This window comes from Ochlerotatus camptorhynchus, unplaced genomic scaffold, assembly GCF_037179485.1.
Source record: "Ochlerotatus camptorhynchus isolate MF236.1 unplaced genomic scaffold, CSIRO-AGI_Acam_v1.1 ptg000070l, whole genome shotgun sequence".
Taxonomy (NCBI): Eukaryota; Metazoa; Arthropoda; class Insecta; order Diptera; family Culicidae; genus Ochlerotatus; species Ochlerotatus camptorhynchus.
Genome location: NW_027040560.1, coordinates 2,386,501 through 2,664,931, shown reverse-complemented (window position 1 = coordinate 2,664,931; position 278,431 = coordinate 2,386,501). Strand labels below are relative to the sequence as shown.

The 278,431-nt window shown below is 40.8% G+C and overlaps 17 protein-coding genes, 2 long non-coding RNA genes and 1 pseudogene across 71 annotated transcripts; 17 read left to right on the top strand and 3 right to left on the bottom strand.

Annotated features, from left to right (window-relative positions):
- Positions 1 to 10,386: 10,386 nt before the first annotated feature.
- LOC135697278 (galactose mutarotase) lies at positions 10,387 to 11,936 on the bottom strand. The gene is made up of 3 exons (XM_065216902.1): positions 11,159 to 11,936; positions 10,766 to 11,101; positions 10,387 to 10,706 (listed from the first exon to the last, which is right to left on the bottom strand). Exons 1-3 carry the CDS (start codon positions 11,870 to 11,872, stop codon positions 10,449 to 10,451), a joined length of 1,308 nt encoding a protein of 435 aa, XP_065072974.1. The 5' UTR covers positions 11,873 to 11,936; the 3' UTR covers positions 10,387 to 10,448.
- A 9,175-nt stretch (positions 11,937 to 21,111) lies between these two features.
- Positions 21,112 to 23,047, bottom strand: LOC135697277 (vesicular integral-membrane protein VIP36). The gene is made up of 5 exons (XM_065216901.1): positions 22,677 to 23,047; positions 22,459 to 22,574; positions 22,105 to 22,302; positions 21,873 to 22,035; positions 21,112 to 21,811 (listed from the first exon to the last, which is right to left on the bottom strand). The coding sequence occupies exons 1-5, from the start codon at positions 22,819 to 22,821 to the stop codon at positions 21,435 to 21,437; spliced, it is 999 nt and encodes a 332-aa protein (XP_065072973.1). The 5' UTR covers positions 22,822 to 23,047; the 3' UTR covers positions 21,112 to 21,434.
- Positions 23,048 to 28,860: 5,813 nt separating this feature from the next.
- On the bottom strand, positions 28,861 to 29,975 carry LOC135697276 (valacyclovir hydrolase). 2 transcript variants are annotated; one of them, XM_065216899.1, is made up of 4 exons: positions 29,961 to 29,975; positions 29,372 to 29,845; positions 29,053 to 29,308; positions 28,861 to 28,992 (listed from the first exon to the last, which is right to left on the bottom strand). In XM_065216899.1, the coding sequence occupies exons 2-4, from the start codon at positions 29,790 to 29,792 to the stop codon at positions 28,902 to 28,904; spliced, it is 768 nt and encodes a 255-aa protein (XP_065072971.1). In that variant the 5' UTR covers positions 29,793 to 29,845; positions 29,961 to 29,975; the 3' UTR covers positions 28,861 to 28,901. The 2 variants fall into 2 exon arrangements, with proteins under 2 accessions (XP_065072971.1, XP_065072970.1); XM_065216898.1 differs by lacking the exon at positions 29,961 to 29,975 and having other exon boundaries at positions 29,372 to 29,929.
- Positions 29,976 to 40,488: 10,513 nt separating this feature from the next.
- Positions 40,489 to 171,153, top strand: LOC135697439 (modifier of mdg4-like). Of its 50 annotated transcripts, none has more exons than XM_065217122.1 (7): positions 40,489 to 40,638; positions 41,403 to 41,638; positions 41,806 to 41,948; positions 42,016 to 42,784; positions 166,727 to 167,023; positions 167,716 to 168,003; positions 170,786 to 171,153. In XM_065217122.1, the coding sequence occupies exons 2-7, from the start codon at positions 41,425 to 41,427 to the stop codon at positions 171,136 to 171,138; spliced, it is 2,064 nt and encodes a 687-aa protein (XP_065073194.1). In that variant the 5' UTR covers positions 40,489 to 40,638; positions 41,403 to 41,424; the 3' UTR covers positions 171,139 to 171,153. The 50 variants fall into 50 exon arrangements, with proteins under 50 accessions (XP_065073194.1, XP_065073196.1, XP_065073197.1 ...); XM_065217124.1 differs by lacking the exons at positions 166,727 to 167,023; positions 167,716 to 168,003; positions 170,786 to 171,153 and adding exons at positions 122,023 to 122,124; positions 122,187 to 122,321; positions 128,626 to 129,077 and having other exon boundaries at positions 40,490 to 40,638; XM_065217125.1 differs by lacking the exons at positions 166,727 to 167,023; positions 167,716 to 168,003; positions 170,786 to 171,153 and adding exons at positions 81,862 to 82,140; positions 84,401 to 84,726 and having other exon boundaries at positions 40,490 to 40,638.
- LOC135697318 (uncharacterized) lies at positions 80,334 to 81,312 on the top strand (annotated as a pseudogene).
- LOC135697508 (uncharacterized) lies at positions 89,822 to 98,891 on the top strand. The gene is made up of 3 exons (XR_010517428.1): positions 89,822 to 90,354; positions 90,420 to 91,200; positions 98,772 to 98,891. It is a non-coding gene; the product is annotated as an uncharacterized LOC135697508 (long non-coding RNA).
- Positions 171,154 to 173,748: 2,595 nt separating the features above from the next.
- LOC135697501 (uncharacterized) lies at positions 173,749 to 179,378 on the top strand. The gene is made up of 3 exons (XM_065217255.1): positions 173,749 to 173,905; positions 173,974 to 174,359; positions 179,173 to 179,378. The coding sequence occupies exons 2-3, from the start codon at positions 174,202 to 174,204 to the stop codon at positions 179,363 to 179,365; spliced, it is 351 nt and encodes a 116-aa protein (XP_065073327.1). The 5' UTR covers positions 173,749 to 173,905; positions 173,974 to 174,201; the 3' UTR covers positions 179,366 to 179,378.
- Positions 179,379 to 180,952: 1,574 nt separating this feature from the next.
- On the top strand, positions 180,953 to 187,202 carry LOC135697383 (uncharacterized). The gene is made up of 3 exons (XM_065216997.1): positions 180,953 to 181,679; positions 186,764 to 186,932; positions 186,998 to 187,202. The coding sequence occupies exons 1-3, from the start codon at positions 181,224 to 181,226 to the stop codon at positions 187,141 to 187,143; spliced, it is 771 nt and encodes a 256-aa protein (XP_065073069.1). The 5' UTR covers positions 180,953 to 181,223; the 3' UTR covers positions 187,144 to 187,202.
- A 36-nt stretch (positions 187,203 to 187,238) lies between these two features.
- On the top strand, positions 187,239 to 190,290 carry LOC135697385 (uncharacterized). 2 transcript variants are annotated; one of them, XM_065217000.1, is made up of 5 exons: positions 187,239 to 187,585; positions 187,642 to 187,819; positions 187,880 to 188,446; positions 188,507 to 188,675; positions 190,075 to 190,285. In XM_065217000.1, the coding sequence occupies exons 1-3, from the start codon at positions 187,334 to 187,336 to the stop codon at positions 188,017 to 188,019; spliced, it is 570 nt and encodes a 189-aa protein (XP_065073072.1). In that variant the 5' UTR covers positions 187,239 to 187,333; the 3' UTR covers positions 188,020 to 188,446; positions 188,507 to 188,675; positions 190,075 to 190,285. The 2 variants fall into 2 exon arrangements, with proteins under 2 accessions (XP_065073072.1, XP_065073071.1); XM_065216999.1 differs by lacking the exons at positions 187,239 to 187,585; positions 187,642 to 187,819 and having other exon boundaries at positions 188,033 to 188,446; positions 190,075 to 190,290.
- A 4,638-nt stretch (positions 190,291 to 194,928) lies between these two features.
- Positions 194,929 to 197,648, top strand: LOC135697384 (uncharacterized). The gene is made up of 8 exons (XM_065216998.1): positions 194,929 to 195,204; positions 195,274 to 195,445; positions 195,512 to 196,019; positions 196,078 to 196,246; positions 196,343 to 196,825; positions 196,893 to 197,064; positions 197,126 to 197,514; positions 197,574 to 197,648. The coding sequence occupies exons 5-7, from the start codon at positions 196,478 to 196,480 to the stop codon at positions 197,257 to 197,259; spliced, it is 654 nt and encodes a 217-aa protein (XP_065073070.1). The 5' UTR covers positions 194,929 to 195,204; positions 195,274 to 195,445; positions 195,512 to 196,019; positions 196,078 to 196,246; positions 196,343 to 196,477; the 3' UTR covers positions 197,260 to 197,514; positions 197,574 to 197,648.
- Positions 197,549 to 203,777, top strand: LOC135697346 (uncharacterized; the record flags this gene model as incomplete). The annotated part of the gene is made up of 3 exons (XM_065216961.1): positions 197,549 to 197,764; positions 202,349 to 202,517; positions 203,522 to 203,777. Coding segments are annotated over 3 exons (567 nt in total), but the record flags the coding sequence as incomplete, so codon positions are not given.
- Positions 203,778 to 203,932: 155 nt separating this feature from the next.
- LOC135697275 (uncharacterized) lies at positions 203,933 to 204,763 on the top strand. Its single transcript, XM_065216897.1, has 4 exons — positions 203,933 to 204,120; positions 204,184 to 204,355; positions 204,424 to 204,580; positions 204,657 to 204,763. The coding sequence occupies exons 1-4, from the start codon at positions 204,031 to 204,033 to the stop codon at positions 204,694 to 204,696; spliced, it is 459 nt and encodes a 152-aa protein (XP_065072969.1). The 5' UTR covers positions 203,933 to 204,030; the 3' UTR covers positions 204,697 to 204,763.
- Positions 204,764 to 204,920: 157 nt separating this feature from the next.
- On the top strand, positions 204,921 to 207,011 carry LOC135697274 (uncharacterized). Its single transcript, XM_065216896.1, has 6 exons — positions 204,921 to 205,123; positions 205,196 to 205,367; positions 205,445 to 205,576; positions 205,724 to 205,836; positions 205,898 to 206,075; positions 206,763 to 207,011. Exons 2-6 carry the CDS (start codon positions 205,214 to 205,216, stop codon positions 206,903 to 206,905), a joined length of 720 nt encoding a protein of 239 aa, XP_065072968.1. The 5' UTR covers positions 204,921 to 205,123; positions 205,196 to 205,213; the 3' UTR covers positions 206,906 to 207,011.
- Positions 207,012 to 207,106: 95 nt separating this feature from the next.
- Positions 207,107 to 217,865, top strand: LOC135697273 (uncharacterized). The gene is made up of 5 exons (XM_065216894.1): positions 207,107 to 207,272; positions 207,336 to 207,498; positions 216,765 to 217,334; positions 217,410 to 217,578; positions 217,638 to 217,865. Exons 3-5 carry the CDS (start codon positions 217,116 to 217,118, stop codon positions 217,760 to 217,762), a joined length of 513 nt encoding a protein of 170 aa, XP_065072966.1. The 5' UTR covers positions 207,107 to 207,272; positions 207,336 to 207,498; positions 216,765 to 217,115; the 3' UTR covers positions 217,763 to 217,865.
- An 8,485-nt stretch (positions 217,866 to 226,350) lies between these two features.
- On the top strand, positions 226,351 to 226,756 carry LOC135697344 (uncharacterized; the record flags this gene model as incomplete). Its single annotated transcript, XM_065216960.1, has 1 exon — positions 226,351 to 226,756. A coding segment is annotated over one exon (330 nt), but the record flags the coding sequence as incomplete, so codon positions are not given.
- Positions 226,756 to 227,065, top strand: LOC135697272 (uncharacterized; the record flags this gene model as incomplete). The annotated part of the gene is made up of 1 exon (XM_065216893.1): positions 226,756 to 227,065. A coding segment is annotated over one exon (225 nt), but the record flags the coding sequence as incomplete, so codon positions are not given.
- Positions 227,066 to 237,529: 10,464 nt separating this feature from the next.
- Positions 237,530 to 241,325, top strand: LOC135697343 (FLYWCH-type zinc finger-containing protein 1-like). Its single transcript, XM_065216959.1, has 7 exons — positions 237,530 to 237,548; positions 238,576 to 238,818; positions 239,132 to 239,491; positions 239,696 to 239,965; positions 240,169 to 240,417; positions 240,664 to 240,945; positions 241,081 to 241,325. The coding sequence occupies exons 1-7, from the start codon at positions 237,530 to 237,532 to the stop codon at positions 241,323 to 241,325; spliced, it is 1,668 nt and encodes a 555-aa protein (XP_065073031.1).
- Positions 241,326 to 241,787: 462 nt separating this feature from the next.
- On the top strand, positions 241,788 to 250,845 carry LOC135697271 (uncharacterized). Its single transcript, XR_010517419.1, has 2 exons — positions 241,788 to 242,456; positions 250,753 to 250,845. It is a non-coding gene; the product is annotated as an uncharacterized LOC135697271 (long non-coding RNA).
- A 549-nt stretch (positions 250,846 to 251,394) lies between these two features.
- LOC135697499 (uncharacterized) lies at positions 251,395 to 276,417 on the top strand. The gene is made up of 3 exons (XM_065217253.1): positions 251,395 to 251,665; positions 251,739 to 251,904; positions 276,231 to 276,417. The coding sequence occupies exons 1-3, from the start codon at positions 251,561 to 251,563 to the stop codon at positions 276,377 to 276,379; spliced, it is 420 nt and encodes a 139-aa protein (XP_065073325.1). The 5' UTR covers positions 251,395 to 251,560; the 3' UTR covers positions 276,380 to 276,417.
- A 102-nt stretch (positions 276,418 to 276,519) lies between these two features.
- LOC135697494 (uncharacterized) lies at positions 276,520 to 278,132 on the top strand. Of its 2 annotated transcripts, XM_065217246.1 has the most exons (5): positions 276,520 to 276,737; positions 276,800 to 276,971; positions 277,050 to 277,681; positions 277,741 to 277,915; positions 277,977 to 278,132. In XM_065217246.1, the coding sequence occupies exons 1-3, from the start codon at positions 276,558 to 276,560 to the stop codon at positions 277,223 to 277,225; spliced, it is 528 nt and encodes a 175-aa protein (XP_065073318.1). In that variant the 5' UTR covers positions 276,520 to 276,557; the 3' UTR covers positions 277,226 to 277,681; positions 277,741 to 277,915; positions 277,977 to 278,132. The 2 variants fall into 2 exon arrangements, with proteins under 2 accessions (XP_065073318.1, XP_065073317.1); XM_065217245.1 differs by lacking the exons at positions 276,520 to 276,737; positions 276,800 to 276,971 and having other exon boundaries at positions 277,250 to 277,681.
- Positions 278,133 to 278,431: the final 299 nt, after the last annotated feature.

Genomic DNA, 278,431 nt, shown 5'->3' with positions numbered 1-278,431 from the left:
TCATCCGATTTCTATGGAGATGCCGTTTGCCTTAAGTAACAGCACTGAGAAACCCGTGAAAAGTGTACTTTCGTCGTTTCGCTTTCTCATTATTAAAGTGAATAAATCGAACTGTTTGTTGCTAAGATGATTTCGGTGGTCCTAAAATGATGAATGGGCTGCACGTAAGGAGACGTAATTGATAATTCTCTCGAATATCCTGGTAAATACACTTTGACTTAAGTAACAATAGGGGCCACCAAACGACGTAAATTAGCTTTTGACTCAAAAACCAGTATTTCTTAGCATGAAAGCTAGCAATTTGCCTTTGTATGATTAAAACCCGGCTGAACATGTTAAACATTGCTATCACTATGAGATTATATGTGTTTAATTGGAAATAGGAATAACTTTTCGGTCATCAAAACAAAACTTTATTTTTCTCGGATCGGTGCGAATGTTACTTAGGAAATAATGAAAATTTGCTCTTGATATCTATATTGAGCTGGAATTAGAGCGTAACAGCTTTTGTAAACAATGGCTTCTCTCGTTGATTTCTAGGAATTCATGGCACGCCAGCACAAACCAATATATCCATCGGGTAGGGGAAATCTTCTCCTACTCGATGGTGATGTCGATTTGCCAAGGCGAGTCATGACTTTCGAGAAATAATCGAAAGAAGTCATTGTTTACAAAAGCTGTTACGCCCTAATTCCATCTCTATTTAGATATAGAAGCAGTCAATATTATGCAATTTTATCGGGAAGATGTAAATTTCACGTGTTTAAATTAATACTTATATCTACTCATAAATTTGTAAAATATTGACTAATTGATATAAGGTAGAAACGTGTATGAGTTTTTTTTTTTGTGACAAAATATTAACACCTGTTTGCAGACTCAAAATGCTGATGTCACCGTCTGGCTACATATAATAATAAATAAATTAATGTAAAGAATCTAATTACCGTCCAACAAGCGCTGAGGAATTTTGAATCTTTGAGGAGTTCTTCCACCACGCTCGGTGACGCCATATTGATTTTTTTGCGTACCTGAAAATCACGTAAATCTCGTTTCACGGAAATACCGAATTTAAATACACTAAATCTGTTTACGTGAATATACGGTAAATACACTAAATCTGTTTACGTGAATATACGGTAAATTTCACCAACATTTTTAGTGGACATGACGTATAATGCAGGTCAAAATTACAAACGTCACGTAACATTTGAGATTTTCTAAATACAAATCAGCTACGTGATATTTCACGTAAATCGGACGTGAAGATTTTTTAGAGTGTAGCATTGGTTCTCAGCACGGAAAACAAGATCGACGGAAAACAAATCAAGGAAGAAAAAAAAGTACAACCCCCTGCAGATCTGACTCGTACACGGAGAAAAAATTAAACCCAAAATTTGAGTTCTTTTTACTTAATATTGACTTCAGCCTCTCACTCGCACTCTTTATTGTTGTCAAAAAAGGAACGAGAGATTCTACCCAACGATATAGTTCAGCCCAATAAGTTACTTTTGAGTAAATTGCATATTCTCAAGTTTACGTGAATTAAACTTAATTTTGGGTAGAATATACTTAAGAGTAGGTATTTTTTTTTTGCTGGTGTTAAATGGAAACTACTATATGCGATTTACTCAAATTTGGGTTATTGGGCTGAACCCCGGAATTGAGGGAAAAGTACTTAATTTTGGGTAGTTTTTCATCTCCGTGTAGGGTGTGAGTCGTCTCATTTGAGCGAGCCACTATTTAGGCTGTGTTCCATTTGGAAAATTTTCACTTAGATTTGACACTTCGAAAATAAATTAAGATGTTTGAAAATCCCTCTGTTGTTGATCGGCCGATTTTCGAGAAAGCGTCTGTTGAAATTGTCAGAAATAAGTCTGCTGGAATAGCAGGTTTATTTGAAAAAATTTCATCTGGCAAATTTAAGTAAAAAATCACCAAATAAAAAAACACAGCCTTAGTGACTTGGTCACTTTTTTCAAGCAAGTCACTAAGAACTATTAAGTAAGTATCAGCACGTGAAGTAATGTAGGTGAGAACTTAGTTCTTATAAGAGGTGAATCAGCCAATGGCTGAAAGCTTCTATAATAAAGAAAAAACGTCGTTAAAATTATCCCCATGTTCTGACGACATGCAAGAATTTCGCCAAACAGTATCCCACAAACAGGAGAAGTTCCCCAAAGTCGCATTCCTTTCATTTAGGCTATAATTTAAATTGAAAACATTAGGATTCCTTTACTGGTGGCACGCTATCCAACGTCTTCGGAAGCGCCACTGCTACCTACATACGCCAAATGCCTCCCAAACAGGTGCTAAACAGTTGTTGTACATTCGACCGTCGTTTTTCAACGATCGTAAAACAATCGTTAAATACGACCATAACCAAAAATTAGCAAGAAATTAACCAGTCAATCACCACTTCCCCAAATCGTACCGATCGAATATTAGCCGACACCAACCAACCTATAGACGCACCCTTCTATCCACACATCGAAGTAAACATGTGCCACATAAACAATATTTCTTCGTTAATTTGCACCCGAGTAACCGCGGCAAAGAGTAGACCGCGCTGAAGAAGAATCGGCACTTTTTATGTTTCCGCTTTGGACTAGAATCGCCAGCATCTCCAGATCTAGATTAGCTCGTTCCAACGTTGGAATGCGCGGAAACCTGCGAAATGCATCAGATCGGTGTCCATGAAAGTGCAAAGACAATTCACTCAACTTTGTAGCCAGGCAGGAGGCGACTTAGCAGTGCCTCGAAGCGCCACAGCCACCGGTGATAGAGTGATAGAAATGGCGTGGTTGGTCAGCTCGTCGTCGTTGTGTCGCGTGATTGAAGTTGCGCTAATAGTGAAATTTTCCGCTATGGAACAAACAAGGTGCACAAGAAGTGCGAAGTTAGTGCTTGCCGGAGGGGTACCTAGTAGTGCTATGACCGAATGCGCTAATGATGCCCACAGCTTTTAGGGGTCGCGAAAGTAGGTTGTGGTTGTTAGGGCGATGGTGATATTATCTATGTTTAGAAACTGGTCATGGTCTTATGAATTTACTATAATTGACGTAGTTGCGGTACTTTGAAATCAATTTGGTATTTAGGCATCGTCAACTCTCCTTCACTCAATATTCTCCCTAATTCGATGAAAATTCAGGCTGGCTTGATCACTATTCCCATGCAAATTCTAAAAAATTACCTTTCTACCTAAGTCACAGAGAACAGACATCCAAGCTTAAACAAATTTTTCGATAAATTATGTGTAAGAATTCAAATTAAAATACGTTAGAAACACTAGCGCCGCCATATGGAATGTTTCGATTCGAGTTATCACTTTTTGCGATTAATGAGTAAACTGAACTAAAATAGGGGTTGATCTTATTGGCCGGGTATCCAAATTAACTGTCAAATCAGTTCAAAACAAACAAAACAACGGAAATCAATCAAGTTTCTGCGGAACCATTATTTTCGAATAAAAAACTAAGCTCTTTTACAGTTTCCTGTTCTACAGTAGATCTACAACAGTTTTCGTCCCAATTTTAACTGAGTATAGTCACACACAAACAGACGTAACTCTTAGAAAAACTTGTTCTTGAAAACATAGTATCTCAAAACATATAACCTCAGTAACGACATCTCTCTGGCTTCTCGCGGAAAACAAGCTTGCTCGCTAACTCGTAAACAATATTGCATAAAAGTTCTATAAAATATATAGAAACGTCAAAGTGATCCGATGCCAGCGCTGCGGCGAGTAGTTCGCGGAACTGATAATATTCAAATCAACCGTTAAATGCATGAACGAAGATACACAATGAAGAGTTACGTCTGTTTGTCTGTGGTATAGTAGTCAGGAGCAAAACTGACTTTTTTTTTTTAGTTCACTGGCGGCGTATCTTCAAATGATTCAGTGAGGGTGTGAACTCCAATTAGCCATCATTTAAATTAAGAAAAATGTGGTAAGATTTGAAAACTGCTTACCCTGCATCCGTTCTTTCAGTAATTCGCAAGTGCTTGGACTCCACGTAAGAAGAAAATCTCCTGTAGTTCGGGTAATTCATCATCCATAGGAAAATTGTGAAAAGATTTTCTCTTGGTAACAGCTTGTTTATTTGCGCACCAATAAAACTCGCACTTGCGGCCCATGTTTTAATCAGTTTCAAACCTCGTTTCAAACAAACAATGTTTCTGCCGGTCATCGACGTCGATGGGCAGTGACACTAGCGTTAGTTTCAAATATCTATTCAAAATAGCAGTTAAATTTCTTGCACACTTTAGGAATTTGACTTGGGTGTCTGTTATCTGTGCCTAAGTTGATATCCTTCCCTAAAGCAAACACCACACGGCCAAATATATTGTACTCAAAATTATTGACACTGAAATTGATGCAACTATTGACGCCTTCTGTTTAGTGGACCCTTCACGTTTGATTTTATTTACAATAATCGTAGACGTCAATACATCGGTATTGACAATAATTCTGTATTCACATCATCAATATTATTGTCAATAATTTCCCTTCGCGTCAATATATTGATACGTGTGGGGTTCGCTTATGACTACAGCAGCATATGGGGCCTGTTCCTCGGCAGCTGTTGTCAAAGTGGTTGTGATTTGACTCGACATATTCCATCGGATACAACAATGTTAGTGAGTGGTAGCCCTGAGTTGATGATTCCCCGTAAATATTGTTGAAAATATTGATAGAAATATTCACGAAACTTGTAACGTGTGGGGTGCACTAAATTTGATGGTTGCTTTAAAATCTAGTTAGAGTAAGTTGACTGTATGTGAAATTTTAGCTAAATTCAAGCTGAACATTGCATTAGGTACTAACTAACATTGACAGATTCTCTTCGTAGACTTTCTCTTTGCATCATCACGGCCATGTTAAGACATTCCCAGCTATTTTCAGCTCACAGATCGACGAAAGAAGCTATTACCTATCTTATAATACGACAAACATGATAAGAAACGGTTCTATACCTAAGTTATTAACGAAAGAGAAAGTCGATGAAGATAACCAATCAATGTTACTTAGGGCCTAATGCAAAGTTCAGCTTGAATCAAATTAATAGTAAGCATCTTATGCTCCCAATGCAATAATCCTGGATTACGGAGGATATGTACTAAAACTGTTTACTGCTGGGTGATAATATGATAATATGGTGATGATTTTTACTAAATTTAGAGTTCTAGATTCTAGAGTAACGTTCAGTATCCCGATGTTGCTGCTGGTCATGTTTTCGAGTTCTAGAAAACTTGTATGATTCCGAGATATTGAATGTTTATCTTTTAGACGGATGTAAAATTTGAAATTGTCGCTTCACAGTGCTTAAACGATTCCAAATCGGGTCCTGATGAGCCTAACAAAATTTGAACTCTTTTAATTAGAAACTGGCTGTGCTCAAACCATTTGAAGGTTGTATGGAAATTACTATAGGAAATCCAATATGTTTGTTCATTACCTTATACCCCTTTTCTTCCGGTAGCTCTTCTTGTACTAAATTTTGTAAGCTGCAACTTTTCTAAAGATCGTTTTTAATTCAAACGACAAATGAAATAGTTATTAATTATAAGAGATTGGTAATCTTATCACCGACAAACCGACATGAATGATCATACAAATTACAAAGGAATTTCTGCTCAAAACACAAAACTGACATCTGCCGCCGTGTTCGCGGAAAATGTTTATCCTAGCCATGAACATGCGTACAACATTTATGAATTGGTTCGTGTCTAATCTATTTCGGACAAATTATTTTTATCTAGATAAAACATTTCTATGGTTTTGACAGATGGGATCGCTGCACATTTGAATCGGCCGTTATGGATTCTCGATCAAGAGCTAAGTTTAAGTTTCATGTCGGTTTGTCGGTGATCTTATCATCAAACAACTGCTTTTTTTTTCCTCTGTTCGGGACCTAACACTACTGCGACCAGTAAATTGATCTATTGTAGTATATCCCGTGTCCTTAGTTTAGTGCATGTCGTATTACTCCATCACTATTGAGAAATGATGAAGTATTCGATTTTTTTACAGTTGTCACTCTTGCATTTATCGCAAGGATCCGACTCTAATTGAAAGGTCCCGCTATTTATACCCTTCGGAATGTTGAAACACCCTCCAAAGGCGCGCCCCTTTGTCAATCAAAATTGGATTCCTTAGCAACAAAATTAAGGTATGACACCGATAATGACCATGCATCAGAACCCTAGTCTTAACCACTTCAAACTAGGGAACAACGAATAGAAGATTAGGAATCACATAGATGAAGACAACTAACTCATTTTTTCCTTCTTTCAAGATCATCCTCGGTAGACAAAGCCGAGTCTTGTCACTATCAACAAGGCATAAAAAGTAACAAGGACTAAGATGTGTTCCTTGGATTACTGAAAAATCCTATTCCTCTACTTTGAAGTAGTCAGGACTAGGAATCGGTGGTAGATCTTACATCCCGTAACGTACCACGAAAAGGTGATCTACCCACATTACGGGGCAAAAAAAAACAACTGCTTTGTGGGCAACACTATATTGTGCAATGTGACATAGTAGCGAGGGCGGCGACACATCTAAATCTCAAGTTTAGATGCTTGCTTAAGAAATCTCCAACTAACGAATCAATCTTCGAAAAATCTTCTTTTATTTCTCGCATCTACTTGCATCGCGCATCATCTTTTTGCAGGAAATCTTCAGAATCATCTTCAGTCTTCTTTCTAACTACTCAGCGTGCACGCATGTTTCAATCTTTCCTGCATCGTAGATAGAGTCGTCCCCCTCGCATAGTAGCCATGATTGTTGTGCTCTATTCCATATTATATTATATCATCCAGCGCCTAGAAACATTGATAACTATTGTTCCTCACCTTGCGGTGAAGACATGTGGAGTCTAAAACCTACTGGCATTTCTCTGGTAGCAACCACGGGCGGCCAATCATGCTCATGCTCTATATCATATAATAGCCTTGTACCGTGAAGGTACCATACACGGTAACCGCAAAATACCCAATAATGACTACAAAGTAAGCATTTTCGAGGGCGACTGGGACTACCCATTAAATGAGTAAAACTATTACCCATTTATGAGTATTTGTTACTCAAAAATGAATACTTACTACTTGTTTTTGTGGTTGTAATTACTCATAAATGGGTAAAATTTTACTCATTTAATGGGTAGTCCCAGTTTCCCTCGAAAATGCTTACTTTGTAGTCATTATTGGGTATTTTGCGGTTACCGTGTATTCTCTGCAGCCAAAGACAGACTGGGCTTTTTGAATTAGCATTTAAATTAATAATATCAGTACAATGTTGTGAGTTGTGATACTATCAAAAATAGCAGAAAAAAAACTACACTTGAAGCGAAACCAAAAAATGTGTGAAAATAAAACAATGTTGTTCATCGATGCGGGGCGCCTAATTCTGCTTATGCCAGTTCCCAATTCTGCGCAGTTTTGTTCCTTATCGTGCGCACCTAAAAATAACAATGTTTGAAATTTCAAGTATGTACACAGAAAAAGAATGCCATTGGCTATTTCTATGATCTATTGGGGACCATTCATAAATAACGTAGCAATATTTTTTTCAATTTTAGACCCCTACAGGGCAGAACCGATTGTCCTTCTATTCTACAACAAATCGACGTTAACGTTCAACCACGAGCATTCCGTAACAACCCAATGCTGAGGATACCTTTTCGTCGTACAAACTGTATAGTTCGTATGGTGATATCAATGGACTACAAATGATTTTCAATCGTGTTGCTTCCTTATTTGATTTTCACTTGGCACGCGAGACGCTGCGTCAGAGATTCCGTGATATATTTTTTAAGAATTAGGAATTAAGTTGGACATCACGGCCTTTGCAGCTTGTTACTTATTGACTATATTGTATTTCCTAGTATTGCTTAATCTATCATTAGGACTTAACCCAGTCTGTTGATGTAGAACCAAATAAACAAATTACGAGAAAGAAATGGGTGATGACAACAGCAAAGCACATGGACCGTCGTCATGAAGCTCATATCCAGGAGGAACAGAAACGTCATGATGTCATGATGGCTACGATTGTCCCTTCCTGTCAGCATACGAATACCTCCGGGTACAAGCTGAGCATGTCCTCGGTGTGATAAATCTATGAGCTATCTTTATCAACACAAAGATTTGCCTTCGCTCCAGTTGGAAGTAATGGCGTTACGAACTGCTCAGAAGAACTACGACCATGTGCTACAACAACAGCAGTCACCGAGGAGAATCCAAACCTGTTTGAGCGATGACGTCAAGTTCCAGGTGTTCAAAGGTCTATTATCGATGAGATGTGTGTCACATTCGAACGACTGTCAACGAACAATCCATCCGAAGTGATTCCCTGGTTGGGTAAGCGATTTTGGCATATGGGATATCGTCAATCGTAAAAATACATGCTTTCAACTCAAATAAAAATCTTGGGTGGGTGGATGACGTCTGCATAAATTTTTCATTGAAGGTTTCTTTCATTAGTTTTGAGTAATTATGAGTTGCTCAAATTCACTCGCTGCGAAACTATTTGCTCTGAGTACCGTTGACTTCAAGTGGACAAGATGATTTTATTCATTACACGGGTAGATGAAAATATCTCTGTCCTACCAAATTATGATCTTGATATAGAGGTCTATTCCGCGTCGCGAGAGTGAGGTGAGGTGACTCGCTGTCACTAGTGAGGTGACAACAGTCACCGCGAGTGAGGTGACTTTCCATTGGCGCTGACGGCGACTCTGTAGCGCTTTACACCTATGGAAAATCGCGTAAGGAAACGTCAGACTGTGCGTGAAGCATGGCGGCTTTTGTACTATCTCCACAGAAAATTCCCGTAAGATACTGTCATTTTTTGGTAGAAGAGACCATTTTTCAACGGTGCCGGTCAACGCCAATTTGATTTGCTCGGAGAGTCATCTCACTCGCGGTGACTTTTGTCACCTCACTAGTGACAGCGAGTCACTTCACTTCATTCGCGGCGCAGAATAAGGGGGAATATAAGAGGTGAAAATCACGAAATAATATCTGAAATTCGTTCCTACGATATATTCCTATTCTCGTTGATCGATTCTCTTCATCGACTTTCTCTTTGGTTTACGACGGGAACATAAACGAATTTCTCGCTAAGCTCGCAGCACTTTTAACTTTTAAGATGATGTTAGCTTTGTAACCGTCCGTCGAATGCGCTAAGAGAGACTGTCTAAATGCAGTAGCTTATGCGTTGGCTCGTATGCAACAAAGGAGGGTCGAACTAAAGGTGCGGAGGTGGCGCGGCTGGACGGAAGCTTCCGGTTTTGAGGTTTGCAGGCCGTCCAGAGAAACCCAGAAATCCCGCAAGAAGGCCAACATGCCCCGCCGAGTAACCCTCGCGAGCAGCCGCTACTCGATCACTGCGGGACGAAATGGAACCTTCCCACAAGGACCCCAAGCACTCGGACGTTATACCTTCAGATAATAGTAAACTAGCACTCCGTTTTACTAGTGATCACGGCGGGCCGAAACGAGCATACGAGCGATGACGGTCAACACGTGTACGTGTGGTGTCGTGACAGGAATCAAGCCTGTATGTAAAGCTTTGGACGATCGCTTTCTTATTTTCAATAAACTACACGGAGCAGGAAAATAGTGCCTTCTTGGCTTTTCTTCAACGGAAATTTAACTTAATTGAAACTAAAAGGGAGATCACTTATTCAAAGGAGAGTTCTTCTATCGTACGTCTGCTCACCAGCCGCTATGAACTATAAGTCGACGAGGAGAATCCTAAATGCTATTAAACACCTCGTTTTTTTTTAGAGGAAATGGCCAATGTCGATTTCTAATGACATTTGACATTTCTATCAATTTCTAGAATGTTAATTTTTGCCCTAAAGCCATCTTCCATTTCATTCGAAGAATGAAATTTAAAAACCTAGTAACCTAGTGTTGAGATATATTTGAAATTGCATTGGAAAAGAGACATCGAAATTCAAATATACCATTTTATGGCAATTCAGTAAATAAGCAAACGATGCTATACATTCAATATGTTACATTGGAGGTGGTTCATATTTGGGTATACTTTGATTGGAAACCTATCCTAAACAAATACACCGCATATATATGAAAAACTAATCAAAACAGATCGACAACGCCTGAAACAACATACTCAATGGGAAATTCATTTGCAGTCGGGTTATTCTCGAAAGAGAAAATCGATGAAGAGAATCATTGTTGGGCCCTTTTCTCGTGTTGCAAAATTACTAAAGTTAAGGTATTTGCACAGGCAAAATTTGTTTGATATGCAAATACCTATCAGGACTTAATTATAAAATAGTATTACGTTGAATTTATTCATTTCAATCAAATATAAATCCATACAAATTTGAATAATTTCCCTAATGTGTATCTAACTAGACGTTGATTAATTCCTAAGCCGTTATATTTCACAACCTTCTCACACCATCAGTTCAATTGCCATCGTGCAATCCAAACTTGTAAACCACCTCGTGCGTGTAGGTTTCACCGGGAACTAGCACCGAGTTGGGAAAGTTGGCATGATTCACTGCGTCCGGGAAATTTTGCGTCTCCAAACAGAATGCGCCATGTTTGAAGTACTTGGCTCCACCCTTACCGCGGATCGGTTGTTCGGTGGCCATCGAAGGCACTACCGGTTCCAGATGGGTTACTTCGTAGTATTCCGCAGCATTGACCGGTTTCGCGCGGATCTGAAAATGTAATATTGAAATAGTTCGACAACCATGACGTTTGTTGGATCACTACTTACATTGCGATTCGGATCGGGCATAAAGTTACTGGTGTACAGCTGAACGCCCGGTTGATCGGTGTAAACCTCCAGCACTCGTCCGGAGTGAGGGTGAACGACCCGGGCGGTAAAGGTCATACTCTGCTCAGTGCCCTTGGTGATGCAGAAGTTGTTATCGTATCCCTCGCCTGGGGTGCGGGACATGGCCGGTCCAAGCTCCCGAGGGATACGCAGATCGTACGATGTCCCACCGACACAGAGGAACTTGCCAGTCGGGATAGAGTCCGCGTCCGTTTCCGTAATCCGATCGGCGTTCATTGAAATGATGTGACGGTAGACTTCCTCGTGACCGGTGCTCTAGAAGATAAGACGATTGTTTTAAAATTCTTGATTTCATACTCAGGATTATCTTACATGGCCAGCCAGATTGAAGTAGGAATGGTTCGTCAGATTGATCGGTGTCGGTTTGCTAGACACTGCCTGGTACTTAAAGACGAATCGATTGTCGTTCTTCAGTTCGTAGGTCACCGATGCCAGAACTGTTCCCGGGTATCCTTCGTGTCCGTCCATGTTCGTGTGACTCAACGTGACTACCGTCCCGTCCACATGCGTCGTCCAGTTGAACTTGTCGAAACCGATCTTGCCACCGTGCAGCTGATGGCGTCCCTCGTAGTTCTTTGTAACCTCGTAGACAACCCCGTCGATCGTGAACCGACCACCACCGATACGATTCGCCACTCGTCCCACGGTAGCTCCAAAATAAGGATTGTTCGCTCCCTGATATCCAGGAATGTCATCGAATCCCAACACAACGTCCTCAATCGAGCCATCCTTGCCGGGAACCTTAATCGAAGTGATAATCGCCCCATACGATATCACCTGCACCGACATACCACTGTCGTTCGTCCAGGTGAATCGTTTCACCGGTTGGACCTCACCGCTCAAGGGATCCTTGACCGTCCCGAACCCGTCCACCGTGAGGGTTACGGCCTGGGCTTCCGAATAATGCGACCCGTCCATTGTTTTCACCGTCACCGAACCCGAATCAGCTTTGCTCCTATCGCTAACGTGAGACCGAATGGAATCTTGCGGTTCCGCATAGGACTGACCAGTGCCGATGCTACTCATGATAGTTTGTTTGTACGGACACTCAATATCTTATTGGATTTTGATAAACAGACGAAAAAGCACAGCTGGAGCAAACACGGAGGATGCGCACTTGACAGCTTCTCGCCACGGCGATACTGATAACACTCTGATGGGGCGATATGTCACGTATGTACTGATGCACTCTCTTCTGTATGAGCACTAGATTGGAAAATTGCTATTCAAACGAAAATAGACGGATAAACAAAAGCGCAGTGAGCTGTGTGCCAATGCTTTCAACGAAATGAGTCGAATTTGTCATTTGATTTAGCTTTTATCACGCAACGTTCGCAGTATAATATTATGTACTATTTACAAACCATAACAGATAACAGATAACGTTGTGGTTTAAGGGTGCTTTGCTTTTGAACTGGAAGCATGAGCATGTTAATTATATTTATTATAATCCAATCAAATTTACGGTGCCATGAGGGAGCAAATCTAAAATTGTCTGTGTAACACTAACTGAGGTGCACCTTAATGCCGATTAGATCATCGATCGGCATCCTGTTTGAAAGCGCTTATCATTTGAAATGCTTCTCCGTGAATGTGTTGACTGTTTATTGTAATCAGCGTGCATTGCGGTTTTCTGACTGCGGCCTGGACTGCGGTCTACTATCCACTTAAAAGCTACGCATCATACAAATGTATTGACTGCGTAAGTCGCTCAGGTCATTGGCTTAGTTTGGCTTATATTGTTTTTTTTTGCGTATAGTACTCAGCACTATTATGTCATGGCATCTACATCCTGGCCATTCGATAGCAGCTCACAACCTATATAGGTATTTCCGAGGGTATTTCTGATGTCAAATCATAGGGAAAAGGCAGCCTAATTAACGCTCACTAAAAGAGGCAGCTATAGAAACGTACATCAAATCAACACGGCGAGACAAATTTTACTCATCGCTGAGTTCCTGCACTTTTGGCGATTATGAGTGAACTAAACTCAAATTTGGGTTGTTCTCATTCGCCGTGAATGAAATGCTCCTTAAATCTTGGAAAAATGCTCTTTTATTGCGCAGCTACTCAGATTTACTGTCCGGCCCGTGATTTTTAATCAGAGGGGCGGAGCGACGGGCAAGTGACTAGAATGAGTTTCCAAAAGAAGCTTCTTTTAGAATCTTTTTGAGAAGCTTCTCTTAAAATCTTCTTGAGAAGTTTATTCTGGAAGCTTCATTTAGAATCTTCTTTTAGAAACTTATTCTAGACGCGACCGTCGCTCCGCTCATCTTACTAAAGATACAAGGGCAGGACAATAAATCTGAGGAGCACGCGGGAAGGGATTTTTTTTTCCAAAATTTAAGGCTTGGTTTAACGAGCATTTCATCGTTTTAATATTGAAAAAAAAAAGTAGAAGGGTCTGTGTCTAGGGGCGCACGAACGGAAGCTTGACGTAGGACCGCTAGTGAACGGAACAACTGTGAAGAGCATTTAGTTCTTTTAAGTGATCGATCATCCATTATCTTAACTCTTTCTGTTTTTGAATTGTAGGCGTACCAAATTTGTAGTATTTTTTTTTTCTAAGAGAAAGTTGATGAAGAGAATCGATCAAAATCATTTGCACCCCTGCTTCCATGTTTGGTTATAAGATACAATTCTGGAGAGCATTTTGTGTGGTTGTTGAGGGTGTGTGGTTCTAAATATGGACAAACAGGCACAGATAAATTCTATTCCAACTCTTTACTGTAATAAGCTTGTTGGCCCTGAAAAGGGCCGCTATTTTCAAAGTTGGTGATGACTTATGGGGTGTTTACAAAAATGCTATTTCACTAGCGCTAATGAGCTATCTGCTAGCAAAAAAGCTCAAAAGCATAATGTAAACAGAGCATCAGCGTCAACCAGCATGAGATTTCAGGAGCAACTGAAATTCGTGCGAGTTAGCTAGTACACTAGCGCTAGCAAATCCGCACAGATGTAAACACCCCATAAACCTCCGAAACCGTACAGAGTGCGTCTGTCGCTTCAAAGCGTAGATGACATCCATGGCCGCTTACGCTTGGCGTGTTCAGAGTAGGCTACAGCATCACGGATCACATTTTCCAGGAACACCTTCAGCACACCTCGTGTTTTCTCGTAGATCAGATCGGAGATACGTTTGACACCACCACGGCGAACCAGACGACGGATGGCGGTTATCACGAAGAACCTTGCGATGACGCTTGGCGCCTTCTTTACCATGACCTTTTCCTCCTTTGTCACGACCTGTCATTGTTGCTTGTAGGGTAGAATAGTGGGACTACCTAACCTGCCACCACCTTCCTACTGCAGCTATTGATGCTTCTGCTGCCTGCTCTCCACGCCGTTCGAAGTGAAAATGAGTTGAGGCTAGACAGCTGCGCTCTTTCATATTTTTTTTTTTCAGTTTAAAGTAGAATCATGTGCAACCAAGTGGTACTCGATTTTGACGACTGGGCTTGGGAAGAACGTTTATTGCATGAAAACAGTGATAAAATTTTGTACATTGGACAATGATTGACATTACCACTTTTTCAATAGTTTCTTGTTGAAAATCATCAGTCGGAAGCAATGCTATTGATGCGTAGAAATATTTCTGATCGATTGGTGATAAAATGATTGAAATTGGTCCAGGGGCAGCTGAGTTAGTAATGTTCTAAATCTTTCATAATTTTGTTACATGTTCCATTTTCGGTTTTCACAAAGTGTACCCCCATATAGAAATCACAGACGTAGTCCTACGTCGAAAACATTTTCTCCTTTGCAGTTACAGATCAATAGCCCTTCCGTTTTGTGGTGGGCTATCTGCCACTTCGCTCCTTGTATCCGGTTTAAACCGTTTTGGTTCCCCTCGGTAGCCAACGGCTTCGACCATACCAGTCCACCGCATCTGAGGCTACCAACCAAAGCGTAGTTAATAGCACAGTCACCCTGGGTTACTTTTCAGAAACGGTCAAAACTATCCTTTATACAGATGCATCCCCAAACGCTCTAGGAGCTGTACTAGTTCAAGAAAAACATAAACGGAAAACCACGCGTCATTAGCTTTGCATCTAAAGCGTTGACCGCTACAGAGAAACGATACGCCCAAAATCAACGGGAGGTATTGAGTGCCGTTTGGGCAGTAGAATATGTTTCATACTACTTGGACGGCAGTTCACTCGCCGAGCAGATGCAAAGGGGGTTTCATTCACACTAAATCGCAACCCGAGAATCTTCGAAAAGGGCCGTCACTCGAGCCGTTGGCTGGGCGCTAAGACTCAGTAGGTAGAGTACGTGTAAGGTAAATTCAATATAGCTGATCCCTCATCCCGGCTCTATTCTGGTGAAGACGAAGCATTCAACGATGCGGAAAGCCCTTAGAAGATTGCGAAAATAGAAGCTAATGAAGTTAGGTTTCTGACAGAAGAGGACGTTAGACAAGCGACTTCAGAGGACCCTACACTGTCACAGGTGATGGTAGTACTAGAATCCGGAGATAGAGATTATCTCTTTATCAAGAATGGTATTCTTGTTAAACAAGGATGTGTGGTGATCCCAAAAATGCTGCAACTGAAAGCTCTAGAAATAGCTTACAAGGGACACCCGATGACAGCGAAGCTTGAGAGTATTCTTCGAGAGCGTGTTTGGTGGTCGGGGATGCCCAAGGACGTCGAAGATTGGTGAAATCCTGCCGGAGTGGGTCACACCAATGGAGCGCATACTGGCTCCCAAAACAATTTGGGAAGCAATAGCTTTGGATTACAATAGGTCATACGCCAGGTTCGGAGGAATGCATGTGCTAGTCATAGTAGAGTACCAATCTAGGTTCATCATCGCTCGTGCGGTGAAGACGACCAGCTTTGAAAGCACTCGTAATGTGCTAGAAAACATCTTTCGCAAAGAAGGATTTCCAACAACCGTTAAAACTGACAATGGTCCACCCTTCATTGGTGAGGAATTCAGCCAATATTGCTCCAAGCGTGGAATAAAGACCATATTTGCTACCTCCCGATTCCTGCAACAGAATGGTCTGGTAGAAAACTGCATGAAAATGATCAACAAAGCAATGGTAATCGCCGCATCTCTTGGTAACAACTACGAAAACGAGCTCCAATCAGCCGTCAGGGCTCCCACTCAATCACCAAGGTTTCTCCGGAGGAAATAATGTACGGGCGGAAAATAAGACGAGAGTTGCCCCTCATCAACCCGGGAAAGACACACCATGATTATTAATGCAAAAGATCAAAAAGCTAAGCCAATGAGATGTTTACACTTATGCTAGTTCACTAGCTCACCAGCTCAACCAACTAGAACGAATTTCAGTTGCTCCTGAAATGTAATGCTGGTAGACACTGATGCCCTGTTTACATTATGCTGGCTACTGTTTTGTACAGTGCTAGTACACTAGCGCTAGCAAATCCGCACAGATGTAACAAAGAGAGCAAATTCATACCAGGAGACACAGCGAGCGTCAAGTCAAGCACGTTGGAAGGGTGATAGCCGGTTCGACTCGGCAAGATATACCATTACGGAGCAAAGGAAAGGGAACCTCCTACTTACGAGCAGAGATGCAAAATATCATGACACTCACTCGACACTCGTTAACGCATCAACCGACTATCGCTGACAGAACGTTTTGTCAAGCAGTGAGAGCAAAGATGAACGTAACACTCGCTGCTGATGATGTAAAGCATAGCGAAAACAATGAAGACTTCTGCAGCACGCTGATGAGAAAAGGGAAACGACAGAAGAAAATGAAAACAATGCCTACGCATTCCGAGTTCGTCTCAGCAGGCGCGACTGTCTGAGTTACAAACAAAGCTGGCAAAATTAAACGAAAGCTGTTGAGCTCACTCACCAAGCCACTCACATAAGCAAGCAAAGCAGCAACTGCTTCAAAACGAGTACAAATGAGTGTCGGAAATGACCAGATCGGTGATGGGTCAACACCGAAGACGATATTCACCAGTTGCTCTTTACTTCTTTCCTCAACTTGATGGATGGTCATGGAGAGTGCTTCGTCAAGCACATTGATAGGAATGTGCTAAGCGTTACTACCATCAGCTGTTTGACGATCGTGATTGTGATAGGTCGCAACCCTGCTTACGAGCAACGACGGACAGCGTTAGGCCGGGAAACTGACAAGGACCAGGAAGAAACTCAACAGAGACCGTCCAGGGAAAAGAAAATCCCCGCTTACCTGGAAGACTACGTCCGGCTGGCCGGGGAAGAAAAGGCTGATAAATCACACTGAAACAACGAAGGTAAATTCACTCAAGTTTCTGTACTAGTCAATTATCAATACGACTCTCTATTGGTAAAACGTTCCTGTATCAAGCTATTTTTAGCATCAAGTGGAAACTCGATCGATGATTAACTTTTATGAGTGAAAGCAGAGCTCTTCCAATTAACGTGTGGTTTATTTAAAGGACAGTTTGATAATAGAACAGAAAAATGAAAAGTTAAATAAGCAGGACTAATGAGATGGATTTAAACGATTGTTTCTGGCTTCCAGGTTTCTTCGATATCATCCCATCTCAATCGTGTAGCCCTAGACTCATCCGTAGTTCTTGAAAGCGTCCAGAGTCCAATGGTTTGGTGAATATGTCAGCTAATGGTTCGCGAGTACCAATAGATTCCACTTGGATGCGTCCTTCGGCAATATGATCCCTGATGAAATGGTGTTTAACATCAATGTGTTTGCTTCGTTTCGTCTCCAAGTTATTCGCCATTCCAATACAGCCTCTGTTGTCCTCGAATATGGTGACAGGTGTTTTCGGATCCTTGGCCTTCATATCTTCAAGTACTCCAGATAACCACAGGGATTCTGCAGTAGCGGCGCTCAGAGCTACATACTCTGATTCACTTGACGAAATAGCAACTGTAGTTTGCTTCTTGCTGCACCGTTGATCCAAACACCTTAAAGACGTATCCCGTGACTGATTTTCGATCTTCATTGTCGGCCGCCCAGTCAGCATCAGCAAATCCAACGAGCGGACGGTCGTCATTGCGTTCGAACTTCAATACAGCATTGGCACTTCCCTTCAGGTAACGAACGACTCGCCAGTGTGTTTTTGCTGGTAGCGCCCCAGATACCCTACTGAAAAACAGATGTCCGGCCGAACGCACAGCATAATATACATTAAACTGCCTAGTAGCTCCCTGTAGGGTTCTTCAGTTGGCGTCCCCTCTCGTTGAAATTGCAGTCCCTTCTCCATTGGTGACTTAGCTGGATTGCATTCAGCCAGTCCAAAACGCTCCAAGACTCTTGCCACGTGCGCCTCTTGCGAAAGTTGAAGAACTCCTGTTTGCCGATCGTACGCTATCTTCATTCCCAGAAAGTGGCGTGCTTCTCCACAGTCAGTCATGCTGAACACAGTCGAAAGCTTCTCCTTCATACGTGCGATGGATTCCAATTTCCTCCCTGCGATTAGCAAATCGTCCACATAGAGTACAACGTACAGCTCGTCTCCTTCTTCGCATCGCATGTGTATAGGCAGTAGTCATGGCGGGACCGCTTGAAACCCATCTTGACTAGTTCACTGTTGAATTTTTCATTCCAGCATCGTGGAGATTACTTCAATCCATACAATGATTTCAGCAACTTGCAGTTCATATTTGCTGGAGCCTGGACGCCTTCAGGAATATCCATATAGATATCCTCCTTCAAATCTCCATGCAAGAAGGCAGTTTTAACGTCCATCTGATGGAAATGGAACTGGTTGTGGACGCCTACAGCTAGCACAGTCCGGATTGTTGGTAACTTCGCCACCGGTGCATATGTATCCTCGAAGTCAACTCCATAACGCTGCAGGTAGCCCTTCGCTACTAGTCGGGCTTTATATTGAGCGGCCTGGCCATCTTCGTCTTCCTTCACACGGAATATCCACTTGGATTTGAGAGGTTTCACGCCACGTGGACAGGGCGTCATCTTCCACACACCGTTCGCCTCCATGGATCGCAATTCGTCATCAACAGCCTCCAGCCGTTTCATACGATCGCAGCGGGCTTCGATGTCACTGTAGCATTGAGGAGCATCTGTGGAATACGAGCCAGCAGAAGTTGCTCTGTAACCGGTGAAGAAATTTAACAACTTACCGGGGAGCTTGCGCTCCCGTTCGCTGCGCCTCAACATCGCTTGTCCTTCGGACTCGATTTGTTCTAGTTGCGAAGGGAGTGCTCCGGTATCATCCGCCTCCAAAACGTCTGCATCATCAGCAATCGGAGTATTCTCACGTGACATCGGCCTCTCTTCAGGTGGCGGTTCCATTGGATCACGAACGACTTCCCGCGTTTCTTCTGTTCAGAAAATACCGCAGCCTTGATCTCACCTGAGTCTTCGTGACGTTCGGTTCTCTTCAGCTTTTCCGCCAATAAGCGTTGCTTCACGATCTCCAAACTCAACTCTTCCTCAGGAATGTTTTCCAAGGCCGTTACCAAGGGGTCATACGCATCCGGTAGAGTCTGAAACAGCGAAATGACCAAATCAGCATCCTCGACCTTCGCCCCAGCGGTTTTCAGCTGCCGGATCAAGTCTTCGAACACCAGCAAGTGCGCTCTCATCGAATCACCATCTCTCAACTTCAGACGATTCAACTGCTTTCTCACCAGGTTTTGAGTGCTAATTGACCGCTTCGCAAAGGTGTTCTCGAGCGCCTTCCACATGTCCTTGGCCGTCTTCTTCTCGCAGACGATCGCCAGACATTCATTCGCCAGGAAGCTGACAATATATGACTTGGCCTTCCGGTCTGCCTCTTCAAATTTCACCTTTTCAGCTGCTACTGCCGGTGCTTCTTCAGTTAAAGGGTTCTATACTCCCACGGAATCCAGGAACATCTTGACTCTTAAGCTCCAGTGCTGAAATCCGGAAGCACCCTTGAACTGCGGAATACCGCACACAGCTTCTCTCGTAGAGGTGCCCATAACCTTTTATGAGTGAAAGCAGAGCTCTTCCAATTAACGTGTGGTTTATTTGAAGGACAGTTTGATAATAGAACAGAAAAATTAAAAGTCAAATAAGCAGGACTACTGAGATGGATTTAAACGATTGCTTCTGGCTTGAATTTGAATAAGCTAGAACTTTGCCCATGAATGTGTGCATCTATTTCTGCCAATAAGGAAGTTAGATTTTTTATTTAATTGAAAATAAGGACCACCCTTGTATTCACTAACGTAACATCAAAATGAGGGCCTATCTGTAAGCAACAACTTTGCCGCAGATGCTTCTTTTTCAAACGTTTAAATTTCAGACTCTAAATGTATCCTTCCTCGTAAAGTTACATTCACTTTCACAGGCATCCTTGCTTTATCTCCTTCGTCAGTCAGGATGTCTACATTTTGATCGCTTGGCTGTAAGAGCTCCCCAAGTGACAATTTTGGTTTCATAATGGGTTTAAAGAGGTACTAGAATGGACTTGTAGTTAGACCAACATAAAGCCAGGAATGTTACTTGGGGTAATTACTTCCTTATCTAGAGCCGAGAGCTCAATCTTTAGCCAGGTTCCATCCGTGATCTACTCTTTCCTCTAAGTGCGCTGAGGTTGTTCTTACTTGTTTCGGCAAAGGAATTCCTGATGGCCGTCCATTGTTTGTCGTTCTTCAATGAAAGACCTGGATTTTCGAGCTGAATCGCCGCCCGAGTTTCAACATTCTGCAAACACCTCGCCGGGGGGTTTTTCAAGGATCGATTCTAGTCGAATAAAAAACATCCCGTGTAAGGTTCAGATTATTATTAATTCAAACCATTTTCGCCAAAGCGAAAGTTGAAAACCCCTTCTCTTCACCTAAATAATCGACTTGTTAATGTATGTATTCGAATTCAATATCTGCAGTTTTGTGGTGTGTGTGTGTTTGTAGTTCTACATTTTCCAGCATCGAACCAAGAATATTGTTTAGATCTCGAGATGAATATTGATATTCGCACTTAATTACCTATGTATATTAATTCCTGACACGTTTTAGTTGGATACAACGATTTTGAAAGAATTGTCCAGTGATCAATGTGATTTTGTCGTTTCCACATTTATTATCACAAAAGGAAAGGAAAACATCAGATAGATTTTTTTTCTAGAACCTAAATCACCGGTGCGAAACAAACTGAATCGTTTGCGTGTATGTTACAGTATTAGTTTTAAATATTCCCTACAGACAGAGTTCCACATTCACTCGTTCGTTCGATTTGCACACTCAGACTAGGTTCGTCTTACATTTTTCTATATAGAGTAGTGTCTGCAGTTTCCATCTCTCTTTCTCTCTCTTGAAACGAAAGTGCAAACATCGAATCATATTATAGCAGTTACTTTTTTTTCTTTATCTAGGATTGAAGATTTACAACAGACTGTCACTTGTAATCATGTCTCTCTTTTATGCTTGTCGTTTCAACTGAAGTTTGTCTAGTTAAAAAAATGCACTCGCTTTTATCACTACTATTAATATTATGTAGCTAAATGTTATGCCATCTCCACAACAGAAATAAATCCTGACCAAGAAAATGAAACTCTAGCTCGCTCCCCACCGCCAGTGGCTGCCCAGAAAACAAATGAAATTTTGGTATTTTAAAGCTGTTTCCACCGTGATGACGCTGTGTGCCCTGTTGTTGTGCTGTTCCTCAATAGAACCGTTTCCGGGAATTTTCCTGATGCTTCTGATAGAACATGATGCCGATTACGACCAGCACCACGACGATCAGCATGGCCAGCAGGATGAGGAAGAAGATTTTCACATTCGACATACTGCCCTGTTTCAGGTCTTCCTTGTGCTCCCGTGGGGCTTCGAATGTTTCCGCCGATGGGATGATGCGGCTACGATCTTCCGCCAGCAAGGCTGGTGCTTCCAGTTCGTAGAATTTGATGGCCAACAGATCGTGGTTATCCGAAAGGTCGCCGGTCGTTGCCGAAAGGCCAAAGTGATAACCGGTAGGAAGTTTTACTCCAGTCACCTGGAAGCACTGCTTCCACGTATTCTTGTTCTCAAGGTCAGTGGACACTGCAAATTAAATGTGGCTTTGTATAAATTGAAAATAAGCACCTATTTATGACGGCCATACCAGTAAGAACATCATTTTCATATCTGATGCTTATTAGCGTATCGTAATCCACGTTGCGGAACTTGGCCTCGCAGCCTGCCAACTGTGTGTGAGTACCATCTCGATCGTGATCGTACGAGAGACTGCCGTTGTTCACCATCGCACTGATATACGGATGTTGATGCTGAAATTCAGACAAAATGCAACGTCATTCCCGATCATTTAAAAACGGATCGCAATAGGAATCGCCTACATTGTGTGGTCCATTATGATTACTGTACGTATCCAGGATGATCCCTAGTCCTAGAAAAGCGTCCCGGCTGCCAAACACCGGCCCCGTCTGCAGACGATCCTTGGCATACCAAATGACGAAACCGTCCCCGAACAGATCCTTGCCCTTACCGTGAACCTTGAAGTTTACATGCACTTCCCAGTTGATGGAGGTACAAGGCTAAAACCAAGCAAATAAACCATACCATTAATCACTTAATCGATAAACCCGAGCTGCATTGACTTATTTTTACACATCACACTAATATGACGTGTCTTCCTCTCGAGCTTAAGTCAACAAACTATCATCATTATCTCTTTTATCGTACCAACTTACCATTTGATTCCAGATGGCTCCACTCTTGGACTGCAGATCCGGCGTCAGCCGGATGTAGCTATTCGTGACGAACGTTGACCCAATAAAGTCCCAGTACGGAATGGTCATTCCCGAACCTACAACAACAACAGCCAAAATCGAAAACCAGACAAACCAGCTGAGCTGACATCGGCTGACAACTTTCACTCGTCGTAACCGGATCGACAGTATTTACTCACCCTGGTACGGTTTGAACAGCGAATGCTCTCGCTTCATGTAGTCGTTCGCGTCGTTCTGCTGGCTGCTGTTCCGGACTCCAAAGGTCAACAGCAGAAGCAGTATTCCGGCCACCAGACCCGCAAGATTATCGCTGCTCGGGAACATTCTACCAATCAGAGTGGTGATTCAGAGCACTTTTTTTTTGTATGTGCCTGCAAATTTTCGATCCGCTTGTTCCGGGATACGAACGACACCTTTTCCTTACTAGATGGACCACGAATGAAGCAGAGAATTTCAACTATTTAGTAGGACACTTTTAATTGTTAATTCGACTATTTTCGATTGATTCAAACGAAGCGCATTTACACGAAATTGGCTTCTTCTTCGGTTCGCTTATCCTGCCGCTGCAATTATTGCATGACTGACAGTTGCCCTGATGCATTCAATTTTGACAACACTTTCGGGTGCAAATTCAAAGGGTCCATGCACCAGAAATAAAAAAATTACCCAAATGCATGCACATGCAACTTTACACTCAAAAATATTACTAATCTAAAATAGATTAAAATTTAATCTTTATTTTATTAGGCTGTGTTCCATTTGATGAATTTTTACTTAAATTAGACAGATGGAAAATTTTCAAATAAACCTGCTATTCGAGTAGACTTATTTCTGACAATCAAGAAATCAATTTTGACAGACGCTTTCTCGAAAATCGGCCGATTAAGTAAGAGGGATTTTCGAACATCTTTATTTATTTTCGAAGTTTATTTATTTATTTATTTCGTCAACCAACGTAGACTAGTACATTGTTTTGTTTTCTTAAATTTATTTATTTATTTCGTCAACTTTGGACAAAAGGTTAAAAGTATAATTTTTTCTTTAATAAAAATCAAGCAGTGTCAGCTTTTTTATAATGCCTTATGGAGTAAAAATATTGTTTTAGTTTATGCCGAGACATTGTAAAGTCAATGGTATCGCAGTATTGATTGTAAGAGGCCATCATGCGGTTTAATGGCCCATATTTTGCATAATTTGTGCGATGATGTTTTATGGCAAATAAATTTAGATTTCGGAGTTGCCGAGTAGGTGCATGGAAATTTAATTTTGATAAAAGTTCTGTGGAGTCAATGCGTTGCGAAACGATATCGTTTACAAATGAAACCATTGCATATTCACGACGCTCTTTTAATGTTTGTATGTTTATAAGCATGCAGCGTGCTTCATATGATGGAAGAGGAAATGATGTCCAACCTAATTTACGAAGAGCGTATAATAGAAATTGTTTTTGTACGGATTCTAATCTTTCTTCGTGCGTGATTGAAAAAGGAGACCATACAATGCTGCAATATTCCAGTATTGACCTCACATAGGCGATTTATGGTGTTTTAACCATTTTTAACTGTGTATGGGTCCTGAAAGTTATAGCAAAAGCGCTTGATAAAGCCTAGCATGTTATTTGCCCTGTGAATAATTGTGTTGTAATGGTCTAAGAAAGTTAGTTTAGAGTCTAAGATAATTCCTAAATCCCTAACTCTTTCACATTTTTCTACATTTTGTTTTCCTAGTGCAATTAAAATATTTGAAGTTGTTCTTTTCCTGCTAAATGATATTAAGTTACATGTTTTTACATTCAATTCTAGTAGACTTTTTTTGCACCATATGTAGAATATGTGTATTTCATTCCGGAATATATTGATGTCTTCTTCATTTCTTATTTCCAAAAAGAGCTTTATGTCGTCGGCATAAATAAGCAATTTAGGTTTTTTGAGAATGAAAGAAATGTCGTTTACGTATAGAATAAAAAGAAGAGGTCCCAAATGAGAGCCTTGGGGGACGCCTGAAGTAACTTGAATTGGACTCGATTTCTTTCCGTTGAATTTATTTATTTGTTGGCGGTTAGTTAAATATGATTCAAGCCATTTCAGGAGCCCTGACTTAATTCCAATTTTTTGCAATTTAAAAAGTAGCATTGGTATGTCTATGCGGTCAAATGCCTTGCTGAAGTCTGTATAGAGAGCTTCTACGTGGTTTCCACGTGTCAAATCTAAGTGAAAATTTTTCAAATGGAACACAGCCTTAGCTTTGATTATTCGTAGCTTTGATTAAGGCTCTGAACCATTTGGTGGATTATTTTAACTTTTGGTTAAAATTTGACAAATGGAAAGTTATCGATTAACCCTGCTATCCGAGCGTGGTTACTTCTGACAGACAAGAAGTTAAATTTTGACAACCTTGGCTAAGTTCTTCTCGAAAACCGGTCCATCGACAGCACACACGGCGAATGAGAACAACTCAAATTTGAGTTTAGTTCACTCATAATCGCCAAAAGTGCAGGAACTCAGCGATGAGTTAATTTGGCTCATGTTTTCTCAGGTTTTTCCGGAGGACCGTTGTTCTGGTACTGAGTGAGCCAAAAATAATAATGATTTTCTTCGGGACCCAGTGGTCTTAGAGTTACCTCTATGGTACTACTCCGAGACTGAATAAAATTTTCGTCAATTTCCTCATTTTCCGGCAGATTTTTTGGGTTTTCCACAGGAAACCATAAGACAAATTTTACTCATCGCTGAGTTACTGCACTTTTGGCGATTATGAGTGAACTAAACTCAAATTTGAGTCGTTCTCATTCGCCGTGCAGGGATTTTCGAACATAGAAAATAACTTTCGAAATGTCACTTTCGGATCGATTTTTAAATCAAGATTTATACCAACAATCAATACGAAACTAAGGCTGTGTTCCATTTGGCGAATTTTCACTTAAACTTGACACTTCGAAACTAAATTATAATGTTCGAAAATCCCTCTGTTGTTGATCGGTCAATTTTCGAGAAGGTGTGTGTCAAAATTGATTCCTTGTCTGTCAGATATAAGTCTGCTGGAATAGCAGGTTTATTTGGAAATTTTCCATCTGTCAAGTTTAAGTGAAAATTCGCCAAATGGAACACAGCCTAACGATTTTAAGGCTGTGAACCATTTGCCGAGTTAAATTTAACTCGTGGTTAAAAGTGACATTTCGAAAGTTATTTTCTATGTTCGAAAATCCCCGTGCTGTCGATCGACCGGTTTTCGAGCCACGGTTGTCAAAATTTAACTTCTTGTCTGTCAGAAATAGCCATGCTCGGATAGCAGGGTTAATCGATAACTTTCCATCTGTCAAATTTTAACCAAAAGTTAAAATAATCCACTATGGTAATGGTTCTTAACAACCCATTATTTGTAAGGTCCAGTTCAAAAAAACCATAATACATAAGGTTGAAACTTTATCATTAAACGTTCATGTAAAGTTCCATAACCATTTCAGTTAAAGTTTAGCAGGGATTATAAACAATTTTTAACCATTTTAGGTAAGGTAAATTTATGGTTCGCGTTTATGCGGGATTCCATACTGCGAATGGCAGACGTGTCGTCACAGAAAACAGCTGTTTCGTGTAAAAAGATAAACATTGCGATGAAATACGAACACCACTAAACATTTCCACATTTCACTAATACCAATAAGCCGGTTGGGCCAGACCTTGTATAATTGACATCGGGTCCAACCCGCTTATTGAGTTCTCCAAGCAGGATCTCACGAACACTACACTAATAATATAATTTTACACACACTAGCGTATACTGTCATGTGCACGGTAAGAATAAAACATCCATTTATGATTTAAAGTGAACCCATTGTCAATAAAAGTGGCACTACTAATTAATCAATAATTTATTATGTCATGAAGTAATGAAATTGGGTTGTTAGCGGAATGCTAAATAAAACAGCAAAAAAGGTTATCTTCCATTTAATTCCACTTAATTAATTTTGGTATCCATGACAGATACGTATTTCGACTACAATGTGCAGTCTTCATCAGTGTCATTCCCACTAAAGAACTTATCAAAATCTAACCCCCTTAAGTACTCATCCCCTAGGTAAAAAAGTCAAGATCATAGGTATAAAAATGAAACTACAATGTGTTGAATCGGAACCTACCTAACTAATAAAAACCAAAGATTTAAGTAAGCTAAAGGAGAAAAATCTATACAACTCTCTAATAAGGAAAATCCCCAAAGGCTTGGTAGCCATCATAATGAAGTAATGAAATTGGGTTGTTAGCGGAATGCTAAATAAAACAGCAAAAAAGGTTTATCTTCCATTTAATTCCACTTAATTAATTTTGGTATCCATGACAGATACGTATTTCGACTACAATGTGCAGTCTTCATCAGTGTCATTCCCACTAAAGAACTTATCAAAATCTAACCCCCTTAAGTACTCATCCCCTAGGTAAAAAAGTCAAGATCATAGGTATAAAAATGAAAAGGTAGGTTTCCTTATTACACAGCAAAAAAAAAATGTAATATCGATCAACGTAATTCAAGCTGATGTATGAAATAATGATGTAATAGCAAAACGCAGATACAATATTACATCAATGGATGTAATTTTGTTCGCAAAATCGATGTATATCGTACAATGTGATATTACACAACCGATGGATTGACCTGGTTGCAGCAGTTTCGATGTAATATTCAACAACTTTTTTTGCTGTGTAGAGAGTTGTATAGATTTTTCTCCTTTAGCTTACTTAAATCTTTGGTTTTTATTAGTTAGGTAGGTTCCGATTCAACACATTGTAGTTTCATTTTTATACCTATGATCTTGACTTTTTTACCTAGGGGATGAGTACTTAAGGGGGTTAGATTTTGATAAGTTCTTTAGTGGGAATGACACTGATGAAGACTGCACATTGTAGTCGAAATACGTATCTGTCATGGATACCAAAATTAATTAAGTGGAATTAAATGGAAGATAACCTTTTTTGCTGTTTTATTATGTCAATTAAGTAGTAACTATTTGCTACTGTTAGCAGAAACTCATTGTTGTTAAAATAATGTACTCATTAATGAGTAAAACCACTTTTATTAAAAACGGATTAAATTTTACTCATAAAAAGGTATTTGACTGTTATCGTGCAAGCGTAGGGTTTGTTTTCGTTTTGTTGTTTATTTTTATTTTAGAATGACAGTTCTTACAGCAAACAAAAAATTTCTCACAGCTAACAAAAAATTTCATCTCACTAACACACGCAAATCTCACCAATACGAACCCGCCTGGAGAGTCCTCTAGATAAACATTCCAACGAAATACGAACACCACTAAACATTTCCACATTTCAGAAATGCCAATAGTCCTATTGGCATTTCTGAAATGTGGAAATGTTTAGTGGTGTTCGTATTTCGTTGGAATGTTTATCTTTTTACACGAAACAGCACGTCTGTCATAGAGCTTTTCGACGTCTAATCGGCGCACACTACTGTACTCAGTATGGAATGGAATGTTGTGCTGCCGTGACATCGTCATTCGCTTGTTCAGCAATTTACCACATTTTTGCTTCTAACACCAGCAAGCTGCCTGTTGTACCAGACTAGTGACGTCTAATGCACGCACACTAGCGGGAGCAATAGAGATTGCTAAAGTGTGATTGCGTCAGTGATTTGTTTTCATCAGGAAACATTTCCGCTATGAAGTTTTTTTTTCCTGATGAAAACATTTTGCGTATACCTATACATGACTTTGTGTGCGTACGATAAACGTCAGCAATCTCTATGCCGTATAAAGTTGTTTATTATGTTCCTCTGACTAACCTAAAAAATGCATAAAAGTAGAAAAATTAGTTTGACATCGATTTGTTATGTATTTTCCTCGGATATTCACTAACACGCTCTCACATATCGCACCAATAGAACCGGACGTGAAAATCTGTATGATTGACATCGGCACTCGCCTGGTTTGGATGCATTTTTGTATATCTCGACCAACAATTGAAAAGAACCCATCAGCTTTTCTAAACAAAACTTTGAAATTCCTTTCCTCTCAATCCATAGGCCGCTCATGCAAACCAACAGCATCATTGGGTATAGGGGAAACTGCCCCCTACACGGAGATGCCATTGATTTGCGTGGGCGGTATTAAGTTTGCGAATAAAGGGCTTACAAAGTTTTGATTACCTAAGCTTATGGGTCCTTTTCGATTGTTGGTCGAGATATTCAAAAATGCATCCAAACCAGGCGAGTGCATCATTCTTCAAAAGACAAAGGGTCCTGTCCTACTGTCCTATTTATTTAAAGAATCAGTAAAAAACAGTAAATCATTTATTTCATCGTTATAATGCTGCTATAATAACTGAGTATGTAAAAAATATTAATTTAAAAATATAAATAACTTTAAAGTTTACATGAAATGGCACTTTCACTTTGAATCACTTTTTGATAAAGTCACTTACAAGCTTATTAAATTCTTCTGCATATTTCAAATGAATGTTATGCTTACCATCGACAAATACGTGAAGACTAAAAAAAAAGATAACTTGATTAGTAAACATCTTGTTAAAATTCGAAAATCCCACTTACTCGGTATCGGCGATAGAATTCTGCAGATAAGGCACATGCTCGGGCACTATCATCGGGTCCTTGGCTCCATGAAGAATGAAAGTTGGAGCTCGGATCTTGTCCAGGACTTCCCTGCAAATGTCCCCATTGCGTTGTTTGTACATGTTGATCATTCCATCCACCCAAGCGGACCAAATCTTTGGAAAGCCTTCCGTACCGTAGACCTTCTCCATTGGTTCTCGCATCCTTGCGGACCATTTGCTAACATCTCTGATATCTAAAGTTGCAACAAGTGGATCAACCATCCAACTAATTTTAAATAATCTCATATTCTACTCACTTTCAAACATGCCCGCCTCCTTCGGGGTAATGTAGGCATTCGATCCCCATATGACCAGTTTATCCACCAGCGAGGGCTTCCGTCCGGCCATAATCAAACCCGTAATCCCACCGTCGCTCCACCCGACGACGGAGAACGACCGAAAACCAATCTTTTCCATCAAGCTGGCAGCTGCTTCTGCGTCCTTCTCGTAGAAATCCACTCCGAAGTCCTTGTCTGGCGGACGCGACTTACCATAGCCGGGCGGATCCCAGGCGATTATCTTATGGTTGGGCAGCAATGTTGGTAAATGTTCGATCTGGGGCTTGAAATCCGTCCACGCAGTGCCGAGCGCTCCCGGCAATAGGATTACACCCTTGTCGCCGGAACCGGCTTCGACAAAGTTGATTTTATGCCCGGCAATCTGTAGCTGCTTCTCCATCGGTGACGGACGCGTATTCAGGGAACGGCAAATTGACAATTGAGCACATCCGACTACCGGTTTGAGGCCACGGAAAAGAAGTCGCATTTTTATTATTACTACAAATTACTCCGACTCAGAGATTACGCTAACGAATAATGATTTGTTTATTTATGCGAAGATGCTTACATTGTTATGTAATTGATGGTAACAATACAAAGAAAAAATTTGAAAACAAAAGTGCTCAGAAAATCTTGATGATTTTTTTTTTGCATTTTTATTTATTTATCTGAACTTTTAATTATTGCGTTAATTTTAAAGATTTCCATAGCTTTTTTCGGCTCGATATTTCAGTGCCAACATTTCAAAGGGGCGTAATTGCTTTTGTAAACAATGACTTTAACCGTAAATTTCTCGCGAATGAAATCTTACCTCTACAAAATTACATTGCTTGCTGATAGAGGAAACATTCCTCTACCTGCTGGTGTCATTATTTTTCATGAGTGAGCTTTTATTCGCGAGAAATCGACGACTAAAGCCATTGTTTACAAATGCAATTACGCCCATTTGAAATGTTGGCACTGATTTGATCTCAAGACTCAAACCTTCAGGCGGAAAGCTTCGTTTGAACCAGTGTTGCTAACTTTTCATGAAGGACGGTAAATGTGTCTCCCCTTTGCTAAATCTGTTAAAAAATTCAAAAACTGTCAAAAGCAAGGTCAATAACTGTCAATACATAGTTCTGATTTTTGTTAAGCGGGGATAAGCCAACATTTTGAGAATCCGTAGAATTTCCTCGGCACTTAAAAAAAACTAATATCCCTGGAAAATCTGTAATGGTGTGATCGGGTCCCTATAGATCCACTAATCTAAAAATCCGTAGACTTGACCGCACTGCTTTCTATTTCGGGCACTGAAAGCTGAAAGCTTTAAAAACAGTTAGAGAGCTTCCGAGCAGGGCTGCTCCATCAGTGGATAATTTTCCTGCGAGGGGAATGACACAGTTTGAAATGAAATTTTTCAACGTGTCTGAATTTTATTGACGTCTTGCACACTCAAAAGATTTCACATCTAAATAGATTAAAAGTTACGCTAAATCAGTATGAAGAGGGAGAAGTGTGAAACTGAACTTTTTGCTCGACATTTTGTCAGTGCAAACTCCAACCTGTGGTGGGTTTTAAAATCAAACGACCAAACTGACGCTTGACAGAAAACAAGCAGAGCCAATCTCGATACCCGATCCAGGTTGGAACTGAATAATAAACAAATTCTCTATTAAACGCTGTCCAGACTGGAGAGTTATAACATGTTATAACGGTTGTCAAATAATTGCAACACAGAAACCACCATCAAGATAGCGCTATAACATGTTATAACTCTGTAGTCTGAACGTACTATTAGTATAGAAATGGTTTGTGCATGGGAAGTTTAAAGAGAGAATATGCATATGATGTATAAAAGGTAGTTATTACCGTGGTTATTACCCCAATGTAGTTTTGTTGTTCTTTGTTGCGAGCTTTGTTGTTGTTTGATTCTTGCTTATTTCAATTCTCAAATTAATATTCATGTTAATAATGAAATTAAAAGAACAATTTCTTGATTACGAAAATGATTACAATTTAATTTGTATATTAAAAATTATACTGAATATCTAGATCATTTATACAAAGTGAAAAATGCCGCTGCTACAGAATCTTCGGCATACTTATCGTGATGTTTTGGTACGGAAAATCAAATTTTCTCCAGGTTTTAAGCTCGGACAAATTTTACTCATCGCTGAGTTCCTGCAGTTTTGGCGATTATGAGTGAACTAAACTAAAATTTGGGTCGGAAAAAGGTAGATGTCATCGCGGTGACATGTGAAACATTTCAGTTATACACTGAACAAATTCCTCGTACATATTCGGACTTTAGGACTGTAGCAGTATTTGCACATTAGAGATGAACTAGCCAACGGCTAAAAATCTCTCTAATAAATAAAGAGAGAGAGAGAGAAGGATTAGTAATTTCCATTTGATTCCACTGCCTTATTTGCTTATCTTTGACAGATACGTGTATTTCGTCTACAATGTGCAGACGTGCAGACTTCTTCAGTGTCTTGTTCTTGGTCAGTATTCAGTCGAGTATTAGTACAAGACACTGAAGAAGTCTGCACATTGTAGACGAAATACGCGTATCTGTCAAGGATAAGCAAATAAGGTAGTGGAATTAAATGGAAATTACTAATCCTTATCTCTCTCTTTATACAAGTATTCGACTTAGACGCCCACATTCATCAGGATTCTCTAATAAAGACAAAAAAAAACTACACATCCATCATGTCTCTTTACTCCACCATTTTGTCATTAATGATTACCACAGAGAACAGACGTTGAAGCTCGGTCAGAAACTTGTGTAAAATAAGTGGGAACGTCACCGTTACGTGGTGTTAGCATCTCCTGATTTTCTCTCTATAATTTCCACTTTCGACCAATTTGGCGCTAGTATCGATAAATTTTCTGTTGAAAATTGCCACTTGGCGCTACTAGCACTTAGTGTCTAGTGTAATTTGTGCAACGCCAGCGCCATCATGTTGTCAAAGAGGGTTTTTAAGTGGGGAAGTCGCCGTTAGTGGTGCTTAAGTCGAATAGGAATCTTTACACAAGTTTTCAGAGAAATTTTGTTCGAGCCTCCATGTCTGTTCTCTGTGTGATTACTGAGTTCCGATCGTTCGAGAATAAAGCTCAAGTAAACTGGTGTCAGAAGTTTGCGTGTGAGTTTGATACTTGTTTTTGGCGTTTCGTTCTCGGAAGCATGCTCAACGCTGCAAGTTCTGTGGCGACACCCACGAATTCACAAAAGGCTCATTCCCGGACTTTGGAAAGCGATGCCGTCGTATGGCAGCAATCATTTTGAGTCAACCAGAAAGTTCAAGAAGGAGAAGGAAATCAAGGACGGAAGTAGTGAATCCGAGGAAGGATCATCAACTTGTAACGAAACGTCATCAGAAGACAGCGATGATGAATGCAAAATTTGAAAAATCTTCGATAATTCCAACAAAGGAGGCAGCGTGTTGTCAGAGCTGGATCTAAAGTTCGGCGATAGGTGGATGACTGTCGAATGTGAATTGGATACCAGAGCCAATACGAGCTTGATTGGTCGTGAATGGTTGAACAAGTGAAGTGGAACCCATAATCTGGAGATATTACCAACAACACTTCGACTTCAAAGCTTTGGAGGAAACCAGATCAGGGTGCTGGGCCATGTAAAGATTCCTTGTCGACGAAGAGGACGTCGAATCCGACTGGTTCTGCAGGTGGTGGATGTTAGCCATTGTCCGCTGTTGTCGGCGAAAGCGTCGCGTGGGGTGGGGTTCGTAAAGTTTTGCAAATCAGTAACATTCGGCAAGCCGGAATCAACCAACTCTGAGCAGGATCTACTGAAAATGTGCAGGATCAAAGCGCAGAAAATAGTGGGCGAACATGGCGAACTCTTTCATGGATATGGAAAATGGCTTACTCATGCAAATTAACGACACCATCAGGTAGAAGAATATTTACTCTACCAGCTGGCATTGTTAATTTTCAGAAGTGAGCTTTTGTAAGAAATCAGCGGTTGAAGTCATTGTTTACAAAAGCATTTTCACCCTAATGAAATGTTGGAACTGAAATGAGTATTTCGTATTAAAATCCAACTGGAAAAGTGAAATATGCACATCAGTCTGATTCTCGATCTGATTGGAATGACATGTTCCTACTCAATTCCAAGGTTGTATGGATAAGGATGTGTTGTAGGTTTGATGAGAATTGGGTTGTTTAACTTCGAAAAAATACCGATTTTTATAAATCATCTCAAGAGCAAATTTTCATTACGTCGAATGTAACAAAGGTAAACAAAGTCGAGCTATCAGTGTCAATCGATTCTCTTGCTATTACACTATATACTGTCCGAATATAGGATCAAATCCCACTTTTAAATTTATTTACTAGTCCAATTGATTTTTGACGTAATCACCTTCCGATCAAAATAGTTTTCGATGTTACTTAAGTCACCCAATTTCTATGGAGATGCCGTTTGACTTAAGTAACAGCGCTGAGAAACCCGTGAAAAGTGTACGTTCGTCGTTTCGCTTTCTCATTATTAAAGTGAATAAATCGAACTGTTTGTTGCTAAGATGATTTCGGTGGTCCTAAAATGATGAATGGGCTGCACGTAAGGAGACGTAATTGATAATTCTCCCGAATATCCTGGTAAATACACTTTGACTTAAGTAACAATAGGGGCCACCAAACGACGTATAATAACTTTTAAATCAAAAACCAGTATTTTTAGCATGAAAGTTAGCGATTTGCATTTGTATGATTAAAACCCTATGTTAAACATTGCTATCACTATGAGATTATATGTGTTTACTTGGAAATAGGAATAACTTTTCGGTCATCAAAACAAAACTTTATTTTTCTCGGATTGGTGCGAATGTTACTTACGACATAATGAAAATTTGCTCTTGATCTGATAGAACTTCGTTTTCCGAGCACAACGATATTTTTATCGATCCCGTAAACATTCATCTCGATTATTATGTTTTAAGGTATGATGAATTGGGTTGTTTATGGGTATTGAGGTAAATAATGCATAAATGCATTAAAAATAGAACCGAAATCCAAAATTTCATCAATTTTGGTACACTGGAACTATTTTAAATAAGTACGATTACATTAGCAAAAATCACAATCTTACCGCCCCTTGGTGGAACTTTGTATAGGAGCTAGCTGTCAACGAATAGATTTAGTGCCAATGATCAAAAATCTCGCAAAAATTTAAATCTTGATTTAAAAATCGAGATGAATGTTTACGGGATCGATAAGAATATCGTTGTACTCGGAAAACGGAGTTCTATCAGATGATTTATAAAAATCGGTATATTTTTCGAAGTTAAACAACCCAATTTCCTATGTCTCAAAAAATTTCACACGTTTGATCGAAGTGTTTAAACACTTGATTTTCTAAATGCACAATCACATTTACTTGAAGTGTATTTCACCTTGGTTCAATGTGTTATACACGTTAATTTATAGTGTTTCAAACTTTGAAATGTTGAAAATCTTTCACTATCTATTCAAGTGTATTGCACATTGAATCACGCTTCTGTTCAAAACAGATGGATTTAAAGTGTTTTGCATTTCAGTACGATGTGAATTGCTTGCTCAGAAAGGTAAACATCGATAACAAGAGTTGTGACTTTATCCTATCAACCTACCTCATATATGGCACAGTGAGATCGAACGAAGACTCCGGCAGCAGCATACCCCAACAGTCCATGATCGAATCCCAAATCAGACCCATTAAAAATATATGTGAAAGCTCTGGTCTCTGCGAGGGGCACGCAATAGCCTTTTTGACTGCGTTGGATTTAAAGTACAAGGTGTGTAACTATGTAATTAAGTAATTAAAAATGAAAATTAAGTGTGTCATGTAATTAAAATTAATTTCGCGTAATCAAAGCAGTGCCAGTGTAATTACTGTAATTAAAACATGTAGTTCAATTTGATTACGTAATTAATGTAATTAAAAATTAATTTTCTGGAATAAATGTAATTAAAGCTACACAAATGTAATTAAAAACGTACCCAAATCCTTATTCTTGAACTATTTAAAAAAAATTGAAGAAAACCCTTAACACATACTCGAATGCATTAATTTATTCAAAAACTCTTCTTACACCCTGAAATACGCATATTAATGTTTTACTAGACTACAAACATGACCAATTCTGCGAATACTTATACTAAATTTCTTGAAGCACCATGCTAGAGTTGGAAACTGAAATATCACATTATGATCACATCCGTATTCAGAATTGACGCGATAGCACTTATGAAATTCGCCTCCCCATTGTTCATCTTTCCATGGGTCAACTAAACAATACTATGGGCAGAACTCCAAACCGATAGGAAACGATGAGTCCCATATGCACAGGACACGAAATGATCGTTACCGATCAACTTGACACACTCAAGTTATCCGTGCTGGGAAGACAATTGCGTACCAGCTGCGATTTTTTCCCGGAAGTAGCGCAGCGTGTGAATGTCCAAAGTATTCACCAGCTCCAGTGTCCGTTCAGCTGTCTGGGATAGCAAATTTGAACTCTTAATATGGTCATTACCGACGGATTTTCGTAAAATAATGAAGTTTGTTGTGTCACACGAGGGGTTCTGGTTCTTATTGGGAGTTGAATATCTACCTGGGGGGGGGGGTATAATTAAATGGGACTGTGGACTGTCTAAAACCATTATTAGCCGTGCAGAATCATGAAGTTTGAAGTTTGCCCGGGGACACAGGAACATGCCGAGAGGGCTAGTGTGACCGTCGAGTCTCATCAAGGCCATTACCAGCCAAAGTTTGGAAAATCATGAATTTTGATATGTCGCACGATGGGTTTTTGGTTCTTGTTGAGAATTGGCCACTTCTCCGGGGGCACCGGAACATGTCTGGGAGGGCTAGTGTGACCATGGACTCTCAATAAGACCATTACTGGCGAAGATTTGTAAAATCGTGAAGTTTGATATGTCGCACGATGGGTTTCGTTCTTGTTGAGAATTGGCCACTTCCCCGGGGGCACCGGAACATTCCCGGAAGGGCTAGTGTGACCAGGGACTTTCAATAAGTCCATTACTGGCCAAGATTTGTAAAATCATGAAGTTTGATATGTCGCATGATGGGTTTTGGTTCTTGTTGCGAAATGGCCACTTCCCCGGGGCACCGGAACATTTCCGGGATGCCCAATGTGATTGTGAACCATCGAAATAGCTGCCACTGGTCCAATTACATCGTTTGAGCGAAAAAAACATGATGTTCATCGTGTTTATACTTATTACAGAACAATAAAGCCGAATGCCGACCAAAAGTGACCCCAACGGGAACCGATATAACCATAGAGGTAACTCTAAGACCACTGGGTCCCGAAGAAAATCATTATTATTTTTGGCTCACTCAGTACCAGAACAACGGTCCCAAGCAGTCCCAAGCTATTTCACTCACCCCTGCATGTTCTGCATGAATCCACACACCCCTTATGTTATCTGTCAAACTTTCATAGCGAATCAAAACAAACATAGTGTAGTAATAGAATTTCAACTAGAATAGGGTACGTTAATCGTTTGCTTGGGACCAATAGGCTACTAAAGTGGTGAGCCAATTTAAAATCGTTAGTTTCGTATTGATTGTTGATATAACTCAGGAACCATGAATTCTCGCATGAATTGATCAAAATATTTTCAGATGTATTCAGAAACTTCAATAGATTCAAGACAAAATTCAATTTGTTGTAAAGAAAAATATTGAGAAATTATGTTTTTAGAGCTAATTGATTTTTGAAATCTATGCAAATTTAGATGTTTAGAGAAGATTAACATAATTTTTGTAATTCTGGTTTTGTTCGCATCCACCAAATTAAATTAGTTATTTCTTAGGTTGAACCAGGTAGCACAAACAAACATTCCTTTCATTGTCGCATTCTCCGGTGCTTTGACAGGGGCGTGATCCAGGATATAGTTCATTGCCCTGCCAACACCTCGGCAGTATTGAAATCCGACTATATTTCCAATCACGAACCGATCGTTGCATGTGAATTGGCACCAATCACCAACGTAGATTTCCTCGTAGGTCCCAGGAGATGTATGTTTATAGGGTCTATTCTGAAGTCATAACAGCGGTACCGATACAATTTATCAGAGCTGACATTATCCTTAACGTAGCAAAAGGGCCTGTGAAATTTTTGTTTTACGGGCCAATAACGAAAGGGTCTAACGGTACGCTGGGGGAAATTTAAGTACATTTCTCGTTGTACATTAATGGAGTTAATGTACTTAATTTATGCGACTTGTAATTAAAACTGAAATTTGTACTTAAAAGTAATTAAATCAAAACATTTCCGACGCTCTTAATTAAAGTAATTAATTATGTAGTTAACTGTAATTATTGTACTTAAAAAAGGCTTGCGTAGGAGTTAAAGGTTATTGCGTGCCCCTCGGGTCTCTGGCAGTTTTGTTTATATATTTGTCGATTCATTTTTAGAGTCGGTAAAGTAGAATTCGATAAAGTAGAATATTGTAGAATATTGAACTATGGTGTGCAAAGCTATTGATATCACCATATGAGGCACATAGAATCCAAGTGTGTCATAATTCAAATCCATAGTGTTCAGGCATGGTTCATAGCATAAGATTCCCTAATAAAAATTGTATGGTTAATTTGCTTAACGACGTGTTCTGGGTATCATCCAAACCATTTGTGGAATAGTTCAATGATTTGGGTTATCGTTCGTTTATGGTTATTTTTTATTAGGGTTCACACATGAACTGGATGTGTTTCACAATATGCGCAAAATTAAGTGTGAGACACATGATGATGACGTGTGGAATTTTTTGAGTGTAGCTAGCCAACATCAACATCATCATGCATGACATCTGCGTAGAGCTTTTACGGCAATTTCTAAATAGATGGTGGTAAATTGGCGTCTTGCAGTGAAACTTTTCCAAGCTTTCGCCACCTACATTTCGAAGTGAGAACTACTAGAAGGAGGATAGTTTCCAAATTCTCCAAGTAAAACAGACGATTTTGGGGGCAAATCTGTACATAAATAAAAAACTAATAATTTCCGGTGGAAACTTTTGCTTGAATCGTGTAAGAAAACGTGTTTGCAAACTAACTGTTATTATTTCGGTATGGATCGGAGATGTTTTCATGGAAAATTAGGCACAACAAGTTTACACCCACAGGTAGAGGCTACCTCCTGTCTCGCCTCCTGTGCAGCTGCATTTTTCGGAAAATGGTGAATTTGTGCGATTTCCACTAGGATGAAAGTGGAAATTAAGTGAATTTACTTAGGAAAGATTGTATCATGCTGGTGATAATGTAGAAATGGTTGTATAGGACGCCAATTTTCAATAAATGTTCATTTTGGCCTTTTTTAGGTAAACATATTGATACTCACAATTTTCGACGGAAAACGCAATGGAACTTGATTTACTCAACACGCATCATACTATAAAATGGTGCTCGATGGTTTATAAAGTGTTAACAAGATGACAAATCATCTTTGTTTTGAGTAATTTAGCAATTTACTTCTGTTTACATCATACGTACGATGCAGCATTGATGGAGCCGTGAAATGAAATGAATATATCTTATGAAAGTTCATCTGGAAAAGTCAAAGATGCACATGAGTCTGATCGTAAAAACATTTTCTTCTTCAATTCGAATGTTATATTGGAAGGATTTCACGCAGGCTTGATGAAAATTATGATTTAATGCAAATTTTCACGAATTTTATATGCAGTCTGTCAACATTATCATCATCATGCAGTGGCGACATCTGCGTCGAGCTTTTACGGCAATCTTCCAATTGTAACAAATAATGTTTGGCGCGACGCCTCTGATTGTGCCCAAAGGCCGGCGCACAATGGATACGTTTTCAGGTTTTTTGACAGTGCATGGGCTACATTATCTCAAGAGCAAATTTTCATTACGTCGAATGTAACAAAGGTAAAAAAAGGCGAGCTATCAGTGTCAATCGATTCTCCTGCTATTACACTATATCAAGAGCAAATTTTCATTACGTCGAATGTAACAAAGGTAAACAAAGTCGAGCTATCAGTGTCAATCGATTCTCCTGCTATTACACTATATACTGTCCGAATATAGGATCACATCCCATTTTTAAATTTATTTACCAGTCAAATTGCTTTTTGACGTAATCACCTTCCGATCAAAATAGTTTTCGATGTTACTTAAGTCACCCAATTTCTATGGAGATGCCGTTTGACTTAAGTAACAGCGCTGAGAAACCCGTGAAAAGTGTACGTTCGTCGTTTCGCTTTCTCATTATTAAAGTGAATAAATCGAACTGTTTGTTGCTAAGATGATTTCGGTGGTCCTAAAATGATGAATGGGCTGCACGTAAGGAGACGAAATTGATAATTCTCCCGAATATCCTGGTAAATACACTTTGACTTAAGTAACAATAGGGGCCACCAAACGACGTATAATAACTTTTGACTCAAAAACCAGTATTTCTTAGCATGAAAGCTAGCGATTTGCCTTTGTATGGTTAAAACCCGGCTGAATATGTTAAACATTGCTATCACTATGAGATTATATGTGTTTAATTGGAAATAGGAATAACTTTTCGGTCATCAAAACAAAACTTTATTTTTCTCGGATCGGTGCGAATGTAACTTACGACATAATGAAAATTTGCTCTTGATCTGTCAGAAAACCCGAAAACGTATGCATTGTGCGCCGGCTTCAAATCTCAAATCCATCCCGACTTAAACACTCTAAAGTCCTCTAATGGTGGTAAGCTCCAACCGGTATTATCTTCGGATTAAATCCCGAACAAGAATATTCGACTGCTTTGATGTCAGAGCTAATCAACACGACTCTAAACAAAATTTTTGCAGATCATTCAAACAGGGACGGTATTAAAGGTTATTCCGAGTTGGAGTCGCTATAAGTGCTTTGAAACACTCGTGTTCCCCTCGATTTCGGTTGCTTGTTCCGCTCGTGAAATATTTCCAAACGACCGTTAATTTTCAAATTTTAGCACACCCCTGCACAGGCGAAAGCTCGCTCAGTTTTTGCGAAACAGAAGCTTTTCATCTCCCGCGCGCAGCTCGACCTCGACGAACGAAAGACGAAGACGAGCATCGTTCCCTTTTGGTGTTCGGCGAAAAGCATCATTTCAAAAGTGACCGTGCTCGAGTGTAGACGTGTATCTCCCCATGTTGGTGTGAGCGGCGTTAAAACGCCTGAAATTTTTAACAAGTCGTGACACAAGTTTTTAGTGTGAAACTACACTAAAATAACTGCTAAAGTATATAGTAAGGTAGGTAGACGGTTTTTAATGGTGAAATTTGCGGTTTTTGGGTGAATCTAGAGCCTTCTGAGGAAGTGGAACGCTAGGGCTACGCCACCCGGGGACTCGAAAATTGGTCGCCATCATGCTTTTTCACCACGGCAGCAAGCAGTAGGTACAGCCGCGCAGAAAAATCGATGTCGAGCTGTGGGTAGGTGCTGTGGTGAAAAAGAAAATGGCGGCTCGATTCGATGATGCGGCGTTGGCGATGATAAAAGATGTCGAACGTTGGTCGATTTGCTGAATACGTTTCAGCATTTTTCGGAAACATGGCGGCACTCGAAAGTTTCGATTATTAGTAAACAACATTTTAGCCATGATTGGAAAACTAGTTTTTGTTCGGTGTGGCAGCTGTTCGAGAAAATTCTTCTGGAATTTCACTGGGCTGGCTGCTGCCGTGACGGAGTTTGCGTAATGGCGTAGCGTTTATTGCGTCGTAGCGAAATCTGGGCCAGGCTTTTTTTTCGGATCCAATCAATTGGATGTCTAATCGTTCAGGCATATGTTTATTTCCATTATCGTTTATAAGGTGATAATTTTGGAAATTTCGGTATGATTTGGTACAATTATTAACAGTAGTTTATTAGTAGGAGTTTTCTTACATAATTCGAGCATAGCGTTCCTCCCAGTTGGTTTTGAATGTATTAGTAGTATGTATGCTGATCTACAGCATCAGGCAAGCATAGCTGTAGCTAACGGATTTTTTTCTTTCATTCTCCCATTCCCACTATCAGCCCACAAGCCACACGCCACAAGATGGCGGACGACGAACAGTTCTCATTGTGTTGGAATAATTTCAACACAAACCTATCAGCTGGATTCCATGAATCCCTCGTACGGGGCGACCTGGTGGACGTCACACTGGCCGCCGAAGGTCAACTAGTTAAGGCACACAGACTCATCCTATCAGTATGCTCACCCTACTTCCGGAAAATGTTCACCCAGATGCCTGCCAACCAGCACGCATTCAGTAAGTATCCTTTTTTTTTGTTTTAGACGGGTGGAAATCGATTTTCCCAGGCATTGTAGGTGCCAGGAAAAATCGATTCACCCACCTACTCGTGTTGTGGTTGTGCTCATGCGCACCATTTGAGGGAGCGGTCGAGTTCAATTCGTATGTTTTCTTTCCTTCAACAGTTTTCCTGAAGGATGTAAGTCACTCGGCACTGAAGGATCTCATCCAGTTTATGTATTGTGGTGAGGTGAACGTGAAGCAGGATGCGTTACCCGCGTTCATCAGCACGGCGGAAGCGCTTCAAATTAAAGGACTGACTGAAACGGTAAGAGTATTGGAAGTTCACTTCTTCTATCTGAAACTAATTTTGTTTGTTTGTTTTATTCAAACAGGGAGAAACCGCACCCACACATCAATCACCCGCCAAAGAAACCTCCCATCTACCGTCGGCGAGTTCGACGACCATTCCATCTGTAGCGTCGTCCCCGCGGGCGAAACCCGTGCCGCGAAGTCGTATCCAGTCATACAAACTCGACTCGGACGACGGAAGCGACCACGAGAAAGTACAAATTCAAGCCACTTCTACCCCTGCCTCCATTGCCAGCTCTAGCGGCACCGTGGTGACTGCTCAGGTCATTGCGCCGCAGCAAGTGCAGATCCTACAGCAACAGCCACAGTCCCAGAAACGCACCCTCCAGCAACGAGCCTCTATCACCCCGCAATCGACCCAGATTATGAAACGAGCCAAGCTCACCGATCCGCTTGAAGCTTCCGAACCGACACAGATCCAAACCGTTCAGATCGTGAAGCAAATCACTCAGACCCCGCAGCCAACGGTCTCCTCCGAACCGGAATACGTAGAAATGCCAATCGAAACCATCAACCCGAAAGCGGAACCGGAATACGCGGACGATCCGTCGGAGGTGGAAGCGATCGAAGCGGAACACGAACAGGAACAAGCGCTAACGGAACAGGACACTACGGAACACGATCAGGATCAAGACGATTCGGCACACTACGTGGAGGATGAGACATATGGTGATATGAGCAAATATGACGAAACATACTTTGCGGAGGGTGAGGACGCAAAGGCTGGCGCATCCGGATTTGGCAGTGAATCGTACGCGGAAAGTGGCACCGGAGCAGACCAGGCAGCACAAGGTAGGTGTATGAACCAATGCTAACAGCCCGGGGGGAATCAGTGGCGTTCAGTGGGGGTTGTTGTCGTACTAGCGCTTGAGAGTGTTGTTGTCGAATCAAGAAACCTGATCTTCGCTTCCCCGTTGAAAACCAACTAGAATAGGTCAAACCCACACCTACACTTCTAACTAATACCAATACACAGCATAGGAGGGGATATGAGGAGGGCCTAACCAATTATTTATTATTTCTCGCAGCTCAGTGAAAGTGTGAATATCAGTGTTTTTGTTTTACCAAATCCAAGTATCTAAATTGTGCGTTCAGTTCAGAAAGTATTATTAGTGCAAACTATAAGTGAAAATACCCGGACCAAGCGGCAAATTTCGAGTTGGGATTATCTCATTGTTAAGGTACGTTTCTTCACTCCCCCCTCAGCAAAGATCAGGTGGATTAGGATAAGCTTCGCGTCTGTTGAATAGTTCATGTACCAACTTACAGCTTCGATTTAGGGTCAGGCCATGTACAGACAACCTCTGCCAAAACTCCTTCCCTCCAGCCCTCCGGAAAGTTTCGATACGTGGCCATCATAAAAATCGCTTCTCAGTTGCAACGTAAGAAGAGGCGCGTGTCACGGATCGGGACCGGTACGGACGGCACTTACCACATGCTCTTGATTAGAACCTAAGCGATCACATGTCCCTTCTTATATGAACTCTAAATGATTTCTCCCCACTAAATACGAAGCGGAGTGCTTCAAGCAGCAACAATTGTCGAGTTTGAAGAAACTCACGCTTGAAGAGCTCTGCGGGTGTCAATGTCGAACGGGCGTACCACTTTTTGTCATGCCATGCTCTGCATTTAGAAGGGCCGGGAAATTCGTTACTGTCATTGTGGGTGGATTACTCCTCGTAAGAGGGGGGTAAGCTGCCAAATATTTGCTTATTTCAAAAGCATTGAACAAAATGATCATTTTGTTGAATGCCCAGTGTGATCTTCAATTGTGCTTGGAAGCATAACAATGGTGAGCATAAGTCAAATATGCAAGCTAACCGATTTTAGGAGGACAAGACGAATAAAACATACGATGAGAGAGATGTCAATAATCAATCGAAGAAGATATGAAAAACCAATGAAGAGAAGGTCTGGTCCAGGGCCTTAGGTAAACAGGTGGGTATAAACTTTCCTTTCTATTTACTAGTTCATAAGTATCCCTGATTCCGAATAAGTCCCCCGCTCCGCTGCATTCCAAAAGATAGTCCACTTTGAAACTGTTCGCCTCGGTGTCTCCCGGTGAAACTGCATCGAACGGTTGTTGCTATTTTGCCTCGCAAAATAACACCTTCTGTTTGGATTGGGCAACAACATGCTAGGGAACATAATCCAGTGGGAATAATTAGCGTCATTGCGCTATTTCCTATCTTGATTTGTTCGGCAGTGTTGCGCCAAGGCATGGCACCCAATACTTCCTTGCACCATGGTGGACGACCAAAGATACGACACGTAAGTACCTATGCATTAAATGTTCAGTGCAAATCTATGCTGCCCCTGAGAGCATAACAGCCTCCGAATAAGTTGCCCTTTAAATTTGCCTCGTTAGGATATTTCCATCGCTGATATGGAGTTTTTACGTTTCGTTGTTTTTGTTTATTGCAAAGGTCATGATGAGTTTTTCTTTTTTTTTTTGTAAATAAGTTTAACATCAACACTACTGAAGCCGTCCTAAACATTGACAGATTGATCGATCGTTTCCTTTCATGTACCTACCTAATTCGGTGATGTTTTTTTTCTATACAAATAATTTCGTTTGAAGCATAGAACTCAATTAGCAATTAGCAAATTAAATTCGGATTAAATGCTAGGGCCAGTCACTGGAATGTTGAATATAATATGGAACTTCATTCACAGCTTGATTAGGCTGAAAAGCTTTTATGGGTAGCATGGATGAGGGTAAATGTGATGCTAGCAATGTTTTATTATCAGCTGGTTTGTACCTTATTTTCATCTCAAGTTCATCAAGACTTCAAAAATATTTAACTTCTGTCGGGGCAAGCGGCTTTGGGCAATTTCAAATTGAATGTTCATTCGTGACTTGTTACTGTTATTGTAGTTCAGTTGATCGTATTAAATACTCTGCTGTGCACTTCTCTGAATACCGCGATTTGCCAGAATATGTAGTTTATTGTAATTGTAAATTTATATTTTTCCCATACATGATTCAATCAGGCTAATGAATGTTATTTGCAATGCAAGATCTCGAGCGAGTTTTACAGAAATACTTTCGGCCACTGTCATCGGATGAGAAAACGATAATTGATGTTTCAGTCAAAATCTCATCGATTTTTGTTTGCCATGACTTGTTCATTTAGTGATATTGTTACTTGTACCGCGGAAATCTTTAAAACATATTCACACTACCCATTAAATACTGTTGCTTGCCTAAATCAGTTAGAAATGTTGATGTCAAAACCGAATTATTCTCATGAGTGTTCGTGATTGGTAGTTTCGTCGCGTGAAAGTGTTTTCTCATTGTCACATGACGGTCGTGATATTTACCAGCCCTGATTCCAATTGTTCTGGAAAGGTTAAAGAAGAGAGAAGTGGTTTTTCTCCATATTGTATCTACCAGACCAAAAACACATGTTCTTTAAAAAGTTCTGTAAAATCAGCAATTTTACTAATATGACAGTAAATTTCACCTGTTAAAATTTCCGACTGCGGTCTGATGGCTTATGGTGAACATTTATCTAAAATAAATCTCGTTCATTTACTTCTCATAACACCATCATAAAGGTATCACTATCGGATATACCCTACATTCTATTATTTTTTTAACTACTACACTACTACCAATTTTTCAAAGTTTGCCTTCACTAACAAGAAGTAGTGTCCAAAGCAGCCCGCCACGACGATGTACAAACAAATGACGTTGGAAAGATTTTAGTCTGATCGTCCATCGTCAACTAGTATGGCATTTACCCTCCTGCCACCTTTCTACTGTTTTTTTTTATAAAAAAAATATCTCGAGTCATAAGTGGTGAACCATCGAACATTATTCGTCTATTTTAGGCTTATCTGAACAATATGGGAAAAGTTGTTTTTGATAATGGATGAAGAGGAATGCCATTTGGTTTAGCAAGCTGTCTGGTGCAATGCAAATAATTTACTTTCGTGTGCTAATAAATTGCCATTTTTGTTAGTGTTGTGTCCTGTCGAAGTGATCATTTCATACCTTCCATACCTGTGCGTCTAATTAGAGATTTCAACCTATCATTTAGCAATTAATTTTATAATATAAGTACAGTTTGGACTGGATCAAGGGTAAGTGATCTTGCCTTGCGGTCACTTCGATCGTTGATTTCTCGCAAACAGCTCTATCACTACCAACAGAGTGTCCACTGAACCGGCAATTTGATTGGACCTCAAAATATGTATCTTTCACCTCGGAATTCCATGCTGATTTGCCTCAGAATTCTGTTGAAATTCTTCTGAAAAAGTCCCTTAAGATAATTTCTTGGGGTTCTCTCGAAATTATCTTTGGAAAGCCCTTGAACCTCTCAGGTAATTTCGATCGTTAATGTCTTGAGGCTCTCCTTATGTATGTATGTCAAGGATCCCATTCTTTGTTGCAGAGGGCACAGTCATTAGACAGTGGACTGTCTACCTCGTATGACTTGTTCAAGTACGATACCTGGTCGTATTCAATTTACCATCCAACCCCATACAGAACAAGTCATCATAAAAGGGGATGTCCCAATGAGTGGGAAAAGAGCCCACCTCGAGGGGCGCGCCCTTCCAGATATCATATGCGTGATATTTAAAAAGCATCGTAGTAATTTAAATACTTCGTACTAATTTGAATTTACATACTTTAACCCGTATTGAAAGTAATTAACAAATAATTAACGATAATTTAACTATATTGAAAATAATTTAATTATAAAATTTTGTGAGTAGTAAGAGTATTTATTGAAAATAAATTTAATGCAGTAATGGGGGCTTATTACGGATGTCACTTCACGGTGAAGTGATTCCCATTTGATTTGTACGGTTATCACGGCTCTTATTATGAGTATCACTTGCTTATCACCGTGTAGTGATCACCCCTATTCTGTATTTCGTTTCGAACGAAATTCTCATACAAAAAAATATACCCGTAATAAGGCCCATGGCAAGATTTTAAATATTTTGTCAGCAGGCTGTGTAGTATTGAAAGACTAGTGCGTGCCCCTCGGTCCACCTTCAATTCACGAAATGTTAACAAGACGGGAGTTGGAAATTTCACCCTACCCCATCCAAATTGCTCCAATCAGGTCTCATCCCTGCCCAAAACTCCATTTCTGGAGGATATTGCTCATAAATATGCTCAACATTCACTGAGTTTTTCACTTTGGAGCTCAATCGCCAATTCATGCAATTCCCTCTGTATGAATTTTCTTAGGAATTCCTTTAAAACTAACATTCTGCAAAGCATTTGTTTGAGCTTTGTTTAGAATTATTTCGAATTCTCTTAAAATGCTTCCTGAAATTCCTTCAGATTTACTTTGGAATCTTCTGGAATTCTACTCATAATCAGGCTTGAGTTGAGCCTCACTCGCGAATTTGCAATGAGCCGAGCGTAGCATTTTTCTGAGGAGTAGAATACTGCCAAATCATTCAACTGAGCTTCAGAGCTTGTGAGCGAAGGGGGTAAAATGAGAGTGAGGTTTGCTGCCATTCATGTTCATGTTTTCTGGATCAACAATAGAAAAGGGCCCATCAACATTTGTAAACAAACCGTTCCAAAGACATTTACTCACAAAGCGAAGGCCACCCACGCAAACCAACACCACCATCGAATAGGGGAAACTTCCACCTACACGATGATGGTGTTGGTTTGCGTGGGCGGCCTTCGATTTGTGAGGAATGGGCTTTGAAACGGTTTGTTTACAAATGCTGATGGGCCCTTTTCTATTGTTGATCCAGTTTTCTATCACACGCTCTTACTCTCACGCTGGGTGAACTGGGTGAACTCTGAGCTTCTTGCGTCGAACAAAAAAGTCGTCCGGAGTCTCGAAAAGTCAAATCTCGCGCAACACGAGAAAAGGGCCTATCATTGTTGATCGATTCTCTTCATCGATTTTCTCTTTCGTGAATAACCCAACTGCAAATGAATTTTCCATTGAGTGTGTTGATTCAGGCGCAAGCTAACATCTTCTGTCGAACTGTGCTGCAAGCCTAGCGAGAAACTCGTGTATGTAGCCGTGGTAAACCTAAGAGAAAGTCGATGAAGAGAATCGAACAACGAGGATAGGCCCTTTTTAAATGTTACGCGAGAAATCATCCTTTCGCTGAAGTTCACTCCCCTCTCTCTCGAGGAGTTTTTATTTACTTCAACATTGAGCATGCATAAGGGCGAATACGCGATGATGGATTTTCTCTTTGCATTGCTACAGCCAGTGCTGCGATTTGTCATTTTCATTGAGAAAACTTCAGTGGATATAGACAAAATTCATTTCAGCAGCAACACTGATAGAACTGAAAATCAAAATTTCCTTTGTCAAAATCTCACTCTTTTCTTTGTCAGTGACAAAGATTCCCTTGGTGAAAAAACTGTGAATTTGCGCATTCTGTGTCACATTATTGTTCTCCAGGCTGATAATGATGATGATTCGTATTCACTTTGATGGTTCTATGTAACTGTTTTGCTAAATTAATTTGATTTCGATAGTAATTCAGCAAATGAAAAAACTGCACATCGTCGTCACTGATAGTAATATCACTGACAATTGATATTGATTGCTACTGATGGTGACTCTCTGCTGAAATGAGTGACCAGGGTTGTTTTGTTATTATCAGTTATTAGTGTCGAAATTTTGCAGCACTGGCTACAGCTAAACGAAACAATTTTCTAGAATTTGTTCAATGCAGAGTAGTAACAGGTTGTATTGGCTATCAAAAGCAACAGCAAACGCACCGAGAAACGTTAAATCTAGTGAGTTATTAACAAAAGAGAGAATCGATCATCGCGTATAGGCCGTTATGCATGCTCACTGTCGACTTCTTCCATATTCCTGTCGCCACTCACTCGAGGTGAGGGCTGGCTAAACTCGCAGGATATAAGCGTTTTAAAACCTCCAGTGAGTTTGAGGAGTTTCAGCAAGCCTGCTCATAATAGTGTCTTTAGAACTACTTGGAGTTAATTGTTAGTTCTCTGTAACTTATATTTCAGTCCTAAATAATTCTTCAAAGTGTCAGAATTCTCAAATTTTTGTCAGTCCAAGAGTCGATTTTTTAAAAATAGTGCCATGCTCAGGGGTTGAAACAGTTGACGTTTTTTACTACACTCGCTTCGTTGTCGTGCGCGACAGTCTGTTTGTATTCGATCACTCATGCTCTACCGTCGTCTCTCTCACACAACACGAGCGGTAGAATAACATTCGAGCTGAAAGAAAATGATCAAAATAGCTATCATATGACATGTGTGATTAAGTTGTAATTCCTCAATTTGGTGTAAATCAAACCATTTCTGATCAGAAATATTATTACTAGGACATCATTGCTTGCTATTTTCAGAATTCACACAAGCACACCATCAGCAGCTCTTATTATGAGAAAAACTAAAATACATACATTCGTGACTGTCTTCGGCGACAGTGTCGTATGACAGAGCCTGTCATACGACATTTTAGTTTAGTACTGTACTATGATAGCTTATTTTGCAAGTGTCGGAGGCAAAGGCAGTCAATTATCACAGAAAATGTGTTGACTACCGTGACCGCTTACAAGACTGGCCATGCTTAAAACTTCGATAAGTTCAAGAATCGAGAATTTAATTTGAACCTGGAATGCCGACTAGGAATTCTTTGGAAATTTTCACAAAAACAACTCTAGATTTCCATGGCATCCTCATAATCCCCGTAATTGTTTCTTCCGAACTACGTTGCAATTTACCATTATTTCTCCTGACAATTGCGTTGAAATACTCAAGTTTACGATTACAGTTTGGGAGAAAATGCAAAACCCAACATCATCATAAAGCTTTTTAGTGCGAAAATTTATAAGCTAGAGAAAGTTCTGGAGAGGATAGACTGATACAGGGTGACCAGTGAACCGGGAAATCGAAGTCACCGGGAAAAACCGTTGAATTTCGATGACAAATCAAATGACACAAATTTCATATGTTTTTCATGTGAACATAATCCACTAAGAAGCACACATTTGATGAACTCATTACGAAAATTCATGTGTTGTGGACACATAAAAACAATCTTTGAAATGCTCTTAGTGTAGGGAGTTTTGGGTTGAACTCGAATGGTGGTTAGTTTCTTCTTCTTCGCATTTCAAGCTTATTGCTTATCGCATATTAGCTTATTGCGTGCTCTCAACTTAGTGTTCTAGATGCACTTCCACAGTTATTAATTGAGAGCTTTCGATGGCAGTACCATTTTTACATTAAGTATAATTGTGTGGCAAGTACTAGGGTTAACTACTCCATTTCCTATTAAGCACAACCCGCATTTAGTATTTCTTAATCTAGCGGAGTTTAGCACCGAACGGAATGTTATTATTATTGATGGCTTCCAAATTTATTTACCTTTCCGTATGTACCGTAAGATTTGATAAAGAGGAACCAATCGTTGAGATATTGTCAAAAGTCTAACACTGCTTCTTGACGCCAAACTCGACCTACGGATTCTAAACTCGGCCTAACGCATTGAAACGCCAATGAATTCACTTCGGCCTATCGTATGAAGATAAAAATTGATTTGGTCGGAGCGCTTCTTTGGTTTCATAGCTTATTAACCAAAGTATCGTACCAAACGCCTAATTGCCTCGTTAACTCTGAAATCAGTGTTGGGAAAATATAAAAAAATCAAAGCTCACCAACGCCCAAGATCACACTTGATTTTCGTAGACAAAAATAATCAACAAGCAAACAACTGCGGTTGATTTTGCAAGCTGTGATATCGCAGCTCGGAATATCAAGCTAACAAAACTCACCAACTGCAAATCTCACCAAACTGTGGTGAGATTAGCTTTAATGATTTTTGCTTTACACCCGAATGCAACCGAAACTTCCATAACGGCGTCTGCCATCGGTGAAGATAAAAAAGAGATAGCAAACTATGCTTTCTCTTTCTAAGAAAAAGATGTGCAATGGAATCATTTTTGTGTCGAGTCAACTCTCAGCTTGATTTTTGCACGTTGTGAATCGTCTCGCAATATCAAAGGAGCTTGTAAAATCAATATCAAGCATGATATTTTGTTCCATGAGATGGCGTGATATTGCGAGCGCATGAGAGCGGAAAAATATCAATTGATTTCTGATTTTGCCAACACTGTCTGAAATCATGGATTTATTTGAAGTTTTCTGCTCGATAGCCCCAAAATGGGCGATTAGGCCGAAGTAGTTCTCTACCCTATCATACACAATGCCCACCCTAATAAACAAATACCATAAACGAACTGTATCCCAGATGGGTAAACTATCCCATAAATGGGTTGGATAATACCCCACGTCGTTAAGCTCTCTTTTATGGTTATTTTTATTAGGGCAGGGCAGCCGAGAAATTTTCCAACCCGAAAAACTCCTAGACCGGACCGGAATTTGAACCTTGCTTTGTAGCTGCGCCTTTACTTTTACCGACTGAGCTAAAGAATCCCGATCAAGCATGTTCGGCTGCTTTGATGTTAATATCAGAGTTAATCAACACGATTTGCAGAACATCCAAACAAGGTCGGTATTAAAAGTTAATCCGAGTTGGAGCTTACCGCCATAAGAGTTTTGACGAGAACTCCATGTCAATTATGTGAGTTCAGTAGCTCTGTGGGAAATTCAATGCCGATTGTGATGAGGACCCCAGGATCCGTGAAAAATACTAAGGGAATCGAATTTTGAGGGTACGAATTGTGTGAAGAGTTTTAAGGAAATTCGAGGATAATTTTAGGTCATCTAAAAAAGAATTTCAAATTCCCAGATACATTTTTAGAAGAAGAGGAGAATTCCTAGATAGAACCAAGTAGGCCATTTTTTTGGCAAAAGTAGGACGTACAAACATTGTTGAAAGAGGAGGACAAGTCAAGCTGAACATTGCATTAGGTCCTAAGTAACATTGATCGATTCTCTTCGTCGACTTTTTATTTCGTTAGTAACTTGAACACGTAACTGCTTCTTGTTGTGTTTGTCATATTAGATGTTAGATAAAAACTTCTTTGACCGATATGTGTGTTGAAACTACCTGGGAATGTCTTTACGTGGCCATGGGAATACAAAGAGAAAGTCGACGAAGAGAATCTGTCTATGTTACTTAGGACCTAATGAAATGTTCAGCTTGATGTGCTCCTTTAGGATGGGTTAGAGGATGTTTTTTTTTTAATCCACAGGCAAAAGAGTACTCGTTTGATAAGCTCATATACTTTCCGTGGCTGTGGAATAGTTCTAGCGACGTTTTATCACTACCTAAAGCCCCACGTTGCCGGAACCGTTTACAGTGTGTTATAATGCAATTCTTCTTTACCCTATTGGTGTTTTCTCTATGCGCTATATTTGATTTGATTTGATTTTTTCGGAAATCTCGGACAAGTTAAAGAATGTGAATGAGAAAATAATCGTCGACAAATGTCTTAGTTCGAGATTCAAATGTTATTGCATGGATCTCTTCGTTTTCTAAATAAATTTTTAAGTTCAGTATTTCATCCGGTTCAAAGACCCATTCGGCCTTCGAAAACATTACAAGAGAAATTAAAAAATTGCGACTCTTCAAAACATGTAGAATTTTGGGTTAATGTATGGGGAGGAGGGGCATAGTAAGCATCCCGCAGTTTGGCCCTGGATCTCTAGCTGCATGAAACAAATCAACTGGTAGTACGTTCAATATCATTATGATATTGATCCTACCACCATAAATTTGTTCCGAACGGCCGGAAGTCCAAGCTGGTGCACGGGATGCTCACTATGCCCACCTGTTCACTATGCCCCTCTTACCCCTATACTAATCAATTTAAATTATGAAACATAATTTGACAATTTGATGCAATTTTGGAGTCTTCCATTTTACTTATGGGTAGCTATTTATATGATTGGACAACTGGGAATTTAATTTCTTAAATCCAGTGGCACCCTGAAGAATATGAAAAATTGTCCGCATTACATCAAAATGTTTAAAACTTGTTCATGTAATCTTCAAAACATTTCTTTGTCTTAGATCTCATATATTATTCTGAAAATCTCCGGAGAATTGGGTTCTTTAAGGGTATTGAGGTAAATGCATATTCGTAATCTGCATTAAAAATGGAACCCAAACCCAAAATTTCATCAATTTTGGTACACTGGAACTATTTTAAATAAGTACGATTACATTAGCAAAAATTACCTTATTAGCGCCCCTCGGTGTCACTTTGTATACACGGATAGAAATCTCCTTATACTTCTTGGCAAATTTCTATTGCTGATTATTCATAAAATGTATAAGTCAACTAATAAGCAGACGCCTTGCAAAAAGTTAATGAAGATAATGTGTCAAATGAAATGTATAAGCGGTCACACATACATTATGCATTCTTATAGGACCTATGTGGTTTGTCTTATGGAATGTATAAGGCTGATTTTTGGCAAAAATGTATAAGTGAAACACATAGATAAAATAATTGATTTTCGTTTCGTGGAGGAGCGAGCTGTCAGTTTGTCAGTCTAGTGTCAAACAGTGAAGTTATTATTTTGCTTTAAATCTTGATTTAAAAATCGAGATGAAAGTGTGTGGGTTCGAAAAAAATATCGCTGTGCTCAGAAAACGAAGCTCTTTCATATGATATATAAAAACGGATATATTTTTCAAAATTAAAGAACCCAATTTTTAAGTTCAATCTATCACTTGATCACATTCAGTCCAATGACCCACTCGGCACAGTAGCGTTCGTTCGTCCTAGTCCTCTTCGAAAAATGTGTGTCTGTGCCTTTAAAATTTCGGATTTCACAAAACTCTCTAAAATTAAATTTCACAATTATTTGCAATTTTCTTATGCATTTTAAAATGATTGAAAATTTATAGTTGCAGAATTCAACCACGCCTTTTTTACGATATTTAGCTGCTTAATGAAACCGGGAAAAATGTTACACGAAACGAAAATCAATTATTTTATTCATGTGTTTCACTTATACATTTTTGCCAAACATCAGCCTTATACATTCCATAATACAAACCATATAGGTCCTATAAGAATGCATAAAAGGTATGTGTGACCGCTTATACATTTCATTTGACACATGATCTTCTTAAACTTTTTGCAAGGCGTCTGCTTATTAGTTGACTTATACATTTTATGAATAATCAGCAATAGAAATTTGCCAAAAGGTATAAGGAGATTTCTATCCGTGTAGGCACCCGGGAAAAACCGGGATTTAAATTTCTTAAATTCAGTGGCTACCCTGGGATTGTCTTCTCTCTCCTATGGTGTGGTGTTACTTTGCATTATAGATTGGGCCGTTTGCTAGAAATCGGTGAATGGAAGTGATAAACTACTATAAACTAGAATTAGGTGAAATACAGGTAAGGGGGCTCTTCATAAACAAGGTGGACCGTTTTTGCTAGTTTTTAAATATCCTCTCCCTACAGCGTGTGTACATGGTTGAGCTGTTCATGAACCGTAAAGTACACCGGACTAAGTGCCACTCAAAATAAGCGATACGTCAATGCTACTTGAAAACATACGTAAGTTTTTCCCATCGTGCTTTTCACGTAAGAGCTATGTGCATGTTTGAATAGAACAAAGTGACTACGAGTATAACTTAGCCTAACGTGCTAGATCACGTATAGTCTGATGAGTTGATCTCAGACAAGTGTCTCTGAACCTTTCCAGGATAAAAACACCGTTCTTCTAATGTCTGAATTCCTGCCAGGAGGTGGATCTCCTAATTTCTAGTTCGTGGGGGACTGTTTAGGATCATCCTAAGGATCTTGTTCTGGATCCTTTGGAGTTTGAGGTGATGGCATTTGGCGCAACTCTCCCAGATTGGCATACCGTCCTCGATTACGGGAAGGATGATTTGTTTGTAGACAGCAAGCTTATTTTTCAGGGACTTTACTTTTTTCCTGTTTTATGTACTTTTCTCTACCTGTGAATGTAAACTTTGGCCTATTCTGCGCGGCGTGTGAGGTGAGGTGACACGCTGTCACTTGTGAAGTGACAAATGTCACCTCGGGTGAGATGACTCTCCATTTGATTTACATGGAGAGTCACCTCACACGAGGTGACAATTGTCACCTCACCGGTGACAGAGAGTCACGTGACTCGCAGAATAAGGGGGATTGATAAAAATAATCTAGAAATGCCACTAATCGGGGCAAAATGCACTACAACAAAGGGGCAAGATGCACCATAGTGTAAATCTAACGAAGATTCACCTCACCGGAGGTGACAATTGTCACTTCACCATTAGACCTATTAGAATGTATTCTACTTTTAACTGAGTATTCTCAATAATTCTCGCGATAATTCCTATAAAATGATCTCCATTACTGTCTGTAAAATCTACCTTTTGGAAATTAATCTGAAATATTCCTAAGAATTTCCTATGAATTCATCTCATAATTGTCTTGGAAACCTAAACAGAACTAGGTATTATGGGATTCCCTGATTTTCCCTTAAACAGTAGCATAGCATTCTCAAAGCATCCTATCGGGATTCCCTTTAAATTCCCTCCATAATTTATTTGGATTTCTTCTAAAATTCACGTTGAGATTCTTTTTGGAATTTCCTTGTAATTCGCTTCTGAAATCATACGTCAATTCATACGGTACGTTTTTAACGATTTCTCGATAACGATATGATACAACCTATCGACTTGATTCGAATCACTATATGTATTGGGGAAGTGGATGTAATGTCAGCCTAAATGCCCTAATTTGGACCCATACATTAATTCAGTAATCGAATAAATTTTCAATAGCGACCATTAGTACCGTTCCAATGACGCGTTCATCTATATAAAAATGTTAAATAGCAGAATTTTAGCGATGGGCCCAATCTTTGATCCATAGGCCAACATTAGAGCCCTACTATAATATTTTTGTTCCTTGTTATACAGGATCATTCCCAAGAACCCATTTGACAATTCTATGGAACATGGAATTGCTACCATCAATGTGTTAACTTAATTGCACTGAAAACGAAACTAACTCAGAGTGAGTCACTTTTACTTATTCGTTTGGAAAAAAAATCCTAAAGCGTAGGTCATTTAGCGCATGAGTAACCATCTACGCTTTTAGAAATTTCTCCATACGAATGAGTAAAAGTGACTAACTCTCTGAATAAGATTCGTTTTCAGTGTGTAGGATACAGAAAATATGAAATGTTTAATTCTTAAGAAATCTCTCCCCCTTATTCTGCGAGACACGTGACTCTCTGTCACCGGTGAGGTGACAATTGTCACCTCGTGTGAGGTGACTCTCCATGTAAATCAAATGCAGAGTCTCCTCACACGAGGTGACTATTGTCACCTCACCGGTGAGAGAGAGTCACGTGACTCGCAGAATAAGGGGGTCTAATTCTTTCCAGTCCCGTCTATTTTAGTGGAATTCTGAGAAAAGAACTCTGTGAAGGGAAATGATTCTAAAGCAAAAATTAGGGGTCTGGGTTCTGAGTGAATTTTCATGGTATTTAAAGCATAGGCAAATTTAGATTTCGAATGCACATTTACAATTAAAATCCAGGAAAAAATCTGCTGTCGTAGTAATGATCCATTTATATTACAACAGGGCAACTGAAAGTAAAATTAACGGGTTGGATAAAATGAACATATAACCAAATATATTATATTAACAATATGATCCACTCTTTCGCTTAGCCTGGCGAGCCGAATTTTGAGCGATGAAAGCACCTCTGTGGCCAAAAAGGCTACCAATGTATTTGTTTATCGTCACGAGGGGTAAACCAAATAACAATTTGTTTAATATTTCAAATGAATGTATTTCAGCATTTTATTTTATTTGTTGACAACAGTGACATGTCAGACAAATTTTAAAGTAATATACACAATGTAATTAATGAAAATAATTTGACTCTTACTTTTTTAATAAGTGCTAGGCATGAATTGATCATATTGTTAATATGATATATTTGATATAACGAAATCAAGGCAAAATAGTTAAATTCAGTTCCAAATCTACAGCTACTCTATTCGAAGAGTATTTTAAGCTGTTTAAAACATCCTAGAGTAATCAGTTTGATCTGTTAAATCTAGACCTACAATTGAAATAGGCGGAACAACCAAACGTAAACAATGGCTTTAAACGCAAATTCCTCGATAATCAAAGCACATCCAAACAACATAACACCATCATCTGATAGAGCAAACTTCCTTTATCGAATGGCATTGTTAGTTTACGTGGGAGTGTTTTGATTCTCGAGAATTTTGTGTTTAAAGCCATTGTTTACGTTTGGTTGTTCCGCCTATTTCAATTGTTGGTCTAGAAATGTATCGAAATGTAAAAACTAATGCACACGCTCGATTCTTAATGTGATGCTAATGTCCGCTCGCAGTGCATAAGCTTTTCCGAGGTGAAATATCAAAATTCTTTGAAGTCTCTGTCCATTTGTTTCGTTAATTTTTGACGTATTACTGAGGGGATTTATCTATAATTTTCAAGGGTGACCGAACATTAGCCATGCATGCGTTAGGAGTTGTTCATTAACTACGTTTAGGGGGGGGGGGGGGGTAATTATCCACGGCCCATACAAATTTTAAAAATTGTGTATGGAAAATTGTCTACTTGTGCCAAGAATCCCAAAAAAACTGTCTACGTAGTTAATGAACAGTCCCTTAGTCATATGGATGTTTGCCATACGTACGATTTCCATAATAGACGATAGCCATAACAGACGTTAGCCATAATTTTGTTGTATTGGATTTTTTAATCCAATTGCAATGCAGTACCCTTTATATGTATTTTGTCAATAAACCCGAAAATGTGTTGCCAAAACCAAACGGTTTTATTTTGATTTTTTTTATGATTCCGATGATTTTGGACTACCGAAAAGTAGAGAGAGTCATCTTCATTTGGCTAAGACTTTAATAATGCTACTTTTTTTTAAAAAAATGTGATCGCTAATCGAACGGCTTTGTGGTTTTGTTGCCAACATCGAACAATGCCAAATTCGAACGGGTGCTGTAATCACAAATATTTTTTTCTCTTAAAAAAAAATGCAATGGAAATCATTTCTTGCTTTGTTTTGACTGGACTCCTTCTTTATACTATAAGTTGTTCTTTAACGGATAAATGCTTTTAAAAATTCTATCATAACATACTCATAAATTACATATGTTGAGCTGTTCTTTGACGGATAAAAGCTTTTGAAAATTCTCAAAAGTAGCATCCCTCTTGAAGTTGATTCCTTCTTTACAGCATTTATGTTATTTGCATATACGTTTATACTTATTTGCACAGCATTTATGTCATTCGCATATACAGCATTATGTTACATGTTATTTAAAAAATTTCATTCATGGAAAATTCAATTGAAACATTTAAGAGATGAACTAGCCTATGGCTAAAAATCTCTCTAATAAAAAAAAAAAAAAAATTGAAGCATTCACAAATTTCACAAATTAATTTTCTCTTTAAGCTGACTCCTTCTTTATATAATGAGCAGTTCTTTGAAAAATAAAATAGTTTTAAAAATTCAATAGGGTAGAGCGCTACTTCGTCGTAATCGCCCATTTCCGTTCTATCAATCAGAAAATATCAATAATATCAATGATTTCACCATGCACAAATCACTAATAGGTTTGTTCCGATGCGTTAGTTCATTAGCTACAACATAAATCCTATTAGTGCGCATTGTATGAATATTTACGCTCATTGTTCTCAAAACAAAAGAAGCGCTCCTAGCGAATCCCCTTTTTCTACATTCATTCCGTACGACGAAGAAAATCTAATGGCGTTTCAATGCGTTTGGACGGAATTGAAACTCGTAGGACGAATTTAGAATCAAGAAGCAGTATTATATTTTAAACAATATCTCAATAATTTGTGACTCTTTAATCAAATCGTATGGAAAGGTGAATAAATTAAGAAATAATCTAATATTCCACTTGTTGTTTAAACTCGTTCAGAAAAGAGAGGTAAAGCCGCGGGTTGTGCTTAGTAGTAGGACGGAAATTAGATCAAAAACTCTAACAATAATCAGATTTTTTTTTTCTTGGAGTTGAGTCCTTCTTTATAGCTTTATAACTATCACAAAACTGATAAAAATTTTGCATTAAAAAATAAACTTTTTTAAGTTTGGTTTGTTACAATTTTCTGGTATTTTGTTTTGATAAAATAAATACTACTTCGCATTTCAAGCTTATTGCGTGCTCTCAACTTAGTGTTCTAGATGCAAGTTATGTTGCTTGTCTTTGTTTACATCCTCTCAACACCGCTCACAAATTGGAGCCTTTTTTCCACTGGAAAAATGAGAACTCGTTCGTGACTTTCTCATTATTTGTTTAAAATTGCTTGATTGAGCCAATATTTTGTAAAGTTCGGAATAAGCTTTAAAATGGTTATCAAGTCAAACGATCGAATATGCTGCTTTCCCTCAGACCCGTGTACTAGGGGAAATGTATGTAAGTCAGCCTAAGTGACCCCTAATTTGGGCCCATACATAAATTCAGCAATCGACTAAATTTTCAATAGCAACCAAAAATATCCATTAGTACCGTCCCAATGACGCGTTCATCTAGACACAATTCAGTGCCAACATTTCAAAGGGACGTAATTGCATTTGTAAACAATGGTTATAGTCGTCGATTTCTCGCGAATGAAAGCTCACTCATAAAAATGAATGACACCAGCAGGTAGAGAAATGTTTCCTGTACCAGGGGCACATTGCGCATCTCGAGACGAAAGACATTTTGCACGAACGCTTGTATGAATAAATTTGGAAGCCATCAGTAAAAATAACATTCCGTTTGGTGCTAAACTGCGCTAGAATAAGAAAGACTAAATGCGGGTTGTGAATAGGCCGGAAATGGGGTAGTTAACCCTACTATACTCCGCTTCACTCAGATAAAAAAAAACAACTGCTGCAATATGGGTCTACGCCTTGCCCCGTAGGCTTATAGAATAGGCGGATAGAATTTCGATCTATCATAAAGCGGAACCAATTCAACGTTGATTATTTTTTCCTCGCCAATCGAACGCAAATTACCGGCATCATCGGATACGGGAAACATTCGCCAACCCAAAGATGTTGTTAGTTTGCCTTGAGTCACGAGAAAATGGTTTCCGAAGTTTTGTCCGCAATAGCTGATGTGCTCTTTTCTGTTGTTGGTCGAGATTTGCTCGATTGGTTCCGCGCTATTTGACAGCTCAATTGGTTCCCGAGATTCTATCCGACTATGAATATAACAGGGCTGGAAGTTAGTCACTTTTGAGTGATTTGGTCGCTTTTTTTTTTTTTTAGCTGATCTCAAACGTCACTATTTTCGTCTGAAAGTCACTGAAATCATTTTTTTGGTCACTGAAGTTCCTTTTTTTTTTTTGACGAATGCAATATAAATTTTAGCAATCAAATTTATTTTTGGTATTGCTAACACATCGTAATGTAAGAATACGTTCAATTCATTAAACTATTCCCATGATTTTTATTGTACTGCATTTTATTGTTTGAATGTAGAGGTTAGTTCGAATTTTGGAGATCGTAATAAACGTAATTTTGGAAAAGGTTTTTATCGAATTAAATAGCATTAATAATAAAGCATGGAATTCAAGGTGGCAAATCAATCGATAAAACCAGTAACTAACCGGGAATCGAAATTGGCCGAGAACATCCAGGAAATAATCGGCACTTATGTTGCAATATGTATGTATGTATGTATATTGACCGAATTCTATTAACTATATGTGCTTCTTCTCTCTGCTTTATGTACTTAGTTCTATTTGCGAATGTAAGTTGATTTTTAATGTTCAGAGGTGACACACTTACCTCCAGAATAGAAAATCTAAAAAAAAACTCTTAGTTTCAGATACTTTCTAGTCTCATAATATGTATATTCGAAGTCCTGAGGTGGTTTTACCGATCAAACTTATAATGGGGTCCGACTCATGCGATGCGAGTCAAATTTTACCTTTTTGAGAGTTTGCTTAGACCAGGATCATAATTATTTTGACAGCATGACATCGTAGCAACTGTCCGAAGTTTCAAAATGTAAATGCTATTTACCAAATCCTGTATCTTGAATTCCTGTACCTCAATCCCCCTTATTCTGCGAGTCACGTGACTCTCTGTCACCGGTGAGGTGACAATTGTCACCTCGTGTGAGGTGACTCTCCATGTAAATCAAATGGAGAGTCACCTCACACGAGGTGACTATTGTTACCTCACCGGTGAGAGAGAGTCACGTGACTCGCAGAATAAGGGGGAATGTATCATCTTCTGAATTAGAGCAATTCCACGCCAAATGATGAATCTGAAAAACGCGACCTTAAGGTGCACAATATACCCAAATTACTTCTGGTAGGGGGCTCTAACCCTGTGCCTGAGGAAGCTACTACGTCATTTATGCATGTTTTAAGGGGTTGTAGGCAAACGAGCAGAATCGGTTTAGATCAGTCAAACTTTTGAATGATAATCAAATGTAAACCTCCATGCGACAGGTAGTTCAATAATCACATCCACCCTTCAAGGGGGCAGGTGGTCCTATGTCGTTAGTATCACAAGCTAATTCGTATTCCATGCCCAATATGGTCATGGTCACTGCTCAGGTAGGTATAATTTATTTCCAGCGAACCATTTTCCTTCTTCTCCAGCATGAGTATCACCAGAAGTTGTACAAACCTTAATAAATGAAAAGATGATCCCTGATTTTCGAAAAAAGTAATCATTTGCTTCGGTAATTGAATCAATATGAAATAGCTGTGTAAACTTGTATGCTTTAGACGTAACTGCAATGTAATACCCAAAGAAACGATAATAAATGGTTAAACTGCAAACATGTGATGATTAGTTTTTCACCGAAAGAAAATTCCACTGCTCCAGGTTACAAACTCACTACGAACTGACTACCCGTTTACGCACTTCTGACTGAGAATTCCTCCTTCGTAGGCACTGACGAGAGTATTCTACAAGATCCGCCTGTTCCTAGCTATAGTCTGAGTAAACATGTCCCAATGGAAGGGACTTCCTTGGAAAACTCAGCATCCATAGCCAGCAGTAGTCTGTGTGGCAGTACCAATAAAGGCACAATCAAATTTATTCGAAGTCAGAAAAAGAATGCCCAACTCGTCTACAAGGGTTACCTGTACAATCGAAAGTTGACTCAACTGAATGGCAATACCACGTGGCGTTGCATAGAGGTGTCGAAATTGCGATGCAAAGCGATCTGCGTTACCAAAAAGAACAAGCTAATACGTGCCAAACGGCAGCATATTCACGAGAACCACAACAGTAAGATCAAAAACAGGCCACTCTACGCCTATCCGGAAGATTTGGATGAGTACATGGATATCTACTCGAGGGATCCGATTTCGGCCTCACAGAAGCTCGATGTCATCGATGACGGGATCGATTATAAGCTTGTCGTTCAAGAGGTAGACGAGTCTGGTCAGATTAGCGAAATAATCGAAACCAACACCAACCAAACGCTCGGCGGTGCGGCTGAAGCGTTCTATGCGTCATCAAAGTGAATCTAGTACTACTGCTAAGCTTAAATGTTGAAAATAAACGTTGGAAAGTATGCACAGGTGGATTTAATCTAGTTTAGAGAACATTATGTAAACCTGTAAGGAAGGGAATATTGATGATGGTGAAACCTCTCCATTTCAGACGACCTAGTCAGTGTGAGCAAAGTGTTCAGAGATGAAGAATGCGTTGCATCAGCGGATCGAGTTTACACTTTTCTGACCAGTCGCAAGGGTGGCATCCACTTGGTGCACGATAATTTCGTTTACCGTTCGAATCTGCGACGGTCCGGTCGTAACAAGGACATCATCTACTGGGAGTGCATTCACAATCGGGCGGAAAAATGCCGAGGACGGGTGAAAAGCGTCGGTGATCTTCTGTACATATCGAACTGGAATAGTATGTCATGATATCTATCCAGCCTACTAATCTACTAATTGGTTCTTTTGTTCGTCTCCTCCCTCCTAGTGCAACACAATCATGATCCCGATACGGTTAAGGTGGCAACTGCAATGGCTTCCGGGCATTTATCCTACAGGACATTCTCTTCCTTAGGGACGACGGGTTATCCGACTATTACGATACTGTGATTCGGTATAGATTATTGAAAATAAAAATGCATTTTTCGTGTACTAAATATTGTTTTCTGTGCATTAGTTAATAGTTTTTTTTTGTTTGTTCAGAGCATTTGAACACCATTTACTAGCTATGGACATTTTGTTTCTTCTAGACTTCAAGACTGACTATACGGTCGTACAGTTCGTACGCAGTAGGAAGGGAAAACCTCTGTTGCTGTACAAAGGTCACCAGTATACGCTGAATCGCAGGCGCAAACAACTGGGCTACTGGGAATGTGTCCACAGACGATCGAAGCGCAAAAGTTGTCCGTCGCGCATAACCACCGAGAATGTGCAGATTAAGCGGGTTAAGGGTGAACACGACCATTCGACTCCGGAGATGATCGAATACCTGGTTGACGAGTGCAGTGCATTTCTGAAACACGAACCACGCGAATAAATCTTAAACAGTATGAAATTGGTTTCTTTGTTGGATGAATTGTGTAGATAGTCAAGGGTGTCGCAATTGTTTTAATGGAATGCTTTATTTCATCTTTATAGTGACTTTTGACCGGGTGGAAAAACAAACATTAGTCAAAGAAGAAGAAGAAGACGACGACGAAGAACCAAACAAGCTGCTTTTTGTGCGCAGTCGTTGGGGACGTAAACTGCTGATCTATGAACGGTATGCCTTCTTCTCGAACAAACGAGTGAAAACGACGAATACCACCTACTGGCGGTGTACCTACTCGAGCAATCGCAAAGGCCCGAACCGTTGCACGGTCCGGTGCATTACACGCGACAATCAGGTTATTAACTTCCACGGTCATCATAACCATCCGGAGGAAATGGCCAAACTGCACGGAAGGCGCCTCTATGATGAGTACAGTGTGTATGATCCGTGAGAATATATTGAAATTGAATAAAACGAATGGAAATTGAACGGTTGTCTTTCACTGCAGTACTAGATTAGTGTGAACATATTGTAGAACAAAATGGGTGCTAATGATTATTCATGTTTCCTTTTGTGTCCCTTAAAGGAGTTTACTCGCAGGAGCTGAAGTTCATCAAAAGCCCCTGGTCGACACCGTGCCTTGTGATTAACGAGTTCCTGTACAACTGCCATAGTACTAGAGGGAACAAAGTGTACTGGCGATGTCACAACTACTCTCGCAAAAAGAAAGAAGAACGATGTCGCGCACGATGCGTGATCGTCGATGGAAGGCTTAGCGCTCTAACGGGCACGCTGCACAATCATGCTGCACACACGGAGAAAATCGCCAAAATCAGTCGTCGAAACAATATGGTCGACGACGTACTAGATGCCGCCAAAGCGGAATCACCACCCATTATGGGCAGCACAAGTGGTTTCTATGGTTCCGGCCTACTGTCTGGTTCCTCTACACTGGTCGACTCTGGTTCTCCAGATATCGGCCTGATCAAGATCGACGTACTGCCTAAACTGGAGGACTACGGTCTTTCAGTCGAACTGTAAACGTAAATTTAAAAGCATGAAAATTTTTACCTCTGAACCGCAATAATAATAATAAAACAAAAAATATGAATGTTCGTAAAGCAATACTTAAACAAATGTGTGTTTTTTTTCCCTTGATTTCCTGTGAATGTTTAACTTCAGTGTGCTTTACTGATTGGTGTTCTATCTTTCCAATGTATTTGTAGATTTTAGTTACCTAACGACGGACTACCGCATCTTTATCAGAAGTCAACGCGGTGCTCCACTACTGACGCTGGACAATTTCGTCTACCGATGCGAACGGGTCCGAAAGACACGTTCCTATTGGTTATGCATTCGCTACAAAAGCTCCAAGTGCAATGGCCGTGTCATATGCCAGGGAAACAAGATCATCAAACGGACTCATCACTGCCACGCGAATGACCAGCGGCGCATCAGTTCGTCGATTCTGGAGCAAACGGATCTATCCAGCATTAATCTGGAAGAGTGGTACAAACAGACCTTGGTTTACAAGAAGCCGAGTCTTCTGTATAAGCGAAAATAAAAACGATCCCCGCTGTAGACGTTCAAACACGTGTCTGCATACGTTTATTGTCCAAAATCCATGCCATTGAAATTTCGGATGCTTGCCGGTAAATCTTTGTTTCTTTAGAAAGGCAACTGTCCGGAATTAGAACCAGAACGGTATTCTAATACTGCACCTACAAGCAGACCGACTTTGCAACTAATTGATGGTTTTCTCTCCGTAGCATACATAACGACGACGACGGCATCTAGTACTTCAGCAACCGGGCACGAAGGCGTCCAGAGCGTTTACTATCGGAATGATCTCCGGGATCAGCTGTACCCGGAAGCGGTACAGTACATTCGAAGCCGCCGGGGCCATCCGTTGTTGGTCTTCCGTGGGTACAAGTTCCGCCGGAACGGAGGCTGCAAGGAGAAGGGCTACTGGCGGTGCGCGTCGTTTTGCAAGTGCCCTGGCCGGGTCACCACGGTGGACGGAATCATTGTCAAGTATCACGTGCACAATCACGATCCTCCATTTTTCAAAGACTCGGACGAATTGTTTTGAGATGGGTGGGGGAGCTCCCCTGGGGATACAGTATTCTTCGTTGCAATCAAACTCTGTACCAGATCTGTGGTGAATTGTAGAATAAAATTGAGCTAGAAATTGTTCACTTACGACCATATTTTTGACTTGGACATTTTTTAAATGTAGCACGTCTGTCTAAGTCTAAGTTCGGCTAAGTAAGTTCTCCGCGTCATCTCTCATTATAGGTTACATGCAGCATGAAGTGCAGCTATGCGACAGACAGGTTTACCTCGCCAGTGACATCGCCAACAGCTGGCTGGCGAGCGCAAAAATAAGCTTTTGTCGCAGTCAACGCGGAAGACCTTTGCTGATTTTTCTTGGCTACCGGTTTCGTCGGGAAATGGTAAAGCAACACAGAACCTACTGGCGGTGCATGGTGGAGAAATGTTCGGGGAGGGTGATTACCATGCTCCCGGATGACCGGATAGTGCGCTATCGGGTGCACAATCACGATCCGACGTCGTCCAATTACGAGATGAACTAGTCGTACACATCAGCCGAAATAAAGTCCTAAAATTGACAGCTCGTGTTTCACTCCGCTTCGCCAATGAAGCCAACAAACAATAGAGGAAGAGTAGCACTAGAGTACAGAACTGTCAAGCTTAGTTCTATTGTTTTCAGCACCAACCCATGGCGTACTAGAACATGGTCACTAACCGAATATAACTTGTTTTGTTTTGTTTTTTGAAGCATCCGGACTGGATTTCATCTTCAGCCAACGTGGACATCCGCTGCTGGTGGTGGATAACTATTTATACCGGAAGAACCGGAGCAACTACTGGCGCTGCATTCGGTAAGAGGAAGTGCTTTGGCCGCCTTGTTCTTCTATAACGCTTGGGTCACGTTTGGCATAATAGGTTAACATAGACTCGCAAAATCAAGAGCAGTAAAACTCGCAAGAACCAACAATCAATACGAAACTAACGATTTTAAATTGGCTCACCACTTTAGTAGCCTATTGGTCCCAAGCAAACGATTAACGTACCCTATTCTAGTTGAAATTCTATTACTACACTATGTTTGTTTTGATTCGCTATGAAAGTTTGACAGATAACATCAGGGGTGTGTGGATTCATGCAGAACATGCAGGGGTGAGTGAAATAGCTTGGGACTGCTTGGGACCGTTGTTCTGGTACTGAGTGAGCCAAAAATAATAATGATTTTCTTCGGGACCCAGTGGTCTTAGAGTTACCTCTATGCAAGAACTGTTCATGTTTTTAAAAGAAGGGAAAATGTTTTTCTGTTTTATTCAAAATGGTATGCCAAATGACGAATAGGAAAAACTCGATTTGCATAAAACTTTTCATATTTGTGTGTTAAAGGGCAATCATTCACATTTTGTTTAAGTCGGCCATTTTGAATCTTGTATTTTTTTTTCAAAATGACGTCTTTGTCATTTTTCAATTAATGACAAAGAGACAAAGACAACGTTGTAGAGAAATATAAAGTCATTCTGGGAAAAATATACACATTTTTTTGTAATTTTAAGCAAAACATCCAAAAAAATGTGAAACTCAAATATTTCGAAAATTACAATTTTTACAAAAATAATTCTTATAATTTTTTTTTTGAAAAAAAAGCAAATGCATTTTTCATCAGTTTTTTTTTTTAAACATAAAGATCAAAGAGAATTTTGTAAATTTTTTTTTACTCAAAATTCTAAAATAAAATTACTGTGTATATTTTTCCCTGAAAGATTTTACTTTTCTCAAAAACTTTGTCTCAGACGTCATTTGATCAGACGTCACGTTTTCAAGCTATAAATGACAAAGACACCATTTTGAATGACAAAGACCTTATTTTGAAAAATGTCAGACGCCATTTTGAAAATTTTACAAGATCCAAAATTGGCGAATTTTTGCAAAAATGTGAACAATTATGCAAAGTTTCATGCAAATCGGAGACGGTCGGTCGAATCAATAATTCTTATGTTTTTGCTATTTGGTCTGGAACTGGTCCCTTCCCTAACCTACCCCTAAAAACCTCATTGCAGATGTACCAAATTCAAGTGCCGCAGCCGACTGATTGTGAAACCCGGTGCCAAGCCCGTCCGCATCGAGGACCACTCGCACGGGCCGGAAACGGAGAAAATCAGCTGGGGTCGGACGGTGCTGGAGAACGTTAAGGCACAGGAACAGGGCAACTTGGTTTTCCGGATGCGTCAGCCACATTGCAAAGTAGACTATGTGATTGGGTCGGAAAAGGAATAAAATGGTTAAACTTGTTCTAGTACTGCGTCGTTTGATTTTTCTTCTTTTTTCTAACCTTCTTATTTATCAGAAGAGAGATGGTGGTAGGGAAAAAAAAGTGAGGTTAGCGCGGACAAACATTTTCACCGGTTATTTTCCCATTTCAGTTACAGCCATTCCGTATTGTCCACCGCCGCTGGGCGATCGGAACCCTACCCCGAAGGTGTGGTATTCGTACCCACTGTGCTACGTGATGAACCGGCGTGGCACGATGAACCTGCACTTCCGGGGCTACATCTACATCCAGAAGAAGCGGCACAACCGGACGATGAACTGGATTTGCAACAAAAGCAATACGACACAAATGAGCTGCAAAGCCAGGGTCTCCACGGAGGGCAACAACAAGATCCGGTTCGGGGTCCACTGGCACAATCATGGGGCTGTGGACATGAATGAACTGTTGTAAAATAAAAAGAAATAATGGGTACGAAGCTGTTCCCCTGCTTTACGAGTGACCTAGGTTTAAGTTGTTCTAGTAGTACCATAGGCTAACACTAAGACCAGGGGGTTCCGAATCTTTTGGCTCAGGAAGTACCAGACCTTCGGTCCCAAGCTAATTGAAGCAACCCCTCGAAACGTATGAAAATCCACGAACCGCGAATCAAAACAAACGTAAACTTTGACAGATTCTAGCACGTGAATGGGGTACGCTTATAGATGTACTTGGGACCAATGGGCTAGTCAAGTAATGAGCCAATTTATAATCGTTAGTTTCGTGTAGGCGGAAGCGATCCAAGTGTAACAGATTGTACATTTGTTTTGTTTGCAGAATCCGATCTAGTACTGCCGGGGATCTACGCAGGCATATGGTACAAAGTGAAGCTGGAATTCATCGAGAATCGTCGCGGTGGGTTCAGTTTGAAGCACCAGGGATACCTTTTCACCACGGAGCGACGGTACAACAACACGGTCAACTGGGTGTGCAACAAGAGCAGCAGTACTGCTTTGCGCTGTCCAGCTCGGTGCATCACGCAGGGTAACCACTTGATCAAGTTCAGCAAGCGAAGGCACAACCACGGCACCGTTTGCGATGTGAAAGAAAATGCTTCAGTGGAATAAATGACTCAACTAAAAGAAGTTGTCTTTGCTTGTAGTACTAGAATAGCTGACATTAGCAAAGACACGTTTACTAATTGATGTTCCTGGATTATTTTTCAGGGCGATCCCGAGGGTTCCAGTACGACGCACAGTTCGATTTGATGTGCAACCGGAAAGGTGGAGTAAATCTGTGCTACCAGGGTTACATCTACCGGAAGAAGACGCAGTTTGCCAACACTTTGAACTGGGTGTGCGCGAATCCGAACTACAATCGGTTTATCGGGTACCAAGGAGCACAGATAGGAATGTGCGCAGCCCGTTGCGTTACCAACAATGAAGGTGGCATCAAACTGAGCAAAAAGGCGCACAATCATCCTCCAATGTTACAGTTCAACGACGCAAGAGGCACCGATATCGTGAACAGTGTGGAATATACACTCCAGTAGCAAAACTAGTGTTGAGTTCTCGAATTTAGTTTTAGTATTCGTGGCGGTGCTGCTGATTCTCAAATTCAATTTGAGGAAATGGGCAACGAAGCTTCTACCAGACATCAACCCGACAGTAGGTTGACATCGGTTACCTCACAGTCCATTTGAAAATTAGCAGCACTGGACAAGTGGTCGTCGCGATCCACTTGGGCGGTTGGCTGGTAGGGAAATCAAATCTGACGGCCGCCCCACATCTGTACAGCTGTAAACCCAAATAAAATGTTGAAATCCCCGAATGTTTGTCCCTTCAAGTCCTTTCATATTGTACATCGTCTCCAGTGTTGCCAGTAAAACAACCCAAAAAACTAACCGATCATCCTTATCTTCCAGAAACTTTTGCTCAGCTGACGACCGGTTGCTGGCTGACGAGGCCCTACGAAATCGTACAGAACCAGAAGGGCGGTAAGAACCTGGTGTTCTTCAAGTACGTATACCGAAAGGAGGCCACCTTTAAAACGTCCATCAACTGGGTTTGCAACCGGAACTCAACCGGACGCTGCCAAGCTCGGTTGGTGCAAAAAACCGACACCGGAGAGGTCAAACTGGGAAAGCACGACCACAACCATCCTCCACCGGCGGCGACACATCCCCTGGGAAGTCGAAAAAGTAGTGGATGACGACAATAAAAGCCTTTTTTTATCGATGTTTACCGATGCAATTTCCTAATTAGTTGAGAAAATCTAGTACTACACTTAGTGTTAGGAAGTGGTGACAGCGTAGTAATTTTTCGTCTACCGTTTCATTTTTCCGTACAGAACAGGATCCAGAACCGGAACCGGAAAGCATAGCGATCTTTACCACAACGATGCGGGGTAAGGAGCAGCTCCTTTACCTGGGCCAGCCGTTTGTCTTCGAGAAGCTGGTGGTGACTCAAAATGCACAGCCCAAGAAAATTTGGCGTTGCAATCAGTGGTGGAATCAAAAGTGCCGAGCCCGGGTCTACACTCTTGGCAACGTGATCACCCCACTGAATCGATACCACACCCATTCGGACATCGTGAAGCGGAAGCGGCGGGTCACGAAGAAGAAACTGCCTTCGGTTGTGTTTACCACCTCTAGGGGCGATAGCAGTGGTCCTGGCAAATCCGACCCGGAACAAATCACCCAATATGTGGTCAACGTCGACCTTGTGCCGGCGGATAGTGCCAATTGTGGCGATCAGAAAAAGCTGGAACTGACCGATTATTAGATTGAGCAAAGAATAAATGTTTTAATAACCTAGATACCCATTCCCCATTTTCCTAATGTGCATCAAGTACCTAGTTCTAATACAGCAACAGCATTCAACTGAGAGACTCTGTTCTGTATCTGTTTCAGGAACAAGGTCACCTCAAACCAGTGACGATCGGTCGAAGGTTCAAATCCTGTCCTCAATTCAGATGCATCCTCCGAACCCGACGGAACCGACGACGGCACGGCGGAAGGTCCTGAGAAGAACTGCTACCAAAGCTCCACCCAGCAAGGTTCCTCTGCACAGCGGTAGCGACATCTACATATCGACGAAAGACCTCGTCAATATTTACACGCCAAAACCGGCACTGTATACGGCCCGGTTGGCAGACGTCCTATTCGGCAGAGACACGCTGATGAATGCCTGTGTAAATCGCACACGGAACACGGCCGACCTGGTGCCACTGGATGAGAGCAAACTTCGCTCGATGATAGGTGAGGATATCCGGCGCAGTACTAGAATATAAATTGACTAACAATTGCTTTTCTTTTCTTTGCAGTGCATGTTGTGCACGTATTCAAGAAACAGAACATCGAAATATCGGAACCACTTGTGTTGGGCTATCTGCGTAACCGGCTGTGCTACCTTCAGAGTTCAAAGAAGTACTAGAATTGATATATGTCTTTGTATTACGGTGAAATAAAACCTCAAGAGTTGCAGTTTTCCAACCATTTGTGTGTGCGTTTCTGGCGATGTAGTCGAAGTGTGCAGATAGCGACAAAACACGGAACGGATTGCTAACTGCTTTCATCTACTTACAGGAACAGACTTCCACTTTGAGCTGTCATCGACGGGAGCCCGGCAGGTGGTGTACAAGGGCTACATATATCACAAGAATACCTCCTTCGGCCAGTCCACCTACTGGCGGTGTGCATATGCCGCCCGGCTCAAGTGTAAGGCCACCATTGTGACGGACGAGACTCAACTGCTGCGGGTCAAGAACCCTTCCCACAACCATGTTCCCATGAAGCGACTCCTGTACGGCATGGGCATCAACCAGAAACGGAAACTGAAAAATCGAAAACTGTTTGAAAGTTTCCGGAAGAGTGAATAAAGGCAATCTGCGGATGAAGTGATGAATATTGTTCTTGTTTGATTTGTAGCTTTGTGCCAGGGTGATCCGGCATCTCAGCATCAGTGGATAATGACTCATTGGTGGTATTTCCGTTCTTTCCTTAGCCATTTTTATCGCCGTCAGCACCCGGCAACAGCTGCTGAAACTTCGCAACAAGATCTACCGAAAAACGCAGGGACGAGCGTATCGTAGCTATTTCTCCTGCATCGAGTACAACTGTCCGGGCCAAGTGATGTTCCTGGAGCTGAAAGGGGGCCAAATCAAAATCATGGCGGAGCACAATCCCGACTGCACTTGCGATTACTACAAGAATCGACCTGCCGAGTTAATGGACCAGCTCAACCAGGCAGAACTGACGCGACTGGAGGAATCGCTCCTGTCCAATGGTTTCAATGACACATTGTCGGAAATATAATGTTTGTTTGCAGTACAAAGTTGAATTGTTGAGTTTTACTTGTTTTAAGGGGGGGGGGAGGGGTATCGGCTGGTAACAAGACAATAGAAATCTAACACTTCAAATTTTGCAGGTGGACTATCGCACTATCGGAAGACGAGTTCGGGAAACAGCCAGTGGCGATAGGTATACATTTAGTCTGTTAAAATACCAATGGATTCATTAACATTCTAGTACCTCTTTTTTCAGATTTCCGGTTTCTTCTTCAATTAGGTGGTTTACAATAAAGGAAAAACGTTCGCCACTAGGCCACCGGGCCCCTTGATATCACAAAAACCAGTAGTGATCCAGTGGCAATCACTGCGGTGGCCTCAATGAAGCCAAGGACGACTATCACGTGAAATAGTACATCGGTTCCGATTCCGATTGGATGAATTTGATCATGATTTCTGGGCAGCTCACGAAAGCAGTCCCCCCTATAGTAGCCAAACATTGAGACATGGAAATGTATTCACTGTGTTCTAGTAGGTGAGCAGTTCCACGCCAAATTACGAATCGGAAAAACTCGACGTTCTTCGATTTGCATGAAACTTTGCATAATTCCGGAGTCCTTTTTGAATAGGTCATATGTCCATTAATCGATAAAAAGTCGATTAACTTTATTCGCTTTCTGTATACAATCACAAGTTCACAGATTGTAGGTAGGGTAAGTGAGCCACTTATGGCATCTGTGCTCCAGTTTTTGATCCTATGGGAAGTGGATGGTTTGTGAATTGTTTCTTGTGTTCATAGGATAATAATTGGCCTATTCTGCGCGGCGTGGTGACGAAATGAAAATGTATTCGAATAGGTATCCTAACAAGACGATAAAATGATAATCAGTCGTCTTGCAAACATCGAGGACGTATTCCATCGACGTTTGCTGACCTCTGACTCAGTGATGACAATGCAGAAACAGTTTCCTCAAACCGATAAAGAGCAATTTCCAGGACCCGTGCAAATGCTGTTGTAATAATCGACATTGCAAGAGAACAGGTAGTTGTAAGAATTAAAAAAAAATACTATGAATCTAGATATCTCATCAACATTTGTCACAAGCACACATGTTCGAGAATATACATAAAGAAGCTTTGTGAATACATTAGTACAGCGTTCGCCAACGTGCAGCCAGTGTTGGAAAAGTTCGCGATATTTCACGAAGTTCACCAAGGGAAAAGTTCGCGAGTCATAGTGAATTTTTGCGAACTTTTCCATCACTGCGTGCAGCTAGCAAAGCATAAGAGACATATTCCATCGTTTCTATCGCATGCAGCTAGCAAGCCGTGCGTTGGCGAACGCTGCTTGAATAAACATTGTAGTCTATGAATGCAGATATCTCTAATATATAAAATTATATGTCCGGCAAACTTTCACCTTTGATTGATGATAAATTGTACATTTCAGAAAGTAAACGACTTTTTGCTAATACTTGCTACTTTTCGAGAAACCGGATTATGAAAATCATGGTAATTTTCACTATTTTGGCTAATATTTCCCTTGTATCGATTCTAGATATTGGGAACTCTTCCTCAAAACTTGCAAATTATTCGACTTAAAAGATACACGGCGTTAAAAATGAAGAATTTCTCGTTTGTATGGAAAATAGTACAAAAAACGTAAATTTCAGTTAAATTTTATAAAGTTCACTATATCTTTGTTATTTGAAGACCTAGAACTTTGAGTCCTTCGGCATTTTTATATATTATTTTATGTTCTACAACTTTGCCCAAGACAGCAAACCTCTATCATGCGAAATAAGAAAGTTAGTATCGCAGCACCATCTACGCGGAGAAAATTTGAACTAATTTTTATGACCAGATGAAGGCGCATGTTAAACCGAGAAACTTTGCCAAAGACACCAGTTCAATATAATGCAAACCCAATGCGCTAGAAGTTTTGTCTTGCTAATTTCGGTTCCTGGCCCAGTGTGCATTGTATGAAGGGCCAAAAACGGATTGCGTGAATCGCCCATGTGCATCCACGGGATAAATCATAATCTCCTTCCAACATCAGGATCCTACAACCGGTCTAAAATGCCGGTCTTAAAGAGGATGCCCCAATGAGTGGGGAGAAGAGCCCGCCTTCTATTCACGAAATGTTAAAGAAAGGGAGTTGGAATTCCCATTCTCCTCATCCATTTCGCTTCAATTTGGTGTCCTGGTGGATCATCCCATGTCCAGCATTTAATTTAATATAATCATAAACTCCACCTCAATAGAACTATAATAACTTTTGTTTGAAAGCTTGTCAAAAATGTTAACTTGTCTGAAATAGAGCATGGGCAATGAATCATATTTTTGCTAAAATTAGGCCATTTTGGATCTTGTAAAATTTTCAAAATGATGTCGTTTAAATTTTTCAAAACATCACGGAAACGGCAATTCTGATCGAAATGACGTCCTAGACCATGTTTTTAAATATATTTTAAGTAAAAAAAAACAAATATTTTAAAGTGTCTGCTCGATTTTTTGCAAAAAAAAAAGCTTATGCAAACCTTTGAAATGTGTAAAACAAGGGACATTTGAAATCTGACAAAAATCATAGAACATGAACATAGCGTCAAATTATTGTACTTGTTGGTACCCTTTTTGGTGTATTCCCATCGTTACATAAAAAAAAGTTCAAAAATTTGACCAAAAGTTCTTGTTTTAAAATTTGTGTAAAATTTTAAGTGTCCATTCCAAAAGTTTACATTCTAAATGAGTAATTCTCGTTGAAACCAGGCCGCCATTGACACATGGTCTTTAAATATTTAAATATATCCGCTTAATTTCGACCAATATTGATGAAAAAATTAGATTTCCACTTTCCTTTGCTCAAATTAATGAACCCCTCGCTCGCCAAGGGGCCTCACAGTTTTCAAAAAAGTTGAATTTCGAACAATTTACCACTTTGCCAAGCAGTTTTGGCGTGACTTTCTACCAGCGAACTGGACCAACTAATTTCTATTTTTTTATGAAACGCACAAATGTTGGCTACTTTTCTCGAGGTTCTAGAAGAAAAAATCTCAAAATAATGTTTTATTTCTAAGTTCGAGTGGTAGTAAACGTCATTTTAACTGCTCGAATGGAGTGCTTAATTCTTGACATGTTAAATCTTTAAAATTTAATATGGAATCCTTCTGCAAACAACACGTTATTATGAAGACGAAGGATAGGGCTTTCATTCAGAAAGGAATTTATTTTGGCGGCCATCTTGTATTTGGCCACCATATTGGATTTTATTAGAAAAACGTATTTTTCACTATGTTCGCAACCACCGATTGATTGATTATCAGGTTACCATTTGAAAGCTGAGAAAAATGCTATCAAATATACTCAACAGATTAGGTGACCAATGACATTAACACTATTAGAAAACAATGTTTCTATAACGTGGTTCACACGCATGACGCGCCATCAACGTCCAAGCAGCGCCAGCGTTCAGTGGTAGCCAGAGTTGCGACCTATCACAATCACGATCGCCAAACAGCTGATGGTAATAACGCTTTATACATTCCTATCAATGTGCTCGTCGAAGCTCTCTCCATGACCATCCATCAACTTGACGAAAGAAGTAAAAAGCAACTTTGGTAGGTGTACCAGTTATGGCTATACGTTCCTAATATGGTGTGTTCCAATTATGACCTATGGAATTCCGATAGGCCATAGTCGGAACACACCATAATAGGAACGTATAGCCATAACTGGTACACCTCCCCTGGTGAATGTCGTCTTCTGTTGTGATCCATCACCGATCTGGTCATTCCCGACAATCACGACACTCATCTGTGCTCGTTTTGAAGCAGTTGCTGCTTTGCTTGCTTATGTCAGTGTGTTGGTGAGTGAGCCCAACAGCTTCCGTTTCATGTTGCCTGCTTTGTTTGTAACTCACACAGTCGCACCTGCCTAGACGAACTTGGTATGCGTAGGCATTGTTTTCATTTTCTTCTGTCGTTTCGCTTTTTCTCATGATCGTACTTCAGTAGTCTTCACTGTTTTCGTTGTGCTTTTCATCATCAGCAGCGAGTGTAACGTTTTGCTTGTGAGCAGCGACCATTACTGGTGATTGTTGTTTGCCATGGCTCTAACTCTCACTGCGTGACAAAACGATCTGTCAGCGATAGTCGGTTGATGCGAAGACGAGTGTCACGTCAGTGTCATGATATTTTGCATCACTGGTGGTAGCCATCCGGTCGAAGCTCTCTGACACCAACGTTCTGCATTCCAAGTCGCAATAGAATGTCTGCCATGCTATTGTAGTCTCTATCATCAACGTTTTCAAACATCGGTACTTCCTCCACGTTAATCTAATCTTCGTCGTCTGAAACCACCATCCCTAATAAAAATTGTATGGTTAATTTGCTTAACGACGTGTTCTGGGTATCATCCAAACCATTTGTGGAATAGTTCAATGATTTGGGTTATCGTTCCTTTATGGTTATTTTTTATTAGGGATAGGCTGGCAAGGACGATTCTCCTGCAGGCTAGTTGCTCTTCCAAACGGCAGGTTGCACATATTCTGTCTCCAAGATTGAGAAAGATCGCTTGGTGTCACTTTTGTAAGTTTCGAAGCTTTTCTCCAGTTTGTGTGCTTAGTTTTTGCAAAAGGGTTAGAAGTGAACTTTTGCGCTACAATTTTTTGAAATAAATTAAGGACATAATTTTGAAAATTTTACAAGATTTAAAACGGTCGAATTTTAGCAAAAATGTGAATCATTGCCCCTAACAAACAATTAAGCAAAGTTTCATGCAAATCTCGAGAAAATCGAGTTTTTTTTTCGATTTGGCATGGAACGTCTCTTTTTAAAATTGGCCGAAATAGTACAAATCAGAAAACATCCAGTAAAGAAAAGTCCAGAAAATCGTTTCCAATGCACATAAATATTGCGTAGAAAAAGTTCAAACATGTTACTCAAAAGTTGATCTACGATTTTGGCCAATTTTGAAGTGTCAATTTAAGAAAAGTTAGCATTTTTGATAAGCTTTCAAATAAACTTAAGTTTCATATTTAAAAATTTTAAAGTTTTAAACGTTTTTTTTTTAATATTTTAACGACAATTTATGATTTTTTTTTAGTGTATATTTTTTTCTGAACAGGAAAACAAGTTTCCAACCAACTTTATCTCAGACGTCATTTTGATTGGATGAGCCGTTTTCGTGCTATGATTTATTGAAAATATGGAATACACGATTTTGAAAAATTAGAAGAGAGTCAAAATGGCCGAATTCTAACACTAACTTAGTTCGTTGCCTCTATACACTCAAACAAATTATCACATATCTAATGCATGAAATCCATATGAATTTCCCATAGGTTTCCTGTGATCACATAGCAGCAAATCCCACCACAAAATCACATGAATATTATGAGGCCGATGAAATGCATTTGCAAAATCACATAAATTTAATGGGATCCCATAAATGTTATGTGAAATTCAGATGAATTCCATTAATTTTGATTATTGATGAAAACCATGTGCGTTTTCAATAGAAGGTACATGCAAACTTTTTTCGGTGTAGGCGAAGTTTCATCGAATCATGAGCAGTAAAATCGAGCGGGAAGACGGCTTTCATTTGAGTACCTCTCAAATTCTCTTTTACTCAAAGTTGCTCAGAGCTACTCCGGTTTGCTCTGGGATCTGATCTAATTTGCGACGAAAACAGAATTAGTATGGCATATAGACTTTGAAATCTGACCATGCAAATGTTAGTTCGGATGCAATATTGGAGGTTCATGGAATCACTCCACTTCGCATTTTCACTGGCACTGACTGGCCATCCAGAAGTCATATAGGGGGGCAAATTTAATAAGATGCTTGCTTCTCTGCAGCAGACCTGTAGATTAATTTTGAACTTTGTCTATTAAGTAGATCGCCAGATGTGTGCCCATGAAATTGCGAAGTGGTTAAACCAAATTGTGTGGAAAATAGATTCCGTCATTAGTGTCCTTAAATAATGGAAATGATCTCGTTTTCTACAACTTCATAGAGGTTTTGGCTATTTTCTTAAATCACTGGCGATGGCTTTCTGCAAGACACTTTTCGGTTTGCAATGGTAATGAAATTGTCCAGGATCTTGCCACCGTAATACTACTGAGCTCCAGATGCCTAAGCGCTCTAAAGTAAGCGAATAGATTGATATTCCCTTCCAGCAACCAGCTCCGGTGAGGACATGTGATCAAGAAATGTGATTGCTTGGGCTGCGCTGTCAAAACAATCGAGATAATAAAATCAATCATCAGAGAGGAAAAGAGTTCCTCAGAGCTACTTTGGATTGCCCTGAGAGTCTCACTGTCTCCCCCCTCGGCTGAAATTTAAAATTTGTTTATTTTTTCGCTATTTGGCCTGGAACTGCTTAGTTACAAGTTAATTGTCTGTGATGAAAACTTCAGTTGATGTTCTTTGATTTTGGGTAATATTTAACTGTCCATTGTGTCCATATAAGAAAAGTTTGCATTTTTATAAGCTTTCAAATAAACATAAGTTTAAAATTCTCAAAAGTGCATTTTTTTGTTGTTGAAGTTTTTAACGAAAATTTGTGATTTTTTCAGTGTGTATTTTTTTCTGAAAAGGCAAACCCGTTTCCTAAAACTTTGTCTTAGACGGAATTTCGATTAGATGAGCCGTTTTTGTGCTATGATTTAAAAGTATCTCAATAAAATAGAGTCTTATATATGCTGAGCTAGAAAAATCTTGAATTTAATGCTTAATTTTCTTTAAATCGCTGTTAGAAAGTCATCCAAAAACTGCTCGAAAATGAGAGTATGTAGGTAAAGTTTTAAAAATTGCGATGATTATTTTCTAGAGGATTTTTTTTTTTGAAACCCGATATCTCACTTTAGGTGAGTCGCAGGTCTTTGATGTCTTTGACAACGTTTCTCAGAACTATAAAATTCACAACTTTGCCGAAGAAACCATCCTTCTAGGACGCTTCGTTTAAAAGATAGATTCGAGTGCCACCTATGCGGCAGGAATACGAACTAATCAGAAAACACCAAAAGTTTGCCCTTAATTGAACAACTGTGCAGCGCAGAACGAATGAGAAATTTTGATGCTACTTTTCGTTCCTGTCAGGGTCCATGGGACATCCTAAAAATACCCAAAATGTCGTAAATTGTGCGGGCGAGTGGGCTCAACTGAAGAAAAAATACATACGTGCTGCCAACATTTGGAACATATTGATTTTGAAGATTCTGTCCCGACCGCTACTGAAGCATGCATGTTTTAATTGAGTGATGTTTTCGCTTTCCACCCCCTCCCCCCAGTTGATCTGAAGCCGAAGGCACCGTTGCTCGTTCTCAGTAGAGCCGGGACGCTGCAGTTGCTATATGGCAAGCATATTTTCAACAAGCATGTGACCCGCGGGGAGAAAATCTACTGGCGATGTTCCCAGCATCTGGTGTACAAGTGTAAGGTCCGAATCAAAACCGAGGGCGATTCATTTTCGGTAAACGATAACGAGCACAATCACCCGGTAGTTGATGGTCCCCGTGCTTACGGGTCAGTGAAGCGACTAAAGCAACGGCTGGTGAGCATCTCTGAGCTTGGATTCCAATAAATGTCCGATACCCAATTGTACCTTTTGACTTATTGCGCAGTGAGGGGTTTTGTTGGGTAGCGCCATACTGATTCACTTGTTTTTGCCATTTCAGGTTACGTCAAATATATCGTAGGATTCCGAGGCAGCCGGAAGCTTAAAGTGGGAGACTACAGCTTCACCAAGAATAAAGAATGCCAGAACAAAACCTACTGGTCGTGCGCTCGAGCCGGAATCAACAAGTGCAAAGCCCGCGTGTTGACGTACACCCTGAGCAATGGGGAGCAGAATTTGGTAGTTCGCTTTCCGAGCCACAATCATGGTCCGTTCTAGGTTAAGTGTAAAATGGCTCACTATGTGTACATATTCATGTTTGTTTGGTATTTTTAGGTGACTTATTAGAATTCATTTGGCAAACATTGTCTTAATGAATAAAAGTATTGTTTTTTTTCAGTCAGTCAATTTCGATTGTGTTATTTTTATTTTCAATATCCCTATTATGATGCAAACGGTTATTCATTACTAACTAGAACATTTTAATTTCAGCTCCCACGAAACCCTTTGCACCACACGAGACACCGGAATTTGCGTTCCGATTGTCTCAACGCCGCGGTAGCCACCTGTTGGTGGTGAATGGAATTACATTTTTCCGAAATCGCCAGCGAAACGACAAGCAGTACTGGAAGTGCCACCAGTATTACAAATGTAAATGCCCCTGCACGGTCATTATCAACGAAAACACGTCCAACATCACCGTAAAGTACAGTCACAACCATGGCGAGACTGAGAGCAACTCAGCTACGTCCGAATCTAGTACTGCGGCTGCAGTACGCGTTTATCAGAACAAACGTGCTAAATAAAAAAAAAAAATTAAAGGATTCTTCTTTTGATTACAATATTTGCGTTTATGTTTCGAAATGCCATGGAACCACCTTCACATGAATTGGCTTTTCTAACAGAGAAAATCTACTACTTTTCAGAAATCTATTTCACCAAATCCAGCCGGGGGCGACCAGCCATCATCATCGACGGGATCAAGTATTTGTTTATGTCGGAGAACCACAAACGGGTGGTCTGGCGGTGCTCGTCGATGGCAACCAGCAAACTGAAATGTCCGGCCCGGATATTGCAGTACAAGAATCCGGAGCGTTTCGTCATCCATCGGGAAAAGCACATACATGCCCCGCTGAAGCGTCATAAAGTAGCATTCATCGCCCAGGAAATGTTCTCCGTAGTGGATTGAGATGTACGTGCAAATATCACTCCATCTGTTTTTGACTAATAAACTGTTCCAATCTAGATGGATGTTTTCTTTCTCTAGTAAATCTAGTACTTCATCGCGAAATGGTTCTTTATTTCTAATGATCTTGCTCTTTCAGTTGTAGGCAAACATCATCTCTCCGTGACGAGCAGCAATGGCCAGGTGCTCAACTACCGCAGCAGCCAGAAAGGTCGCCTACAGCTGTCCTGTGATGGATTCTTCTACGTCAAGGAGAAAACGGTGAAGCTGAAGGAGTACTGGCGTTGCATCTACTATACAACCAAAATTAAGTGCCACGGGCGTCTGCACACGTTAAATGGCGATATCCACCATACCACGCCGCATAACCATCTGGCCGGTGTCTTCAAGCGATCCGATTACAGCCGGCTGTCGGAAATTATTATCGACCCGGGCATGCAATCATCGTCGATGCATTCGATACAATTTGAACCTGTAGCTAAATTTGAACGGTTTTAAAATAAAACTTTTAGCATGTACCTTTTGTCACTTTTCGACGGCGGCATCCTCTGCAAAGTCCAGAGCCCATGGTCTAGTGCTACCATTAACAGGTGTCATTTATATTGTACTTCTAGGATACAGCACCATGACGCTTATCGAAACGCAGGACACCCCGACGATTGAGTTCACGCGGACGCAACGGGGACGTACGATGTTGATCTACGATGGGTACAAGTACGTGGAGAACCGCCAGAGCAACAAGAACGTCTTCTGGCGGTGCTCGAAGTACGTCAAATTTGGTTGCCGGGCAACATGCGTGACGTCCAAGAATCCCAGCGAATGTCCCATCCGTGTGGCGGGCAGTGCCCATTCGCATGGACCGGAAAAGGTCTTCGATAGTGATAAGCTAGCGGCCCCCAGCGGGTCCGAAGTACAGATGTGTGTCTACAAATTGAAGTACTAGTTGTATGAAGAGTAATAAAATTATTTATTTGAACCAGTAATCCCAACGGCTCGTCGATCGAAACTTGTTGCATCGAGTGCTTCTATTGAATAACTCCAACAGAGGTCCTTCTCTTGCAGCGTCCAACGAATACATCGCAATGCCACTGCTGACCGAGATGGAAGTGGCCGAACTCCGACGATCACCGCAAGGAACTAACATGCTGATCTACAAAGGCTTCCAGTACTGGAAGGCAGGCGACTCGGCCTATGCGTCCAAGTGGTGCTGTGCGCTATCAACGAGACTAAAGTGCCTTGCCCGGGTCACAGCCAATGAGTTCCGGGAAGTGATCTACATCCAACATGTCCACTATGGACACAATCACGATGCAGCGGAATACGAAAAGTACTCGATAGAAGGTGGGTTGCATCGCTTTCTGTTCGAGCATACCCCTTAGTGCAGAAGTCGGTTTCATAAGTCAAAGGTGGTGGACAGGTCACGAATGACCTACACTGTTTTAAAGAATCGACTAGACTAAGCTGGGTTGATCTAGTATCGCCGGCAATGTGTTTTCTTATAAAAAGCGCCATCTTTGAGTTATGAAAGCATTGTACTAAACTTGTACTAAACTGCCATTGAAAATGTATCTTTTTAATAGTGCATTCTGGAGAGTTGGTGTCTTCGACAAAGTTGTTTATTAGTCAAAAATATGAAACTCTTACGAAGACGTCAAAATCACAGCGACCTTAGTTTTCAAGATATTTTTTTAGAAAAATCAGTTTTTTACACTTAACTATGTTTTTTAGCCGAGAAGTAGTAGTTTTTATATTTGTTGCAAACGTAATTCAACAAAACTTGAAACATTGAATATATTTAGGAGAAATTTCAGGTAAGAATTTCTTGGAGCTTTTGATCCGTGGAAATCTTTTTTTGAAAAATTCAAGATTTGTTTAGAACTAATGTATTTTTTTATTTTTTTTTTAAAGTTCCAAATGTTTACTAACGTGTTTAATATTTTACGATGTTGGCCAATTTAAAAGAGCCCATTACGTCCAAAATCAGAAAAGTTAGCCTTTTTGATAATTGAAAGCATATTTAACATTATTGATATTTTGATGATTAATTTTTCAGTGTGTACTTTTTTTTTTTAATATAATTCAGTTTCCTACAACATTGTCTCATTTCGATTAGATGAGCCGTTGTCGTGCTATATTTTATTGAAAAATATCAAATACGTCCTTTTGAAAAAAAAAATAGGCGAGAGTCAAAATGGCCGAATTCTAACACAAACTTGGTTCATTGGCGCTAGTGAACAAATTTGCAAAGTTTCATGGATTTAAAAAAATATATATAAAAACTGCTTTTTCTCGTAAAAAAAAAACATCCCTTTTAAACTAAAAAAAAATCAATATTTTGAATGTTTTATTGATATTGATTTTTTTTAGTAATTTCGACGTCTTCGTTAGAGTTTTTGACCAATAAATAACTTTGTGGAAGGCACCAACTCGCCAGAATGAACAATTATTCCACAGACATTATACGTTTAGAATAGCAGTTTAGTACAAGTTTAGTACAACTACTAAAAGATGGTGCTTTTGATTTAAAAAAAAAACATTGCCGAAGATACAAAGTCACTCAAATGACTCGTTTTGGAGTTATTAAATATGTTCCGTTAGATTGCATTCCTGCACTGAAAACGAATCTTACTCAGAGAGTGAGTCACTTTTACTCATTCATATGGAGACATTTCTAAAAGCGTAGGTTACTCACCTACACGAAAATTAAAAACTACACTAAATTAAGTACTCAATTCCCGGCTAAATTCATGTTAATTTTAGAATATGCAATTTACTCAAAAGTAACTTTTTTGACAACAATAACGAGTGCAAGTGAGAGGCTCAACACAAAATTAAGTATAAAGAACCCACATTTTGGGTAGTATTTTTTTCTCCGTGTACGCTTTTGAAAATGTATCCATACGAATGAGTAAAAGTGACCCACTCTCTGAGTTAGTTTCGTTTTCAGAGTGGACAACTGGCACTGCACTATAGACGCATAAAAGGGTAGGACGCTGAAATTGCGGCCATGAAGCTGCCAAACATTTTTTCCCAAATGTAGGAGAAAATGGGGTGAAATAGCCCAAAAATTAAATTTTTCAAGGCCGGAATTTCAGCGTCCTTTTGAGATATTTAATTTTGGACACGTCCGCTAATCCCGATTTAAGCAATATCTTATCTGCCTATTGGCTGGTTTGTTGGGTAGTACAATAGATCGACTACCCAACTTACCTATTAAAGCACGGTTGGCTAGCTTGTCGGCTGATTTGTTGAAACATCACATGTCATTCTATTTGGTTGGTTGGTGTGCATTTACAGTCAGTTGAGTAGTTGGTCGTTTGAACGATTTATTCGTTGATCGATCAACCAACCGAAATTTTCTTGATTCAGTCGATCGAGTGACTTTATCGAATCGACTCGCAGTCAGTTGGTTGCTTAGATGTGATGTAGCTGGCATAATTCGGTTGGTTAGTTGATCGATCAACCGATTTTGATCTTTCTATGCTTCATTCCCTAACATACTTCAATCAGTTCCAGGTCAAATAGCAAATTCATCATTTGTCGCGGAACTGCTCTTCGCTTAAGTTCATTAAACTAATCGACGTTTTTTTTTACATTGCAGGTCCTAACGTAACACGTAAACAGCCTCGCTTCCGGGTTAGGCCGCCTTTGCAGTCCGAAATGGAAAGGGCCGTCTTTGGTCAAACGAAACGAGGAGGCAAAGCACTGCTCTACAAAGGATTCCAGTACTATAAGTATGTAGAAAGTTCCCACAATACGGCCAACTGGCGCTGTGCACATGCCCTATCGAAAGGGAGATGTCGTGCCCGGGCTGCCACCAGAGAAGTCGAAGGCGTGACCTACGTCAGCCCTATTTACGATGGACACAATCACCAGCCGGGGGATAAAATGTGCCGACAGAAGCTTTCCTAGTGTGGATTGTGGGTTGGACATCTAAATGCATCTACGAAAAATCTACTTGCATCATTGATCTTCTTTCTATCTACTCAGCGTGCGTGCAGCTGAGCACAGCAAAACGATTTTTTTTCCTGTATCGTACGGAAGAGGAGACGGCGGAAAATCCTGTTATGGGCGCGGTTAGCAAGTATGTTTTGTTCCGAGTATGCACAAAAGGAGGGACTTACAATTCGAATCTAAAAGCATAAATAGAGGTTCGGTACTGATATCTGAAATCTGTGATAGGGAAACATTTTTACCATCTCAGACACGCCCCATTTTCTTAAGCAAAATAATGAATTGTCGTCCACAAATCACACGAAATCTTAAAAGCAATATTTAGCATTTATTTTTTGCTCAACCGGTGGAGAAAAGATGTACCGAGAATTTATTGGAGGTATTTACCGCTAGAATGTTCTGATCGTGGGATGAAGAAAAAAAAAAAACAAAAATCGGCAAGGACATTTTTACATTTTGAAAATTTTACAAGATTCAAACATGGCCGAATATTAGCAAAAAATGTGAATCATAGCCCATATCAAACAATTATGCAAATCGGAAAAGGACACTAGCTCCACCAGATGGGTAAATTCTGAACTGGGTAGTCCACCATCGAATAGGTCCTTTCCTTCTGAGCAACTTTTCCGAAGACAACAGCGATTTCGATGTCAAATGATACACTAGCACCGCCTGGGGATGGCATTTTGAACTGACTTATGCAATAGGTCTAATCAATCTCTGAACAATATTGTCGAAGCCGCAACCATCTATCTAAGCGAACATTAGAACCAAAATGGCAAACTAGCGCTACTTAGTGAGGAAATCCTCAACTGAACTGCCGTTCATTTTATAGATCTTGTTCATCTGACTAAATTCGCTGAAGCTGGTAGCTGGATTACATCAGCTACATCAGAGTGAATTCGGAATATGGGAGATACGGGGGATACTGTGGAAGATCCGGAACATCCGGAACCTAGATTCTGGCCATCTAAGTAGCTTTTTCTGTCGGCAAAGCTTTTTGGAATTGTGGACCTTCCAAATGGTAAACAGATCAATTTGAAAATTTCTCGCAACGTAGCGCTAGTGTAGATATGTGCCTCCGAGACATCCTGACCATTTATGAAATTGCTGTTTTGAGTTCAAGTAAGTTGATCAACGCTTTTTGCAAGGTACAAATTAATTCACAATTATCTCACTACTGTGCCGTGCAATTGTACATATGAACCTCCAGTAAGTGCTATACTTCGAAAGCCTGACCTGACCATCTAGAGGATTTTGCTATCTTTGGAAAAGATGTTAAGGTGACTAAGGCTACAGTGCAGTGAGAAATAGTTGAACTAATTCTTCCATCCGGAAGGTTTCAATCACCTGAACAACTATTCCGAAGGCAGTAACCTAAGTAGCACTAAGATGAGTGCTTTAGCAGCTACCTCAACCGATTTGTGACAAGTGTGCACATACACATGAGCGCTGCGTAGTGAGAGAATTCGGAATAAATTGGCTCACCATTTGAAAGACCTTGGTCAGCTGAACAACTTTCTCCAAGACGGAAAACTTCCTTAGATGATCTACATCTCAATAGCTAGCTTTGACATAATATTGACTAGCACATTAGCACCACGTGGTGAGAAAATTCTGAACTGCTATCCTCTGATGCAAAGGCCTTAAACCACTATTTTGCCGAAGACAGTGGCCTTCTAAATGGGCAGGATCACGAAATATTCATTACCCCTAGTGGTGACCAACCTTACCCCGCATGAATGGATCACATCATTCGAGCAGTTTAAAATGACGTTTCCTACCACGCGAATTTTGCCGTGGGATAATATTTTGAAAACTTGTCTTCTAGAACCTCGAGGGAACAGGGTCTTATTTATGCTAAGCTTGAAACTTCAGGAATTTATCACTTCACTTTCTCAAATTCGCTGGTAGAAGGTTGCCTCAAAACTGCTCGACAATATGATTAATTTATTCTTGATTTATTTAGGTTTTCTTCGGATCATGATAAATCATCATCAAATGAAAAGGAAATTTCCTGAAAATCAATGTAATTATGAAAATTAATATTGACCCGCTCTCTTCACAAGAATTCAGCAGTGAGGTGCGATTATAATTAGAATTAATCACTTAGTCGTGCAGTTTATGGACGACGACTATTTATATCCTACTTGTCTCGAAGTTCTTGAAGGGGAAGACATCAAAATATTAGCGCGTGATAGAATTCGAGTGGTAGGACACAACTGTACGAATCATGTGATCCATTAATTACTTCATTCGAGCAGTTTAAACTGACAGTTTCTGTCTATTAATATAATATTCTGAGACAAGTTCAAGATTTATGAGAAAGGAGACTTTCACCGAAGACATCATATCAAAAAGACTGACAACTTTGTGTGAATTTAGAGACAAATACAGTAGCGTTGTGCTTGAGGCAACATATGGAAAATGGATCATGGTTGGAATCTTTGCTATCAAATTCATTCGAAGTTTGAATGGTACATTACGTGATTTTAATTGTCTAATAATCTTTGTTAGAAGGTTTTCCCTAAACTGCTCGACGAAATGATAAATTGATTGTTGAAATTAATCATATTGTCGAGCAGTTTTAGGACGCCCTTCTACCAGCGATTTTATGAAAATGAAGAACCTATTTTCTCGAGGTTGTAGAATAATCAATTTCAAACTAATGTTCCACGATCAAGTTCGAGTGGTAGGAAACGTATTTTTAATCTGCTCGAGCAGTTTACAATGACGTTTCTGAGTACTCGAATTTGGTCGTGGAGCAATGTTTTATTATTTTGTATTCTAAAATCTCGAGAAAACAGGATTTTGTTTAATTCGAGCAGTTTATAATGACGTTTCCGAGTGCTCGAATTTTATCGTTGAACGATATTTTGAGATGTTCCCTTTTAAATTCTTTGGAAAATATGATTTCTTCCTGTTCTCTCTTTTTCCTTTTTTCTCTGTCAGAAAGTCATTCCAAAACTGCTCGAATTTGCTATTATTGCAGTTTAAAATTATATCACCAATCATGTGGAAAAGTTAAACAAAGAAACATCATTCGAGCAGTTTCCTATCACTCGGATACGCCATTTTGAAGCTTTTTGGCCGAATTTTATCAAAAATGTGAATGTTTGACCATAACCAGTGTTGGGAAAATATCAAAAAATCAAATCTCACCAATGCCCAAGATCACGCTTGATTTTCGTAGCCAAAAATCAACAAGAATTTCCAACTAACAAAACTCAGCAGCTACACTACGCGACCCAAAACTACCGTCACTGCTGGCAGCAGTAGCTTCGTGTCTGCCATCGGTGAAGAGTGAATAGAGATAGCAAACTATACCTTCTCTTTCTAAGAAAACGATGTGCAACGGAATCATTTTTGTGTTGAATCAACTCTCAGCTTGATTTTTGCATGATGTGAATAGTCTCGCTATATCAAAGGAGCTTGTTAGAACAAAATAAAGCATGATATTTTGTTCCAATTATCACGCGTGATATTGAGAGCGTATGAGAGCGGAAAAATATCATTTGATTGATGATTTTGCCATCACTGACCATAACTAACAATTATGCAAAGTTTCAAGCAAATCGGAGAAGGTAGCATCAGATGTATTGGTCATTTAGTGTGGAACTGCTCTTATGTAAGCCATGGACGAATTTCTGTTTCATGGTTGTGTGCTTAGAAACATTTTGAAGATTGCGGACTTAACTTTCTATTAAAATCCAATTCTTGAAAAACAAGATTCTGGATCATTTGAGGTACTGAAAATTTCGCAAGGTTTCGAATTGACTTTTTCCAGACTTAAGACAAAAACCAATGTTGTGAGACATTTGAAATTGATCGGATCGTGAACTTGTGGAAATAGCTTAATTAAAATCTTGGAATACGGAGAAAAGCAAAATTCAAGGCTCAGAGTAAAAAAAAAACAAAAACAAAGTCATTAATTAAAAAGATCCATAGCGAAATCTCGAGCTGGGAGCAGTTTTAAAGATTTTCGAACTTGTAAAAAATTTCACCAATCTACATTAAGAAGAAATTGCAATATCCTGAATTTGACAATTTTTCATGATACTGGACCCGAGAAAATATATGATTATGGAGGTTCTAAACTACGAAACCTTTGACATCTTGAGGTTTGAATAAACTACTTAAGATATAGTAAATCGACACCTAGGATTTGAATAAATTAAAATCCGGGTATAGAAAAAATGATCAGCTTCAGAACCAAAAAAAAAGTAGTTGTTGGACTTGAGAAAATGGGAAGATCCCGTATTTGTATAAATTTTTAATATTCGTGAGCAGTGATATCTAATCTAACACTTCTTGAAGGCATCCTGGAAAATGATGTATATGCCTCCATCATTTTTCTCGTCTATTCGTTTCTATATGTTTCACATCTAAGATGCGTCACACGTACCAAAACGGCCAGGCCTACTGTACGGCATTTAAGGGGCAAGATGATTCTGAAAATATCGGTCCTGTTTAAATCGATGTTGAGCATTAAAAGTTCCTAAATTTTGAACTCACCAAGATCCCGAGACTGTACAACTTTGTTATTTGGATCTGTTAATAGTTGTAATATTTATTCGCCATACCAAATATCAACTTTTAAAGGTCATTACAAACCACATGGTCCATGCAGCATGGTCTCAAAACCTTCAAAACGTCGAATAATATTTTTCAAACATAATTTGAATCTATATCAAGGCGGTGCAAAACTATACCTGGTGTCGTTTAGAAGTACTTCTTAAAATAAAATTGTTCTATTTCTTAATAGCCGATTTTCTCAACTGAGACAAACTGTTCCTTATGACCTATTGAAAAATCACTCCAGAAATCATTGTTTCCTATGGATCCTACCTAATATTTTAAAAACACTATCGCCATTATAATAATTGCGATAGCGTTTTTAGAACAGTAGGATCCATAGAGAAAAAAAGGTTTCCTCTATTATAGGAACCAAAATTAGCAACTACCACAACTATACGAAAATGGTGCCTATTAATGGATGACTAGCTTTATAATTCACTTAATAATCAAACCATTAAACTTTAATCAGGATGCTTAATTTATTTTTAATTTTTTATTTGTTGTTGAATTTCTATAAAAAGTGCCTGATACTAAAGAAGAAACTCTAAAATAATGTAAAAAATTGTTTTCCGATGGATTATCTGTATATGCAACTGACTTGTTATAAAGGATATTCAAATCTTACTCCCACCTTTTCCATGCGCCTCAATCTTGCTCTACCCTTATCCTATTCGAAAATCCCTAGTCTCCCGCTTCATTCGCATTACTAATAACACACGTACTACTATTTTGCAGATAACAACCTAGATCAACGAGCCATGTTACCGCTTCTGACCGCAATGGAAAAAGCCGAATTTAGTCGAACGCGGCCTGGCGCCAGAACGGTACTAATGCACCAAGGTTTCCGCTACTATCGAGATCGAAACCTAACCTTTACGACCGAATGGCGCTGTGCACTATCAATAAAGCGACAGTGCCCTGCCCGGGCCGCGACCAAAAAAGTCCGGGGCGTAATTTACGTCCACCCTACCGACGACGGACACAATCACGATGTGGACGAATATCGAAGACTCGCTAGAAAAAGTACCTACCGTTTTTTTGTTTCAGTGCATACACCTTTTAACTAACACAAATATTTCTACTCTCAGGTGCCATCGTTCCGTATAAACCGCGGCGCACTCGGATTAACTTACTCCCGTGGACCGAGATGGACGTGGCAGAATTCGGTCAAACCCAGCGTGGAGCTAAACGGCTCGTCCACAATGGTTTCCAATACGTTAAGGTGAAGATGAGTGTGTCTACCACTAACTGGCGCTGTGCCTTAGCACACCGTAAAGGTTGTCGTGCTCGGGTTCTTACCAAAGACATCCAGGGAGTGACGTACGTCCATGCTACTAACGATGAACATACGCACGGTGTAGGGGAGTACTAATAAACATGAACGTCCAAGACTTCATTCCATTCAAATCACTATCGTCCTAACGCTTCAAAACCTTCCTTCCGAGATTCTTACTGTCCGTGAACGTACTTCTTGCCATAAAATAAAATCAATCTTAACGAAGGTGTGTGAAGTACATGATTAACTCACCAGTCTAGTACTTCATTTCGATTTGCCATACTCAAAAGGTGCATTTTCATTTCAGTAACCACCATCCGGGATAAAGTGCACCACACTCGCCTCACACCGCCGCAACTTTTGGCCGTCATGGAGGTGGCCGAATTCGATCTATCCAAGCGAGGAACTAAAAAACTTATCTACAAAGGATTCACCTACTATAAGGAGCGAGATTATCCGTTCTCGACCAATTGGCACTGTGTGGAAAGAAAACATGGATGTCGTGCCCGCGCAGTTAGCAAAAAAAACCGCGAAGTGGTCTACGTCTACCCCACTAAGGATGATCACAACCATGCTGTCGAGGACTGAAAAGTGTAAGTCGTGTGACAGAATATTGCTTCTGTCTGTGTCTATCGGATTGTTTGTTGTGATGTAGGAAGCTCGGTGGCCTAGTGACGACCGGTTTTGCTTCTGAACAGAACAGTTCCAGGTAAAATAGTGGGAAAAATTAATTTTTGAATCGACCTTTTCCGATTTGTATGTCACTTTGCATAATTGTTTGTTATGGGCAATGATTCATATTTTTGCTAAAACGGCATTTCTGGTCGAAATGACATCTGAGACAAATTTGTTGAGGAAAATGATGTTTTTCTAGGAAAAATATACAATTTACTTTTATTTTTGACCTAAAATTGCGACCATCACGAAAAGGTGTGTAAGGTTTTGAACACTTATAACTTTGTCATTTATAGTTGAAATTATAATCCAAATACACCAATCAATAGGAAATAACTCCACGAATCTGCTGAAATATATACAAAACAAGGGCTTTGACTCTGATTTTGAAATTGAATAACTAATAACCCCTTAATTTTAAATTAATGATGTACTAAGCACCTACTTATTGAAAACCAAACGTTTGATTTGAGAAAAGTCTCTTCTACTTCTACTGTATTTTATATTAAAAAAAAAACAAGTTCATTAAACAACTTAACGTAGTCTACGTCAACCAAAACTGGTTGTTCAAATTTCTCCATTTTAGTTTGACTTTTCATGGAATTCATTATCAGGATGTTTTTACGACTTCCTCTGGAAGGTTCTACTGATTCCCCCCGGAAGATTCATGCAACAGCTCCTGGAAGTCCATTCCGGTTTTCCCAAGTGCTTCTAAAGTTTCTAACGACTTCATTTAGGAGTGTTATCCAGACTGCCCTGAAAGTTCCTTCTGGCTGACACCGGACAATTTTTACGATTTCTCCGGGAAGCTCCCCAAAAGTTCTACTGGCCAGCCCCGGAATTGTGTGGTGACTTTCTCTGGAATTTTCTTCCGACTTGCCCGGAAATTGTTTCCCACTTGCCCGGAAATTGCTTCCGATTTTTCCTGGATGTTTATCTCCCGAAAGAGTCGGTCCTCAGCAGGTTTCTTCAATCTTTTTCCGTGAGTTTTTTCGGACTTCTATGGGAGTTCTTTCCAACCGCTGCAAAAAGTCTAATTCAGCTTCCTCTGGAAATTTCTCTTTGATTGTTGATAGTTTTACACAGAGTAAATTTTCCGGGAATGGGAAACGTGATTTTTGATGAGATTAGCAGGGACTGATTGTCAGGATATCAATGATATTCCAATACAAAATAGATTGGTTTTAATCAGGTGATTTGTACAAAACCCTCCAGATAGAAATCCTGGCTGTGCCACTCGTCATGTAGAGTAGCAAGGACCCGTTATGCGATCAATCAAATCTCACGAGTTTTAAAGAATTCAACACAATTCAGACACATCCTGCATTATTCCGAGCTTCGTTGGAGCAAATTTTCAAAACCCATAATGAAACTGAAATTTCATGAGACATACCAAATGTCAAGAATTGACAATCTTAATGACTTTGATTATATTGGCTCTATCCGAATAGGATGTAATATTGCGAATCAACTATGCAGAACTTTCGTAGTTCGATTTTTGAATCGTTCTCAGAGAATCAAAATCTACGATTCAGATAAAAATAATGTCATTCTCATTTTGGTTACCTTCATGATCAGTACAAACCCAACAATCACTGTTCTGCACTGAGGCAAAAGAACGTAAGAATTTCAATGATTTACCTTATAAAAAACAATAACACGGAGCAGACCTGATCCGAACCATGGACGTTGAGCTTACGGTTCCTGTGTCGTCTGTTAACGCTTGAGAAGATGCAATTGCTAAAGGCGTATAAGAGCTATCTCATGTTAGATGAAAATCTTGCATAAGTCACATTTATGAAACTCATATGTGTCGTTCATATATGTATTGTATGTATGTAAAGGATACCACTCATTGTTGCAAGGCACAGCCATTAGACAGTGGATCATCCTCCAAGTATGACTTGATCAAGTACGATACCTGGTTGTATTCAATTTACCATTGTAAGAAGGGCCAAAAACGGAGGGGCGGACCCGTAAGCAGATACACTTACGCGCAATCCGCGGGATCAGGAGAATCGCCTTCCAATGATAAAATCCTACAACCCGATGTAGAACAAGCCATCATACGAGGGAACGTCCCAATGAGTAAGGGGAAGAGCCCGCCGTCAATTCACGAAATGTTAATGACAGGGAGTTCCAAATCGCTTCAATCCGGTGCCCTGGTGGTCCCATCCCTCCCCTTTGCATTTAATGTGTGTATATATATATATATTTATATCGGCATTTCCCGTTAGATTTTGTCAACACAATTTTGCCTTCTTAGCTTTTCAAAATCTTTAATAAATGCAAATCTTATCATCTGACCTATTCCGCGAGTCGTGCGAATCTCCACCACCAATGAGTCAACAAAAGTCACGCACTAGTGGGGTGACTCTCCGTGCAATCAAATGAAGAGTCACCTCACACGAGGCGACCACCGTCACCCTACTAGCGACAGAGAGCCATACTACTCGCAGAACAGGCCTGCAGGTGACGTTTAAAGCTCCACAATTTTACTCAAGCTCAAGCAGTTTAAATATACTGAGAACGTGTTGCCAAAATCGAACGGATACTTTATATGTTTATTAATTTATCTTACCTTGATGGACCAACTACTTACCTGTCCTTAATGGCCATAAGCTCCAATCGGTATTTCCCGGTAAATCCGATCATGATCCTGCTGGGGTGCTCCAACGATTCATGATAATACTCAAACACTTTCCTCGGCGATGGCTGAACCAATTTTAGTGCAAACGGTTTCATTGTTGTAGTTTTTGTACTTTTGGACTGGAAGTGAAACTCATATGTGTCGTTCATAAGTCGAGTCTTATGAAATTCTTAAGTCTATTTGCCTCAGTGTGGAAACGATAATGCGATTATCGTTTGTGTTACAGATCACGATCATATGAAATAGCGATAATCTCCGATCATCATTATAAAGTGTCGTCACTGAAAATTCCCCGTATAAGACAAGAAAAATCAAATACCCTATAATATGAGTATTTTCGGAACCGGAATGACGTATAGAGATTGAAGATCGATGTACCCCGCCATTTGGAAATCCTAGATGGAGGCCATGTATTTCAGAAGGAAAACTGTCAAATATCCTACAATAGTTGATATTTTTGGAATTGGAATGACATGCAGATGTAGGAAATTTATGTCTGCCACCATTTTGGAATCCAAGATGGGGGCCATTGGTTTCATAACAACTGTCCTATACCATGGAATATTAGTATTTTTGGAACCGGAATGACGTGTAGAAGTCAAAAAACGTTGTCCGCCACCATTTTGATTAGTTTATTTTAGTTTTTTTTTATAAATCTAATGGCCGCCATATTTGGTTTCAAAATGACGGCAGACATCGATTTTCGACATCTACATGTCATTCCGGTTCCAAAAATACCCATATTGTAGGGTATTTGATAGTTTTTATGAAATCAATGACCTGCATCTTGAATTTCAAAATGGCGGTGGAAATCGATTTCTAAACGTCATCCTGGTTCCAAAAAAGGAAAGGCGATAGTTGCCCCTATCCGATGATGTTTTTGGTTTGCGTGAGCGTACTTCGGTTCGCGTTTAAAGGGCCTTCAAAAGTTTGTTTACAAAAGCTTTTGTACCGTTATCAAATGTTACGCCTGATTTGATAGTATTCTGAAACCAATGCACAATGGTCCCAAAGCCGTATTTAGGAAGACAACAATATTTGCACCCAAAATATCACTTTTAGGTATATGGTGTTTTAGGGAAAGTTTCTTAATATTTTTGACCGATCTTTTTATGTTGTTGAAATTAGGGTGGTCCATAAAATGGTGAATTGAAAATACATTTTATTTTTATTTGAGATAGACCAATGCAATGTTCTAAAAAGCTGTAGAACAAATTTCTATCTCTTATGAAGTTATGATTTTTTTTTAAACAAGCAGTTTAGGGTGGCCCCTAGAAAATTGGCTTTCTTTAAATATCTTTTCATACGTTCATTTCTCGTAAAAACTTTGTTCTAGATACTTTTAGAACGCTTATTTTTGCTGAAGCTACATTTTTTATTTGAAAATTTATGGCTAGTTTTTGCTGAAAAATATGACTTAAAAAAAATTCAATGCTCTAAACAAAAAATGCTCTCGCAGTTTTTTCACCAAAAATTAAGAAAAAATGATCTTTCAAATGGAATCAAAAGTTTGAAAATCGGTTTGCTCCATTTAGAGATATTGACAGTTGAAAAGAGCCATTGTTTCGAAGAAAATCGCCTTTAACGTATTTATCAAAAGATATATCAAGCTGGTTGCTGTATCAAAAATATGCGTCATCAAAAGTTCTAAATGTGTTCACAACAACGTTTTTACGAGTAATGAACGTATGAAAAGATATTCAAAGAAAACTGATATTTTAAGGAACCACCCTAACCTGCTTGTTTAAAATAATCATAACTCATGAACCATAAGAGATAGAAATTTGATGTCTTGAGCAAAGTTGCTTTAAATTGAGTGTTCTACAACTCTTGGTTTATCTCAAATAATAAAAAAGTTTGTACATTTTCAATTCATCAATTTTATGGACCACCCTAATTTCAATTATATAAAAATATCGGCCAAAAAATATGAAGAAACTTTTTCCAATACACTATATACCTTATACCCCGGACAGACTATGGCTTATATCATGTAATATAGGCTGCCTTGCAATGAGCACTCATACATCTAGTTTTCACTGGAAATCCTATGTATGAGTGCTCATTGCAAGACAGCCTATATTACATGATATAAGCCATAGTCTGTCCGGGGCAGTGCTGAGATTTGTCATTGTCATTGACAGACTTTCGCGCGATATTGACAAAATTGTTCGTCACATAGTCACTGACAGACTTGATCCTCAAAAAAACCTGCGTCAAAATCTCATTCATTTTTTCGTCAATGACAAAGATTCACCTGGTAACAGAAAGTGTAATTTAGTACATTCTGTGTCGCATTATTGTTATCCAAGTAGCTCAGAACGTAGATACTTGTTCACTAAAATGGATCCATGTAATTGTTTTGCTCAAGTCATTTAATTTCGTTACACATTTAGCTAATAAACAAATCTGCACATGTTCGTCACTGACACCATTGTCATTGACAATTGACATGGTTTGCCTTGACTATGACTCTTAGCTTAAATGAGTGACCAAAGCAGAATTGTCAATATCACCGTGTACTGTTGAGATTTTGCAGCACTGGTCCGGGGTATTATACTGACGGTTTGGGTGCAAACATTTTTGTCTTCCTAAATACAGCTTTGGGACCATTGTGCAATGGCCGCCATATTGGATTCCGAAATGGTGGTGAATTGAGCCTATACACCATATTTTAGGGTATTTGACAGTTATTCTGAAACCAACGGCCGCCATCTTGGACTTCAAAACGACGGTGGACATTGATTTTCGACATCTACGTGTCATCCCAGTTCAAAAATACACTCAAAAAAATATGCACGTCCGATCTACGTGAAAACATAGGTAGCTTTCGTCCATACTACTTTTCACGTAACATTTACGTTAATTCCATGTAGCCAAAAATATTCCCATTTAGCGGTCAACGTGAACAGTAAGGTAAATATAACGTGATTACCAATTAAGTTGGAAGCGGTTACCACGTAATGTTTACGTGATTTTGAAATGATATTTACTGGAAAATACTGTTCATCTTACGTTTACGTTCTGTGGTTTCCACTATAATTGGAATGGATTTGCACGTAATGTTGACGTGATTTGAAGTGAGCTTTACCGGATCTAACAAATACTGTTTTCCATTTTGTCCAATAAAGAATATTTATACATTGTTAGCATTTTTTATTAATACGTCAAGTATGTCATTGAAACGTTAATACTAACCATTTCGCTTTTCCAACACTTAATTGGTCATGATAATTCATATCTCGATACAGATGCAATATCCGTTTGCACTGTTTACTGCCGAGTCAGGCTAAATTGATCTTTGGAAAATGCCCATGAATTGTATCTTGTAATTCAGCTCCTGAAATCGAAATCAACAGTGTATGACGGATTTCAAATAAAGCGAAATAATATAAAAATACCTTCAAATAGTTGCAGTAGGCTGTTAAGGAATCACTTCTTCCACTAATATAATATTGAATCACTTTTTCATACATGTAAATCACGTAAACTCATTTGACGTAAGCACACCACAATCACACAACCGCACATAGAAGTTTGATGTGAAAATTTTGTCACATTCATCATCAGCTCCAGTGAATCTGACATGATATGTTTATCAATTTTACTACCATCATGTAAACATGAAATTTGAAGCATTCGAATGAGCTACGTGATTTTTCACGTAGATTAGGCGTGTATATGTTGTAGAGTGTGCATGATTATCACTTACTTTTTACGTGAAATTCCCTTAGCATCAATGAACATGAAAATCACGTAAATTTTATCAAAATTTAATTTGACATTGACGTGAGCCACGTAGAAATGATCGAAGTGGGGTGTTAAAGAGGTTACGTGATTTTTCACGTAGCATTAACGTGAAGATTTTTTAGAGTGTAGGGTATAGAGCAAGTTCCTAGATTTCGAGATACAGTAATGTCCCGATTTTGCCAGCCCTTTTATTGAACATCTTTGCTAATGTTCCTCGAATCCCATGCGCTTTTTCAGTGCGTCTTATTGCACCAAAGTTTACCATAAACATCTATCTTGAAATGTGAAATTTTTGAAAGATAAAAGTCTGATGCGCGGATGGGCTAACACAATCGGGTCATTACTGTACATTACACAATGATTGTTATAATATCAGTGGATTATCGTTTTTGTTGCTGATGTGTAACTCAAATGATAATCCATGATCTCAAATGTACATGTGCTTTTATCGTCGGTACGCATCGGAAGATATGATTATCTTAATTCCCAGTATTCTACGAATTCGTATTTGGAAATACGGTCAAATATTACAGTAGGTGGAATAATTCAAGGTTCTTATTCAAATTATGGGTGGACAGTATAAAAAAATATTTTCATTCTATAACTCGATGGTCCCTTCAATATCGAGTTACAAATGTGAATGATAGACCAAAACAAACAATTACCCAAAGTTCCATACAAATCTGAGAAGGTTGAATCTGAATGTTTGTATTGCTATTTGGCCTGGAAATGCTCTGAGTGTTTCGTTATTATCCTCCCAAGCAGGGATGGATCACTCTGTTGGGACTTTTTCATTGCTTTTTAATACAGAGTGCTTACTTTAGATCCAGTTGAATTTTCTGTTAACCCATCTTAAAATGGATTGTTTAGTGCTATTAATCCCCCCTCTGTGTTTTAACTGAATAATAAAAAGTAATGAAGAAGCCCCAACAGAGCGATCCATCACTGCTCCCAAGTAACAATTTTGGATTAATCCTACTCTTCTAGACCATGATTTAGACTAGAAGAATGCTTTAAATCTTCAATAAAACTTGAAACGTTTCTTGGGCTACAATTGACCACACTAACCGAATGAATTGTCTATTGTAGGAACCATCTTCGAGAGTCAAATGCCTTGCGTGATATTGCAATAAGCACTGTGAAGGGGAAGCAGGATGCTGATAGATTTAATTACGTCAAGTATCGTGAGTAAGGCGATTCGAGCAGTGGCGTCGCGTAACCTCACTTTTTACCTGTTCAACAACTTTGAAAACGTTATTTAGGGGCATGCTTACATTCAAATCAGTTTCAAAAGGCACAGGATCTTCTAGTTTCACTGATTTGTATCCACTGAAGTCAATATTGTTTTATTTGTTTACGTTTTGTGAGTTGTTGAACAGGTAGATTGAGGTTAGGGCGACGCCACTGGATTCGAGCAACTGCGCCGTTCGCGGACCAAACGGCTCGGGCCATCACCACAGAAATCCAGCGATTAACCTATGTTCACCGCCCACATTCATGAAGTGTACCCTACCTTCGACGAACTGTCGATGTATTTAAACAAATAAAGCTTAATGAGAATGAGAAAGGCGTTTGATTTCCATGTCCTGCATGTTCCCGCACAAAATGTGATGCTTTCCACTGACTTTGCGCTTATTTTTTTTGCAGAGACCGGCGTATTCAAGGCAGCCAAGTTTGGCTACACCCAGCGGGGATATGTGATGCTACTGTACAACGGGTATGGCTTCATCAAGGACCGCCAATCGATCAATACCTGCAACTGGAAATGTTCCCTATTTCGACGATTGAAATGTCGGGCTCGAGCGATCACGAAAAACGTCGACGGAGAGCAGTTGGTGAAGATAACCCAAGCTGCTCACACCCACGATCGCAGCGAGTATCGGGTCGATATGTGAATCCAGCAGAACTCGGCATTTACTTGTTGCGAAATAAAATTCTTATTATTTACCATCCCAACCATGTTTTACTTGCATAAACAAATTGACTACAGGCATACGAACTGACATGTAACCCCTTTTTTCTAATTTCAGAGCCTCCGGGTAACTTCAAAGAAGCCAAATTCGGATATACTAGACGTGGGAAAATGATGCTCATGTACAACGGTTACGCTTACATCAAAGACCGTCAAGCTCAGAATAGTTGCAACTGGAAGTGTTCGCTGTCTGGCAAGCAGAAGTGCCGTGCCCGAGCCGTAACGAAGGCGATCAACGGGCGAAAGTTGATGAAAATTACCAACGCCGTTCATAACCACGATCGCAAGGCGTACAACTTCAACGTATAAGCGATTTAACTATTTAACTATTACAGGCATGATTCTATTTGCACAATCGAGGACCTAGATTAAAGGGCTACGACGGTTGCATAATCATGTCTGGCGATGGTATTCCCCTCTATTCTGCGAGTCACGTGAGTCTCTCTCACCGGTGAGGTGACAATTGTCTTGTGATACGAACCGGTGACAGAGTCACGTGACTCGCAGAATAGGGGGGATTATCTGCCTACCCACATACCTATCTTTAAATATGAAATAAATCCAATGAGTTCCATGGCTTTGCGTTTCAATCGGAGTGGCTTGTGGTGGTGCATTTTCTCAAATTGGGTCCCGTAACACTAACCTCACTTTCTATTTTGTAGAAACCTATTCCAATGCTTATTTTGGGCGGACCCGGCGAGGCTACCAGATGCTTCTGCACGAGGACTTTGGATATGTCCGGGAAAAACAGAAGCTCAACACCACCAACTGGAAGTGTTCCTTGCACGCCAAGTTCCGCTGCAAGGCACGTGCCGTGACGAAAGAAATCGAGGGACAGCACTATGTTCGCATAACGTGCGGTACCCACACGCATGCACCGCATGCCGGTCCAGACCGAGCGAAGGCCTATGCCGGCGTTGGCAAAGATGAAGACAACAATAGTACGCCGCTGTGACGGATTGCGGAGCAGAACTAGACTGGGGCGGTAAGTGAGTGTGTTGCAATGCACAGACAAACAGACGGCGGGCACTCGTCGTTTCATTTCAGTCGACTTCGCACTGTCGAACATATTTTGTAGTGTCGCATCGAGAACTATTTACCCAATCTTGAGTCTTGAATTTCTATGTCAGTAGCCTAAGCAAGTGTTCAGTGTCTGAATTATCTATTTAGAAAAAATTATATCTCTATATTATTCTCTCTGGCATTCCATTGAAATGTTTGAACCTAAGAGCCTTCAATATTCTTTGTACACCAATTTAGGAATCTCCTCTGGGAAATTCATAGAATTCAAACTACAATTCTTAATAATTCTCGCGTAAGCAATTGTTAGCAAAGCAAAGTCATTACCTACATTTGGTACATAGACCCTTTTAACATGTTACCTGGAATTTCCTTTAGGTTCTGAGTATTTTTTTTTTAATTTGTCAAAGATTGTTGGATTGTTGTTGGAAGGATTATTGGAATTTCCATGCATTTCTCGTCTCGATTTCTAGGTCCCAACATTTAAAAAATAGTCCAATATATTCAAAATATATCCCAGAATCTTAAAACTTTTACAAGGTCGAGATTTTAAATCATAAACACATGTCAAATTGTCTATGTCCGTAAACTTACCAAGTGGGAACATTGGTCTATTGTCTAGAACAGTAGTTTAGGTTCCAGAGTTATGAAAAATGTTCTACAGAAGTTTCTATGTTCGAGATCTTTATAATTGCTTGTCATAACAGTCCGAGACTTTGCACATTTTTCTCTGAACTTCAATTTTTCTCAAGTCCAAGATTTCTTGATAAATCCTTGACATCCCAAAATTCTTTCTAATATCCAATTGCCGATCTGAATCTAAAGTCAATTTAGTAAATGGTTTGTTTCCAATAACTTGAGGCGGAGGTAATGTAGGTTAGAAATGAACCAATTGATTATTCAATTTATACTGATTTTACGAAAACAAATTGATGGGATCCTTCAACCATTTGTATTATTTAAAATAAACTTGAAAAATGCTCATTATTGATAATATTTCGCAAAGCGGATTTCCGATCAATAAATGTCACTATTGGTAACTTTTTTATTGTCTAAAGTCACTATTTAGTCACTATTTTCGTCACTAAAGTCACTACTATTGTACCAAATTCCCACTACTGCTTCCGTTACTTGGATTTTGATGTCTGCTTTGGGCATGTTTGCTTCCTCGGTCGACACAGGCTTCAACCATTCAAAAACGGAACTTGCGCTAGTTGTTCAAATTCGTTAGTTTGGACACTTGAAATTGATGTCTGTGTTAGGAAACCACCAGGAGTATGGCTGCCATACTCAACTGGGTCTGATTTAGATGATTTTTCGAGCTCTTGACGAATCGTAAAAACGGGACCTTCTTCGAATTGCAAGAAACTTTGCAAACTTGTTTGTTATGGGCAATGATTCACTGGTAAAATTTTCAAAATGGCGTCTTTGAATTTTTTTTTCATAAAATTGTAGCTTGGAAACGGTACTTAGTATCGAAATTACATCTGTGACAAAGTTGTAGTACAACATAATGTTTTCTGGGGAAAATATAAAAAAATGGTTTTAGTAATTTCAAGTAAACATTTGTGGTTTTTTTTACTCAAAATGAATAAGACACATTTTTGTTTGTTTTTCGCAGAAAGACATTAGTTTTCTCTACAACTTTCCTCAGACGTCATTGTGATCAGCAATGCCGTTTCCGTGCTACAATTTTTTGAAAAATTTCAAGCACGCTATTTTCGAAATTTTAAAAGATTCAAGATGGCTGAATTTTAGCCTAAATGGGAATCATTAACCATAACAAACAATTACGCAAAGGTTCATTTAAATAGGAGGCCTGGAACTGCTCAAAACAGTGCGTGGTTCGCGATCTATTTGAATGTGAAAATTTAAATGCTTTTAACCGCGCAGGAAACTTACTTTACTCAGTGTTACAGTTTCAACGCGTTCGGTATGCTTTTCAAAAACGTCAAAAAATGCCTTCAACATTGTAGTTTGATTTGAATCAATCAAATCTCCACAATTTCTGACAATATCTTGGCTAAAATGGTTGGTTCCTTTAAATGATAATACACAATATCATGGAGCCTTTTGAGATCTCCAGTGGTAAATTGTCTAAATAGCTTTCACCACTGGATCGAACTTTTGCCCTACCGGTGAAGGCGAAATCCGCTTACAAGCACTTTTCAGAAAGGTTGTTCTAGTCGCTAATCTGCACCGTAGCAAAGGGGGTCGCGTGTTGCAGAATCATGCAAATTATTCGAAGCGCTAGGCTGAACGCTATTGCGTTGAATTGTTAATTATCAATACTTTTAGATATGTTAAGTTTAATAAACAATAATTGAGATTCAGAGAAATAAATACACTGGAGTCGCTCTTTACGTCGTGCAGAGTAAAACGGAATTGCGTAAAAACCGTGTAAATTCGGAAATCGGTGTTTAAATAAAACTTGTAAATTGCCAAAGCCGCGTAAAAAGCAACCCCAGTAAATATTCAAGACAAACATTGACGCTATCGGAGGGGATCGAAGTATGCTTTGGCCGCTAGTGGACGTGTTTATGTTTCGCTTGTTTCGTCTAAATTTTGAAAATATTCCTAAAGCTTGGTTTAGACAGGGCAAGTCAATTGATCAAGTCAGTTGAATTCAACTGACTTGACCGCGAATTGAACGTGTAAACCATGCCATTCAACTGACTTGATCAACTCACTTGAATTGAAAAAAGTTGAACCAGGCTCAACTTTTTAAGCCAATTGAATTCAACTGAGTTGATCATTTGACTTGCCCTATCTAAACCCAGCTTAAAAGTGTTGAACAACTTAACCTGAACAATGTGAAAATATGAAAGGATAGTTACCGAGCGCCGTGGAAATCCTTATCATGATCGAATCGTGTGCTGCGCTCATGTGTTATTTATATGCAACGGTTTATCACTTAGGTAAATGTGTGCCGAACCGAAGCCTTGATATTCTTGGACCGTAGGATTTGTAGTGATAGATACTGTACCTGGTAACCAGTTTGTAACCAATCGCTCAAGATGGAAAACACCAAATTTGTGAATTTTTACCCAGCAAGCAGCTGCAGGTGAAAAATCAACTGAACTAGGCTGAAACATGAAGATTTCAAGTTTTCTGGTGTCAAATTCAAAATGGTTATTTGGTAAACATTATAGAGCAAGACCATTCCAATATACTATGTTCGATATTATATATACCCTGCATTGCATTACATATAAATTCACCTAGTTCGGAGCGTTTAGTACGGTATTTCCACACATCCTTCGAATATTTTGATTCGAAATCGAATCATCTTTGCGGTAAATGCAACGCAGTAGGCCTGGCCCTTTTGATGTTTGTGTCATATCATCAATGTTGATAAGAAAAATGATTAGACGTTATCTAACCTAATCATTTTCCGGGATACTTTCTCGTACTGGCTGCGTTTGTATTAGATTAGATTAGATTAGAAGACAAACATTGAAGTTATCGAAATTTGAATAATTTCCACTGTCATATAGGGGAATTTACGTATTCTCGGCAACCAAAGCTGCGACCTTCTTTCTATAGCCTTTTTCTCGCACACATATGCAGTATTGGTTTGTTTATAATCTATTGCTGCCAGCTGCTCTAACAATTTCAGTCGAAAGAATTGTCAAAAACTGTTTTGAAACGCTTTTACAAAGCTCCAATCTTCTCTAGTGAGAGCGAGTATTGTCGGCAACGAGTTTTTCTTCGGCAACCGTTCCATTTGAACTGCATTTAAATCTGCTGTTCTATTATCGGCAACTCGAAATCAGCTACAATTTGTAGTGCGTGTGTTTCATTTCAAGAAAACCTTGCTAGATTGCTTTTTCTCAGTGGTAAAAATATAGTCAAATTGAAGCTGAAAGCATAAAGAATCGTTTGCATGCATTCAGCGAAGTGTTTTCGTGAGAAAATCCAGTGAAAATAGTGTTTCAATTTGGGTTGCCGAAAATAGTCTGGCATGCCGAAGCCGTCATTTCCCCTATTTAAAAAAAAAGAATGCGAATTTTCTAAAGAATTTATATAATAATTGAGAATTATCTGAAGTCCAGAAGAATTTCAAAGTAGGGGAAATGTATGTAATGTCGGCCTAAATGTCCCTAATTTGGGCCAATACATAAATGCAGCAATCGACTAAATTTTCAATAGCGGCCAAAAATATCCATTAGTACCGTCCCAATGACGCGTTCATCTAGATAAAATTGATTAATAGTAGATTTTTAGCGATGGCCCCAAACTTAGATCCATAGGCCAACATTAGAGCCATTTGCCCTAATTATTAATAAAGTAATAATTTAAGTTTTTTATTTTTTTTTTGCTATAGTGATTTTTAGTCGTGGGCTGGTTCATCACTCAATAAATTTAAGAGTCAAACCCATGAAAATTCTAACTAGAAAGCAGTTGTAAGAATAACAATATTCCAACAAATAGTAGTTTTTAATTGGCTTCCATGTTAGTTCTGACTCAGACATCTGCGGAGAGTTCGATAGGAATTATAAAGTTTTAAGGTGAATTCCAATTCTAAGAAAATTTGAACGGAGTTTTGAGTGAAATTCCAACGAAATTTTAAGTTCGACCTCACTAGACTGCACTGAAAACAAAATTAGGGTTTGAATTTAAAAATCTAATTGCATAAAATTTTAATGCTTTTACTATTTGTTTGTATTACTTCTGCGTGAAGTTAGCGATTTACATAGTTGAAGATGCCAAGTTTCAAATAACAGAGTTAAAGTGGTAATTTTTAACTATAGATGAGGAAATGAAAGTATATAGTTGATAGTTCCGTTAGAGTACGAGCAGGAACAACTTTTAGGAAGGTACTAATCTGGTTAATCATCTTTACAAAACTCCCCCGTTGGAGATGGATGGTGATGTTATTCCTCCAGCATATGTGCTCTCACCTCTCTTCCCATCATTCTCTGGGGGAGCGGAAGATCCGCACAAAAGCAAATAACCGAAAAGCGAAATGCAGCTCTCCAGCTTATCAGTTCAGCTCCGGATCCGAATCATCGACTCGAATGATTCACGGGGAGCTGTTTAGGATGACAACTCTCGATCCCATTTATTAGTTTAGACTACTTTTATGCAGTTTTAAGCACTACAACCACTAATTAACTATCCGATTTTGTGTCATAATTTCTATAATTTCAATGTGAGCTTCAAAAGAATCGACTCCTTTTAGTGAGCTGGATGGGTTTTATCCACTCAGCCAGATGAGCGTTTTGTCCACCTCTAATTTAAGCAGTCCCCATTTTTGACCCAAAATCGTCAAAATCGGAAACGATGTTCAAAAGCAAAAAAAAATCTAATTCATGTTGTCATAAATGGTTATTTTGAATATTATCGATTGCAGAGCCTAAAGGCTCGATATTATCATCTATTCTGCATAAGGCAATAATCTTCCATCGATCTGAGTAAAAAAGCAACTTAACACGTTCCACAATGGTATATTTGTGTAAAACGAAAATAATCGTTTCGCATTTGATACTCAAAATCATTCCCACCTAGATGATTATGAATATTGATATGACAACAGAACAGTCGATAATGAATACGCATCTTTTAATGAACAAAAACAATTGTTGACTGAAACTCAGCGGTTGCCTTGATCAAGAGCATGTTATCATGTCAATATTCAAATTCATGCAGGTAGTTGGTTGCCTTCAGTTTTCAGTTTATTTGAGTGTAGAAGAAATGATTTTTATCAGCACTGCTATAGATACTATAGATTCGATAGACCAGCGGAGGCAAAGTAGAATGTAGTCAAACGAACTGTCAGTTAAGGCTCAAGCGCAATGATAACGGTAGCGGAGCGGCCCGATCTGAGTAAGCCTACTTGTCGGATTGAAAACTAGTTAGAACCAAATCGACTTCGGTTAGGCATCTTGATGTCATTTGTGACATCTGTCAAACTTTCCGTATCCGTTCCGCTTTCACCCACATTGCGCTTGGGCCTTTAGTGTAGCCAAACGAGCATGACGTCATCATGGTGTTGTTTTGTGGGAGAAGTATTGTAATATTATGAGCACAAAACGCTTACCACACTCCGATTTATTTCGCGTTAAACGGAAGAAGAGAATATAACGCAAACCACTCCTCGATTCATTGTTGCAAAGAATTGCTTTGCAGTTAAGTTTGCATGCCGGCGCCGGTGGTGTAGTGGTAAGCGTGACTGCTTTCTAACACCCCAATGGGTCTGGGTTCAATCCCAGCCGAGGTCGGTGGGATTTTTCTGAGGCATAAAATCTCTGGTCACGTCTTCCTTCGGAAGGGAAGTAAAGCCGTTGGTCCCGGCCCATGTGTGTTGTTGTGAATGGGTGCGATATCCTACGCAGGTGTGGAAGCTGCCTTCCTGCACATTCGGTTGCCGTCAATGGATGGCAATCGATGTCCGTCGGTGATTGGCACTAGATTGCGGAACAGAGACCGACGTTAAATAAAGGAAAAGAAAGTTAAGTTTGAACTTTTGCGCATGAAACAAAACAACACAAAACTGCACAACGAAGAGCTCTATGATGGCATGAGAATTTTTTTCGGGATGCCGGTAAGATCATTTATTTTTCTTGCTTGCCAAAACAACTTTTTGTGCCTCCGCTTATCTATGGAATCTATAGTATCTATAGCCCACAATACTTTTCACATAACATTTACGTTAACGTCATGTAGCTTAAGCATATTCCCATTCTGTGGTCAATGTAAACAGTAAAGTAAATATTACGTGATATCCACTTAAATTGGAATGGATTTTCACGTAATTTTCATAAAAGTATCTAGTTTATTTCAGATTCACGGGATATGATTTAAAAATTCACAAAGTCAAAACATAGTTATTCGGTATTTTCATAAAATTTTCGAACTTTGCGCTTAACTCCATCCATTAGGGTTTGTACAGACTCCTCAGATACCGTGTTGACCGTCTTTGTCCTAATTTGGTGGAAGTGTTTTATATCTTTGATTCCTTGTTTCTTTCCAAAAAGCTTCCGCTTCATCAGAGCCCAATATATCTCGATTGGACGTAACTCTGAACAATTTGGCGGATTTGCGGTTTTTGGTACAATATTCATTTGTTTGCTTCGTACCACTCCATCACAGTTCTAGCAACCGGTGGAAACTAACGATTTGAAATTGGCTCACACTGGACTAGCCTATCGGTCCCAAATACATCGATGAACGAACCCCATTCTAGTCGAAATTCTAGTACTACACTATGTTTGTTTTGAGGGGTGCATCGGCCACACGTGCAAATTGCTTGCCAAATAAGGTTTCTATGTCTTTTTGATTATAGCAGACTAGAAATCCACAGCCTTGGAAGCTGCTTGAAATCCGCCAATATGTTTCATGGTCCATTACAACGATTACAACGCATGAAAACTTTGTCAAATATTCGCAGTACAAACATAGAGGTAACTCTAAGACCACTGGGTCCCGAAGAAAATCATTATTATTTTTGGCTCACTCAGTACCAGAACAACGGTCCCAAGCAGTCCCAAGCTATTTCACTCACCCCTGCATGTTCTGCATGAATCCACACACCCCTGATGTTATCTGTCAAACTTTCATAGCGAATCAAAACAAACATAGTGTAGTAATAGAATTTCAACTAGAATAGGGTACGTTAATCGTTTGCTTGGGACCAATAGGCTACTAAAGTGGTGAGCCAATTTAAAATCGTTAGTTTCGTATTGATTGTTGGTACAAACGTCGAGCCCGTGATTTTGCTGTAAAATACTGTTTGTCATTGCGATTGGAAACTGTTTTTACTTTATACGACTTCTGCCTCGAACGCTATTTTGATTTTTGGATTTGGACAAAACCAGGTGACATTCCTATTTTATGAGCCACCGTTCGAACCAGCCCAGTGGCAGGCGCGTAGGCAACATGTTATACCATGACAGCGGGCCCAGCACAGCAAAATGAACGTTTTGAGCCCGGGACATGCTGCCTACTGTCAAACGCTGCTGTTGGTATAGGCCTTGCCACTGGCCTGGTTCGAACAGAGAGATTTGGGTTTTCCTTCAATATCCTCTTCACTAAAGAGACTGAATTGGGTAAAGAGGCGACATCTTATACATTTGACAGGTCTTCTGCTCGATTGGAACAATTGGAACAACTATGACTTTGACTGATAATCGATTGTTCCAATTTTGACGTTTCGTGAATTTATAGCCTCTTTACTCTTCACCTTTCGGTCCATGACAGGATCAGCACATCAAATGTTTTTATGACTTCTCGGTTTCCTCTCGATCGTCAAACGTTCCGAAAATGATTTGAGTACACCGTGAACAGTGGATTTAGGTAAATCCATGTTTTTACAATCTCTCGCATTGACAAGTCAGGATTTGCATTACGTCCGTACGAAATTCGCTCGCGCACGTGTTTTTCATTCGTCGCCATCTTGAACACTAATCATGGAATGTAAACACCAATCATAGTATTTTTCATCAATGACTCCCAGCAATACCACTTCAGCGAAATTTTTCACTCCTACTTGCAATATTTCAAAAGTTACAGTGATTTGAAGGTGTCTGGACTAATGTGGATACAGACCTTCCATTTTGGCCAGGAAAAGAATATTAAAACATTTTTACAATATTTATGTTTAATAATTCGTCAAGAATTTCTCTATTTGATTTCATTGCAAATTTAACACCGAACGTTTCGTTGCCTCCAGGGCCATTCAGATTTTCTAATTTTGTCGAACTTGTTAACGGAATTCCTTTATGAAGAGCTTTTTGAGTGTGTTGAGTTATTTCTTTTTAATTCCGTTATAACTGCTTATCTTTTGACATCTTCTGCAATTAGTAGACGAATAACAATACACTCAAAAAGCTCTTCACCATTCAGATGTAATATCCGTTTGCGCTGTCTACTTCAGAGTTATGCTATCGATTCCAGTCTCTGAAATCGAAATAAAATGGCCGAATTTTTGCAGAAACGTGAATGATTGTCCATAAGAAACAATTATGCAAAGTTTCATGCAAATCAAATCAGAGGTTAATTCAAAAATTCATATACTTTTACTATTTAGCGTGGAACCACTCAAATACTTAGTTCCAAAATCGCTTTGGGTGAAAAAAAAAGAATGATACTGTAACTCAAAAAAAAAAAACAATAGATATCAGACCAAAATTTCGATTCGGATTAGCGGAGGAAGGGGCCAATGCGGAAATGCTTAAACAGCGATATTTTTTTCTTTTCTAAGTGCAACAGCTGTTTGTCTGTGGTAGGGGCTTGATCTGATCTTTATTAACTTTTTTTTTCTGTTCTTTCAGGTGATCACCATTCAGCCACGGATCTACTAGCCAAAATCGAAAATCACCATTGTGCAGTGTAACATATAACTCTGTTATCAAGACATTACCGGAATAAAGTTTAACGTTTAAAAATCCTTTGCGAATCTTTCTATCACAAATAGATTATCACTCATCTAGTACTTCACCAACTAACCGTGCTCATTTCCTTCGTTTTAGAGGATAAGCAGGGCTTTTCCCAGCGCGCTTACTACGAGTTCACATCCCGAGGAACGCAGTGTCTGGTCTACGATGGATACTTCTTCAGCAAGAACAAAACCAACGAAGGCGGAGTGCGGGTGAACTGGAAATGTCGCTACTACCAGCGCTTCAAGTGCAAGGCCAGAGCTCTAACCAAAACCATCAACGGATGCGACTACGTGAAGGTGTCCAACGCGGACCATACCCATCTGCGGGAATTGTACTGTAAAAACATCCGTCGAAAGCGTAGGAAAGCAACCGCAGTCAAAACGGAACCCGCCGGGCAGAATTATTAGGACTCGCCATTTTCACAGTTGCAAATTTTCTTGAAAATAAAAAGTTAATGCCAAATTTTCTAGTGATATCTCGGAAACCATTCGCTCTATTTAATAGTATATCTATTTCTTAACTAACAACGTTGTCTTCGCCTTTCAGGAGACTCGGAAAAACCGGCCGATCTGGAGCTGGCCCAGTTTGGATCGACACAACGGGGACGTCCATTGTTGGTGTACAAGGATTACACCTATATTCGCAACGGCGAATTCTGCGGCACAATCAACTGGCGCTGTTCGGCCTATAGGAAGCAAAAGTGCAAAGCCAAAGCCATAACGATCAAGCACAACGGTGAGGAGTATGTAAAACTGTCCCATCCGGTGCACAGCCATGCCCCTCGGGAAGGCAACGATCTAAGCCATCATCGTAAGAAAACGCTGGAAGGCGCGGATTATCTCCGATCGGACGGGGTGGACGATGACATATTTTTTGCGTAATTAAAATTCAATTTCGGACCAAAAGTGTTGCTGTTTCATTGAACCTGCTATCTGTAACATCTAGTACTACACTTGTATGGTTGACGTTACTCACGCTGTTATTTCTATCGACAGGAAATATCATCTACGTGCTATCTAAGCGGGGCACTAAGCATCTGTTTTACGATGGAAATACGTACACACCAAACGAACGACCTTACCCCGGTCAGCGTTCAAGAACGTGGAAGTGCACATTGTACTACCGATTGAAGTGCCGTGCCAGAATTGTCACTAGTGACGTCCACGGGTTGCCCAAGTTGCGAGTAGTCGTGGCCGAGCACACCCACGAGAAACTGTTTCCTCACTTGAGCGACAAATTCCGCAGTCTATTCTAGTCCATCGAAAATCTAGTCCAATATCAGTGATCTCATTTTTTGTCGGTTAGCAATAAATGTATATGTGTGTGTGTATGTGCATATTAGACGAAAACGTGTCGTTATTAAGCTCGTTTTCATATTCATCAGCTTATTAGTGGGGAAAGGTTATCCTAATCTAGAACGTTTCGAATCTTCTTTTAGAGTACTTTGACTGGGGTCCGATCAGTGCGATCCGGTTCGTGCATTTCCCGCTGAAAAACAAAGTGGTCACAAAGATCTTCCACCGGGGTTACTCGTACTGTCGCAGTAAACAGGCCAACCAAACGAGCTACTGGGTGTGCGATCGGGCCAAGCAAAGCAAATGCCGAGCCAAGATCACCATCTTCGACGAGCAAAAGGTGTACAAAGTGATCAACTCGAATCATTCTCACGATACCATACATTCTCGTTACTACCGTCAATAAATTCAAAACAAAATTACCTCTAATCCTGTACTTCTTTTGTTTCACCGATTGGATGATGATGTTCCTGTTTTCTGTATTACTAATTCGTTTACTTTTCTAGATATTGCCTACCTGTCAGCGCCCCCTACACTTTCGTCCTTCAAGCATGACTTGAATGCAGTACCGAATCAGTTTCTGGTGAAAGTACAGCAGGAGATTCATATATTCACCGTGGTAGGACAACGGGGCAAGACTAAGCTGCTGATCGAAGGCTACACCTACATTGTCAACAAGAAGTGCAACGGAAAGTTGTACTGGGGCTGTTCCAAAGCGGTGCCCTTCCGTTGCCGAGCTCGGCTAATAACGGATGATTGCAACTTCTACGATGTGACGTTCAAGAATCTTATTCACAACCACCGGCCCGATGAAACGAAGCCGCGATAGATCGAATAGTATTATCATAACGAGTGAGAAATAAAGTTGAATTCCCTACATGACCACATCTGTGTATGATTTGTGCAGCAGTACTAGATTGGACACTGAGGCAGCTTTGTAGCTAATATCGTTTCAAATGTATTTATTTCAGAGAAGAAACCCCGTCTTTCGGGAGTGCTGAATCTAGCGGCATGGACCTTCACGCCGGGTCAGCGGGGAAAGCCGAAGCTGGTGATCGAGAACAATTCCTTCTTCCGAACCAAGGGAGACTCGCAGCGATCGTACTGGTCTTGTTCGGCGTACAAATCCAAAAAATGCAAGTGTAAATTGGTGACCCATCGGAATAGTTTGATCGTGAAGTATACCCACAAGACCCATTCTCACATGGACGAGTTTGGTGAGCATGCCAAGATCAACATAGTCGATGCCGACATCAACGAGTTCTATGATAAACCGGTTGGCGGCGCTGCATTCGATGTGAAGAAGGAGTCACCGTTTTGATGTGTTTTGTTTTAGGAATTGAATAAAGTGACATATTTTGTAATTAATATTGATGACGTTAAAGTAAATTGTAGTACTAGATTGATTCTGAGAGGCAGGCGGAAAATATTCGTACTGACCTTTTTGCGAACTTCTTTTTAGGAAAGCGAAATGTCGTTGGAGCTCAAGTGGATTACAAGGGGAAGGAGGTGACATTTTCGCCCAGTTGCCGAGGAATGCCAAAGATGCAGCTGAATGGGTACACCTACCATCGCAACACGGGGAACGCTACCAAAACTTATTGGATATGCGAGCGGGCGAGAAAGTTCAAATGTCGTGCCAGGGCAATAACCTATCGGGGCACGGGACGAATCACCACCAACGAGCACTCGCACAACCACATGCAGGGGTGCTAGATTAAAGACTGTATGTTCGAAATAATGACAAATTTCTGTAGTTGAAATGCAGATTGAATAAATTGTCATGGCTGGTATTGAAACGTCTACATCGTAGTACTCGATTGATGTGCTTTGTACGGTTTGCAAGCAGACTTTCTTATACAGCTGTGTTTCTTTTATAGGCAAACGGGTCGTCGTTGGAGTTCAGACCGATTACAAGGGTCAAGAGGTGAAATTTGTGCCAAGTAGCCGAGGAATGCCGAAGATGCATCTCGACGGTGGATACATTTACCTTAAACACACTGACAAGGCCAACCGGATTTACTGGGTTTGTGAGCGAGCGAAAAGGTTGAAATGTCGTGCCAGAGCAGTAACCTATCCCGAGAGCGGCCGGATTACCATCAACGAGCAAGCGCACAACCATTTGCCGGGATGGTAGATGTTGTGGAATAAATTGTAAGGTTTTTGAATGAAGTTTACATATTGAAGTACTGGTAGATTTGTGTCCGGCTTGGGGATGATAAAACTTATATTTCTTGTCGCTTCATTTCAGATAAACGAACAGCTCCTGGAGGACAGATCGAGTACTAAGAGGGGAATAATGGACATTATCGCCAAGTATTCGCCGGGATGCCAAAGGTGAATGGATGCTCTAGGGTGCCAAGGGAATGTATAGGATAAAAGTGACCATCGAATGTTTCAGACAACAATGTTCATTGCCTCGAAAAACGACCCTATGCAAGATTTCGTCTCAATCGAATGTGATGTTTGGGGTGGTGTAAAATCGTCACAGTTTGAACTTTTTTCAGGGTGACCAGTGAACCGGGAAAACCGTCAACTTAGATGACAAATCGGGAAAAAAATTACTGAATCTAAAAAAAGCTGGAATTCTCAGGGAATCTTGAAATTCTCGTCAATCCATTTAAAAAAATCATAATAGGATAAATTAAAGTAGAACCACGATAACACATTGAATATTTCTCACTTTAAAACATCGTCACTGAAACATTACCGCCATCTGTTGAGTACAGTGTGGTGGGTAGTACGCTGAACAGATGGCGGTAGTTTGTGAACGTCAAACGCAATGGAATTGACTATGCACGCCACAGGTGGCGTTACTACCAACTACGGTACTTTTAAATTGATCGTTAAATGCTTGTTCGATGAAGAACTTGCGACTGTTATGTCTGTTTGTTTGTGGTAGAACCTTCTCAAGAATTTCAAAAAATTAGATTTAGCTTCTGGAACAACATAAATTATGAAACTTGAATTGTTGTTTATGGTTCTGAATCTTGAATAATTGCTACAGATTTTAGACCTAGAATTTTTTTTTTGAAACCTAGGCCCTAATAAAACTAGACTTGGGGAAATTTTCAAGAATCTGGAATGGAAATTCAACATTAAAGACGTCGGAAATTTAATGTTTTCCAAGAACCTAGATTAAAAATATAAGGGCCTTGCAAAAGTTTCTCCGCTTATGAACTTTAATGAATTTGATAAGAATTTCCAAGCAACTCTAGGGATAATTTAAAGGCAATTCAGAGGAGAATTCAAAGGAAAGAGTTAGGAAAACTTGACATGAAATCTGAGGATTCATTTCAAGTTAGTTCTGTTGTATTCCAGATGAAACTTAAGAAAAATTCCAAAGAAGTTCTTAGTACAATCCCCCAAGGGAATCCTGAGTAGGATTCAAAGAAAATTTCCAAGAGAATTTTAAGGAGGATTCAAAGTAGCTGCCCAATCAAGTGATGAAATTGGGTTGTTAGTGAAAACCTCAAAAAAATATCTTCCATTTACAATTCCACTTAATAAATGTTTGTATCCATGACAGATTTCTATTTAGACTACAATGTGCAGTATTGACCAGTGTTAATTCACTCAAATTTAGGATTCCAAGCGAGTTCTGACTAAGTGATTGGTATAGAGTAGGGATGGCAGAATAATTGATATTTTTCCGCTCTCAATATTACGCGTGATAGTGGAGCAAAATATCATGCTTGATATTGATTTAACAAGCTCCTTTGACATTCCCCCCAATATCACGTGACTATTTGTCACCGGTGAGGTGACAATTGCCACCTCATGTGAGGTGACTCTCCGTGCAAATCAAATGGAGTCACCTCAAACGAAGTGACAATTGTCACCTCACCGGTGAGAGAGAGAGAGTCACGTGACCCGCAGAATAGGGGGGATTGTAAGACAACTTTACACAGCTGAGAGTTGAATCGCCGCAAAAATGATTCCGTTGCACCTCGTTTTCTTAGAAAGAGAAGGTATAACAATGCTATCTCTTTTTGCTCTTCACCGATGGCAGACTCGAAGCGACTGCTGGCAGCCGTTCGGGTGTAAAGCAAAAATCATGACACTCAATCTCACCACAGTTTGATGAGATTTGCAGCTGGTGAGTGGTGAGTGGTGGTGAGCAGCTCAGAAACTGCGATATCACAGCTTGCAATATCAACCGCTTGTTGATTTTTGTCAACGAAAATCAAGCGTGATATTGTTCTTGGGTGAGATTTGATTTTTTGAAATTTTCCCAACACTGAGTATGGAGAACTCCAAGGTACTTGTGAATTGAATTCCACAAGTTATGACTGAGAATCCAAAGGGAATTCTGAAAATAATTTAATGAAAATGTTGACGATGATTTCAAAGGAATTCTAAGGAAATTTCCTATAAAGCTTTGAGGTAAATTTCAAAGGAATACGTAGGAGAGTTTCAATGCTATTACTGTCATCATTTTATGAGAAATCAAAGATTAGTTCGTAAGGAATTCTGAGGAGCATTTCATGGAGTTTACAGGACTGCTCTCAGAGAAAACTCCGAAGATAATTCCATGGGAATGTCAGGAGATACTTAGCGAATACTGAGGAGAATTCTTTGGGAATTCCTAGTTAATACATTTCGAGATGATTCTAAGGAAATTCTTGATAAATTCAATAAAATCCTGTGAAAGACTTCAAGATGATTCATGATTGAAAAAAAAATGTTGGCCCACTACAAATTATTAAGATTTTTGGACTGGACTAGATTTTTGAAATTCTCCATTGTATTAAGATAAATTTAGATTTTTATTATTTGGAGGAATTTTGAGGAGATTTTAGTACGAATTTCAGCAATAACTCCAAGATATTTCAGAAAAAAAAAATTAAAGGGAGTTTTAGAACTTTAAGAGTTTGGACGTGAAGAATGTTTTCGTGGATTGAGGGTGGGCTCTTCTCCCTGCGTATTGGAATGTTCTTCTACATGGTGGCTAGATTTGGGTTCTGGATGTATGAACTTACTTCTGAAAAGAGAATCTCTATCGCTTGTGCCTCGGCTTACGGGCCCGCCCACCGTTTTGGCCCTTCACACAGGAGTATGATGAGTACGACTAGAAAACAAAGCTTGATCAAATCATGTGGTAAGAAAAGTCCATTGCTATGTGCAGGCGCTTTTTTACAATAGGTCACCGGTCATCATCATCATCATCATCATGAGTTTAGAGTAGAAATTTTAAGTAGCTTTGTGGTAAATTCCAAGACGACGAGTATTCCAGGATCCGTGAAAAATACCAAGGGTATTGAAGTTTGAGGGTACAACTCCAGAGGAATTCTTTCAACTCATTTATTTTTGGGAAATTTCAATCGACTCACATATTTTTGTAGACGTTATGCTTCTGATTATCTGATTATTATATTGCATATTACTATATATCAAAACTTCGGGATAAGCAGGGACCATCAGGACACCCAATTGGGTTCTTTAAGGGTATTGAGGTAAATGCATATTCGTAATCTGCATTAAAAATGGAAGCCAAACCCAAAATTTCATCAATTTTGGTACACTGGAACTATTTTATATAAGTACGATTACATTTGCAAAAATCATCTTATTAGCGCCCCTCAGTGTCACTTTGTATGGGAGCGAGCTGTCAGTTTGTTAGTTTAGTGTCAAACAGTGAAGTTATTATTTTGCTTTAAATCTTGATTTAAAAATCAAGATGAAAGTGTGTGGGTTCGAAAAAAATATCGCTGTGGTCAGAAAACGAAGCTCTTTAAGATGATGTATAAAAACGAATACATTTTTCAAAATTAAAGAACCCAATTGAAGCTATTTGGATGGGGAGAGTGAAGATGCCAACTCCATGTTGCTATAATTTCTTGGATAAAGAGCGGGCTCTTCTCCCCAATCATTTAGGCGTCTTTCTGTTGGGTGGCTCGTTGTTTGGCCAATTGGCTGATCAAGTTGTTGGAAGGAGATTCTTAATTGTCCCAAGAAAATGAATAGGTGAATTCGTTGTTGGCCCTTCATGCAGCGATTTGCTGATGACAATCAGAGGTTCAACAGTGAGAAGAGCCCTCAACTATCGGACTAGTTCCCATGCTACAATGACTGGTAGATCACTATAATCGATGATGATAATCATCACAACTCCAGAGGAATTCTTAGAATAATTTTAACGGGATTCCGAGGATAATTCCAAGGTCATTACGAAAGCAATCCTAGAGAATTTAAGGAAATTAGAATTTCAGAAGAATTAGAGCAAGATAATTCAGAACAAAATTTCAAGACAATTTTGACTTGAATTGCTTGAGAATTCTAAAGGGAATTCAAACGAATTTCAAATATAATTATGGAAGGAAGCTTCTGTGAATTCTTAGACAAAAGCTTTAAAAATTGAAGAAAATCTAGGAATGCAGAGAATTCTGATATTTTAAAGGAACTCCCAGAGAGAATCTCAACTTTATTTTAGAATAATTCTGAAATAAACTCTGTAAAAGGAAATTATTCCGTGAAAAATATCAAGGGCATTGAAGTTTGAAGGTCCAGAGGAATTTTTCGAATAATTCCGAAGATAATTCCAAGGGTATCACTAAAGAAAATTCTCGAGAATTAAAAAAAAAATGATTTCCAAAAATTTACCAAGTCCCAGAAGTCGGTTTTCGTATAAAAAAAAAGTTTTTGAGTTAACACTATATCTCGACATTTCATGCATTTTTAAGTCATTTGACATAGCAGATTTCCAAAAATTCATCAAGTCCTAGAAATCGATTTTAGAAAAAAAAAACAATTCTTGTTAAAACTGGATCTCAAAGGTAGACACATTTTTAAGTCATTTGGCATAAACAAAAATCGATTTCTGAAGTTTCAAGTATCCTAGGGTGCCACGGACCATATACAAAATATTCATAGCCTCAATAAAAAGGCGCTATGTAAAATTTTGGATCAATCGGACATGATTTAGGAGTGTTGCAAAGGGGTCAAAGTTTGACCTTTTTTCACCAAGAAGTCTCAGAACAAAACAGTAGGTTTTTCAAAAAACAATGTTTCTTAGAGTTAAAACTAGATCTAGAGGCTTCATGCTTTTTTAAGATATTTGGCATCAAAAATTTGTTTTCGATTTCCGAAATTGCACCAAGTCCTAGAAAGTCGATTTTCGACAAAACAAAAATTTGATGTTAACACGACGTTTCATGCATTTTTAAGACACTTGGCTTAAAAAAAGTTTTAAATTTCCGAAATTTCATGATATTTTTCTGATGAACTAATTTCAAACTTGAAACTACCAACAATCAATACGAAACTAACGATTTTAAATTGGCTCACTACTTGACTAGCCTATTGGTCCCAAGCAAATCGATTAACGTATCCCATTCTTGTCAAAATTCTAGTACTACACAATGTTTGTTTTGATTCGCTATGAAAGTTTGACAGATAAAATGAGGGGTTATTGGATATTCCTATGTTTCGAGGGGTGAATCGATTAGCTTGAGACCGAAGATAGTACCAGAGCTGAGCCAAAAAGTTGAGCTCGTTTCTTCGGGACCTTCTGGTCTTAGAGTTACCTCTATGAAACTACCGTGCGGCACCCCTAAATCATGACCGATTGAGCCCAAAACTTTTTCAAGGCAATGAACATTTTGTGTATCGACAGTTAAAAAAATGCGATGGTTTCTTTTTCCCCATACATTTCATTGGCACCCTAATGGATACATCTACCTCCGTGAAACTGCCAAGTCCAATAAGGCGCCTACTGGGTTTGCGAGCGAGCGAGTAAATTGAAATTTCGGGAAAGATCACCATCAACCACCAATGACTTGCAAAGGCTTATAAATTAAATGAGGAAAAAGAAACAGTAATTTGTTTTGTTATCAGCCCATTTCACATTCACGATGAACACCAGTATACCTTTGATTCCGAAACACACGCACCAACTGTATACTAAAATGCTGCCCATTCAATCATTTCAGCTAAACAATCCTCCAGCGGTGGTGAAATCTGTGTTTCCTATGGCAGCTCAGAGGTAGCCTTTACCATTAGCAGAAAGGGGAAACCGAAAATTATATTCCGGGGTCAAACCTATTTGCGCAACAGTGGGAATGCCACGAAAACCTACTGGATTTGTGCGAGAGCGCGGGACACTAGATGTCGATCCCGAGCGATTACAGTCAAAGGATTACACTTCGTGACGATCAGTGAGCCACAGCATAATCACTGATTCTGTTAATTCAAATAAAATAAAGATTGCACAACAAACATTTCTTTCACTTATAAAAAAAGATAATGCGTTATGGTCTACTGCATCACCTGCTTACTAACCATCCTTCACATGTATTTATTTCAGATCCTACGAAAAAGTTCAAGCAACTGGTATTCGTAAGTGGCCCTCGGGGAACGCCCAAGCTGATCGTGGACGGTTATTCTTTCATTCGCAACAAGGGAAATTTCCGAACGACTTACTGGCGTTGCTCGAAGCTCCGTTCGCTCGGTTGCAAGGCCAAAGTGGTAACAGCTCGGAATGACAACACAATATCGGTGACTACACCTGGCCATTGCCACATGCCCGATTACCAGCAGTACACGTGATTTCAGTTAATAAAATCTAAATCCAAGGACAACTCCAAAGCTTGTTTCATTGTGCGCTACTTAGTTTGTGTTGCAACATGAAAGTAGTAATATATAAACCTTTTTTTCAATAGGGAACCAATGGAAGGAAGACGTCTCATATCTTGCGAAAACGAAGTTCACCTACATCACTGGCCAGCGAGGAAAACCGAAAATCGTGTACCAAAATCATACCTACATCTGTTCGAAACGTCTGAAGAATCGAAAATATTGGACTTGTGGCAAACAGCGCTCACAAAACTGCCGGGCACGACTGATCACCGATTCGAACGACTCGAAGTTCTTCGGCCGCAATCTGTACCACAACCATCCAGTCGACCTAGACATGATTAGAAAATCGGTGTTATATTCAACACAATAAAGCTAAAACTGTCATCTTTCTCCATTTCCTAACGTCCACTGTACATTTACTAATATGTCTTCGATTAAAACTATGACACTCCTGAAATTGACGGCTTCCGGCATTACGTTTCCTCTCAGCTTATAGGTCTTGGAAAACTGTTTGAAGATCTAATCTTTCCTCATTTTTATCCTCAGATTTTAAAGCTTACTTCGACTCGCTGGAACCGATCATGGCGAAAAAGACCATAATTACCCTTGACGATCAGGAGTTGGATTTTGTCCCCGGCCAACGCGGTACCAGTCTCCTCCGGATCAATGGTTACTGTTACGCGAAAAACAATAAAGCTCACAACAAGACCTACTGGGTGTGTCGTACTAGAATGCAACACCGAGCCTGCAATGCCCGTGCCGTAACAACGCTGAAAAGCAATGGACTGTACCGGATACTCGTGACCAATCCCGTGCACATTCACGAGCCAAACAACAGGTGGAACACTCCCAAGACCCAGCAGCTGTGGAAACCTAAATTCTTGCAACCACCTCCACCTTTGCTGGAGGAAATCTACACGATCAGTTCTTTCGACTCAGATTGAAATATAAATAAAAGTGTGACATCAATCTCTCTCTTTTTGCCGTGCCTTCTTAATGGCCTACCATTCTAGTACTTCATCCCTAACTATCCATTGTTTCTTTCAGATCTTCTCCACCCGCTGATTGAATTCGCTCTTTCGGCGACACCGTCTCCAGTGCCACCCCGATCACCGTCTCCACCAATGCCGACGGCTTGCCGGCCAAGCAGATCCCGGCGCCAGCACAAGGCAAAACCCCTCGTTCTGGACGATCAGTCTCTGGTATTGTACGAATCGCAGCGCGGCAAGTTCCTTCTGGTGCTAGAAGATTACACCTTTTCCAAAAACAACACCGTCGGCGACACCACGTACTGGGCCTGCCGGGTCGTCACCAATCACGTCAAATGCAAAGCACGTGCTAGTACTACACGCAAACCGAATGGGCTGTACCGCATCATGCTGGGCAATGCGGCGCACAACCATCCGACGAAAGTGTCCCGCAAACTACTTGTCCAATCCGGCAGCGATCCGAACGTGTATCATATGAATAAATTTAATGATTAGATATAAACCTCAACTGTTGTACAAACATTCTTTGTCTCATTACCAAAATCGCTCTTTGCAGGTCCTCCGATTAATCTATTACTTCTTGTTATTTTTTTTTAGTTTTGGCGGAACCCGAGACGAATTCGACATCCAAAAAACAACGTACAACCAGAAAATCTGATTCAGCCGGAGGAGAACGCAGCAAACCCAGAAGCAAACGAAAGCAAGCGGAAAATGTTATTGTGGAGGAAATTCTAAAACGACCATCGGAACAATTGGTTCTGGTACCCTGCGTGCTGGGTGGAATGAAAACTTGCTATCAGGACAATTACTTCGAATTTCATTATGCCAAAAGTGGCTCCAAAATTTATCGATGTGTTAATTTCACCAAGGCCGGCTGCCTAGCAAAGGTTCTAGTTCATAACGGTCAAGTTTATCCGATTGTTGAAGGTCATACGGGCCACGCCTGAACAGCAAATGCCTTAAAAATTCAGAATAAATCTACGTTGCCTACACCGAAATGATGACTGATTCTAGTTGTAGTACTAGATTTTTTTTACACTGGCTGCATATTGATGATCATCATGAAGCATTGTAACTAATTTGAATTTTCGTTGCAAATTACAGCTAGCCCGCGCCATACAACGGAAGACCATCAGGTTCTCTGGACACGAACTGTAATAACCAAACCTCGCGAAGAACCAATCATAACGCTGATCTGCAAAGCTTGTAAGTATATTGCACTTTGCACTGGTCTAGATCTCGGTTTTAATTTTCGTTGTGAATTGCAGCAAATGTTCGTCAGAAAACGGATGACTACCGGCATAATCCGGCAGGTTTTGAGCTGCCGGAACCAGTTCTTCCGGGCGTGTCCGCAATTGCCAAGTCGCGTCACGAACCAATCGCGAAAGTGATCAACAGAGATTGTAAGTACATAATACAGAAAATATTTGATTTGATAACGTCATGACATTGTTTAAGAATTCATTCGATGGAAATTAGTGAACTTTATGGAAACGGGTGTAGGTAGTGAATTTATTTTCCAATAGGGGAAAAATCTACTTCGCCCATACCCGGCCTGTTGAGCACAAAACATCAAATATATCTATTATTTCGCCGTGAACGTGTCAAACAAACGTTTGATATGATGCTTCTATTCAATAGCTCCAAGACGAAGTGTTGAAGAACGCAAAATAAGATCAAGAAAACAAAAGGCGCATTTGAAGTTGAAGTGTACAAAAGGCGCACACAAATTCACTTTTTTTTTCGTTAGATAGGCCAAAGAGAATCCCAATGGCGTTTCAATAGCTAATAGGTCCCAGAAAACCCGTAGGCCAAGTTGAACCGCCAGAAGCAGGTTTACATTTTCAACAATAATGGAATGGTGTTCCTAATAAACAAATACCATAATCGAACTGTAATACGGATCCCACAAATGGTTTGGATGATACCCCGAACAGCTCTGTCTTAAGCTGGGTTTAGACAAGGCAAGTCAAATGATCAACTCAGTTGAATTCAATTGGCTTACAAAAAGGCATGGTTTACACGTTCAATTCGCGTTCAAGTCAGTTGAATTCATCCAAAAAACCAATTGATCAATTGACTTGCCCTGTTTAAACCCAGCTTTATGGTTATTTTTATTAGGGGTAGTTAACCCTAATTGCAATTAAAAGCGTCACTGTGCGTTGATATATGCACAGCGAACGACCCAAATTTGAGTTTAATTAACTCATAAATTACATAAAGTGCAGGAACTCAGCGATGAGTAAATTTGGCTAATGTTTTCCAGGTTTGTCCATGAAAAAATTCCCGAATTTGAGAAAAGTAAATATTGGAATCACTCAGTTGATTGGTACTACTCCTAGACTGAGTAAAATTTTCGTCCATTTTCCTCATTTTTCGGCAGATTTTTGAGGTTTTCCACAGGAAAAAATGAGGCAAATTTACTCATCGCTGAGTTCCGGCACTTTAAGCGGTTATGAGTGGAAAATCAGGGCATCTCAGGGAATTCAATATTTAACCTGGAAACTCAGGGAATTTTCATTATATACAGGGTTTTTTTTTCATTTTGACTCAATACTAATTTTTGAAGAGGGCGTAAGCGTTTTAACATATAAATTTTTCAAAAAATTCGAACTCTAAAACCGTTTATTGTACCAAAATTGTGTCTGAGAAGAAATTGTAGAGAATTTATTGGACTTTAAAGGAAAAACATATACACGACGAGGCTCGGTAGCTCAGTGGTTACCGTTTCTGCTTACTGAGCAGAATGTCGGGAGTTCAATCCCAGGCCCCTCCCCTTCCTTGCAATTTTTTACTTTGCCTTATTCTATACCCACTAGATTTTAATGAAAAACAAATTCTTCTTTAACACCGATCGCATCACTTACCACAGTGTGGGTCCTGATCTAAAAATAGAAATTGGATGAGTGCGCGCGCGTGTGTGTGTGTGTTTGTGTATTATAATCGCTCTACCAAAAAAAAACGATCCCAGCGTGTGCGTGCAACCTTTCCCCACATCCAACATCCCAGTGATTTCTCGTGGAAGCGCAGAGGATTTCTCGGTTTCCTTCACAGCGAGTACCACGTCAACACATTCCTTCCCATTCCCTAGTTGACCTGCATTCGGACACGGCCGGCGCTGGTATTGCTAAATATTAGATCTCCAGTTCTTACACATTGAGGATGAATGTTAGTCCCAAACATCATCTGTTGGTTCTCTGTGTAATTGCAGCTGATCTGGTAATAACAGAGCAGCAACCGTGGGCGGTCAATCTGATTTTTTTTTTTTAAAGGAAAAACATATACACTGAAACTCATCCTTTGCATAAAAACAGTTCGTCCAATCTTCTTGGTGTAAAACGGTGACCTGTAGGGAATTTTATGCACATCTTCGACACTGTACCGCTGTACACTGGAACGAAATCCATTGGAAAAAATACTATATTGCAGGTTTAAATTAGAAACACTAGAATAAGAGACCAGCGGAGACACTGTTATGATTCCAATCGAACTGTCAAAAGCGGTTCCAATCTGAAATATTTACAAATGGTTTGTTTCAATTAAGGAGGAGTATTGAAATCGTTTAACAATCACTCATGTACTCGATCGTCGGTGCATTGGCGAAGTCACTCGCAAGCAGTTACAAATGCAAGTGATGCCAGGATTACTTTGATGTTTATCTTGTTGCCAAATTCATGTTTTTTTTCTCCGCTGGTCTCTTATTCCAGTGTTTCTAGTTTAAATTAAATACCTTCACCAATAGATTTTTGCAGAAAACAATTTCATTTAATTTTACTATTATTTCTATCAAAATTACTATGCATCTTGAGCAAGCATAGTATTTTTGCCAGAATCATAGTAAATTTGTTAACATTCATTCATAGTCAACTATACGGAATTCATAGTAGATTTAACGGCAATATTGAAGATAAGTGGTTTCTGCAAAATAATATTCTTAACTATGGTCCTTTTTTCAGTGTAGATGGAGAATCACGAGAAACTTTTAATCGGGCTTATTTTCGAGAAAATACCAATTTTCTTAAACTTATTTTTACAATATCTAAAAAACGGCTGCGTTTAGGATGTTCAAGATCATTTTGACGTAGGACTACGTCTGTGATTTCTGTATGGGCGTACACTTTGTGAAAAACGAAAATGGAACATGTAACAAAATTATGAAAGATTTTGAACGTTAATAACTCAGCTGCCCCTGGACCAATTTCAATAATTTCATCACCAATCGATCAGATACATTTCTACGACTTTGAAATTAAGACATTATCATTTTTCAAAATGTCACTATTGAAAATTGCACGAATGTGCACTTGTTGCTTTGATAATTAAAATTATCACCGATTTCCTGCGTACAGCGATTTCCCTAACACAGGTTTCAAATTTGAATTCCATCCAGTCTCACCAAACAGTGTTTATTCAATCACCGTGTGGTGAGTGGTGGTGTTCTCCAGTACACAACGAAAGGCTGCCTGTAAGCAGCGAGCTGCAGCCCACATGAGCATCCATAGAAGGAGGCTGAAGCCGCACCGCTATTGATCGGAATCAGAACTCACGAAGAGCGAGTTGCTGTGGTCCATATATGTCAAGCGCGTCATACTAAAGAGTATAAGCAAAGAGAACCCCGCTCAAATTCCTATTCCTACACAAAACACAAGCTCCTGCTGCAGTTAACAAATAACATTTATTCGAGCATTTATTATATAAGACCACGTAGTTCTACGTCACCATTGTGTACAACCCCATAAGGCTGTCCCTTGTAGTTTGTATGACCTTAATTATAACATAAAGTCATAGCAAAAAAAAATCGTACGTTAGAATGAAGAAAAAAAATCATATTTTATGATACTTTTTTCAGTGTATAGTTATTTTCTTTTAAGTCCAATCAATTCTCTACAACTTCTACTCAGACAAAATTTTGATGCAACAAACGGTTTTAGAGCTAGAATGTGATTTAGAAATTCATATGTGAAAATACATACGCACTTTTCAAAAATTAGTCTTCAGTCAAAATGGTCTTGTGATCTGTGGAAAAAATCATAATGTCCATGGCTGAAAACATGTTGAAATTTTCATTCCGATCGGAAAGAGTCGTGCCAGATTTCAACTTTTTCTGGTAGATTTCACCTGGAAATGCTCAAATATATTTGAACAAATATTGCCATGGAAAATATTTGGTTTGTATTTGTCATTCCATTTATTTGGCAATTCGTCAACTAGTGTGATGGCGTTTTGCCAAACATGCTTGCTGAAAACAGCCCAAAATGTATTGATAGTCTTAAAATTTTTGGGTAGCAAACAACAGTAAAATAATCGTCGCTTACTGTGATACCTAGTACTTAACCACTAGAATACATGACACATCCATTCAAATGCCTTTTGATTGAAAAGCGAACGATGTCGATTGCAGATCCTTTGACATATAGACCTTTTTGTTTATCTCCCGGACAAGTTCCTTCAGAACCGATTCTGGATCAAGTGCAGTAGTGAAATATTATTTCCTAAGAATTTTATATGAGAAATTGAACTGTATCATTTGAGCAGCATACTGTACTTTAAGCTCGCTACTCTCTGTACATGGTTCATATATACCTCGGTGGCAAGTCATCAGAACTCCCTATAAATGTGTTTTGTGCCAAGAGAATCGTTAGGGTGGGTCAACTTTATATGGCGGATCACAACCCCCCGGCTCCCCACAGCTCTTTCGGTTCGTATTGGGATCCACAGCAACTATTTCAAAAAATTGCTCAATTTTCACCACACCAGGGACTTAGATTGAGAAAACTATACAGAACAACTTCATCGAAGACCCGCAAATCAATTAAATTTCTGTGCAAAAAGTTATTATTGTTTAACCGTCGCCCTGGTGCTCCGCGCATACCTAGAAGCCTCCCCAGTAGGTATGCGCGGAACAACACGTAACCAAATTCGTTCAAAGTAGAGTGTTGTTAAGTTGACCCAGCCTAATCCTTATACATGCGGTTCCGAGGTGCCAAGGACTGAGAAAATTCCTATACATGGATCCTGGAGACAACGGATCGGTCCTCCGGAACATCCGTAAAAGTGGTCAATCCACGAAACTGATCCTAAAGGCCATGGAACCGTCCTCAGGAAGATCCGAAACATTCGTAAGAGTGGTTCATCCATGAAACTGTGAATAAACCGCGGTCAACACTTCGTCAGCTTCCACAATCTCGGACAGAACAGCATAAGTCCACACGAGGCTGCGGTTGCTGAAAACGCAGCCAACCTCCATAAGATTCCCAACATCTTTCCTGGGGAATCCAAGATCTCAGCTGACGAACTGTTGGCCTATATCAAATCATTCAAAAATATAAAAGCCCCAGGTTTCGACAACATCCTCAATCTGGAACTCAAACATTTGAGTTCTAGATTCTTCAACCATCACCCATTTTGAAACCTGGGAAGGATCCTTCCTCTCCTTCAAGTTACCGACCAATCAGCCTTCTCTCAGGGTTATCCTAGCTATTCGAAAGGGCAGCTTAAAACATCTTACTTCCAAAAACATTCTTAAACTGAACAAAGGTGTTTCTGAAACATCTGCTATGGCATTGTTAGACTTTGAAAAAGCATTTGACAGTGTCTGACATGATGGCCTGGGTACAAGTTGCATCGATACGGTCTTCCGATCTTTCTCGTGAAGATCATACACAATTATACATCGGACAGGACGTTCCAGGTCTCTCTAAATAGCATTAGGTGCAGGTGCGCCCCAAGGAAGTATCTTTGGGCCCATCCTGTTCAATCTATTCACCTCCGATATTCCGGCTCTTTCCTGATTGTTGAGCGTTGTCTCTGTTCGCAGACGACACATCCATCGTCTACAAGGGTAGGGTCAACCGGTGGAAACTAACGATTTTAAATTGGCTCACTACTTGACTAGCCCATTGGTCCCAAGCAAATCGATTAACGTACCCCATTCTAGTCAAAATTCTAGTACTACACAATGTTTGTTTTGATTCGCTATGAAAGTATGACAGATAAAATGAGGGGTTAGTGGATTTTCTTATGTTTCGAGGGGTGTATCGATTAGCTTGGGATCGAAGATAGTACCATAGAGGTAACTCTAAGACCACTGGGTCCCGAAGAAAATCATTATTATTTTTGGCTCACTCAGTACCAGAACAACGGTCTCAAGCAGTCCCAAGCTATTTCCCTCACCCCTGCATGTTCTGCATGAATCCACACACCCCTGATGTTATCTGTCAAACTTTCATAGCGAATCAAAACAAACATAGTGTAGTAATAGAATTTCAACTAGAATAGGGTACGTTAATCGTTTGCTTGGGACCAATAGGCTACTAAAGTGGTGAGCCAATTTAAAATCGTTAGTTTCGTATTGATTGTTGATAGTACCAGAGCTGAGCCAAAAAGATGAGCACGTTTCTTCGGGACCTTCTAGTCTTAGAGTTACCTCTATGGTAGGGTCATCGGAGCTCTAACTACCAAACTCCAGAGAGGCTTGGATGTCTTGTCTGAGTCTTTAAACAGCTGGAAGATCCGTATCAACGTGGCGAAGACACAGGTAATAATTTTTCCACACTAAAAATCCCTCAGACTTGTTCCGTCTGAGGGGGGGGGGTGCCGTTTGGGGAAGTGACATTCAGGGTGATGTAGCACAATCCTCCTTGACATCTATGATACTAGGGTACTGTATATGCTGACAAGAACAAATACTGTGCTTTATAATTTCAGCCAAGACCAAAGTAGCCTCTCTGATAGCCAGTACCCTCAAGGTGGACAAACCCGAGCCAACAGGTCCACCAACTGCAGCATCCGATGCAAAGCCCGTCAATACTTATTCGAAAGGGACACCGGTCAAAAAGGCCCCTCGCTTGAATCTGGAGGAGACCACGGCTACCGGAATTGCCTACGATATGGTGGTAATTCCCACAAAGAAAGGTAGCGTTGGTATTCATCACGCTGGACACCACTTCGAGTTCCAGTTTACACGGAACGGGCGCAAGGTGTACCGGTGTGCGTGGCATTCCGTCGAGAAGTGTTCAGCACAAGTTGTCGCATTCGAAAGGAAGGTTTACGTCATTTCCGACATGCATTCGCACGAGGACCCGGCCAGGATTAGCGATAACATCTTGGCGAAAAATGCGATTAATTGAATTCTTCATGTGAATTCCTCACTGAATAAAGTGTCCTTATATACTGTATTTTGTTGTTCTTGTCTCCTTCATACCAAATTCAAATAGGATTCAAAATCCAAGTTTAACTATTAATACTTCAATTTCTTTTCCCGTAGCACCCATTCCTGAAGCGCAGTTCGTTATGAGCACCAAGGGATCGCCACAGCTCTGCGTAGACGGATTCACGTTTACGAGACACATTGTGAAGGACGATACCATCTACTGGAGATGTACGCAGTTCCGTGCCCTCAGGTAGATGTGACAATTTTGATTTATCTTGGAGAAAAACTCCAAGCATCTTTGGTTCCATCTTGCAGATGTCCAGCACGGCACCGTCAGCGACGAGCTACCGGAGCTTTGGAGGTAGTTTGGGCTAGGCACAATCATGGCATCCTAGAGCGTCGAAAGCGTGGCTCACTGCGAGAGATTCTATTACAGCGCAAAAGGGAAAAACAGGAATTCGAAGGGGCAGGACACCACCAGTCAAGGGGTTAGAAAAAAAAACCTTCACCACGGAATACTTGATGGCGGAAATGAAAGACTTGGGGGTGAAAAACGAATAAATATATGTATATAACCTAAAACCGACTGAATCTAGTACTTCTTCAATCGCTTGAATCGCTGTGACTGGGAATTCTCTACTAATGAATGCCTTCGCATTGCAGAGCATAATGCCGTTATTCACTACACCATGAGCCGCAAGGGAACGCCCCAACTGGAGATCGATGGGTATCGCTATACGAGGCAAAAGATTTGCAAAACCACCATCCGTTGGGAGTGTCTACAGACGAAAGCACTCGTGTGCAAGGCACGTGCCACTACCAGCAACACACCGAAGGGTCTGGTTCAGTACTACAACAACACCCACAACCATCCGCCGCAGATGCTGCGCCGCAAGGCGGGTGAACTGCGCAAGTTGAAGCAACAAACGGCCGAACTGATGCGGTCTCAGATGTGAATTGAATCAAAATATTTGTTTTCGTTGCAACTGAAGAAAATAAAATAAATAGTTCGACTACCACCTGTTTCATCTTGAATACGGGGTTTCGCAAACGCATCCTTTCCATTTCCACTGAAAAACCGTTTCGTTCGACAGTTACAGATTTTGAACCACAGCAACCGGTCGTGATCCGGTTCCACTCGACCCGGCGAGGATCCGTGCAGCTTGAGATCGACGGCTATCGCTTTACGAGGATGAAGATTCTGCAAAGCACCATCCATTGGACCTGCCTGCAGACGAAAGCGCTCGGTTGCAAGGCACGGGCCGTCACCAGCAATAACGCGCAGGGCGCCATCCGAAGATACGACAACTACCACAACCACCCGCCGAAGATGCGACGGCGTAAGCACGGGGACTTGCAACGAATCAAAGAAGATCGAAAACTGCAGTGAATAAAGAAGCGGTGCTGTGATTTGTTGATTTAAGAAACAGTAGTTGATTTCTTTGTCGTAACATAGGGACAACGTGTTCGAAGTTTTGGTTGATAATTTGTTTTATTTTTGTTGGCAAAATTGCAGATTGTAGCCACCTGGAAGCTAACTACGTATCCAGCAGGAAAGGAACTCCGCAGTTGATGATCGACGGGCACTGCTACAGTCGGCAGAGGGTACGCGATCGCACGATACGATGGCGCTGTGTGCAATCCAAAGCACTGAAGTAAGTAATCTACTACTTTTTTTTCTGTCAACGGTGATGGCAACGTCCAGTCACACTGAAGTTGCTGACACTTGTTGGGAGCGAAGGGTGCTTTTTCAGAACAATAGAATCAGTTGATATAGCAATGTTATTAAAACCGATGAATCTCTGTTGTTTGTAAACCAATCCACTGAATTTTAAGTAATTCACTGTGGTCCGAAACGGCAATTTAGCAGGAAAACATTTACTCTATTGCTATTCGTTTTAGAGGGTTGATGTCTTTCTAGAAGTAGTTAATATTGAAATGGGCCTCCTTTTTGTAAAAATATGATTAGGGGGGTCCTCATTTTTACTTAATCAAAAACCTAACTTGTTTGTTTGAAGTTATAGCTGGTTTCATTCTTCAGCAAAGTTGCAGAAAAATATATTTCAAGCAACTTTGATGCAAATACAATTTTTCTAGCTCTCCATCTGACCATTCTAGAGTTATTTTTTTGCTTAAAGTTTTGGTATCAAAATTATAAAAAAATTTAAAAATCAAATGGCCATTTCTCTTCGCACTGTTGGCATATTCACTATTCATAAACTTATCAGTACACTAACATAGCGTAAAAACTTCATAACCTGCCAAAAATGCGTTAAATTCTGCAAATTTACTCTTCCATAAGTCCTGAAAATCTCACAAATATTGGTCAACAAACAGCAGAGATAAATCAACAATCAATACGAAACTAACGATTTTAAATTGGCTCACCACTTTAGTAGCCTATTGGTCCCAAGCAAACGATTAACGTACCCTATTCTAGTTGAAATTCTATTACTACACTATGTTTGTTTTGATTCGCTATGAAAGTTTGACAGATAACATCAGGGGTGTGTGGATTCATGCAGAACATGCAGGGGTGAGTGAAATAGCTTGGGACTGCTTGGGACCGTTGTTCTGGTACTGAGTGAGCCAAAAATAATAATGATTTTCTTAGGGACCCAGTGGTCTTAGAGTTACCTCTATGGATAAATCGCTTTCACTAACGCTACCATTTCAGCTGGTTCTATTGTTATGAAAACGCATAGTGGTGTTCATCATGAATTAAATACTCGCAAGTAAAAGGGTTTGCGTCAAGATACAGACTTCGAACTATAAATTTTAAGCATATTTCAGTAGAACTAACGCGGTATATCTTTCTTGCAGTTGCATGGCGCGTGCCACAACCAACCGCCAGAACGGTGGCCAAGTAATTTCCATCAGTGGACAGCACAATCATCGACTCATCCGGGAACGACGAAAAAATGGAGAGCTCAGACAGCTGCTGGCGATTCGACAAGCTGAACGGTCGGCGAATCGCAAAATACAAACCGCCACGTGTCAATCGAGCATTAACTGAATAAACAAACGAAAAATAGTTTTGCGAAATTTCTATATCCGTCAGTTGCAGTACTAGATTAAGTTGCATAGAGCTAACGATGGCATTATAATTCCCAAACATTTCCAACCCTTTCCCAGAATACTACTGCGAGGAGCCGCAAGTGCACGCCGTACTGAGCAACCGAGGAAAGGTACAGCTAATGATCGACGGGTTTGCGTTTTCCCGTGAAAAAATCCGTGCTAAAACGATTCGATGGATTTGCAATCAGGCATGGGTTTTGAAGTGAGCACTCGTCTGCAAACCCTTCCCTCAAATTCTGATTCACACTTTGTCCGTCTTTACAGCTGCAAATCCCGAGCCACCAGCGAACGAATCAGCGGACGGCTGATATCGATCCGAGGAACGCACAACCATGATGTAGTCAGCAGCCGACGCAAGTGGGGACAGTGTAAAATTATCAAAGAGCAACGCGAACAGGAACCGGAAGAGTTCAAGGAACCTCGGCGCAAGGGCGGTAGGCCCAGGAAGCGAATAGCAAACTAGCGAGGTTTTTTTTTTGTGGTACTGTTGTTTCCTTGGGAAATAAAGGGGATATGATCAAATTTTGTTTAGTTTTCATGTTTAGTTAACCCAATTAATAGAGGATCAAAATGATGATGGTTTCATCTACATTAATTTCAGATAACGTCGCATACGTAATGAGTCGTCGGGGGACATTGCAGCTGCAAATAAATGGCCATATTTTCACACGATCACAGGTGCGTCAGCGAATCATAATTTGGGTTTGCAGTCAGCGAAGAGCTCACAGGTGAGCAGCCCTTTCGTTTTAATCTAGTACTGCATCTTCAGCTCAAAGTTGGCTCTTCTTTTTCAGTTGCAAAGCGCGGGCCACAACTAGCAGAAAGCCAGGGGGAGGACCGGTCATTTCTCTCAGAGACGACCATAGCCACGGAGTTATCATCGGACGGAACAGTCGCCGCGGTAAAGAGGTCCAAAAAGCTGACATCGTTCGATCTGCAACACCATCATCGTCCGAACTGGATTACGACGAGTTTGAAATTTTAGAATAAAAATGTCCAGCAACCAAACAAACAAACTCGTTTCCGTTGATTTTTTTAGACTAGGAAAGGTCGGTATTCAATAATGGTCTAACAGAATGTTTCCGTTTGTTTTTGTTTTCAGGACAAAGGGATATTGCTTACGTCATGACCAGCCGAGGAATCCAACTATCGGTCAATGGATTCCGCTACTCGCGTCGAAAATCGTCCGCTAATGCTGACGTTTGGCGATGCGTCAAAAACGCCACTACGCGGTAAGTGTTTCATTCGTTACTAGGTGTATTAATGGATCAATGAAAATGCTGAGTTTTTGACAGAACTATGCTGTGGCTACCACAGTATTTTACATTTGATCGTCCATATACAGTAGCGCCAAAAGCATGCTGTGGTGGTTTCAAAACTTGACCATCTAAAATGATCAATTGTAGGATATAATAAGGATAGTCGTAACTAGGATGTTGGGATAGCTACAAGAGGTAAATCATAAACCATCGGTAGTATGGGGGGCGGGGGATCGACAAATTGTCTTCACTTCTACATTTAAAAATTGCGGGTTGCGAAAGATGTACTGTACACTCTTTCATATTTCTTAAACCGTTTTAACAGAAGTTCAGAGACCTTCCTAGAAATCAATGACAATTCTTAGAAGCTATGACTAACTCAACAGATTGATTTCAGGGAAGTTTTACTAGAAATACAGACTATTTATCAACAACTCGTCCTTACATCCCTAGATGGGAACTTTTACAGAAAAACAGTTATTTAACAAAATAAAAAAAAAATCTCATTTCTGCACTGAAAAATAAATCATTGTACACTTAGCTTAACTTGCAATATTAGTCAAAAGCTTCGCACCACCGATTTTTTGTTCTACTTTGTTAGGGGACTGGATGAAACTTATCCACTTTGTGATGAAATTCATCTGCTGAGATTTTATTCAGTGCTCATAGGGTAGAGCGCTACCTCGTCGTAATCGCCCATTTCCGTTCTATCGATCAGAAAAGATCAATAATATCAATGATTTCTACGTGTACAAATCAATAAAAGGTTTGTTCCGATGCGTTAGTTCATTAGCTACAACATAAATCCTGTTAGTGGACATTGTATGAATATTAACGCTCATTGTTCTCAAAACAAAAGAAGCGCTCCTAGCAAATCCCCTTTTTCTACGTTTATCCGTAGGACGAAGAAAATCTAATGGCGTTTCAATGCGTTAGGACGGAATTGAAACTCGTAGAACGAATTTAGAATCAAGAAGCAGTATTAGATTTTAAACAATATCTCAAAAATTTGTAACTCTTTATCAAATTCAACGGTACGTATGGAAAGGTGAATAAATTTAGAAGTCATCTTTGACAGAAATATATCCTATTTTTTAACTCGTTCAGAAAAGAGAGGTAAAGCGCGGGTTGTGCTTAGTAGGACGGAAATTAGATCAAAACCCTACGAAAAGTTTTTACTGAATAACTTTTTTCCTGTGAAAGTGCGCATCTTGGGATGCATGAGCGACTTGTGGATAAATATGTTGGCTTCTGCAAAAAACGATTAATAAAAATTGAGCATATCAGAAAAATCAATTATACTTTTTAAAACATTTTTTTCAGTGTTGGCATAATATTTTTATTTCATTTTTATATTTTTTTTTTGAAATCCCATACAATTTTCTAGAAATCTAATTAGACAAGATTATTGTATGTGGTATCATTGTTGATAATAATAATCGATAATTTGCGCAGAAGCGCCCATTGCTCTAAATATGATATCGCCCAATGCACAATGAATAAAAGTGAGTCGAGTTGTTGTGAACGAGAAAAACAAACGTGCTTTTTATTAGCCCTAGTTTCACTCCCGAATTCCCGAGTATTGTGGACATTTTTGGTCCTAATTTCGAACCGGATTACCCCCGGGAGTGTTCTCCGCGCGTAGTGGCCGGAAAAAGTTGAGAAGATCGTATTGATCCTGCGGGAAATGCGATTTCGTGTTCGCGCATGGCAAAGAGCTGCATCCGGACGCGATTTTCATTGTGTTTGAGGTTCCTAACCTCAATTCGTTCGCTTCCACAACGAGTGTGGAACGCATCGACTTTCGCGGAAGTCCGGTCTGTGGCAGAGTGAGAAGAAGCACCGACTTCCGTGAAAGCCGGTCGGACATTTTGTGTGAGTGAAAAAGCACCACCCTCCGTGGGACTGGTCGAACATTAGTGAGAGAAAGGCACCGGTCGGACTGGAAGCCGGTCGAACAGAGTGAGAAGTGAGAAGCTTGCACCGCTCGAAGCGCGGTCGAAGTGAGAAGAAAAAGTGTAAACAAAGTGAGCTGAGATGACCGAAGAAAATGAATTTTTGTATACACCGGTGGGAAGAGGTAGAGGAGGTGTTCTACATTCCCCGGTGGACGAGCAGAAGAAGAAACAAGAGCAACGTCGGCAGCAATCGGTGGCGGAAATGAAGATACAAGCTCTGATGGCTAGACGGGACGCCGTGGTTGCGAAGCTCCAGCGTGTAAAGGATATGTTGGGCCAGGCTGCGAACAACAGTGTTTACCATTTGGAAACGTATTTGCGACGTGTGGATTCGTGCTATGACGAATATAACACCATCCAGAACGAGGTGTACTCGGAGTTTCCCGACCAACGATTGCAGCAAGAGGAGTATTTCATCGATTTTGAAATCGGCTACGAGGAGCTACGAGTTGAACTTTGCCAGGCAATCGAAGGCCTACGGAAGCAGAACGATCCCACTAAGCAGGCAGTAGCAGAAATCGTCCAACCTTATCAGCAACCAAACGTTGTGAACCATGTACCCGGATTGCCAAACGTGCCCCTACCGGTTTTCGACGGAGCGTACGAGAAGTGGTACCGCTTCAAACAGCTGTTTGAGGATCTCATGCAAAAGCATCCTCTACTCTCGGATGCTACAAAGCTGCACTATCTGCAGCAGTGCCTGAAAGGGAAGGCAGAGAGCGTATTGAGTGACCAGATCGTCAACGAGAACAACTTTCAGATTGCCTGGAATGTTCTTGAGGAGCGCTTTGAAAATAAAAGGACCATTATCGACGTGCATGTTGGAGGATTGCTGAATTTGCGGAAGATGTCGAGGGAAAGTTCTGTCGAACTACGGCAGCTGGTCGACGATTGCAATCGGAACGTAGAGGCACTGAAATTTCATGCTCTACCGATGGAAGGAATGTCAGAACAACTTGTGATTTCACTCCTAACCTCCAAACTCGACAATGCGACCGTGGCCTTGTGGGAGAACAGCGTGAAACCGAAGGAACTTCCGAAATATAAGGAGACCCTTGAGTTCCTACAAAATCGTAGCTTCGTCCTTGAGCGTTGTGAGACGAAATTTAAGTGCAAGATGCTGGAATCGAGTAAGCCGAGGTCTCTGGTACCTGTAGCGAAACCCATGCAGAAGGTTCATGCAGTTCATCAAGCTGCTGATGATGAGTGTTCCATTTGCGACGGTTCCCATATTGCGATCAAGTGCGAAGTGTTGAAGCAGATGTCAATGTCCGATAGGATGACGAAGGTAAAGGAGCGGCATTTGTGTTTCAATTGCCTGAAACGTGGCCATCGAGTTGGACAATGCAAATCACGAGCCTGCACAGTTAGTGGATGCGGAAAGAGACATCACACTCTATTGCATTTTGAGGATGTTTCGTCGGAGCAACCGGTTCCTATTAGAACGGCGGTTGACCAGAAAGAGGCTCCACAGTCAGAACGCAGTGTCACGTCGAGTCCTGTTAGTTCCAACGTCAGCACAGTGATGTCGTCGCAAAGAGTCTGTGAGAAGCAAGTGCTGCTTTCAACAGCGATTGTAGAGCTACAAGATTCCAGTGGATCGTATCATCTGTGCCGTGCATTGTTGGACTCCGGCTCTCAGTCCAATTTTCTCACCGAGAGCATCGTCCGTCAACTACGACTGCAGCGTGAACGAGTTCGAGCTCCTGTAATTGGAATAAGTGGAGATAAGCGTGTTGTAACGCACCAAGCTGTTGCACGAGTGAAGTCAATGCAGCAGGATTCATCCTGGGCTCTCGAATTTCTGGTGGTTAAACAAGTTACTGGTTGCCTACCCTCTCGGAAGTTTGACGTTTCCCAGTGGCATATTTCTTCGGAAGTGTGTCTCGCAGATCCAAGATTCAACGTTCCAGCAAGGGTGGATATGCTCATAGGAGCTGAACTGTTTTTCGAGCTGCTGCTGACGGAGCGTCTGAAGGTCAAGGATTGTCAAGCTGTGCTGTGGAACACCAAGCCATGGATCGTGAGCGGTGCATTTACGAGCATTCAGCGTACAGTAGCGGTATCCAATATAGCTCGCCTGGAATCATCGGAGTCGAACCTGGAAAAGTTGGTGCAGCGATTTTGGGATCAGGAGGAAGTCATGGAATCAGCGCAAGGCAACATGGAAGATCAGCAATGTTTGGAGCATTTCGCCAAGACCCACCGACGTGAAGAAGGCCGTTTCGTAGTGCGACTACCTTTTCGGGACAACTTGGATCAGCTTGGAGAATCACGTGCCATGGCGGAAAGGCGGTTCTATCAGTTAGAGAAGAAGCTGAACTTGAACGCCGACCTCAAGCAGCAGTATTCCGCTTTTATACGCGAGTATATAAGTTTGGGACACTGCGTCAAAGTCGAAGACATCGGTAGCACTGGATTCTACATACCACATCATGCTATCGTGAAGCCCTCGAGTTCGACAACCAAATTGCGTGTAGTCTTCGATGCGTCGGCACGATCGGATACCAACGTCTCTTTGAACGACGTGCTGATGATCGGACCTACGATTCAAGATACTATAGCAGCGATAGTGCTACGTTCCCGGAAGTACAAGTTTCTGTTCTCTGCGGACGTGATCAAGATGTTTCGGCAGGTGCGGATGGATGATAGAGATACGTGCTATTTGAAGGTGTTGTATCGAGAAGATCCACAGGCAAAGCTGGATGTTTTCGAGTTGAAGACCGTGACATACGGCACGTCATGTGCACCGTTCTGTGCGACCGCTTGCCTGAGGCAGCTCGCCATAGACGAAGAAGAGGAGTTCCCGCTTGGAGCCCGAGTGGCGAAAAAGGATTTTTATATGGACGACGTAATAACCGGAGCAGACAGTCTTGAAGAAGCATTGGAGTGCCAGTCGCAGCTCATTGCACTACTGCAACGGGGAGGCTTTGAGCTCCACAAGTGGTGCGCAAATGCTCCTGAACTGCTGCAACGTATTCCGGAGAAGCACAGGGAGCAGCAAGTAAGAATTGAAGACCAAGAGTTCAACGATGTAATAAAGACCCTGGGACTCCTGTGGGATCCGTCGGCTGACGTGTTCCTCTTTCGGATGCAGAGCAACAGTGAATCTCCAGAAAACTACACGAAGCGGATCGTACTGTCAGATACTGCGAAGATATTTGACCCCCTTGGTCTACTGGAGCCGGTCACGGTATTAGCGAAGCTTTTCATTCAGCAGCTGTGGTCGTTGGAGTTGAATTGGGATGATCCCCTTCCTACTGAGCTAGAGGCAGCATGGAGGCGGTTCAAGGATCAACTGCAGCAAATCAACGAGATCAGAGTCCCACGCAGAATAGTAGCAGCTGATGCCGAATCGTTCGAGGTGCACGGGTTCTCGGATGCTAGTAAGAAGGCTTATGGAGCTTGTGTGTACTTGCGGAGCTTGAAAAGCGGCGGTACCTCTGAAATCCATCTACTCAGCAGCAAGACTCGTGTAACCCCATTGCCTACTAAACCTGGGAGCAAAAAAGCAAGAAGGCCCTATACTGCACCAAGAGCTGAGCTATGCGGCGCCCTCCTGTTGTCACGGCTTGTGACGAGTGTGTTGAAGGCTATCGATATGGAGGTCGATAAGGTAGTTTTGTGGTGTGACTCCCAAATCGTCTTGTGTTGGCTCAATAAGTCGCATGCCAGTCTGGAAGTCTTCGTAGGCAGCAGAGTTCGAGAGATTAATCAATTGACGCATGAGTACGAGTGGCGCTACGTCAGCACGAACCACAATCCCGCTGATTTGGCTTCCCGAGGAGTTACACCATCGGATCTACAGCATTCGAACCTCTGGTGGAACGGTCCTGTGATGCTCCAGCGGAATGAAGATTGTTACGTGCCTCCCGAACCACCCACATTCAGCCACGAGGAACTGGAGTTGAAGAGTCCCATTTATTGCGAAGTAGTCGTCTGCACTGAACCGTACGAGCTGCTAACAAGGTACAGCAGCTTCAGAAAACTGCAGAGAGTTGTTGCCTACCTGTACCGATTCGCAAACAACTGCCGGATGAAGGAGAAGGTCCAACGAACAACTGGGCCTCTTAAGGTGTCTGAACTGCGAAGTGCTACGTCGAAGATCATCTGGAAGATACAGCGGGAAGAGTTTGCCGATGAACTAAGCATGCTGCAGAATAACAAGACAAAGAAGAGTAAGCTGCTACAATTAGCACCGTTTCTTGACACCGACGGTTTGCTGAGAGTTGGTGGTCGACTGAAGCATGCAAAGGTTCCGTTTCAACGAAAACATCAGCTACTGCTTCCATCCGGTCATCATGTCACGAGAATACTGATTGAGTCGCTGCATAAGGAACATTTGCACGTGGGACAGCAAGGACTGCTCGCCATCGTTCGGCACCGTTACTGGCCGATTAGAGGTAAGAACGTTGTGCGTCAAGTTGTGAAGAGGTGTGTGCGATGTTTCAGGATGAAGCCTCCAGAAATTCAGCAGTTCATGGGAAACTTGCCGGATTACCGTGTTACGCCCGCTCCGGCATTTGCTAGAACCGGAATTGATTATGCAGGTCCCATTTACATCAAGCAAGGTCGTCGCCAGAGTCGCGTGAAGGCATATGTCGCGCTCTTCGTTTGTATGTGCACAAAAGCCGTACATTTGGAGGTGGCCTCTGACCTTACAACAGAAGCATTTCTGGCTGTCTTGCAGCGGTTTGTCGGCAGGAGAGGTACACCCGAGCAGCTTCATTCGGATAACGCTACAAATTTCCGTGGAGCCAAGTCCGAGTTGGGAGAGCTGTACGAACTTTTTAAAGCGCAGCAGACTACCATGAAAATCAACCAATTCTGTGAGGTGAAAGAGATACAGTGGTCTTTCATTCCGCCCCGCTCTCCGAACTTCGGCGGGATCTGGGAGGCTGGAGTGAAGGCAGCCAAATCATTACTGAAGAAGGTGCTATGCGAAACATCGTTGACGTACGAAGAGTTAACAACAGTGGTCGTACAGATTGAGGCCATACTCAATTCGCGGCCGATGACTCAGTTGACGAGCGATCCGAATGATTTGACTGCATTGACCCCAGCTCACTTTTTGGTGGGCCGCGAGCTCACTGCGCCTCCTGAACCGAGCTATGATGAAGTTAGAGTTTCGTCGCTATCCCGTTGGCAGTATCTCCGAAGGCAGAAGCAGGTGTTTTGGGCGAGATGGTCATCGGAATACCTCAATGAACTTCAGCCTAGAGGTAAATGGTACAAGGAGAAGTTGATCATCAAACCGGGAATGCTGGTGGTCTTGCGAGAGGAGAACATGGCACCGCAGCAATGGCGAATGGGTCGGATTGTGCAGACTCACCCCGGCTCAGACAACATCGTTCGAGTAGTCAGCATACAGACAGCAAACGGCGAAGTGAAGAGAGCGATTGGAAGGATCGCCGTTTTGCCTATTGAAGACAGCTCCATCTAGGGGTTTGGTTGGACACTGCGTGCCAACTGGGGGGAAGATGTTGATAATAATAATCGATAATTTGCGCAGAAGCGCCCATTGCTCTAAATATGATATCGCCCAATGCACAATGAATAAAAGTGAGTCGAGTTGTTGTGAACGAGAAAAACAAACGTGCTTTTTATTAGCCCTAGTTTCACTCCCGAATTCCCGAGTATTGTGGACAATCATTTTTAAACTATAATTTTTATAGAAAAAGTTGAAAAAATTCGCCCTTTTCAAATGGCGGTCCTGATTTTTTTTAAAGAAAATAAGTATGCAAAGTTGCAAGAAGATAAAATCTTTACATCCACAATGTTTCAAATCCGAGAGGGTGCTGCCAATCATTTTTTGAGCGTGAAATTCGTCTAAAGGAAAACCACCGACAAACCGACTTGACACATAATTCTAACTTATGCCCGAAAATCGTAAACGGCCGATTTAAATGTGCAGTGATCCGAACTGTCAAAACCAAAGAAGTTTTTGATCTAGATAAAAATAATTTGTCCAGAATAGATCAGACACGAACCAATTCATTACTTTTGCATGGCTTAGCTAAATATCGAAACGAGTCTAAAACTTGTGCTTTCCTACGGGTTTTCCCTTATTATTTCAAAAAATACGTAATAAAGTGTATTGTTTTGTCAAACCAAAATATGCCCCTCAATGCGCTCTACAGCTCTCTCTTTGACACCAATTTTCTATCTTGTTTAGTTTTGTCGCAATTTCGTACTAAACACGTCATGTTGGGTCGTTAATTAACGGTTGCGTAAAACACGAATTCAACCCCACCGTGCGTTGCTGTTGACGGCTGTTTGCAGCGCGCATAGCACACTTGATCGCCACGCGGAGTGAAGGCCCACGCACATTAGATCCGGATCAGATGCGTTGCGGCAAAGTGACAGCTAAATCTATTGTCTAACTGTCAAATTTACGTCAACGCAACGCAAACGGATCTAATGTGGGTGGGCCTTGACGGTCTGATAAGTGCGATAAGTGAGACCAAGAAGAAAAATCAAAATCAAACCAATTTGATTAATCATTGGAAAATACCCAATCAGTTCAATGAACGATCGAGAAAAACACAACATTTTCAATTTTCATCATGCGTTAAATTGCATTGTTTTTCTTGTCACTTTTTTCATACCGTCATTCCGCATGGCGATCAAGTGTGCTATGCGCGCTGCAAACAGATGTCAACGTAATTTGTGATAAGCCCCGGTCCCTTAGAAGTAGTAAAATTTACGTTTATTTGCTGGTTTTTCATCTCAGAATTAAGAGTTCGCGGTGGACTGTTAAGGATCATTCTGATGATCTTGTTTTGGAGCCTCTAAAGCTTTAGGTAGTGTCACTTAGCACAACTCTTCCAGATTGGCATACCATACTCAATAGCCGGCAGAATGATCTGCTTGTGGACAGCAAGCTTGTGTTTGAGGGACAGGGTGGACTTCCTGTTTATCAGAGGGTAGAGCGACCTGATCAAGATGTTACACTTGGTGGATGTCTTGTCCACGTGGGATCGGAATAGCAATTTGCTATCGAGGGTGAGACCAAGGTAGACTACTTCACTTGACCAGTCAATGGGAGTGCTATCAAGATGGATCTTGACGTTAGCAGGTGGAACAAGCCGAGGTGAATTAGAGTTTGGAAACATAATGGTTTCTGTTTTAGCTGCATTGATACAATTCTTCCAGCTCTTGAAATAGTCGGACAGAACATCCAGGCCTGATTGTAGTTTACTCGCCAGAGCACGGATCACTCGACCCTTATAGATGATGGAGGTGTCATCTGCGAACATTGATAGGATATCACCACCCGGCAGGAAAGGAACGTCTACCCTGAGGGCCCCCCGCATCAACGTTAAACGTATCAGAGGGGACATTGTGGAATGATCTGCCCGACAAGTAGTTTTTGATGATCTACACGAGGTAGATCGGAAAGTCGATACATGCAGCTTGTACACTAGGTCATCATGCCAGACATTGTCGAACGCTTTCTCGGTGTCCAACAATGCCATGGCAGATGTATTGGAAACGGACTTGTTCCGCTTGATGATGTTAGTAACCCGTGCGAGTTGGTGGATGGTAGAGTGGCCTTTCCTAAATCTGAATTGCTCTTTGAGAAGGATATTATCATTTGAAAACACCAGCAGACGGCTGAGTATCAACTTTTCGAATAGCTTCAAGATGGAGTACGAGAGGCTGATGGGGCGATAGCTGATCCCGGTCCCGGTCGGATTCGAGGGGTGCATCGATTAGCTTGGAACCGAAGATAGTATCAGAGCTGAGCCAAAAAGTTGAGCACATTTCTTCGGGACTTTCTGGTCTTGTACAACGATATCACTTGGTACTGCATATCATAAGCTTTATCGTCCGAAGTACACACAATTGTCATTGTTCCATTTCTAAACTTTCTATATTCCTCAAGAATTATAATAATCTAGTACTTCAAATTTACCCATTCAAACGTACATTTTGTTTTTTTTCAGCTGCGCAGCAGGCGCCAGCACACATCGGCCTAACAAGGGACAACAAGCTAGGATTTCCCTCCGCGGACAACATAACCATCCGATCGTTACGGAGCGTCGTACATACGGAACCGGAACTAACCCAGAGGGCCCGAAAGGACCTACACTTAAAACCTACAGTCGCGTGAATAAACCACCAAAGCCTCCGACTGAACAATGAAGTGCCCATATTTTGTGTGACAACCACTTTGAGCTAATTCAAATATATTCTTTTTTCTCATTTAAATCGTGTTTGTGACATCAAAATTTACAACCATTGCAGTTCTAGTACTTACACAAATTATTTATCTATCTAGACGTTCTAGAATGCAACAACATATCATATGTGATGACCCGGCGCGGTGCAGTGCAGCTTTCAGTGAACGGATACCTCTACACCAGGGACAAGACGCGAGGGGATTCGTCGTTTTGGGCCTGCAACCAATCGAAAGTGTTGAAGTAATTTTTCAAATTAAAACTTGCCATTCTAGTACTATAAATGTGTCCTTCCATATAGCTGTACAGCACGGGCTTCCACTTATCGAAATCGCGGAAGGAATGGATCACCCAAGCTAACGCTTCGCGGGGCTCACAACCATGCGGTGATCACCGAACGGCGAAAATCGGGAGCGCGAGCTAAACTAATTCAACAATGCCGAAAAGACCGTGGATTATCACAATGACTGTTATGTTTTTGACTAGTCATCTTCTTTTTTTTTGTAATAAATCGTGAAATTTGCAATATTTTGTATGTTTTGAGTTTGAAGCGCTTTGGTTACCTCTGCTTTCAGCTGAACACTAACTACAAAACATACCATTTTAGATGTAACATTTGTGCTGACCAAACGGGGGAACACCCAGCTGTCCGTCGATGGTTTCCTGTATATGAGAATCAAAGCACGTGGCGATATACAGTTCTGGGCCTGCAATCAACACAAAGTACTAAAGTGAGTGTGTTTTCTTTACTTGGTTTTCAAATAAGAGCTCAAGTGTCAGTTCATAATTATGCTTGAAATCAGTGTAGAGCATCCAGGTAAACAACAGAGTCACTATTTTTTTTATATAAGGCTGATATACGGCTAAAAGTTTAGAAGCCAGATATCAACCGTATGTTAGCCTAAGAGGTTAATTAGTGGACTTATTGGTCACCTGGACATGTAGGTGGTCGATTATTTAGTTTACTTGTACTTGTTTCAGTTGTACGGCTCGGGCCACAACCCGCCGGACGCGAAGAGGTGAATCTCCGCGAGTATCGCTCCGAGGATATCACAACCATGTCATCATCACAGAACGCCGCAAGGCTGGTCAGCGTGCTAGGCTAATGGAAATGTGCCTGCAAGAGCGACAGCTCAAGCGACGGAAGTATTAATTCTAGTACCACGTGATACTGTTCTAAAAGAAAAGCAAAATAAATGCTGTGAAGTTGTTCGATGTTTAATATAATTATTCAATGATAATCTAGTACTGCATAAGGATGATGGTATTGCAAAATAAACTGACAATCATTTGTTTCAGATATATCGTTCGTGATCAGTAAGCGGGGCAAGACACAACTATGCGTCGACGGGTATCTCTACATGCGTGTTAAAACAACCGAAGAACTACAGTTCTGGTCCTGCAATCAGTTTAGAGTTTTGGGGTAAGAAAAAAAAACATTTTCGTCACTTTCTCTCAATATCTTAATCAATTTTTCTGATTTTTTCAGCTGTACGGCCCGGGCCACAACCGGTCGTGCAAAGCGGGAAGAAGATCCGAAAATCAAGCTTCGCGGATTCCACAATCATCGAATCATTCTGGAACGCCGCAAGCCCGGAGAATGCGCCAAATTGAGGGAAATCTACGGCCGGGAAGTGTTGCCAGAAAAAAAGAAACGAGCCATTGTTCCGCAAAGCCAAATGCCACCACCACCGGAGCCATTTTTCGTGAAGATAGAATAATAAAAAAATTAAATTGAAAGCTCTGTTTGTTCTAGTACTACAGAAATCCGTTCGTTTGGCTTAATATAACCAGGCTTTATCACAAATCCTATACAATTTCGTTGCAGTTGTCAGTCCGGAGGAGATCTCGTTTGTACTGAACTACCGAGGTACGCAGAATATGGTGATTAGGAATCACGTTTTTGTGAGAAACAAAATTTCCGCGCGGTACCTATTCTGGAACTGTGCACAGAAGAAAGCGCTAGGGTAAGAGAATGACCATATCTGTGGTAACAGATTATCTAATTAGTCGTCTTTGTTTCCAGATGTCGCGTTCGTGCTACGATGCCCCGCCTACCGAACAAAGGTCCTGTGATAAGTCGTGGGGAACACAACCATGAAGTAATATCCGAACGACGCAAGCATGGCGCCCTGCGGGAGTTGCTGCACAAACGGAAGCAGGAGAAAGACTGTTCCAGTGCACTGAGAAGTCGAAATTTGAAATAAAAGACGGCTCTGAAAATTGCTTTCCAATGTTGTTGATCTGTTGAACTGTTTCCTACAGTGTTATTTTGTTGTTGTTGTGATATTCTGTCAGTAACACGAAGTTTATGTTTTGCAGTTCTCGACAGCAACGATCCGGAATTGGACGTATGTTATACTGTGACGGCACGGGGGACGACTCAATTGATGGTGCAAGGTTTCCCGTTTACCAAACAAAACGACCGAGCGCACATGGTCTTTTGGGCTTGCTGTCAGGCGAAACCGCTACAGTAAGTACATTTGCAATACAAGGTTTGTTTTTTTTTTTTTTTAATTGTGATTTAGTCGTTGGCAGTACAATGATCTAGTACTACAATTTTCAAACGACAGATGTCAATTTACGCATTTCATTCACCCATCATGGCACACATCAAATCACATGAGTAATAGCAACAATCAATACGAAACTAAAGATTTTAAATTGGCTCACTACTTGACCAGCCTATTGGTCCCAAGCAAACGATTAACGTACCCCATTCTAGTCGAAATTCTAGTACTACGCAATGTTTGTTTTGATTCGATATGAAAGTTTGACAGATAAAATTAGGGGTTATTGGTTTTTCCTATGTTTCGAGGGGTGAATCGATTAGCTTGGGACCGAAGAGAGTACCAGAGCTGAGCCAAAAAGTTGAGCACGTTATTTCGAGACCTTCTAGTCTTAGAGTTACCTCTTTGGTAATAGCATAGAGGTAACTCTAAGACCACTGGGTCCCGAAGAAAATCATTATTATTTTTGGCTCACTCAGTACCAGAACAACAGTCCCAAGCAGTCCCAAGCTTTTTCACTCACCCCTGCATGTTCTGCATGAATCCACACACCCCTGATGTTATCTGTCAAACTTTCATAGCGAATCAAAACAAACATAGTGTAGTAATAGAATTTTAACTAGAATAGGGTACGTTAATCGTTTGCTTGGGACCAATAGGCTACTAAAATGGTGAGCCAATTTAAAATCGTTAGTTTCGTATTGATTGTTGGTAATAGCCAGGTTCACATGGGTCACATCCGGGCAGAGGATTGTGGGTTGAATCTCAGGCTCCTTCTTCACATTTAAGAGCTAGAATATATATAACGATTTCTTTTTATTTCCAAGCTCTTCTGTAATTGGAAAAAAGTTGAACGCTCACATAAATTACCGAGGTAAACTGTTTTTTTAGGAGTTCGGTGACCTTATGGTTACCGTTTTCGCTTACTGGACAGAAAATGTAAATCAAAATATGCTCAGCCATTTAATATGTAGTCTTTTGTATTTATGATGTTGCCTATGGCTGAGTTTTTGAGTGTCCACTACCAGGGGGCTCAAAATTGAGCTTTTTGGTGTGGGAAAGAGTGGAGGGTACTCAAAAAAAAATCATGGGTTAATTCCCAAACTCCTCTGTGATTAGAAAAGAGTTGAACGATCATATCAATAACGGAGGTTTACTGTTGTTGTTTTTTTTATATTAGAGGCTCGGTGACCAAGAGGGTGACCGTTTTTGCTTACTGAGTAGAAAATCATGGATTCATTCTCAAGCTCTTCTTTATTATACAGTTGAACAATCACGTGAATTTCCAAGCTGTTTTTTTTGTAAGGAGCTCGGTGACCCTTAGGGTTACCGTTTTTGCTTACTGAGCAGAAAATTATGGGTTCATTCTCAAGCGCCTCTTTATTATACTGTTGAGCGATCACATCATTTACCATGGTGAATCCAGATCTTATTTACGCTTCCTACTAACAAACATTCGTGAACCGTCTTGTAAAATGGTAGATTAGCGTTGAATGACTAAGTGTGGTAGTTAATATTAGCATGTGATATAGTTCGTATAGGGATACCCATATGATGTGCGTTGAGAGGTATTTCGATGATCATCAATGTAGCTACAAATATCAACAGACGGGCTACTTTGGAACAAACTGATATTTATACTGAATGATAATAATGATTTAGATTGTGATAATGACGTAATTAAGCTATGAAGTCGGTCATTTGCACGAGCTTTTGACATAAATGTCATAAACGAGCAGTTCCACGGCCAAATGCGAATCGGAAAAAAACTCGACCTTCTCCGTTTTGCATGAAATTTTGCATAACTGTTTGTTGTGGGCTAGGATTCACATTTTTGCTAAAATTATGCCATTTTGGATCTTGCAAAGTTTTCAAAATGGCGTCTTTGATCATGATGGCAACTGAATTTAAAAATTGTGAAAATGCCCGATTGTTCTCGGTTGACCATGATAGTTTCCAGGTTTAATAATAAGAGCTAGATTTGATAAAACAAATTGTTCTAATTTAATTATAAATAAAACTGAATTTTCGCGATCTTGCTCCTTACAAAATAACCAAAATCATTTCTAAAGATTCTGGATTTTCAAAATTAAAAAAAATGTACCTATATCTATTTTGTAAAAACCATTCTGGCTTTATAACAAATGATCAAGATATCGAGACAACCGAAAATTGTCGATATCTCTAGGATTGAACATTATTCTAGACTCTTGACTTCGAATCATTTTCAAGATTCTAGAACTTTTCAAGATTCTAGAACTTGGAAAAATGTTCATACCATTTTTTAATTAATTTAGACCTGAATTGCAGATTGTGTATTTAGAAAAAAAATCGTAAGATCCCAGAAGAAAAAACATAAAAGTTTCAGACTTAACACAATTTACAGTAAATTTTCTCAACTTTTTTTACGAAGTTTCATCATTTTCTTCCAACTTCCATAATGTTTTGATTTGTCGAAGTTCTTTCAATTCGACCAATATCTCAGAACATCCATGACCTTCTTCAAATTCTCTGCTATTCGGCCCAACGGACGTATAATTAAGCGAATTTTGTTACAAACAATGAACAATCAATTATCGGCTCCGTAAAGCTAACGCGATTGAGCCTGCAAAATAAACGAAGTAGATTTAAAATAAAAGGATTAGGAAAGACCTTGAACTTTTTCTACGAATTTTCTTAAACATTTGGGTGAAACTAAGTTCCCAAAATCTCCAAATCACACCCTGAAGGTCTAAGCAAGGTTGCAAATACTTATTTCAGCTAAAACAATGTTTTTTTTTTAAATTATGAAATAATTTGATGCTATGATCATATTTTGAATAGGTATGATACAAGAAGAGGTTGCAAAGAATGTGTTTGACATATTAAACCTGTTTATTTCACTTCATGAGAGTCACAATCAGCGATTTTTCACACACTCACTCACTCACTCAGCGATCAGCAAATCACTGATTGTGACTCATAGAAAGCAAAATTTACAGGTTTTATGTTTCAAACGCATACTTTGTAACCTCTTCTTGGAAGTTACAAGTAAAACATGTCATCATACCATCTTTTGGTTTGATTATTCCGAAAAACATTATTTTAGCTGAAATGAGTATTTGCAACCTTGGGTCTAAGAAGTATGTTGATTTTCTACAATACTTCCTGAGCATCTACGAAGTTTGCTGAGCTTCTACGAAGATTGCTGAGATTCTACAATTTTGTCTGAATTCTTATTAAGTTCCTTGAACTTAAAATAAGTCCCAATACTTCTATGAAGTTTTACGAAGTTCCTCGAATTGCTACGTAATTCGCTTGACTTCTACTAAGTTCTCGGAATTTATATGAAGTTTGCTGCACTCCAACAAAATTCCCTGAACTTTTTTATAATTTCCTTGAATATTTGTGAAGTTAAAAAAAGATTCCTGCATTTCTACGGAATTTCCTGATCTATTTCAAGTCTTAATAAGTCATTTTAAGTTTTAGGAAGTGCCCTGACGCTAATAGAAGAACTTTTATTAAGTTTCGGAGTTTAAGTGGCGGAGGTGTACTAATAGCCGTGAAGTACGGGTTTTCAATTGTCCAGCTTACAAGCAACATTGAGCATCTGTGGGTGAAAGTCGCTGTAGAACCACTGTCTCTGTTTGTTGGTGCACTGTACATGTCGCCGGATAAAAGCCAGGACCAGAATTTTCTGCAGCTTCATGTAGATGCAATCTTTGAAGCAAACAGAGAGCAAACGATATCGGTGATTTCAATCAACCTCGTCTGTTCTGGAAAAGTTCGAGCAGTGGATACGTCTTCGCTGATCCGATACTGTCACAGACTTCAATGACCAATCAAATTTTTCTTGATATTATGGCATTTCTTGGATTGAGGCAGCGTAATTTAATTCGAAACTGTTCTGACCGAGTACTAGATCTCATTTTTCAGACGATTCAATTATGACTTACGGTATTGCCGTTACAGTGAAAATAATTCGACGCATCTGACAGCCACAGCATGCTATTAAAGCTGATAATCTGACGCCAAATGCTAATTTTTCTCTGAATTGGCAATATCGGAACATTAGCAGCTGAAGAAGTTGTGCCAATCGATCACTATCACTCAGCTCTCTCTTTTTCTGTGGTTTGTGTGCCTCTTGTATCATTTCATAAAGATGTTGACCTTTCTTAGCGTCGATGAGATTATGACAACTTGAATGAACTGCTTTCGCAAGTTTATTGGTCTGAAGTATACCAAAGTCATGACGCCAACTCCTTCAATCGTATTCTGCACAATTGAATCCTGCTTGGTGTAATGCGCATATTTGCACCCTGCGTTGATGGCGCGCCAAGTTACGTTACGATATTTTCGTCAACGATGTTTGCATCTAAAGCACCAGTTTGACGTCGCTAGTCGAATCTATTGTAGATGCAATCGTTTTTTTTTTTACAAAATGTACGTTAGACGGAGACAAGGTGATTTTCGGCGAAACCCGGAACGGGTTTGGAGCTTTGTAAATTCAAAACTTAAGGAGAGTGGATTGCCGATTTCGATGCACTTAGGCTCTGAACCATTTGACGATTTTTTTTTAACTTTTGGTTAAAATTTGACAGATGGAAAGTTATCGATTAACCCTGCTATCCGAGCATGGTTATTTCTGACAGACAAGAAGTTAAATTTTGACGACCATGGCTCGAAAACCGGTCGATCGACAGCACGGGGATTTTCGAACATAAGAAATAACTTTCGAAATGTCACTTTTAACCACGAGTTAAATTTAACTCGGCAAATGGTTCACAGCCTTAGGCTGTGTTCCATTTGGTGAATTTTTACTTAAATTTGACAGATGGAAATTTTTTTAAATAAACCTGCTATTCCAGCAGACTTATTTCTGACAGACAAGGAATCAATTTTGACAGACGCTTTCTCGAAAATCGGCTGATCAACAACAGAGGGATTTTCGAACATCTTAATTTATTTTCGAAATGTCAAATCTAAGTGAAAAATTTCCAAATGGAACACAGCCTTAGGCTGTGAACCATTTGGTGGATTTTTTTTAACTTTTGGTTGTAATTTGACAGATGGAAAGTTATCGATTAACTCTGCTATCCGAGCGTGGTTATTTCTGACAGACAAGAAATTAAATTTTGACAACCGTGACTGAGTTCTTCTCGAAATCCGATCGATCGACAGCACAGGGATTTTCGAACATACAGAATAACTTTCGAAATGTCACTTTTAACCACAGCCTGTGAACCATTTGTCGAGTTAAATTTAACTCGTGGTTAAAAGTGACATTTCGAAAGTTATTTTCTATGTTCGAAAATCCCCGTGCTGTCGATCGACTGGTTTTCGAGCCACGGTTGTCAAAATTTAACTTCTTGTCTGTCAGAAATAACCATACTCGGATAGCAAGGTTAATCGATAACTTTCCATCTGTCAAATTTTAACCAAAAGTTAAAAAATCCACCAAATGGTTCAGAGCCTTAGGCTGTGAACCATTTGCCGAGTTAAAATTAACTCGTGGTTAAAAGTGACATTTCGAAAGTTATTTTCTATGTTCGAAAATCCCTGTGCTGTCGATCGACCGATTGTCGAACCACGGTTGTCAAAATTTAACTTCTTGTTTGTCAGAAATAACCATGCTCAGATAGCAGGGTTAATCGATAACTTTCCATCTGTCAAATTTTAACCAAAAGTTAAAATAATCCACCAAATGGTTCAGAGCCTTAGTGTTCATGCTCTTTCTGCAGAAGCAAAGTGCGAGTTTTTCTCTCAACAATGTGCTAGCGTGTTTGAGAATCGTACGCCAACTGTGGAGGAGATAGTTATAGCTGTTGATCTGGCACCAAGAGACGAGGTGGATCTTGATGTTTTCAACATCAACACCAGCTGAGCCAGCTCTACAAAAACTCAAGCAGTCTTATCAACCTGGCCCGGATGGCATTCCTTTGTATGTATTTCAATTTTCAACCAATCATTGCAGCAACAATGGTTTCCTTCTGCTTGGAAGACCTCCCATATGCTTCCAGTGCACAAGAAAGGCGATAAGTCAGATATTTCTAACTACCGTGGGATAACTTCCTTGTCAGCTGGATCCTGGATCCAGTAAGTGCCTCGAAATCATCGTCAATGAAGTACTGTTCAGTTCTTGCAGGAACTACATCAGTGCCTCTCCACACGGATTCTACCCCAAATGATCCGTGGTTGATGGTCATATACAAAATATTCAATTTGACAAAAGAGCTTTTTACAGATAATAGTACCATAGAGGTAACTCTAAGACCACTGGGTCCCGAAGAAAATCATTATTATTTTTGGCTCACTCAGTACCAGAACAACGGTCCCAAGCAGTCCCAAGCTATTTCACTCACCCCTGCATGTTCTGCATGAATCCACACACCCCTGATGTTATCTGTCAAACTTTCATAGCGAATCAAAACAAACATAGTGTAGTAATAGAATTTCAACTAGAATAGGGTACGTTAATCGTTTGCTTGGGACCAATAGGCTACTAAAGTGGTGAGCCAATTTCAAATCGTTAGTTTCGTATTGATTGTTGATAGTACGTTCAGACTACAGAGTTATAACAACAATCAATACGAAACTAACGATTTTAAATTGGCTCACCACTTTAGTAGCCTATTGGTCCCAAGCAAACGATTAACGTACCCTATTCTAGTTGAAATTCTATTACTACACTATGTTTGTTTTGATTCGCTATGAAAGTTTGACAGATAACATCAGGGGTGTGTGGATTCATGCAGAACATGCAGGGGTGAGTGAAATAGCTTGGGACTGCTTGGGACCGTTGTTCTGGTACTGAGTGAGCCAAAAATAATAATGATTTTCTTCGGGACCCAGTGGTCTTAGAGTTACCTCTATGGTTATAACATGTTATAGCGCTATCTTGATGGTGGTTTCTGTGTTGCAATTATTTGACAACCGGTATAACATGTTATAACTCTCCAGTCTGGACAGCGTTTAACACTAAATCTCGACGTTTTAACGCATTTTAAAGTCACCTGGCATCAAAAAGATTCGAGTTCCGAATTGGGAGATTTTTCAGATGAAAAAAGTTCAAACTTCGACGATTTTGCGCCACCCCAAATCATGTCCGATTGAGCCCCAATTTTGCAAAGTCCATTCTATGCGCAAGGGTATTGATGGTCCGAAAGTGAGGATAACAATAACAAACCAATATATTTGTCTGGAGCGAAGGATAACAAACTTCGCACTTGAAAATGGGATTACGCAAGTGTGCGTGTTATAAACGTCAGAAAGGTCAATAGGGTCTTTCTTTTCGAGGCAATGAACATTTTGTGCATGGACCGTTTGAAAAAATTCGATGGTTTCTGTTTTCCCTTACATTTCATTGGCACCCTAATGTGCACTTACGTAGACTTAAGAGCACACTGTCATGACGCGTGACTGTCATGACGCGTGTTTTCATTTGAATTACGGTATCTATTGTTTCAGCTGCACTGCCAGGATAACGACATACCGAGGAGAGAAGCAGGGCAAAATAGTGTTTCGCGGTGAGCACAACCACGGAATCATCCGGGAACGACGAAAAGCCGGCGCCCTGAGGAAACTACTAATGCAACGGGAAAAAGAGAAAGCCGATCGGAAATTGCTGAAAAACATGGGAATTGCGTTTGAATAAAGTTCTTTGCGTAAAATAAACACCTTTTCGGGGTTGTGTTTTGATAATGTTCTGGCAACACTGAAGTTAGTTTCTGGAAAGCATGTATACAATTCTTATTTTGTGTTACTTATTCCAGGATACGAGAATATGTTGAACCAGGACAAAGACGTTCAATACATCACGCGAGGCAAGAATGTACAACTGATGATATGTGGTCACAGATTTACTCGGAAGTACGACCGGAGAGGATATTCCATCTGGGAGTGCTGCCAGAAGAAACCATTAGGATGTAGGGTCGCTGCTACCACCTATCATAATTCCAGTGCCCTAAATGTCCGACGAACTCACAACCATCCGATTGTAACGGGACGACGGGAACGTGGCCAAAGAAAGCGTCTAGTGGACGAACTCAAGCGCTTGAAAGTGAAACATACGAAACGTAGAACCACATAAGATAATCTCATGTTTTTCATTTTGCCAAGTTTCGCAACTTTGCCAGCAATCACACCTTAAATGAAGTGAATTCTAACATCAAAAACTTTTCCGTATCGGACACTAAACCGGACAAAAACTCGATAATGAGTTTAAAAAGTCGTTCGATAATTAAACCACACGTCTGAGTGATTCTCTAAAATATGCTTTTAATTTTTGTGAGGGAATCGATTGTTGTTTTTTTCTCTGAAAGATTGTGGAATACTGATTTTGTTTTACTTATTGCAGGGGACGAGAGTATGGTGAACCTGGACATTGAAGCTCAGTACGTCCAGCGAGGCAATGCTTTGCAACTGGTAGTATATGGTCACAGGTTTACTCGAAATTACGATCGGACCGGATACACCATCTGGAAGTGCTGCCAGCAGAAGCCATTACGATGTATGGCCGCTGCTACCACGTACCATTATTCCAGTAAAGTAGATGTTCGACGAACTCACAATCATCCGATCATAACGGGGCGGCGCGAACCTGGCCAACGAAGGCGTCTAATGGAAGAACTCAGGCGTTTGAATGGGAAATGCAAGAAACGGAAAACAACACTCGCTAATCAGCATAGGAAGTCGTTCGATAATTAATCCTCTCCTTCCTATGGTAGCACAGATTATCCACTACGTTTTAGTCCATGTCATGTGTGTCAATCGTAACGTTAAATAGTCCGTGCTTATTTAAGCTTCTAAGTGTGCTCATCGTTCTCGTCCATGTGTGTTCTTGAGAATTCAACTGAGCAACAATTGAAAATCAATTAAAATTCTATTGATTTTAAACTATTTTTTATGGTTCTTTGTTCAAAGCACATATTTGCATCTCAAAACAACGAAAATCCTTCTGGGAAGGAAAGAGGTAAACCATATGTCGTCTGAGTGATTCTCTAAAGTATACTTTTCATTTTTGTGAGGGAATCGAATGTTCGATTGTGAAATACTGATTTTGTTTTACTCATTCCAGGTGACGTCAAGCAAGGCAATGCTGTGCAACTGGTCTGGAAAGGATACACCATCTGGGACTGCAACCAGAAGAAGACATTAGGATGTATGGCCACCACGTACCACAATTCCAGTACAGTAGATGTGCGATGAACTCACAATCATCCGATCATAACGGAACGGCGTGAACCTGACCAACGAAAGCATCTAATGGAGACGACTAAAGCGTTCGAGTAAGGCCAGTAGAATTTACCGACGTGAATTTTTAAAACTTTTAAGCCATTCAAATGCAGTGCAAGTTGAAGAGAGTTAAGGTAAACACGATGAATTTAAAGTAATTTGAAGCGAATTAGACCTAACAAGATATTGGAAGCATGACTGCAATTTCAATTGAACATTACAATTTTAGAACGATTACGCAAATCATCACTACCAGAGTGTTTTACACGAGTTACTGAAACTCATAACAGGCAGTAGAAACAGCTCGATCCAAATCTCACCAGGAATCAATTACGAAGCTGTTCAACAAATATTGTAAGTACCTATCTCACTGTTTTAGTTTAGAATCTAGAATGCTGCAGCAGGTTTAACTCAAATTTTCATTGTGAATTGCAGAAACCGATGACTATTGCCACAATCCCAACCAATCGCAAACCTGGTCTACACAGAAATTGTAAGTATTTTTTTTTACTTACTTTCGGAGATTTTTAGCCATCTCCGAAAAATTTTAAGTGCAGAAAATATGTGCATTGAAATAAGATCGATCCAAATAATAATAATTCCAGAACAACATGTAAAAAGGGCATACAAGCTTTTTGTAAACAAACCTTTGTAAGCCCTTTTCTCACCAACCGAGGGTCGCCCACGCAAACCAGCAATATCATCGGGAAGGGGAAAGTGTCCCCTACCCGGTGATGTTAAAGGTTTGCGTTGGTGTCATATGGGTGGCGAGAAAAAGGCATAAGAAGGTTTGTTTACAAAAAGCTTGTATGCCCTTTTCACATGTTGTTCTGGAATTATGAGCAGTTCCACGCCAAATGATGGATCGATCTCACGCGACCTACTCCGATTTGCATGAAACTTTCCATAATTGTTTGTTGTAATAAATCATTCACTTATAAACTAAAATGCGGCCAATTTGAATATAAGCGGCGCCGGTGGAGTAGTGGTAAGCGTGATTACCTCTTACCCCAGCAGGCCTGCGTTCAATCCCAGTCGGCGCCGCCGGGATGTTCTGAGGCATTGGTCCCCGGTTCATAAGTTGATGGGTTAGGTAGGGTCCGGGTGTGGAAGCTGCCTTCCTGAGCACCAATGCTACCTGTTGCTCAGCACGGAAAACAAGATTGACGGAAAACAAAATAAAGGAAAAAAAAAATTATCTCGTAAATAGGGGAAATGTCTCTAATGTTGGCCTATGCCTTATCAGGAAAAATATAAACGGTAAAAAATCAAGTTATTTTGGGTAAACAACTCAAAAAATGTTTGAAGCTTTAATATAAAAAATTACCCTCGTCGCTATTTTTTTTTTTGATTTTATTTTTTTATTTGAAAGCTTATAAGAAATGCTATCTTCTTGACAAAAATTATAGCACAAGAACTTTAGGGCAACATTTTTGATTTTTTTTTTTAATTTAAGCCATTTTAAGTGAAATTTTTCGCAGAAAACTATTTTTTAGCCATGCAAAATTGTTTTCTGTGCAAAAATTCACAAACTAATTGTATGACCAAAAGTTGTTGTTCTATGATTTTCGTCAATTTTTATGTGTACTTGAAAATTTTACAGAAGATGGCATTTTTTCTAAGCTTTTTGATTAAGAAATAAAAAAAATATATTAACAGGGTAATATTTTGTTATTTAAGTTTTAAACACTTTTTTAGGGTTTTTGCCCAAAATCACTTGAAATTTTTTATCGTGTATAATTTATCTAAAACGGAATTATTTGTTCCTACAACTTTGTCTCAGACGGCATTTCGATTGGAAATGACGTTTTCAAATTATGATTTATCGTAAATATCGAATACGCCATTTTGAATGTTTGGTACGAGATTCAAAATGGCCACATTTTAGCTCAAATGTGAATGATTATCTATAACAAACAATTATGCCAAGTTTCAGGCAAATCGGAGAAGGTCAAGTCTGAAATTTGAATTTGTTTTTGCTATTTGGCCTGGACATGCTCTTATCAATAATTACGTAAGCACTTAGAGCAACCGTATCAGTCGTTGCCATTTGCGGCACTATTTTACTTACGCACAGCGTTTCCATTTTGGCTTAATCACTCCTCTCCACACCGGTCGTTGCTATCAGAGTCATAATTTAAGTTACCGTTTTCCACACCGGCAAAACAAATTTTTGACGTTTATTCAAAATAGCAACCGTCTGATGCGTTGCTACCGGGTTGCTAAATTTATGAACTCACTACTTCCCAAGGTGCGGATTGCTATTTCCCCCACCTGAATAGCAACCCCCGGTACGCAAGTAGCATTATGGTAGAGGTTGGTAAATGTGTCTTATTTACTCATTGGTACGGTTGCTCTTAGGGGAGGGAGGGGGTGTTATAATTTTTTATACGTTTTCTCATATGAGAGGAAGGGGGTCTCAGAAATATTTATATATACAGCCATACCAGGAGTCATACCATAGCAAAACGATAAAATGGTTCTCAAAATTTTGTAAAAATTTGTAGTTTTGTTCCTTATCGCAAAATATTTGACCCGTATTTTTTAATGTTGTCATTAGGGTGACCATTCCCATGTTAGGGTGGTTCAAAAAAGACGAATGAAACTTATGAAACTTTGCATAATTGTTAATTATGGGTTTTGACATTTTTGCTATAATTCGGTTATTTTGGATATTGCATTTTTTTTTTTAAATGGCGTCTTTAATTTTTTTCAAAAAATTGTAGCATGGGAACACTTTTTATGATCGAAATAACGTCTGAGACAAAGTTGTAGAGAAACATAATGTCTTTCTGAGAAAAAATATTAAACAAAATATTTTAGTAATGTATAGTAAATATTTTTTTTTAAATATTAAAAGCCTAGGTAGGGGAAATGGATGTTATGTCGGCCCAAATGCCCCTAATTTGGGCCCATTCATAAATTCAGCAATCGACTAAATTTTCAATAGCGACCAAAAATATCCATTAGTACCGTCCCAAATCTAGATAAAATGGATAAATAGCAGATTTTTAGCGATGACCCCAATCTTAGATCCATAGAGCCATTTTCCCTATTTAATTTTATTTTATTGAAATAAAAATGTCATGAAAAATGCAAATTTTTAAAATGTTTAAAATTATGGACACTTGAAAATAGACAAAAATCGTAAAACAAGAACTTTTGATCAAATTTTTGAACTTTTTTGTTAAAACGTTTTTTTTTTAATATAGGCTACGGCTACGGCACTCATTGACTGTTTTCGGCAACACAAATTTATATGGTAATTTTACTGTATTTTCTCACCAACATTCTTCGCTAAATGTATTCAAAGGATTCCTTAGACTTTCAGCTTCAAACTGATAATGTATATTTTTTTTTTGAAAAATGTGTGGTTAGCTGGCTTTGAACCATTTGGTGGATTATTTTAACTCTTGGTTAAAATTTTACAGATGAAAAGTTATCAATTAACCCTTCTATCCTATAGTCGCTATATTTATAGTCTAGCGGATAGAATTTCGATCTAACAAAAAGCGGAACCAATTCAATATATTGTAGACCAACAATTCAAAAGGTCCTATCAACTTTTATAAACAAAACGCTGATTATTCTTTCCTGGACAATCGAACGCAAATTACCGGCATCATCGGATAGGGGAAACTTTCCCCAACCCAAAGATAATGTTAGTTTGCGTAGGCGAGCCTTAAATCAAGAGAAAACGGTTTCCGAAATTTTGTCCCCAATAGCTGATGTGCTCTTTTCTGTTGTTGTTCGTGATTTGCTCGATTGGTTCCGCTATTTGACAGCTCAATTGGTTCCCGAGATTCTATCCGCCAGACTATGAATATAGCGACTATTTGCTATCGGAGTGTGGTTACTTCTGACAGACAAGAAGTAAAATTTTGACAACCTTGGCTAAGGCTGTGAACCATTTGCCGAGTTAAATTTAACTCATGGTTAAAAATGACATTTCGAAAGTTATTTTCTATGTTAAAAAAGCCCTGTGCTGTCAATCGACCGGTTTTCGAGAAGAACTCAGCCACAGTTGTCAAAATTTAACTTCTTGTCTGTCAGAAGTAATCACGCTCGGATAGCAGGGTTAATTGATAACTTTCCATCTGTTCAATTACGAGGTTAATTTAAGTCGGCAATTTTTAATCTTCCGTAGGCTCAACAAAATAAATCACGACCAACAATTCAGTCCCAACATTTCATAGGGGCGTAATTAGATTAGTAAACAATGGCTTTAGCCGTCAATTTCTCAAGAATAATAGCTCACTTCTAAAAATTAATGACACCAACAGCTAGATAAATATTTCTTCTACCAGCTAGCTTTGTTAATTTGGAGGAGTGTACTTTTATTGGCGAGAAATCGAAGGCTAAAGCACTGTTGGCACTGAATTGAAAAGGCCTCAACTCCATTTTGTAAACAAACCTTGTAAGGCCATTTTGTCGCGAACCGAAGTCCGCCAACGCAAACCAACAAAATGAAAAGGTAGGGTAAATTCTCCTCTACCCGATTGTGTTTTAGTTTAGCGAATGTAGGTTTCGGTTCGCGAGAAAATGTCCTTGCAAGGTTTGTTTACAAAATGGAGTTGATGCCTTTTCAATTGTTGGTCTTCAAATAATAAAATCATCGTTTGAAGCCTGGTTTTCAGTAATTTTAGATGGCAGTACATATATCCCACATCTTGCTGTACGATGTTTTGAAATTTGCATTATTGTGACAGAAAAACAGTTAGATTTTGACAACCGTGGCTGACTTCTGCTCGAAAACCGGTAAATCGATAACGCAGGGATTTTCGAACATGTCACCTTTAACTACGAGTTAAATTTACAGCCAATTCACAGCCTAAAAAGTGTATTCCATTTGGTGAATTTTCACTTAAATTTAACAGATGAAAATTTTCAAATAAACCTACTATTGTACCAGACTTATTTTTGACCGACCAGGAATCCAGGAAATTTTGACAAACACCTTTTGCTTCTTCTTCTTGTATTCCTAAATCATCACTTTCTAAAAGTATTGGTAACATTCGTTGGTAGCGTGCGTCGCCATGCCAAAACATTCAATGCATCATACATATCAACTGGTATGGTGAAAAAAATTACCATCTCTTTTATTCTTTTACTTTTCAATACAATAGCAAATTGTCACGTCACACCTGCACGTGTATAAGAATGTCATAGACAAAATATTCACACTGCCAGACCACGCTGTATGACATTTTGTTTACACCCCTGAGCGGGAAAGCCACAATTGAGTTCTCCAAGCAGGATCTCACGAACACTACACTAATAATATAATTTTACACACACTAGCGTATACTGTCATGTGCACGGTAAGAATAAAACATCCATTTATGATTTAAAGTGAACCCATTATCAATAAAAGTGGCACTACTAATTATTAAATAATTTATTATGTCAATTAAGTAGTAACTATTTGCTACTGTTAGCAGAAACTCATTGTTGTTAAAATAATGTAGTCATTAAGGTTCTACAAAGGGTAAGTAATTTTGTGTTCTTCTTCTTTTTTAAATATCATAAAATCATCATCATTAGTTTACACATACATTCATATATTATGAATACTAAAATTTAAAACTTGTATTTCGTGGGTAAAACACGAAAATTTCCTGGGTAAAACACATTCACTGTATTTACTTACTTGTGTTCTTCGAAGTATAGCTCAATTAAACGCAATCGAATACACGAAACTCAAAACAACTGCTTCACAAAACTCTTGGTGAACAAAATTCATCACAAAGAAAACCATTTCTACTTTACTGCTTTGCTAGCAATCGTAAAAGTATCATTGAAACAGCGGTGCCAGATGTATTGCCTCTAGCAATGAATTTAAGTTTATTAAAACAATTAATTGCGAAGTCTGCCTTATTAACATAGATGAGTGGATGTATTTAATGGTGGATAAATATCAAAAACTGATTAAATAAAACATAAATAACCATTTTAAATATTTTACCGGTCCAATTAAAAAAGTCACAGAAGATTGAATTCAACACTAACAGGGTTGATGGCAGCAGTGCACGTAGCCTGGTATTCACTTTCCCGCTCAGGGGTGTAAACAAACTTGCATACAGCGCAGTCTGGCAGTGCGAATGTTTTGTCTGCTACATTCTTATCCACTAGATAGTGTGACATCACATTTGCTGTTGTATTGAAATGAAGGGAGAAAAGAGATGGTTAAGTTTTCCGCACCATACCAGTTGATATTTATGAAAAATGGGTAGTTTTGGCGTGGGAACATGCAATTCCAATGAATTTTACCAATACATTTAGAAAATGATGATCGAAGAATATTTCAAAAAGAAGAAGTAAACAAAATAATGACCCTTTGTAGAACCTTAATGAGTAAAGGCACTTTTATTAAAAACGGGTTAAATTTTACTCATAAAAGGGTATTTGACTGTTATCGTGCAAGCGTAGGGTTTGTTTTCGTTTTGTTGTTTATTTTTACTTTAGAATGACAGTTCTTACAGCAAACAAAAAAAATCTCACAGCTAACAAAAAATTTCATCTCACTAACACACGCAAATCTCACCAATACGAACCCGCCTGGAGAGGACTATAACAGGCTACATGCAATACTGCCATCTCCCCTGTTGTTTTTAATTCTCTCGTTTTTACCTTTGTAATTGAAACGTTTAAGTTCCAAAAAAGGTCCTTTTAGTTTTATTTATTTAGGTTTTGATATTTATTCACCATTCAAAACATCCACTCATCTAAGTTATTGGTTTAAACTTCATATTTGCTTGTTTTAATAAACTTATATTCACGGCTAAAGGTAATACATCTGGCAACGTTTGTGCAATGATTCTTTTACGCACGCTAGCAAAACAGTGGAGTCGAAGTGCTTTTCTTGGTGTTTTATTTTGTTCACCAAAAGATTTGACCTCCAGTTTATTTTAATTTTGTGTATTCGATTACGAAAAATTGTGGAATGCTACGAAGAACACAAGTAAGTAAATCCAGTTTTGGTGTTCTACCCAGAAAATATACGATCATGAAGTCATGAAATACTTGCTTCAAATTTTCGGATGGCTTGTGTGTGAATGTATGTGTAGCGATTTCGAGCCAATTTGCTGTCAAATCCGAGCCAGTTGCTGATTGGTAGATTTGACAGTTGCAATCGTGGAATAAAAAGATCACATCAATCTGACTGGCAGTTATGCCGGAATCAATGTTGACGTCACTGGCGTTGTTAATTGTTTATATTTGCGAAAGGAAAGTTGGAAAATAGGGTCCACGGCGTGCTAGATAGATATTCTTGTTTGTTTATGGTTGTTTTTGTTGTGTTAAGTAAAAATGATGTACAAGGTGCTAAACTGCGGTAGAAACTCCGAATCAAATTAAAATTAAAATAGAAAAATCATTCTGCAATTCTGGCATCATTGGTCAACTCCTTCAAACACCATGCACTAATTTTCGACGGGCATTCATCAAAAACATTAAGAAGAGTGAGAAGCTGGATTGTCAAGTCCCGTCCCGGGTGTATACTTATGATGATGATTGAAGAATATTTCAAAAAGAAGAATAATCCAAATTGAGGGACGGTACCAGAGTTTTTGGTGAAAATTCAGTGTGGCAAACGGGCAATTTGTTTTTGTCTGGTGATGGGAATTTGTGAACTTTATAGAATCGGGTGCAGTGAAACGGACAAAAAATGGGTTTTCCGTTCGTTGCAATTGAAAGCGCCGCACCCAACGGGACTCCTAATGTGTTGCTACTGCTAATTTGTGTGGGTCAGGTGTGCACCCGATGGAACGGAGCCCAACGAAGAAACATTGATAAGTTTTGGTGAGATCGTTTCGTATTATTATTAATATTGTAGATAACAAAATTCTACTTCAACTAAATACACTTCAGGATCAAAGGTGGAAATGTTTAATCCTGGAAGTCTCGATGGAAGTATCAAATCCATTTGATTTGTGGATGTATCCATGAAGCCCCCCATTGTATATATGAAGGCGATCCTAGAATGCACATATATGAGCAGTCATTGTTTAAATGGGTCGTTGGGTTTACAATCGTGCATCTTCATTTTTACATAAGTATTACCGAGGGGGGCGACACATCTAAATCTCAATTCTAGATGCTCGAAAAATCTCACACTAGCGAATCAATCTTCTAAAAATCTTCTTTCATTTCTCGCATCTACTTACATCGCGCATCATCTTTTTGCAGGAAAGTTTCAGAATTGTCATCAATCCTCTTTCTATCTACTCAGCGTACGCGCAGCTAACCACAATCTTTCCTGCATCGTAGATAGAGTCGTCCCCCTTGGGTATTACTTAGTTTAATTAGTTAAATTTAATAATTTATCCTTGGATTTCATGTTTGCTGAATATGGATTTAAATAAATATATTGCCTTGTTCATACTGCAAGCCTTGTTATATGATATTCAGAATATGACCATAGAACATGTATCATATTACTACCCAGATCACATGTTTCCAAGTGATATTGAACAACATTACAAGGTTGTAGTAGAAGTAACATTGAGCAATCAATTTGATAAGTTTGACAATGTTTTGTAATAGAACTTATCTGAATAATACACTTTTATTGAATACAGCAACAATTTCGTAATATTCGCACCCTAGAATGCAAATTATTTCGAGTGGAAATGGAGCATTATCGCTTTCTTGCTTTTACTTGTTGTTGATCTCGCGAGTAATGTTTGGCATGTGCGTTTTAGACGTTTGCATCCAAAAGCAAAACTAATCAAATTCAATTGATGAAAACAGTGGTGCCAATTAGAATGATAATCATTTTGATTTAAAGGTGTTATACAGTACTTTTTTCAACGACAAATAACTTTGTTTCAAAACGCAAATCACTTGAAAATCAATGATAAATCACTTCGATTCGTAGTGCCGCATGACAGACTAAGGCTGTGAACCATTTGCCGAGTTAAATTTAACTCGTAGTTATAAGTGACATTTCGAAAGTTATTTCTTATGTTCGAAAATCCCCGTGCTGTCGATCGACTGGTTTTCGAGCCACGGTCGTCAAAATTTAACTTCTTGTCTGTCAGAAATAACCACGCTCGGATAGTAGGGTTAATCGATAACTTTCCATCTGTCAAATTTCAACCAAAAGTTAAAATAATCCACCAAATGGTTCAGAGCCTAAGACTGTGTTCCATTTGGTGAATTTTCACTTAAATTTGACAGATGGAAAAAAACCAAATAAACCTGCTATTGTACCACACTTATTTCTGACAGACCAGGAATCAATTTTGACAAACACCTTCTCGAAAATAGGAAGATCAACAACAGAGGGATTTTCGAATATCTTAATTTATTTTCGAAGTGTCAAATTTAAGTGAAAATTCACCAAATGGAACACAGCCTAAGTCAAGTGCAAGAGCATTTGGATTAGATGTGACAACATTTTACCGTGTACGGAAGAAGTAAAGAGCCTAAATTTATAAAGAGGCGACATGTCAAAATTGGAACAATCGTTTGTCTGTCAAAGTCATAGGAAAAGTCATTCCAATCGAGCAGAAGACCTGTCAGATGGATAAGATGTCGTCTCTTTAGGCCGTACGCAATGCTGAGTTTCAATTTTTTTTTGAACTACTCGTAAATTCTATAATTTGAAACTGTCAAAAATAAAACTGCAACACGATCATCGCAACGCACAGTTCTAAAAGATGTTTGTAATCATCAAGTTCCATAAACTTCACTGTTCTCTATGAAGTTCTCCGTTTTTTGTTTGTGAAGCTCTTCGAAACATCTTTAAACACATCCAAAGAAATTTGAAACAGAGTTCCATTCGTGTTTCAAACTCGCTCAGAAATAAATCAGAATAGTCGAGCAGTTGCAAATCTGGTGCAAAATAGTGCTCGAATAATGAAACTGCGAGAGGTGCCTTTCTGTTCTAGTTTCAAATTGAAACAGTCGTTATAAAATACAACAGCATTGCGAACGGCCTTATAAATTCAGGCTCTTTAGAGCAACCGTACCAATGAGTAAATAAGGCACATTTACCAACCTCTACCATAATGCTACTTGCGTACCGGGGGTTGCTATTCAGGTGGGGGGAAATAGCAATCCGCACCTTGGGATACACAATACAATGTTGTTTCAATTAGTTCAATTAGTATTTACTGGATTGAAGAACTTCTTGGTACAGCCCTATCACCGACAGGGAATTAGGTTCTGCAGCGTGACGTCACAAATGAACTCAGTATTAAACGGCTGAACCTTTTTGACAGTTCAGTGGTACTGTTTACAAGCACTTAGTCGTTTTTTCGAAAAAAAATTTCTAAAGTTTCTGAATTTTAACTTGAAAATTGTCGAGGAACAGCGCGTTGCAAGGATGTTGCTCGTGAACATTGCAGAAATGCTGTGTACATCTCACTGCAGTCTGAAAAATTATCGAGAAAATCCACCCAAGAAAAAATAGACTAAGTCCACGTAAACAGTACCACTGAACTGTCATCAGATTGAGGTTAACCCCGACGGTGCAAAACCTAATAGGTACTCCTGAAATGGAAGGAAATTTGGAATTGTCCATGGAATCAGTTGAGAGACATACCATTGTGCTTGTTGATTGGCGATGGGATGGAATTGCTCCAAGCAATTAACCGATGGTTGTAGGAAGGATCTCTCCCTCTCTCTAGTTTGGTAGTATTCCATATAATGACAATCAAATTAGAGAGAGATCTGCCCTATAACCATCGCAAGGCAGGTATCGCAAGAGGCAAATCCCGAACTACCTTCAACTACAAATTCCAGGTTATGTCACGACTCGGGATTGTTATTGGCTACCATCTAACTGCAGCTGTTAATCGTCGATATCTGAAGATCTTGTATTGTCGATGTGTTTCTTTTATTATTTCGAACAAACGCACAAGAGCTTTTTCCAATCTGAAGTGATGTCTCAGAGAAAACCATTTTTGAAATTTTTATTTACTCGCTAGGTCACTTTCACCTTAAATAAATATAAGCCAATCAAGGGTTTAACATCTCAAAAGTAGGCACCACATAAGCAAAAATATTGTCAATGTTGATAAGTAGTAGTATGACAATATTGATGCCAACAGTAACACAGAATCAAAAAAGTTCGATTTCGTGTTTCAATATTTCGAAATAGTTGAAAATATTTACAAAAATTCTGTCGTACGAGGTGCACTAATGAATACTATATCTATTGTTTCAGTTGCACCACCAGGAAACCAATATACAGAAAAGAGAATCAGGGCAAAATACTGTTCATCCTAGAACGATGAAAAGTCGGCGCACTGAGGAAACTGCTCGAGCGACGAGAAAAGGAGAGAGCTGAACTGAAATTGTTTAAAAATATGAAGATTGCTTTTCAATAAAATGCTAGGCTTTCTTTTGGGGGTTGTATTTTGATGTATGTTCTGAGAGAGACTCGATTGATCGCGGAAACGAGTTTCTGGCGAATTGTGAACTAATGATTTTGCATTTCTCATTCCAGGAGACGAGAGTCTGTTGCAACCGGTCGATGATGTTCAATACGTCCAACGAGGCAGGACACAGTACTTGATGGTATGTGGCTACAGGTTCACTCGCCAGTACAGTGGCAAAAAACGCAGCACCTGGGAGTGCTGCCAGCGGAAGCCATTCGGATGTAAGGTAACTGTTTCCACGTACGCGAATTCCAGTAAAATAGATGTTCGGCGAACTCACAATCATCCGATCGTAGCGGAGAAACGCGTGCGTCGTGAGCGTCTAAAAGCGAAAATCAAGCCTTTGAAGGGGAAAAATAGCACACGTAAGATATGATTGAATTTTAAACTCAGGGCAAGTGCACCAGTTACAGCGGGAGTTTTCCATTTGGTATAATGCCGTTTGGCATAATAGCTATTTGGTGTAAACGCGAAAAAATGCATTTATTGCAGACTTTAAAAAATGTGAAAGAACAGCTCATGCTCAAAAGAAGGGAAAGTTCTTCGTTTGATCATCAGTTGTTCTTTCATATGCTGCTTAAGTACAGCCCATGCAAAGAAGAAGTTTCGACTGTTTTCTTTGACATTCACCCATATTCTTGTTTTCGTTCGGTTCGAACGAAAACAAGAAATATGGGTGATTGTTCAAATATTAAATTCGTCAACTTTAATTTGTGGTTTAACTATAGCATGTGTTTAACGTGATTGCTTGTAGCGGCCTTTTTTGCATTATACGTCCCAATTTTATAAGTCAAAATATTAGCTTTTTTGTGAATGCTCGTAGCTGTAACTGCTACTTGTTGTTTGCTGCGGAAGAGCAAGCAAAGTCTAAAATTTACAGATTTACAAACCTCGTAAATTTTGAAATTGCGAAGTGTAATAAGAAAAAGGACTCTACAAGGAAACTCCTTAAGATGGTTGATACAGCTACAAAACTGTAAAAACTGGCAACACTGTCCCGTTAGAGAATGGTCGTGAAAATGAGTGTTATATAATGATTTTGCTTTTCTCATTCCAGGGGACGAGACTCCGCTTGAACCGGTCAATGACGTTCAATACGTCAAGCGCGGCAAGACACAGTATCTGCTAGTAGGTGGTCACAGTTTTACTCTACAGTACAATGGCAAACAACACAGCACCTGGGAGTGCTGCCAGAGAAGGCCATTCGGATGTAAAGTAACTGTGGCCGCTTACCCGAATTCCAATAAAGTAGATGTTCGACGAACTCACAATCATCTGGTCGTTGCGGAAAACCATTATCGTCATGAGCGTTTGAATGAGCTAATCGAGAGGGCAAACGAGACACGTAAGATAGCATTATCTAATTTCAAAATCATAAGGGCCTAACTGCGATGATCGATTCTCTTCATCGATTTTCTCTTCGCATTACCGCAGTACAGTGAACAAATTTTCCGAAATTATCACAATACAATGTAGTGAAACGCACAGAGAAATGTCAATCCAGATGGGTTATTAACAAAAAAGAAAATTGATTAAGAGAATCGATCATGGTAGTTAGGCCCTTATGATTCTGAACGCTAGATATTAAGAAATAGTTTGATTGTTGATGCGAGACTCACAAAAATGCATGCACTTATTTATCTCCTATTGTATGAAAAGCTCGCTGCTCTGTGAATGATTCATGAGCGATTCAGCAGCGAGCTTTGCTTTGTTATGGAGGTACAAGTGAAGAACTAAGGTTGAATTTTAAACTGAGGGTTATTGAGCCAGTTATGACATATAGGCACCAGCGAATAAGGTGAATGTTAATCCAGATCTCAAAGTCAAATTGCGTGGAACTGCTCTTTTATGATGTTCAGAGCTTTTCTGAGATATATTGAGAACTTCATGAATGTATTGAGAACTCGATGAAAAACTTAGAGTTCTATGAATGAAGGAGAAGTCCTGAGTGCTTCAAGTCAATTCTAAAAACTTCAGTGAAGTCTCAAGACCATCAGCGAAGTTCCGGGAACTTGAGAGCAGTACCAAGCAGATATGAGAAATGTAGAGATCTTCAGGAAAATTAAGCGGATATCAGTTAGGTATCGTGATCATCAGGACAGATTGAGGAACTATAGAAAAATAAAAAAAAATCCGAAAGCTCCAAGGAAGTAAAGAAAACATCAGCAAAGTCTAGAGAACTTTAAGAAAGTTTAAAAATCTTGAAGGAAGTTCCACTTCAGAAGAGCTCCACGAACTCCAGGGCAATTCTATGAACTTCAAGAAAGTACCGTGAATTTTGAAAAAGAAACTGCAGATACCTAAAGGAAGTTTTGAGAACTTCATGAAAGTCGTTAGAGCTGCAGTCAAATTCCGATCAGAGAAATTCCGGCAACTAAAGGAAATTCAAAGAGGTACAGAAGATTGGAGAATATCAGAGCAGCTTCACGAGGATCAAGAAAATAGTTGGAAATATTAAAAAAGTTCCACGAAATTCACGAAAATTTTGGGATATTCAGAGAAATCCAAGAACTTCAGGGAAGCTGAATTTTTCTTTAAGTTTTAATAGTCCTACAAACTGCTCTTTGCTTACCTATAGTACTATGAACTACACTGAAATTTTACGATCTTCTCTGAAGTTCTGCAAATTTCAGTTTTTCAGAACTTCTATGAAATTTAGAAAAGTTTTCTAAAGTTTTGCGAACATCGCTCAAGTTCTGAAAACTTATTTGAAGTTCTGCGAACGTCTTGGCAGTTCTCTGAAGTTCTGTTTTTTTTTCTTCTTAAAGTTCTAAAGTTATGAGAAGCTCTGCGGACTACTATATGGCCTACTATGAAGTTCTACGGTCGTCCTTGAAGTCTGCTAATCTTCAGCAAACTACTATGAGGTTCTGCACGGTCTTTCAGACCGACTCAAAATTGAGTCGAGTTGACTCAATTTCGACCAAAGTGGATTTACTCAAAAGTGAGTTGAATTTTCCGGGCAACTTGAACTTCTTTGATGTAAGTATAATCCATTATCAGTTCATACTCAGTCTAGAAGTGTGTGTGTATTCCATCTATCCCCCACTGGCCGGCAGTGTTATTATGGAAGAACTCTCTCTACAATGTCGCATTTATGGTCATTGTAGACAGCTTTAGTCCGGAAGTTAGAAGGTGATAGCTCTATTGCAGATCTAGCAACCCATTTCAGAATGTCTGGCGAGTCACGCAAATTTTGAGGTTACTTTCACTTACAATAAGCCCCGCATGTATGTATTACCTCTTACAATTGGATATTAGTATTACACACACACTTCTTGTTTCAAAATGTTCTTTTGAATCCTGGCACGTAGGGGAAATGTCGGCTTTGGCAATACCTTAACCTATTATCGTCAGGGGGTAAACAAAGTCCTAGAGCAAATTTGGCCAAACATAATGTATCCAACTACCAAAATGGAGCTATCAAGGACTTTGTTTACCCCCTGATGATAATAGAATAAGGTATTGCCGAATCCGTCATTTACCCTATTTAGTTTTTTTTTAATTATAAAAAGTATTTAGACCGGTCTCACTATGTTAATTTGATCCTCCATGGGCTCCGTAGTTTTGTTTTTCTCTGCGCTTTGCATCTCATTTCGTGATTCACCGGAATGATCTGCAATAAGCCTGATTTCGATTGCATTTGCACATCCTCCTTAGCACACAATGGATCCTCCACTTCCGGTTATTTAAAAATACTTTCGCGTATATGACTTTACCGACTACAGAATGTAGGATATGATGGTAACACGCTACATTATTGGAAACTTTTACTTAAATTCAACGGCCCTAAGGGAAAATTCTAACCGAAGCAAAAACGTGACAGCCCAATCGAAAATCATCCACTTTCGAGCAGAGCCTACTCATTTCACACTCAGTCTAGGAGTATACTAAAAGGCTGAGTGAAACCTCTATCAATTTTCCTCATATTCGAGAAGTTTTTCGTGGGAAATTCCGGACACACATTTCTATATAGTTAACTGTTAAAAATTGTGGTTTTGAGACGATCCTGGACTTTATTTAATCTTATACAGCCTTGTACAGCCACTAGTACCTCAAATTGTACAACGGTTGCTTTGTATCTCTGTCACAATTAAAAACTCTAATTTTCTGATTTTATTTTCCAGCTGCCGCATCAGGGTCAAATTCGGACAAAAACCTAGAATACGTATTTGGAACCAAAGCTATGCAACTGATGGTTGGTGGTCACCGGTTCTATCGCAAGAACACTTTTAGTACATACACGGCCTATGAATGTTGTCAGAAGGCGTCATATGGATGCAAGGCTACTGTTGCCACCTATCAGGATGATCGTAAAATGAGTGCTAAAAATTCACACAACCATCCCATCATAACAGGACGGCGTGAACAAGGTTCCGTTGGAAGAACACCGACATCGGCTACAACAACAAGCAAGCAATGCAAACCTATTCCGGTGGATTTGTTGAGGCCAGTAAAATTCACTGACACAAATTTCTAAACCTTTCTCGTCGTTCAACATACGTGATCAATCCAAAGGGCAGTTGAAGCTTCAGTGTCTACATTTTCAAATCAAACATTCTTGTTAACTAAATATCACTGAAATCATCATATTCGAAATAAAAACAATCTCCTGAGATCACCAGACTTTTAGTGTCAACTGTCGACATTAGCTGCCTATACGTTAAACACTACTAACTTGTTGAAATTCATTCCAGCCGTCGCCGGTGCAGGGTCGTTGAACCCGGAACGGGACATCCAGTACGTAGCGACCGACAAATCTCAGAAGTTGATCATATGTGGCTACAGTTTCACTCGGAAGCAGATGCGTGAATGCTACACCATTTGGGAGTGTTGCCAGGCGAGACCACTGGGCTGCAAAGCCGGCGCCACCACCTATCTGGAGAGCAACAAAATGAGCATTCGAGGAACGCACAATCACCCAATCGTTACGGAACGGCGGAGGCTTGGCCAGCGGAAGCGTCTGTTGGAGGAACGCCGGCTGGAGCGGTTGAGTCGGAAGGACAAGAAAAAGAATTTATATTCGTTGTGAAATTAACCAAATTGAAATAGAGGAGTTGCCAATAACGGCGATTCAAAACACGATTAATCAAATATAGAATTCAGGTGAATGTTATGTGGATTTCATTAGTTTTGTTATCGGTCAAACGTTGTAGGCGTTTTCTATGAAATCAACATGACTAAGCTTTTCAGTGTAGTAAAACTTCATTCGCTGAAACGCGCCTTTCCTTCGAGCTGAACAATAGTTTTTCATACGAATATCATAAGATGGCCAAGGTGTCTCGTCCTTTTATGCTCGTTAAACTCATCGATTCCTCCCTCTTGCAGATTCAGACATCATAGATCCGAGCAAGGATGTGCGGTTCGTAGTAGAAGGCCAGCGGCGAAAATTGTACATCAAGGATCATTCCTACTATCGAAAGCACGTGCTCAAAGGCCACACGCAATGGCGGTGCACGGAGTATAGAGCTTATGGGTGCATAGCTTCGGTAAAAATTTCCCGCGATGGAACACAAATGACCCTACAGGGTGAACACGCACATCCCGTCAAGACACAGATGCGTCGCGATGGCCAACTGAAACGGTTGGTGGAGAAACGCAATGAAATTGTCAACGAGAGAAAGCAACAACGAGAACGACGGCGACAAGAAAAGTTTCCCAAGAAGAGTGAATAAGATTGAAAATAAACCAATAATCTAGTACTGCTGTGCTTACCTTTTTCATTTTCATTTTCATTTAAAAAGTAAGCAGTTGTATTTATGCTAAAATTTACCTAATTCCAGACCTTCCAGCATCGTTTTTCGTTCTGAGCGGGCGAGGAACGTTGCAGCTCTCGATCGATGGATACGTATTTACCCAGGAATTGGTGAAAAACAATGCCATCGATTGGGCCTGTGCCCAATCGAAAGCTTTGAGGTTAGTGCTATTCTAGTACATCCTAGAAAAGATATTTGATTTATTCAACCATTGTACGTTAGCAGATGCCGGGTACGAGCGACAACTGCGCGGGGCAACAGTCGTCAGGTGCTTTCGATTCGGGGAAAGCACAATCATGGAATCATTACGGAACGTCGCAAAAGTGGCGCTCTGAAAGCCTTGTTGGAACAGCGAAAAAAGGAACGAGAAGAAATGCGACTGCGGTTAGCCGGTCCCCATAAGCTTTTCCATTAGCCAGGCACCTAGAAACAAATAAAATCTCTACAAAATCCCCCAAAAACCGCATGCAATTGTCTGATTGTAGTACTAGAATGTTGACTTATGATTTCTCTTTGGTTCATTTATTTCAGTGTTGAACATTGTTGGTACTAATCTTTGAAATGCTATCTGTCTCATTTGTGTCGTTGTTTGCTGTTGGTCCCCGCATTCTCACATTCATGCCGCACGAGTAGAAAATGGAAACGAACCTGACGTGCAGTACACGATTAGTAACCGTGGAACCCCGTTGCTATTGCTCGATGGGTTCACCTTTACCAGGGATAAAGTACGCAACAGTGTTACCTCATGGAGATGCTCCCAACATCGTGCGCTGAGGTAAGCTCTTTGACCATAGACTAACACTAAGACCAGGGGGTCCCGCTCAATACTTTGGTTCAGAAAGTACCAGACCTTTGGTCCCAAGCTAAGTGAAGCACCCCTCGAAACAAACACCTGAATATCATTTTAAAGGGTCTTTAATAAAAAAATATATAACAGATTTTAGTGAGTGCGCCTATAGATGTACTTGGGACCAATGGGCTAGTCAAGTAATGATCCAATTGAAAATCGTTTGTTTCGTATTGATGGAAACCATGACCCTTGCATTCTAGTACTGCATTTAAAGCTAACCTTTACCTTTTCTTTCCCCATGTTTCTTCCAGCTGCAAAGCTCGCGCCAACGCCGTCCGGGATCGCAGTGGCCAAAAGAAAATTGTAATCAAACACTCGCACAATCATCCGCTTGTAATCGAGCGCAGAAAGAAAAGTTCCTCTAAATAAATATACGCGCTACTTCTAGTACCTCAGCATAGCTAACCAAGGCTGCAAAAAATGACTTGTTTATTTTCTCGGCATAATATCTGTTTTAGCTTTACACGCTGATTTCGAATTGCAATAAACTCACAGAAAAATCTGTCTACTCCAGGTACGGTGACGTATACCATAAGTCGGCGAGGCAGGCGTCAAATCTGCTACCTCGGGTTCACTTTCGAGATGGAGAAGGAGCGGATAGGGTCCACCAGCTGGCGTTGCTGTCAGGCCAAACCGCTAAAGTAAGTTGCTCGTGACCAGGTATTCTTTGGACTTTCTTTTCTATATGGACACTATCTTCTCGTTGCAGATGCAAGGCACGAATTATCGAGCGAGTTAATAAGTTCGGTGAACCGACGTATGAGATTGTCCGATCCGTGCACAATCACGACATCATTACCGAACGGAGGCCCCGGGGCACGTTGAAAGGGTGGAATAAGCTGCTAATTTATAAGAGTGATCAATAAATCGATTCTGAGCGGAAATATTGCGTGTTTCTAATATCATTCTAGTAGCTTAGGGTTTGTACGGTCTAGTAATGGTGTCTACTTCATCAACAGGTGGCGCTCACGAGGTACAGTACATCGTTAGCGCTCGAGGAGGCTTGCAACTGTGTGTCGATGGCTACCGCTACACCCGGGATCGAATCAAGGACAACGGAATCACCTATCGCTGCGTGCACTACAAACCACTGGGGTAAGTGTTGGACTGTTTTGACCTACAGTATGTGAAACATCGACATTTAGCAGGAATTTCAAATTGTTCAGAACTTAGAAGTTGAGATTAGATCAGGACACACATTTTTCACGTGATTTCAAAATGAAGTTTCACTTTACTTTCATGTGGTCAAATCACATGTCAATTATGTATCCGTTGAAATATGTTTTGTTTCAAATGGAAACAGCATTAGAACTTTTTTCAGTGTAAGAAAGGTATTTGCTTATACATTGATGTTTTTGCTTCTGTATGGATGCAAAAAATTGTGATTGTCATGTTTTCGGATTCATTTTTTCTGGAATTGATTTTTTCATCGCGTTTTAACTCGAAACAATGTGCCACTCGAACCAATTCACTCGATCCATGGCTGCTTGTCTCCAATTTCTTGACCGTCCCACACTTCCAAGATTCTGCTCCACTTGGTCTAACCACCTTGCTCGCTGTGCTCCTCTTCGTCTTGTACCGGCCGGATTCGAGGCAAACACAATTTTTGCGGGATTGTTGTCCGGCATTCTTAAAACGTGTCCCGCCCATCGTACCCGTCCAGCTTTCGCAACTTTCCGGATACAGGGTTCGCCATAGAGTTGCGCCAGCTCGTGGTTCATTCTTCGCCTCCATACACCGTTCTCACATACCCCGCCAAAGATGGTCCTAAGCACTCGTCGTTCGAAAACACCCAGTGTTTGTAGGTCCTCCTCGAGCATCGTCCACGTCTCGTGTCCGTAGAGAACTACCGGTCTTATCAGCGTCTTGTACATGGTACATTTAGTACGGAGGTGAAGTTTACCCGAACTCAGGGTCTTGTCGAGTCCGTAGTAAGCACGACTTCCGGTAATAATACGCCGACTAATTTCTCTGCTGCAGTTGTTATCCGACGTCACCAATGATCCGAGGTACACAAATTCATCTCCGTTGATTGTCACGCTTCTGCCTATGCGAGCCCTATCCCGCTCGGTTCCTCCAGCTAACAGATACTTTGTCTTCGACGTATTCACCTTTAATCCAACCTTCTCTGCTTTACGTTTCAGCCTGGTGTACTGCTCCGCCACGGTCTGAAACGTTCTTCCGACAATGTCCACGTCGTCAGTGAAGCAGATGAACTGGCTGGACTTATTGAAGTTCGTGCCCCGCTTGTTAAACGTTTCATAACACCTTCTAGCGCAATGTTGAACAGGAGGCAGGAAAGACCATCGCCTTGTCGAAGTCCTTTGCGAGTTTCAAACGTGTCATTTAACGCACCCGATATCTTCACGCAGCACTGTACACCATCCATCGTAGCCCTGATCAGCCTGGTCAGCTTCCCGGGAAAACCGTTCTCGTCCATAATTTTCCGTAACTCTTAACGGTCAATAGTATCATAAGCGACCTTGAAATCGATGAATACGTAGTGCGTAGGGACTTGATATTCACTTTTGGATGATCTGCCGCAACGTAAAGATTTGGTCCGTTGTCGATCAACCATCCACAAAACCGGCTTGATAACTTCCCACAAATCTGCTTGCTAGTGGTGATAAACGGCGAAAGATGATCTGGGAAAGCACTTTGTAGGCCGCGTTAAGAATAGTGATCGCTCGATAGTTCTTACATTCTATTTTGTCGCCTTTTTTATATACTGGGCATATTACCATAGAGGTAACTCTAAGACTAGAAGGTCCTGAAGAAACGTGCTCAACTTTTTGGCTCAGCTCTGGTACTCTCTTCGGTCCCAAGCTAATCGATGCACCCCTCGAAACATAGGAAAATCCACGAACCCCTCATTTTATCTGTCAAACTTTCATAGCGAATCAAAACAAACACAGTGTAGTACCATAGAGGTAACTCTAAGACCACTGGGTCCCGAAGAAAATCATTATTATTTTTGGCTCACTCAGTACCAGAACAACGGTCCCAAGCAGTCCCAAGCTATTTCACTCACCCCTGCATGTTCTGCATGAATCCACACACCCCTGATGTTATCTGTCAAACTTTCATAGCGAATCAAAACAAACATAGTGTAGTAATAGAATTTCAACTAGAATAGGGTACGTTAATCATTTGCTTGGGACCAATAGGCTACTAAGGTGGTGAGCCAATTTAAAATCGTTAGTTTCGTATTGATTGTTGATATTACTCCCTCTTTCCACTCCTCCGGTAGCTGTTATGCATCCCAGATCCTGACTATCAGTCGGTGCAGACAAGTGGACAACTTATCCGGGCCCATTTTGATAAGTTCCGCTTCGATACCATCTTTCCCAGCTGCTTTGTTGTTCTTAAGCTGTCGGATAGCATCCTTAACTTCACCTATCGTGGGAGCTGGCATGGCCTTCTCATCCGCTGTACCGACGAAGCCATTCCTCCTGCCGCCTTGGTCCTCCGCCTCTGCGCCGTTCAGATGTTCATCGTAGTGCTGCTTCCACCTTTCAATCACCTCATTTTCGTCCGTTAAGATACCCCCTTCCTTATCCCGACACATTTCGGCTCGCGGCACAAAGCCTTGGCGGGATGCGTTAAGTTTCTTGTAGAACTTGCGTGTTTCTTGAGAACGATACAGCTGCTCCATTTCTTCCAGGCGGCGCTTCTTATCCCGGAAAAGATGGGTTTGCTGTCTTCGCTTCTGTTTATATCGCTCCACATTATGACGTGTTCCTTGCTGCAGCATCGCCGCCCGCGCTGCGTTCTTCTCGTCCAAAACTGTCTGACACTCTTCGTCGAACCAATCGTTCCGTCGAATCCGTTCCACGAACCCAACGGCGCCTTCAGCAGCGCTGTTAATGGCTGCTTTCACGTTGCTCCAGCAGTCCTGCAGAGGGGCTTCGGTGAGCTCTCCCTCATCCGGCAACGCTGCGTCGAGGCATTGCATGTACTCAGTTGCGACTTCGGGCAGCTTCAGTCGCTCCAGATTGTACCGCGGCGGGCGTCAGTACCGAATGTTGTTGGCAACGGATAGTTTTTGGTGCACCTTGACCATTAGAAGGTAATGGTCCGAATCGATATTTGCGCCGCGATAGGAGTCTTGGACATGAAGTGCCTTCCGTCGATCAAAACGTGGTCGATTTGCGATTCTGTCTGCTGCGGTGATCTCCAGGTGTACCGATACGGGAGGCTGGAGGCGGAGAAATCGATGAGTCTGAGGCCGTTGGCGTTCGTTAGCTGGTGAGCGCTGAACTTTCCTATAACCGGTCTGAATTCCTCCTCCTGGCCGACCTGAGCGTTAAGATCTCCGATGACGATTTTGACGTCATGGCTTGGGCAGCTGTCGTATTCCCGTTCCAGCTGCGCGTAAAAAGCGTCTTTATCGTCATCGTCACTTGCTAAGTGAGGGCTGTGCACGTTGATTATGCTGACATTGAAGAAACGGCCTTTGATCCTCAACTTGCACATTCTGCTATCGATTGGCCACCACCCAATCACGCGCTTCTGCATTTCGCCCATCATGATGAAAGCTGTACCCAGCTCATGTGTATTGCCGCAGCTCTGGTAGATGGTATAAGCACAAACGAAGTGACAGACGGAGCGGCTCGAAAACTTTGGTGACTAACCTGCTATTGCAATTTTTCAGTGTACCACATGGCAACACCACTACTACTGGATTGTACCACATGGCAACACTACCATAGAGGTAACTCTAAGACCACTGGCTCCCGAAGAAAATCATTATTATTTTTGGCTCACTCAGTACCAGAACAACGGTCCCAAGCAGTCCCAAGCTATTTCACTCACCCCTGCATGTTCTGCATGAATCCACACACCCCTGATGTTATCTGTCAAACTTTCATAGCGAATCAAAACAAACATAGTGTAGTAATAGAATTTCAACTAGAATAGGGTACGTTAATCGTTTGCTTGGGACCAATAGGCTACTAAAGTGGTGAGCCAATTTAAAATCGTTAGTTTCGTATTGATTGTTGACACTACTATTGGATTGAACTAGCATTTTCACCAAATGTACTAGAATATTTTGGTTCTATCTCTTTCACTCTACTCAAAACTGAAATGCATAAAAAAAATGACAAAATGATACGCACTCTTTGCACACTGTCAAAGAATCATTGTACACAAAATCAACTTTGTTCAAATCAAAACAAAAAAACTAACCCATCTGGTGGATGATGGCACAAGCTTCCAAGAAAATTCTATTACAGTGAACCACATTATTTTAATGGATTTCTTCGCCAGTTAGTCGTCTGTCACTTCGTTTGTGGTATAAGTCTTTTAGATGGTATAACCATCCCTATACGTATGTACCGACGATCCCTTCCACCAAACCTCCTGCAGCGCTACGATGTCGAACTTGCGGACCCTCAATAAATCGGAAAGAATGCGGGTACTTCCCAAGAAATTGAGAGACTTGCAGTTCCATGTTCCGAGTTTCCAATCGTTAGTCCGTTTCTGTTGCTTGGGTCTATGCCGATTGTTCCGGTCCGTATTTACATTGCTTGCTTCCTGTACTTTTGTTTTTTTACGGCTGGCTTGTAGGGCCTGCACCAACCCCCATTGTATCGCCGGGGGACCATCGTGCACAGCAATGTTTAGAGTCCCACGCACCAGGACGTTGATCAGCCGCTCCTAACATGGAGAACAGACGCCGTTTTGAGCCGCACCTCCATGGTGAACAGACGCTCAAAGACTGCACTCTCCGGGGAGTTTTCGTACTGAATTTTCACCAAACACTCCCTTAAAATTTGCAAAAGCAAAAGCAAAACACGTCAGTTTTCCAGCGTGGCCTACTACGAAAATTCTTACATTATGTAGAAAGACGACCAGACACTCGTCTACTGGCTCTATTTGATTCTCCCCTTGCCTATTATTACAGATGCAAAGCACGTGCCAAAACGGACAAAGATAAATCCAAACTGCGAGTGATCGATGCCGAGCACAATCATCCGAGGAATATGGATCGCCGAAAAAGTGGAGCCCTGCGAAAACTTCTGGAAGAGCGCAAACGTGAACATCAGGAAACCGTCGTGACTCGAACGTCCACCCGTCAAACGCAAAAAAATGATTAAATATATACATTCGTTTTTAAGCTTCCATAAATCGGTTGTAACAGTTATTCTAGAACTAAGTTTTTTTTTTAATTTAATTTAACGTTCGCTTCCTAATTCAATTGACGTATTCTAGACGACGATTATGGTCCGGCAGAGTACACGGTCAGCAAGAAGGGTTCGCTGCAGCTGTTGGTGCAGGGTTTTCCGTACACCCGTCACAGCTGCAAGGCCGGCAAGGTCTACTGGCGGTGTGTGCAGTTCAAATCGCTAGGCTGCCGATCGCGAGTCCGAACCCATCTGGAACGGATCGAGGTCATCGAGCACGAACATAATCACCAGCTGATACAGGTTAGACGCAAAAGGGGAGCCTTGAAGCAGCTCATGCAGGAGAGGAAACGGGAACGATCGCTGGCGGCGACATTGGACCAGTACGATTTGGAGGAATTCGAATGGGTTGAATAAAGAAGCATACCAATTGGAAATTTTGTTCAATCGTTTAATGCGCTGTTACGTCGAGGAAATATCGTATTGGAAAGTAACGAAGGCTATTTTTTGTGACTTTCAGCCTCGACCACAGAAGAGCAGCCGGATCAACTTTCTTACAGCTACAATTACCGCGGTAACCTGGTATACAATAAGCAAACTTATTCCAAAACTGCCATCCACGGACCGGAAAATATTGTCTATTGGAGATGTACAGGTTATCGGAAACATAAGTGCAGGGCTACGTTGAAAACTCGAGGAAAACAGCTAATCGTAGTTCGACCGGAGCACAACCATGGTTCATATGTGAGGGGCAGTGTTTTTTCGTCGGATTTGCCCATTTTCGATGTATGTTTATAGCCCCTTGAAAAATGCTCTGTATTTTATAGGATTTTTCTTCTTCTAGGGTACTAAAGAGGAAACATAACTCAGGTCATCAGCATTCCACCACCGATATCAGAACATGTGTAATACCCTGTTTTCGGAATGAAATAAACTTCTCAAACCAATTATCGAATACCTTATTATTTCTGCTATTCTAGTACAACTGCATTACACCGTACTGACATTACCATTTTTTACATTCCCAGGCAAACAGCTCAGAGTGTCCTCCTTGCCAATAATACTGAAAAAGGTGAAAATCAAGCGCTGTAAACCACAGTCTCCGGTAAAACAAAATCCAGATCCACTGGGAGGCACATCCGCCATCGATGGGGAGAAAACAACCGTCGTAGATCCCGACCCGGATCGAATTATAACGCCAGATAAGAGCAAAATTTCCAAGGATAACATCGTGAAGCAGCTGTCCAACGGTCACGCTCTAGTGCTGCTGAAACGGGCTCGCGTTAAGGGATTCTGTGTAAGCTGTATCCGCTCGATCCAGGATCCGGAATATAAGAAACGACTGGGCAAAATAATTACATATTGTGCAACGTGTCCGGGTGGGCAGTGGACATGTGAACCATGCTTCGACGTGCAGCATTGTGTTGCAAAATAATGGAACGAAATATACAAAAGTGCCAGAAGACATCATTTTTTGGCTTATTCCTATAAATTACTAACTTTGTTGTTGATGGAAAGTTGTATAGCCTCTCAAATTAATGCATGTTCTATCAATTTGTAGGTAAAGCCTTATTCCAAATTGGCAACCGCAACTCGCTGAAGCTGTACTTCAACGGTAATTTCTACAACCGGTCCTACACAGCGGAGAAATCGAGCAAATGGGTCTGCGATAGGAAGAACTTGCTCAAGTGCAAAGCTCGCATCCGCTTGAATCGGGATAAATCCTGCGTAGTACTGAATGCCAACCACAACCATCCTCCGCGGGACCAAAGCACTATCGGCATGCTGATCGACTTCACCGATCAGGATTTGAGCAGCATGCTGAAAAAGGATGCATTCAAAGCTGAATCCGTCAGTCGAGAGGCCAAGTTTAATGAATAAAAATCTAGTAGTGCATTGTTTCGAAATCGTCTTTCAAATCTGCAATCGAATACATCAGCTAACATTCATCGCTTCTATCACTGTTACTAACGCCTCTTCCGACCTTTTTTTTATTCCAGCGCACAAGATCATGAAGTTGCAGAAACGAATCTACTACCTCAAAAAAGTCTCCAACGAATTTGTACAGCACGGGGAGAACCCGGTTGCATCGCAAATCGAGCACCTGCAGCGCGATCTGGAGATGCTGACGGGAACCCTGCCGAAGAAACCAATTACAGCTAGTACTGCACTGGCCACGAAACCCAGCGCCTTCGTCGAGGGATTCGAATTTCCGCTAACCGAGAAGGAGGAAATCGAACGACTGGAATCGGAAGTACATAACGATCCGGACATTCGTTATCAATATGTGAGTTTAAGGCGGTCTTGACTACTATATTAGAGAGGGTGGTTCAAAATATCAATTCGTTCCAAATTAGGTGCTAATCAATTTGAGCTCATTCGGTTGTGAACTCGTATTGCACCTTTGAAGTTTTTATGGGAATTACCTACTATGGGAAAAGTTATTTTTTATGCTCATCGTCCTAAACCTTCGCTTTAGTGATATATGGAAATGTTTGCTATCTGTACTTGTAAATTTTCCCAGCTACAATTTTACTGAAGACCACGCCTCCCTTAGCTCAGTCGGTAAAGGCACAGCTACAAAGCAAGACCATGCTGGAGGTGGCTGGGTTCGATTCCCGGTCCGGTCTAGGAATTTTTCGGGTTAGAAAATGTCTCGACTTCCCTGGGCATAGAGTATGATGGTATGATTGTACTTGCCAACAATTATACTAATGCATACAGGCATCGAAAACTCTCAATTAATAACGGTGGAAGTGCATCTAGAACACTAAGTTGAGAGCACGCAATAAGCTAATATGCGATAAGTAATAAGCTTGAAATGCGAGGAAGAATAAGAAGAAGACATTTTAATTGAACGTCAGGATAATCCTGGATCAACAGTAGAAAAGGGCCCATCAACATTTTTAAACAAACCGTTCCAAAGCCCTTTACTCGCAGAGCGAAGGCCACCCACGCAAACAAACACCATCATCGGATAGGGGAAACTTCTACCTACACGATGATGGTGTTGGTTTGTGTGAGCGGTCTTCGATTGGTGAGGAATGGGCTTTGGAACGATTTGTTTACAAATGCTGATGGGCCCTTTTCTATTTTGGTCCAGTTAGTTATTAATTAAGAATTTGATGTTCCTGTAACATGCTTCATCACCTGCTCAGCAGGCAACATTGGTGTGCCTGCCATGAAGAATAATGCAAAAAATCCAGGCTACTATGACATGCGCAGAGTTGATAATATCAAGACCAACAATTGAAATGGCCTTAAGCAAACCTCACACGTATCAATATATTGACGCTAAGGGGAATTATTGAGAACAATATTGATGATGTGAACATATAAATATTGTCAATACTCATGTATTAACGTCCATATAGAATATATTGACAATACGATTATTGTCAATAAAAGCAGTCATGTAGGGTCCACTTTAACTCCATTTTGTAAACAAATGACCTTACATTTTCTTGCGAACCGAAACCTACATTTGCAAACCTAAACCACAATCGGGTGGAGGAGAATTTCTCCTACCTGTTCATTATGTTGGTTTGCCTTTGCGGACTTCGGTTCGCGAGAAAATGGCCTTACAAGGTTTGTTTACAAAATGGAGTTAAGGCCATTTCAATTGTTGGTATTGATATAAGAATTAAGCAGAGTGAAGCTTGCAACACTGATGTCGATCAATGGGCATATTTTTTATTTAGGCAGTTTGGCAGTTCGATAGGTAAATTTTGGTTTCAGTCTGCGTAACTCTTCTATTTTCAACTCTGTACCTATCGTGCAGTAGACAAACTGACTCTTTTGCGTGGGAAGTATTGTTATCGAAACTAGAGGAAAGTTTCCCAACCCTGGTGAAGTCATCTGAGGTGTAAAAATAAAAAAAGTCCATTGATCGTTGGGCAGTGTTGCAAGTTTCACTCTATATACGTAACTCTTCTATTATCAACTTTGGATAGGTAGACGGTTTGACAGTCCGATAGGTAGATTTTGGTTTCAGTCTGCGTAACTCTTCTATTGACTTCTTGCCGCAAGATTTCACCAACACAACGTTGCTAGTGTAGCCGTTTAAAATCGATTTGTTTATTATTTTCAACCACGAAATCAGCTGTCAAAGTGTTCGACTTGACAGCGGTTTGTTTTTTTTTTTTCAACCAGTAAAAAGCTTGTATTAGTGAAACTGCTCACTACAGTACTTGTTCGCTAACTAACGCAGAGCTGCCAGGTGGTTTTATAAAAAATCTGTATCCACTCTATTAAAAAATCTGTATTTTCTGTATTGACTTTTTTTTTTCTTAATTAATCATGTTTTGTTGTTTTACAAATACAGTGCATACAAAATAACCATAAAAAGTGCTTAGCCACCTATTCGGGCTATCGTACTAACCATACGGGATATAATTACGCCATTTGTGATATCATCCGTACTTATTTATAAGAGTGATATGAAGCCGTTTGAAAATGTATGGAGATTTTAGTTTCTACCCGCATAAACAATAACCATAAGAAGCGCCTAACCGCCAATTCGAGATATCATCCCAACTTTATGTGGTATGCTCATACTATCTATGATATTGTTATTGTATGGTACCCGTTTATTAGGGTATTCATTATCTTCCTGATAAGCAGTTTTAAATGCAAAAAAAAGTGCACGAGTTCATTACTATTTGATATTTTTAATATAGATGAATACAATTAATTACATCATTTGTGTGGTAGTTACACCGAAAAGTCAAGAGATGTCGCCCCGTCAGTGCTGGTAAAATCATTTTTGCAGTATGGAGAATATCAGAAAATCCGCAATTTCTTACGAAATACATTTTCAATGCAAGTAAAATGTTTACGAGTACTTGTATTTGTACCATTTTAATGTGCTCGGGCACTTTTCTTGTATTTAACATACATGCTTATATTGGAAATATTCAATTAATACTGTAAATCCCCATACAATCAAAAAAGTTATTTTGGCTTTATAAATTTTGATTTTTTTTTTTCTCAAGCATTTTATAAAAATCTGTATTGTAATTTAAAAATCTGTGATAAATCTGTATTCTGTATCGGGTCTGTATTAAGATTAAAAAATCTGTATAATACAGATAAATCTGTATAAATGGCAGCGCTGAACTAACGTTCTTTTACTGGGCTGCATTTTAACTGGGCGTTCGTTAACTGGGCTGTAACCCAGTTAAAAAGCAGTTATACGTCAAAAATAGACGTCACATTTAGTTTGAAATTTAGTTGTCATAATTGGTGAGTGGTATTCGAATGGAATGTTAAGTGTTAATATACATAAATTTGAACTTATTTTCATTTCACACTGAAATCAAGACTTGAAAGCGGCTTTAGCTAAAGCGCCAAGCCTTTCTAAATTCGCGAGTTTGAATGCTGTGGATTTTTTTAACGTTGATCAAACAATCCATAGAAGTTCCCCTCAGTGTTTTTGACGTTTGACAAGCCAGCCCAGTTAGTGAGTGCAATTCGCTAACTGGGTTGCGCTTTTAGCCCAGTTAGCGAACAAGTACTGCAATACTAACGGTGGTAGAGAACTCTATTATCAACTCTGGTCATGCGGGACAAAACTCAGTGTTGCCTGTCGGGCAGTCGATTAGTCACATCAAAATGTTATAGACTTGGACATCAATACATAATTTTCTTTCGGGTTCAATCAAAAAGTGGCCTGCAGCAAAAGTTAAGCTTGGAAAATTTCACATTTCCATTTCAAATGACGAATTTTTAACCGACCGTTACCGAATAAGTTGAAATATTACACAGTGTTTGTTGTTACCCAACATGCCACTTTACACATTTGGATCCTTACACGCTATTCTGAATCTACCCAATGACTGGGTAGATGTCACCCATTTTTGTATCCAGTTAGGAGTTGTCAAAATCTGGGTAAACTAGTTTTGTTCTGATGAGTAGAATCTACCCAGATTCTGGGTAAATAATTCTAATCGAAATTTTTCCAAAGTAAAAAATGGTGCAGATATTAAAAGGAGATTGTTGCGCCGCCAGTAAAAGCACAAACGAAGTGACAGACGACTTACTGGCGAAGAAATCCATTAAAATAATGTGGTTCACTGTAATAGAATTTCTTGGAAGCTTGTGCCATCATCCACCAGATGGGTTAGTTTTTTTGTTTTGATTTGAACAAAGTTGATTTTGTGTACAATGATTCTTTGACAGTGTGCAAAGAGTGCGTATCATTTTGTCATTTTTTTATGCATTTCAGTTTTGAGTAGAGTGAAAGAGATAGAACCAAAATATTCTAGTACATTTGGTGAAAATGCTAGTTCAATCCAATAGTAGTGTTGCCATGTGGTACAATCCAGTAGTAGTAGTGTTGCCATGTGGTACACTGAAAAATTGCAATAGCAGGTTAGTCACCAAAGTTTTCGAGCCGCTCCGTCTGTCACTTCGTTTGTGGTAAAAGTTTTAATGCTCAAAATATATAAATCTGATGCTAAATATTTTTTAGATATGGAACTGTTATCATGGCGAATGCTACCAGCAGCAATAGCTAGTAAGTATAGTGTTAGTTTCTGGACTTTGAACATTCTCCTAATTCTAGGTTATCGAGATATTCTGTGACGCTTTTCTTGATGCCAAGTGTTTGTTTTTGTTCCTAATTTAAAGATCTCATTCTCATCTCAAATCTCAATGAATGGTTAGCATTTGTAACGGTATCGTTTTTTGGCTATTGCAATGTCGTATTTCGTAGTTATATATTTTTCCGACAATATGACCTCAACAATCAATAACAGGCTAGAAGAGCTAGTCGGGTGAGGTTATGTTTGATAAAGCTACTGCAGCGGTCATATCATCTAATTTATATTAAATTGGGTAAAGTTTACCTTGTTATCAAATGTCAACATCTGAGTAACCATTACCCAGTTAATGTCCGAGTTTATGTCGCAGGTACGTTTACCCAGATTTGGGCAAATACATGTTTACCCATTTTTGGGTAGGTTCAGTTTTGACCGATGTGGGTGGATTCTACCCAAATTTGCTAGATTTAGCGTGACATAATTAATGCATGGGCCCTTCTTCCTCTTGAAAAACGTAAACAAATGAAAAAAATATTGCTTAAATAAATAAAAATATCAGTGAAACTAGAAGATTATGTGGAAATTGGAACCGATTTAGATTTAGAATTAGAATTCAATGTCGGAGAACAGGTAAAAAGGTGAGGTTACGCGGCGCCACTTACAAAAAGTTAAGAGCCCCAGCCCAGTGCAGTACGAGTTCACAACCAAAATCAAATTTTTGGGAAAATGATCAGAACCTGATTTGAAAAATGCGATATTTTGAATCACCCTACTAGGTACATATTTCTCGTGGTGCTCTTTAATGGAAAAGGTTATTTTTTTTGAACAGATCAATTTCCTCATCAGCAAAAAGCCCACCTCTCTGAATTTGGTCCAATTTTTGCCGATGGTATTCTCCGATGAGGCGCTCATTTCCTACAACTTCCACGGCTCTCATGCTTCCGGTAAATCCAAAGTATCGATGAAGGGATATAGCATTTTTTCAAACTGTTTCCTAGGTATGTTAGTTTTTATAGATCAAGGTCAAGAGGCACGAGAACAGTTTTTCTTCCTCCATTTTCAGAAGCGTTCGAGGGCGAGGGACTGGACATGGATGAATTGAGCCTTCAGCTGACCACGGCCATCAAGCAAAGCCGAAACCGGATGCGGCAACGAACGTTCCGAGCGAAGAAGACACTCAAGCGAATCAGTGATAAGGGTTCCGAATGACGTGCGGAATTTGGCGTGTACTTTCATAAGAAGTTTGAATAAAATCATGCAATTTTTAACTGCCGCATTTTGTGACGTACTCTTTATAATACACTGTGTAAAAAATTTATGCTACTATCATATGCTTTTTCAAACAATTCTCACTTGAACAGCAGAGGATAACCGACCTCGCAAGCTGGTCTACATAAAAATGGAAATGGAACGGCTGACACAGCGCATCGACGAGTATCCGGCCGCGGTCGAAGAGGACGATCTGGACAAGGTGCGGGCCCTGCGCAAGGAGCTGCAACAGTTGGACGACGAATTCCGGATGATTTCGAAGGCAACCGCCGGCGAGTGCAAACCACGGGTCAGCGGTTTCCAGTTTCCCATCAGTAGTGAGGAAGACATCGAACGACTCGAATCGGCCGTCCGAATAGATCCCGATGTTCGTGCTCAATATGTAGGTGTTTCTTGTGGCAATTTGACCTAGATGGTTTAATAACCCCTCTTTTACAGGTCGACTATTTGAGCGTCATCAAACCACTGCGGTTGAGTGTGTTACAAGCGTTCAATAAATTCTTCACAGATGAAGCCATGACCAATTACAACTGGCACGGACTGGAGAAGGCAGAGTTCCCGCGAACACCGAAAAGAGGCATGCAGAAGTACGAGATATTCTACGCTTGCATGATCGGTAAGTTTAGAACGATTTTGCAGTACTAGATTGGCGATACAAAATCAAGTTTCCTTCTAGCTGCCTGGGAAAGTCACGGAATCGACAACGAAAGCCTTGTCGAGCAGCTGAAGAAAACTGTCTACCACATCAACCGCCGCCGGTACACGAAAAAGCAAGCCATGAAAAAGAAGTTCAAGATCGTGGAAGTACAAGAATGAATTTTCTATCCATGTATTCTAGTACCGTGTTCTGAAATAAACTCTGATTTGAGCTTCCTACCTGCCATGAAATTGTTCCAGTAGATGGACTTACTGGTCGAATCTAGTACACACCGACCGATTCTATTACTAACTTGCATATTTCGATATCCTAGAAGGCATGGCCCAACGAGTGCTGCTGTTGAAGGGTGCCCTGCGGAAACTGAAGCGCGACCAGAACCGGAACCGATCACCGACACGTTCCGAGCGGATAAGGCAGGTGCAGCGACAGATACGGCAGATCGATACGGAATTCCGTCAGCTGACTAGTGACGATTTGAAAAAACCCGTCCGTGTGAATGGATTTTCCTTTCCCATGTCCTGCGAGGAGGACATCGAGCGACTCGAACTCATGGTGGAACGAAACCCAAGTATTCGAGAGCAATTTGTGAGTGGTGAGTTGTTGGACACTCCGACACGACTTGACCGGTTTTTATCTTCCCTGTAGGTTAACTATCTGCGTAGGAGAAAACCATTCAGCGAATCGGTTGAGGAGTGTTTCGGTTACTTCTTCAAGGATGAGGCTATGCTGCGGTACAACTGGAAAGGGCTTGATCGCAACCAGTGTCCCCGAAAAGCGATGATGAATTATCACATCTTTACCGACTGCATGATGGGTGAGTTGCTCGTTAGGACAACCGATGTAAAGCATAGTCCACTTAGAAACGGTACACATATTTTAGGTTACAACGGCGGGTTGGAAAGTTCAGAAATATTTATCATTTAGGGGCGCTATGCTGTCAGTAGTTGTGAGTGTAAAAACTCAAAGCATTCCTCGATTCATTTGCCAAACCATATATATTTCACAAGTTTGCCAAATTCCTTGATTTGAATTTATAAAAGAAAAAATCATCTATGTTATCAATTTTTAAATCAGTCAAAGTATTTTATATCACCCCAGCAGGCCTGGGTTCAATCCCAGTCGGCGCCGCCGGGATGTTCTGAGGCATAAAATCTCTGATCACGTCTTCCTTCGGAAGGGAAGTAAAACCGTTGGTCCCCGGTTCATGAGTTGATGGGTCGATAGGTAGGGTCCATGTGTGGGAGCTGCCTTCCTGGCGTCGGTAGCATTGATGCTCAGCACGGAAAACAAGATCGACGGAAAAAATCTATGTTATCAATTTTTAAATCAGTCAAAGTATTTTATCAAGTTTTGGATTTCATTCGAGGAAATTACATTCGGGGAAATCCAGGGGGCGACTCTATCTACGATACAGGAAAATTTGTATTTTGCTGTGCTTAGCTGCTCGCACGCTGAGTAGATAGAAAGAAGATTGATGACGATTCTGAAGATTTCTTGTAAAAAGATGATGCGCGATGCAAGTAGATGGGAGAAATGAAAGAAGATTTTTCGAAGATTGATTCACTAGTGTGAGATTTGTTGAGCATCTAGAATTGAGATTTACATAGGTGTGTCGGGGGAAATAGGGTATATGTTTGTATGGGATTCGGGGAAATGGCGTTCGGGGAAAATGTAGCACAATCGTTTTCTGCATAATAAACGATGAACATTATTTGTAGAAATGAAAAGTTCAAAGTTTTTGCAAATAGAGCTGGCGCATGAAAGTTAAATGATTTTGGTCAATTCTGAAGTGTTCATTGTGTTATTTTTTTTTCAGTGTGTATTTTTTTCTGAAAAAGCAAACCATTTTTGTACAACTTTGTCCCAGACGATATTTCGATTAGATAAGCCGGTTTCATGTTATGATTCATATCGGATACGCAATTTTGAAAAATTATGCGTGAATCAAAATTGCCTTGTCGGCAATTGTGCGAAGTTTCATGGCATTCGGAGAGTGAAAACTTAAAATCGATTCGTCAGTTGGCGTGGAACTGCTCTAAGGGTAAAGGAAAAGAGACCAACTCTATTTCTAAATGTACTATGCTTTGCAGCTGTAAGGATTCAAGTAATTATTCAAATGGAGGTCCTATGTGACCTTTGATGTACGATTTTTGTTTGTTTGGATTTTTCCAAACAACAGTGATAGAAACCTAACTAATCACAACATTTTCTAGATGCCTGGGTTACACATGGAGTGCAGAAAGACGTTCTTCAAAATGAGTTACGGAAAACAGTTTTCAAAATCAGCCGAAGACGATATTCTAACAAGTGCGCCAGGAAGAAGAGGTCTATTGACAGATCATCAAACTATGGGCCGAAATGTGATGATTAACTTGAATAAACATGTTTTCTTTAAGCACTAAGCTGTATTTGATGAAATAATCCATTAACAGCTAAATTATGACATTCACTGACCACTTCGTTTCACTTCCAGAACCATCGACAGCCACGCTGGACAAGCGTAAGCAGGAGCTGCTGCAGTACCTTAGCCCGTTCAAACGAGCCGAACAACCCCGCCGGAAAGTATCGGTGGAGGGGTTTGCCTTTCCGGTGTACACCTCCGACGAAGTGGAACGGCTGGAGGAAGCTGTACGCTCCAATGTCAAAACGCGGGAACAGTACATAACCTATCTGGCCGAACGGAAGCCCCGCCACATGGACATTCTGGAGTGTTTCGCCAAGTTCTTCACCGACGAAGCCATGGCACCGTACGCCTGGAATGGGTGTAAAAATCCACGATTTCCCCGGAAGGCCATGAAAACGATGCACATTTTCTCCGACTGTATGTTTGGTAAGTGTGTTAAGATAGGAATTGCGGTTCCGGAGATAGTCTCAAATTTGAAAATCTTCTAGAGTAGCAGTCGCGACCCACCGGATTGGTTTACCCTTTTGGGACGATTTTTCTTCTGTTATATTTCAATGAGACAACAAGCTCTTTTGGAGGGTGTCTCTCAAAAAAGCAAAATACCGTTACACTCGTTTTTGGTATTATAGGTCATCCGTTCTATTCTCTCCTTCCTTTTATCTAAAAAAAAGGTCTGATAACATGTCCAATCATGTTCTTAAAACCTAGGCCCATCATTCAAGATCCATTCGCATGGTGATAAAATATGCCAAGTCTTCTAAATGGTCAACCAGGGATTGTACGATGTCCTCAGCAACGGAACATATCTAAAGAGATTCATAAAATCTAAAATCACAATTTAGAAGTCTACTTTCATGTATACAAGATGTTCTAGGCTTTCCAAACGATCCTGGATCATTCGATCCATTAGGCCAACCACAATGTGAAACAATGTCCTTAGCAGCGAAACTTGTCTATGCAGATTTCGATCCATTTCCTTTGTTTATCAAATGTTCTTCTTCTTCGCATTTCAAGCTTATTGCATATCGCATATTAGCTTATTGCGTGTCCTGAACTTAGTGTTCTAGATGCACTTTCACAGTTATTAATTGAGAGCTTTCGATGCCTGTACCATTTTTGCATTGGTATAATTGTGTGGCAAGTCCAATCATACTTCTATGAGCTTGAGCTTGAGCTTGATTGACCGCCCACGGTTGCTACTCTGTTACTGCCGGATCAGCTGTAATTACACAGAGAACCAATAGACGATGCTTGGGACTAGCAATCATCCTCAATGTGTAAAAACTGGTGATCTTAAATTAGGCAATACCAGCGCCGGCCGCGCCCAAACACAGGTCAAGAAAGGAATGGGAAGGATTGTGTTGACATGACACTCGCTTTGATGGAAGCCGAGAACACCTCTGCACTTCCACGAGGAATCACTGGGATGTTGGATAAGAGGGTTGGGTTTGCAGCAGGGTTCGTTTTGGTAAACGATAAGCTGAATTGATGTCCTAACAATCATATAATGCGAAGGAGCTTGGGATTGAACCCACGGTCTTCTGCTCAGTAAGCAAAAACGTTTGCCACTAGGCAGACGAGCTCCTTTTTAATCACCGAGTTGCTGTTATTACCATGTAGTCATATTAACAAATAAAACGATTGACGAATCTTGAATGTGGATGGGCCTGAGATTAGACTCATGATGTTCTGCTCAGTAAGCAAAAACGGTTGCTCTAAGGCCACCGAGCCCCTCATATCACATAATACCGTGCTCAAATTTGTGTATCCATTCAAACCCGGAACCAACGACAACAACGAGTTTCGCAAAATACACGATACACAAGCGATTTTACTGGGACAGCGTTTTTCTGCTCAGTAAGCAAGCCACTGTAACCGACGATCTTTCAAATCCGAAAACTAAAAACTACGAAAAAGTACTTAGGTCTTCATTAAGTTCCACTTTCACGCGACGTTCAACAGGGTCCTATCCAGGATTACATCTGAAAAATCCAAATCTGGCCAACGCCCACCTAAACCTGTTCTAATCCACCTGAAATGACTAACGAATGGAAGACTTTGACTACCCAGCCATGCAATAGTCTCATTCCGTGCCTTATGGCAACTTGATGATTCTATTGCGCTCATCTTTTGGCACCACCCAGGGGAGACTTGGTCCTGTACCCAATGCTTAACTTATCTCTATTCCACTCAGCTACTCGCAATTTCTTGTGATATAGTGGGCGGAATATTATTATATGAGACAATTCAATGCAGACGTCTTTCCAAATTTGGCAGATCGACAGGTAATCGGTGAGTTACCACGATAGTTGCTATTCAACAACTCGACAACGTCCCATCGTCAACGCCTGCTATGAGAATTTCCCATTGCAGACGTCAACGAAATGACGTCATCGAGCTATTGATCAACTACCTTGGTTATCGCCTGGTACCTTATAGCACGATGCTAGGAGGCGAACCGTAAGAATCGATGAGCTACCTCTCCCCCGCAAGTCCAATCATACTTCTATGCCCACGGAAGTCGAGAAATTTTTCAACCCGAAAAATTCCTAAACCGGACCGGGAATTGAACCCAGTCACCTCCAGCATGGTCTTGCTTTGTAGCTGTGCCTTTATAAAATGTTCTGAGTTCTCTAAATTGTCCTGGAATTTTGATCAAATGTTCTACTAGATCAATTACGCCCCTGTGTACATTACTGAGTTGATGGAATCGCATCGCTTCCAACGTGACAGCCATGGACCGTTTGAGGTGTATTCGGTCTCTAGGAACAACTGATATCGAGCTAAGTTTCCCTTCTCGATGACCGGATGAAAAATGGAAATTCAGTTGCCATCCTGAGTTGCAATGTCTATTTTCAATATTCGCCAAGTTTATGGAATATCTCAAAGTGGGTCGCGATCACCGAAAGCTTGAGAACCACTGTTCTCAAGGTTAAACACGAAATTATTGCAACACATTTAATTTCCTCTAAAATTTCACGTATTTAGCAGATAAAAACCAAATTTGTTGGGGGGTTCTATACATGTATTAAGCTCAGTATACGTATATTGGATCAATTTTTGGGGGTTGTTTGGTAAAATGCCTGACACTTTTGCTTCACGCCATCCATAAAAGCTTGTACAGACGTATCCGGTACCTTTTTCTATTTTTTTTTTATCAATTTCCTCCTCATGCCATTTGCATCCTTTACTTTCTCCTTGGTCTTTCTGAGTTCCCGCTTCATCATGGTTTGATTGGGCGTAGCTCTGGACAGTTCGGTGGATTCATGTCCTTGGGGACAAAATGCATCGAATCCTCATACCATTCCAGCACGCTTTTAGACTAGTGACATAAAGCTAAGTGAAGCCAAAACAATGGTTTTTTACTGTGCTGTCTCAAAAATGGCAGCAGACGTTTCACCATTGATGGTGCCCTTTGTGACGAATATTTTACTTCTTTTTCTTGAAACGATCATCCTCTTGGACCTTATCTTTTCCAATGTAAAACTCCTGTCCTGGTATTTGTTGGAAGTTAGATATGACGTATGTTTCATCATCCATCACACAGCAACTGTATCTGGTCAACATTTCCGTGTAGAGCTTCCTTGCGCGGTTTTGGTAACAGTTTGCTGGCGTTCATCGCGGTTCGGGAAGTTTTGGACCTTGAATGCATGTAATCCAGCTCTTGTCTTGACCTTCTGCAAGTAACTTTGCGAAACTATGACCTTTTTTTGGCAACATCACGTGTTGAAATGTTGGAATTTCGGGTGAAATTACCTTTCACCGTTCCCTCCGTCTTCCTACATGCTGCTCCCGGTTTCCTTCCTACTCCGTGTTTGTGATCCAGTGTCAACCGGTGTAGTATTTTTCCTAAAGCACGATGGGACAGTTCCGGATTTTCCATGTGAGTGTACAATATATTTTCACCCGTCTCCACTTGACTCACTTCCAACTTAGCCGCATCGAAACCAAGCGGGGAGATGACTGTCAAATACAAACAATCATCGCCTACCTGGCATAACTGGTTCCAAACGACAACAAGTCATAAGCAACGATGGTTTGTTGATGTTTGGAACCAAATTCACATATGGAAAATCAATGAGCGTAAACGTGCGAGGCCCAGTGAATTTGCCGTCTTTTTCGTTCTCCGGCTGTTTAAACGGATGACGGAGTTGGACGTTACCGTGTAACCATTTTAAAAAGCGGTAGAATGAAAGCCGCCCCTAATCGAAACAGACAATAATGCAATTTTCAGGATGTAAACAATACACTTCAAAGAGAAACTGTGCAAAGTTTGGTTAATTTCCGCCTAGTAGGAATAAAGATACAGCCAGTTGTAAGTGTTGCAATAATTTCCTGTTCGCCCTTTAGATGTTGTTCGTAGAAGATTTTGGAGATTGCTTATTTTTTTCTAATGATCCAGAAAAGGACACCCCAAAATTTAAATAACAAATCTCCGGAGCGCTAGAAGAAGGGTGGAATGGTTCACATTTGGGTAACCACTAAAATTGTTTTCAATTGCAGAAGCGTGGGAGCGACACGGCGTGACTTCGATCGAAAATCTGGCGGATGTTCTAACGAAGGTCATCATGAAGATTGCAGGTCGTCGGCGGTCCAACAACTATAATCAACGAAAGCGGATTCAGCAGTTTTGTGACAAGCATAATGAATAAAATTTGTTTTTTTTTTGGCATAAGGTCTTATAAAATGTTTCGTTGTTTTTCATTGGAAATGAAGCTTTACAAATGTGTGACTCTGCAAACGAACCTAACAAATCGGAACATCCTTTCTTCTAGATAAAACTAGTACTCCGGTTCAAGAAGAAGTTTGCGTTAAGGAAGACTTGCTTGAGAGTTCCGAAACTGGCGTCACCGGGTTCAGTTTCCCTCTGTTCTGTGAAGAGGACGTCGATCGGCTGGAGAGGACAGTGAAGGCGGATCCACAAATTCGACTGGCATATGTAAATATTTGCTGACTGGCACTTTGCAACTGATAATACGTTAACTCAACTCATTGTTGACCCTTTCAGGTGAGACATTTGGCATTCCAGGGGAAGTATCAGCCCAGCTCATTTGCCAAATATTTCAGCGAACTGTTCAGTGATCTTTCGATGTACAATTATTGTCTGGTAGAAGCCGATGGTGGTCATACTAGCAAAAAGAACATGGGAGACTATGACATTTTCACCAACTGTATGCTTGGTAAAGTGTAAATCCGTCGCCTATTTTAGTACTGCACATATTAATCCTTCATATTTGTCTCTGCAGAGGCGTGGATGTCGCAAGGTTTAACAGTGCATGGTTTGACTGACCTGCTGAAAAGTGTGATCACCAGCCTGAACGATCGGCGTCAGTTGTCCAGTCGGAATCGCCGAAAGCGGTCGATACTTATCCAGATGAAGCTCCTGGAAGAGAATCGAAAGTTGAAATCTTGAAAAAGTTTTGCCCAATAAATTTTAAAACCAAATCGGAACTCTTTGATTTTGATAGTTCGGATATTTTCAATTTACAGTACTAGAATGTCGATTATTAAATGGGAATAATTGGGTATGTTTCAGAAGACCATCAACCACCAGCAAGGGATATGGAAAAATTGAAACTGGAATTGACCAAACTGGATCAGCTTTTCAGCCAACGTCGGCGGCAGCAGCCGCAGGTGAAAGTATCATCCCGGCGACCAATCGTTGAGGGATTTGTGTTTCCCCTGAAATCCGAGCGAGACGTTGAGCGACTGGAAGTTGCAGTCAATTCGAATGTTGGCCTCAGGGAGCAATATGTGAGTATTGGTTGCCAGTGTAGTACTAGATTGACACATTCAGATGCATTTATTCTAGGTTCAACTTTTAAAAGTGAAAAAGCAACAACATATCGAAGTGGTGGACAGTTTTCCAATGCTTTATGATGCAACCGCCATGAACGGATACACATGGGCCGGCTGTCGGATGACCAAGTTTCCCAAGAAAGCAATGAAAAATTATTCCATTTTCAATGGCTGTATGCTCGGTAAGTAATAGCAGTTAATTTGAAAATCGCTCACTTGGTTTTGAGGTTACGTCTGTTTGGCTTTGATTTCATTTTAACGGATGTCGTCTTTCACAGATGCCTGGAAATGCCAAGGAATCGACGAGAAAGCCCTCGAGGAAGGAATCAAACAAGCAATCCAAAGAATTCGTAGGCGTAGATTGACGAAAAATCTATCCGATAAGAAAAAGTCTGCATCGGAAACTTGACGCTATGTCGAATAAAAGAACGATTATCAACTACCAATGTTTCATTGTTTTGCTTACCTACTATTATTTGCTGTGTGGAAACGGAACGTTCTATTATGCTAACAACTTTTACTCTATTGCAGAAATATTCTTCATAGATAGCGTGTGCTCGGAAAGCCCCGAGCAGTACACGATCCGACCAGCTCGGCGGCCAACGGAAGTAGTGATAGAAGAAGACGACGAGAACACCGAAGAGGAGCAATTTTCTCTGACCCAAACCGTAGACGGCTTCCGGTTTCCACTGAAATCGCCAGAGATGGTCGAACAACTGGAAAATGTCGTTCGAAAGGATTCCATCGTAAGAAAGCAATACGTAGGTTGCACTCATTGCATTGGTACAATCTAGTACTACATTTTGTTTGATTCGATTGTACATTCAGGTTGAATTGCTGCGCAAGCAGCGTGACCTCGCCGAACGGCCTACGTTTGCCTTCCTGAAGCTGTTCAAAGATAAGGCACTGCTCGATTACAACTACAGCGGACGGTGCAACTTTTCCGGATCGAAGAAAAAGGCCATGAAGGACTACTGCATTTTCGTGGAATGCATCAATGGTAAACCTTTTTTTTTGGCTTCAAAGTAAAACTGTCCCGAATAACAGTTTCCATGTTTTAGAGGCCTGGGGTGGTCAGCAGACCGCCGAAGAGCTTCGGCAGTACATTTGCAGTGCAATCACGCTGATCAACAACCGGAAACGTGGAGCTCGATTCCGCAGCAAGCAGAGAAATTCCAATCCGCGCAAAAAGTGACCTTCGGGGTGTCGAATAGATAAGTCTGATCTTTCATTTCGTTCTGAATGGTTATGCTCTCTAATATGTATATAAGTCAAAGCATCATGGAACGAGAGAGATGATTAAAGTTTCCAACTCGCGTAAAAGTAAAATTTAGGTATTTGAAGGAAAAGATGGTTGACTTAAATTTATCTTGATTAATTTTGTAAATCACGAAGTAGAATTAAATTCAGTGAATAAAAAAAAGCTCTAGTACCACATTGTTTCGCTATGGTATTGAAAAACGGATGGAATTATCCTACTTTTCACTAACGAAGATATCTTTTTTTCAGTCTTAATCAAGGAACCACACGGGCAAAGTGAACGCTTGGCCGGCGAGACTAAAAAGCGCCCTCAAGCCCGGCGACTCAAGGAACATTTCGAATCAGCTGTCGAGGGATTCATCTTCCCTCTGCAATCGGAAGACGATGTCGATCGCTTGGAATGGAACGTGCGCGAAAATCAGGAAATTCGAGATCAATATGTAAGTACATTATCGAGGCTGACAAACAATTTGAGCTGGTTGAAATATGAAGAAGCATATGCGTCGTTGTATAAGAAAAATATCTTCTAGAAGTTCTACAAGGCATTGTTTATTTTAACCCATTTTGAAGTCAAGAATTCCGGAGTGATTTGAGATTTGGGCGTAATTGATTTTGTAAACAAACACTTCAATCACTGATTTCTCGTGATTAAACACTCAGCCTCGAAAACTAACAGCTTAATCATGTAGAAGAATGATTCCTCTGTCATTTGGAATAGTTTGTTTGCGAGATTGAGCTTTTATTCGCAAGAAATCAGCGATTGACGTGTTTGTTTACAAAAGCAATTACGCCCAAATCTCGAAGTTCTCTGGAATTTGTAGTTCTACAGGTTTACCATAGTAGTATGTTTGTCTCAGATCGGAGAACTCCTTAAGAACTTCCCCAGTTATTTTTAGTAAAACTTCAAAAATTGTAACCATCGACAGAATTCATAAAAAAAAAATCTTTCAGCACAGACAAACAGACATAAAACTCGCAAGTTGTTCATCGAAAACTCATTTAACGATCAATTTAAATGTTTCTTAGATGGTAGTATATGGTAGTACCACCGACAAACCGACATAAATGAAGATAGCAAAAATAATCAAATTTCTGACCACAGCACACTACTGACGTCTGGCTCCGTGTTCGTGGGAAATATTTAGCTAAGCCATGAACCCGCATTCAAAAGTTATGAATTGTGTTTCGTGTCTGATCTATTTAGGACTAATTATTTTTATCTAGATCAAAAAATCCTATGGTTTTGACAGTTCGGATCACTGCACATTTAAATGGGCCGTTTACGATTTTCGGGAATAAGTCAAAATTAAGTGTCATGTCGGTTTGTCGGTGGTAGTATTTTACCTATGGCGCGCATAGTCAATTTCTTTACGTTTGAAGTTTACACTACCGCCATCTGTTGAGTGTACTGCCCGTCACAATGTACTCAACAGATGGCGGTAGTGTTTTAGTGGCTATGTTTTACAGTGAGAATTATTCAATGAGTTATGTCTGTTTATCTGTGGCCTTTCTTAGCTCAGTAGGTAAAGGCGCAGCTACAAGGACCATGCTGGATGTGGCTTTGTTCGATTCCCGGTCCATTCTAGGAATTTATCGGGTAGGAAAATTTCTCGACTTCCCTGGGCATACATGATTGTACTTGCCACACAATTATACCAATGTAAAAATGGTACAGGCATCGAAAACTCTCAATTAATAACTGTGGAAGTGCATCTAGAACACTAAGTTAAGAGCACGCAATAAGCTAATATGCGATAAGCAATAAGCTTGAAATGCGAAAAAGGTGAAGGAGGTTGTTTATCTGTGCTTTCAGTTTTTAGAACCCTGGAAATTCTTCGAAGCCCCAAGGCTTTGAAAATTTCCAGTGAAAATATGGGATCTTGGAAATGACAAAAAAAATATCGTGAATCATGAGATTTCTATTATTACAGACTACCGATTGTTAACATATTTTCTTGTTTCCTATACCTCTTTTGTATTCAAGTTCAAGATTTCTAAAATAATTTCTTAATTCAGTTCTTAATAATTAATCTCTCACTATTTACAATTTGTCCTAGTGACCCTTTAAGTCTACGTAAATTTTGAGAAGTTTAAGGCAGTTCCATTAATTTTAGGAAAATAGCGGAAACCTTTAATAAGTTCCAAAAATTTAAGGATAGTCCAAAGAACTTTAAGGAAGTTTAGTAAACTTAAGGAAAATTTAAGGAAACTTGATAGAAGATCCCAGAATTTCCTGGCAGACCGGCAGGCCAGAGAACTTCAAAAAAGTTTAAAGATCTTTTGGGCAGTTCCATTAATTTCAGGGCAATTTCAGGAACATGATCAGGAGAATAGCGAGAAGTTAAGGGAAGTTTCATGAATATCAGGAAAGATTGGAGATCTTTATGGTAGTTCCACTAACTTCGTGTTCGAAGAAGCTTAATGAACTTCAAGGCGGTTCTATTAGCTTCAGCAAAACTGCAGGAACTTTGAAGAAGCTTTACGAACTTCAGGGATATCCAGTTAATTTTAGGGAAGTCATGAGAACTTGTGCTTAGTTGTTGAGTCTTTAAAGAAGTTCCAAGTAGTTCAGAGAACCTAAGTCTAGAAATCTTAAGGGATTGCCAGAGATCTTAAGGGTGGTTCCAATGATTTCAGGGAAGTTACAAAAAAATTATGAAAGTCCACATCAGTAAGGGTAAATCACGGTAAATTCCAATAATTTTAAGATCCGTTAGCTTCTAGAAAATTTCGTGAAATATCCAGAGAACTCCAGAGAACTTAAGAAAACATCAGTAATATTTCGGAATTTCACAGAAGTTCAAAGAACTTCAGGCAATTTTAAAGGTTTTCAGGACAGTTTGTAATTCATGTCAGGACCGTACGAAGAATTTTAGGAGAGTTGAAAGAACTTCAGGGAAGCTCTGTGAACATCAGGACAGATCAGAGAATCTAAGGAAGTTGCTGGAACTTTGAATAGGTGTTCCAGAATTTTCCAAAACTTCCGCAAAGCTCCGAGGGCTTCAGGAAAATGTCGGAAACGTTTAGGAAGTTACTTGAACATCAGGATAATGTGAGAACATTTTAAGGGAAGTTCTATGATTTTTGTGGTAGTTTCGAGAACTTGAAAAAAAATACCAGGAACTTCAGCGAAGATCAGAGAACTTCAAGGCAGTTTCATTAATTTCAAGAAAATTGCAAGAACTTTTAAGATGTTCCTAAATCTTTTCAAGAAAGTTTAGAGAACTTCAAATAATATTAGATATTTTAGGACAGTTTCATCATATTCAGGGAAGTTTTGAGTACTTCGAGGATGCACAGAGATCTTCAGAGCAGTCCCATTCACTTCAGAAAAAAATGTAGGAACTTTCAAAGAGTTCCGAGGAAATATGAGATATTCCGAAAAATTTCAGGAATGTTTCAAGTTTTCGGAACATTGTAGGGTGCGAATATCAGGAAAATTGCCTTCCGACAAATATAAGCAACATCAAAGAAGTACCAAAAACTTCAGGGAAGTTCAGAAAAGTTCAGATAAAATAATAGATTTTAGGGAAAATTTCGAGAGTTTCAAAGAAATTTTCAAAACTTCATTAAAATTACAGCAAATTGCGGAACTTTTAAAAATCACCGACAAGTTCAGTCGGAGAACTTAGCAAAGTTCGGAGATCTTTTGTGCAGTTCTATTAACTTCAGGAAAGAACATTAAACAACAGGACAGTCTAGAATTTTGGGAAAGTTTTAAGATGTTGAAGAATTAGTTTCAATAATTTAAGGACAGTTCCATTAAGTTCATAATAATGTCGAGAACTTCGTTGAAAATCTAAGAGCTACATTTATTATTTCGTTCTTACTTCAGGACAATAGTGTTCTGTGTTCTTATTTCAGTGAAGTCTAAATTACACCAGGAATGTTGTGAAATTTCAGGAAAACTTGAGAACTCCAAGAAAATTTCGGAAACTTCAAAGCAGTTTAGAAAATGTTACAGAATATCCTAGAACTTCAGAGAAACTCCGAGAACATCTGGAAAGTTTCATAAACATTAAGAAAATGCGGGAACATTTTAAATGAAGTGCCGTAAGCTTCAAGGCAGTTTTAAATTTGGGTTAATCTCAAGAGAAGACCCATGATCATTACAATAATTGAGGAAACTTTAGTGAAGTTCGGACAAAGTCAGGAAACTACAATTAGTTTAAGGAAAGTTCCGTGAGCATCAGTGTAGTTTTGAAAGCGTCGAAAGAATTTTAAGGCAGTTCTATTGACTCCAGGAAAATGATGGGAACTTTGAGAAGAGAACTTCAGGCAAGTCCAGATAAGTTTACGAATGTTTGTTACCGAGATTTTTAGCCATAGGCTAGGTCATCTCGGTTAGAGATTGTTAAGGACGTTACGTAAACTTCATAGTAGTTCCGAGAACGTCCAGAAAAATTACGGAATCTTCAGGGCTTCTATTTGAATACCTGGAAAATTGTAGAAACTACATGGAGTTTGCCTTACTTTTAATATCTGAGTGTAACAAATAGCAGTCACGTTTCAAATTACCCTATCTACTGGTATCTGTTTTAGATTCATATTATCGTTTAAATTAAAGACGTTTACTGCCTAATCCTATGTAATGCAGCAAAGAGTTTCGTTATTATCGCCTCCCAATTCTTATTTGTGAACGAAAACAGTGAAACAAGCATGGTGGGGTACGACGAAAATCTTGTTGGAGTTTAGAAATGCGTTAGTATGCTTATTGTAAGACCATTTTTTCAGTCTTCCTTCTTACCATAGGTCATCGTTCGTACTTTTCTTCGTACACAGCCCATCATCGTTTGCACGATTCATGTCAATTGCAGTTCCACTCTTTTTCTTCAGTATGTGCTTCACAATTGACCAATATTCCTCAAGTGGCCTTAGTTCCGGAGTAGTGGCCCAATTTATCTCCTTGGGAACCACTGTGACGCCATTTTCTCTGTAGCCTAACTGCGATGAACCGAAGTTTAGCCTACTGGTATTCATATCCAAACAAATGCTAATGCTTTTGTCTTTTCCCCCCCCCACAGGTGGCCTTCCTTCAAAATGTCAAACTCTTCCGCCAAGATCTGGCCAACGTTTTCACCGACCTGTTCGCCGACGAAGCGCTGCTCGGTTACAACTACTACGGCAAAACCAACCGAGCGAAGAAGAAGAAAGCAATGAAGAAGTATATCATCTTCACTGACTGCATGATTGGTAAGAGCATCAGGTACTTCGACTTAAGGTTATGTAGTATGTATAGGAGCCTTCAAACAACTCGCACATACATAAATAGTGTGTTGTAATATGATGGGGCTCGGTGGCCTTAGCGGGACCGTTTTTGCTTACTGAGCAGAAGATTGTGAGTTTAATCTTAGGTCCCTTCGCATTATTGAGTCATTAGTCGCTTTCTTTCATAACATGAATAGTCGATTTTGCTCCACCAAGCTTAATCGATTTCAAATCAGGTCCTGGTAATTCTCCCAAAATTTGAGCTCAATTGGATGTTCTCATCGTTCCAATCCTTCGCTGTAATGATCTGCGGGAAAGTTTGCTATTTGCAACTGTGCTGAAGATTGCATTCGGGTTGAACGTCAGGATAGTTAGTTATTAATTAATTAGGAAGATGATATTCTTCTGACATGCTCCATAAACTGCTCAGCAGGCAACATTGGTTATGCTTGGGGCGAATAATAGGGCTAAAAATCCAGGCTACTATGTCATAAGTGCAAGATGCAGTGTTGCCGTGTAAGCAGTCGATTAATCATATCAGAAAGTTATTGGCTTCGAAATCAATTAATAACTAATGACCTTAAAGTCTTATCAAGAAGTGGTATTCAGCAAAGTTGTAGCTGATAAAATATCACATATGAGCAGATGGGAAGCTTTTCTGTAAATTATTATGGCGAAGTTGGGAAGCTTTTCTGTAAATTATTATGGCGAAGTTGTAGGACCTTCGGAACATAAAGTTCATTTATCCCTTAGTAATTCCCATATAAACTTGAAAGTCAGTGCAGTATGAGTTCGCATCCAAATAAACTCAAGTTTTGGGAGAATGATCAGGACCTGATTTAGAATTAACATCAAAATCGATATTTTGAACCACCCTAATAAATACATCACTGCAATTCAGTGTACCATTTACTAAAAACGGATCCCGTATTTTATCAAAATCTCAGTGATTTCTCGTACTCATGTAGCTGTTACTCAATTAATTGCAGACGCTTGGCATACTCATGGAGTCAACGAGGAAGTCCTGCGAATCTCAATCGTAAAGGTTATTGCTCGACTGAATCACAAACTGCGCAGCCGTGGATATCGGAGGAAACCTGTGAATGTTGTACTGCTGGACGATGATGATGATGCTGCTGCCGGCGAAGTAGAGCTGTATGAAGTTGCTTAATCTGAATTTTGCACCGTAAACTGGCTATCAATCTAGCATTGCATACGAGCGTCAAAATTACCTTATTTGGCAAATTTCACCAACGATAATACGTCGGGCTATTTATTATTCAATAAACTCGAATTTGTTAGTTAGACTGATTTGATAGAACCATTTTTTACCATCCATATCCATAGTTCATAACAAACTAATTTCCGTCAGATGTCAAGTGTAACTTCTCACCATTCTTCAATCATTTCAGAGCTGCGTATTCGAGTTCGGAAGTTGAGCCTCGAGCTTGACCAATCGGATGTACTGCTAACAGCGGCAGTAGAATATCTGGGAGTAATGGGATTTCGCTTTCCCATCAGATCGGAAGGTGAAGTAGAACGTTTGGAGGCCGCCGTTCGAGGCGATATGCACACGCGAAGCAGTTATGTAGGTTAAACTTCTTGGAGTTGATAATCGCATAATCTAGTACTAACCGATTCTAAATTGCAGATAAAATACCTGCGAGATTCGAAGAAACCAGATGCACCGATAAGGCGCATCTTCCAGTCGGTTTTCTACGACGAAGCCCTGGTCAATTACAACTACAACGGGCTTAGCAATGTTCCGAACGTTAAGAAACGAGCCATGAAGGGCTACGCCATTTTTAGGGACTGCTTTCTCGGTAGGTAGTTGCGGTTCCGACACAACCCTGCACACCCTCGAACGCTCTTTTCTTCTTTTTTGTTGCAGCGGCTTGGCAGGAATTCGGGGTCACTGATGATATGGTTCGGGCCATGTTGACGGAAATTATCAAAAATATCAACCGCAGAAGACGAAATCGTAAATATAAAGATCGAATTAGGAAAAAAAGGAATCCAAAGAAGGCACAAACCACAGTATTAAATCGGTGAGTCACGACAATTCAGTTCGGCAAAGATGTGATTGCGTTTGCTCTAGTACTACAACATTAACCCTTGTTACAGAAATTCACAAATCATCCCACCCAGATGTAGTCAAGAATGAATCAATCATTTCTGCAGTACCAGAATTTCGATTATTCAAACGCTGAAACCATTCCAGATCATTCCGAAAGGTCACCATCTGCTTGCCGTTAAAAGACTTCAATAAAATACTGTTTCCATATAAAAAAAAACTACTTTGTTTGTTAGGTTTCATACTAGAATAAGAAAACCAACATGGCCAAACATTAATCACACATCCTTATTTCCATTTTACAGGCTCAATAACAACCACCTTACTCATTACCAAACAGAAGCGTACCAAGAATATAAAATGGCCCGCAAACAAAGCGAAAGCCTACCAACCTTCGGTAGTTTTTCGCGAACAGGCATCAAGTGTCCCTGGGTTCCGGTTTCCCATCGAAACTGAAAGCGACATCGAACGATTGGAGAAAGCCGTACGGACGAGTGCAGAGACGCGACAGAAATTTGTAAATAAGAACGCAGTCCCCCATTCATTCTAGTACTACCAAATTTTACCTGATGCGTGCCATCATTTTCAGATATCATTTCTACAGCGGATGAAGAAACCGGACGAACCGATCGAGAGCATTTTCAAGTCCGTTTTCTACGACGAGGCTTTGAGCGATTATAACTACAATGGATTTTGCAACAGCAGGCGGACGAAAAAGCGAGCCATGAAGAGCTATGCCATTTTCACCAACTGTTTGCTCGGTAAACTGCCTATAATGCTTATAAGTGAAAACATAGAATCGCAGATCCTAATCTTGGTTTGTGTTTTTTTTTTACAGAGGCCTGGACGCAGTACGGCGTCACCGCTGCCCAGATCCGTTCAATGTTGGGAAAAATCGTTCGCAATCTACACGGACGGAAGCGATTCCGGCGCTATAGGGATCGGGTTCGCGAGCAGAAGATCAGCGAGAGTGTGATTTATTTAGACGATGATGATTTTGAATAATAATAATAATAATAAAAACACAGACAATTTTAACTGGAGCACTCTGCAATTACACAGTATGATTTTTTTTTTATTAATTAGCTAATTCTGTAAATTTTTACTATTCTTCCAGGTCGCAAACGGGGAAAGCCTTCACCTGCTCTATTGTTTCCGTTGACCGAATCGAAAGCCGTAATCAAACTGGAGGAATCCGTTCGAACCGATCCGAACACCAGACGCAAATATGTAAGTCATTTCTAGCTCCTATTCTAGTACTTCTCAAATTTTAGTTTTTTTCATTTGGCAGATCAAGTTTCTGAGACGCATCAAATCTCCTCGGAACAGCGTGGTGGATACGTTCTGCAAAATTTGCACCGACGATGCCATCTTCCGGCACTTTAGCTGGGCGTCGCAAAAGGCTTCCCACCCTCACATGCAGCGGGAATCACTGCAAAAGTTTCTGATCTTCACGGACTGCATGCTCGGTACGTATTGGCACACGATCTGTTGATGCGAACCTACCAAACTCCAAAGGTTTGGGATAAATCCAAAAACGGTCGCCACTAGGACACCGAGCCTCTTAAGCTGTGATTTCATCGGTTTTCGAATCCGCATGTCATATATTACCCAGAAACTCAATTTTTAAAATTCAGCGGCAAATCGAGAGTATAACCAACAATCAATATGAACCTATCGATTTTAAATTGGCTCACTACTTGACTAGCCTATTGGTCCCAAGCAAATCGATTAACGTACCCCATTCTAGTCGAAATTCTGATGTTTGTGATGTGTTACACTATGTTTGTTTTGATCTGCTATGAAAGTTTGACAGATAAAATGAGGGGCTCGTGGATTTTCCGAGGGGTGCATCGATTAACTCGGGACCGAAGAAAGTACCAGAGCTGAAACAAAAGTTGAGCACGTTTCTTCGGGACCTTCTAATCTTAGAGTTATCTCTATGGTATAACCAAATTCGTTTAAATTTTGCATAGTTGTTGGGGTCCTCAATACGCATTGTTTCTTAATTCTTTAAATTTAGCATATAACAGATTTTGAATTGAATTCAGCACAGCAGAGTAACGAAAACAAAAATCACATGTTACCAAAAACGGATGTCAAATCGCATCCCTACATTAGCCACACTAAATTATTTACTTTTTTTTCCATTACAGAAGCCTGGAGTAGCCACGGAATCACAAAGGAGGACATAACCATGAGCATGGCGAGCATTGTGAAACGAATTTACGTTCGCAACAACGTGCGCAACTTCCGGGCAAAGTCCTCACACAAGCAGTTCATGGGACATCCTTACTAGAACAACACTCCGTTCGAACGACAAATAACATCTGACATCCGTTTGTCTGTGAATTATCATTTTTATTTTCTCATTTGACTTGTATTGAATTCGGTTTCCAACCACACTTTGTCAACAATAAAACTGATTTTTGAAATGCTGTATTAGAATGTTTGGCTCTTGGGCGAAATTGTTCCACTTCATTCTAGTACTACAGCCCCTCTATGTTCTAATCGTAGATTTGCTGACGGAGATGCCGCATCGAATATATCACCATGGGATGACATCAGACTATGCCGCCGGATTTCTATTTCCAATCAACAACGCACGCGCCATAGAGGATTTGGAAGCGCACATTCGGTATAGCAAGCGAAGCCGAGATCAGTATGTATGTTTATCGAAAATGAAAATCACAAACTGCGAAATTAGTAACAGGCAATTTGGATTGCAGGTGTCATTCCTACGGAAGAAACTGAAGGATGATCAGACAGTTTTTTCGGTGTTTCAACAAATATTCACCTACCGATCACTGTTCGGCTTTTCCTGGATCAAACGGTCGAACTTGGAACGAAAATCGATGAAAGATTATGAGATTTTCACCACCTGCATGTTGGGTAAGTGGATTTTGCAGTACTAGAATTGTCGGAAAAGAAGTGGATTTTTTTAACGTTTGACCAACAATCAATACGAATTTTAAATTTAAATTGATCCATTATTTGACTGACCCATTGGTCCAAAGTTCAATAATTAGAATTAAATGCTTAAATCGGGGCATCCTTCCGCCCATGCCGATTCTCGAAATGCATCGCTGTTTAAATATATTTATTCAAACTCGAATCATTTTGCAGAATCATCTTTGCGGCAAATGTAACGCAGTAGGCCCAACCATCAATACGAAACTAACGATTTTAAATTGGCTCACTACTTGACTAGCCTATTGGTCCCAAGCAAACGATTAACGTATCCCATTCTAGTCGACATTCTAGTACTACACAATGTTTGTTTTGATTCGCTATGAAAGTTTGACAGATAAAATGAGGGGTTAGTGGATTTTCCTATGTTTCGAGGGGTGAATTGATTAGCTTGGGACCGAAGATAGTACCAGAGCTTCGCCAAAAGTTGAGCTCGTATCTTCAGAACCTTCTAGTCTTAAAGCTACTTCTATGGTAGGCCTGGCCGTTTTGATGTTTGTGTCATATCTCAGATATGCTGCAAACATCAATGTTGAGAAGAAAAATGATTAGGCGTTATCTAACCTAATCATTTTCTAGGAAATTTTCTTCATAACAGTCTTGGAACTATGTACAAAACACTTAAGGAATTCCCTCCAGAAAACTCTTGAACTCTACTCTACATTTATCTTCGTATTCCAATGTTCAAAAATTTGCGTTAATTTCTCGCCAAAATTTTCTTAACAATTCGCTAAGAATATTCCGCGGAAATCTTTTGGTATGCCATTTAGAATTTAGAATACTATTATACCAAAATTTTCTTGCATATCCCCTCAGAATTTCTTGAGAATTATCCTCAGATTTTTCTTAAAATTCTTCCCAAAATGCCCTAGCGATGATCTCTTTGAGTTTGATTGGAATTCTTTTGAAACTCTCCTTAGAATTCCCTTGGAAATGTTATCCGAATCTGCTGGAAGACTAATCAGAGTTTCTTTGGAAATATGCATAAAGTTTCCTGCCAGACCCTCCCGGCAACTCGTGTAGAAATTCCCACAAATTTCTTAGGAATTCTCTTAGAGATTCCCTTGAAACTATGTTCAAACTAGCTTGAAATTCTATTAAAAAAAATTTTGAGCTTTGGATCTATGTTGAGAAACGAAGCAATCATTATATGAAGCCAGCTATCACAGTAGCCTTCATTCCTTTATTTAACGTCGGTCTCTGTTCCGCAATCTAGTGCCAATCACCGACGGACATCGATTGCCGTCAATGGATGGCAGGGAGGCAGCACCCACACAGGGGCCGGGACCAACGGCTTTACTTCCCTTCCGAAGGAAGACGTGACCAGAGATTTTTATGCCTCAGGAAAATCCCACCGACCTCGGCTGGGATTGAACCCAGACCCATTGGGGTGTTAGAAAGCAGTCACGCTTACCACTACACCACCAGCGCCGGCTATGAAGATGTTTGAACTATAATTTTATTCATTCCTTATCAAGCAATCAAGCTGAATAGACCTAGGGGAAAAGCTGGCTTCGGCAATACCTTAACCTATTATCGTCAGGGGGTAAACAACGTCCTTGAGAGCTCAATTTTGGCATGTGTTTGGCATGTGATACATTGTGTTTCAGAGCAACTATTGGCCAAATTTGAGTGCTCTAGGACTTTGTTTACCTCCTGACGATAATAGGTTAAGGTATTACCGAAGCCAACTTTTCCCCTATTTAATAAACTGTTCTCGGGACCCTCAACGGGTTATGGGCGACTCACGAAAGGAAGTTTCAAGACACGGAATTCCACAATCCGCTGGTCAAAACTATGACACCTGGAAGTTTCTCGTGAAGGTCTACTTGGAAGCCATTCCTGGGATGCGGTCATCAAGGAAGCGCCTGCAGAAGCGGCTCAAGCGGTGAAATTCCAAGAGATGAACCGAAAAGCGAAGGCAATGCTGGTTTGAAAAAAAAAAGTCAGCAGGGAAGCAGACTCTTATCAGGAAGCAGATTGCGCGTCGATGCGCGCTCATCTCCTGGAGTTCGAACACTTGATTCGTCAACTTCGAATGGCTGACGACCCGCTTGTGACGGCGGTAGAGAATCTTTCGGAGCAGGATATGATATACGAGCTGAGGAAGTCACGATTGATCAACGAAGAGTCGAAGTGGTGTGATCGGATGCAGAATTCAGAGGAGAAGTCTACTGCGTTTGCCGGAGACAAACTGAAGAAGTTCGGCAAGTATAACGGAATGTGCCATCAATGTGGAAGAAGGACTGCAAGAAGACTAAAGGCAACGCAAACATGGCAGCTGTTCGAAGTTCGTTTTATTTATGGCTGACAGTGCTGTTTCCAAGCGAGAGAAAAACAGGAATTGCTACTGCCTATCTCCGAGGAAACCTATACGAGCTGGAATTCGATGTTAGACAGTGTGAGGTCAACATGTGCGATTCCAAGTAGGGGCAAGTGGGAGCGATGCTACGAGAGGATCTTGCGCTCGGTGTGTATTTCAAGCCAGAAAAGTTGGGCTTCTGTAATACCTGTTCAAGGAAAACAGTGCCGGGAACCGTTCAGTGGCACACGAACAGAGCGGTACGACCCCTTGAACGTATACATTCTGACGTCTTTGCTCCTATTGAGCCAGCGACGTGGGACGGATATCGCTACGTTGTTACATACATTGATGACTACTCCCACTCTGTGATGGCGTTTCTCTTGAAGAAGAAGAGTTCAGAACGTTTAAGCAACCGGTGGAAACTAACGATTTTAAATTGGCTCACTACTTGACTAGCCTATTGGTCCCCAGCCAGTCGATTAACGTATCCCATTCTAGTCAAAATTCTAGTACTACACTATGTTTGTTTCGATTCACTATGAAAGTTTGACAGATAAAATGAGGGGTTCGTGGATTTTCGGTGCATCGATTGGGACCGAAGATAGTACCAGAGCTGAGCCAAAAAGTTGAGCACGTTTCTTCGGAACCTTCTAGTCTTAGAGTTACCTCTATGCTACTAGTCTTACAGTTACCTCTATGGTTTAAGGATGATCGGGTGAACGATTTCCAAGCTGACAGTGGATCAAGGCCGTGAATACTGCTCGGGAAATTTTAGAAGACCAAGGAAATTCAGATAGAATCTACAGTAGCGTATTCTCCGCAGCAAAACGGGATAGCGGAGAGATACAACCGGACTCGAGTGTACCTAAAGCAATGTGGGGAGAAGGAATGCTGACTGGTGTATTTCTGCTTAACCGAGGTCCAACTGCTACCGTACCAAGAAGTTAGTTATCGCTCAGCTTCTGAGACGTGCAGACGTTTTTCTCGATTGCGCTTATCACTAGTGAAGCATTTACGTTTTGGATACCCTTCTATCCGCTGCGCCGCGTCGCGTGCAAAAGTGTTTCGCGATGAGGCGAGAAAACACTTTTAAGATTGACTATTCGCAGTTCTCCGTCAAGCCGTCGGTCGAAAAACTCTATGGTTTTTGTCGTTCGGTTCTCGGTCTAAATAGGGAAGACATTAAAAGACTTCAGTGCCACAGAGGTGGAGCATGTGCCTTCGTCAAAGTCAGTGACTTGACGCTGGCACAAAAAGTCGTTGACGAACATGACGGGAAGCATGAAGTGGAGTGTGAGGGGAAGAAACACAAGCTTCGGATCACGTTGGAAGATGGTAGTGTTGAAGTGCGGGTTTACGACCTTCCCGAATATGTGTCTGAAGAGAAAGTCTTTAGTTTCCTAAGTGCGTTCGGGGAAGTGATCTCAGTTCACGAGGTATCGTGGGGTGAGAGTAACGAATGTGAAGGCATACCGCTCGGCATATGGTCTGCTCGTATGCTAGTGAAGCGGAACATTGACTCGTGGGTCACCGTCGATGGAGAGCAAGCGTTCGTTGTTTACAAGGGACAGCTGCAATCCTGCCGCTACTGCAAAGAGCAAGCGCACACTGGCATATCATGTGTCCAGAACAAAAAGCTACTGTACCAGAAAAGCTACGCGAATGTCACGAAGCAAACTGGACAGGCCAATAGGTCAACAGCCGGTCAGCAACCCAAAAAAACTGGTGCGAAACCACCAAACACGAAACTAGTCGGTCAAAAATCCACTACTCCGTCATCGTTAGAGTCAGACGTTTTCCCCGAACTGCCGAAGAGCCAGAGTGAATTCTCAGGCCCGAAAACACACACACGCAGCCAGCCTGCAGCAGGGTCTGCGCAAGTACAACGAACGCACAATGTGTCAAGTTCGTTCCTAACACCACCACAAGCTGTCGTGGCTTTGGATGACGTGTTCAAAAAGCCAGAAAATGCGCTGCGATCGCAGAGCAGAAGCGGCAACGGGAACGAAACCGATGAATCCTCCGCTTCCACGAGCAGTAGACGAAGCCGAGGAAAACCAGCCGGCAAAAAACCCCGCCGGGATGACGACGACGACGAGAGGGACGAGGACAATCGCTTATAAATGGCTCTCACGTCGTACAACATCTCGTCCATCAACATCGGCACCATCACGAACCCCACGAAACTGAACGCGCTCCGAAGCTTCATAAACAGCCATAGCCTCGATATCGTGTGTCTACAAGAAGTAGAGAACGAGCAGCTCTCCTTGCCTGGCTACGTCGTTTTCTTCAATGTGGACCATACGAGAAGGGGAACAGCTATTGCCCTGAAGGAACACATCCAGGCCACTCACATCGAGAGAAGCTTGGACGGCCGACTGCTTGCGCTGAGAGTGCAAGACACAACGATCTGTAATGTTTACGCTCCCTCCGGCTCTTCGCTACGTGCAGCTCGGGAGAACTTTTTCAATGGGACGCTTGCCTATTATCTCCGCCATCGTACCACGCATGTCATTCTGGCCGGCGATTTCAATTGCGTGCTTCGAACAAGTGATTCTAGCAGCCCAAACACTAGTCCCGCCCTCAAAACAGCCGTCCAGAAACTGCAGCTCCACGACGTATGGGAGAAACTGTGTCCGCGTGATCCAGGTTTCACGTACGTCTGCCGTAACGCACAGTCGCGACTCGATCGTATTTACGTCAGCAGTGATTTGCGCGATCACCTGCGAGCAGCACATGCACACGTCTGCTCATTTACCGACCACAAAGCGCTGGTACTCCGACTTTGTCTCCCCCATCTTGGTCAAGAGCATGGCCGTGGATTTTGGTCCCTTCGGCCCTATCTTCTGAGTGACGAGAACGTTGCCGAGTTCCAATACCAGTGGCAATATTGGACCCGGCAGCGCAGAAACTATGGCTCCTGGATCGAATGGTGGATTTTGTTCGCTAAGCCCAAGATCAAATGCTTTTTCAAGTGGAAATCTCGAGCCGTCTTCGATGAATTCCACAGTGAACATCAATATCTCTACAGCGAGCTTCGGTTAGCCTACGACGGGTACTACCAGCACCCTGAAATGATAACCACCATAAACCGGTTGAAAGGTGAAATGCTAGCACTTCAACGGAGATTTTCCTACACGTTCATGCGAATGAATGAAACACATGTGGCGGGAGAACCCATGTCAATATTCCAATTGGGGGAGAGGCGAAGGAAGAGAACCGTCATCACGCAGCTGCAGACAGAGCAAGACGAAACGGTAGCAGAGCCACGAGCGATCGAGACGCATATGATGGACTACTTCTCGACGCTGTACTCGGAGGAGGAAACAGAAGAGAATGAGAACAGTTTCGTCTGCGAGAGTGTTATCCCACCCAACGACACATCGAATGAAGCCTGCACGGACGACATTACGACGGCAGAAATCTGGTCTGCAATAAAAGCGAGCGCCCCACGAAAATCTCCCGGCTGCGATGGTATTCCGAGAGAGTTCTAACACCGCATGTTCGACGTCATCCACCGAGAGTTGAATCTGTTGCTGAATGAAGCACTCAGCGGTAATCTTCCTCCAGCGTTTGTTGATGGCATCATCGTGCTGGTTAAGAAGAGAGGCGGCGACGACACAGCCCGTTCATATCGTCCGATCTCGCTGCTCAACAGCGACTACAAGCTCTTCTCCCGCATTCTCAAAACCAGACTCGAGCAAGTGATGAGAGAGCACCACGTCTTGAGCGACGGGCAGAAATGCTCCAACTCAGAGCACAACATATTTCAAGCCACTCTTGCTCTCAAGGACCGGATAGCACATCTCCGCCACCACCGCCGTGCCGGGAAGTTAATCAGCTTTGATCTCGATCACGCTTTCGATCGGGTCCGGCACTCTTTTCTCTTCGAAACCATGCGCTCGCTCGGCTTCAACCAGGATCTCATCTCTCTACTCTCGCGAATCGCCAGCCGGTCCACCTCTCGGCTGTTGATCAATGGGCACCTTTCTCGTCCGTTCGAAATTCAACGCTCTGTACGGCAAGGGGATCCGCTATCAATGCATCTCTTCGTTCTTTACCTGCATCCACTAGTGTGCAGACTCGAAAGAGTGTGCGGGAATGATCTGCTAGTGGCGTATGCGGACGACATCAGTGTGATCGTCACATCGACCAGGCAAATCGATGAGATAAATAGGCTGTTCACTCGTTTCGAGAGAGCTGCTGGCGCAAAATTAAATTTGCGGAAAACTGTTGCCGTCGATGTTGGCCTTTGCGAAGACAACAGAATCAACACTCAGTGGCTACAAACAGTCAATGTAGTTAAAATTCTGGGTGTTGTTTTCGCAAATTCAATACGACTGATGACAACGATGAACTGGAATGCGCTAGTGGGGAAGTTCGCACAACAAATGTGGCTGCATTCTCTGCGCACGCTGACGCTGCACCAAAGGGTCATCATGCTCAACACGTTCGGAACGTCCAGGATATGGTACCTCGCGTCCATACTACCGCCGTTGGGAGTGCATACGGCAAAAATCACATCAGCAATGGGTACGTTCCTCTGGAGAGGGACTGTCGCCCGTGTCCCAATGATGCAGCTGGCACGCAGCAGAGAGAATGGAGGCCTGAAGCTGCAATTACCAGCTCTGAAATGTAAGTCACTCGCAATCAACCGACACCTACAAGAGATCGAATCCCTTCCTTTTTATAGATCCCTTCTTTTCCACGATAATCCCCGCCCAGCCATCTCAATAGATCTTCCCGACCTTAGACAAATCCTATCAAACTTATCCCAAATTCCCCACCAAATCCAACAGAACCCCTCCACCGATCAAATTCACCAGTACTTCGTCCAGCAAACTGAGCTACCAAGGGTGGAACGTAACAGACCAGCAAGTGGCTGGTCACGCATATGGCGAAACATTGCATCGAGGCAACTTACTTCAGCGCAGAGGACGAAGCTTTACTTGTTGGTGAACGAGAAGATAGAGCACCGCAAACTGCTATTCGTGATGCGGCGAGTAGATGACGAAAACTGTACGCATTGTGGCAACCGTACAGCAGAAACTCTCTCCCACAAATTTTGTGCTTGTGCTCGCGTCGGCCCGGCTTGGACGGTTCTTCAGCAGAGAATAACAGTCATCTTGGGTGGATGGAGGCGACTCGAGTTCGAAGACTTGCTAAGACCTGCCCTATTAGGAATAAACGACAGACATAGAGTGGCAATTCTGAATATGTTTATTACATATATCAGCTTCGTTAACGATTGTAACGGAAGAATTGATTTAGCTGATTTGAACTTTAATCTTGATGTAGCAAATTGACGGTAAAACAAAAAAACTTTGTATGCTAAACTGACAAATAAAACTTCACTTTTACAAAAAAAAAAAAAAAAAAAAAAAAAAAAAAAAAAAAAAAAAAAAAGAAGTTCAACACCTGCGGAATGCTGGATGAAGAAAACGTCTAATCTGGAGAAGCTGAGAGTATTTGGTTGCAAAGCATTTGCTTGGATTCCCGCTCAACAACGCAAAAATGGACGCTGAAAGTAGAGAGCTGATAATGATCGGTTATGCCACTAACGCAAACCAGCTGTGGAACAAGGACCTACGTGAAATTGTGATTGCTCGTTACGTTAAGTTCAATGAAGCCTGCTTCCCATATGCAGATAGATTCGGCACAGCTTGAGCACATCCATCGGCACATCTTCGGCATCCCTTCGGTACGCCTTCGGCCAATCTCGTAGGCATTAGGTTGTTGTAAATTAAATGGGAGCACTGCTGGATAACTGTCATTGAAGTTGTTCACAACATTACGTGCGGTTTGACTGTATATTCAGGAACATTCGCTTATTGAATATATCAGAAGAAATCAGACCAGTAGTTCACTTATAGATCTAAATACGAAATGTAGGTTCTAGAGTGGGCTCAAGAGAAAGAGGTAGTTATTCAGCTTTTCCACCATTAATTCAAATAATGATGCAACTCACACAAAACAAACTACAGAAGTCAATTCATCATCCTCTATAGTCGGTCTCCAACAATCTTCCCCACCGGTTCCATATCTTTCCGGCCGCTGATAGACCGTTGTTTTTCACAGCACGATAGGCTAGGTTTCTGGTCTGCCTTTGAGGGCATTTTAAAACCCTAAACAACTGGAATTTTTTATCCTATGAACATAAAACACCAACACCCGCTACTTCCCGCGTCATCCTCAATACGATTTATCTTTACGATTTCAAACCAAAACATTCAAGGTGTCAGAAATCCCGGGTTGCCGGGATGAGTATTTTACAAACAATCGCAGCTTGCTCTATGACCGGCACAATCTGCACACTTGCGGCACATTGACAAAAAAGATGACCCAAGATTGGTGTGCGGAGTGACCTACCCGTTGAGATAATCTCATGCCTCAAAAGAACGAGGAACTGATAGTTTCGCTAACGTTCGAGCAAGAGGGGAAGCAGTAATGAACGTGAAGGGGGCAGGGGGGCTTGAAAATGGGCCTTTTGTGTGACGTAATTAATTGACGTTCCCTATATAAATAATACATTTTACCCTTCTAACAAAGAAAGGTATTCATATCACTGGCATGTCTCGCTGTTCCCCACAGGTGTGGTTTATGAAAAATAGTAAAATAGTGGGATTAAACAAACAATTTAATTTTCTTCGCATATGATTATACAACCTTATTACTATGCAATAGTAATAAGTACATTGAATTTAGATTGAATATGCGTTTTGTTGTCGAAATTGACTTGAAAGTCTGACTCCGCCTAAAACGATTTTAACAGTGTTAACTGCTTTCCCCTATTAAATGTAGCCTAATTTAAAAAAGTTTGAGTAATGATTTGAAAACTTGTTGATTTTGGTCTTAAATTTACTCTTTTTTTTCTATTCTATAGATGCCTGGGAACGCAAGGGTGTGACTGAAGAATCTCTGGCAGACGAACTCCGACACGTGGTTAGGAATGCACACATTTCCAGACGGAAGCTCAAATGCCGACAGAAGAAAAAGACGGACGCCCGTGGTCGTCAATTTTGAATTAGAACACAAATTGCAATGACGAATCTTAGCAAAGATAATAAACGTAAAATGTGTATAAACTAAATGAATCGTTGTTAAACGGAATGTAGCTTTTTCGTTGTTCCAGTCCACAGTATACGCTGCGTTGCGCAATCTAATTGATTTATCGTTCACCTTTCCAGCCAAGAACATAGCCAAGCTTCGCAATCGGTTGCAGAGTTTGAACAAAATGAACACCAAGACCGTGAGTAAAAAGGACAAGGTTAAGCTGGACATCCAAATCTGCAACGTTCAGCAGGAGCTGCAGGAGTTAGCCAAACAGGCCGAACGCCAGCGAACGTGTGCCACTGCCCGGGTCAATGGGTTCCACTTTCCGTTGGTTTCAATGGGCGAAATCGAACGGCTGGAGGAAACCGTTCGGCATGATTTCAACGTCCGGGATCAGTATGTGAGTACACTATTCTAATACTGAAAAAAAATGGTTGTTACTGACTGACTGACTTGTTAACATATACTACAACAGGTGCGATATTTGACGCTCAAGAAACCAAGGTCGATGGATGTAGCGAATTTCTTTCCGTATCTCTTCACCGACGATGCGTTGATGGGTTACAACTACTCCGGAACGAACAACATCGGCGAGCAGAAGATGCCGATGAGGAATTATGAAATATTCATCGAGTGTATGATTGGTTCGTAGGAAAAAATATCGCTGAGTGTAGTACTAGATTATGACTTTTAACCATTTCAGAGGCTTGGGCTGATCAGGGCATGACCCACACAATACTGGAGGATAAGATTAAGGCCGTTGTGAAAAAGTTAACCGCCCGTCGGCGGATGCAAAAATTTCGTCAGAGAAAGTCGATGAAAGTTTGACGCGAAACTTGATTTTTGTTTTTAATAAACTCTGCAACTCATCAATCATTGATTTTCTATTTTGTTCTTAAGGATAGCAAATTTACTCCTACTTTCACTAACCCGACTGTTTCGTTCGCATTTCCAGATCCCTTGAAAGTGGGGCGGAAAAAGTTCCAGCGAACCGTAGGACAGGACGAATGCGCCGCAGCCGACGACGAACAGAAATACATGTTCATAGTAAGTCGAAAGGGAGGCGTGCTGCTGGTGCATGAGAACCACATCTACCGCTCGAACATGCGTCGTCAGGGACCGCAGAAAAACATTCTCTACTGGGAATGCGTCCACAACCGATCGGTCAAGTGTCGTGGACGGCTCAAAAGCGAAGGGAACTTTTTGTACGCTTCGAATACCAATGGTAAGTGGATTGACAGTGATAGACGTAGATTTAATCTAAGCGATTTTATCTCAACTTGTAGCTCAACACAATCATCGACCCGATATGGACCGGATCACCTGCGCTAAAGTAGCTGGACAGCTTACTTATCGGACGTTTGCGTCAATTTTTAAATGACTTTGTTAACTTTCCGTTACACTTAATTGAATAAAACTCGTATTTTTTAGAGGTACTAGATTGTAGACCCAGGCATAAAATTACGCAATCCCTTACTCGCAATTCGCCGTGAAAATTCTGCGAGTGTTTATGTAATTAAACATATTTTTTATGTAATTGATTTCCTATTTAGCTGGACCGCACTTGCTGGACACTCATCCCAACCCGGAGCCAATGATGTGGTACGAAACTCCGTTGACGTTTATCACCAATCGCAACGGCAATCAGGTGCTCCTCTTCCGAGGATACACACTCGGTAGGAAGAAGGCCTCCAAGCGGCTCAACTGGTGGAGCTGCCGGATAACAGGCTGCAAAGCCCGAGCCACTACCATCGGTGATAAGTATATCAAATTTGGAGAATATTATCACAACCACCCGGAACCAAGACCAGCAATACCCTGGTTTCCCTTATTGGCAGTGACCAAGCCACGCCGTGTTCGGAAAACCCGATAAAAGGACATTCAGCCGACTACCATATTTTTTTCAAACATAAGAACTTGTAAAACAGGTCAGCAATAAAGTGGAGCTTGTAAAATGTTTATTTAAGACACAGTACTGGAATACAGTTTCCTTATGTACAATCCATACTAATTCATTTTTGTTTCTGTTTCCTCTCAACAGGTCGGCTCCGTGATGCACCTCGGCTCCCGAAAAAACAACAACACCAACAGCACCGTTTTGTCTCCACGTGGCGTAAGCAGGTCCAGTTGCAGTACGTGGAGAACCGCAGGGGTAACCTTAACTTGCTGTATCAAGGATATACGTACCTCAAGCGAGGCGTCACCAAAACCAGCACCCTGTGGGCATGCACCAAGAAGAATACCTGTAAGGCGCGTGCCGTAACCCGTAACCACGATCAGATACGACTGGGAGGCTACTTGCACAATCATCCCCGCCCAAATCTACTGCTGCCGACGCTTGTGCCGCCGACCGCATCGATGGTGGCCATCAAAAACGAACCTTTCGACGCGGGATATGATGGGTAGAGCTAGTAGGTTTGAATTCGTGAGCATGCACTCTCGGATAAAACAAATGACCATGAGCATGAGTGCTCAATGTCTAAGACTTGTTTCGGCGTTTTCCTCAAAGAGGAAATGCACAGTAGATCAGTAGTAGCGAGCATTTCCAATGTCTGTCCGTACGTATTTCGATAATATTCTCTATATGAGTGTGATCAAAATTTGGGTTCTACGGGGACAATCTAGAACTACAACCATCAAAACCACCCAAGTAACAATGTGCTGTAATATTATTCCCAAGTCTGTGCAATTATTGTTATGAGACTCATGACAATTTAGCAATTGGGTTCATTGATTTTGAAAAATTTAAATTGAACCAACAACATCATCGGGAAGGGGAAAGCTTCCCCTACCCGGTGATGTTGATGGTTTGAGTTGGTGTCATATGGGTAGTGAGAAAAGGGCATAAGAAGGTTTGTTTACAAAAAAGCTTGTATGCCCTTTTCACATGTTGATCTTGAATTGGTGAGAGATTTTCAATATTGGTTGGGTTTATGTGGTGTTTACATCTCCGTTAGTGTACTAGAACTGTACTAAAATGTAGTCAGCATAATGCGTCAGCATAATGCGTCAGCATCGACCAGCATGAGATTTCACGAAAAACTGAAATTTGTGCTAGTTGGTTAAGTTGGTGGAGCTAGTGAACTAGCCTGAACGCAATATGGACGGAAGCGGATCGGAAACGGCAAGTTTGCCAGTTGTCACAAATGACATCAAGATGTCTAACCGAAGTCGATTTGGCTCTAACTAGTTTTCAATCCGACCAGTAGGCTTCCTCAGATTGGGCCTTTCCGCTGTAATTTCGATTGAACCTTAAGTGTAAACAGCCCATTAACCGGCAGCAGAAGCCACCACCTTTTACGCTTGGACTTACGTTGTCTGTACCGTGGGCAGCACCGTACCATAGAGGTAACTCTAAGACCAGAAGGTCCCGAAGAAACGTGCTCAACTTTTTGGCTCAGTTCTGGTACTATCTTTGGTCCCAAGCTAATCGATTCACCCCTCGAAACATAGGAAAATCCACTAACCCCTCATTTTTCGGGACCTTCTGGTCTTAGAGTTACCTTTATGGTACAACCAACAATCAATACGAAACTAACGATTTTAAATTGGCTCACCACTTTAGTAGCCTATTGGTCCCAAGCAAATCGACTAACATACCCCATTCTAGTCGACATTCTAGTACTACGCAATGTTTGTTTTGATTCGGTATGAAAGTTTGACAGGTAAAATGAGGGGTTATTGGTTTTTCCTATGTTTCGAGGGGTGAATCAATTAGCTTGGGACCGAAGAGAGTACCAGAGCTGAGCCAAAAAGTTGAGCACGTTTCTTCGGGACCTTCTAGTCTTAGAGTTACCTCTATGCTATTACAGCTGATAATCTGACGCCAAATTTTCTCTGAATTGTCGATATTGAACCATTGATTCAATAAAAAAAAAACTATCTTTAGAGGAGTTGTTCACATCAGTATTGCCCATAATGTGACAATTTCAAAAATTTATCGTGCCCCACTATGAAAAAATGAAGAACCTAACTTTTTTGCCTGAAGAGATAGAAGGATACTTTCTTCTGCAAAGTTATAGAATTTCTCAAAATATGACATTTTATTCCATGTACCAAATTTCTAAGTCTAATAGTTTTGGAGCTATAGACAGTTTTCATTGGTTACCACTTTTAATTCAGTTTTTAATTATCAACGTCCCAGAAGGCCCTCGAACTTCCTAGCAGATCCGCGAACTGCCCAGAAATTCTTAGAACTTTCAACAAATTTCGAGAATTGAGAATAAGATGTGTCGCCCCTCGGAGCTCACCATAATTACCGAGAATTTCTCAGAATATCTGAGATCTACCCGAAACATTCCGTGCATTTACAACAAATTCTGAAAACTTCCCAAAAATTCCGAGAGCTTTCCAGAAGTTCCAAAAAACAATCCAGAAGATTCAAGAACTTCGCAGAAATTCCTAGAACTTCCCAAAATTTCCGACAACTTCCCATCAGCTTCAAGAGCTTTCTAGAAATTTTGAAAGCTTGCCAGGAACCACTTAGAAGATTTGCGAATTTCCCAGAAGATCCCGCGAAGAAGAACTTACTAGAAATTCTGAGAACTACCCAGAATGCCGACAACTTGTTACAAGATGCGTGCAATTCGGAGAACGTCCCACAATTGCTGTGAACTTCCCAAAAATTGCTTCCAAGAACTGTTCAGAAGATCGTTGAATTTCTGAAAATTCCGAGAACTTTCCGAAAATCAAGGCTCTCGGATCTTCTGGGAATATCTCAGAAAATGTGTAAAGTTCTCGAAATATTTGGTAAGTTCTTGGAATTTACCTATCTATTATCTTACACTCTGGATAATTTTTTGGAAGTTCTCGCATCTTCTGGGAAGGTTTCGAAGTTTCTGGGAATTTCTTTGAATTATTGTAAAGTTCTTTGAACTTCTAAGAAGTTCTTGCAATTTCCGCCGGGACCAACAGCTTTACTGATCAGAGATTTTATGTCTCAGAAAATCCCGGCGGCGCGAACTGGGATTGAACTCAGCCTCTTTTGGGTGAGAGGCAATCACGCTTATCACCACACCACTGGTGCCACTATCTTTGAATTATTGTAAAGATCTTTGAACTTCTGAGAAGATTTCTAGAAAAATTGCAGATCTGTTCTCAGAATTTATGAAAAGTTCTCTGAACTTCTGAAAAGTTCTTGGAATTTCTTTGAAATTCGCCGATCTTCGCATTAGATCTGCAATATTTCTAGAAATCCCAAGAAATCCTCAGAAGTTTAAAGAACTTGACAATAATTTAAAGAACGTCCCATGAGCATGAGCATGATTGACCGCCCACGGTTGCTACTCTGTTATTGCCAGACCAGCTGTAATTACACAGAGAACCAATAGACGATGCTTGGGACTAGCAATCATCCTCAATGTGTAAAAACTGGTGATCTCAAACTAGGCAATACCAGCGCCGGCCGCGCCCGAACACAGGTCAAGAAAGGAAGGGGTAGGAATGTGTTGACGTGACACTCGCTTTGATGGAAGCCGAGAACACCTCTGCACTTCCACGAGGAATCACTGGGATATTGGGTAATAGGGTTTGGTTTGCAGCAGGGTTCGTTTTGGTAAACGATAAGCTGAATTGATGTCCTAACAATCATATAACGTGAAGGAGCTTGGAATTGAACCCACGGTCTTCTGCTCAGTAAGCAAAAACGTTTGCCACTAGGCAGACGAGCTCCTTTTTAATCATCGAGTTGCTGTTATTACCATGTAGTCATGTTAACAAATAATACGATTGACGAATCTTGAATGTGGATGGCTTGAGATTAGACTCATGATGTTCTGCTCAGTAAGCAAAACCGGTTGTGCTAAGGCCACCGAGCCCCTCATATCACATTATAGTGTTACTCAAGTTTTTATGACTATTCAGACCCGGCACCGACGACAACGAAAAGCTTTACGAAATACACGATAAACAAGTGATCTAAGCATACATTTTTAATATGAAAGGATCTGGGACCGTGTTTTTCTGCTCAGTAAGCAAGCCACTGCAACCGACGATCTTTGAAATCCTTAAACTAAAAGCTATGAAAGAGGCCTTCATTAAGATCTATTTTCACGCGACGTTAAATGTTTCGATTTTCTCTTTGCGCATGGTTCAGGTAATCATAACAAGCTATGACCGACGTGACGATTGTTTAAGACCTGGTTGAACAAGCTATTCAAATAAAATTACGTTCTCGAATTTTACTTGGTATGTAATGAACAACAGAAATACACGATAATTCATATTTTCAGCGGATGGTGGTTAATTTTAAATATACTAACGGTACTGCCTACGACTACGACGGTGATTACGACAGCGACTACGACGGCGCCTACGACAACGACAACAGCGAATTTGTAACTTACCATTTGTCTAGGATAAACACCTTTGCCCGGCACCTCCACTGGTTCTTCATGTCCGCTATCTGTCACTGTTTGCAAAATATGTAATTTAAAGAACGTCCCATAAAACTTCAAAATCTTCCCAGAAGATGCGAGAACTTCCCAGAAGTTCTCGGGAATTACCCAGAATGTAAGATTCTAGGTAGGTAAATTCCGAGAAGTTCTAAAATATTCCACATTTTCTGAGATCTTCCCAGAATTTCCCAGAAGATCCGAGTACTTCTCCGATATTGAGAAATCTTATAGAAATCCAAAGAACATCTCAGCAGTTCAAAAAACTTAACAATAACTCAAAAAACATGCGAGAACTTCCCAAAAGTTTCGGGAATTACCCAGAATGCAAGATACTAGTTAGGTTAATTCCGAGAACTTCCCAAATATTCCGAGAAATTTTCACATTTTCTGAGATCTTCCCAGAATTTCCAATAACTTCCCAGAAGATACGAGAATTTCTCAGAAATGGCTAGATCATCTCAGAAGGTTTTCCCAGGTTTTTCATGACCTTTCTAAAAATCCCAAGAACTTCCTATAAGATCCTAGAACTTCCCAGAAATCCCAGAAATTCTGAAAACTTTTCAAAGTTTTAGACATTTCTGGTCTCAGATAATCTGGGAAGTTCGCGGAATTTTTGGGAGATTCTTGGATTTTCTGTGAAATTTTAGTAATCTCTGGAGAGTTTTAGAACGGAATTTCTGGAAGGTTCTCGGATTTAGCATTGCAAATGCTATGCTAAATTAGACGAAATATACGTTGTATTCAAAGGTCCACGGACACAACGTACTTATATTCGTTACAAGTCAGGTAACACAGGAGGAATTGAGCTCGTTTCTTCGGGACCTTCTGGTCTTAGAGTTACCTCTATGCTCATACTAGCGACGAACCGAATATTTTGCGGTAAGGACGAAAAGTACCAATGTTTACGAAATTATAAGAACCACTATATCGTTTTTCTATGGAATGGCTGTGTTTTCACACATTTTATTTCGTTTTCAAGAAAACTTGAAAATATTAGGCTGTGGAATTTTTACGTCTTCAGAAAGGTTGTTTATTTTTGTGAGATGTAAAACCACCGACAAACCGACAAGAATGATCATACAAAGTATCATCAAATTTCTGATTAAAGCACATAACTGACATCTGCCGTCGTGTTCGCGAAAAATGTGTATCCTAGCCACGAACACACATACTAAATGTATGAGTTGGTTCGTGTCTAATCTATTCCGGGCAAATTATTTTTATCTAGATAACAAATTTCTATGGGTTTGACAGATGGGATCGCTGCATATTTGAATCTGCCGTTATGGATTCTCGATCAAGAGTTAAGTTTTAGTTTCATGTCGGTTTGTCGGTGGTAAAACTTTGTTAGAGATGTAGAGATGTTAAGTCTCTAGAATGTAAGAGTTAAAAGTTAGATTTTGGCGTCATCTAGGCAGATAACTTTTGAACTATGTGTTGATACCAAAAGATTGTGCTAATTATAATAAGCATCTTTGCTGAAGATGCCAAGTCAAAACCGGCATATAGTCCCGGTAGGGACGTAATAAAGCCAAAGAAGAAGAAGATATCAATACAACAGAGCTTTCTCGGAATCTACAATATTTTCCTGAGTATGAAATTCAAGCATCAAAATAATGAATTTTTCCAGGTTAAAAAAAATTGAATTTCGAAAAATCCTACATCTTCCCCTTATGGGTGTTAACACTTATGCTATTTCACTAGCGCTAATGAGCTAGCTGCTAGCAAAAAATCTCGCTAGCATAATGTGTTTAGGGCATCAGCGTCTACGAGCATGAAATTTCAGGAGCAACTGAAATTCGTGCTAGTTGGCGAGTACACTAGCGCTAGCAAATTCGCACAGATGTAAGCACCCCATTAGTGTGTGATTATTTAAGCTTGAGAACTTAAAAAAATAAGTCGGAAATCATCAACATTTTCGCAACTATGAAACTTTAGAAATTGTAAACGCCCCAGAATCTCAATCCGGACTCCGGAATATTGAAAAAAATATATCTGTGAACCGGAGTTCAGCCCCAACACAGTTAGAAAATATCGCCTACTTCGGTAAGTTTTACCGAAATCTCAACACCTAAACTGTTCGGCAAAATTTAGGCAATTCAGTTTAATTGTTTTATAGCTACTAATAAACGAAAATTTCACTACAATGTCAAGATTTGTTCATTTGAATAAGGCCGATCGTGTTTTAAAGCTATTTTGTAGTAAAATAGGCTTCACAATGAAAGTCAAAGTTTTACCGAACGTAATTTACCTTCATTATTTCCAAAGACACCAAACCGATCGGACAAACAGTTTTTGAGTCACAGTTTTCTGAAAATAAGGTTAGCATTTTTTCTAAAGGCCTTTTTCAAAAATAAGGCTGGATTCAGAATGTTTATCTGAAGATATAAAATAGCTGTTACGTTACCGTGTATTGAACTCAAAATTTAATAATTATTTTTTTCAGCCTAAGATCTTGCAAATTCGTTGGTTGATTCAATATTTTATCGATTTCGGTGCACTGGAAGCAACACCATCTTCTGACCCATTGGTGATTTGTAGGATGTACGAGCTGTCAACGGACTATCCATTTGCCATTCACCCACGACTTAAAAACAGAAATGAAGCCAACTAACAAACCAACTTGTATGTCCCCCTGGCGTAAGCTTTAACAAAAGTTTGTAAGTACTAACACTCGAAGATGAGCTTATTTTGATTATGCGCTGCGTGCTGTTCAGTAAGAATAGGAAAAAGGCTGTAGCTTATAGACCAAAACTCGAATACATTATCTACATTGCAGCCTACACATAAATATATCACGAAACACGATTTGAAATCAACCTAAAAAGTTACGTTAATATTTTAAGAAGTACTAGAATATATTATTTTAATGTTTTTTTTTCGTTTAAATAAATAAACGTTACATTTGATGACAAGTATTTAATCAATCACCATAGTGCAGTACTAGAATTGGTTTTCTTATTGCTTTGTTCCAAATGCATAATACCTTCCATCAGGTGTAGTTCTCTCCCTCTCTAACACACTGCCCTACTACTTCCAGCCCACGAGAAACCACCACCGACCTTTACCGACATCCCGGAGTACGTGATCAGCAAGTGCGGAACCGTCCAGCTGCGGCACATGGGGCACTTGTTCAACCGGCACGTCAAGCGCGATAGCATCATCTACTGGCGCTGCTCGCAGTTCGCCGTGTTCAAGTGTCGGGCCCGGATCAAAACCGTCGCCGACGAGTTCGTCATGATCAACGTGCAGCACAACCACGAGGTCGTAACCACGCCCCGGTCGTATGGATCGCTGAAGCGATTGAAGCAAACACTAGCTAGAGTTGAGAATAAAGAAACGAAAATCTAGTACCTCATTTTTCAATGGCTCCGCGGAAAATGCTTGGCAAATGATTCCACCATTAACCTTTTTTCTTAAATAATTTCAGATTTCTACGTGCGCTACGTGTCCGGTTTCCGGGGGAGTCGTAAGCTGAAGGTCGGCGAGTACAGCTTTACCAAAAACAAGGAGTGCGTAAACAAGACGTACTGGTCCTGTGCGAGAGCCGGCATGAGCAAATGCAAGGCCCGAGTACTGACCTACACACTGCAGAACGGCGAGGAAAATCTGGTCGTTCGGTATCCCACGCACAACCACGAACCGTTCTAGTACTGCAATCCGACCGCTTTGTGAATAAACGCATTTAAATGATGAAAATAGTGCCGGGGTTTTTCATTGGAATACGTGTTTTTCGATTGAGGTCAGGAAATTTGCTGATGCGTACTGATAGCTTTTGTTTAATTTTTGTTTTAGAACCCAAAAAGCGCGACGATGAGGAAGAGGAGGTGAAAGAAGAGGAAGATGTCGATGGTCCGCCGAAGGAGGTGTTTTTCACCGTTGGTCAACGGGGATGCGTCCTGCTGCACGTCGACGGCTACAGATTCGTGAAAAATCGGAAAGGTGCCTACAAGACGTACTGGATCTGTGCCAAGAAGGTAATTTGTTTTTCGGTTGAATGCACTGAGAGGTCACAGAATTTGAAGTGGTAATGCTAGAAGGAGGCCTTACTTAGAGTGTCTTCCCAATTTTGGCAAAAAGATAGAGGCTTTCAGCACCAAATTCGACCTCATCAGATAATTGTTTCCTCAAATTTGTGCTAGTGCTTTCAAAATAGTTTTTCATGAAATACCAAGTAAAGAGGATCCCCAAAGAATGGTCTAGTGATAGCAGAAATTGAATTAAGCGTTGGGTGGGCTTTCCAGAAAGCAAAGAAAACAAACATCATGTGTTTCCTATAAATGGGAAGGCACTGTATACAAACATTTTTAGCAGTTTAATATGTAGTTGGAAGGTGGTAGCTGTTGTAGATCCAGCGACTTATTTCAAAAATGACTTTATGCGGTCGCTTTCATGTTCAATAATCCCAGCATAACTTTGTAAATATCAAAAGGTTAGATACCTGCTATATATTTCCACTTCCAGGATCAAAATTATGACCTTTGAAGCTGGGTTCGTATTTAGTAATGGCATAACATAGGGGTAAGAGGGGCATAGTGAACAGGTTGTGCATACTGAGCATCCCGCCCAATCAATGCACAATGGTTCCAAAGCCGTATTTAGGAAGACAACAATGTTTGCGCTAAAACCGTTGGTTTCAGGCATATGGTGTCTTCGGGAAAGTTTTTTTTATATTTTTTGGTCAATCTTTTCATGTTAGTGAAATTAGGGTGGTCCACAAAATTGGTGAATTAAAAATGTAAACTTTTTTTATTGTTTGAGTTAGACCAATGCAATGTTCTAGAAAGTTGCAGAACAATCAATTTGCAGCAACTTTGCGGAAGACACCAAATTTCCATCTCTTATGGTTCACAAGTTATGATTTTTTTTTTAAACAAGCAGGTTAGGGTGGCCCCTGAAAAATTGACCAAGCTATTCAATTCAATAAAGGAAGTTTGCTCTATCAGATGGTGGTGTTAGATTGCTTCGATGTGTTTTAATTAACGAGGAATTTGCGTTTAAAGCCAATGTTTACGTTTGGTTGTTCCGCCTATTTCAATTGTTGGTCTAGATTTGCTGTCTTCACCTCGGTCTTCACCCACTGAGCAATGCTCACCTAAATTTTGCCCGTGGGGAGGCGAAATGGTTTGCAATAAATGGACGGTTTTGCGCTAACGAGGCATCTTGAGGGCAGTGAGGGAAAGATGGACACTTTCTGTTTTAATCCTTAAAATAGTGTCGCATAAAATTTAATGTACTAAATTTAGTGCTTTAGCTTACGAAGTGCTTTGTTTTTAATTTGTACTGAGGCACCGCTATAATTGATTAATTCGATCAGACAATAGTTGCATACTTTATTTAACTGAACCTGCAACCTTACATAGAGCAAGCATGTCACTCCTACATTTATAAACAAGTTTTGTGGCTTGCCACAAGCTGCAACGTTCCCAGATTAACGTGTGTTTTGTTGGTGTCAACCAATAATTTTACACTCGCGCTCGCACGAGATTTCTTCGTAGATGGCTCTTCTCCAGCGTCTTCACTTTCGCAAAACCCCAAACTTTTGGTCACCACAGCATGGTGTGACACAATGTGCCGCTTGAAGTTCCCTGCTATGAATTTTGTTTGCTCATATGTGCACTTGGCTGGCGTCGTGATCAGCATTGCACCGAAAAACTGATCCTCCTTCCGTTGGTACTTCCTTCACGACACTCAACACTGGCTCTTTTAGCGAGTCTTTTAGCGGCTTACGCTTTGCCATCATCACACGCGCACGAAAACAGTCCAAGATTAGAAGCACCCAAACACAACTGCTTCACCGAACAGGTAAACTGCCTCTAACCCCCCTCTCTTTGTCTCAATCAGAACACTCTGACTCAGACCTCGAGTTAGATTCATGGTGAATCAGAACGACTAATGCTGGGTTTAGACAGGGCAAGTCAATTGATCAAGTCAGTTGAATTCAACTGACTTGAACGCGAATTGAACGTGTAAACCATGCCATTCAACTGACTTGATCAACTCACTTGAATTGAAAAAAGTTGAACCAGGCTCAACTTTTCAAGCCAATTGAATTCAACTGAGTTGATCATTTGACTTGCCTAATCTAAACCCAGCTTAAGCTCCATGACTAAGAGAGAGATAATCTGGTTAGGTGAACACCTAAGAGGAAGAGGTGACAATTGGCTTCTTCCTCTTTTATTTCTATCTCTATCTCTATCTTACGCACATGAAATCGGCCAATCAGGAGCTGGTTCACGTTTGACAGAAAATTGGTTCATTTTCGCCCTCTTCTCTTAGGTGAACACATTCTCAGCATTTGTCTGTTCTCCCGCTGAGTTGAGTCGGAATATTTTTGTTATGGACGATAATGAATAATGAACATTTCAGTGCCAACATTTCAAAGGGGCGTAACTGCATTTGTAAACAATGGTTTTAGTCGTCGATTTCTCGCGAATGAAAGCTCACTCATAAAAATAAATGACACCAGTAGGTAGATGAATGTTTCCTGTACCAGCTAGCAATGGTAATTTGGAGGGGTGGGCTTTTATTTGCGAGAAATCGACGGCTAAAGCCATTGTTTACAAAAGCATTACGCCCCTTTGAAATGTTGGCACTGATTTAGTGTTCATTATTAGTAAACATTGCCCGCAGCTTGTGTCACTTTTTCTCGAGTGAGTGAACTCAAATTCATCGGTGCACTCGTCCATTGCCTCTGTCCTATTCGTAGTGAGAGCCTGATAGGATAATGAACATTGTGAGTTGTATCTCTCAAATACTGGTACTGAGTGTGCATTGATGCGAATATTTGCAATATTAAATTAGGATGTCTCATGAAATATATGGCAAGAAGTGACCGTCGAATTTTCATGTTCATTGGCTCGAAAAAATACCCTATGCCAAATTTGGGCTCAATCGGACATTATTTGGGGTGGCGCAAAATCGTCAAAGTTTGAACTTTTATCATCATTCAACAATTTATTTGATGTCAAATGACTTTAAAATGCGTGAAACGTCGAGGTCTAGTGCTGACTAGAAAATATATTTAGGGTGAAAATTGACTTTCTCACACTTCTAAAATTTCTAAAATTTGATGTAGATAATTCCGGCGGGGTTTTGCCATTGGTGTAGCTACAAAATTTATCTGGAGGGGGCCTAGGGGGGGGGGCCTGTTGTGTTTTTTTTTTGCTAAACTACGGTTAAATAAAAACGCGAATATGCTTGTTTTTCGGTACATTTTTTTTTTGTGACCAATATGACATTGCGGCTTACTTTTATTTTAATGGTGAAACATTAAATTTGATTATATTCATTTCATAGCAACGATTGGGACCTCGATTGGGGGAGTCTTAAAAGCTTACTAAATTGGAACAAGCAATGAACCTTTGTTCAAGCTTTATGTAAAGGGTGTCCACGATGAAATTGCCACACACAAAATTGATTCGCAAAATTCGAGTTTTCATCCGATTGCCATCAAATTTTCAGGGATTGAGAAATAACTATTAAAATTCATTTTACCATTTTACTCGTATTTTATTTACAGTCCATACGCAAATGCCCGCACCTTGGCCTTAACCCCGGCCATAAGATTCTGCACAACCTGTGAATCAACCGTTTTTTGCATGTAAACCTATACTTTCTTCAGTTCCTCGACTGTCTTCACTACCTTAGGTCGTTTAAAAAGGTGCTGCTTCATAATCGCCCAGTACTTCTCGATGGGGCGGAGCTCCGGAGTGTTGGGAGGGTTGAACATTTTCGGCACGAAATTGACCTTATTGTCCGCATACCACTTCAGCACGTCCTTGGAGTAGTGGCATGAGGCCAAATCCGGCCAGAAGATTGTTGGGACGTTGTGGGCCTTCAGGAGAGGAAGCAGCCGCTTCTGGAGGCACTCTTTTATGTACACCTGTCCGTTCATCGTGTCCTGGGTCACGGAAGGTGCACTCCGCTTCCCGCACGTGCAGATGGCTTGCCAAACCAAGAATTTCTTCGCAAATTTGGACATCTTCTGAGTGTGGACATGCTCCGGAACGCTGAACTTATCCTTGGCCGTGAAAAACAGGTTGCCGGGGATCTGTTTGAAGTCGGCCTTCACATATGTTTCGTCGTCCATGATGCAGCATTCAACTTTCGTCAGCATGTTGAGGTACAACTTCCTGGCACGGGTTTTGGCGGACTTGTTCTGCTTCTCGTCGCGATTAGGGGCCTTTTGTACCTTGAACGTTCGAAGCCCAGCCTTAGTTTTGGCCTTCTGGACAAAACTTCGGCTTAGGTGCAGCTTCTTAGCCACATCCCTAACGGAGGCGTTCGGATTTCGGTTGAAGGCCCCAACTACGCGGTTGTGATTTTTGGTGTTGTACGGAATACTTTTCCTTCACTTCTGGGCTTCCGATCGGTGGTCAACCGTTCCTCGAACCGCTTAATCACTCGCGACACCGTGGAATTCGCGATTCCCAACGTTTTAGCGATGGAACGTTGCGAGAGATCCTTGTTCTCGTGATGAATGCGCAAGATTTTATCACGCACTAGCTGTTCTTTCGACTCCATTTCCGCGAGTTTTGATCACACGACTTTAAAACTTGCAGGATGTAAATGATGCACTATGAACTAAATCCACCCAAATTTTCATTAAATTCTACCCAACGGTTAAAAAGTTAGAGCAATTTCATAGTGTGGCAATTTCATCGTGGACACCCTTTAATGAAATCACATAGCGTCCGGATGTCATAAACCTAAGCATCTCAAACATAAGAAAATGCTCAGAGTTAGGTAATTCCATAAATTTTGTAACTAGCTTTTTTAAAATATTTTGAATATTTCATCATCAGTTACATCTCAGACATAGAAACCAAAATTAAATTCTAGGAGTTTGAATTTGAAACATGGTAAAGTGTACACAGAATAAATTTCATACATTTAGGACTTAAAAAAAGTTTAAGATTAAGATTTAAAAATTTCGAAAATTTCGACATATGGCAAAAATTATGAAAAGTCAGGTTATAATTTGTCATGATTTTGATATTTGAAGAGATATCCAGAACAATTTTTTATTCAATGCAGCTGACTAACTAATATTCGAAGTCAATCAAGATTTAACTTTAATTCTAATCGAAAGGAATGAACTTAAAATTTGAATGATTGTGTCCCTGCTTGTTACTAGATAATAATTGAATTTATTTTTACAAAAGCATTGGGATTTCCCATTCGGAACTAATTAATTATTTACACGAACTTTTTCAGTGTTCTTGAATTATTCAAAAAAAAAAATACACAGAAAAGCACAGACTTTTTAATGTGTCTAGGCATTCAAACTATCCTGCAGCTGAATTCTGGGCATAAATTTCATCGAAAAGAAAGAAATTTATACAAATTAGATAGGATATGAAGAAATTATCATCTCTTCGTTGAAATTTATGCCCGGAATTCAGCTGATGGAGTGCTAATTCTTGACAATATAGCTAAAGCACCAAGGCAGAGAATACAAACATGTCCATAAAGTCTAGATTCATCATTCAAGATTCCATCAGATTCAATTGGCTGGAAAACTTTTGAATACCGTAATCTGGGATAAATTGATCACTATTAAACGTAATTATCTAAATAAATCTGTACAATAAATTAAATTGAAAAACTAATGGTATTTAAATCAGTAGCTAGCGGCGGTGTAGTGGTAAGCGTGATTACCTCTCATACCAGCAGGCCTGCGTTCAAGCATAACATCTCTGATCACGCCTTTATCCCCGTTTATCCCCGTTTATCCCCGGTTCATGAGTGGATGGGTCGATATATAGGATCCAGCTGTGGGATATGCCTCCATGGCGTCGGTAGCATTGGTACTCAGTACGGAAAACAAGATCGACGGAGAAAAAAAATCAGTAGTATGAGGGCTCTATCGTCCTGTATGATTTCTTATAATATTGGATGAAAATATCGATATGGGATGAAATTGATCAACCCCTCAAATGGCTTCCCAGTGCGTTTCTAGTAATTGTTCTTATTAAAAGTGGATTCTCTGAATCCGATTCAGATGCTAAACCCTTGTGTGAAAAGTATTTTCAGCAGAAACGCCAAAAAGAGATGTCTTAAATGCACAGTTGTGCTTAAATGTAGGAAATTTTATTCAAAATTACTGGTAATTTTATTCAAAATTACTGGTAATTTTGCAAAAAAAAAACCTGCATTTCTTAATATTTGAAACATTCTACCGCAATAAATTAAATAATTCGGATTCATTGACCCTTAGTTTTGTAAAAAATTACATCAATCGTTTCAGTCCTATGATCGTTTGCTTGGATGTTGATATTGTATGCTACTTAACGACAGCTCTATAAAATTGAAATTTATGCAAAAACACATCAAGGCAATCATTGGAGTCTCATGATGATATACTTTTAAGATTTCTCTTGGTATCTATCACCGATCATGTTTTATGTGATAATTGAAAGTACAACGCATAATGATCAACTTTCCCCAGGATTACGACCCTTACTTGAAAAACCTACAGTATTGAGATCCTCAGAACTTGATCATCTTGAAGTCTTGGAAAAAATATCCAGGGAACTTTACTAATATCTCCGTCTGTATGGAGATCTTTTTAATACTTCCTGCTGTCTAGCAAGGATGTCTGTAAGAATATCCTTAAACTTATGCAAACGATTCCTGGACATCTACAAAACTGCCTTAAGTTTTACTAAATTTCCTCAACTTCTACGAAATTCCCTAAATTTATTCCAAATCCACATTTTTTCAATTTTTCTTAATTCTACGAAGATCTCTGAACATCTTTGCGCTTCTGAAAAGGCACCTATCATTCTCAAATATTTTTGAACATCTGTAAAGTTCCTTGAAATTTCACGAAGCTCCCAAAATCCCCAAGAAGTTCATGGAGCATTTTTGAAATAAGATCTCTGACAAACTGCAACCAAGTTCCCTATCCCTGAAGGTCTTAGAAGTTTATTGAACTATCTTTAGATCGTTTACAAAATTCACTGAACTTTTTCAAAATTCCTTATACTTATATGAAGTTTTAAGCAGCTCCTCAAAATGCCACAAAATTAGCAAATCTTCTGCAAAGTTTGCTGTACGTCTACGTTTCTCGTTGATTTTCCGCGAAGTTCCACGAACGAAATTTCTTGAATTTGTACGTAATTTCCACAATTATTCGAAGTCCATGAGGCTTTAAAAAAGTGCCCTGAAATGATATAGAGGTTCCCGATCAATAATGAGTTTCCCTGAAATAAAATAATGTTCCCATAACTTCTACGCAATTTTCTGAACTTTTCCAATTTCCTTGTTTCTACGAATTTTTCTGTAGATCTATGAAGTTTCCAGAATTCCTAATAAATTTCCTCAATTTCTACGATGTTCCCTGAACTTCTTAGAAGTCCTTGAAGTTTTACGAAGTTCCCTCAAGTTAAAGAAAAACTCCTGGGCTCATGGCCAATTTGTAGAGCCTGAAGACGTGTTATTGTGCCATCGATTAAATATTGATATAATATAATTTCTCAAAATTGCTCCAGTCAATAGTTGTTAAGTGAAAAATCTTACTTCACCTATGAAGAGATGACAACATTGCTGATTCAGATTGAAACCATCCTAAATTCAAGGCCAATAAAACCGCAAAGCGACGATCCGATGGATTATGAGGCATTAAGTCCTGGCCATTTCTTGGTTGGCCGAGAATTGACAGCTATAGCCGAACCGTGCTACGATGGTCTCAAGGAAAATACGTTGTCTCGTTACCAATTGATCCAAAAATGAAAGCAATTTGATAATTTGCCACCGCAAACTTGGAAACTGGGGCGTATTATGAAAATTCACCCTGAAAATGACGGCGTTGTTCGGGTGGTAACCATACGAACCAACAATGGCACGCACAAGCGATCTACAACGCAAATTGCTGTTCTACCCATAGAAGATGCAGAACGGACCAGCCAGACGGATAAGTTGAGCCACACACTTAGAAAAATTCATGTAAATTTAGGTGCTCTGAGACTGACCTATACGAGCGTCAATTTTGACATAAAATTAAGTCATATTGGACGCTCAATCAAACCTACTTTTCGTCGGGTAACAAACTTTCAGTCTTGGAGCACTTTATTTTACACGACATGTTTGTTTACGTCTCATCCTTTATGTCAAAGATAGATTCCGTCACGTGTAAAATTAGGTATTTCTAAGTGTGCATCCGGCTCCTGGGGAAGGATGTTAAGTGAAAAATCTAAACCTGTATTTTTGATTCAGTGTAGAGTAGGTCGATGTCCTATCCCTCAAGCGCAATTTCGACAGTTCCTAACTTGATTTTCTTGTTACGCGTCTTCCGGTTAGAGAAGGGCAGCAGAATATTAAAGTTACCGTAGAGTACGGATGTAAAAACTATACAGTCCATTTGTTTGTTTTGAACGCTGAGTTCCGTCCGAAACATTAGTCAATAGTCAACATGAAGGGCTTTAAAAAAAATAGTGACATCGAACTTGATCAGCTTGACAAAATACCGGTGAATAAAATAAAACGCCAGGGGGGGGGGGTGGCCCTGGCCCCCTAGGCACTCCCATTAACTACGCCAATGGGTTTTACAGTGTTGTACTTTCCAATAGAAGTTGACTGATATCTGGCACCAGTTGTCACGCTATGATTTATTTAAATTAAAAAGTGTCTATTAGGATCAAACATTTACAATACCTTTGAAGATACAAAGAACAGCGGATGTTTGTCTTCTACAAGAATGTGAACGTGTGAAATAATTCTATTGTGCGGATAGATAGATGTTGGGTGGGTTTAGCAAAGTTGTCCAATTTTGCCAAAGACACCAAGCCTCTATCTCTACTGTTCAAAAAACTTAATTTTGAGGAGTCTTACTCCTACACTGAACCAAAACATCCGCAATACTTCGAATGATTATTGCATTGCTCGAGCCCTTTAACAATATGCATTCGAATTTCGGATGATTTTCTTATGGTTGAATTTGTCGTCAGATGATGAACATCCATATGACTGTCATCCAAATGCAGGATGATTTTCGTTTGAAAATTAGCTATAAAACATACGGCACTCAGAGGACAAACATTTAAGAATAGTGTGACATGCAAGTGCTTTTAATTAGATTTATAATTTGATTATCTACAATTCCATACAAAAAATTTTCGTGGTAAAGAAAACCTCCGCTACCACGAATTAGCCAAACATTGGTTTTCATCCTTAACCTTTGTTCGTAACAGCTCTGATAGCGATGCATATGCTTCCACCTCGTTTGTCAGCTCAGATCAGCAAAAGACGTTCGATAGAATTATTTACATCATCGTTTTGAATGATTTGCGTTATGGGGCTGAACCAATACCATATGCATTTCCATTTAGTATGATAGTCATTCTGCAGAGAGCATTACGCATTTCAACTGAAGGCCCTATCCCTTCTCATAACAAGTTTTATCCTGAATTCGAGAGGAAAATCATCTGATTTCAAAACAATCGTCATCCGGTTGCAGCTATCATTCGAAAAAGCGATTTCGGTGTTTTGTTTTGAATGGTCTGAGGTTTCATTCGATCAGAGGATGATGTTTGTGTACAGTGTAGGGGGATTAATCAACCAACGGATGTCGTCAAAATATGGAAGGTTTTGGAATAATTCCACACGATCACGTTTTTCACCGTTTGGACCATTGTGCACTGCTCTTACGATGAACACATGAAGTCCCCAATAAATGTGCCAAATTTGAAGGGATTTGGTTGCAATATTGATTTGCGGCTGTATTTTAAAATTAGTATGAGACCTGGTACGAGAAAATGTATCGGAAACCGAAAACATGATTGCCAAAAATACTTCCATGGCTCAGTATCGTCCAGGCCAGTGACAAGGCCTATACCAACAGCAGCGTTTGACAGTAGGCAGCATGTCCCGGGCTCAAATCACTTATTTTGCTGTGCTGGGCCCGCTGTCACTGTATAACATGTTGCCTGGGCTGGTATCGTCCTTGCCTAAAATTTAGATTGGACACCCCTTACTTGTCAAGGATCGAAAATCGATGCGGTAAAAAGTTATTAACCATTTAGGTATTACGGTATTACCATTTATTTTGATTGGGTGTGCATGAGATCAGCGAGCTAGCGATTTGGGGGTGGCATAAATGCTAAATGAATGTTCTAACTTTCTGCACACAAGTCGAATCAGTGTGCAATCTTGGAGAAAGTTGTTCAGCATGGTTTGCACAATCTAAAATTCAAACATGGGTGACATAGAGCAACGTGAGATTTTTTCCTAGTAAATTAATATTCGATATAAAAGATTGATAGCTAAAATACTATTTTTTCAGGGGCACGCTATGAAAAATTACTCTAAAACGAGAACGATAATAGATATAAAAAAAAGTTGTTTCCCACAAATTAGCTTGACATTGACCCAGCTACAACTTTGTGTCGAAAAACATGTGTCTTTATTTTCAAAATCAAGAAAACTGAATATCAAATAGTTCTAGAACCACCCTAATGTTAACAATCATCGAAAAAAGGGAATTTTCACAAGGTCTACTTACCTGCTAAATTTCCATCCTGGGCCACTGGTGCTTCCGATCGAAATCGAGGCACAATCCGCTTTCAGTCCATTTCGCTGCGCCCGATTCGGTAAAACAAACTCAAATTTCCATGACCAAGTAAAGGGGGTTTCCCAATTTCTCGACTGAATTTTCACCAAACACTTCGTAAAATTTGCGGAAGAAAATTAGCTGCAAAATCAAAACACGCCAGTTTCCCAGCGTTGCCTACTTCGATCATAACTTAACTTACCTTCACCCCTCTCTCCTATGGATAGTAGTGGATCATCGATGCTAAGTTGTTGCCAAAAACCGACCGTTATTCATATGCAAACATTCTGTTGGTTGTGGAGTGGTGCATTCGAATCAACACAAATCCTCTCGCTGTCCTATGAAGAAGCAGCATTCAACTAACGACTTGTATTTGATTTTCAGGGAAGCACCTCATGCAAGGCGAGGGTCATCACACCGGCGAACAGCGAGGAGAAAAAGGTCCCCCATTTGATTTCCCGAAGTGGCTCGCACAACCACCCCGTCCACGTGGAAAGGAGGCCCCGCAATAGTGCTGGTGGTGGTGGACAAAAAATCATCCTGATTGAAGATCCGGAATATGAAAAATTTAACCTATGAAAAAATAAACCAATTTTGACTGAAACACCACCCCTTTCTTGCCAAACTTATTTACCCTCTGAGTTGTACACGTTCGGGTTTTTCATTACTGACGCAAATATTTCCCATTCTAGATGACCAGGAGGTTGGCCAAATTTACTACATTGCGGAGTTCATCCCATCGGAGGCAATCAAAGAGGTAAAACCGGCAGGCAAGAAGCTCAAACCGAAATCTGCTGATTTGGTGTATCCAAGTCAGGAAATTAAGACGGAACCCACTTCCGGGGATACTTCATCGAAGCTAACATACACGACCGGCCGCGGAAACAGCGTTCTCATGTACGAAGGCCATCGCTACATCAAGAACAACTCGCACAGTGGGAAAATCTACTGGAAGTGCACCAAATGGCACAGCGGATGCAAGGGACGGGCTATCACGAACATGATGACACCGGATTCGTGCTTGCTCAAAAACACCCACAACCATGACCAGTTATGATATTTGCAGTGGTAACCGCTTTGAGTCAGTCGATTGGACATGTTGTGATCCGTCTAATAGCAAGTGGTTTGATTATGAATGCAAATAAAGACACAGACGAAGCTAACCCTTTTTCCTGTATTAGCAATTTCTTATGCCATGGTTAAATCTAGTACTTCCTAAACTAACATAACGCTTCTCTTCTCTTCTAGCGCCTCTAACTGCAGCATTCCTGCAACAGTTTCAGTCGCAGCCGCTGCTCGCCTCACCACAGTTTAGCTTTAAGACCTCCCAGCGGAGCGGTCGCCACTTGCTCGTGGTGAATGGGGTAACATTTTTCCGAAACCGACATCGCAACAACAAGCAATACTGGAAGTGCAACCAGTACTACAAGTGTAAATGTCCCTGCATCGTGGTGATCGACGAAATCAACTCCCGCATGAACGTGAAGCACATTCACAACCATGACACATCGGGGGTCGCTGCCGGCAGTAGTAGCCTCTCCGGGATGGGTCCGAATCCGTCGTCGCTGGCCGGGTCCTTTCTGAACGATAGCCTCCTCGGAGGAAGCAGTAGTGCACTGGCTGCCGCTGCTTCGTTCGCTCAATCCGTGCAATCCAGGGCTTTTTATAACAAGAGAGAATAAAGTGTGATTTTAAACTGTTATGCCGTTTGTGGTGAAGTGATTTCCATTTGATCTAGTACCTCATTTACAGTTATTCATTTTCTTCATTTTTCGATTCACATTTTGCTAACACGCTATCCTTTCCCGACAGGCTCCAACAACCGGCGAGAGGAAGCATATGGGCAGTTTATGCTGCCGAAGGCGGAAATGGAAGTGGCCCGGTTCGGGATGAGCCAGCGGGGTGCCAAGAAACTGCTCTACCACGGCTACGAATATGTTAAGGACCGAGACTTTCCCGACTCGACAAACTGGCGCTGTGCCTTGTTTCGCCGGCAGAAATGCCGAGCCCGGGCAATCAGCAAAGTCATCGAGGGTGTCACCTACGTGCGGTTGACGAACGACGCCCACAGTCATGACGACCGCGTGTACCGACGGACCCCAGTGTTGATGCCTACTAGCGAAGAAATTCTTCCCTAAAAGTCGTTGTAAAGCTTCTATTGAATTTTGTGGAAAATATATGCCTAAATAATAATTTTGTGGATTACTGCACAGAACCTGTTTTCTTTGATGGATCAAAGATCGTACTGGATTGTCCAGCACTAATATGCAAATCTGTACTTGTAGGCATATTCGAACCGGCTGTTTTCGGTACCACCCGCCGGGGCCAGCAGAAGCTGATACACAACGGGCATGCGTATACCAAGGATCGCAAGTCGGCCAAGACATGCAACTGGAAGTGTTCGCTGTTCACCCGCTACAAATGCAAGGCACGTGCCGTCACCCGCGAAATCAACGGGGCAGTGTACGTGAAGGTTACCAACACGCTGCACTACCACCCGGTCGAGCAGTACAAGATCAACTACCGCCGTCTGGGTGTCAATCCGATAGCTCTGGAAAATACGTACGTTCCGAATATCAAAGAGGAACCGTTTTGAAAAAAAGAGCAATGCATTTGTTAAAAAAAAATTAACGAAATTTTACGCTATCCTTAGGCAAATAAATTGAGTGTGCACACGATTATTCTATAGTTTGAGCTGATTTTCGCCATTACAGCACATCATTCCAGTACTTGCTTTCATAACGTTGCATCCGTCCATGACGCGCTTTATTTCCTTTTAGACGACAAAGCTGGCTTCACGGAACGAGCCCTGTACGAGTACACTTCCCGCGGAACGCAACGATTGGTGTACGATGGGTATTTCTTTAGCAAAAACAAAACCTACGAAGCCGGCAGCCGGGTGAACTGGAAGTGCCAGTTCTACGAGCGACTGCGCTGCAAGGCCAGGGCGCTTACCAAGACCATAGACGGATACGACTATGTGCGGATTACCCACGAGGAACATACGCATACCCGTGATATAACGGAAGCAGGGACTCGCCGACGACGGCGGAGGCGAAAAAGTGACGCTTCATAGAGTGTGATATACGCGCTTTAGATCTAATAAACTTCTCGGTCGAAACAGACGTCTTTCAATCTAGTACTGCAATGTACGTTCCAACAAGCATTTTTCACTAACATTCTATCGCTTGTTTTAGGTCGATGTTTGAAAACGTTGGACATCCGGAGCCACCATGTGAGCGTCGTTCCGAGCAGCAAAGGGAATTTCAAAATCATGATCGACGGATACAGCTACACCAAGAATGCGGCCTCCGAGACGAAAACCTATTGGACCTGTTCCAAGATCAAAAGCTTAAAATGTCGAGCCAGGATTATCACCTACGCCAATAGTCCACAAATTAGCTACAATCATCACCACCACCACCATCCACCGGATTATTAAGAATGAAAGAATTGGAAAATAAATTCTATGAGGAAATGTACTGGAGTTTAAATGATGACCACCGCGACTGCCCGACTCCGGTAACTGTTTCTAACCGAACTTTCTTTTTCAAACCTTTTATTCTGGCAGGGGTCAGATTTATCGTGGACACAAAGTACTCGATTGGCAACGTGAGCACCAACGACGAAGACGACGACGATGAAGACGAAGCCAAGACCCAGTTTCCGCTGGATTTGAAGATGGTCGTCGGTCGCAAGGGTCGCCCCATGCTACTGATGGGGGGACATGCCTTCTTTCGCAACAACAGCAACAAGAACAAAACCTACTGGCTGTGCTCGAAGAGCCGTTCACTGAAGTGCCGGGCCCGGATAATTACCCTCGACGGCAGCGCAGGACTCATCCTAAAGAATCAGACTCACAATCACTCACCGTGCGGGGATAAAGCATAATCGGCAGGTTTTACCCAATCATTTTCAAACTCTTTTTCCTATAGTGTCATTAAAGTTGAGAGAATTCACCAATAAAGTAATGAAGCATAGAGGTTCTTAAGTTTGTTGATTCTAGTACTACAATACTGAAACCGTTTCGTCTTCGGTAAGTATCCAGCTGAATTAGTTTGATCGATTTTGTTTTCCTGTTGAGTTCAAATAAATACCCTTTATTTCAAATCCGAAATTGGCGTTTCAGTTCATATTTTTTTCCGTTGCCCTCTGTCAAGCCACTAACGCTCGACTTTCTTTCAGTTTCTTCCTCGGATCAACCGGCTGCGGAGTTACCAATCCAGCCACTTCCAACCAGCAAGAAGCCTGTTAGAAAGCCACGGCGCAAACCGGAAAACGCCATCAACGTAGAGGAGATTCTGAGCCGGGGCGGGGGAACACCGGTCGTCTACCAGAATACACGTTTCGGAGCGGCTCAGGTGCTAATGGACGATATCGTTTTCGCGTTCACGTGCACTAAACTGCGAGTAAGCCATTACCGGTGCAGCCAGTTCAAGCAACACAAATGTCCCGCCCAGGTGATCGTCAAGGAGGGTCTGATTTATTACGCTTGCAGGGACCATAACCACGACAAAGCCACCGGGCAGCCGCTGGATGACCTCTGCGGCGTTTACCAAGCCAGGGGTGCCAAGTAAGTTGATTTTTTACTAAACCGGCAGTAGTGTCGTTACCCGATGAGCACATTGCTGATGTCAAAGAGCTCTGTCTTCAAGTCTAGATAGAGCTGGAATTAGCGAATTAGGGCGTAACAGCCTTTGTAAACAATGACTTCTCTCGTTGATTTCTCGGAATTCAAGGCACGCCTACACAAACCAACATATCCATCGGGTAGGTGATGTCGATTTGCCAGGGAGAGCTATAACTTCCGAGAAATCATCGAGAGAAGTCATTGTTTACAAAATCTGCTACGCCCTAATTCCAGCTCTATCTAGAAGTCTGTAGTTAAGTAATGCATAAAACGTCACTCCTCTGCTTCATGGCCCAGAATCGATCAATGCAGTTTGGACCAGCTGCTGCAATGGTTGTTTAGATTTATATTTTGTATGAATTTTAAACAATTCGTTCGTCTGGTTGATGTTGGGTCATAAGACAGAAGGGTGTCGACTCAATGATGAAACATTAATTCTATGATATTCCCTGATTTTCCAGTCGTTTTTCTAAAAAAAAAACCAGGCAGGGTTGGAGTGATAGAAATAAAAAAAATTAAAAAAAATAAATAAAACATACTGATTAATGTTTGATACGTCAATCTACAGTTTTGATACTATCATCGTCGGTACGTCGTCCATTAATAAGCACAATTTTTAAAGTTCTGCAAGTTCACAAATTTGGTTCCTATAATAGAGAAAACCCAAGGGGTATTCAACTCTGCACACCTTAATCTGTGCCAAGAGTTTTGGCAGTGCCGAAAGCAGTGCCAAGCGTTGATCCGATCATTCCGAAGTAGGCCAAAGTGTATCAATCAAGGTGTCAATATCCCATGAGTTTGACAACCCTGAAGTTAGACTTTTATGATTGTGTATACATTTTCAATTTATCTAATTCATGACCATGGTTCATGAAAAATATTAAACTTCATTCTCATTAGAATGAGATTGGACAGTGGAAGAGGAACTGGAAGCAATACAACTTATACGACCCGTCCACAAGAAACGAACGGTGGACGACATTTTCACCAGCTGTCAGTAAAATGCTCCCCGACAAAATCAAACCCAGAACTCGAACTTCCACCCTAGAAACAACATCCTCGAAACAGTTCTGATCGTCTCAGAACTACGCAACCTCGAAGACATCACCCAAGCCTATCGCATCGCAGATTGTGATGTCTCCTACCATCACCAAATTACACACGTTCAAGTCTATCAAGTTCACGATCATTTGCAGATGTGATACCTTCCACAAGGTACCACCAATCAAAACCAATGGCCAATGTACCACCAGTGAAAGCCATCAAATGTCCCCCACTTCATATCTGTCATACCTCGGAAATGGTGCACGTTACAGATAAACTTCGCATCTGCAGTTCAACTGTACCATGTGGTTGTTGTTGTTCATCTGCACGCCCATGGGATCTTGCCGAACAGCAAATTACTTAGTGTCGTCATCCATGCGTCATGCACTTTCGAGATTGAGCAAGGCCTTATAATTCATTGATTGGTAGACCACTCATCGCACCGGATCCTTCTGAGACGAACTAGTGCAACAGAAGAGTGCAGATTGGATCGTTGATGATGGTGTGTAGTCACGGAATAGAAATGGAAATTGCATTTTTGATTGCATTGATCTGTTCCTATAAATCCTATACTGTTTCGCTAAGGCAATCTTCCAGACCTGATGGTATATTTGGGGTTAATACGTATCGACATCCCCCAATAAGTACTGGGACATCCCTATAAAGTCCCGTGGATTTCCCATCGAAGTCCATACCAATGGAAACCAATGACTGGCAAGGATAACTAACGAAAAACGTAGGAGAAAACGATTAAATTTTCATCCTGGAAGATCCGTGGCAAGTCTTGACGTACTTTTGTACTTTTCCCGCACTCAGACGAGTATTACACGAAATAGATCCCAATATTCAACCACTAGTGTTTTATTAGCCCTCAACCTTTACATTCCCCACGAAAAAGATCGAAGTGTGCCTTGGTCGCGATTAAACGTGTTTGTTTTCTATGGTCGGGATTTTTCGCGATCCTCTTCTGTCAGCGTTTTGGCTGGTGGCGTTTGAATTATTTCCAAATGTATAGTCCAGTTCAGGTTTTACGTATTCAGTAACCGTGTTGTAAGAGTGCTAGTGATTAAGACCGTGAAATCAGCTTGGAAAGAAAAGAGTCCCATTGGTTAAGCCCTGTTAAACCGTGCCGTGCTTTTCTGGATGCTAATTTGGTGAGCTCGTTCCTTAATTTTTGTTGTAATTTATCGTAAATATTTTTTTTTTAAATCATTAAATACGCGTCAATCAAATTTTGCGCTACTGTTTGATAGAAAGTTTCAGTACATTATCAGCATCGATAATGAACCGGAGCGGGGCTTATCGCAAGCGAAATCTTCGGAAACATGCGCTCTTGAAATGGGCTAATGGGTATACGGTAGAGCTATTACCTTCTAACTCCCGAGTTCAAACTTTTTGCAGTTATAAAAAATGGTTACAGCTAGATTTTATACATAATACCACTGCCAGACAGTAGGAGTGTGATTGTACATACATACAGTACATACAATATATGAACGAATGAAAAATTGCATCAGTCAAATGTGTCAAAATTCATTTGTCTTAACAAAGAAGCTAAGTAAAAAAAAAGTAAGAGGTTGTATCCAAGACACGACAGTAGATTTAACGTAGGATTACGAATGGTAGTTTTGATGTCACAGCAAAAGTATAGTAAAATTGTTTTCTTAATTCGTTATGTTTTTGAGCTGTATCGGTGTCCATGTAGTACAAGCAACCCTTATAAAAAAATTTACCATAAACGAACGATAGCCCAAATTATCGAATTATTCTTCAAATGGTTTGGATGATGCCCCGAACACGTCGTTAAGCAAAATAACCATATCATTTTTATTAGGGCAATCTTACTTGAACTCTTTTATCAGCCATTGTATCAACAATCAATACGAAACTAACGATTTTAAATTGGCTCACTGCTTGACTAGCCTATTGGTCCCAAGCAAATCGTTTAACGTATCCCATTCTAGTCGAAATTCTACTACTACACAATGTTTGTTTTGATTCGCTATGAAAGTTTGACAGATAAAACTAGGGGTTAGTGGATTTTCCTATGTTTCGAGGGGTGAATCGATTAGCGTGGGACCGAAGAGTGTACCAGAGCTGAGCCAAAAAGTTGAACACGTTATTTCGAGACCTTCTAGTCTTAGAGTTACCTCTATGATTGTATTGTGTAGCCAAATGCTGTGACATACATACATACATTTATTTGTACAACATCACATTTAAGATAAGACATAATCAACAATAGTACGCCACAATGCTCGGTTTGCGGCTGCCGCTCTCCATCCTCGGTCATGCCCAATGCTCGCTAGATCACGCTCTACCTGGTCCGCCCATCGTGCTATTTGCGCTCCACGCCTTCTTGTGCCAACCGGATCAGTAGCGAACACCAACTTTGCAGGGTTGTTGTCCGGCATTCTTGCAACATGCCCTGCCCACCGCATCCTTCCGGCTTTGGCCACCTTCTGGATGCTGGTTTCGCCGTAAAGTGCAGCGAGCTCGTGGTTCATTCTCCGCCGCCACTCACCGTTCTCCTGCACACCACCGAAAATCGTCCTTAGCACACGTCGCTCGAAAACTCCGAGTGCTTGCAGGTCCTCCGCGAGCATAGTCCATATCTCGTGTCCATAGAGGACCACCGGTTTTATTAGCGTTCTGTACATGGTACATTTGGTGCGGGGGTGAATCTTTTTTGACCGTAGTTTCTTCTGGAGCCCGTAGTAGGCACGACTTCCACTGATGATGCGCCTTCGTATTTCACGACTCACATTTTTGTCAGCCGTCAGTAAGGATCCAAGATAAACGAATTCCTCCACTACCTCGAAAGTATCCCCGTCTAGCGTGACATTACCATAGAGGTAACTCTAAGACCACTGGGTCCCGAAGAAAATCATTATTATTTTTGGCTCACTCAGTACCAGAACAACGGTCCCAAGCAGTCCCAAGCTATTTCACTCACCCCTGCATGTTCTGCATGAATCCACACACCCCTGATGTTATCTGTCAAACTTTCATAGCGAATCAAAACAAACATAATGTAGTAATAGAATTTCAACTAGAATAGGGTACGTTAATCGTTTGCTTGGGACCAATAGGCTACTAAAGTGGTGAGCCAATTTAAAATCGTTAGTTTCGTATTGATTGTTGACATTACTTCCCAGACGAATGCTGTCATGTTCGGTTCCGCCTACTAGCATGTACTTTGTTTTTGACGCACTCACCACCAGTTCGACCTTTGCTGCTTCGTGTTTCAGGCGGGTGTATAGTTCTGCCACCGTTCCAAATGTCCATGTCGTCCGCAAAGCACACAAATTGACCGGATTTCGTGAAAATCGTACCCCGGCTGTTGAGCCCGGCTCGTCGCATTACACCTAGAGCGATGTTGAAGAGTAGGCATGAGAGTCCGTCACCTTGTCGCAGTCCCCGGCGAGATTCGAATGAACTGGATAGTTTCGAGTCCACGGGGGACTCTTGAGGATCATCCGAAGGATCTTGTTTTAGATCCTTTGGAGTTTGACGTGATGGCACTTAGCACAGCTCTCCCATATTGGCGTTTCGTACTCAATGGCGGGGAGGATGATTTGCTTGTGGACGGCAAGCTTGTTTTTAATGGAAAGGGTGGATAGAGCGACCTAATCAAGATGGCGGATGATTTGTCCACATGGGAACGGAACAGCAACTTGCTATCAAGGGTGAGACCAAGTTAGATGACTTCAGTTGACCATTCAAAGTGAAACTAAAGATTTTAAATTGGCTCACTACTTGACTAGCCTATTGGTCCCAAGCAAAGCGATTAGCTGACCCCATTATAGTCGAAATTCTAGTACTACGCAATGTTTGTTTTGATTAGCTATGAAAGTTTGACAGATAACATGAGGGGTTAGTGAATTTTTCTATGTTTCGAGGGGTGAATCGATTAGCTTGGGACCGAAGAGAGTACCAGAGCTGAGCCAAAAAGTTGAGCACGTTTCTTCGGGACCTACTAGTCTTATAGTTACCTCTATGATATTATCAATGTGGACTTTGAAATTACCAAGTGCGACAAGCTGAGGTAAATTGGAGAGCGGAAATAGTATGGTCTGTGGGGGCCACCCCGGCGTAGTGTGTTGCGAACGGACTTTTTCCGCTTGATGATGTTAGTAACCCGTGCGAGTTGGTGGATGGTAGAGTGGCCTTTCCTAAACCCGAATTGCTCTTTGAGAAAGATGTTATTATCATTTGAAAACACCAGCAGACGGCTGAGTATCAACTTTTCGAGTAGTTTCGATATGGATGGGGCGATAGCTTTTGGCCCTGGTAGGGTCTTTGCCAGGCTTGTGGATTGGAATGACTTTGGCTAACTTCCAGCATGCACGGAAGTATTTAGCAAGCACCAAACACTTATTAAAGACCGCTGCAAGGTGCTCGAAGAAGTCAACTCGATGTTGACCAGTCCATCGACACCAGCGGCCTTCATGATCTTGGTTGATTTAATCACTGCTGTAACCTCATCAGCCGATATTCTACTTTCTTCAGGGACAACTACGGGGGCGGCATACCGGACGGTATCTACATGTATGCTTTTTTATGCATATTTTAAGCCCCTACCATTAAGGTGATTCCTTGTAGAGGCCGCCACGTAGGCTATACACATAGAGGTAACTCTAAGACCACTGGGTCCCGAAGAAAATCATTATTATTTTTGGCTCACTCAGTACTAGAACAACGGTCCCAAGCAGTCCCAAGCTATTTCACTCACCCCTGCATGTTCTGCATGAATCCACACACCCCTGATGTTATCTGTCAAACTTTCATAGCGAATCAAAACAAACATAGTGTAGTAATAGAATTTCAACTAGAATAGGGTACGTTAATCGTTTGCTTGGGACCAATAGGCTACTAAAGTGGTGAGCCAATTTAAAATCGTTAGTTTCGTATTGATTGTTGCTATACATGCACTTCGACTTCTAATTTTCAATTACACAAATCTCGGACATCGGTGTCCCATTTCACCTGAAATTGCTACTTCATGTATGCTGCAGTTCAGCAAACGTGGAGTAACAATTTGAATGTTGCCCGTGTCGTGGAAGCTCATATTTGTTTCCAAGTGGTTCCGAGAATAAGTATGTCACAGCGATTCACCTTAAGATATGTTAGCGTATTTCTCTTAATAGGAGGAGCTTAAAATTTGCATCAAAGGGCATACAGATAGGTACCGTCTGACAAGCGAAAAGTAACTGGAGAAATTTCTTGCTAAAAATTTTCCAATCGCAAGATATTCGCGATCAATCATATAAATTTGAGAATTTTTTTTTGCTTTTTCCAGCGTCCTGGAAAAAACCTTACCTTAATTCGAAGTGTTTCTGGTTGATTGATAAGGTCATGTGGTATTCGGTCATCTCGAGAATGTTTATATACAACTTCAATACTTGACGCATTTGCCTAAAAGCGCTTTGTTGCTGGGTACATTATCAAAGAGCTTTTGGGTGATGTGGCAGGCAGCAAGACGAGCGAACGTTCAATGAAAATTAAATCTTAAATAACAATAAATCCTAAAAAGAACCGTTGTCGTGATGGTTGAGTAATGCTGAGCTATTAGAGTGTTCAAAACAGATGAGGCTACTGAATTCGATCAATAGCGGTGCGGCTTCTTCCTCCTTCTTCGGTAAATGGACGTTCATGTGGGTTGCAGCTTGCTGCTTGCGGGCAGCCTTTCATTGTGTACAATGTACAACGTCACGCTCCGAAAGCACTGCTGCTGCTACCAACCGGAAACCACCATTCACGGTGATTGAATAAGCACTGTTCAGGGATACCGGATGGAATTCGATTTTGAAATCTGTGTTAGGAAAAACGCTGTTTGCAGGCAATCGGTGATAATTTTGATCACTATTGCTACAGTTGGACATCAAATTTTGTGTAATTTTCAGTAATTACCTATTGAAAATTAATATAGTGTCCAATTAGGCAGATTCATAGCAAAATTCTAATTGATTGGCTTGATTAGAAACAAAATCCATCCGCTATTGACAGAGATATATGCGGTCAAAACCTGACCACTTTTCGTAATGCGGTCGATTTTGGTTTTTTGAAATTGCACCCCCAATTGGTTGCTGAAAGACGTATTCCTACGTCAAAAGTAAAATCGTCTTTAATCCCATGCACTGAAAGGTCGATGTGTATTGATTCAACACATGACTATTTTGAAGAATCACTAATTTGATTAACACTCCGACCACGATGCCTCCGGTTAAATGTGTAACGGCAAACTTGCAATGTATGAAAAATCATAGCTCAGCCATTTATTGACGAACTTCAAATGTAATTGCGCCCTTTGAAACTTATTTTAAAGATTTATTCGGTATCAATAGATGTAAAATCTATCGATAAATTACAGAGCAATTATTTTTCCAGCACGGCCAATTTTCCGTTACGCATTTGTTTTGAGTGAAAAAAACACATAGCATAAATTAACTTTTTTAGCAATTCTGCTCTTAAGGAAAACAAATAAATTCTACTATTCAATTGAAGCGTTTGGTACGGGAGGTTCCCGCTTTCTTCCTTTTCCTTGATCTCAAATTGTGGAGTGGATGTCGTCTCTTTATAAATTCATGCTCTTTAGTTTAAAATACTCATTTATGACATCGCTTGACTCCTTGAAATCCGCTCTGCGACACATGCTGCGCAGTTGCCCTGGTCGTTGACAAGAAAAATGAAGGATTAAAGATTGCATAATTAAGAAGACATGAAGAAATATTCTAGATGCTGAACGTTGTAAAAGGTTATCAAGGTTCCAAACCCTTTAAGAATTGTCGATAGGTTTTTGGGCCTAGAATTGTTTTAAATGTTTTTCGATATCTTGGTTAAACAAAATCAAATAAATAATTAAAAATCCCAAACTTGGATTTTTTTCCGAAATTCTACGGCTTGGAAATATTTTTTAAATTTTTTCCTCTAAGCTGGTACGTATGACAATGTACCTAATCACCAAAATGTCGACATAATGCTCCATTTGACATATTGGCATTCGGCCTTGTGGATTTCCATCCAATGATCTACCAGCAAAAATCGACCCCTCTTTTGACACCAGACAAACAATTTTCATCTAAAATTTCGTAATCTTTCGCTTGGATTCGACACAGGAATGACGTTTACAAACCGAGAAACCTAACGTAGTCAAAGCATTAATGTTATATTTCTATTCTCTATCTATTTTCAGATTACGAGGAGATCCGTAGTGTTTTACAGTTATTGTAGTACTAGATTATCATGAAAAATATATATGCAGATAATTAAAATTTATTACTTGATTCGAACTTTCTTTTTACTCGCACTCTTACTGCAGCCATATAAAGTTCATCCCTTGCTAATTCGAAACTGTCATTTTCTAGATGGTCGCAAAATCACCTTCATCATGGGACCACTAGGCAATATGCAGCTCATAATCGACGGGCATTTATTCCATCGTTCGCAAATACGCGAAAGAATCATCATTTGGAATTGCTCCCAAAGAAGAAACGGGTAATTCTATAGGCCGTGCAATGTCATCGAAGTTCATGGTGGTAACATTTTTCTTCGTCTCTGTCGTCAATAATAGGTGTAAGAGTCGCATCAGTACCCTACGAGGCAACGCAGGTGCAGCGCATTCGTTCCGTGACGATCACAACCACAAGAGCAAAGTTAATTTCATCGGCAAGGATATCAAAGTCATCAAAGTTGCAAATTTGAGAATTGTCAAGAGAGGGGGGGAAAAGAATAAACAACGGATTGTTTGAATGTAAAACCTTTTTTTTTCCTGCAGCCCGAACGTGGAGAGTTCTTTGGCAGGGTTTCAAAATCTTACTAATCCACCCGTTGTCGTACTTTCAGATTCGGAATCGGAGCAGAAATCAACGGAGGAAAGCTACTACTTTGTGTGCACCGCCGATGGAGAGTACAAGATTCAGGAGAAGCCTGTAGACCCATCGCCATCACCGAAGGACACAAGACCGAAACTACTCGCCGGCGCGAAAACTCCACCGACCAGGATGCGTCGCATAAAGGGGGGATTCACATTCCCAATAGCCGAGGGAGACGAAGTGGAACGACTCGAGCGTACCGTGTTGGAGAACCCCGAAGTTCGACAGGAATATGTAAGGCTATTTGCTAGCAGCGCTAGGCTAGAAGGCAGTGGAAATAACTCGTATGTGGTGTGGTTGTTTTCAGATAAAACTTCTAAAGCGCAAGCCGGACAATGTGAAGATCGTTAGCTATTTGCCACACGTCTTCTCGGATGAAGCATTGGAAGGATACAACTACAACGGAGCGAGCGCCCTTGGACGAAGCAAACTTGCTATGAAGGCATACGAAATATTCTCCAACTGTTTCCTAGGTGAGTGACTGCGTGGTCAAATTTTAATTCACATGTTCGGTATATCGATCTCTAGGTGTTTAAGTATGATCGTGAATTGTTCTTGTATCGGGGATCTTGAACAAAATCTAAGTTCAAGGGCCAAATTTGGTATATGAGGCAAATATTTGACTATCGCACCCCGATTTGACATTAGACGCTTAACGTTTTTATGGCAGTTTCCTGGGCGGCTATGATTTTGAAACAATTATGACAGTTGGTCAAATATAGCGATTCCATTAACGAGATTTTACGATAGGATAGACTGCAGTGAAACTTGAATAGATTAGACGTGAAGACCAATATATCAAGATAGAGCGTGAATTAAGGCGTAACACTTTTTGTAAACAATGACTTCTTTCCATGATATCTTGAAATTTAAGGCTCGCCCACGCAAATCAACATCACCATCATGTAGGGTAATACCCTGGACAGACTATGGCTTATATCATGTAATATAAGCTGTCTTGCAATGAGCACTCATACATCTAGTTTTCACTGGAAATCCTATGTATGAGTGCTCATTGCAAGACAGCCTATATTACATGATATAAGCCATAGTCTGTCCAGGGTATAAAACTTCCCCTACCCGACGGTAGTGTTGGTTTGCGTGGGTGTGCCTAGAATTCCTAGAAATCATCGAGTGAAGTCATTGTTTACAAAAGCTGTTACGCCCTAATTTCAGCTTTATCTAGATATATTCATTCGGTTGCGCAGACGTGCGATCGCTAAATGCCTGGTAGAAATATGTCGATCGCAGGTCGAAGAAGATTTCAGTTCAGACTACACAAGTAGGGGTCATGCTGGAAAAATTTGCCATGTTTAATGTTTCCGTTTCAGCACTTGGTCCCACTTTCGACCAATTCAATCAAATCAACTGCTAGTCATCGAACTTCAAATTCCTCCACGGTTGAATCACTATCCTTACCGATCTATCACCGTCACCTTTGAGAATCGTTGCTTGAACATGGATGCTATCGTATATCCGTCGGTCGTCAAATCTGTGGGCGGTTGTGTCCTATCCATCTACCTATCCATTCACCGAGCACACTGGTTGAATACCGCGATCCGATCGTCCGAAGGGGTTGTTGTTGTTGTTGTTCTTTAGTAGCGACCGTTTAACCATTTGGTCATTCGGGTCGTTTTTAATAAATTGCAGTTTAAAGCTTAAAAATAAGTATTTGAATTTATCACTTCTTAACCTATTTCCGGTTGCCTTCTTGGATCTGGTCATTGTCGGGTCTTCCTTAATTAAACGTTGAGGACTGCTACAGATTTGGCAGCTTTGAGTGCTGCTTTCTTGCATTGCTTCCAGTTGTGTTCTTCTAGGTATCCCGTGTGGACTTCTTGATTCTCGATTATGGTGACGTCCTGATCACCGTTTTGGGTGGTATCTTTGCTGTCTGCGTTTCCCATTGTATGAGTGCTGGATGTATGGTTGTACTGTAGTTGAACCGTGGATGATTTGAATATGACTGTTGCTTGATTGCCATTTGTCGGCTTTATAAGTATTGCATTTTGCAGACAGGTCTCTTTGGTGGTGAATTTTGTTGCGTTCTTTTTGTGTTGAATCAGCATAGGTTCGATGTTGATTGTGGTTGTTTATATTAGCGTATGGATTTTGCTATCCTTCAAGAACTTGATTGTTTTTTCTATGGAATTTGCATCGTCTCCTAGTATTTCATGTAAAGAGGAGCCCAGGTGATTGGTTTTTCTTTCTGTGTCGTAGCGGGGACAATCGATTAATATATGGTGAACGGTAATTGGTATTCCAAAAGATAGACATATTTCCGGGTCTTCTTTTCTTGCAAGGTGGCCATGAGTTAATTTGGTATGTCCAATTCTTAGCCTTGTTATGATTCGGCTTGCATATCGATCTTTATTGTATGAGGTGCTCCATTCCGAAATGGTGTTCTTGATTTGCCTGAGCTTGTTGTTGTTCATGAACCATTTGTTTTGCCAAGCTCGGTTTATATGTTCGTCAACCATTCGTTTGAAATCTGCGAATGGTGTGTAAATGTCGATTGGGGATTTGAACATAGTCCCATGTTTTGCCAGGTCGTCTGCTTTCTCGTTGCCCTGGATGTTGACGTGAGCTGGGACCCAACAAAGTTCAACGTTTCTGTGAGTTTCTTGTAGGATCGCTTTGATTCTCAAAATCCATGGGTGATTACAGTTGTTGTTAGCGACAGCTTCCAGTACGCTTTTTGAGTCGCTTAATATTACATTTAGGTTGATTTTTATATCTATTGCTTCAAGACTTGTGTTAAGTTGAATTTTTGAGTATTTTGTTCCATGTTTGATTGCAATAGCAACTCCACCTTGTCCTGAAGGACGGTGGCAGAATAAGGTATTGTAACTCACTGACGTCATTACAATTCCATTGAATAATTTCGGTTGATTTTCGGTTTGCTGTTGGATCCATTCTAGTTGTTTTGATGACGATTATTGGGTTTAAAGTTGCATCTCATCATCGCCACCCTCTTGAGAGCTGACATCCGATTCTGAGTTAATGTACTCAACCGTTTCACATTTTTTCATCTTATCGTTACCTTTCTTTTTCCTTGGGGGAGATTCGATGGGATTGCCTTGGCTCCTGGTGTGTTTTCCTGATGGTTTGTATCCGTAGAGTTTCAGTGTGTTCTCCAGTTTGGAATAATTCTCTTTGAGAATTTCGGGCTCCTTTACTGCCGTTTTTTTTTTTTGTTTTTCTTCTCTGTAGGCATTAACTGCCTGTTCAAACTGGTTTTGCATTTCCATGAGCTTATTTTCCATCTCCTTCATTTTTGTTCGACTGTTTCTGCAGATCTAACCCTAGTGCTTCCGCGTAGGATTTCTTTTCTTCATTTAATTGTTTGATCTTCTCATCAAATTGTTGGGTTAATGCACTTTTAATGGAATCTGAATACAGTCGTACCTCGATATAAAGCAACGTTACGTTATATCGAGTTACGTTATATCGAAGCAAAAAAAAATATTTTTTTAAATCAAAAATTGTTCATTGTAACCCAAAGATGACCCAATTTTTTTTCTAGTCATCTAACAGGTTTACAAAACCTTTCTTATATAATTTTCCTCAATTTTATTAGATAAGTTCCCAAAGCTTACATGAAATATATGAAAATGAAAAAAAAAGTACTAGAGTCTGTGCCTAGGGGCACGAACGGAAGGTTGATGTAGGACCGCGATTAGTCGGTACACTTGTTTTTGTGCTTAGTTATTTTCGTTGTTTAAAATCCATATGCTTAAATATTTCAAATGGTGCCATGTGTGAACATGGAATCGATACCAACAGTGAATGAACTGCGGCACCGGTGGTTTAGAGGTAAACGTGATTGCCTCTCATCCCAAAAGGCCTGGGCTTCAATCCTAGTCGGTGCCTGTGGGGTATTTCTGGGGCATAAAATCTCTGATCATGCCTCCCTTTGGAAGGGAAGTAAAGTCGTTGTGTGGGAGCTGGCTCCCTGGCGTCGGTAGCACTGGTATTCAGTACGGAAAACCAGATCGACGGAAAATAAAGGAAAAAAAGTAAATCAACTTTTAAGTACAACCGCTGCATTGTTTTAATATTACCGATGAGTTTTCTACAGGGGTCTCATAGCCTAGTCAGTAAAGGCACGGTGTTACCAAGCCAGAGACGGTTGGTTCAATTCCCGGTCCGGTCGAGGGAATCTTTCGGGTTGAAAATTTTCTCGACTTCCCTGGGCATAGATTATCATTGTGCGAATCTAGGAACCTAATGAAACGTGCCACACAAGGAAGAAGTGTTAGTTTGTGATGTCCGTGCGAGAGAATATAGATTCATCCTGCCTGCTGCCGTCGTAGAGTCGCGTCGATCTTCTCCTGTATCCGATTCAGGATAACTTTGCAAAGAACTTTGAGAACAATACACAGTAACATAATGCCTCACCAATTGTCACACACAGTCGATCCCCCTTCTTTGGGACCTTCACTAAGATGCCCTACATCCAGTCGGCCGGAAAAGTCGCGGTGTCCCAGATATTACAGAACAGTTGATGCAACATTTGTGCGGATAGCATGGGGTCAGCTTTGAGCATCTCTGCTGATATGCGATCGAACCCTGGAGCCTTGTTGGATTTCATGCTTCGGATAGCTGCTTCAATCTCCTGCACTGATGGGTCCTCGGAATTGACGCGAGTGATGCGCCGCACCCTAGGCGGATCATGGTGAGATGTTGATGGCTGGTTGGCCGTCGAAAATTGAAGAAGTTGTTCGAAATGCTCAAACCAGCGTTTCAGCTGGTCAGTGGGGTCGGTAAGCAATTGTCCAGTCGTGTCCTTCACTGGCATCCTCGGGTTCATCCTTGCTCCACTCAGGCGTCGTGAGATATCGTAGAGGAGGCGTATATCGCCAGTGTTTGCGACTTTCTCCCCTTCGTCGGCCAGGGAGTTCACCCACGCTCGCTTGTCCCGTCTGCAAAAGCGCTTGACTTCCTTCTCTAGAGCCGAGTACCGTTGACGGGCTTCGTTCTTGGCTCCTCTGGTTCTCGCCCGCACTATCGTGGCTTTTGCTTCTCTACGCTCCTCAATCTTCCGCCAGGTTTCATCTGTGATCCACTCTTTCCTCTGGGTGCGCAGCTCACCCAAGTTGTTCTCGCTTGTTTCTATAAAGGTATTCTTGATGGCCGTCCATTGTTCTTCTACACTGCCACCTTCTGGAATGTCCGCAGCTCGAGTCTCAAGTTCTTCAACAAAAGACCTTTTTACCGCTCGATCTTCAAGTCGGCGTGTGTTGAACCGCCGCCCGAGTCTCTCCTCCCGTCGCTGGATCCGCGCCATGCGTAGGCAGATTTCGCCGATTAGAAGGTGATGGTCAGATGCGATGTCGGCGCTGCGTTTATTCCGGACATCAAGAAGGCTCCGTCTCCATTTTCGGCTGATGCAGATGTGGTCGATCTGATTTTCGGTATGTCCATCACGGGAAACCCACGTGACTTTGTGCACTGGCTGATGGGGGAAGAGCGAGCCCCCGATCACCATGTCGTTATTGCCACAAAATTCTGTGGTCTTATATGAAAAATGTTATTTGTTAACTGCAGAAGGAGATTTTTAACAAATTTATGGTGGTCCAGAAAAGGACCGTTTTGTCGTGATGATTGAGTAATACTGACCTACTATTAGGGTGTTCAACACTGATGAAGCTGACGAGCTGTATGTTGTTTGGAACGAGGTTGACGCACTTGGCATAGATGGCCCACAGCGGCTCACGACGCGCAACTGAATCCGATCAGTAGCGGAGCGGCTTCTTCCTCTTTCTTCGGTGAATCCAGGGCTCTTGTGGGAGCCTTGGTAGCTAGCTGCTTGCGGGCAGCCTTTCATTATGTACTGGAAAACGCCACGCGCCGAAAGCACTGCTGCTGCTAATGATGATCGGACACCACCATTCACCACGCACGGTGATTGAGTAAACACCGTTCGGCGAGGCAGAAGGGAATTCGATTTTTAAATCTGTGTTAAGGAATGCGCTTTTTGCAAGCAATCGGTGATAATTTTGATCGCCATCGCAACAGTTGCACATTCGTGCAATTTTCAATAGTTACCTTTTGAAAATTAATAGTCTTATTCTCATGTGTTGAAAAATTTCCACGAATTAAAATCCATCATCTCTGGATCAAAATCAAACCACTATCATGCCACGACCAACTTTGGTTTTTGTAATTGTGGGTTGTCTTAAAAATACATCGTATGTTAGATTGAAACTTATGGGAACTGATATCCGATTAATAACCTTGAGAAATGTCCAGAAAAAACTATTTAACAAATGTATGGTGGCCCTGAAAAGGAAAGTTTTGTCGTAATGGTTGAGTAATGCTGAGCTACTATTAGGGTGTTCAATACAAATTTCATTATGTACTGGAGAACGCCAAGCGCCGAAAGCACTGCTGCTGCTGCTGATGACGACCGAACACCACCACTCACCACACGCAGTGATTGAATAAACACCGTTTGGCAAGACCGAAGTGAAATCAACTTTTAAATCTGTGTTAGGAAAAGCGCTTTTCGGAGGCAATCGGTGATAATTTAAATTATGATAGCAACAGTTGCACATAGTGACCTATTGACAATTGATTAATTGTTCATTTTAACAGATTTGTAGATGACTTTCCAATCGATTGGCTTGTTTAGAATTAAAATCCATCCGATATGGACAGAGTTATAACTGTTCAAAATCTTTCATAATTTTGTTACATGTTCCATTTTGGGTTTTCACAAAGTGTACCCCCATATAGAGATCACAGACGTAGTCCTACGTCAAAATTACTGGATGTTTTCTCCGTCGAATGAAATATTTCCCAGTATGTATTGGTTTATTTCTCCATTTATAAACTTTTCGGTGCATGCCTTCCATGCCTGAAATAATAAAAATCTGAGAGAGAAAAGACAGCTTTGCTATCGTTCATGCAAACGTCATCGAGATCCAGTCATGAACTGTCACTGCAAACTAGGCCGAACATTAGAAGTGGGGCTATCATCCTTTTGAAAACAACTTTTTTTCGTGCGGGCCCAGGCTTGCCTTCGCAAACCAACAACACGATTGGGTAGGGGAGAAAAAAAAGAAGACAAAGAAAACAAACCATCCGTCATTGAGCTGGCTTCTCTCTCTAGGATAAAAATGATGTTTATTCAAGAAGTCGGCTACGGCGTATTCGGCCCCAACCTAGATACCAGCAGAGGCCTTCCTAAGCCTACATAGATCTTCTCGGCTGAGGCAGCTGCCATCTTCTCAGCCGTTACGGAGTCCAGTTTTTCCTGGAAGGCCATCATTACCGATTCAGCCAGAGTGCTGAAGGCCCTTGAGAGTCCGAAGAACCGACATCCGTTGGTGCAAGCAATCAGAATGGCTTCGAACAGTAACACCGTATATGCCTGGGTTCCCAGCCACTGCAATATCAGTGGAAACGAGGCTGCGGACAAGCTGGCAGCGATCGGCAGATCGAAAACCCAAGTGGAACCGGAAGTCCCTAGAGCGGATTTAAAAATCTGGATCAAAACGATCATCGCTTCGGCATGGGACAAGTAATGGGCTAATATCCGAGACCCTTTCTTACGCAAAATAAAAGGAGATACGAAATGCTGGTCCGACACCAGAGAGTACTGTCCAGATTACGCTGCGGCTACACCAGATTCTCACACGATCTCGGATCCCTGATGGTTTCCACAAACAATGTATGGGGTGCTCAACCAAAATGCCAGTTGAGCATCTCATAATAAATTACCCTGCACATCAAAACCTCCGAGACCAATACGGTAACGGACTCAGCATCAGAGACGCATTATCCAATGACCCAGACAGTGAAAGATCACTTCTCGACTTTCTTAAAGACACAGGCTATTATCAATATACGTAGAACCCCGCAACGAACAATGACACGACACCGGACGAACGACGGCACTTGGACAACACCAGCTCTCTAAATGACATGTCAAACGGAAGAACAACGATGACAACCCCGCAGGCTACGGACATTGACTCTTTCTCTCGGAAATTAACCAAAACTTCGTTTATCTTCCTTACTGTTAAAACAATCGACACAGAACTCTAAAATACTTAAACTCTGTAACAAACACTATGTAATTTATTTATTTCCTCTTTCCGGGGCCCCCTCAGGAGCCCCAATCCTTCAAAGAGACGAACCAGGCTGAAAGTCTCTATAATAAAGCAAAAAAAAAAAATGTTTATTCAACCCAGCGTTATATGAAAAATTTAATAATACTATGTATAAAATAATTTAAAATGCATTTGTAACGTTAATTATCGATTGTGAGTTGATATTTTTCAATTTTTAGACTTAAAAAAAAGTTACGTTATATCGAGGTGGAAGTTACGTTATATTGAGTTACGTTATATCGAGTTACGTTATATCGAGGTTGCTTTATATCGAGGTATGACTGTACGTGATTTTATTTTCGCTTTCCACTATTTTTCTAGCTTCCCAAAAGTTAATATTTCTGTCCACTTTCACTTTGGTGATAGCTACTTCTTTCTTGAATGCTGGGCACCCTTTGAAGAATGCTCCATGAGAATCACCACAGTTAACACATTTTTCTGCATTTTCACAGATTTCATGGAATGCCTCACCGCATTTGTTACACTTTTTTTCACTGTTACAGTTTTTTTTCCGATATGCCCGAACTTATAGCACACGAAGCACCTCAAAGGGTTCGGATACCACGGTCTTGTTTCCAGGGATCGACTAAAAACTCAGAGTGGTGCAAAAAACACTGGTGCTTCTCTAAAATAAGGGAGCACGTCCCTTATATTTGGAAGGAGAAAGAGACTAAGGAGAGAGAGATTTCATATTTAGGAGAGAGCAGTTGGAAAGCTCAGGTGCTACTTGCGTATAGCACAATCGAGTAGTGCACGGTGTTATGACGGGAGTAGCACTTTTCAATCGGGAGAGACGTGGCTTAGAGATTCACAAGAATAGCTGCTTATTTTAGGCTGGGTGCAGAATATTTTTACACTCATATAATATATGTTGCAGTGACTGTATGGTATTCAGAAGCGTAGGAAAATGCAAATTTTTATGCTTTGCCTAAAGAGATGTTTTTAAGATCGATGTGTAATTTTCTTCACAAGGGGGTTAGCTCTGGTCGACATTCCGGCGAAAAATCTAAGCCAACCCGAAACCAACCTGACTTCTAGCAAACTCCAACCCGATGTTGACCTGACATTGAACCGACATAAACCCCAAATTGACCCAACAACAACACGACATTGGGTCGACATCGACCCTAAATTAGCCTTACATTGATCTGACATCGGGCTGACTTGTCTGTTCGGGACCATTTTGCTGGGTTTCTTCCACACTTCACTGTCGTATATCAAATGATAGTGGGGGACTCAATTGACAGTGACAATGAGCTTCGAATGAGAAAGGGGCTCTTCAAATGATGGGCACGAGAGATTTTTTTTCTCTGAATCGATTTAATAGTTGTATTGGTTCATCTTCAATCAAATGATATGAAAATTAACAGCACTGATGCTAGCTATCCTACAACGCTACAGTTATAGAGAAAGTACACTGTCGGAGAAACAAAGAGAGAGAGAAAGAGACTTAACACCGTTGGAGCGGCAGCTCTCCAACACAAGAAGAATGAAATGTGCTGCACGATTTAAACTGCTCTTTCACGTCTCTTTGGAAATGAAAGTGCAGTCTCGCAACAGCGTGTGTTTTACTCGCAAAAAATTGAGTAGCACCCGATCCCTGCGTTGTTTCCAACAAAATGTACCCAATTTTTACTTCTTTAGGTGGAACCGTACCCTTGACAGTGAGGACAAAAATTCCAGTGGGAGTTTTGTTCTCATCGCGTCCTTTCATAATCTGCCGAACTTCAGTTATTCCTGTTTTCGATAGGTCTTCGAGTAAGTCTTGGTCACTGTCAAACTTTATGTCCTGACAAAAAACCACTACTTTGCACGAGTTAAGAGTTTTGTGCTCGTACACTTTGGTGGAAATTCCTTGAGCCAGCTTTTCGATTTTAGCCAGGTTTCTGGCCTGGCTTTCACTTTTAACGTGGACGAGAATTTTCCCGTCTTTCGTTTTTTTTGCGCTTGCTGCTTCCCCGCAGTAAGCTTTAATTGTTTTATCGACGAGAATCGGAGAGACTCCGTGGAAGGATTTACCCTCCTCTCCCCTTTCCATAACTAAAATCTTTCCACCACCTCCACCAGAGGTTTCCTCCAGCCGGGGGAAACTAGAATTATTCAACTGGTAAATTTAAACCACTGCGTTAGGTGAACAAATTGCACACCGGGTTTGTCCGAAGGGGTGTTGGTTTGCATGCAAACTGATTTTTCTAGCTGCAACTACTGTTGTTCAGCTCCACACCACCTCGTTAGCCTTGATGGTCGAAAGTTGCTTCCCGAACGATAGAAAGTTTGTTGTGTATGTGTGAATCAGGATGGCCACTGAACCGGAAAAAAAAACCGAAAATTTGATTGTAACTTTAACATATAATTTTTATAATTAATCCCATGTCTCGAATATATCTCTTAGATGAATCCAGCCTTAAGACAAGGATCTTGAAATTTGTTCTTAACTGAAGTCTCGGAATTTTGACAATTTTTGTTAATGCTCTGGGTCTTAAAATTCTGTGTATGGAATCTAAATTCTCACAAGATTATTTCTTTTGAAACTTATATCAATATATTGTTGTTTATTGTTTATTGTTTATTGAAAAATTCAACTGACAATTACTGTCTAAATGAATAAAACTTAAACTAAATAGTTACGATCAACGGTACGGAAAAGGCCAAGTAGCCGATGACGAAACACGTCAGCTGATACATTGAAGTCGAACATATAAAAAAAGGTGTTGAATTGCCGGCTGACTGCTCGAATTGGCTCGTGTTGAGTATAAGTTCGGCTCCGTGGTTCCAAAAACAGAAAGTCGCGTTGACGAAGAGACCTCTCAGGGGCATACATATTTAGCTGTGACAGCAGTGTTGGGCAGTCAATGTCACCTGTAAGCAGCTTTCCAGCGAACATAGCTTGATTGGCTCGATTCCCAGGAGACGGCAACGCTCCTCGTACGGTGGCAAGTTCGTTGGGTCACGCCAGTTGAGGAAACGAAGAGCATATCTCACAAACTTGCGTTGAACGGATTCAATTCTAGTGATCCAGCTAGCATGGAAAGGGCACCAAACAACTGAACTTGACTCCAATAAGGATCGCACAAGCGAGCAGTAAAGTGACCTGAGACATAGCGGCGGGTCACGAAACTCGTCGGCAATTTTGAAAATAAAGCCCAATTGTCGATTAGCTCTGGAGATGATGTCATTGTGGTGGATTCTGAAAGTGAGTCTGCAGTCCAAGGTAACGCCGAGATCCTTTATGAGCTCTACACGAGCAAGACAGCGTCCGAAGAGAACATAGTCAAACATGATTGGTTCGATTTTTCGGTGATAGGAAATAATGTTACATTTTTCTATGCTTAGACTCATCAAATTTCTTGAGCACCAGTCAGCAAAAATACCTAACATATTCTGCAGATCCCAGCAGTCCGAGAGGCTTTTAATAATTTTGTAGATTTTCGTATCGTCTGCATAGAAAACGCGGCATCCTGATGGCGACATCGGTTAAAAAGATCGAAAATAGTAGCGGTCCTAGGTTACTGCCTTGCGGGACTCCCGAGTTGTTTGAGAAAACATCCGATTCCGACGCGCCAATCTTGACATGTACATAGCGATTCACCAAGTAAGATCTGAACCAATCCACAGCAGTTGACGAGATGCCAAGTATCTCCAGCTTGGCCAGCAAGATATTATGGTCCACCGTGTCAAATGCAGCTTTTAGATCCATATACGCAGTATCGACTTGCCATCCTGAATCCATGCATCGCAGACAGTTAGAAGTAAACTGCACCAGGTTCGTGGACACGGAGCGCTTCGGGTAGAAACCGTGTTGTTCTGTATCGATATAATTTTTGCAGCGTGCGAACAGAGCACCATTTATGATAATCTCGAACAGTTTTGAGCACAGGGAGATGATTCCACGATAATTTATGACATTCCGTTTATCTCCTTTTTTGTGCACTGGGAATAGATAAGAAAGTTTCCAGCGGCAGGGGAACTCACATTGCTGTGCCGAGAGATTGAATAGCCTCGCAAGTGGAAGGCAGAGATTGGCTACACAACGTTTTAGAACTGATGACGGAATGCCGTCAGGTCCGGAGGCGAACGATAGCTTCAGTCTGCGTGTTGCGGCTATCACCATGTCTTCTGAAATGCGCGGAATAACGAAACTAAACACATCACGTGGCATCCCAACAGCAGCATCCAGCACTTGTGTTGGCGAAGCGGAGAAATCGTTGAACACTTGCTTGAAATGACGAGCAAACAAGTCGCATTTTTCTCTTTCACTATTAGCCGAGTCATTCCCGAGAAACATGGAACAAGGCAACCCGGATTCCTTCCGTTTTGAGTTGACAAACGACCAAAAACTTTTCGGATTCGTGCGAAGGTTCGCTTCCGTGCGTCTCACGTGTCGATTATAGAGAAAACGATTGTAATTTCGATAACTACGACTCGCAAAATTGAACAGTCGTTTGTAGTACGGCGAGCGAGAGTTACAATACTTTCGGAGGGCGGCAGAGCGTTGACGTTTTGGCACGCGTAGGCGTGGATTAGACCATGCAGGCTTTAGCGGAGGTCGTCGAGCTGGGACAATGCGGAAAATAGCATCTTCCAGTGCAGCACTGAAAAAATCCACTGCATCATTCACGCTAGCGGCAGTTTCGATAAATTGCCAATCAATTTCCGCAAGCGCATTCTTCAATGCAACATAATCGGCCCGGCGAAAGTCCAAAGAGTAGTGGCTCGACCGGCAAGGAAACAGAAGTGCCCGGTAGTTCGGAATCATTTGCCAGGACAAGATCTAGCAAACGTCCATTTCGGTTCGGAAAAGTATTCACTTGTGTGAACCCGTAAAAGTTAAAACCGTCCAAAAGAGCACAGCAAGCAACCGACATATGCGAAAGCAGTGGATCAATTAATGGTGTGCCACTGTCTGTAAAGCGCCACTGCAGACCAGCTTGATTGTAGTCACCAAATACGAAAGCGGGAGAACATGGACTTAATTGTGACGAAATTGACCCTAACGATTCCACATGCTCACGGATGATCGTGCAGTCGTTTTTGCGGTTGGGAGGCAGGTAGATTGCGCCTACACTAAGCTTGCTTTGTGGAAGTTCTACGACAATCCACAGCTGTTCCAGTTGACTGGAAATGGGTGACGTACTTACGTAGCTGGCTAGTCTAGTAGATACTGTAATCAGGACTCCGCCACCGCGCGATTTTTGACTGTTTAGGGCAGACCGGTCAGTTCTGAAGACGGAATAGAGTGACCCGAAAAGTTGCGATGAGTAAATTCGGTCGTCCAGCCACGTTTCCGTCAGCACAATCAAATCATATTCGGCCTCCGCAACAGCCAGGAAAAACGAGTCAATTTTAGTCCTCAGCCCACGCACGTTTTGGTAGTAGATCCGGAGACCATTCGAGGAGCAATCACGGGAACTAGAAATCGAAAGGACATCAGGTACCGAAAGCTCGGAATCGCTAACATACTCGCCTGAGGTTACAGGCCGGAAGCCCCCGATACCATCACCGACCACAGGACCGGGACGATGACGATGGCGGATGTCTGCAGCAAGCGCGACTGGGTCGGGAGGTTCGGAAGCTTCCTCAGTGCCTGTTTTAGGGTGTCCCGGATCCGAGGAAGAGCAGGTGGCGGCATAAACCTGCTGGTAGTTGGCAGGACGGATGCATGAACATTATGTGGCTAGTGTGGAGATCGCAGAACCGGAAACACAGCTAGAAGTTGAAGCGGTATCAGGCAAAGGAGAAGCTGAATCGTCAATATACTTGCCAGTAATAGCTGGTTGGAAGACCCCCGACCTACATCTACACTCAGGGCCGAGACGACACACATTCCTTAAGAATTTCCTTAGAATCATTTCAAAATGTTAAAATTACTTTTAGTTTCAGGATTCCCCTCAGTAATCTTCTGTCTGATTCTGTCCGGTAATCCTTAGAATCCTTGAACAGAACGCTTTTTATAAAGAAATTTTCTTTAAATTTACTCTATTTTTATCTTTGTATTCTCAAAAATTCTCGCGAAAAGTTGCTTTGATTTCTCTCTATTACATTCTTTACAATTCGCTTGGAATATTCCTCGAAATCTCGTGGTATGCCATTTAGAAGTTAGAAAAATGTTTTGTTTGAATTTTATGTCAAAATTCCATAGAAATTAACCTCACAATTTCCTTGAAATGCTTCTCAAAATGCTGGAGGGTCTGTGAAATGAATTCAAAATTCTGAGAATTCCGAAGGACAGTCTGGAGGCTATAGGAAGAGAGTCTCATTTCGCAACAAAGGAGATCCCTGCAGCCGATATCAAGACTTCCTGCGAAGAATTAAGGGGGGAAACTGGCAAATGAATGGATGTGGGGAATTGGAAAGACCAGTGGGTTCTCCCAGAAGCTTAGCGAGACACTCTCTGTAACGAGTCTAAAATTTTACCGCAGGCAGGTGTTCGGAGTGTTAAAATGCTCGAAAATCGCTCTGTTCTTGATCGACAGATTTTCAAGTAAATGTGTGTCAATATTTCTAGAATAGCAGAGTAATTTAGTCGGGGCCTCATAGCCTAGTCAGTAAAGGCACGGTATTACCAAGCCGGAGGCGGCGGGTTCGATTCCCGGTCCGCTCGAGGGAATTTTTCGGGTTGGAAATTTTCTCGACTTCCCTGTGGGCATAGAGTATCATTGTGCTTGCCACACAATATACAAATTCATGCATTGGTATTGGCGTCGAAAGCTCTCAATTAATAGCTGTGGAAGTGCATTTAGAACACTAAGTTGAGAGCACGCAATAAGCTAATATGCGCTAAGCAATAAGCTTGAAATGCGAATAAGAAGAAGAAGAAGAAGCAGAGTACTTTGAAAATTTCCCATCTATTAAATTTAAGTGAAAGTACACAGCCTAAGCCCATTAAATTTTGCAAGCAATGTTCTCTTCCTAACTCAATACCTCCTTGTGGTGTCGAGGTCCGAAGTCCAACCGGTATTATCCTCGGATTACATCCCGATCCCGAATGTTTTCGGCTGCTTTGATGTCGACGGCTATTAATTAATACGACCATAAACAAACATTTGGCGGGTCCTCCAATCATGGCCAGTATTAAAAGTTAATACTAGTTGGAGTTCACTTCCATTAGCTCCAGAATCTTGCACATTTTCTTTCTAATACCCGTATCCGTAATCAGGATTTTTGTTTGAGTGGCAAACTCTCTGCTTTGCGCCCTTCCTCATGGCTCTTTTACTTTTACGATGCCCTCATCACATTCCATAAGGTTAGTCCATATCTATCTTCAGTCCCAAGCTAATCGATGCACCCCTCGGAACATAGGAAAATCCACGAACACCTCATTTTATCTGTCAAAGCAAATCAATACAAACATAGTGTAGTACTAGAATTTTGACTAGAATGGGGTACGTTAATCTATTTGCTTGGGACCAATAGGCTAGTCAAGTAGTGTGCCAATTTAAAATCGTTAGTTTCTATCGGTTGGTTATAGTACGTTCAGACTACAGAGTTATAACATGTTATAGCGCTATCTTGATGGTGGTTTCTGTGTTGCAGTTATTTGACAACCGTTATAACATGTTATAACTCTCCAGTCTGTACAGCGTTTTAGTCTTAAAGGGAAAGAGATATCACAACAAATTCTCACAATTTCACCTGTTCACTCTGAAATAAAGTGGGAGATATTCAGCCCAGGGATTCTAGGTGAATTTAGAAAAAAAATCTTCAACGATATCGACGAGATGTCTGCACATCTCGTCACCGCAACTTTTAAAATTTTCGGGTGGGATTTCAGATTTATAAAACGGAGTTTTCCATGAGTTCAGGGACCTTCTTATAAGTCAAGAGCAATTCTTAAAAGTTAAGAGAACGTCATTTTAATCCTGAAAACTTCGTATAAGCTCGGAGACCTTCAGGAGCGTTGTACAATTTCAACGAAGTTCATAGATTTTCAACATATTAGAACTTTCGAACACTTCGTAGACATTCATTGAACTATGCAGAAGGTCACGAAACTATCTAGAAGTGCAATAAATTTGAAAGAAATTCGGCTAGCTTTGTAAAAGCTCATCAAACATTTTTCAGAAGCTCAGTGAACTTCATAGAATTTCAGAGAATGTACTTCAGCAAGTTTTATATAAGTTCAGAGAACTTTGTAGAACTTTTTCAAACTTTATTGAAAATAAGCAAACTTTAGAAAAATTTAGCGAATTTCGCAGAAATTCGGGAAATTTCGATGACGTTCAAGATTTTTTTCTTTAACTAGGAAAGTAGGTAAAGACGGACACCTTAAGGTTAAGTTGCAAAATCTGTTCAAATAATAATATATTTTTCGCACTTATCGTACAATTCGAGATTTAAGGTCACATTTTGTCATTATACTCACATACACCGGTGATTTTTTAACAAGTTTTCTATTTTCTATGATAATTAAAAAATGTCTCAAAATCGTAGTTTCTACACATGGTCGGGAAAGATGGACATAACGTATGAGTAAGACGGACACTTTGAAGGGTAAGATGGACACTCACAGAAACTGAGTTGTGTGTGCTAAAGTAAGCTTATTTTCAATACTACTTGAATGTTCTTCGATTCTTAATGAATGAATACAACATTTTGATGTGTTTTAAAACTTGTTTATCAACAGAAACTTAACGAAAATTCAATTCATAGTTCAAACAAATCATATTCAAATGAATTCATGTTTCAGTGGCAAAATCAAGTAGCAGGAAGTAGTGAGTTAAGAGCAGTTGTGGCAAACAGTTGTAGCAGCAACGTGGCATCCCGTGTGAAACCAAGAAAAACATTGCAAGCACATTGTCCATCCTATGCCTGCATCCGTATCCGAAAATTGGCAACCGCATTTGTCACACAGATTGTCAGATGAGGTGTCTGCCTTGCATTGCTTTTTCTTGGGGTTCTTCGACGATCTTTGCTTCCGTTTCTTTTTAATGGATTGTATGTCTTTCGATGCTTTTGCCTTCTTTAAGGTATCGGCATACTGATTAGATGTTACGTCAGCTGCCTTCCCTGCTTGGCGTTGCCTTTTGGTGATCCTCGGGGTTATCATTTTGGGCAATGGCAGTACTTCCGATGGTGATACATCGAACAACGGTGTATTTGCAGCTGTTGAAGAGCTATCAGTTCCAGAGCATTGGGCCATAATGTCTTCGGGGAGCACCTGAACGGCTTTATCTTCACGTAGGAGATGATCTCCATCCGATGGAACTAAAGTGGGTCCAGGATCCGATTGATGCGCTTCTCCTTCGCGAGGTACCTCAGCACCAGCAGGTTGATCAGTCACTAGTGACGGAGCAAAAGCATCCTCACCAAAAACGTTGCGATTACAAGGCCAGATTCCAGTTTTGCAGAACCCGTTCACGGCCACACTCATAGTGGCTGCTTTGATGAATGCCGTTTTCGTCAGCTCTGCAACGTCGTATTGACCGACTACCTTTCCTGGATTCTGTTGCATGAATCGCTCCACTTCAGATGCGTAATACGATTTGAAAGGTGCCATAAAAGACACATCCAGTGGCTGTATCTTGTTGCTGCAATGGGGTGGCAAGACCAGAACGGTGACGAAGTTAGCTCTAGCTTTCTGTGTGAAAGGTAGGTTCTTCGTATGTGAAGAATGTCCATCAATGATAAGCAGGGCAGGCTTATCTTCAGATGGTTTCACATGTTCCAAAAAATGGTCGAACCAGTCGTTGAAGATTGCCACTGTCATGTAACCCGACGGATTGCATGCGAATTTACTTCCACATGGTGCCCCTTTCTTTAAAGCATCGTGCATCCGCATGCGAGCAAAAATGAAAAACGGTGGAAGGTGCTGGCCGCTTGCTGACATGCACATTACTGCCGTGGTTGTTTCTCCGCGTTCTGCAGATGTTATACCACCTACCTGTTTCTTGCCTTTTAACGCCGCAATTTTTCGTTTCTTAGGGGGAGCCTGGGAGAAATGTAGATGAACCTATTTATTTTTTTTTCATTAAATACAAAATGTAGACAAAACTAGTGCACACGCCAGTTTCATCAGCATTGAAAATGCGATTTGCCGTGAATTTAGGATTGGTGAGCGCTGCTTCCAACAAATCGTAAAAAGCTGACACAGATACCCTATTAAACCCTCTGGCACGGGCGGCAGAGGTAGCTTCAGGCATCCGGAACGACAATTTTGGATTTCGTTTAAGAAAATTGCTTAACCAGGCTTTTTCAGCAAGCTTGGTAGACTTGTTGAATGGGTGCTGCAATCCGTTCATTTCTGCCAAATCAAAAGCCAGTTTTCTAACATCGGTCATCGTAATCCCGTAGAATCTTTTCTCCAAGTCCAGGAGATGCTGTACCAGTACCTCTTCCTGTTGTTGATTGAACACGGTAGCAAGTGGTCCTAGCCGTGGAGAGAGATTGGGACTCGCGAGGTGCCTCATCAGTGTAGTCCGTGGAACAGCATTATTCATAGCTGCTGATTTCACGGACGTCCCGTTTTTCACTGCTTTTACAGCCTGATCCAACTGCTGGTTAGTCCACGACTTCCGGTTGCTCTTGCGAACATATTTCGTAGGCATCTGTTAATCGAAATAAGTAAAACAATCAAGATTCATTCAGCACCTTTATGTCCGTCTTTCCCAAATCTTAGAGTGTCCATCTTTCTCAACTTTATCACTATTGTTAAAACGTCCATAGCTCTTGACTAAATATCCAAAAAATTACCGTTTCTTCACCAGATGTGTGGTCGATTATCAGGATAACTGGTTATCGTAGAAAGAACGCAGAAACACAATACCGTTATGACTTAGAAGCAATAGTCCGTCGACGCAAAATTACTTCCACTAGCGTATCCACGAAGAAAATATTTGTTTTGTTTATAATTTTGACAGTTAGCGTCTTCGATATCAACAGTGAGTCCCAAAAGTATTGCTACACTATATCAAAAGTTGTTCCGTCACTGAAACATTACATGAAACTTTTATTTACGAATTACGGTTAGTGTCCATCTTTCCTGCAGTGTCCATCTTTACCTACTTTCCCCTACATAATATTTTCAAAATTTCAGTATTTTTTTAGATATTCAGTAGACATCGTAGAAATTCAGGTAATTTGATATAAATTCAGGGAAATATGTAGCGCTTTCAGAGAATTTTTAAGAAATTTTAGAGTACCCTGTAAAAAATGGGGAAAACCGAGGGGTGCGACACATCCAAATCTCAATTTTTTAACTTCACTTTTGAGATTTTTAGCCGTGGGCTAGTTCATCTCGTTCATGAAAGGTGGGGCCTCAGAAGGAGGACCCCCAACAGAGTACTTTTTTACAGTGTTTACTTCAGCCGAAAATTGGCCCCCACCAGCCAGAGATGTCCCAACAGCCGAAAGGAATTTAAAAAAGACTAAACTTTAAAATACAATGCAGCATCCTTTAAAAACTGCATTACTGCTGCCAGTGTTGTGGAGGGATCATCACCCAGCATGTCGCGTATGCTATTTGGGAGACCGTGGAATTCCCGCAGGTTCTGATACTGAGGGCATACGCATAGAATGTGCTCGATTGAGGCTGGCGTTCTACAACCGCCGCAAGTCCTCAAACGCGACGCTATCTTCTGATCCCGCTGGTTCAACTGTCCTGTCCATTTCCTCGTCGTCCCTTTGATCCGTCTGATGAAGAGGGAACGGTTTTGGGCCCAGTCTGCGTACCAAGCTTCCCGTACTTTACTAACGATCGTTGGTATAGCGAAGGGCAGATGGTCCTGCCTCAGCCAGAAAGTCAGCTTCCGAGTTGCCTGGTATTCCGCAGTGCCCTGGAACCCAGCAGAATACCGTGTTTGGTTGCGCGGACTTCATCGTCGCCTGTACCCAGGGATGAGTCGGGGCCTCGGATGCCATGATGTAGATGGCAGCATCTTCAGCAGAGAAGACAGAACATTGCGGCGGTAAGCTGCAGCTGGTTGGTGTGATGTTTCCGGCTAGACCGATACCGACCCCGGCCCGAGAGCGAGATCCGTCCGTGTATCGGTGAGTGTGCGTGGGGTATTTATCTCCTAACATTTCAGCTACAGTCCTTTCAATGGCCACGGAATTGTCTCCGGCTTTGCACGTGGCTCCGGCTTTCGATTTTCGGTAATGGTGTTTGCCAGCAATTGTCTCCATACCAGTAGACTTTGGCCACTGGGGGGAGATCTTCGTTGGCAGCCGTGCGGAGGAGTTTGTTCTCCTCGTCAAGGAGGAATATCCCTTGATTTCCGGATGTCTTCGAGATGAAAGCAGCGGCTTTGGTTGCTATAGCTGCGGTTATACGGAAGCGGAAAGGCAGGATGCCTGCGTCGATGCATGCAGCGTCAGCGGGCGTGGATGGCAGCAGGCCAGAGACAATCCGGACGAAGGTGTTGTAGACTGGTGCTAACGTAGCTATAAGCTTATCCGTTGCGATGCAGGTCATCTCCAACCCGTATAGAAGGCGACTGTTGATAATTGCACTCGCCACGTGAAAACCGATGCTGCGGTTGTTCGATCTATTCTGTCGGGAAATGGTCCGGATGAGATTCACTCGGCTGCAGCAATTTTTCTTGACTGCACTGAAATGCTGTTCAAAGTTGAGGAATCGGTCAACGAGAACTCCCAACTCGATTTTGATCGGTGGTCCGCTAATTATGTGTCGAGAAGGGCAGACATGGCTCCTGATGCTTTTAGAGGCTGATAATAGGGGGCGACCCCGGCATAGTGGTTAGCATCCATACCTCTCACGCCAAAGTCACGAGTTCAAATCTCACCCCCGGACAAGTCACGAATGACCCAAAAGCGTTAAAGTGACTATAAAAAAAAAAAAAAAGAGGCTGATAATTCAAAGCCTACTGAGTGGCGGAGACTGCCGCTTGGGCTCTCATCTTTGTACGTATTGGCGTGGGTCCGGTGGTGACGTTGTGGTGAATGTCGTCGGCGTAGACGAACACAAGAAGACTCCGTTCATCGCCACGAGGAACAGGGTAACGGCGGTAACCGATCCTTGTGGGACACCCGTTTCCTCGGGGAAAAGTCGGGATTTGGTGTTGCCGACTGCGACTCGGAATAAGCGGCTGGACAAGAAGTCGATTAGTTGCTTAAGGACGAGGGGCGTCCGCGTTCTGTTGAAGGCCTTCGATATGTCGAAGCGATACTATCTCGATGTGCAGACCACTGTCGTAGGCGTTCTTGAAAACTTCCCCTAGGGTTGCGAAATAGGTGGACGTTCCGAAACCTTGTCGGAAAGCGTGCTGTCGGTGATCAAGGAAATGTCCAGCTTCGAGGTGTTCCTTCAGGCTTCGATTGACCATACGCTCTAGGACTTTGGCTATATAACATGTTAGCGCTATTGGACAGAACATGCTGACTTCACGGTGGCTACCCCGGCTTTCGGGATGGGAACTACCAAGCTTTCCTTCCATACTGCTGGGTACCCGTTAGTGAGCCAGAGATTGTTGAAGAGGTCTAGAATCCGTAGCTGTTCTGGTACTGGTAGCCTCTTGAGTAGAGGATATCCAATTTCGTCGGGTCCCGCCGACTTCCCGTTTCTGCAGTGAAGGGCATGCTGCAGTTCCTGCCAATAGAAAGCTTGGTTTATACCGGAAGCTTGGATGCGGTCGATGGCTTGGTTTTCTGCTTGAACTTGTTGTCATACTTGTCAATGGTTCCGAGCTCGGCGAAGTAGGTATCGAGTTCATCAGCTACCGTTTCCGGATCGGAAACCGTGAAACCATTAACCTGGACGTGAAGTGGTGTCGTGCGTCGTTTCCCACTAAGGCCGTTGATTCGCTGCCAGAGATCCGCCTGAGGATTGCGATGTGTTCATCCTTTCCAGGAAATCCATCCAGCTGGATCGCTTGGCATCACGGATTTCTTGTCGGCATTGGTAGTGTAGTTCACGGTAGTGACAAAGGGTCTCCTCTCTGTCGTGGTGTTCGATGGGGAGCCGCTTTACACGTCGAAGTGCCTTGCGCCGGGCTTTGACTGCCTTCTTCGTATCTTCATTCCACCAGCGGAGGGCTTTTATCCCCGGTACGCTGCTGGTCTTGGGGATGGTGGCCGTTGCTGCTTTGCATATGGCGTCCGAGAGGTCCTGGATACTGTCCGTGTTCCGCTGTAGCAGTAGAGTCTCCACAATGACGCCGTAGCTTTCCCAGTCCGCTTGTTCATACCGCCATCACGGCCTCCGTGTTACCGCCGGGACGAAGGTCGCCGAGAGTTCTATGGGGTAGTGGTCATTACCGTACATGTCAGAGTTAACGTTCCACTGTTACGTCGATAGCGGATGTGTATCTCCCGTTGAAATACATTGGAGCACCATCGTTCAAGAGTACCATATCTTCCTTCTCGAACATGTCCACGAGATCCGTGCCACGAAGGTCTGACCGAGGGCAATCCCAATTTGAGTGGTGCGCGTGGTTCAGGTAATTTCATTAGGGTCTCGCTGAGTTGACAGTTGAGGTTACCGATTCGTCCACATGGCAAATAAACGCAGGCAACGGTGATGTTGACTGGTTCTGTAATTTGAACCCCGAGTATGGTTAGTTGTGAGTCCAAGTCGATAACCCGGAAAGGTACCGTGTTTAGTACCCCAATGGCTACGGAGTGGCGGAAATTTCTTCCGCCGAGGGAGCGGTTCATATGTTCGACGGAGGCTTCGTTTACCTCCTGCAATGCGATGACCCAAAGGGGATCAGCTTGGCGTCAGGCGGATCTATATTGAAGATGCTGGAGGAATCGGTTAAGTCGGTTGAGGAATCGGTTACGTATGCCGAATGAGATAGAGCCCCACCAAGGGCAGGTAGAGGCGTTCCACTCACCCAGAGCAGGGGTGTCCCAACGGAGAGAGAATTGGTGTTACATTTGACTGCACTTTGCTGTTGCTTGCATCTTCCAGAGGTGCTGCGACTTTCTTTCGTTTCCGTGAAGTCCTTCGGGGAATGGGCTGAATTTCCCTTGTCCGTCCCGATACTGGAACTATCCTATCTTCCCTCGTCGTCCACAGGAAGATGGGTGTTGCCACTCTTGTGCGACCCTCTTCCAGTCTCTTTCCGGCGTCGGGGGGTTATTGTCAGTTCCGGTGTGGGAATAGCGTCCGCACCGACTGCTACCCCGACTATCTCAATTTTAGATGATCGAAAAATCTCACTCTAGCGAATCTCACCTTTTTACAGGAAATCTTCAAAATCGTCATCAATATTCTCTCTTTCTAATAAGCGTGCCCGCACCTCTCAACAGCAAATCAAAAATGTTCCTGCATCTCGGGGAAAACTATGTAGAACTGGAATGCTAACACAATTTTTGAAAACTTTGTTGAAGTTATGGGGACGTTGGTTTATTTTAAGAAACTTCATAAAAGTTCTTCTTTTAGCTTCAGGGCACTTCTTAAGTCTTGAAATAGATCAGGAAATTCCGTACAAATTCAGGAAACTGTGGAGAACTGTAGGAAACTTTGCAGAAAATCAACGGAATTCTAAAAAGTTCAGGGATCTTTGTAGAAGTGCAGCAAACTTCGTAGGAATTCTGAGAACTTTGTAGAAGTCAAGCGAATTACGTTGCAATTCGAGGAACTTCGTAAAACTTCAGAGAAGCGCTGGGTTTTTTTTTCGAGTAACTTCGTAGAAGTTCAACAAAAATTGTAGAAGCTCAGTGAACTTCGGAGGAGTTCGGGAAATGCTTGTTCGAAGACGTAAGCTACAACAGACTACGTTTATAGCTAAATTACTCAACGGTGACGTCGATTGCTCTCATCTTCTGTCACTGCTTGATTTCCGTGCTTCAGGTAGGATGTTACGTCAGAAATCCATGATACAACCGAGTATTCATCGTACTCTCTATGGCTACAGCCAGCCTATTTGTGCAATGGTTCGTATGCTTGTATCCGTCGTGTCCACGTGAATAGAGTAAGAAGACTAAAGCTTATTTAAGATAACGAATAGTTTATTCATTAAGACAACTTTGTCAGATGAATTGTAAAACAAATTAATAAATTAACACCTATTTATAAAATTCCAAGTCCCAAAATCTGAATGAAACAATCGAAGCCATGGAATCTTGAAAAAAAAAAGTTCCAATCCCCAAAATCATGAAGAATTCTAAGTTCAAAAGCTCACTTTCCTTATTTCTGACATACAAGGAATCAACTTATACAGACGCTTTCTCGAAAATCGGCCGATCAACAACAGAGGGATTTTCGAACATCAATTTATTTTCGAAGTGTCAAATTTAAGTGAAAAATTTCTAAGGCTGTAAACCATTTGTTGAGTTAAATTTAACTCGTGGTTAAAGTGACGCTTCGAAAGTTATTTTCCATGTTCGAAAATCCCCGTGCTGTCGATCGACCGGTTTTCGAGCCACGGTTGTCAAAATGTAACTTCTTGTCTGTCAGAAATAACCATGCTCGGATAGCAGAATTAATCGACAACTTTCCATTTGTCAAATTTTAACCAAAAGTTAAAAAACTCCACCAAATGGTTCAGAGCCTTAGAAATAAGTGAATTTTGTTAAAAACGATGAACAATGAATTACCGACTCCGTAAAGCTAACGCGATTGAGCCTTCCAAATAAACGAACCAGAAAAAAAACTTAAAAAATTGATTAGGATCCTTGAACTTGGACGTAATTTTTTTCCAAAGATTCTAAAAATGTATCGTATTACTCAACACACGACTAAATATTGTCTAAATCACCCTTTAATTCTTATCCCGCAGAAGCGTACGAATCGGAAGGAATGAAACTACACGACCTGGCCAGCCAGATATCTTCGGCGATCAAGCAAAGCCGCAACCGAATGCGGCAGCGCACCTTCAGAGCGAAGAAATCCATCAAGAAGATGCTGAACGCTAAATCCGAAAACTAAACAACAGTGAACACCGTTATTCTTACTTTGACATTCTTGTGCTTGAATTTTGAATTGAATAAAATTAGTTAGCTGGATAGCTTGACGCTTTCTTCTATTGCGTAGTCTGCAGATGCGAACTTAAAAACCTTTGCCACTTACATGTTGAACTAACTCTATTCCAGAGGAAAAAGTCACCATGATGATCGAAATCTGTTCCGAAGCAGCATCCGGAAGTGACTCTGACGACGAGAATGTTTGTTCCGTTCCGGTGAAGTCGTTACGCCATGCTGGGTTCGTTTTCCCTTTGCGACACGAGGATGACGTCGAGCGACTGGAGGAAATGGTCAAGACAAATCCGGTTATTCGCAAGGAATATGTAAGCAAGTTTAGCATAAATGTCTAATCTAATTCAATGCTAATTGGAAACTACCTTTGCAGATAACTTTCGCACGAATGTCCAGGACGGGTATCCATCAGAACATTGTATCGATCGTCCAGCGATTATTCACCGATCAATCCCTAGCGAACTACACCTACCATGGTATCAAGAATTCCCAGTACTATCGGAAGGCCATGAAAGATTACGACATCTTTACGGACTGTCTGTTGGGTAATTTGGCGCTGGACCAAAATTAGACCAGACGACTCGATACTTAGATCAGTGATAACCTTTGACTTTTGTTTTCAGATGCTTGGGAGGAACATGCCACAACAGCGGAAAGGCTCAGGAAAGCTCTCATTGAAGCAACCCAAAGAGCCAAGCAGCATCTGTCCTCGGCTCGATACTACCAGCGCTATCGGAACCGGTTGCTCGAGAAGCGGAAGGAAAGCTGGAAAAACAAGAAGACGGAGGACAAGAAATGATGGTTCCTTTAAAAAGAAAATAAAGATAAACCAAACTATCTAAATCTAGTACTTTTCACTGTTGCAAAATTACAAAATATAATTATTATTTAACCGCTTGGACATCATTAAACATCTTCTCATTCTCCGTTTCTCGAAGCGCTGTCGTCAAAGCTAATTAAATCGGAACACAATGACGTCGCCAATCAAGCGATGATGACACCCACCTACGACAGTGCAGTACTAGATCGCGACGAAACAAGCATTGTGAAATCCGAATTGGCTGGAGACTACTCACCGGGATTCGAAGAAGCAACTCAAGGGCAGCTTCCGAAGCAACAGGTATATCGCCCTTCGATAAGAAAACCAACCAAATCGGCCCGGGTAGCAGGTTTCGACTTTCCGCTTACATGCGAAGAGGACGTTGACCGCTTGGAACTGATGGTCAATCGGAACCCGATTATCAAAAATCAATATGTAAGTGCTTTCGGTTTTATCAGTGCGTTTAAAATATAGCTCCCACCCCACCACAATAGATCAAGTACTTGGCCATCAACAAGCCACCGCATCTGGACGTGGTACAGGTGCTGTATCGGTTCTTCGAAGACGATGCTCTGTCCAACTTCAACTGGACCGGTCAGGAGAGGTACGGCTCAGCCGACAAAAAGAAAGCTATGCAAAAGTACACCATTTTCAATTCGTGTATGCTAGGTGGGTGAAGATTTTTCATTAATTCTAGTTCTAGTACACACACTTTTCTTAAAATTTGCAGAAGCTTGGTCAAGCCAGGGTGTAACTCGAACCAGTCTGACGAACTCGTTGAAGAAAGCATTGCAGCTTCAATCCCGTCGACGGTACAGCAGCTACCACAAACGAAAGCGACAGCAAATGTTAACTGCCGAAAAGTAGTTCGACGGTAATAAAGGTGAACAGGTAATAAGTGCAATGTGTTGTTATTGAATGTCACATGTCATGTTGTGAGGTGAACTTTCAAAAGCTTCACAAATATCTTAGATTAACTCTCATCTTCCGAGTCCTATCATAGTCCTTAGTAAGTGGGAATCGAGTGCAGGATTCAAGTAAACGGTGGGCGATGCCAATCGAGCCAACGTACCAATAGTAATATTTGAGGGTAGTCCATTTAACGTAAAGCCATTTGGCATAATTCTATTTTTGTACAGCAGATTTCCTTACATTGAGACAAGCCGATTGGCAAATTTTGATCAT

Coding starts and splice junctions, on each gene's coding strand:
- LOC135697501 (XM_065217255.1), top strand. CDS start 174,202: ATGGTGTCTACTTCATCAACAGGTGGCGCTCACGAGGTACAGTACATC. Junction 174,360..179,172: donor GTGCACTACAAACCACTGGG/GTAAGTGTTGGA, acceptor CTATTATTACAG/ATGCAAAGCACGTGCCAAAA.
- LOC135697494 (XM_065217245.1), top strand. CDS start 277,418: ATGATGACACCCACCTACGACAGTGCAGTACTAGATCGCGACGAAACA. Junction 277,682..277,740: donor CGATTATCAAAAATCAATAT/GTAAGTGCTTTC, acceptor CCACCACAATAG/ATCAAGTACTTGGCCATCAA. Junction 277,916..277,976: donor TTTCAATTCGTGTATGCTAG/GTGGGTGAAGAT, acceptor TAAAATTTGCAG/AAGCTTGGTCAAGCCAGGGT.
- LOC135697274 (XM_065216896.1), top strand. CDS start 205,214: ATGAAGAAACCGGACGAACCGATCGAGAGCATTTTCAAGTCCGTTTTC. Junction 205,837..205,897: donor CGAACACCAGACGCAAATAT/GTAAGTCATTTC, acceptor TTCATTTGGCAG/ATCAAGTTTCTGAGACGCAT. Junction 206,076..206,762: donor CTTCACGGACTGCATGCTCG/GTACGTATTGGC, acceptor TTTCCATTACAG/AAGCCTGGAGTAGCCACGGA.
- LOC135697499 (XM_065217253.1), top strand. CDS start 251,561: ATGCGTCGCATAAAGGGGGGATTCACATTCCCAATAGCCGAGGGAGAC. Junction 251,666..251,738: donor CCGAAGTTCGACAGGAATAT/GTAAGGCTATTT, acceptor GGTTGTTTTCAG/ATAAAACTTCTAAAGCGCAA. Junction 251,905..276,230: donor ATTCTCCAACTGTTTCCTAG/GTGAGTGACTGC, acceptor CTTATCCCGCAG/AAGCGTACGAATCGGAAGGA.
- LOC135697383 (XM_065216997.1), top strand. CDS start 181,224: ATGCATTCAAAGCTGAATCCGTCAGTCGAGAGGCCAAGTTTAATGAAT. Junction 181,680..186,763: donor CGGACATTCGTTATCAATAT/GTGAGTTTAAGG, acceptor TTTTTTGAACAG/ATCAATTTCCTCATCAGCAA. Junction 186,933..186,997: donor TTTTTCAAACTGTTTCCTAG/GTATGTTAGTTT, acceptor CTCCATTTTCAG/AAGCGTTCGAGGGCGAGGGA.
- LOC135697439 (XM_065217122.1), top strand. CDS start 41,425: ATGGCGGACGACGAACAGTTCTCATTGTGTTGGAATAATTTCAACACA. Junction 41,949..42,015: donor TTAAAGGACTGACTGAAACG/GTAAGAGTATTG, acceptor TTATTCAAACAG/GGAGAAACCGCACCCACACA. Junction 168,004..170,785: donor CGAGAGGGCAAACGAGACAC/GTAAGATAGCAT, acceptor TTTATTTTCCAG/CTGCCGCATCAGGGTCAAAT.
- LOC135697278 (XM_065216902.1), bottom strand. CDS start 11,872: ATGAGTAGCATCGGCACTGGTCAGTCCTATGCGGAACCGCAAGATTCC. Junction 11,102..11,158: donor ACTTCAATCTGGCTGGCCAT/GTAAGATAATCC, acceptor CTTATCTTCTAG/AGCACCGGTCACGAGGAAGT. Junction 10,707..10,765: donor TGCCCGATCCGAATCGCAAT/GTAAGTAGTGAT, acceptor TTACATTTTCAG/ATCCGCGCGAAACCGGTCAA.
- LOC135697277 (XM_065216901.1), bottom strand. CDS start 22,821: ATGTTCCCGAGCAGCGATAATCTTGCGGGTCTGGTGGCCGGAATACTG. Junction 22,575..22,676: donor GCTGTTCAAACCGTACCAGG/GTGAGTAAATAC, acceptor TTGTTGTTGTAG/GTTCGGGAATGACCATTCCG. Junction 22,303..22,458: donor GAGCCATCTGGAATCAAATG/GTAAGTTGGTAC, acceptor GCTTGGTTTTAG/CCTTGTACCTCCATCAACTG.
- LOC135697384 (XM_065216998.1), top strand. CDS start 196,478: ATGTCGAATAAAAGAACGATTATCAACTACCAATGTTTCATTGTTTTG. Junction 196,826..196,892: donor CCATCGTAAGAAAGCAATAC/GTAGGTTGCACT, acceptor TTGTACATTCAG/GTTGAATTGCTGCGCAAGCA. Junction 197,065..197,125: donor TTTCGTGGAATGCATCAATG/GTAAACCTTTTT, acceptor TCCATGTTTTAG/AGGCCTGGGGTGGTCAGCAG.
- LOC135697273 (XM_065216894.1), top strand. CDS start 217,116: ATGAACACCAAGACCGTGAGTAAAAAGGACAAGGTTAAGCTGGACATC. Junction 217,335..217,409: donor TCAACGTCCGGGATCAGTAT/GTGAGTACACTA, acceptor ATACTACAACAG/GTGCGATATTTGACGCTCAA. Junction 217,579..217,637: donor ATTCATCGAGTGTATGATTG/GTTCGTAGGAAA, acceptor TAACCATTTCAG/AGGCTTGGGCTGATCAGGGC.
- LOC135697276 (XM_065216898.1), bottom strand. CDS start 29,879: ATGCGACTTCTTTTCCGTGGCCTCAAACCGGTAGTCGGATGTGCTCAA. Junction 29,309..29,371: donor GGAGGCGGGCATGTTTGAAA/GTGAGTAGAATA, acceptor TTGCAACTTTAG/ATATCAGAGATGTTAGCAAA. Junction 28,993..29,052: donor AATTCTATCGCCGATACCGA/GTAAGTGGGATT, acceptor CTTTTTTTTTAG/TCTTCACGTATTTGTCGATG.
- LOC135697385 (XM_065216999.1), top strand. CDS start 188,180: ATGGCCCAACGAGTGCTGCTGTTGAAGGGTGCCCTGCGGAAACTGAAG. Junction 188,447..188,506: donor CAAGTATTCGAGAGCAATTT/GTGAGTGGTGAG, acceptor TCTTCCCTGTAG/GTTAACTATCTGCGTAGGAG. Junction 188,676..190,074: donor CTTTACCGACTGCATGATGG/GTGAGTTGCTCG, acceptor AACATTTTCTAG/ATGCCTGGGTTACACATGGA.
- LOC135697343 (XM_065216959.1), top strand. Junction 238,819..239,131: donor CATCAAGAACAACTCGCACA/GTGGGAAAATCT, acceptor CTTCTCTTCTAG/CGCCTCTAACTGCAGCATTC. Junction 239,492..239,695: donor TAGCCTCCTCGGAGGAAGCA/GTAGTGCACTGG, acceptor CTTTCCCGACAG/GCTCCAACAACCGGCGAGAG.
- LOC135697275 (XM_065216897.1), top strand. CDS start 204,031: ATGGGATTTCGCTTTCCCATCAGATCGGAAGGTGAAGTAGAACGTTTG. Junction 204,121..204,183: donor TGCACACGCGAAGCAGTTAT/GTAGGTTAAACT, acceptor TCTAAATTGCAG/ATAAAATACCTGCGAGATTC. Junction 204,356..204,423: donor TTTTAGGGACTGCTTTCTCG/GTAGGTAGTTGC, acceptor TTTTTGTTGCAG/CGGCTTGGCAGGAATTCGGG.